General features: G+C 38.2%; 2 protein-coding genes across 2 annotated transcripts; both read right to left on the bottom strand.

Moving 5' to 3' along the window:
* Window positions 1–10,056: 10,056 nt before the first annotated feature.
* Window positions 10,057–31,302, bottom strand: DYNLT5 (dynein light chain Tctex-type family member 5; the record flags this gene model as incomplete). Its single annotated transcript, XM_079697546.1, has 4 exons — window positions 10,057–10,260; window positions 11,110–11,234; window positions 15,702–15,793; window positions 31,184–31,302. 4 exons carry the CDS (start codon window positions 31,300–31,302, stop codon window positions 10,057–10,059), a joined length of 540 nt encoding a protein of 179 aa, XP_079553672.1.
* Window positions 31,303–32,886: 1,584 nt separating this feature from the next.
* Window positions 32,887–169,045, bottom strand: SGIP1 (SH3GL interacting endocytic adaptor 1; the record flags this gene model as incomplete). Its single annotated transcript, XM_079721034.1, has 29 exons — window positions 32,887–33,032; window positions 33,205–33,538; window positions 37,015–37,109; window positions 43,442–43,606; window positions 44,181–44,245; window positions 45,502–45,704; window positions 49,277–49,409; window positions 53,719–53,874; window positions 63,121–63,232; window positions 86,013–86,072; window positions 87,003–87,068; window positions 92,635–92,761; window positions 93,735–93,862; window positions 100,680–101,171; window positions 103,483–103,557; window positions 104,951–105,043; window positions 108,038–108,123; window positions 109,442–109,493; window positions 110,461–110,485; window positions 113,632–113,643; window positions 119,040–119,051; window positions 135,109–135,284; window positions 135,989–136,043; window positions 139,649–139,705; window positions 144,227–144,298; window positions 146,162–146,245; window positions 147,266–147,290; window positions 152,250–152,313; window positions 168,925–169,045. The coding sequence occupies 29 exons, from the start codon at window positions 169,043–169,045 to the stop codon at window positions 32,887–32,889; spliced, it is 3,291 nt and encodes a 1,096-aa protein (XP_079577160.1).
* Between the last annotated feature and the right edge of the window lie 84,091 nt (window positions 169,046–253,136).

Raw genomic sequence — 253,136 nt, 5'->3', positions numbered from 1 at the left:
TGTTATTTGTCATTTTTCCCTTGCTGCGTTCAATAATTTTTCTTTGTCTTTAATTTTTGCCAATTTGATTATGTGTCTTGGCCTGTTTCTCCTTGGGTTTATCCTGTATGGGACTCACTGCACTTCCTTGACTTGGGTGGATATTGCCTTTCCCATGTTAGAGAAGTTTTCAACTATAATCTCTTCAAATATTTTCTCAGGTCGTTTCTCTCTCTTCTCCTTCTGGGACCCCTATAATGCGAATGTTGTTGCATTTAATGGTGTCCCACAGGTCTCTTAGGGTGTCTTCATTTCTTTTCATTCTTTTTTCTTTATTCTGTTCCACAGCAGTAAATTCCACCATTCTGTCTTCCAGGTCACTTATCCATTCTTCTTCCTCAGTTATTCTGCTATTGATTCCTTCTAGTGTAGTTTTCATTTTAGTTATTGTATTGTTCATCTCTCTTTGTTTGTTCTTTAATTCTTCTTGGTCTTTGCTAAACATTTCTTGCATCTTCTCGATCTTTGCCTCCATTCTTTTTCCGAGACCCTGGATCATCTTCACTATCATTATTCTGAATTCTTTTTCTGGAAGGTTGCCTATCTCCACTTCATTTAGTTGTTTCTCTGTGGTTTTATCTTGTTCCTTCATCTGCTACATAGCCCTCTGCCTTTTCATCTTGTCTATCTTTCTGTGAATGGGGTTTATGTTCCACGGGCTGCAGGATTGTAGTTCTTCTTGCTTCTGCTGTCTGCCCTCTGGTGGATGAGGCTATTTAAGAGGCTTGTGCAAGTTTCCTGATCCTGTTAGTCTTTTGAAAGAAAAAAATTGTACTTTTTTACTAGCCTTTAAATTTTTATTTAATTTGTTTCTTTTTTTGTCTGTAGATATCTCCCTATTTTTCTATGTAAATCTCCCTCTTATTTGTTTTGTTTATTTTGAAATGCTTTCTTAATTACTAATATTATATATTTCCTTCCTTTTTTACTCACTAATGTGTTTAAGTCTAAATATATGTGTCTGAGTATATCTTCAGCTATGTCCATGGGTTTGATTATGAAGCATTTACCTTCTTATTATGTTCTAAATTCTTTTCAGTTTTAGTTTTTTCTTCATCTTTGACTTAAGGGATTATTTGGGAGAGTTTCATAATTTCAAAATAATACAGTTTTGTTTTCTTAGTCCCTGATTTTTGATTTGTAGGTTTAGAAGTTTATGATCACAGATTAAGTTCTGTAAATTCTCTAATTTTGGGAATTTATTAAAGTTTTTCTGGGAGCCAAAACAATAAAAAAATGTCCAGGTACATAATATATAGTTGATATTGTGAGTATTGGCTGTTAATAGCTCACAGTTTTCCCCTTTTTAGAGAACTGCTCTGACCAAATGGAGGTGACTCACCAAGGAGGTTATGTGCCTCTCTCTCTGTCCCCTCCTCCCCCACTCAGGGATCAGCAACAGGTAATGACTGACTTACACAGAGTACAAAGGGCCAGCCCCCTTTTGTCAAGGCAGAACCAGCAATGTGGTGCACCTCCTGCTCCAGGGCTCCAGGATGAACCAAAACTCCAGCTGAAAACACGTGCTTTGCATAGCTCCTTGCTGTCCGGCTTTCCTTTCTTTATTCCTCCTCAAAACACTCCCTTAATGTTTCAGTCCCTGTTCTGGGGAAGCTAACTGTTTCAAGAGCTGTCATAAAAAACTGCCACAAGCTGGGAGGCTTAAAAAAAGCAGACATTTATTCTCTCATAGTTCTGGAGGCTAGAAGTTTGAAATCAATGTACCATCAGGACCATGCTCTTTGAAGGCTCTGGGGGAGAATATGTTGCATGTTATTCTCTCAGCTTCTAGTGTTGTTTGCAGTTCTTAGCATTTCTTGACTTGTAGACACATCACTCCAATTTCTGCCTCTGTTATCGCATAGTTATGTTTCCCTCTCTGTATAGGGCTGCCTTGCATCTCTTTTTCTCTCCTTATGAGGACATCACTCATATAAGCTAAGGGACCACATTACTCCAATATGACCTCATCTTAACTTACATTTTAATTATATCTGTAAAGACCATATTTCCAAATAAGGTCAGATTCACAGGTATCAGTGGTTAGGAACTTTACATATCTTTTCTGAGGACACAGTTCAACCCTAAACACTGACCTAACACATCAGATGAAAATGCGTATTCTCTATTTTAGGGCATGTCCTTCTTTCTGCCTGTAACTGCTAAATCACGTTTTAAAAAAATATTATTAAAATTCTCCATATCTTGCTTATTTTTTGCCTTTTTTAAGACTCGGTAAAAGAACTTTTAAAATCTCCTATTTTAATCATGATTTATCGGGTTCTTTTATTTTTAGAAATTTTTACTTTATGTATGACTGTGACTATTGGATGCATAAAGATTTACTGTTGTTATACCCACTTCAAGTTCTATTTCTACTATTAAACAGCATTTTTCTTTGTTTTATCTAATACTTTTAAACTTGGAAATCTGCTTTTTCTTATATCAATACGGCTTTACTTGCTGTTATTTAATATACAAAATTTGATGGTTGTTTTACCTTCTTTATGAACTGGATCCTTTGTTCTTATGAGAAATTGTGTTAGTTAGCTCAGCCTGCTGTAACAACATACCATGCACTGGGTGGCTTAAACAACAGTGATTTATTTTCTTATAGTTCTGGTGGCTAGAAGTCCCAGATCAAGGTCTGGAAGGGCTGGTTTCTGGTGAGAGCTCTCTTCCTGGCTTGCAGACTGCCACCTTTGGTCCTCATATGGCCTTTCCTCAATGTGTAGGCCTGTGGTGGTGGGAGGTGGGTGGGAATCATTCTCTTTTCCACTACTTATAAGGCCACTAATTCTATCGGATTAGAGCCTCACCCTTATGACTCCTTTTAATCTTTTTTTTTCTAATGTATTTATTTTATTTATTTATTTTTGGTTGCATTGGTTCTTTGTTGTTGTCCATGGGCTTTCTCTAGTTGCGGTGAGTGTGGGCTATTCTTCGTTGTGGTGCACGGGCTTCTCATGGCAGTGGCTTCTCTTGTTGTGGAACATGGGCTCTAGGCACCTGGGCTTCAGGAGTTGTGGCTCGTGGGCTCTGGAGCGCAGGCTCAGTTGTTGTGGCACACAGACTTAGTTGCTCCGCGGCATGTGGGATCTTCCTGGACCAGGGTTTGAACCCGCATCCTCTGAATTGGCAGGCAGATTCTTAACCACCACACCACCAGGGAAGCCCTCCATTTAATCTTAATTACCTCCAATGTCCTAATCTCCAAATATAGTCACAATGGGGATTAGAACTTCAACATATGAATTTGCGAGGGGACACAATTAAGTCCATAGCAGATATCATTCCTTTTCTATTTAATGCTTTGGGCCTTGAAATTTACTTTGTCTAATATTAGTATTGACATTGCTTTTTTGCTCATATTTCTGTGGTATATCTTTGACCAAAATTTCAAACTTAACTGAACTTTAACTCCTACTTTTCTTGTCTTTTGGTTTTCAGTGTGTATTCTCAAAGTCACATGTAGCTGGCTTTTATTTGTTAAACAAGCTAATTCATGTTTAATGAGTGGTACTTAATATATAGCTGATTATATTCTATACAATCTAGTATTTATTTTAATTTTTTTGTTTGCATGACCAATTCCCCTTCCTCACTTGTTAATTTGGAAATGTTACTGTGCTTTTCCATTTCATTGCTGGTTACTTTCCACTTTCTATTAGATGTACAAAAATCTTGACTTCTGTCTTTTATAATTCCAATTCCCCTCCTCCACTAAGAGAATCCTTTAGAACTAGGGCAGTCAAACCATGGCCTTTGGGTCAAATCTGCCCTACCATCTGATTTTTACGGCTCACATGCTAAGAAGTATTTTTACTTTTTAGACGGTTGATAAAGAAATCAGAAGAAGAATAACTTTTCATGATATATGAGAATTAAATAAAATTAAACTTTCAGTTACATAAATAAAGTTTTGTTAGAACACTGCCACACTTATTTTGTTACTTATTGTCCCTGACTATTTGTGTACTTTGATGGCAGAGTTGAGTAGTTGTGACAGAGACTGCATGGTTTGCAAGGCTGACAATATTTACTGTCCAGCCCTTTACACTTTGCTGACCTATGATTAAGAACATTCTAATATCCTCTGGTTGACCCAACTCTCTAGAATGTGTCCCTTGCTTATGCTTGTAAACTGGGATACAAATAAAAAGTTTAGCTGTATTTTTAATTTTTTAGCTGTCCTACCAAAATATAGTTCTTACTATGGAATAATTTCCTCAAAGAAAAATAAAAAGATAATGTATTTTCTATAATTAATATATAGACTATTTTTCTTTATTTCCAAAATGGAATGACTCTCTAAGGTTAATATTTCTCATATGAATTTAAAAAATGATTTCTCAGCACTCTCTGCACAAATCAGTCTGGATATTCTGTCCTTTTGATGGTTAGATGATCCACCTTCATCGTTGTCTGTGGGAAGCAACAGACTTTCTTTTTTGATTACAAATGGTAATTGTGGCTTAGTGCTTCCCATAGTGGTTATACTGGTTCTCTGCCTTGCTTAGTAGGAAAATGGCCTAGTGGGTGGGTAGAGAACCACAAGCTTCCAGTTATATCCTGCACTAAAATAAAAATATAAAAAATTGTGCATGTTAGTTAAATTAGCAAGGAAAGAAACTGAGAAGAAATTTCAGGAAACTTTAGTCAGACACTTAGCATAGTTAAGCTTTAATAAACCTTCTGGTAGTATGTGTTCATGTATGGGAAGAAGGGAAGAGAACATGTAAAATCAAATGGACACTAAGACAGGAAAAAATAAGTAGATAAGTAGTGTAAGCAAAAATATTAAAAGGGACTACGAAAGTCCTAAAGTGGGAAGCAAGACATCTGATCAGAAGAAGTATAAAAAAATAGGCAGAGGTTAACAAAAAGAGATTAAATTTGGGGATGAATGGTATTTAATAATAAATGTGGACTTGAGAAATAATTCAGTGTTTCTGACTCAAAGAAGGCAGAAACATGTGATTAAAACTTTTAAAGAAAAGTTTAAAAGAAAAAAGAAAAAAAGTAATCTAGGGAGTATCGTGGAGAGCAGAAATTGCTAAAATATATGCTCAATTCTTTAGGAAAACAGGTTCTGCATAAAGAAGTTGGAGGTGGAGAAGGAGCTTTCCACGATGGGTCAGATGTTTTACATACACTTTCCCTTTCAGTCTTCATGGCAACAACAGAAGTAGTGATCACCCATCACTGATCAGTGATAAGTAGCAATCACTTTTACAATCATTTTTACCTTTGAGAAAACTGAGGCTGCAGACACTAGTCACTTTGCCCAAAGTCACATGGCTAGTAAGGTCTAGAACATAAAATGAGATATATGTCTGTCAAATCTGCAAGTTAAAACAAACAAACAAGCAAGCAAGCAAACAATCAAACAAACCTATATCACATTGTTGCTCAAAAGAAACGAATTCAGAAGAGAACTGAGGTGGAATGCAGCTGGAGGAATGTTTGGCACATTTGGCCCCAGGCACCACTTCCAGTGTTTGTGAAAGCAACATATTGGTGGGGCTGAGATCTGGATTGCAGGAGGTGGAAGTGAGAGCAGCAGAGAAAGTCAGAGGCAGTGGGGCAGGCCACTTATTTAAGAATTTCAGGAGCAAAAAGCACAGTAAATTATCAATACTATTTAATATTGAGTTTTCTTTTTTTTTCTTTTTTCTTTTTTTTTGCGGTACGCGGGGCTTTCACTGTTGTGGCCTCTCCCGTTGCGGAGCACAGGCTCCAGATGCGCAGGCTCAGCAGCCATGGCCCACGGGCCCAGCCGCTCCGCGGCACGTGGGATCCTCCCAGACCCGGGCACGAACCCGTGTCCCCTGCATCGGCAAGCGGACTTCTCAACCACTGCGCCACCAGGGAAGCCCCAGATATTGAGTTTTCTTAATCATTTTTTGATAATATCTAGAAAGATAGGTCAAGTCATGGTCCCAGAAGGAAAGTGTTCACTCTCTAAAATGGCTAGATTTAAAAGTTCTGATTTCTCAACTGTTGTTTTGTAAACTAACCCACGTACTGGATAATTCCCAAGAGTTTCTAAAAAATCAATGAGCTGAGATAGCTCAATTTCCCGACATGTAATCTGTAAGGGCCTTTTATTATGTGTTTTCTTTAAGGTTGTTTTACTAAGGATGACATCAGACGATAGCACTGACCCTTCTATTTAAGGTGCTGATGTATTTAGGACTGAACCTTTATATTTCTTGTGATGTATGACAACAGAAACCAATCATATAGAATTTTTTTAATGAAGGAAAAAAAGAAGGTATCATTTAATTTTGATTTTGGGAAAAATTTCTCTATTGATTTAGGTGAAGGTTTCCTGCTGACATTCCTAGAGTTAACTGAATTTTCAGTAATTTGTTACTAGTACTGACTATACTTGCTGAAGCTGCTGCTAATGAATATTTTATAAAGCAGGAGGAAGATATTAGGTCTCAATGTGGATGTCTGCCAAGTCTAAATTTCTCACCTTGATGTTGTAACTCAGCTCCAGTCCCACTTTTTCAGTTGCCTGAGGCAATCTCCAACTGAATGTCCCATTATTAACTTAAATTCAACAAGTGCAAAATCAAGCTTAGTATTTTAGTCTTCAAATTCTTCCTGCTGACTTTATTTTTGCTAGGAGGACCATTGATCTGGTTACTCAGACTCAGACTTTCAACTGCAATCATAGGAGCTGTAATCATAGGGCTTCCTTTTAGGCATGGTGCTGTGAAGAGCTTAGCTAACATATGGATTTAATTCTCACCAAAACCCTGTGAGGTAGGTACCAGAACTATCATTACTGCACTTTAAGATGGGGAAGCTGCAGCTTAGTGGGGTTGGTGATTTATTTAAGATCACTTAACTAGTGACTGGGATGGAAGGACTCAGACCTGAGGCTGCAAACATCAGAGCTTGAAACTTTCAACCACCTTTTCACTTTGCCTTAATTACCTCTGACTCCTTCCTCTTTGCCTGATTATGTAGACGTTGTCCTTAAAATGTTCATACAACTGTCTTCTCCTTTCCATTTCAATGGCACCGCTGAGTTCAGCCCCTCATTACCTGTCACCTCTCCTAAGTGGTCTTCCTGCTCTTTACTGATGTATTCATCTTCTTAAAGAGTCAGTTCATGTATACTATCAGCCTAATGAAAAGCCTTTGATGGCTACCCATGGTCTGAGTGTCATTTTCGTACTCAGACATTCAGGTTACCAATCTTAGTTCCAACCACTTATCTTCATGAACACTGTGTTTTATCCAGTCTAGACTTCTTCCTGTATTCTGAACTTCTGTGTCTGTTGAAATTCTACTTGTCAGCTTCATAGTATAGATAAGTGCTTCTTCCTTCATGAAGCCTTCCCTGATTCCCTTAATTATATAAAGATATTCTGGACTTTTCTTAAGAAAACATATTCTAGCCTGTACCATGGTCACTTGTATACTTATCACCCCTATAGGTTCCTAGGTCTTCTAGGGTTGAACTCTGTGTCCTACTACCTTTTTGGTTGGTAATTATGTAGCATAGTACTATCAATGCTTGCGATTCTTTCTTGAAAAGTTAAGATATATTACATTTTATTCTTAGGTGTTGTCAGGATATGTGGTCCATATATTCAAGATGTTTTCAATCTAGTAAGGGAAAAAAAGCTATTATTCAAAACTCAGCTAGAGAAGAATCAGGGGCTCAGCCATGAGGGTGATGAAAGGAGAGAGAGGATGGGAGGGGAGAAATGAATGGAGAAAGATTTAGAGAAAAGGTGACACCTGAGTTTAATGCTGAAAATTGAAGGAAGCTTCTATAAGTGCAAGGAGGGTGTTCTGAACTAGGCACAAGAATGAGTCAGGCTGTGAGATAGGGATGGCTTTTTAGGAACATCTATTGAGAAGAAAAAACACCAGGAAAGTTCAGTGGGTTTCAAAGTAAAACAATTCCCTCAAATTTAGTGTCATTTCTTTTTTAAAAAAATATTTATTTTAAAATTGAGATATAATTGACAGAACATTGTATAATTTTAAGGTATACAGCATGTTAATTTGATACATTTATTGGTTGGAATAGGTGTTAGCTAATATATCTATCAAAATTTCCCATCACAAAGCTTTTTTAAATAATCAGCATTCCTCCAAGTTAGTTACAATTAGTAAGTTTTTACTATATATTCTTATGCTGTTATATAATTGCTAGAATTCATCATTGATTACCTGAATTACAGTACACAGCAATATGCTGGCAAACTGCTTCCTTTTTCTGATTTTTAACTGCCATCGTATTGTAAGGTTTTGAATCCTTACACAGCTTAGGACAGATGGTAAGAAATTATCTCATGGATGAGATTTTATAACTCTAAAAAATAAGGACATTTTTATAATGGACTTTCTACATACTAAAAAATTTTGTTTCATGCTGATTTATTCATGCAAAATTGCTATATGATTTCCCCTGCTATTGTTCTAAGAGGAGACATGTTCATAAATGTATAGTGAATATATAAAACTCATTTATGTACTGTACTTATGATCTAATCCAGATTCAACACTGGCTCTGAAGATCGACAAATCTTGGTTGTGATAAATTATTACACAGACATACTCCCACTAAGGCACTAACAAAAAAAAACAATGAAAATTGACTAATTCATTTTGAAACACTACCTTAAAAGCCAGAACAAAGAGAAGAAAAGGGATTTAAAAAGTATACTTAAAAAAAAAAAAACCACGTCATCTTGAGGGAAAAAATAAGACATCAGTACATGACTATAAAGCACTGACTATCTTCCCATTTGTTAAATTCGTTTTGATATGAATTACACATCATTTTTTCCTTAGGACTATAGAGTTGCTAATTTTCTCCATATGTGTACACTTCATCTTTGACCTTTAACAAATGTCCTCTAGGCAGACCACTTACCATCCAAGAACAATGTCACAGCACCATTTTACATGCACACAAAGGGCTGAAAGCTCCATAAAAATAAATGATCCATGTTATACACTACATTAACCCACAGAATAATAAGCTATTGCAGCCCTGTAAATTTTAGTGCCATCCATTCAAAACCACACTGGGTCACTTTAGTATTAAATTCATAGGAACAAAATAGTAAATACACATGTTTTATCTGTTAAGCTGCCAGCTATATAATTTGTGTAAAAGTCTGTTAGCCTAGGAAACCTATTGAAAGGTGTATCAGGCAGTGTATATTTAAAAGCAGTGTCTCTTTCCAATACACGATTTTAGGTTACAGATACACTTACTATTAAGCATCATGTATATTTAATATCACAACCTCTACTTCAGTGCCCTAAAAAGCCTTTGTTCATTTTGTTCTTTCCATTATTGAAGAGCTAATATTTGGTTTTCCCACAATTTTGTAAAGTGCAGGCAAACCACAAGAACTTCTAGTTTTAGCTAGCAGTCCTGTGGGACTATGATAATTGTTATGAAATCATTAATTCTACATTAGCAGTTTCAACTGTCAGGTACATATAACAATAATTGCAGTTAATGAATGCTGCTTAACTTATTAAGTACAAAATGAAAACCAGTATTCTTTTATACACAACACTGAGACAGAGTACCATTGATCATTTGTGTATACCACATTGAATATGCTACCATCATTTATTGGTCAGGGTATATAGCCATATTTTTTAAGACTTCTCTTCATTAAAAAAATAATGCAGGGAATTCTAACTCTCTAATTAAAGTGTAATTAAAATAATTAGTACCCAAGGCAATATTTAATAAGAATCTATGTCTATGAAAAAACAATCCAGCAGAACTAAGACTTAGTTCCTTCTTTGGATAAACAAGATTCTTTCTTGTGCCACCTTCTCTCCCCCAAAGAGTAAGTATACTCTTTCATACTTACAAGAGTATGAAAAAGTCCCCAAACTTCCAATTGTTTGAAATATTAGTGTTGTGTCTTTCTCAAACATCTGGGCAGTGAAACTTGTGTACAAAGATACAGCCTATTTCTTGATTTAAAAAGTACGACCTAGATTTCTTGTTTTCAGTCACTCAAAGTAAACTGTGTAGACATTTGCAAGAGCAAAGAGAGAAGAATTTCTGAAAATGTAAGATGCAAAGGTATCATTTTTAGGATCCCAGAGGCATCTGCTTCCAATCAGTATGCTCTGGCCAGTCAGTTGTCCAATGTGAACCATCACAATTAGCTTATATCGTGGAATCATCAAGTCCTTCACCTGGGCTTTAATAATCTAGAAATTAAAAGCAAAAAAAAAAAAAAGCCCTCACTTAGTCACATTGAAATGTAAGAGTCTTAATTTTCTTCATAAATATAGTGGATTTAATTGAAGAAAACAGCATGATACATTTTGGATCCTTTTAATTGTTGTAGAATGGTAGCTATAATTTCCTTCAAGCACTGTCCTCACAAGACAGGACATTTAGGGACAAAATGATAGCCCCAGCAAGAAATCTACATTTTCTAAGGCACATGGAAAAATGATAATCCAGAGAATAGAGTTCAATGGATTTATTACATTCTTTGAAAATCTATGTTGAGATGGCTTCCCTTCAAAGAATGTTGGCATTTGAGTTATACCCTCTTGTTCATGTCTAATTAAGGGACCATACAGCTGGAGTCTCCTGTAATCTGACTAATCGTGAATGCTTATTAGAGTTTGTAATAAAAAAAAAGTAGAGAAAACCTGATGGAGTGCCAGCATTTTACTTGATAAAAATAGAAAGGTATTTAAAGGCCACAATGTTTGCATTTGATGGCATACAAAGAAGGTGACTTGGGGAAGACAAAATGATTATTAAAATGTATTTTTTTACAATAAAAATTTTTAAATAAATGGGGCAGTTTTATACATTTCTTAAACAGAATACATGCAAGTGATGCACATAATACTTGTATTAGACAAAGGCTTTTTACACACACACAGACACACATAGAATATGACCTAATAAATATTTTTATAAAATAAAAATAAGCAGTTTTACTGCTACTGCAAATTAATTGCCTTCATCAAAAAGTAGGGGGTTGTGCTTTCAACAAATATTCTCATCATAGTTAACACTTCGGGAAATAACACGCATACCTCAGAAATCGTTTTAGTCATCTGTCTACAGAGCTCTGGTTCATATTTTTCTTCTTGTAGGTAGTTAGTTAACACATCTTTCAGTATATGATTGACAGTGACCACAGGAAAATGTTTGGTAGGACCTGAAAATACAGATGGAATTTCTTTCAAAGAAGTAATTTGAACTCACATCCATCCACCCCATAGCTTAACTGAAAGAGGGGTCCCAGAAGAGCCATGTGGAGAGGGCTCCCTTAAGAGTAGCTTATGCCCTTCTGTTGATAGATGCAAACAGCCCAAGATGAGCCCAAAGGCAAGGGTTCACACTCCTCTCTTCCTGCTGAAGTTTCCCGATGGCTGAACTTAACCAGAAGGTGACAGCCCGTGCCTAGAGTTGAGTTAGGTCAGCCTCCTGGGGCTCAATTAATAGTATTTTTATTTTGATGATTATATATGAATTGTTCAATTAAATTGAAATCAGCCTGGGGAATGAATGTGGACAAGTAAAACAGAGACATCTGATACGAGTATGAAAATTAACCCCAGTATTTAGTCAGCAGGAATCTCTGTTCTACAGGAGAACAACAAGCAGTTCTAAACCTATGAAGGGTTGGTCCTGGTTGCTCTTGCTTCATGGGGTCAGAGATAGGGCACCAGCCCCAGTAGGCAAGCTCCCAGACACCTACTGTGTCACCATCCTGTGGATGTTTTAGAAGATTTCCACTTGCATACGCTAGTGAAATGAGGCTAAATTTGAGAGTGGTTTCTCCCTTCCTACTTAAGAAATTAAAAAATGATACTACCAGCTTGGACTAAATTAAATAGACTATGTCCTTTAGATTGGTACCTCTCTTTTTCACTCCTTCCTACCAAGCACTCATATGGCATTTACTTTAACTTGACCAGTATCATTCACACGGAACTTAATTTGGCCATGTATTATAGCGACCGTACGCATTGTTCCCTTCAGAAAATAGTAAATTCTTTCAGTGCATATATTTGTCCACCTATGCCTAGTACTCCTCCCTGTGATTTGGGAACGGCATTTCCCAAATGGGAGGAACTGGTCCTCTTCCCACTCTAACCATGTGGTTCTTTAGGCTCTACCATCATTTTCTTTGAGCTCAAGTCCAGGTCATGGTTGATTGGCCCTTGATGGACTTGCCCCAAGCCAGGCCAATTAGAGTCATTTCTTGGAATTTTTATTTTAAATTGGAGCTAGGAAAAAAAAAAAGTGTCTCTTTTTGGTGTTAAAAGTTATGACATGTGACTCTCAGGAACTGCTGGAGGCTGTTTCTCATAGTGGGAAGGCAGCCAGGCCACGGTGAGAGAAGGAGCCTCACACAGTTTAGGGCTGGAAAGATGGAATCCTGGGGGCACCTGAGTCCCAGTTTCTAGTAGCTCCCACTGTCCAGCTGCACCAATGCCCTTTCTGCACTTTGCTCAGGTTTGTCTTTTTAATCTCATTAACAAGATTCTATTCTGAAAAGAATTTTAAATATGGTAGCAAACTTTTCTTTTCTCACTTCTTTGTGACCTTGGCCCTATACAGCCAGAATTATCTATTGCCTTACTCAGGCTGGGATGCTGAGAGGCAAAGAGAGAGAGTCAATATTCAGCATTTGACTTCCAAAACAAGCTCCTGAAGCTTTCACAATCAACTAATGTGAATGCCTAAGCTTTTTTTCATTTCTTTTTTTTTAGAGCAAATTTTTTTCTTTAGGAGGAAAAAATGTCTTTAGAAATCAAAAAGCAAAGATCTGAAGAAGTATCAGGATGGAAAAAAAAAAAAAAGAAAGAGAAACTTGTCCATAAAAATAGATTTAAGAGAGAATAGATAAAAATTTGGTTATTTAATATATCTGTGTCTTAGCTTCCCCAATAAGGATAGTGATAAGAATTATCACATATTGTTTTTTGTTGGGATTAAATGGGATGAAGTATTTAAAATGCTCAGAATAGTGCCTGCCACACAAAAAAGCCACTCATTAGAGCTTTGTTATTAAGAGTGTTGTAGCTGTTATTGTTGCCACCTTATTCTGAGCAAAGAGATAGGGATTGCTCTTGCTGAGAAGGCAGCAAGATGGGCAACAGTGTAAAGAGGGATGTAGTGAGGCCTCCATAGGCAGGAAGGACCCTGTAGGGTGGAGCAAAGTCAGCACTGAGAGACTGGCAGACTCTGTCCAACAAAGCATCTGGTGACAGGGCCTGCTCATCTCATGGAAGGTGAGTTCAAACGATGTCTCTCTCTCTGTTTTTAGATTCTATTTTTCAATAATTGGCTTCAGGTGGACTGTCTTGATGTGGCAGCAAAGATGGCTCCCTATAGCCCTTGTGTGACATGGTGCTCACAGTGTTTTTAAAAAATCAGGTACCTCTATAGTAATTGCTCCAGAAAAAGTCCTGTGGAGAACTCATTCCATACTTAATAGGAAATTATGCTGGATGTCATAGAAGGCTTTTCTTCTTAGTGATCTAAGGTGAAGACCTAGAGTCAGTCAGTTTGAGAAGCAATAACATACTGAATGGGGAAGCAATTTAAATACAATAGTTCATTTAATTCTCACAGTATCCCTACTTGCAGATGAAGAAACTAAGATTCAAGGATGCTGAATCCCTTGCTCAAACGTCATTTATTTAGGAATAGGCAAAATGAGTATTCAGATTCATATACATTGGACCCTACAGCCCGTATTTTCTTCTGTACTCATGTTTCAGTAATTAATTAATGGGAAGAGGTAAGTGGCTTTTATTATAAGAAATATATTTTCGTTCTTCCATTCCCCCTTTTTAAAAATTATGATTTATCTCATTCTTGGTGGCTGTAATTACTTAGATAAAGGGAGGACAAACATGCTAAACATTTAAGATGCGTTTACATGATGCATGTGAAAAAGTAAACACAGTGATACTGGTGATTAATTTTTTCCTCACTCTTCTGGTCAGTATTCATTGTATAGATAGGAGAAAATCTTTGCCAAAGGCCCACAGACTATCTTCTTTCAGAGTCAAAATAAACCCAGAAACAAGTGGAAGTGGAAATACATTTTTGATTATTAACAAAATAGCTAGTTAACTGCTTAAAAAATGGATTGTCATGTATAGAAGACTTTAATCACAGAAGAATAATTCACATGACTTTCTGAAAGAAAATATGGAAAATAATTTATATTAAGCTATTTCTAAAATTACTTTTCTAACTTGCTTCAACACTCATTACTTCTAAAACTGATTAGACAATTTAGTTTATTTGGAGAAATGTTATGAAAATAGATCCTTTTGAAGAAGAAACACAGGGCTTCATATTTAAAATGCTTTATCTTGTGAAAATCAGATTCAAAACCTTCTAGCATGCAGAGCCCAGAGTCATAGGCACTGAATGGCAAAGCTCTTTTAGTTACAGGAAGACCTGACCCAAACTTAGTTTGCCTAACTGAAAAGTCTAAGAGTACACAGCTGGATGTAGGACTTGGTCTCAGGCTTCATGTGAGGGCAAGATGGCCAAAGCTGCCATAAGCCCTTATCCTTTTAAATTTCAGGATATGAACTGCTTCTTCAACAGCCCAAACAACATTTTCTGAATTGAACCTCAAAGGCTGTGATGGCCTTGACCAAATCCCCAAATCAGTCACCATTACAACTCTGAAGCCAGTGTCAGCTTCAGGAGGATGCCATGGACCAAAAGTGATAATGATGGCAGTGGTCGAGCTCCCCCAAAGGAAACTGGGTAAGGGTACCAGAGGAGTATAAATGTATCTTGGTTGGCAGGAATATTAGTTGTCTACCATAGGCACTGTGAAAATACCAGTAGACAGACTAATTATGGGGCCTTATAATCCTTGTCGTCTTGGGGATTACTGTAGAAAACCGGCTAGAAGGCCTAATGGGATGTGCTGATGGTCTATAATTTTCCTGAGGTTAACTGACCACAGATGAAACCACTCTGGCCTATGGAGTCTTCCTTTGGTCACTGGTAAGTCTCTGCAGAATTTCTATACAGCAGTAATTATATATGGATCCAGATAATAGTGAGAAGGTACACATTTAGAGAAAACAAGTAGTTCTATGAAGAAATGTGAATGGGGAATGATAGTCACTGTGGACTCCACCTGGAGTATAGGGGCAGGTGCAAAGATTTTTGTTTTCAAAGACCCAAAACCTCTGTGGGAAAAGATAAACATCTCTGTCAACAGGGGACCAGGAATCATTTGCCTTTGCCTTAAGGCTTTTTTCTCCACCCATCAGCAACCTTGGTTGGTTTTGTTTGATAAAACTATAATGCATATCTCTTTCATTTAACTCAAGTAGATATAAAAAACTCCACAAGAAATACCCAATGAACTCCTTAATTCAGTAATACAACTACACCTCAGTGCCACCCAGTGACTTGCTTGGTATTTAGAAAATACTGATAAAGAAAAGTAGGCAATGGATACTGGTCACATTTTGCAGAGGAAGAAATTAAAGCAATACCAAATCACCCAATTAATTAAGATCCCTTATATTGTGCTAGCATTGAAGATAATGCCAGGTTATCAGATATTATTTTAAGTAAATATCACCCATGAAATTAGAAGTCTTAAATAGGATGGAGTGATAAAATGACACACCCAGTTGGTAGGTGTTTTCCATCTGAACTGCGAGGTGAGAGGCATCATCACGCTGGCTAGGTTCATCCATGTAAGACACTGTACTCAGAGAGCTAAAAGCAAAGAGAAAACAAATTTCAACAGTTACTATAACAATAATAGCAAAACACCATGTTGCTTTTAGCAAAAATGTGACAAAAGTTTTATGTTTTCTCTAAAATATTTCAAGCGAGTCCCCTGTAAATATCCTGGTAATACATTTAAAGTCTAAAACATTTTAGAGATGGAAATATTACCAGTGCAGAGAAGTCACTTGGAGCAGGTCTCAATATAGTGGTTGAAGCCCAGTGCAGTGCCTGGGGCATTTGATTATCACGAAAGTATTCATGGGTTGTTCCATCTGTGGGCTAACATAGTATGTACAGTCAGCCCTTCGCATCCAGGGATTCACCCAATCACATATTTCAGTTGGTTAAATCCGCGGATGCGGAACCCATGGATATGGAGGGCCAACTGTACTGCGCCATTTTATATAAGGGACTTGAGCATCCACTGCTTTTGGTATCCATGGGGGGCTCCCGGAACCAATACTCAGCAGATACCGAGGGCAGACTGTACACGTTTCAAAAGTTATTGTCAATTGCATCTCTACTGCAGGTGCAAAAGTCTCTCCTCAAAGTGGACAGAACTCACAAAAGGGACTGGGGATTATGTGAGGAAGCTCAAAATGCTGGGCAACAAGCTCTTTACATACATGGGGGATTATAAGGAGTTTACTATTAAATGTACCTCACAAAATCCCTTTAGTAGAAAAAAGAAAAACGAGAAACTCATCTACATGATGAGAGAAACCGCAATTCACCCAAACTATAGCAATCAATAAGCATCAATCACCCTTTTCAACATTAAGAAAGGGTTTTGGCTTGGTTACCAAGGCAATAAAAGCTTATCCAGGTGCTGAACAGGAGGCCCAAATGAAGAGTAACCCCTCAAGTCCCTCCAGCACTACTTAATCAGAGAAAATTCAGCCGTCACTAATGGCAGTCTCAGATCTCTACCCCAGTTCTCTCCGCCTGTGAAACGAAGGTTAAGACATATCATTTCAAAGGAGATGATATAACAGTGTGTGTGTGTGCATGTGTGTGTGTTTTCAGAGTGATTACTTTTATAAGAAGGCTAAGTTTTTGCTTTAATTAAATGAGATTGAGATATTTGTTCTTAATCTTTGGGGATTTTTTTTTCTCTCTGCAAGGAGTTTTAAATACTTAGTTCTGAGCTGTTGGGAGTTAGTGAGCTTCCTGCAAATTGCTATTTTAAGAAAATCACAGATATTATATTTTAAAAATCATATAATACAATTTAAACAATAAATTAAGGTTTACCCACCCAGCCCAAGAAAGTGATGTAAGACATTATGGCTGCTTTTCCACAATGGATTTCTGGATTAGTGAGTTAGTCTCCATTCTTATAACACCTGCTTTCCTCAATTTTCTGCTGCCCTTTGAAGTAGCAACCAACCTGTTTAGCCACGTTGGCTGCAGGTGTTGTGAGCAGCGCCAAAGATGGTAGCTTCTGCTTAGAAAAACCAATGTTGCATAAACCCCTTGATTTTAAGATAAGCCAGCCTGCCCCAATATTGTATATGCTACTTTTTTTCTGCAAAATATTTTCCATCAATTGTCTCATTTTATCTTTAAAATACCACCTTTAAGGAAGTAAAAGAGTCATTATTCTGCCCATTTCAGTGATAAAGGGAACTGGCAAAGTGCTTAACTGCATATACATACAAAAGGCAGACTTAGATTTCAAATACTCTATTTACCTCTGTAACAAAGTTTCATATATGATCATATCGGATAGAATGGAAATAGGGGCAATGACTACCTGAAATAATTAATTGCTGCAATTAAAAGTTACTTGCAGAAACATAAGAAGATGTTAATAAAACCTTATTTCTTTTCTACTAAACGCCATATTAAAAACTCATAGAAGGAGAAGTAGAGTTTGTATAAAACTCAAATTAGCAGAGTTAGAAGCCTAACACAAAAAAGCAAGTAATGATTTTTTGCTTTGGATACTATTGCTTTGGTATTGCCATGTTACTAAAAAAATGATATCCAGTGCAGTTTGTAATATTATCAGTATGATATTGGCAACTGTCATAAGGGTAGCTTCAAAACCCCACTGGCTGAACATTGATGTGCAAATAGAAAGTTCTTTAGAGTGACTTTTTTTTGGAATACTGAAGGTGATTTCATACAGTGCCTTTTTATTTCTACAGCAATCTGTAAACAGTGTATGCTCATTGTAAAAATTTCAAAGCGTACAGGAAAGTATAAAGAACAAAGTAAAGTTACACAAAAAATTACTAACCTCAGTGATTATCTAACCACTCTTAATATTAAAAAAAACTTTTCAGACATGATTTTACATATGGGATCTATTATAGATGCTGTTTTTTTGTTCACTCAGAAATATATAGCAGATAACTATGTCAATAAATAGTAATCTGCATCCATGTTTTAAACATCAAGACAGTATTTAATTTATGAACATACTGCATGTTATTTAAACAGGCCATTTAGGTTGCTTTCAATATTCCATCATTATAAAGAAAACTATAATGACCATTGTGGCAGGGACTGTCATTTGCTCTCTGATGTTGTTCTCTTCTTCCTTGGTAGCAGAACCAGAAGTTTGTGGGAATATTTCTCTCCAAATTGAAGACAAATGCTTCGACTCTTTAGTGCTACTGGGGCCATATGGCTTATGAGCCAATAAGATGTAAGTGGAAGTTACGGGTGAAAATTCTGAGAGAATTAATTCAACCAACTAAGTCAACCAGCAGGGGCCTGTTCATGACTGGACCGTGGATATGATGGCAAGAGCTCAGCAGCTATCTTGGATCTTGAGATAACCTTATGGATTACAGATCAGAAGCTAGAAGACTAGTCCTTCTAGACTTCTTTTATGTAAGAGAAAATATATTTCTATTTTGTTTAAGCCACTGTTTTTATTTTTTATAAAAAGATTTTTATAAGAAGCATTAGATAAAACTGATACAAATTTTAACTGATACAGAGTTTGGAAGTGGGATGCCACAAGTAATAGAGCACAAAACTTGGAGTTAATTTTGTGGAAGGGATGGGGAGTGAGATTTCAGAGATTTCAAATATATTAACCTGGCTTCCCTTATCATACAGAAGGAAAATATTTGGTTAGTCTATTGATTTCTGTACATTGGAAATCTGACCATGTATCAACCAAGACTATAATTTCATGTAAGTTATAGAAAAATTTTACTTTTTAAAAAACCCTATTTATGGTACTTTTTTGAAACTGATATCTGATAGTTCCTATATTAGAATGAGATGCCTTGGACGAAGGGAGAGAGAAAAGAGAATAAGTTGAACAGAAAAAATACAATATATATTGCATGAAAAAAGACAAGAAGAAGACATAAAATATTAAAAATGCTTGCAATTAACAATGTCAGTTCAGAATACTGACTTAGAAAAACATGTACATATTTTCTATTGATAAACAGCTTTATTCAAGCCCTTTGAAATTTTTAAAGATAAAAATGTGAGATGTTTCAAAGAGCAAATTTATAATTTTAATTACCAGTGCTGTATTCACAGCAAAACAAATTTATTGGGTATATTCCACATTACACGTGGATGAGTTTCTGTTGCCTACGACCGGGCCTTCCTTAGTTTATAATAATAATCCTTCTTAGATATATGATCTCACTGCGAATGGAATGCTGTAGTTGATTTTTTTAAATGTGAAAAATGGGGGTTTCCCTGGTGGTTGAGAGTCCGCTTGCCGATGCAGCAGACACGGGTTCGTGCCCCGGTCTGGGAAGATCCCACATGCCGCGGAGTGGCTGGGCCCATGAGCCATGGCCGCTGAGCCTGCGCGTCCGGAGCCTGTGCTCTGCAACGGGAGAGGCCCGCGTACCGCAAAAAAAAAAAAAAAAAAAAAGAAAGAAAAAAAAGAAAGAGGAGATAAAATGACATGATATGTGTTCTTGTGGGATACATTTTTAAGAGTAGGAATGATTCTGAAGGACAAAGAATGAACCATGCAACCTGTGAAATGTCTAGCTCTGAAGCGATTGAAGATAATCCAGGAAATGTGACTGACAAAGTAGAACAATTTTGAGTGGGTGAATAGAAAGTCAGAGTTAGTGTCTGAAGCCCACTGTTGGATCTCTTTATCCAAGAGAAGGTGAGGTTAAGGTCAAGAGCAGCTGACGAAACTTCTGTTGCAGCTCCTGGATGAATGCACAGTTCAAAGTCGCATTACCCTTGACAATCATCAGAGAGGTGAGGCTGGGAGTGTGTGTGCCATGGTTACCCCTACAGTGCCATGGAGATCATCAAGGAGTGTCGTCTGTCCCAACAGATGTTCAACACAAATGATAATGTTCTTCTTCTTTTTTTAATAGGTACACAATGGAATGTTTCAGCAAGAAGGTAAAGAATACCTTGTTTTAAAAATTTGAACAAACATTTTTCTTTTTGCTGTAAATGCATCTTATGTCTGCAAGATGAAAGCCCTTAGTCACCCTGGACTTACATACTTGGACCTGTGAACCTAACCTGTTTGTATTCAGGAATTAGTATAAAATAATAATTATTCATTCTACTGTCAAAAAATATTTATTGAGTGACTGCTATGTGCCAGGTACTACTCTAGGTCCCTGGGATATAAAAAACAAAAAAACCGCAAAACAACAACAACAAAAAACAAAAAAAACCCAGAAAACAAAAACAAATTAAAATCTCTGCCCTCATGGAACCTAGTGAAAAGAGACAGAAAAAAGGCAATAAAATACTAAAAAAGTAAGTTATATACTATGTTAGAAGATGATAAATGCTACATGGGAAAGGAGAGCTTAGTTAAGGGAGCTTGGACGTGGATGGGAGAGAGGCAGTTGTGTGTAATTTTAAACAGAATGATCAAGATAGATCTCCCTGAGCAAAGAGTTGGAGGAGGTGAGGAAATGAGCCATGTGGATGTCAGAGGGAAGGGTGTGTCGGGGAGAGGAAAGCACATGCACAGGCTTCGAGCAGAAGGCTGCCTGGTATTTTTAAGAAGTGCATAGAGGCCAGAGTAGCTGGAGAAGAGGCAGCAAGCAGGAGGGTGGAAGGAGATGAGGTTACCAGGGTGTCAGGTAGCTGGACCATGTAGAGTTTTGTGGGCCATCTTAAAATCTTGGCTTTTACCCTGATAAAGTGGGAGCCTTTATAGAGTTTTGAGCAGAGGAATAGCAAGATCCATGTTATATTTTACAATGATAACTCCAAATGTTGTGCTGAGAATAGGCTGTAGGGAAGCATGTGTAAACACAGGGATTCCAGTTAGAAAGCTTTTATAGTAACCCAGGGGAGAGATGGCAGTAACTGCTAGGAACAAAATTGTGTCTCTTCAAAATTCATAGATTGAAGCCTTAACACCCCATGTGAGTATATTGGAGATAAGGCCTTTAAGGGGATGATTAAGGTGAAATGAAGTCGTAAGGGTGAAGCCCTGAACTGATAGAACTGGGCTCCTTACGTAAAAGAAAGAAACAGCAGCATTCTTTCCTCCATGCAAGGACACTGTGAAAAGATGGCCATCTGCAAGTCAGGAAGTGGGCCCTCACCAGAACCTAACCAAGCTGGCACCCTGATTTTAGACTTCCAGCCTCCAGGACTGTGAGAAAATAAATTCCTATTGTTAAAGCCACACAATCTGTGGTATTTTGTTATGGCAGCTCAAGCTAATACAGTGACCCAGACCAAGTCATGGAGTAAGTGGTAAGTAGTCGGGTTCTTTTTAAAAGAAATTTATTTATTTATTTATTTATTTATTTTTAGTTGAGTTGGGTCTTTGTTGCTGTGCGCGGGCTTTCTCTAGTTGCAGTGAGCGGGGGGTACTCTTGGTGGCGGTGCGTGGGCTTCTCATTGAGGTGGCTACTCTTGTTGAGGAGCACAGGCTCTAGGCATGCAGGCTTCAGTAGTTGTGGCGTGTGGGCTCAGCAGTTGTGGCTTGCAGGCTTGGTAGTTGTGGCGCATGGGCTTAGTTGCTCCACGACATGTGGGATCTTCCCGGACCAGGGCTGGAACCCGTGTCCCCTGCATTGGCGGGCAGATTCTTAACCACTGTGCCACCAGGGAAGTCCCAGTCATTGGGTTCTGAATATATTTTCAAAATTGATCCAACGGAATCTCCTCTTGAATGGGAAGGAAGGTAGTTAAAGAGTTAAGTTGTGAGATGTTGAGTTTGCAATGTCTGCTAGGTACTGAAGTGAGGGCTCAATAGTCATTTATGAGTCTGGGGTTTGGGAGAGATGTGTGGGCCGGAGATATACATCTGGGGGCATAGCACCATGTCTCAGTCACTAGACTGGAGGAGATTCCTGAGGGGCAAGTGTAGGACAAGAGAAGAAGGGGACAAAGGGACAAAGTGCTCCCTGAGGTACTCCTATATTAAGAAATTGGGGAGAAGAGGAGGGACCAGTGAAGAAGATTGAGAAGGACTGACCACTGCATCAGCAATGTGAAAGTCTTTATGATCTTGACAAGGGCAATGCCACAAGTTCAGGGACAGTCTATTTTGTTCACCACTGCATCTTTGGGACATAGCACAATGCCAGTAACCCAGGCAACAAAAATGTGTTCAGTAAACAAAAGACATGATGCAGTGATGAAGTCATTGTTATTCCCATTTTATAGATAATATATTAAGACAAAGAATATTAAATAGTAGCTAGTTAAGTTAACAGAAGATCAGGGATTCAAACTCAGGTCTAGTTTGATGCCAAAGTTCTATGTAATAATAATAATCAATACTTGCTCTGTTCTTTGATGTGCCAAGAACTATTCTAGTGCTTCCATGTATTATTTTAATAAATTCTCAACATGCCCGAACTGACAGCTATTATTTTTATCCCATTTTATAGAGGAAGAAACTGAGGCAAAGAAGGCTTAATAACTTATGCAAGACCAGCAGCTTGTAAGTGCTCACACTGGAATTGACCACAGCCAGTGGCGGCAGAGCAGGACTCTGAGTCACCCGTTCGACTCCCTGACTAAGCTCATGCTATTCCATTCACTCCTTCAGAGATACAGTTGACAACGTGGGGGTTAGGGGTGCTGACCCTCTTTGCAGTGGAAAATCCAGTAGAAGTTATGGTCGGCCCTCAGTATCCATGGTTGCACTTCCTCAGTATCCTTGATTCCACATCCACAGCTCCAACCATGGATCATGTAGTACTGCAGTATTTACTATTGAAAAAAATCCACGTGTAAAAAAAAAAAAATCCACGTGTAAGTGGACCTGCACAGTTCACACTTGTGTTGTTCAAGGGTCAGCTGCACTGCAATAGTTAGCCAGGGCTGCCATAATGAAGTACCAAGCCTGGGAGGCTTAAACAACAGAAGTTTGCTGTCTCACACTTCTGGAGGTTGGAAGTCCGAGAACCAGGTGTTGGCTGGATTGTTTCCTTCTGAGAGCCATGAGGGAAGGATCTGTTCCAGGCCTCTCTCCTTGGCTTGTGGACAGCCATCTCCTCCCTGTGTATCTTCACATCACCTCCCTCCAGGCCTGTTGGTGTCCAAGTTTCCTTTTCTTATAAGGACACCAGTCACATTGGTTTAGAACCCACCCTAATGAACTCATTTAAACTTAATTACCTCTTTAAAAAAGAGGTAATTAAGTTTATCTTTTATTCCAAATAAGGTCACCTTCAGAGGTATTGGGGATTAGGACTTCAACATATGAATCTGGCAGGGGTAGTGGGGTACAATTAGCTAGTAACAAATAAAAATACTTTCATGAGGTCTCTAAATTCTAGGGTCAGAGAACTACAGATTATTTGCTCTGTCATCAGGGAACTGTGTTACGCTGGCCAGTCACTTTACCACAGCAAGCCTCAGTGTCCTCAGTATATGGGGATAATAGGGCATGTATATCCCTAATTGTGCTAGGGCTTCCCTGGTGGCACAGTGGTTGAGAGTCCTCCTGCCGATGCAGGGGACGCGGGTTCGTGCCCCGGTCCGGGAAGATCCCACGTGCCGCGGAGCGGCTGGGCCCATGAGCCATGGCCGCTGAGCCTGTGCGTCCGGAGCCTGTACTCCGCAACGGGAGGGGCCACAACAGTGAGAGGCCCACTTACTGCAAATAAATAAATAAATAAAAAGAAAAAACTGGTTCTGAAGAACCTAGGGGCAGGACAGGAATAAAGACACAGACGTAGAGAATGGACTTGAGGACATGGGAAGGGGGAAGGGTAAGCCAGGACGAAGTGAGAGAGTGGCATGGACATATATGCACTACCAAATGTAAAATAGATAGCTAGTGGGAAGCAGCCGCATAGCACAGGGAGATCAGCTCAGTGTTTTGTGACCACCTAGAAGGGTGGGATAGGGAGGGTGGGAGGGAGACGCAAGAGGGAAGAGATATGGGGATATATGTATATGTATAGCTGATTTACTTTGTTATACAGCAGAAACTAACACACCATTGTAAAGCAATTATACTCCAATAAAGATGTTAAAAAAAAAACCATCATTTTCCCTTGCTTATATATTATGTTCTATATATTCATAGGTCTACTTCTAACGTTTCTATGTATTCCATTGCTCTATTTGTCTATTTCTACACCTATTTGTTTATTCCTGTATTTATTATTATTTTTACTTACTACAGCTTTGTGGTATATCTTAATATCTGATAGAGTAAATTCCTCCTCTATGCTCACTCTTCAAAGTTAACTTAGTTACTCAGAATTCTTTCCCTACTTATAAAATTTAGGAATGGTTTGTTGAGTTTCTCAAAATGTACAAATGGGTTTTGATTGAGATATGTGCATTTGTAGATTAATTTGAGAAATATTGATATGCTTTTGTGTTAAGCAGTTTCATCTATGAATTATTTCACCATTAATTCAAATCTTCCTTAACAGGAATGCCTTTACCTGGGATCACATTCACAGGGCACTTTTCACAAAGATGCCAATGAAGGGTTATGTACAAAGATGTTCTACATGGCACTGCATACCTTGGCAGGGAGGGAAAACCAATCTGGGTGTTCATCCCTAGGGGAATGGATAAGAGCATGAGTGATGGATGTATATTAAGGACTACTATGCAGCAGTAAGAAGCAAAGAGCTAGATATCCATAGTCACATGAGTAAACATAAAAAAATAAAACTATTGAATGAGATATGAGATTGAGCAAACAAAATGAGACTTATAGCACAGTACCATTCATGTAAGTAAAAAATGCATATCTTTAAGTACTTGTTCTGTAATTTTTTATGAGAGTCAGTCAGGTGAAGTCACAGAAGGAGTCAGAGGATGGGTTCATGAAAACAGTTTATTATACTCACAGGTCCTAGAGGCAAGAGACACAACATGCCACACAGGACCATGTGGAAAAATGCCAGTGTGGTCAAGAGGCAGAAGACGGGAGCAAGGGAGAGCCAGGGACCTTTACTGGGGTTTCCCAGGGAAAGGCAAAGTGGTACAGGGAAAACAGCTCAGGATTGGCCTGGCCTGAATAATTTCAGTGGGCTCTAAGCTATAGGAAGGGCCCCTAGTTGCCTGGTACTTGGCACTGGGATGATTAGGGCGGAGAAATACTGCCTCCTGGGATGTGTGGGGGGCCAGAGAGAACGGGTCAGGATGCCAGTTGGTTAGTTTGCCTATTAAAGGCATGCTCCCTGCTGAATCCTTGACTATCTTTAATAACTGGCTAGCCCTGGTGTGGGGGGCAGCCTCTCCTCAGCCAGGAAGGTTTTTGAAGATGTCAAAACATCATAATACACAGAAAATTAAAAATATATATAATATAGTATTTAAGTATGTATATTCTTGTAGTATATTTAGTATTTTGTGCATCAGAGTGGGTGCCTATTGGGAGATGAGAGTGGGAGTGAGGATGGGGAAGAAGGGGGCAATCAGGCAAATGAGGGGTCCTACTCATATTAGCGATGACAATGTGCTATGAAATGAGGAATAGTTTCAACTCATCTCGGCTCCTGAGAAGTAAGATAATACATGAGATGAATGGGGATAATAAAAGTACCTTCTCTACTTAACCCACAGGGTTTTTATGAGATTCATATAGATATTGTATGGGATGTATCTATTAAGCACAACTTAATATTAGCTATTGTTTTGGTTTAATTTAGGAACATGGCCAATGCAGTTTCTCAAGCTTCTCTCTCTTTGGAGGGAAGCTGTGTCTCATCCAGATCTTGTTGGGGGATTTAGTTTGATTCAGATGGCAATAGAGCTTATCAAAAGGAGGAAACAGGCCAGGCAACATCATTTTTAACTGCACATAAGCAGCTCAAGTAGTATAGGTTGGAATCATTGAATAAATTCATCACATTTAAAAGGACTTGTTCATTGCCTTTCCCACCAGATTATTTCTGTGTGGTTCACCACCTACTCATTGGTCAATAAACATTTATTTCAAATGAAGCAATGAATGTAATCTTTTCCATTTTTTCCAAAAAATGATTACCATGTGGCTTTAAGTTTACTTGAAAAATGAGATTCTCTAGAGAAGAACAACCCTACAGTTAGTCACCTTTATATGCCTTGCATGTGGCACAAAGTGGAAGCTTAATAAACCTTGAATAAATGAATAAGTGGAAGAATATAATGTGGCCTAACTACTGCATTAGATGCCACCAGTGGGTTCAAGTGGAGAGCTCTGAGATCCATCAAAATTCTGGTTCATGATATCACTGTAATTTTGGTTTGAGGCAAAAGAGACTCTTCAGTCTTCAGTCTTAGGCTTGACCTACCAGTTGAACTACTGGCCTCAGAGATAAGAAGCCTGGATATCATGTCACATTATCCTGGGAAAGTAATTTAATCTCAGGCTTCTATTTCCATTTTAAGGATATGAGAGCAGCACATCTGTTCAAATACTCTTTGAAAGCTGCCAAAGCCTGTTTCCAACAAGAAAGATGTCATTGTAAATACCTGCTCTTACCCATGGATGGGAAACAGAAGGTTCTGGTGAATGAGTAGAAGAGTTTCATTGATGCAAGTTACACGTAGATAGCCAATTTTCACAGAATGAAAATTTTTGACTGTAAACAAAAGCCCGTTTTGCCACTTGCTGCTTCTGTAGCTTTGGAGCCTCAACCTCTCTAAGCATGTTTCTTCATTTGTAAGATGAAGATGCTAACAGCATCTCTCTTATAGAACAGGGGTCAGCAAATATTTCTGTAAAATGCCATATAGCAGATATTTTCCACTTTGTAGACCCTGCACTTCTATTGCAACTACTCAACTCTGCCATTATGGTGTCAACGCAGCCAGAGACAATACATACATGAATAAGTATGGATGTGGTCCAGTAAAAACCTTATTTATGGATACTGAAAGTTGAGTTGCTTATAATTTTCACATGACAAAAAGTATTATTCTCCTTTTGATTTTTTTTTCAACCATGGAAAAACCTTTATACAAAAACAGATGGCAGGTTGGACTTGGCCCTCGGGTCATAGTTTGCCAACTCCTGATACAGTGCGTCTCTGAAACTTAAATGAGGTCATAGTGAGGGCTCAGTAAAATTTAGCTTAGCACCCTTATTATTATCAATTATTTAACTGAAAAGCAACAAAATTCAAAATTATAGATAAAGTATGATGACAACTAGGTATCTCTAGGAAGAAATATGCCAATGCGCTAACAGTTATGATGTTGGGATAGTAAAAACCAGCTTAAAATGTTTCTTTTTAAAGAATAAAGCATAAAAATTACCTCATAATGAAAACATAATTTACATTAAAGAGACAAATCTAAAAACAATTAACAATAATTATATTGAATATAAATTCAATCTTCCTTTTACAATTCAGAAGGCATTTCAGGTATCCATTACACCCAGGGATCAATGTTAAGCATTAGTTACTTCTATAGAAGACCACAGAGAAACCAAGAATGTGGATGAGCTTATGCTGATCTTAGGCCACATCTAAGAAACTGTTTTCTAAGTAGGTCTACCTCCTATGCTTCTTTGCCCTCCTTATCAGAGTGTTTACTGTTATAAAGGCCAATAAGTCCACAGTCTAATGAGAGAGATAGACAAGAAAACACCCAAATACAGTACCACGTAGAAGGTGAAAGCAGCAGGAGCAGAAAGGAAGAGCATCCTACCCAGTCGGAAGTGGAAGCGGTTGTAGTTGGGTAGTTATGAAACTGTGGCTTACATCCATTTCACCTGCCTTCGCTAATCAAGGTTGTTTTAAGACTTGCATGTCCTCCAGGCGGTGCATAACTTAAACAATAAGATGTTTGCCCAAGTTATTGTTTAGGAACTTGGAGTCAGCTGCATCTAATTTGAGGTCAGCTGGTTAAGGCTGGATAGGACCACTGACCCTTCACTGGGCAGACGCTAGTGTCCAATCAGTGACCTTTTAACATCAGAGGGCCCAAAATTCCACCCTCAGAACGTGCAGAGGGCTGTAGGCTAGAAACGTCTGCACGGAACAACAATTACTGCATCTTTTCCCAATCACCTTTCCTCACCCTCCCCGCACTCCCCACGCCTCATACCACCCTGCTTCTTTATTCTTTGTCCCATAAACTCCCGATCCCCTTGGCTTTGAGGAGGTGGATTTGAGATTTGTTCTCCTATCTCCTCGTTTGGCTGCCTTGCGAATGAACACTCTTTGCTGCAAACTTCAGCATATTAGCGTTTTGGCTTGTTGTGTGTCAGGCAAAATGAAACTGTTTTGGAAACTGTGATAGAGAGCTTCTTGGAGAGTTGGAGATGGAGCTAAATTCTGAAGGAGGAAAAGAAGGAAGCCAGAGTGTAAGACGAGCATTCCAGACAAGGATACCCCATAGGAAAGCAACGTGAGGCAATGGCTGGAGGCAAGGCAGAGCACCGAGGGATTGTAAATATGGAAGGTGGGAATGGCCCAAGAGTAGGATGCAAGCAGGATAGTGGGGAAGACGGAACTAGAGAAGAAGGCAAGAGTCCGTGGACCCTTTTGGCCATACTCATGATTTAGGACTGTATCCTAATCCTTAAATTGTTCCTTGACCTATAAGTCTCAGCTATTTCATAGCAAAATGGCAAGAATGATGTCTACCTAGTAGGATTAATGCTGGGGAGATTAAATGACATAATGTATTAGGTCCTCAATATACTTCAGCATATGCTTTATACTATTGAAATTAATCTATTCAAAAAATTGTTTTGAGATAACTTGCAAGTGAAAGGTATATGTTTTTCCAAAAAAACACTGTAAATTCGAAACAATGCTGCATTTGATAGCCACTAAGTTTTCAGAGTTTTTCTACTAGTTGAAGACCCATTTCAGAAAGGAGAATAACCCATACATTCTGGTCCCTGGCAAGGATGAAGACAATGGAAAATAAGTGGGAGTTAGGGTTAGGAGGCAGCCTCCTAAATGGCCCCTGCATTGCAAGAGTGCTTGGAATCTGTTCATTTGCTATTTAATAAAAAAGGCTCCAATAGAGGATCCATTCTGAATATTTTGTTTGGAGTCCCTGTTTCTACTTTTGAAATATATCAAGATAATTATCACTTAAATGTATTTGTTAGTAAAAAAAAAATCTTTCCTCATGTGTTGCTAAAACTATTTTTGTGTTCCTGTTACCTTTTAATTTGTTTTTATACTTCATCAGTAAAATAAGAGTGATCTTTAATTCTTCAGATTGGGCCATGTTCTGATTCTATATACTTGAATTTCTAATTTGCTTTGAAAGGGAAGAAGTAAATGAAACTTAAGCAAGTAGGGATGATAGTTTAGTTTTTGGATAAGAACAGTGCTTTTTAAATCATGGGACCAGGATTTATGTCAGATTATTATTATAATATTTGCTTCTAAAAAGTTGAATTTAAGCTAACAATTATTTTAAAATAATTTTAAAAAACTCTTACACTTAAATCTTGGAAATAGCAGCCAAAATGACTTAGGATCAGAAGCAAAAGCTATAGAGGTTAATTATTCTCCCAGCTTTACTTCTGATGTGCACTGAGATTGCTACTCCTTTATATTTCCTATCTGTAAAAGAGAGAGTTTGTACAGGACTTGTAATCCACAATCATCTAGTGTTGAAAACTAGAATTCTGAGTAAGTGTATTAATACATTCTGAGAGCAGAACAATTTGGTTTCAGAATTCGAACGTAAATCTCTTCCAGTTCTTCTGGTCTCTGTTCCAACAGACACACCAGCTCCTGCTTCCCAGTCATGGGGATTAATATGCTACATCTTTCTTTCTTTCTTTTAAATTTATTTATTTATTTTATTTACTTATTTTTGGCTGCATTGGGTCTTCGTTGCTGCGCGCGGGCTTTCTCTAGCTGTGGCGAGCGGGGGGCTACTCTTCGTTGCGGTGCGTGGGCTTCTCATTGCGGTGGCTATACTTGTTGCGGAGCATGGGCTCTAGGCACGCGGGCTTCAGTAGTTGTGGCTCGCGGGCTCTAGAGCGCAGGCTCAGTAGTTGTGGCGCACGGGCTTCGTTGCTCCGCGGCATGTGGGAACTTCCTGGACCAGGGCTTGAACCCGTGTCCACGGCATTGGCAGGTGGATTCTTAAGCACTGAGCCACCAGGGAAGCCCTGCTATATCTTTCAATCATGTAGAAACTTTTAAGAAGGAAAGTTTATAATATAAATTAATTGACCTCTGCATTGAATAATTTGTTTGGTTTTCCTCCCGATGGCAGTCAAAAAAAATGCCATGAAAGTATTAAAAATTAATTCATCTTTTTTAGGAGAGCAAATGCAATATGTAGCAAGAGCCAAAAAATGTACTTATTATCCTTTGACCCACTAATTATACTTCGGGGAAGAAAACAATCAGAGACTTCTTATATAGTAAAAAATTTAAAAAGTGGAAACAAACTTAAAATGCTCAATGATTGGGGAACGGTTAGCTAACCCAGAATTATAAGCTGACAAAATATTGTATTATGTAACCATTTAAAAGGATATGCACAAAGACTATGAAAATACATTACAAAATTTGTTTAAAATAATGCTAAATGCATTGTATATGTATATATTGATTACAAAAATGCAAAAATGATGTATTCATATAATATTGAGGAGAAGAATTCAGGAGTCACTTAAGAAGTAGCTGGTCTACATTGCATATGACATTCTTTTCAGTAGATGAGTTTTTGGGATAGTCTCTGAAATAGTAAAAATGCTGCTGTGATCAACTTATCACTTAAATTTCCTTGTTCTTTTTCTCTTTCTTCTTTTTCTTGGTGCACAACACAGTGATTTAGTATTTCTGTACATTTCCAAATGATCACCACGATAAATCTAGTTACCATTTTTTCTCGTTCTTTTAAAAAATGTGGCCCCCAAAGATGACCTAAACCTTGTTCTTGCCCATTTTTCTCCTTTTTTATGTCCCAAAGGAAATGCATTTTTTCCCTCCAGATAAATATTATGAACCTGTTTATTCAATAATTGAGTGTGTTAATAGACATCCAGTCACTCACTCTTTGGTGCGCCCACGAGGCTCTTTCCGCCAGAACTCATGGCTACTTAAAGAAGACACACTGCCCCTCTTCTTCAGTAAATGAGCCGTTCTGTCTTTAACAATGTCTGACATCATCATAACCTATGGAAGAAAACTTCTGTAAAATACTGAACAAAAGATCTGAAAATATTTTAGTATAACACAGAGACTCATTCTAAATAAAGTACACAGATACTTTATTTTTAAAGCATTTTTGAATAGGAAAGTGGGGTTTCCTTAAGAGTGATTTTTAGTGTATGTTGTTATTCTGGTCAGTATAACTGGAAATATGATAACTTTAAAAAAAAATTTCAGAATTTATTTATAAGAAGTAGAGACTTTCTTTTTTGTTTCATTTTTATTTTTTTGGCTGCACTGCGTGGTATGCGGGATCTTAGCTCCCTGACCAGAGATGGAACCCGCTCCCCCTGCAGTGGAAACACGGAGTCTTAACCACTGGACCACCAGGAAAGTCCCATCTGATAACTTTTATTTATACAATAGCATACTTAATTCACACAAGCATATATTAAGCTGCAACAAAAATACTTAACTGCAGAAGAGGTTAAAGTCACTGAGAAATGATAGCCATAAGTAGAAGAACAATATTATCCTACACCAGAAAACAATATTTTTATTGCCTCCCCAAATTTAATCTCAATGATATTTTGCTAATTAACATTTGTTGTTGTTGCTATTACTTTAAAAATTAAGATGAGCTGCTTCTCCAAAGGGTATTTTTTTTCAAGCAACAGTGATTTATTTTGTAAAGAGCAAATAGAACTTTTAATGAGGTAATTTATTGGAAAACCTACCTCCTCTCACAAATGCTTGTGAAAAAGCTGGTAGTAGGAATGGACTTCCCAGAACTTGGACTATAACTCTACTGCCCTATTGCCTACATACAAGTTTAGACATTTCATTGGAATTATTTTATAATCTGTAAATCTGAGAGCCCTAACAGGGAGACACTGTGCTAGGCACTGAAATAGAACTAAAACAGTCCCTGCCTTCAAAGAGCTGGAAGTTGAAGTGGGTAGGTCAGACAAGAACACAACCTAAAACCCCAGTGTGTCAGTGTCAGGGCAGACAGAGGCAAAGGGTACTGAAGGGCACACAAATACGGCAGAGGTACTGTGTGTTAGGAAGCGAGGCAGTGTGGGGTGTGTGTGATTGTGGACCTGTGTGTGAGAGTGTGTGTACGTGGGTGTGAGCATCTCTATGTGAGCATATATATGTCTCTGTGGGCATGTGCTTGTGTGTATGAGCATAAGTGTGTCCCCATGAGTGTGTGAGGCTGTGTGTATGAGTGAGTGTGTACATGAATGTGTGTGCCTGTGTGAGTGCCCATGTGAGCATCTGTGTGTATGAGTGATTATCTGTGTCCTGAGTGTGTGCCTTTGTATGTCGGTATGTGCACCTTTGTGTGTGATGTGTCTGCGCACTGAATGCATGTGTGCTTGTATGTTTGAGTGTGTCTGTGTACATGAGTGTGCCCGTGTGAGCGTGTATATGTGTGAACTGAGCCTCTTTAAGTGGGTCATTCAGGTTCCAACCTTAAAGTGACACAGACAGACCTCGGTCTGCTCACCTGTTTCTAAAGCTGCCCCACAGGCCAGAATTGGGACCTGGAGGTCCAGAGGGGCTGAGGCCGCCGGTGTCGCCAGACCTCAGGCAGACTGCTCAGAACTCAGGCTGCTCCACGATCGGACCGGCTGGCCAGCTCTGCACTTGGCAACACCGTAAAGCCGAGACACACAGGCGGGTAGGGAACAAAAGGCCGGGACCTGCTTCCAGTTCCAAAAACTGGGGCCACTTTTTTCTTATTTCTTGGAGGGAGGAGGAATAAGACATTAGAGAGAGAGGTCGTGGACAAGGCAGGCAGCCCATTTCTAACACAGGGCCCTCCCGGCTTAGCCCCCTCGATCCTCGAACTTGCCTTTTGCCTCGGTCAACCTTCTCTGCTCCTGCCCAGACGCGCTGCGGAGAGGGCGCACTTACCTAAGGCTGTGCTGGAGATGCAGACGCGAATCGGCCGGGGGCCTCCCAGACCACGGGCTCCTCCGCTGCCGGGACCAGCGCGGGATGAGGCTCCCGCCTCCCAGGCTTCCCTCTGCCCGCGAATGCCCGCGCACTCCCCCTGGACTCCGCGGCCCGTCTCCAAGGTGACCTTCTCAAACAGAGTCCTTGGCCCGCCCCAGGCAGACATAGTAGTTGCGTAGTCCTCTGAGCCGCCTAAGGATGTGGAGGATCTCCTCGTCACTGCCCAGAGGGGGCTGCCCTGAGCCTGGCTGTGCCTTGGGGTGGCCGCGAGCTGGAGAGAAACCGAGTCATTCTATAGCGAGGGGGACATCTGGGAACTCAAGGGGCAGCCCTGAGAGCCCTCATCAGTTTCCTTTTGCAGTTGTCAGGGGCAGGAGTGGGAAATGCTGCCGGTTCCTAGGACGGGAAATGCGAGGTACACAGAGAAAGGAAAGCACCGCCTTCCCTTTCCCCGATCCCTGATGCTGCCTTCCACCACCCCAAGGCACAGATGGTTGATAATAGAGCTCACATTTACCAGGTACTGGCAAACAGTTTTAGTTTTATCTAGTCCTCCCAACAACTCTTTCAAGAAAGCATTTTTGGGACTTCCCTGGTGGTGCAGTGGTTAAGAATCCGCCTGCCAATGCAGGGGACACGGGTTCGAGCCCTGGTCCGGGAAGATCCTACATGCTGAGGAGCAACTAAGCCCGTGCGCCTAACTACTGAGCCCGCGCTCTAGAGCTCGTGGGCCACAACTACTGAACCTGTGTGCCACAACTACTGAAGCCCGATCGCCTAGAGCCCAGATTTTGCTACAAGATAAGGCACCACAACGAAGAGTAGCCCCCGCTCGCTGCAACTAGAGAAAGCCCGCGCGCAGCAAGGAAGACCCAACGCAGCCAAAAATAAATAAATAAATAAATAAATAAAACAAAGTAAAAAAAAAAAAAAAAGAAAAAAGAAAGCGTTGTTAGTCCTTTACAGATTTAGAGAATTGAGATTCTGAGATATTGAATAATATGCCCAGGGCCGCTTGGAACTCATCGGCTTACCTTTTGTGCATTACAAACTTTCACGTTACCCTTTCCTTGACACCACTCTCCCCAATCCTTAAAGTTTACGAAGATATGAAATGGAGGCTGTTTGGGGTTGAGAACCCACCTGACATAACTAATAAGCCCTTCCTCCTTAATAACTATCCCTCTTCTAACCCCAGAGCCCTTCCCCCAACCCAAAGCAAACAAAACCAGACCCTGAAGGGACCTTCACATAGTGGGCAATCATTGGAAATAGAAAAAGATGGTGCCCTAAGCACCTAGCTTGGTGCATGTCCATTAAGGAGTGCTCAGTGCAGCTAGAATTGGCTGTCAATAGCAATACATCTGCATAACAGTAGAGCACATAAGGATTAGGATAGCATTGGGGAAAGAGCATTAATATTTTCTGGCCCGTCTCGATCCCTATTCACATAAAAATAGGAACAGGAAAGGATTGTTGACTATTTACTATATAATAGTTAGGAACTGTTAGGTGACTGATAAATATTACCTCATTTAATCTGTTCAGTGACCCTAGGATAAGGGGATAGTAACTCTATTTTTTTAAGATAAGGAAAGGAAGAATCATTGAGTAACATGCTCAAGACTATAGTTAAATTATAGAATGAGATTTGTCCAACTCTAAAGCCCTTGCACTGTGCCAGACCTTCTGCCCACCATGCCCACCCTAAATATGCAACGAAGTTTTCCAGAAATGTGGTAAAACTTTAAGAGGCTGGTAATAAAAGAGGTTCACAACTCAACTTCTTTTTATGTTTTTCATTTATTTTCCAGAAAAAAAATCACATTTAAATAGTAACTTACTTATATATTTGATCTTGTTCTCAAGTATAATTAAACTTTGTCCTGCAGTGGGAACCCTAGTTGCAGTAATGTGCCATGATAAATAATTGCATATTCAGGATTTTGTGAAATGGGTGATTGGGAAAATTATGAAGGAAAAAACACTTGTAAAAATCATTATTTACAAAAAATGATATCCACACCTTTTCTATTTTATAAGGCAAGTAACATTAAAATGTTCTCATGGTTATCTTCAAGAAGTCAATATTACAATTTCATAACACCATCGCTCATCAGAGAGCTTTGGGCAGTTCTGTGAAGGAACAAACTCTTGTTTTTTATTTGCTGGTTTTTTCTTGAGCACGGCACATAAGCAGTAAAGATTTCATCACAGCTACGAGAATTAAGTATTCTCTATTGAATTACACATGTAGGAAAAGGAGCCAGCCATCAATATTTTAACTAATTTAAATAGTATATTTGAGTATTTTACCCAAGAGTTTTTTTTTTTTAATAAAGATTTTATGCTCAAGGTATTTTGTGAAAATATGTACTCCATCCAAGGTCATAAAGACATTGCTTACTTTTGCTACAAAGATCATGGAGAACTCTAAATAAAAGCTACCACCAACTCAAAGTATACACTAACAGAATTTTCTTTAAGAAAGACAGCTGACTGAATTTTATTACCTTTAGAAATACAACAAAATTTCTCTGAGATTCTTTTCCTAGTTTCTCTTATTGTTAAAAGTACAAAAAAAAATCAATGCCTTCCATTGCCATTTGATCAGTTCATTCATACATATCTTTTCCTATGCAAAGTGAAAAAAAAATCCTTTGTATATTGAAACCCAATACTCTTCAAACAGTTTAAAAAGCCAGCTCTACAAATGACTGCTGGGCCTGTAGTGAAGTCCTACTTATACATGAGATTAGCATATCATACCAACACTTGGCTTTTTCAGGAAAAATTATTCAGTGGCAATTTTCCAACTCCCTTAGAATGAGAGAGTGACACAGGAAGAGAGAGAAAACAGGGGCCAGTCTCTCTCACACATATCCATTTAACAAAGCAAGAGCTAAATACTGAGCTGCAAAGCCACAGCTATAAAAATGATCATCCTATCATCTCATAAGGAAAAGAAAAAACCTGGCTTTGGACCTTGATCGCAGTGATAGTCATTTGGTGTATTTTTTTTTTTTTTCGGTACGCGGGCCTCTCACTGTTGTGGCTTCTCCCGTTGCGGAGCACAGGCTCCCGACGCGCAGGCTCAGCGGCCATGGCTCACGGGCCTAGCCTCTCTGCGGCATGTGGGATCTTCCCGGACCGGGGCATGAACCCGTGTCCCCTGCATCGGCAGGCGGACTCTCAACCACTGCGCCACCAGGGGAGCCCCATTTGGTGTATTTTTAAAAAATATTTTAAAGTAATGATGTATGAATAACACTAAAATTTGTTTTGCCAAAAGAAAAGAAAAGAAACTGTCATTGAAGTAATATACAACTGAACAAATGAGATGGAATTAACATTTGCATGATATACTCATTCAGTGGAATGTTTTAAAATGATAAATGGCTTATGATTCATCAAGCTGATTCAGAAATTCTGAATGAATTAAAAATTGAACTATATTTAGAGAAATGTAAAGTGATTCAGCTTTACTCTTTTCTGTCTGATAACAGACAGTTTACCCAGGAATTATTAAAGGCAATTTGTTGATTTTTTGTGAAAACAATTGATTTGCAAAATAAAGCAAAGCAAAAAAGAACTGTGTAATACTCATTAATAGAGTGTAGAGTCCTGCAAAATCTATACTAAATAGTGCATTTTTCTTATGTTTAACCGAAATGTTTTTCATATAATTTCTAACAAAATTATGTAAAAATGCAGTCAGCATCAATCCATCATGATTCAATTTCTTAAAGTGTTTAGATAAAGTATTACCAAAGATTGTTCACTAGTATTAATTCTACTCTGTAAAGAAATTTGGACCATCTTCAACAGATAGCAGCATGATGTGATGGCCATAAGTGCAGATCCTAAAAATAATGCTTAAAAAAGTAAAACAATTTGATTGTTTTGTTTTGAATATTTTAGGTGATAAAGTTAAACTCACTAAGATATACTTATGAAGGGACAGTCAAGAGGTCTGACCATGGTCAACTCAATAGACCCTAAAATTTGATGTTCTTTCAAGAAGGATATTTGGTATTCAGTTAGATATTTAAAATGCAGCTCTATCCTATAGAAGATTACAGAACTTCACAGAAATAGAAATGCTAGTGGGTTTTGTTGTTTGTTTTTAATATTTGGAGACTTAAACATTGCACTCCTATCTCATTTTTCCTCCATACATTCCACAGACAAAAAGTAATGTAATGGTAGCCATGTTTGATTCACAAATGAGCAAATGGCATTTAACTACTGTTTGCTGAATGAAAAAAAAAAAAAATGGAAGGAGCAGGAAAATACAATAAAGCCTGAAGAGAGAAGTGCACATAGTAAAAGAGGTGGGGTGGGTCATCAGAACAGTCTCTTTAATCAGTGTAACAAAGATTGACTTGTTCATTCATATCAACAATTTAATTTAACTCATTTTAAGGAAGCATCATGTTGCCAACTTTTAAAGCGATATTTAGAGATCACCCTAATTTTGATACCATAAAAAAATTATGCTTCCATTAAAAAAAAATGCTGACCAGAAAACCATGTAGCAAAATGAATACGTTTAAATTGAATGGGATTTTGCTCAAATGCATAATCTTTTGGAAAAAACAAAGTTAAAAAAAAAAAAAAAAACAAGAAACCACAAACGCATCTCCTTAGTAGATATAGGCACATTTTACCGTGTCATTCAACTTTAACTGACAGACTGTGATTATTTTGAGAAAAAATAATGCAAAAATGAAAGCAATTGGTGCAACTCTTTTGGAATGGCAGTAGTCCGTGCTTATAAAGCATCCAATTCAAAAGCCTACAAAATAAACAGTGTCAGCTCACAAGTTAGATGCCTGTGTCCCTTGCAGGAAGGGAGCCATGTTTTAGGACATTTTATTTGGAATGAATGACAGCTTGCAACCTACCTACTTCTTTTTATCTTTTAAGACACTGACAAAAAGGACAGAAAAATGACAATGGGAGAATGCATTTCATGTCAGTTTGAGATAGCATAAAAGAACTCTAAGGAAATGAGGAATTTTCCTAGAAAAATACCTCTACCTTTTTTTTTTTCTTCAAGATTGTAGGAAGCTAAGTGGACTGAATGAAAAATTAAGCTCACTAGAAAAATGGTATTCAAATGATAATTGAATGTGCAAAATCTGATGAAATGTCAGAACTAAGAAGTATTTGAGAGATCTACTAGGGCAGTGATTCTCAAATTTTGGGTGCTTGTCAAAATACATATTCTTAAACCCCACCCCTACAGATTTATTTATTCAATATCAATTTATTGATGCCCACTACATTCTAGGCTCAGGGGATATAGTGGTAACTAAGCCAAAATCATTTCCCTTGTTAAATAAATGATAATACAAGTGGTCCACAAATCATGTTTTGAGAAACATATTCTTTTCCAACAATTTTGCTTTTGGAATTATCCTTATTTTGGTATTAATTTTTCATAGCACCTTTTACCTGGGTATTTAAGTGGAATATGTATAGTAAAATAAAACAGAAAAGTTCATTTCCCAGAATGAACAAGTAAAACAGGTCAAGGGCTCCCACTGCTGTCAAGATAACTGGGTTACTTCCAGCTGCTGTGTCACTTTGGGCAAATTATTAATTTGTTTAAGCCTCAATGTCACCATTTATAAAATACTAATTAAAAAGAGTATCTACCATTTGGGGGTTGACATAAAGATTAAATGAGCTAACATCTATAGTGACTGGTACATGCTAAGCACTCAAGAGAATATCAATTTTTATTGTATATCAATTACTATGATTGTACAAGTTTTTTTTAAAGTCCGCAAAGGTGGATCTCTCTGAGTCAATTAGAACCATGGAACTTCTGAGGTGGGAGAAGCTTTATAGATCATGGCTGTGTTATTATGGTATTTAAACAGTGCTCTGGAGGACCAGATTTAAACTTCTGGAGGAACTCCTGAATTGCTCTGAGCTGTTTTGCCTAACAGGATTCCATGTGCAATTTTAGCAGAAAAAAGTTTGGCTGTTAAGAAAAGCTTGGAAACCACTATCAATCTCAACTCCTTATTCTAAAGGTGAGAAATTAAAGAGGGCTATGATTTGTCCAAGGTCACACAGCAAGAGTTAGTGGTAGAGCTAATGTAGTTACCAGGCTTCTTTGAAATGAATATTTGGAAATGGAAATATGAGTAATTATGGTCTCAAACACTTTGCAGATTGAGATTCAGTAAAAATACATAAAAACCAAAATAAAACAACTGTAGTTTGACTTTCTGGAGGGGATGGTTCCTTTCTATTCACTTGAAACCATTTGAAATGTGGACATTCTTTCTTTACAGGTGAAATGTACTTCCAAATACTATGCAGTGAATTTTCGTTTTGGCTGTACATGTAGAGGAGAATAGAGCTTTAAAAATAATTTAAAATTTAATTGTTTGGAATTGTATGTTCCAATTATGCTAAAATTCAGACTAATTCTTAACAAAAATTTATTTTAAAAAATAACACGAAAATATGGAATTTATTTGAAAAATAATATTTCCCATGTTGCAAAATAAAGCATTCATACTTTCTATCTTGTTAGAGCAGAATCTTTTTGAATCATAATGCTCAGGAAATGGTGTTCTGGTTAATGAACTTTTTATTTGAACCCTTGGTATTGAAAATCTAAATATGTACTAGTCCATTTTGTTTTAGGAATTGATAATGAATCTGACTTAGTATTTCTTTTATAATTGCATTGTCTAGGATCATTTTTCCTAACACAAATTCTTATTGTACAGTACTTTGGATACAGGAGTAACGGGAGATTATAAACTACAAGATTAAAAAAAAAACACCAAAATCTAAATCCCTGATATGAGTTTATTGTGTTATTATTTGACCTATTTTCTGAAAGAAGAAGGGATATATTCTCTATGAAGGTTCTGGTATTCAATAATAATAATAATAATAATAATATTTCAAAATTAATAATTTTGAAATCTCTGACTTTCATTCTGTTTCATAAAGACCAATTATGAAATCATAGGATATCTTCATAGTTTCAAATTTAGTGCCTAGAGACATTTGAATAATGTTAGAGATCATTGTAATCTGTTTTAAATTACATTATATATCAACCAAATTATTCTATGAAAAGAAAACACTTGTGTTTAATTACTAATTCACTCTAGAAAGATATAAAATAAAATAAGATATAATGAGCAAGACATGAGAACCAATATATTTATACACTTTTAATATGCTTTGTGTTAATATCCAATATGTTTTCTCATGAAATGATTTCTTAAAAACACATTTTTATATTCATATGCTGGATAATTCTCAATTTTCTGTTACTTACTCTCCATTGGTTTCAGTGTCTGAAATTTCCCCGTGTTCCATGGGATTTAAAAGTTTGCATTTACTATTTTGGTTACAAAATCAAATTGAATATCTTTGCTTAAAGTGAGTTTATTACTTACTTGTTCAAAAAACTTCAACACCAGAGACTGCTTGGCGAGCCAATTGAGAGTTGTTTGAACAGTAAGATTTCTTCTAAGGTAAAACAGGTCATTTTGAACATTCTCTTGCTAGCAAGCACTGATTGAGAAGTACAAATATTAATTTTAAAAGTTTCACTATAAACAATTGCCAGTCACAATCTCATTTTAAATGTAAGACTTATAAAATTTAATTTGATTCTAAAATTTAAAGGGGCTAAAGTTTCTTCGTCGAGTATGAATGAATGTAAAATAAAATTTATCAACTAATGATGAATATAATAACTTAATAATTATAGTTATTTAATAGTATAACCTAGAGTAGGAATTAGCTTATGTTTAAAATAGGTTCTATGACTTAAAGGAAAATTCATATTTTCAGATTGTAATGAAGGAAGGTTTTACAACTGGGACCCCTGAAGAACAGCTTCTTCATCCCAAATTCCCATATTATGAGGCCAGACTGAGTAATTACAGTTTTTATTATACCTTGCAACAATGAAATCAGAACATACATTTTTGATAACTCTCTTTTTGATTCCCCAAGAATGGCAAAAATTTATAGTTACATACAATGAATCTTATCCAAAAGGAAATTTATTGCACAATAATGTGGTTAGAATTTGATTTATAAAGCTTATTTTTTTCCTTCCCAAATGATATAAATGATGACAATTAAAATTCTCCTTCTGGATTTAAGTAGGGGACTAAAATCTTTTTTTTCTGGGATATTTAGACTCAATGTTTTGGTTCCTATTGGTAAAGAGGAAGATGCTTGGTACCATTCCCCATGCTGGATGGGAGGTACTCTCTGTTTAGAGTTATTGTGCAAAAGTTGTTAACCAGTTCAACTATGGAAATTCTTGAAATTTTAAAATCACAATTTTGGTTTTAGTCTGATTATTCAGTAATCTCCACATCTGCTGAACTGTGGAGAGAGGAGGAAGTAGTTAAGACTTCGACATCTTCTTTACTCTTGATTATAATTTCATAAACTTTAAATATGAATTGCTTTCCCTTTTTACACAAGTTATAAAAATAAGAGGGCCTGTTTACACAGTTTGCATTTTTATGAAATTTGCAGTTTGAAAAAAAAGCTTTTTAAAAAGTGGTAATTAATGCTTTTCTTTGAATATGCACATGTACCTTAGAATTTTTTTTTTCTGAAATAGTTTATGATTTTAACCCACTAAATATTTGAAGATAGAATTTTTATTTAGCACTCGAGTAAAACATACTAAGGACCGAAGAAAAGGAAGTTTTTTTCTGGTTCCACTGAATTTTCTTTGTGTGTGGCACCCCCTTATGACAGCTATCAATATTATATTTAAATTTTATATATTGACAAAATGCAATCTACCTCTGTAAGCATTGTGCCATTCAACAGTACTACTATTAAATTTACATACCACAGTTTAAATTACATCCATTTCAGGAATGGTAAAATGCTAAAACTCAAGTATAACTGCCTTACTGGAATGAGTACAATTTACAAATACAATAATTACATTTTAAAACCATTAACAATATTACACCTAGAAGTAAATACTGTAGGACCGGTCATCATGGTATTGTGTGAGGGAAATCATTGCTGAAAGTCATTGACATTTCCAGCAGATATACCCCAAGTGCAGATTTTGGTTTGTTTTCTTCAAACCAAAATTAAAACCTGTTTCTCATACAGTAGTTCTCCATTATATGAATCCTCCAAATCCTTGCATAAGATTTTATTAGTTATCTGCCAAGTATTTTCCTGCAAAATAAAACAACATATCAACGGGTTACCTGCTAGTTCCATAATGTGGTTATTATGTGGGTAACATTTCTATTCTTCCTGCCCTACTCCTAGAAACCAATACTATGTAATTGAAGGGTACAATACTAACATAAAATACATAAAGTTTATTAAGTTTCCAACTTTCCAGACCAGCTAGTTGCCTTTTCACATTTCCATATAGGAATACTTTGCAGAGGTTTGGGTTGCCCAGAATAGCTTGGAAGATTTGTTCCTGGATGTGAGAATCCAACTTCCTATAGAAAGAGTAACCATATAATTTCCACCCTGGGCCATTTTTGAGAACAAAAGGGGTGTAGTTAATAATTACATCAATATGGAAGACATAAAAACCAGGATGTATTCCAACAAATCATTGACAAAGATAATCACCTTAATATTGGGGAATCCCCACCAATAAACTCTCGTGTGTGCCAAAAACCTGTCTCATTATCACATTTCAGCTCTAGGCAACCAGTTCTGATCTCTGGTCTAGACTTTTTAAGGTGTTATTAAAGTGAAGATGGATCCTCTTAGATTTCAGCTAAGCCTAGACAAGTCTAAAATCTATGAAGACCTGCTGAAGAAAAAAAGTTTTCAGGTAAGAGATAAATTCAAAATTAGCATTTATCTTGCTTGTCAATGTAACAAAAGTAGGATTTATCCCCATTAACCTCAGTGTACACACCTATATAATGGGAATGACAGGTCAGTCCCATTAAGAAATAGCCAGAGCCATGATAAGTATCCAGGACCTTCCTGATTTCTGATTCCCAGTTTTATTGTCCTATTTTTACTTCATTCAACAATTGGTTTGCTTTCTGATTGTGATGGAAAATGGGGATTGGGAGTGGGGAAGAAGAGGAGGAAGATGATCAGAAAATCACAACCTATTCCTTCTTAAGGAAGAATAGCTAAGGCAACATTATTGTTTGCAAATGGAACTCACAAGATACCCACTTACCTGCAGCAAACCTTTTCTTGATGAGTGAAAATCTATACCCTGCTCCAACAAGTTCAATGTCACAGCCAGAAAGGGTGCTTCCTTCACTTGTAAACTGCACAACCAATGGGGAAGGTTTGCTTGGGCCTTCAGATAACTGAAATCTTGCCAATAAAGAGCCCACTCCTACAAAAAGAGTATTATTACAAGATAACAGTCAACACAACATTCTGGATATAACTTTGGAAATTGTATTCAAAGTTAACGTGCAAAATCGAACTTACTAGAAAATAGTATATGTTTCAGTATAAATACAATAAAATTTATCATTAAATATTATTCATGATGTTTTTTGCACACTGATAAAAATGTAATTCAGCCAAATGGTACTTCAAAATTTGGAAGCATGCTGCTTGGAAGGCAATGTATTTTCCAGCTTATGATTAATATCAGAGGAAAGTGGAAAATATCTAACTATCAGGGAGTGTGAGATCTGATACAAAATGGAAATATGCCTTTTTAAAAGCTCTTCTCTGCTTAAAGTATGGTCTGTTTGATGTGGGGTCTTGGGCAGAAAAAAGGTAGCAGAGGATTCATTGAAGAGCTATTTTCTTTTATTGGTTAAAATAAGTATATACCAAAGTGAACTGAAATATTTTGCTTACTTTTAGTGCTAAATTATTTTGGTTAATAGTTTTCTAATATCTGAAAGTTATTTCAGCTTTATATATTAAATAAAATAAGCCTGTGATTACATTACCTCCATTTTCTGACTTCTGAGAAATATCAGGAATCTTCCACAATATTCTGTGCTGTTCAGCATTCCTAAAAATAAAGTAGGTAAAAGACTTTTTCATGTGCAAGGGTTTTTATTTAATGGATGTCATATTTTTCCAGATAGTGTTATTTAATAAAAATGATCTTAAAAATTTTAGCTACAATTAAAGCATTATCTATCTATATCTATCTATCATCTGTCCATCCCTTCCTTTTTCCCCTCCCTCCTTCCATCTATCTATCTATCTATCTATCCCTTCCTCCTTCACTCCCTCCTTCCATCTATCTATCCATCCATCCATCCATCCATCCCTTCATCCATACATAAATACTCTCCTTTCTCTTTCCTTATTGTAAGTAGTCACAACACTGTCAGAGAGATAAACATTTAGAGGACAATGCAGTTAAAATTTTTTTTAACACATCTACTGAATAAATAGATGGGAAGTGTTAGTTGATCAATTAATTCAGGTAATTTAAATTGGAGCTGTCACATGGCTGACATTCTTTTTTTTTTCTTTTTTAATGTTCTACTTTTTGCTTCTAACAATCATAAGGAAAAACTAGAGTATTTTTCCTTAGGAGAAAAGGCTTTTTTTAACATCTGCTATTGGTACTCAGTGTCTATTCTGTTTCTGTTCCCATACCTTCTCTAGTGTGCCTTTTAATAGTCCAGAGGCTGCAAAATGAAACTCAGACTCCCTTGTAATTAGGGTCCTAGATGCAGATTAGGGTCCATCAATTAAAGGTACTACTTGAGATCTGGAGGACAGAAGGGAGGCAGAGGCCATTTTCCTGATGATTTTGGGGCTGTTTTCTGCTGGTCAGCAGCCTAACTGAGATGTGGGGATCTTGTTAAACAGTGCTCCAGTCCAGTCTCAGTTTTGTAGTTGTTGAGAAGCGGTTTAGGCAGTGCCAATAGGAGCTTTCTTATCCTTGGATTTTCATGAGGGTGGTGGGTTCTTGAATTCAATGGCTCCACTGACAGCCTTCTAATTTCTCTCCTTCCTGGTTGTAGCAGAGGTAGCAGCTCCCCTGGTGGACCAGTTCTGCAATCTTCTGGGAAATATTCTTGGAGATCCAGTCTAAAGCTTGTTCCTCTTTTTTTGTGTGAACATCTAAATCCCTGTGTTAAATCATTTTCTGTTTGAAATTAGCTATAGCAGCTTCTGTTTTCTGCCCTGAACCCTGACACCCAGGCCTGCTGTGATCTCTTCCTGTAGGAAACACAAATGCTAAAAAGTCTGTGATCCCTTTGCCTAGGAGCCCTTTGGTGAAGAGGAAGGGGACTAATGGCTCCTTACCAGACTGCTGGTGGGAGCACAGCCTGGAGCTTGGTTACCCCTCCATCTATGGGGACCAGGAACTGCACATTGTTGAGGGCCACGGCCGTTGTCATTGCATCCGTATTGTATTTGTAATCTATGCGCAGGTCTGTGCTTGCCGGCTCACATCGCCAGTTCACTGCCAGGTTCAGAGGTGTGGACTGAATGCCCTGGGCTGACACCTTGCCAAAGACAGGGAAGAGAACATTTAAGGCTTGAATTTAAGGCTGAAACAAACCCAGAAGCTATTATTATCTCCCAATGGAATATTCTTAGATATCAAAAAGTCATAATGTTGTTTGTGCTGCTCACGAATGAGCACTCAGTAAAAAAATCACCATGAAGGGTGCCATATGAGTGAGAGCTGGGTGCTTCAGGTAAACTGTTACAGATTAAAAACATAAAATCAATTATTAAAGTTTCTATAGCACTTTAGAGTTTACAATGCACTTTATGTCAGATAGGGAGCTGGTAGCACATTGCTTAGGAGCTGAGGCCAAGAAGGCAGACAATCCTGGGTGTGAGGTCTTTTTTCCTTTCTTTCTTTCTCTCTTTCTCTCTCTCTCTCTTCTTTCTTTTTTTCTTTCTTTCCCTTTCTTTCTTTCTTTTAATTGAAATAGAGTTGCTATACAATATTATATAAGTTACAGGTGCACAATATAGTGATTCATAATTTTAAAGGTTATACTCCATTTATAGTTATTATAAAGTATTGGCTATATTCCCCATGTTGTACAATATATCCTTGTACCTTATTTTATACCTAATAGTTTGTACCTCTTAATCCCTTACTAGTGCCCCTTCCCCTTTCCCTCTCCCCACTAGTAACCACTAGTTTGTTCTCTATATCTGTGAGTCTGCTTCTTTTTTGTTACATTCACTAGTTTGTTGAATTTTTTGATTCCACATATATAAGTGGTATCATACAGTATTTGTCCTTCTTTGCCTGACTTATTTCACTTAGCATAATGCCCTCCAAGTCCATCCATGTTGCTGCAAATGGCAAAATTTCATTCTTTTTTATGGCTGAGTAGTATTCTATTGTATACATATACCCCACATCTTCTTTAACCATTCGTCTATTGATGGACACTTAGGTTGCTTCCATATCCTGGCAAATTGTAAATAATGCTCCTGTGAACATGTATCTTTTCAAATTAGTGTTTTTGTTTTTTCAGATATATCTGGGTGTGAGTTCTGATTGTCACTTCCAAGATGAGTGATCTTTGACCAGTCACTAAAAACTTCCCTGTGCCTCAGTTATTTCCTCATCTGACAAATGGGAATGATAATATATTTTTTCTAATTTTTAAAAAAGTTTTTAGCTGTACCGTGTGGCATACAGGATCCTAGTTCCCTTACCTTACTCACGCCCCCTGCACTGGAAGGGCGGACTCTTAACCACTGGACTGCCAGGGAAGTCCCAGAAATGATAATAATATTTATGCCTAGAGATGTTAGGAAGATCGAAGAAGATGTTTTATATGAAACACTCAGCCTAGTGCCTCATATACAATAAGGAGTTAACATTTTAATACATGTTACCTATTAATATTCTTATCATATTTGCTCTTCACAAACCAGTGAGTTATACAAAGGTGAATTTGACTAAGGAAAAGCCAGGTTTGAAGAAACAACAAAAAGTTATAAGGCAATAATATCAACTAGAATCCTGGGCCCACAGTGAAAAATTTGCAAGGTTATTATTTCTATGTACCTTTTATAAGCACGCGTGCACTGCAGGGGCCGTGTGGGTGGTGTCTGTGCCCTTGCAGTTTTATTCATGGAGTATGAGTTTTGCTGATTTTAAAGAATATAAAGAGCTCTTTATTGGCCTAGTAATGCCTGCACATATGGACACCACATGGAAGGGTCCTGAAGGCAGGCTGCGCTTAAAAGTCAGGCATGGTTGCTGCAGAAACAAACCTAGACATGGATTCTTTTATAAAATGACAGACATGGCTTTTAATGACATAATTTAAGTTTGATGACCATTATAATAAAAGCTTTAAAACTTTATAATAACCTCTATGATAAGCTTTATAATAAAGTTTTTAAACTTTAACTATTTTTAGCAGCCCAATCCTCTGCAAATGCAGTTTTATTTAGAAGTCTGTTATTTAAGATAGCTCAAAAGCAGAGCAGACTCACTCTCCCCACCCAGTTCTATACTCTGTCCTTGGCAGGAGTTCTCAACTTCTTAGTAGTTCCTCTACCTGGGGAGGTGCTTTATGGATATGTGATTGTCCCAGTTACTGGGAGGGTGCTACTGGTGGCCAGAAAGTAAACATGATGTGATTTGATCCCATAAAATGCTAATTATGCCTCCCAACCAATCCCTTACATTGTTGAAAAACAATAACAACACAACTAAACCACAACAAAAGGGATTCCTCAGAGCACCTTTAAAACAAAATGTCAGGCTTAGGGCTACTTACATTTCACAAAGTACTTTGAAATGTGTTAGGGTGTGAGATCCTCACAGCCTATAAAATACATAGGTAGGAATCCTTTTTTCCTAATTTGCAAATGAGGAAACTGAGGCTCAGGGATATTAAGTGTCCAAGGTCAGTGGACAGTAGGAAGCTGACTTAATTCCAGAATTCAGTCTCTTGCCTTCATTATAGTACTTTACATCAAGCTTATATGGCAATAGGTGAATTCTGTCTACTTTCTATGTTTTGTTATAATGTCCAAAGCTTCAATGATATTATTCTTACTAGAAAAACATTATATTCATTTGTATTTTTGTGAAATGTACAATTACATAGATGCTTCACGTTCAATGGTTCCCTTAGAACATGTGGTTTTCAATCCACAGTGTGCATTATAATCATTTGGAGGACTTGTAAAAATATATACACCTATGTCACATCCTGAACCAATTTAATAAAAATCTCTGGGAGTGTCAGGGCCCAGTAGATGTCTCTGTCTCTGTCTCTGTCTCTATCTTTATCCCCTCCCCATCTCCATCTTTATTTATCTATAAATAGATTTTTATATAGATATCTATCTATATTTATATCTGTGTCTGTCTATAATTAGTACCAGTTCAAAATCAGCATTTGTTTATAACCTCCCTGGTGATTGTAAAGTACACTCATGTTTGAGATGCACTGATTTCTATTAAAGTGCAACTTTCAAAAGAGAGATCAAGTGGCTAGGAATCAGTGGGATACTCAAGCTCTATAGAATCCTGGTTTGAAACAGGCTTATTTATTAAATCAGTAATATTTGGGGGTAAAGGGAAATCCTAAACACAAAAAGAAAGTTCTCATATCCTGTAATGTGTTGTACCAAATATTCTCATTAAATGATTTCTTAACATAAGTTTCATCAGAATTTATTTCATAGACTATCACATTATGAAAAAACACCAAATTACTCACATTTAATCATTTAAAGTAAGAGATTTTAGTAAGGTAATATTCCTAACAAAATTACAGTGAACTATTTTGTCAATATTTGTAATCTTAATTGATGTAGTTTTCTGAAAATTCATTTTTTGGCATGTTTCCCTAAATTTGAATGAAATTTTTTACTTGCAGGTTTCAACTAATAAGAATATGTATGAATATTCTTGACACTATATAGCCTCCAAATAGTCTTTCAAGGTTTCTATTTTCTTATAAATTGTAGCTTTTAAATAATATTGAAAGAAATGTTACTTTGTCTACATTTATTTAATGTTAGGTATGTTAGAATGTGCATTTGTAATGTGAAAGAGACACCTTGACCATATAAATAGGCTTACCTGATATTTGAGCATATCCACGTTATAATATGTAGCCTGGGGCTTTTGTTCCGACACTTTCTTTAGATGAATCATCAAATTTGGCATGTTTACCCAGAATTCCTTGGTATTGGCATCATTTTGGGTATTATCACTATTCAATTGGGAAGAAAAAATGATTGAGTAGCATTTTGTAACAAACATAAACCACACAAAAAAGCATCTTAGCAAATTGTCATCTGATTTCTATCTCCATCTTTGACAATTTGTAGAGATTATATTATTAACAATAGTATAGTTTTAGTATAATTGCAGTCCTGAATGGTATTATGTTAATAGATTAATACCTATAGGGAGGCATTATTGTATTGCTATAAATCTCAGTGATTTATACCCAGTAATATTACCCAGTAATATTAACCAATCATGATGATAACTGGTTGCTTTAAACACTGAATTATTTATTAACCCAAATTTAATAGCCCTTTCTACATCGCCACAATTTCCTATGAATTAGTCGGTTAATGCAATCAAGGGGCCGAATACATTGATTTTCTTTTGAATTTACTTGAACAGTAGGGTCTCAGAAATTACTTAGTAAATATTTGTAAGCAAACATTTGTAAACAAATGTGTAAACAAATATCTGTAAACACGGTCTTTATCTCCAACTGAGGAGAAAAGGGTGATACTAAAATTATCATGCTCCTTTTTTAGCATTCACAACAGTTCATCTAAGAGTATCTAAATCATAAAAAGTCACCTCACTTATAAGATGATCCTGGAATTTAAATGATAATAACCATGGTAGTTACACTAGAGAGTGCAGTCTTGGTGAATTAAGGAGTTTTGTATTCCTATGAGGGTCGTCAGTGTTACTCTGCGACCTGTCCACAGGCCACTCCCCCCATGTCTTGTGAAAATGTTTGTCTCAATGGCAAAAAGAATCAGGCTAGAGTGTGAAAAGCATCTGCTCACTTCTCACATGATGAAGAAACTGGGGCCCAAGTGGCTCAGTAACTTACTGACATTTCACTTTCAGAATATCCTATGTAATACAATAATAGTTAGAATTTTTTGAGCCTCTATTATGTGCTAGGCACTCTGTTAGATACATTATATACTATGTCATTAAAATCTACCCTACAAAAGAAGAATTATCGTCCTTTCTAAAAATAAGCATATGTTATAAAAAGAGAAAATTAGAGGTAACGGAGACAGAAGGGTGTGATACAGTGATAAAGGCAGGTCGAAAGTAAGTTCCTATTGTTCAGCCTCCAGAAGCCAAACATATCAAGAGCTGAGTCAAAAAAAACATCAGGGCCTTGAAACTGCTTCTGGTCAGTTAGGAATGAGTTGTCGTGGGCACCAAGTCTCAGCAAGGCCTCTGTGGTTCTGTTGTGCCTGCTATAGGTTGTTGAGGACAGAGAAAACCCTGTACTTCTGGGCAGGAGGAAGTGAATGGAAAAGACTCCTGGCCCCTCGTCCTTGCCCCTGGCCCAGCTAAGCTAAGGATGCTGATAAGTGTTGTCTAAACTGTTATTATCTAAAACATCCAAGTTACCCAGAGCTTCCAGAGTGGTAGCTACACAAGGAGGCTGAAGCTAAGAACAATAGAAGTTCAGCAAAATTAAGTAATTTACTTAAGATTGAACAGCTAATAAGTAAGAGAGTCAAGATTCCAGCCCAGGTCAGTCTTACTGCAGGTCATACTTTCCCACTATACCAAAAGAGGTGTGGAAGTAATATCCAGCAACATTTTATTAATTTGTGCTAAGTAAATCCAAATAACTGAGAAAATCTCAATTATAAGTTTAATAACAAAATAAGCTAAGTCATATATCTATGATAATTCCTCAGAGAACTTGCTTTAACAAATAGTCAAGAAAGGTTTGTCAATCAAAAGCTCGCACAGAGATGCAATTCTTGAATGCTCATAAAGCCTTAAGAATTCTTCAGACACAATTGGTTTAGCGATTGTTCCTGAACATCCTTTGTAAGCCAGTCCCTTTCATAAGGGAAAAGTAGAAGTAAATTTCAATTTGGTCCCTGTCACAGGGATTGCAAACCCAAATGTCTCCAGGGGCCAAGCTGCTAACCTAAATAAGTCTTTCAGTAAGGATAACTGAGAAGATTGGCTGGGTGTAAGATAACAGATGAAGAAAGGCTTGAACAGCAGTTGAGAATAATGCTTGGTTCCATGGCCTTTTGAAAAGTAGGTGTGGCAGCAGGGGTGGTGGAGTGGAGCTACATACCAAAACCAAACTGTCTCTAGGACTGATGGGTCACCCATCACAGCCCTGACACAATCATCAAATACTTAGAGTTAATAAAGTCCAAATTAATAAGAATTTTTTTGTTTTTGTTTTTGTTTTGTTTAAAAAAACAACTTAAGGGCCCATATAATGTTTTGTCACACAAAACATTCTCAGACTGATATTTAGTTCAATTCATAAGACTGATGTATTAATATAAGTATAAAACTCTGATACATATGCCTAAGAACTTGGTAACATAACTGCCTAAAAGTGCAACAAAAGCTATAACTATCACACCAGTGATATTTACAGACACACTGGTGAGATGGTGGTACATAATTCCTAATTTCAGATGGAGGAGCCTAGAAAAATAAAATTAACTCACTGTGTGGCTCGCTGTGCACATCAAAAACACGGAGGGAAACTGAAATAAGAAGTTCCCAATTTCCAATCTTGATCATTTCACATTTATTTTTCATTTAAAGGGTGAGCATCTCTTTTGTATTTTTAAGCCTGGAATCAAGTTTGCCAGTTAAACCATCGCAAGGACCAAAGAGAAGGAGGTGATCTTGGTCATCACCTGAAACACCTGTGACAGTTTTTTCATCACGGGAGTGAAAAAGTCTCACTCGGGCAAGAGAAAGAGAGTGACTGTATTGGTCCTCAGATTCCAAATAACCTTTAGTTATTTCTACATAAATATCCAGCTTGACAAAATTCTCTAAGTTATAGTTGAATTGTTCGTTCATTCAACAAAGACTACTCAAGTCCTTATTAGGCATAGTGGAAGGTACTGAGGATACGGTGGTGAACCAATAGATGTGTTCTACTCCCTCATGGATTTTACAGTCTAATGGGGGAGATGGATGGATGAAGAAAACAAAAAGATATGTAATTATTAGTTTTAGTAAGTGTGACAAAGGGAAGAATAGGGAAGATTGAGAGAGAATAACAAGGCGATGTGATTTCGTGTGGGAGTGGGGAGGAGAGTGGGGAGGTCAGGGGAGGCTGAGTGGAGCTGAGATCTGAAGGATGAGTAAGAGTCCGGTGAAGAAGGGTGGAAATCCTGTTGGAGGCAGAGGAGACAAGCATACAGAGTCTTGATGTGGGAAAGGACTCAGCAGTTCCCAAGACTGGCAGGTCTGGCTGGAGCTACAAGGATTCTGAGGAGGAGGTTGGGAGATGAGGACACAGACAGGCAAGGGTGGATGACTCAGGGTCTTGAAGGCAATGGTAACAAGTCTGGATTCTGGTACAGATGCAATGGGAAGCCATCAGAGAACTACGAGCGAGGACCACCTGATTTACCTCATAAAAGGTCATCTGGTTATTGTGTGTAAGAGTGGGGCAAGACTGGATGCAGGGAGGGAAGAAGGAAAACAGTTGCTGTGGTCCACGGAAATGATAGTCATCATTTGGAAAGAAGAAGTGATGATAACAGGGAAAAAGTGTCCATTTTAGGGAGAGAATTTTGGATGGAATATCAGGACTTATGGATGGAAAAAACTGTCAAGAATGACTTTTCTTGTCTCATCCATTGTCAATAATTAACTTGTAGAGTGGATCATTTTTTAGTAGCATGTATATATGTGTGTGTTGTGTGAATGTGCATGTGCATATATATATATATATGATAAAGGCATCAAATTCAGTTTTAATAGGAAATGTGAAGAAGTGTATTTATGTAAACAAATTCACATAAGCTTCTTTGATGCCATACATGTAAAGTCCCATCAAAACAATCATCATTACAGTAGAATGAAATTACATGTTTAACAAAGAGATTTTCAAGCTTATATGAAGAGTAGCTCACAGTTCAGATATCATTTGATTTTAGAAGATGCTAATACAACAAATGGATTTTATTCCTTTTATTGGGCTCATTTTCCACCATCCTCATCCATTGTCTACCAGTGAAAAGCAAAACAAACAATGACTAAATTGTCACTAATGCAGATTTCATTACTCTAAATGTCTCTTTAGCCACTTGAGATAGTTGGCCATTAAAATACATATATGCACACACACACAATCACCCACCAACAATTTTTACAGCTGGTAAAAGTTCTGGGATTGAATCTATAAACATATCTGAGTAGTGGTAATTTCAGTACAGTGTATCTCTTTCGCTAAAGTACACCCCTCATCTAAGAATAAGGTGCTAAGCCACACACATCTCTAAAAAATTTGTGCAAAGTATATTTACCAGCAGAGAAGTTGGGGATTTGGCAGGACGTGTTCTAACCTGCTGAAATTTGTCACCCGAAAAGTCAGGGCAGCTGGCGATGGGTTGTTGGCAAAGTGTCTGGTGATACCGGCAGGAAAGGACAACACCATTTCTCCAGTAATCTTCACAATACATCTGGCATATCACAACACGTGAGAGGAAAGAGAGGAAACCTAGGTCAACATGTGAATCAAAGCAGTTGTGAAAAGCAAAGATTTCTGTAACAATATGACACAGCAGAAGAGAGGAAAAGTAAGCTCTTACAATTTCTAAAGACCTGAGGACTCAAAGGTTTAACATGTCTCCAAAAAAGGTGGCTATTTTGTTGAAGGTGTCTTTGCACCGTTAGAAGAAAAGTGCTGCTTTTTTCTTTCTGTAGAAAAGTCTGTATGTTCACCTCACAAACAGAATCATTTATTCTGGTGATTCTCTCTCTTTGACTGCTGAATTGATGGCAGTATGTTTGAAGACACTAAATTGCACAATGTTATCACACTATTCACTGGGACTTATTTTAGTTCTCTGAGTAATGTGATTGATGCCTTGAGTGTGTTCTTTTATGGACACATGGGGTAAACTTCCTGCTTCCCACTTAATTAGATCGTTATTCCATTAACTTGTCTATCTGGTTGAAATTATAAAATCAGTCATATATATAAGTTAACACAGTTGGATGATAATTTGGAAGGAATAATAATCCTTTTTATAAAAGGGCTTTATTGAAGTATAGTCGATATATAATAACTGGTGCTTATTTATAGTGTAAATTTCCATCATTTTTGACATAATCTACATCTATGACACCATCACACAATCAAGATAATCAAGATATCCAACGTCCTTAAGAGTCTCCTCCTGTGTTTTTGTTTTCCTGTCTCCTGCCCTTCTCCATCCTTTCCCTCTATGTCCCTTGGTAATTACTAATATATTTTCTGACATTACATATTAGTTTGGACTTTCTAAAATTTTAGATAAACAGAATTGTAAGGTGTGTGATTTTTTTTTTTGGTCTGATTTTTTCCACTCAGCATAATTATTTTGAGATTCATCCATGTAGTGTGTGAATCAATAGTTCATGACTTTTTATTGCTGGGTGGAATATGGATATGCCATAGGTTCGTTTTGAAAATTCATTCACTTGTTGAAGAACATTTGGATTCTTTCTATCTTTTACCTATTACAAATAAAGCTGTGATAAATATGCGTGTACAAGCCTGTGTATGGGCACATGCTCTTATTTCTCTTGGATAAATATATGACTGGATCACATGACAGGTGTACCTTTAACTTTTGAAGAAACTGCCAAACTGTTTTCTGAAGTGGAAAATACAGCTGAGTGTGAAAGTTTCAGTTCCTCCCCATCCTCACCGACACTTGGTAGATCTGTCTTTTTATTTGTCATTCTCATAGGTGAGTAACAGTATCTCATTTTTTTTTTTTTTTTTTTTTTTTGCGGTACGCGGGCCTCTCACTGTTGTGGCCTCTCCCGTTGCGGAGCACAGGCTCCGGACGCGCAGGCTCAGCGGCCATGGCTCACGGGCCCAGCCGCTCTGCAGCACGTGGGATCTTCCCGGACTGGGGCACGAACCCGTGTCCCCTGCATTGGCAGGCAGACTCTCAACCACTGCGTCACCAGGGAAGCCCTCATTGTTGTTTTAATCTGCACTTCCCTAATGGCTAAGGATCTTAGCACCTTTTCACGTGCTTATTTGTCATCAGTTATTTACTCAGGTGAAGTGTCTGCTCAGATTTTCTGCCAGTTTTTAAAATTGAGTTTTCTGTTCTCCTATTAATTTGGGTTTTTTTTTTTTTTTTGGTACATTCTGGATGTAAGTAATTTATCAAATACATGCTTTGCAAAGATTTTTTTCCCCAGTCGGGCTTGTTTTTTTTTCTTTCTCTTAAGAGTAATTGGAAGGGCAGAAATTTTAAATTCATCAATTTATTCTTTTATGGGTTGTAGCTAATCACTTTATTCTTTTGGAGTCTTATCTGAGAAATCTTTGCTAAATCCAAGGTCACAAACATTTCACCTATGTTTTATTCTAGAAATTCTTAATTTTTAGTTTTACATTTAGCTTTATGATCTATTTTTTGTTAATTTCTGTATATTTTCTGTGAGGTATGGGTCCAAGTTCATTTTTTACTGTGTGGATATGGGTATCTAATTGTTTTATCACCATATGTTGAATTTATCAACTTGGTAATTTTGTTGAAATTCAGTTGTCCATATATGTGTGGACTTATTTCTAAATTCTCTATTCTGTTCCATTGATCTATTTTGTCCATCTTTACACCAATCCCATACTGTCTTGATTGCTGTAGCTTTAAAGTTATTCTGAGATCAAGTAGTACTAGTCTACCAACTTTGTTCTCTTTAAAAATTGTTTTGGCTATTTTAAGTTATTTGTATTTCCACATGAAACTTAGGATCACCGTGTCAATTTCCACATAAAATCAGTGGAGTTCCAATTCACCCTTTACTGTCTGCTCTGAGAGAATTAGTATTGGGCCATTAATATATTTTTTCTTTGCCACCGTAACAGGCACTATCTTACTTTTTGTCAGTAGAGGGCACTAGAGAGACATTGCAGGAAGAAGAGACTTTTTTCCCTTCCTGGTTCCAGTGTGCTTGCTAGGCAGTCCTCTGCAGTACTCAAGGCTTTTCTAGAGCTAGGCTCCTGCAGTGCAGGAGGCACGTGGCACCCAAGAGTGTGGGTACTGCAACCCGTGTGGCTTTGCTAGTGCCCAGTGACACTGGCAGCTTCCACAGCCTCTGGCTCCTGAGGTACGTGTGGCTGGGCTGTCCCAGTGCCCAGCTCTTTTAATGCAGATGGGGTCCCTGGCTCCAGGCTCCTATCATATGCACACCTTCTCCATAGCCAGCTTCTGCAGTGCATGGTGGTCTGCGGTACACACGGGCCATTAGCTTCCTCGGGCACCCTCCTCAGCCAGTTTTGCAGTGGAGTGTGCCTCAGTGAGACACCTCCCACGAATGCCTGTGAGTCTGCTGGGTTCTCCCTATGCCATGGCCTGGAAACTCTCCAGGAAGTCAGTTGGGGCAATCATACAGCACATCTCACTTCTCAGGGGTCACTGTCCTTCACCTGAGGTCCTGTGTCTTACAAATCATTGTTTCATGTATTTTGTCTGTTTCTGCAGTGTTTTCAGGTAGAAGGGTAAATTGGTCCCTGTTATTCCACCTTAATCAGAAGCAGAAATCTCAAAAAGATTATTCTTCTTTGGGAAATGGTAAATATTTAAAACGAGTGAACTTCTTTATAACTTTCCTATACATCTGGATAATTGACCCTTGTACCATTTCTGCAAGTTTAAATTCAGGCGTGTACTTTCTAGGGAAATTGAGGTTAATAAATGAAAACTTTGCTCACACTTGAATATAGGAAACTCGATTTGCCCCACAGTCACCTTGTATGCTGTGTAATTGTGATTGATGAGGCACAGTGGCTCAGATGAGATGGTCCTTGGCACACATCAAAACAGCTTGTGTGAAGAACTGCTATAGCCTTGTATGTGTAAGGCTGGGTTTGGGGTAGAGGTGGAGGGCAGGTGAGCTTTCTAAAGTTGCCATGTGCCCCCTCCTCCCACTCAGATAATATCATCCCTAACTCTGAACTGCTCTGAATAACAATTCTGGTTTCTGGAAGTTTGCCCCTCCATCTCTGCTGGAGAATATTGCTGATCTCCCAGTTTGGTGCCAACTCTGCTGTCTTCCTTCTTTATCTTTTAGATCCATAAGTCTTGCTTGATTTACTGGTGATGAATTGGTGCTAAGCCTGGACTTCCTCTTAAGCTGAGTCTACTCTTAATGTTTTTCAATATGTGGGCAAGAAAAATTTTATTTGATGACTCTAGAAGAAAATAATAACTAGTCAGAGCACTTGTTAAACTAAACTTCAGCACCTACCACCACTCAGTACACTGTTAGCAGTGGTTGCTCAAATGTTTTTTTAATTGGTAAGGAATCTGCTCAGTTTCTTTTCCAGGTTGCTCAAAATGAGCTCTAAGTGGTGTCTTGGTGGAGGATAAAGTTTCTCTTTTGAAAGAAATTCAGCAAGGGGAGGAGGTGGAATTTATTAAGTCAATAAACATTTATGGACGCCTAACTATGTAAGTTGGGGTTGTTTGTTGTGAGTGGGGAGGCAATTAAAAAATGAGCAAAATACATATATACACTAATATGTATGAAATAGATAACTAATAAGAACCTGCTATATAAAAAATAAATAAAATAAAATTCAAAAAAAAAAATGAGCAAAAGAGCCCCTGCCTTCAAAGGGCTTACAGTGTCGGGTGGACTATGAGAGAAGTAGTCAGTATAAGCCAATAGATGAAGCACCCAGGCTCGTCAGTTACATTTCTGAACTGCATCTCAATTGTCAGAGTCAGACCTTTGGTGATTTGTTAATCCATCCAGTGTCTAAGTCAATCTGAAATTTTCTATATAAAAATTAATATTTTCAACCTATGCTCACTCACTAAGGGAAAGTCTGCTCAGCAGTAATGATTGTTCCTATCTGTGTGATGTCGCTACATTTCATGTGAGTTTAAATCATGGAAATCTGAAATACTGCAATATGGAAATATTGACACAGGTACTTTATGAAGTAAATTTAAAACCATATGAATCCCCACAAATGAAACATCTGTCTAGAGTGGCAAGATTTCCAAGTCAACTGGTCAAGAGCCTTGTAAACTGGGTTCTGCCTGTTACCACAGGCAGCATCATGTTAGCTGGTCAACAGAAACACTGGCCAATTTTGGTCAGGAAATGTGTGGATTTGATTTATGTGAGGTCATCAGAAATACATCCCTCTCATAAAGTATAAGTTCTACTGCTTTGATAAATAAGCTCATGGTTTTCTGTTCAAGCATACACACTTTCGTACATAGGCTGCTTCCTTTCCTTTATTTATCATCCCCTTTTATTGACTTGGGTACCAAGCAAAAACTCCTTTTCATATTCAAGACTCAGTTCAAAGACAGGCCTTTCCAAGGTCTTCCTTAATATCTTCTCCATTCAGCCCTCTTTAGTTTTTCCTTTCTTTAGTTTCCTTGGACAAATGGACAGATTTATTTATTTATTTATTTATTTATATATATATTTTTTGCGGTTCGCGGGCCTCTCACTGTTGTGGCCTCTCCCGTTGTGGAGCACAGGCTCTGGACACGCAGGCTCAGCGGCCATGGCTCACGGGCCTAGCCACTCCGCGGCATGTGGGATCCTCCCAGACCCGGGGCACGAACCCGTGTCCCCTGCATCGGCAGGTGGACTCTCAACCTCTGAGCCACCAGGGAAGCCCAAGGACAGATTTTTAAAAAAAAAACTGTTTTGTAGTTTCTTGCACATATTTACTACTGTGAAGGCAAGTACTGTGTCTTAGGTTCTGGGAAGGCAAAGGTATAAAACACAGAACCCAGTGCAGAGTAGGAACTCAATAAAGTGTTTTAAAAATAAATTCATACATTTAACAATTCTATATTGGTGCCTAATCAATGTACCAGGCATTGTGTAACACACTAGAATGGGCAGTGAGAAACAGGACAAACGTGGTCCTGAGCAAACTTCTAGTTTAAGCAGGGAGATATACACTTGAATAACTAATTGAAATATCGTGATAAGGGAAGGATAGACTATAACTGAGAAGCCTAAGGTTTTCTTGGGAATTAGAGAATTAGTTCCTAGCACTAGAGTTGTTCAAATAGGAGCTAATAATGGGAAAAGTGTTTCCCCCAGGTAGCAGCAAAGTCAAGGAGTTCTCTGCCTTTGAGGTACTGAGAAAGACTCAGATGTCAGAATACCAGTAGTAGATTTTTGTTTCCAATGTATGGTCTGAAAACAAATGGGGAAGTCTTTGATACAGGATGAGAGAGAACCACAGGCAAAGCAAAACCACATGCTTTTTCTACATCATTTCTCTATGTGGCGCTGTATTTGGCTTTATCCTCCTCCCCACCTCTCCCCATGATGGAACTTTTGAACTTGAGCTGTTTCTTTGAAAATGAATAACAAAGGAACAGCAATTAAAGTGATTCACTGCTTGGAGATGAAATTAAATTTAGAAGAATGTCACTTCATGATCTGTTCATCAATTTCAGATCTCATAATTTCAATGAAATATACTAAATCTCCCATCTACCAATATACAGTATACCCTACAACTACTTATGGCAATAGAATTGAAAAAAGACTCAATATGTGCAGTCATCCACCGATCAAAGGCTCAGTTAATTAGGAAGGGCATAGGAAAAGCACTAATATTAACTTGGCTCAAGTATCACATCACTGGAATGCTAAAGTCATGGACACCAGGCTCACTGGTACAGACCTCCGCAGACACTTGTCAGAGTGTGCTGGGGAAACCGAAACAAGATGAAGGACCCAGCTTGTATAGGAACAAGTCCGCAGGTGACTGGTAGGCTGTTATGCCACTTCTTGGGATTTAAAAAAGATTATTATTAAGGACTTCTTAACTCCCATTGCCCCATATTTACACCTCTCCTATAGTGGACTTCGCATTATATTTATGTACAAGTTTTATTTTCCATATCAGTCATCTTCACCACCAATATATCCCTGCCTAGCACAATGGCGGCCACATAGTAGACATTCTGTAAATGTTAGGTGAGTAATTCAACTCAACTTGTTCAGCAAATATGCACTGGGTCCTGCATGCCAGGTCCTGTTTTAGGTACTGAAGATATAACAATGAACAAAATACTTAAAGTCCCAGCTCTCATGAAGCTTACACTCTAGTGGGGGAAGGGACAGACAGTGGACACAGAAAACATGGAACATGTTAATTAGCATGTTCATTAACTAGAAAACAGGAAGTATGTTAACTATGAAGGAAGAGAAAGTGAAGTAAGGAGAAAGGAAGTGTTGACAGCGGAGGGGGCAGGAGAATTGCTGTTTTACATAGAAGGTCTCTGATAAATCTGCTGAAGAATCATGAAGGAAGTGAGGGGGCAAGTCACTCAGATAGTTGCGAGAAGATTTCACTAAGGCGGAAAGAGCAAAAAATGCAAAGACCCTGAGGTGCAGATGGGGTTGGGCTGATGAAAGAAAAACAGCCATGAAGCCAGAGTGGCTAGAGGGGAGTGATTAAGGACGAGGGTGACGGAGGCAAGATCAGAGAGGTGGCAACTGGGATGGGTTGTGAAGGACAAATCTTATAGACCATTATGAAGCATTTGGCTTTAACTTTGAACAAGTTAGGAAGATTTTGAGCTGAGGAGTGACATGTTACATTGAAAATAGATTTTAGGGGGGATCAGAAGCGGAAGTACCCCTACTACCAATTAGATCTCTCTGAATAAATGAATGAATGAAAGTCAGTTAGTAAGCAGACAAAAAAACATTCATTCTTGTGTGATCCCTAGTGTTTTTCACTCCATTATAGACACCTCTCCACATCTTCGACTACTCATTTTTTTTAGGGTGTGTTTCTACCTGCAATTCAGGGAAGCCTGAGCTTTCTAAGGTCTAGGTCAGTCAGTAATAAGTAGTCTTTAGAACTGGTGTGACAGGAAGTCATGCAAATTCTTTACTCAAAGAAGAGTCTACAGAAGAAACATGTATGTATGTATACAAAGTCTGTATACAACCTAAGCTAATGATGATTACTTTTCTCTTACAGTTCAAATGCATATTCTGTATGAGGAGCTTTTAGTTGCTGTTGATGCTTGGTCATGGCAAATGATCTCTCTGCTCTGAAGATGAAAAAGAAGAGACGTGGGAGAAACCAGAACGCTATAGCCTGAATGCTTGTGTTCTCCCAAAATTTATATATTTAAACCTAATCCCCGATGTGATGATATTTGGGACGTGATTAGGTTATGAGGATAGGGCGCTCAAGAATGAGATTAGTGCCTTTATAAAAGAGACCCACAAAGTTCCTTAGCCCTTTACAGTATGTAAGATTCCGATGAACCAGGAAGCTGGCTCTCATCAGATACCGAATCTGCCGGGGCCTTGGTTTTGGACTTCCCAGCCTCCAGAATTTTGAGAAATAAATTTCTGTTATTTATAAGCCACCTAGTCTGTTATAGCAGAGCAAATGAACCAATACACCAGAGTCCACAGTATTTGTTTCTCTGCAAAACTCTGGGTCCAGAATAAAACCTAAATGCTGTTTAAAAGGATATTTAGGGAGATTGATAGATCTCAGTGGCTAGAACGGAGTGCAGTTACTAATTATATTAGTTTTCCAGCATAATATTGTTAGATTTAGACTTAAAAAAAACCCCAAAAAACTAGTGTTTCTGAAGTGTAAAGAGGGTTAACAGTCATATAGATTTTCACTTAAAATAGAGTTCCAAGTTCTAATTATACTTATCATTATTTCAAAAATTTTTATAAAACAGTCTAGTGTTCTATATGCACATTTAATTTTTTGTCTCATCTTTATTTCCATGTCTACCAAGGTTTTCTAAGCTCTAGTACCTGCAAGTAAAAAATAAAAAGCAATTCTTTCCTCACCTAGGTTTGTCCTTTGTTTATACATCAGATTCAGAACTGGAATTGTATTAGTGACACACTTGAAAACCAGTTTGACTTAGGTGTTTAGTTTTCAGTGTAGACTAATAATCGCCCTTAACTTTTTTTTTTTGAATCTGAACCCCTTTGTGAAATTGATGAATACTGTAGAGTGTCTATGGACAAATGTGCATGTGCACACATACATTAGGTATGAAATATAATTTCAGGGGATCCATAGACTTCCTGAACCCCATCCATGGGACACCTTATAGAGAAGCTTGTACATTCAGGTAAAGTCCATTGTCAAGTTGTACTGATATAAGTGTGATCAGGCTCATGTAAATAGAGAGTGGTACATTTTTATCTAAAATTTTTACTTTGCTGTGATTATTTTTTTGGCTAGTTTTTCCTCACTTAACAAGGGTAACACATAACTTGTCCTCTTACATATCTGATGTTATGGAAAGGTGGTTTTATTCCAGGCTCTCATTCCAATGCACCATTGTTTCAGTTTATATGTGGGTGACTCCCACCCAGGAAAGACTAAGACAATAAAGACATGATCTAGACATTTCCTTTTGTGAGTTAATACATTTTCTCATTGCTGATGGAGTTGGTTGGGTTTTCTGTAACCTGCAACCAAAACTGAATCAGAGGTTTCTGTATTAGATTAGGTTACTGGACCTTTTGGCATATTTTTTAAAAAAGCAATGAATTAATATTCCTAATCAAATTAATTCTAGGTATGCCACCTGTTACTGTTGACTGGATTTTTTTTTTTTTGGTTTTAGGATATGGAATGAAATAATTATATGTAGGGTGTCCCCACTGAATTGGATAGAGTTTGGAGAATACAATGGACCAAGCCCCAGGCTTACTTGCTCGGATCTGCTCCTTTGAAGTAGGCATTGACCGTTTCTGTAAATGCTGCTGCAACAGGGAGGGTGTCCTGGGCTCCCATGGTTAGGGGGCTGGGTCCCCTGGAAGAACCTGCATGAAATGAAAAATCTTCATTTAATATGGATCGGAGCCATCTTAGTATATGTGGAACTAAAAGCCCATTAAAGGATTAGAGGATGAAATCTAATTACTGAAAAAAAAAGCAATGTGCTAAGAGCCATAACTGTATATTCAACATAGAGCTCAAGTATTTAAAAGGAAATATTTGGCTGGTTTACAGACAAACACACTCGAAATTAATTCAATGATGTATTTTACTACAGAAAAAAATCCAAGCAGAAGAATAAAGTCATAGGGGGTTTCAATGTTTTACATAAAGCATAAGGCAGTATTTGCATGACAGTTTGTACAGCAGGTAGTTAGTAAGAAAATTATTAGCTTCCTATTTGAGCCTTCACCTTATACAATTGCCCATACACTCAAAACTGTTTGCATTTCTTCATTTTAAAGAGATAAACAGCCATGGAGCACCATGTTACACATTGTCCTTTTCTGGGGTGTTTCCATTTCAAACAGTCCAATTACCCTCAGATCAAGTAGGCTCAAGTGTACATGTCCCCAAACATACACAACCCAAACGTCCACCTTGACTTAGCACAAACACATCAATGCATCAATTCACATTATTAAAAATAACAGATTACTGACCATCTACTACACACCAGGCACTACACTGGATACCTTACAAGAATTACCACATTCAAGCCCCACATCAGCCCTGTGGGATAGGCATTATTATTCCCATTTTACAGAAAGAAAACTGAAGCTCAAAGAGCTAAGTGACTTGCCCAAGATACAGTTAGTTAAGTGGCAAAACTAAAATTCAAACCTAGGTTTGCCATCCTATAAGGCTCATGTTTTTCACCATACTGTTTACATACCATATTGTTTATCTAAATGAAACATTTTCCTGTATGTTTTTGATACAACTTGAGGTTTCCAAAAGGAGCGAAGTTTAGGATTGTTGTTTTCATTAACAATCTCTAGACATGGTACTGAAGAGTAAAGTTTTATAAGGACAAAGTATTTAATTATGTCACACATTCACTGCTTCTGCTTCTTATCACACAAAACACATTTACTCTTCTCCACCTCATCACAGACTACCTGTTATGCTTTTTATCTTTTACCTTTAGTGACTTTCATACTCTTCTCTGATTATGAAAAGATCTACCTTTGTATATTTCCCTCCTCAATAAAGTTTTCCTTGATAATTCTAGTTCATCCTAGTGTCTACATTTTCTATCTTCTCTTGTTGTCTTTCAATATCTTGGATGTAGTAATTGATCACCAACAAACATTGGCTTATTATCTGCTACGTATCAGGCATTATGGTAGGTGTTGGGGATTCAGAGATAATTAAACATAATCCTTGTCCTCAAGAAATAGGTTTTTGTTGTTTACGAGCCACGCCTCCAGTGGTACTTTGTTACAGCCGTCAGAATGGACTGAGGCATGCAGTCTGGCCCAGATCTATCCTTCCTCACCTCTTCCCTCTCCTTCCAACAACGCTATACCCTAGCTGTGTTCACCTCTGGGCACTACAGTCCTTACTGTGGGTTTAATCAATAATGCCAGAGAAGGAAAAAACATCAAGATTTTACAAAGAACCCTTTTACCTTAAAGGATCCACAGTTTACAATTCTAATTTCTTAACATCCCTATACATTGCAATTAATATGCCATCTTCTATTTTACTTTTTTCATTTATTACACAATTTTCCTTAATGCTATCTGGTCTACATATCATTTCCATGACTATATATTATTCTACAAAAATTCTTCAAATGTTGGGTCATTTCTAGGTAGCAATTATTCTAAATCCATTTTTGTATAAATTGGTCTTTTTCTTTTAATTATTTTTTTAAGATATAGTTTTATTACTACAAAATGGGATGACCCAACAATAAGGCAGATAAATTTTTATTTTATTATTTTATTATTATTTATTTTTTTATTTTATTTTTTAAAATAAATTTATTTATTTTTGGTTGTGTTGGGTCTTCATTGTTGCACGCGGGCTTTCTCTAGTTGCGGTGAGCAGGGCTATTTCTTTGTTGCGGTGCGTGGGCTTCTCATTGCAGTGGCTTCTCATTGTGGAGCACTGGCTTTAGAGCGCAGGCTCAGTAGTTGTGGCGCATGGGCTTAGTTGCTCCGTGGCTTGTGGGATCTTCCCGGACCAGGGATCGAACCTGTGTCCCCTGCCTTGGCAGGCAGACTCTTAACCACCGCACCACCAGGGAAGTCCCCCAGATTATTTTACATAAAGATTATACTCAGTGAAAATGCTATTAGTAATAAATGAATGCTTCTGTTCCCCTGCAGTACCTTAGAGAGTCTTTGTTACTATGATTATTGGAAAACTGGGCTAAAACCAGGAGAGTGTCTAAGATGCTGAGAAATTCAAACCTTATGGCCTAAGATGACTAAGAGGGGCCTCAAAACTATTTTCAAATATCTGAAATAATATTACCAGACAGTGACTCTAGGGACCAGGATTCATGGCCATGGATCTGCAAGTTAATAGCTTTGTGACCTTGGGCAAGTGAATTATCTTTAGGTTTTCTCAAGCATAAAATGAAGGCAATAGATCACATCATCCCTGTGTGTTAGGATTCTATAATTTTAAGTTGTTTATAGGAATTTAAGGAGTTTTAAACAGTAGGAACAATTATCTCACACAGAAATAAGCTACTTTGAAAACTGTATCCCTTCACTGGTGGTTTTAGTGAATCTGACAAATATTTACTGGGTCTCTACTATGTGTAAGATAGTGGTGGGAACACAAATATGTAAACTTTCAGGAAATAAGATACAAGCATATAGGAAACCCAGTAACAATATCATATACAAACAAGAGCTTAAGACAATAGCTCAAGTGACAGCACTATGAGGTTTTTTCACTGCAAGATTAATTGTCCAATGAGCAGAACAGGAAATTCTGCTCCTTCATTTAATAAAAAGAATCAGACTCTGGTGTCACATAGACTTGTGTGTGAATCCCAACGCCTCCACTTACAATCTGCTATGACCAGGAGCAAGCTATTTAATCTGTCTGTGACTCAGTTTCCTCATCTTTAAAATAAAATATCAATCGATAATAATATCTATGTTAAAGGTTTGTGGTGGACATCAAATGGGATATCCTTAGCATGGTATATACTTGAAAAAACATCTTCTTCTTATTTTTGTTGCTGTTATTTTGTCAGGGTGAGTTTTACTAAGGTTGTTGAATTAGAGTCAGTTCTTTGAATTTGAATAATTATTGAGGTAGAGAATGAAGGGAGATACCACAAATGGTACTCCTCACTGAGCAAGGAGATAGACCAACATTTTCAGGTTCCTTCCTAACTCAAATTTCTTTTATCATACGAGCAATGAATTCTATCATGCATGTTTAATTTTTTGTGTATTACATGGGTGGCTATCATATCTTTTCAAGTTGCTTGATAGAATGCTTGGACTCATAGGAGATGAAAGTTGGTTGAATGCATATTTGTCTGTTGATTCATTTGAATGTGAGTTCCTGCAATAAGTAGGCATTGTGCTAGTTGCTGAGGGATTCACAGAAATGTATGAGATGTACCCCTCCCTTCATGGAGCTTATAGTATAAAAGGGGACTATAATATTAAATACAAATGAAAGACAAAGCACTACATGAAGTTGGATAATATTGATAGTTAAGTATTATAATTATTATATTATTATTAATGATTATTTTTAAAGAATTCAATGTCAAAATAGTAATTATTATGTCTGTCTTACAATAAAATAAAATATCAAACACTAATATGGCTTTTTGTTCTTTATACATTGAGGGAATAAACAGGTTCAGTGTAATTATCTCTATTGCACTAGCCCAAGTTCACTCTGCTAGTAAGTGGTAAAGATGAAATTCAATCCTAGGTCTCCTAATGCTAACAAAAACAGTAGCAACAATGAAAACTTTGTACCTCTTATCGCATACTAAGAACTATTCCTGTATTACCTCTTAATCCTGATAATACCCCTATTAGGGAACTACCATTGTTATCCCTGTTTTCCAGAGGAGAAAACTGAGGTTACAAATCATTCAGTAGCCTTGCCCACAGTCACCCAGTTAGTAAGCAGTAAGAACAGCATTGGGATGCAAACCTAGTACTTCCTGACTCTGGATCCTGAACTCTTACCTACTCTGCTCATGGAACATATAAGTGAGAACAAAATTATGTTAGGCATCTGAGGGTGCATATGTGGTCCCCCAAGAAGGACAAGTTGCTGCCATTACCTTGTCGAGTTCTGACAAAATAGCAATTCCAGGGTCCTGGAAAGCAATTGCCATGCACACTTACGGATTTCTGAGAAATGGAAAAAGGCACACAGAGTCACTATCATGTGATGAAATTCTCTGAAAGGCAGTTTTCTGTGACTCTCATTACCAAGCAAGGTTATACACACACACACACACACACACACACACAAAACTTAAGGCTAAAGAAAAATTAGTATGACATCTTTAAAAGAAGAGGTCATCCTACTATATAGCACAGGGAACTATACTCAATATTTTGTAATAACCTATAAGGGAAAAGAATCTGAGAAAGAATATGTACATATATATACACACACACACGCACACACACACACACACACACACACATATATATATATGTAAAACTGAATCACTGTGCTGTACACCTGAAATGAACACATTGTAAATCAACTAAAAAAATCAATAAAAAAAGAAAATATAAGGTTGTTAATTTGTGAAAGCATTTCCTGAGTAGTCAATTGAAATATGAATGTGGGTATGGAGTAGGGGCTGTATATGTAAAAATATGAAAGGAGAAAGGGAAAAGGGAGAGCGATTTTAGAAGAGAAAGGGATACAAGTAAAAAAGAGGGAGAAAAGGAAGCGAAATACCCAGGTACAGAAATTGAGTGAGAGTACAAGGTTTACTTGATAAATAAATGGCTGTTCGAGTCCCGGGTTCCACAGAGACGCCTGGTACCACACCACTGCTGGTCTTTTGTGTGGAGGGGAAGTGTGTCCTAACGGTGTGCCCAGAGCAAGCCTGTCCGGTCCCCCTGACCCCCTGTTCGGTACAATTTACTCCATTTTCTGTATAATGTTTTCCACTTTGCAAAGTTGAAATTTAGAACTTTTTTCACATCAAAGCCAGCTCATGAAGAAGACTTATTTTCAGTTGTTTTAAATATAACATGAATTTATGTCAGAGTAGTGTTTCCCTCAGGGGTGTTTGTAGAGTTTGTCACTATAGGCTCAATAAATGGTAATAGCTGTTATTTATTGTGTCCTAACTCTGTGTGATGCTTCATATGAATTACCTCCTTTAATTCACACAAACACCTCACCAAGTAGGTGCTATTTTTAACAACCTTTTCTTACAGATGAGGAAATTTTGGAAGTGTAAGTAACTGGGTCAAACTCAGAGAGCAAGTAATCTATACTTTTAGTTATTATGCTTTGCTGTTACAGTAAAGAATCTAGAACTTCTTCGGAGGCTGTGGGCTTCAATAGTGACTATGCTTCTTAGTTAACATGTGCCCTTGGGCAGGTCACTGATTCTAGCTGCATCCCTATTAAATTGGGGCATCAGTGTCAGTGCCACCAACCTTATCTGACTGTAAAGAGGATTTGCACTTACAAATGTCAGGAGTCAAAAGAGCTGCAAATTTTATTCTCTTTCATCTGGGTTTGGAAACAGTCACTCTGAAAGTACAACATGAAGCATGGACAGCAGGAGAGGGCTGTCTTGTTTGTTTAGAAGACCATTACCAGCCTTGCAGCCTACCAACCCGAACAACTGCTGCTCCACCAGGCCCGCTATACACGCAGGGCAAATGACCCTTATGTCCAGGAGTGAGAATGAAGGAGACAGAACCAATAGATGGAAGCAACAGAGAGCATCAGAATGCATGAAAGAAGAGAGGAGAAATTCCAGGAGTTGTATGAAGAAGCAGAGAGTGGGAACTGGATTAGCGTTTTCTAAAACAAAGCAAATCATATTAGTAGGATTAGTAAAAAAAAATAAATTATAGTCAATTCAACTATAATTTATAGAGTATATTCTGTATAATGTGATAAAGACAAAAATGTTGGAATCAGATTGAATTAAATTTGAATCCTGACTTTATCACTTATTGCGTTACCTTGGGAAAGTTACTTAACCTCTCTCGTGTCCACCTTCATCATTTTGTAAAATGGAGATAGTACCTTCTACAGATACTGTGAAGATTACATATGATGATATAGAATGTCTTTGTTATCTGAGGATAGTCAGTATCAGAAAAAAGAGTCACTTAGAAATGAATGCATTTAAATTTCAAACGATATAGTAATAAAAAGGCTTGACTAGCACTCTAAATTGTCATAAACTAAATTTGTGAAAAAAATCTTTTATTAACACACTGCAATCAAATAATCAATGAGTTCTTAGAATGAACAAAAATGATTTGTGTTGATATTTTGAGGAAAGGCATATTTTTCTGATAAATTGTATTATAGCTTCATACAACAATCTAGTTTCAGATTTGGTTTTCTTTCATGATTATAAAGTGATCCTTTATTGCAGCATTAATTGAGAGTTTTATAAATTTTCCTAAGGGTCTCTCAATTTCTTGATTTTCTTTTGAAGTGGCTATGATGTAACCTTCCTTTGTTTCGTCTTTTTCAATCATTAATAGTATTATTTCTGCTAAACCCTCAATTGATAATGACTTTGAATATGACCTAAGGAGCTTTACACCATCACTTTCCTTGACTTCATGGAATCCTGTATCCTTTCTAAGATTGGCAATTTCATTTTGCAATAAATGTACACTGCACCTGCATTCTATGTCCATTGTTTGTTTCAGACATTTATGGAAAAACTAACTAAATTTGCATATTATGTGATGAACGGTGATAGATTCTAGGGTTAATTTGGTAAACTGATTTTAGAATGGGGACTAATGTTCTAGATTAATACTTTCATGTTGAGTTGGTCTTTACTTTCCTACCAAATCCAATAACTGCAAAGACACCCGTAAGGACACTAACGTAAGGAGTTTCGCCAGTATATGTAAATCTGAGTGCCTGCACATAGTAAATACTCAATAAGTATAGCCATTATCATTAACAGAGAAGGAGAATTTGCTGGGCAGTCACAATATGTAATATATTGTTTCAGGCTGCCCTCAACACCATATGCATTTAGCATACAAAGTAAGATAAAGAGACGATTAGAAGCTTTTCTTAGTCCAGTAGAAAGAATTTTATCATGAGAGCTTAACTTGAGAAGGTGAGTTGTACTTTTGTGACCTTGTGAATCTTAGCTAGCTGAAGTGATGGTTAATAAAGTAATATTACTTTTTTTAAAAATCACAGCAACTTTGTTTAAAAATTTTTAGGATATGTTTGTAAGAAAAGGAGTCAAAGGAAAGTTATTACATATAAAATTTTCTATTTGTTTTTCTCTGCATCTTGGAATGTTACAAGTTTACATAAACTAGTTGACTTAAATTATTTGAAATTTATCTTATATATGTATGTTGTATATATGTGTATATGCTGCATATAAAAATGTACATGTAAAATATTTTGTGTATTTCAGTATATTTGTATATTCTTGTCTCTTAGAATTCTAGGTCTAAAAATTCTATATCTAATGAATGCTGTAGGTTAATCTCATAAATAATAATGCTGTAATGATAGCTAAACTGAACATATACTTTTTGTATCCCAGGACTATTGTAAAAGTTTCACATGCATTATCTTACTGAATCCTCACATTAAAAAAAAATATTATTATTACTATTTTGCTGATGACAAAACTGAGGCTTAAGAAAGTCAGAAAGATTCCCTAAGTGCTAGTTTGGTTCCTCACATCCTGAGATAAGTGGCATCAACTGACTTGCTAAGTGCCAAGTGCCAGTACAGAGGAAAAAGGGCAAACCTCAAATGAGGAGTCACCAACATTACTGAGTACTTGCTGTGGGCTACACACTCTCTTTTATGCTTTACACATACTGCATCATTTAATTATCACCACAGTCCTATGCCCACATGGGCACTACTACATATTACAGATCAAGAAACTGAGTCTGAAAGAAGATAGTCTTTTGCTCACATTCTCACGGTAAGCAGTGGAGTTAGTTAGGATTCAAATGAAGGTCCACTTAACTCCACACTCCTTCCACATAAGGAGCCCCATAGGCTTGTCTCGACCCACAGTGGCTTTGGGTGAGTTATACTTGTTACATGCTTTTCAGTGTGCGAGACATACACCTTCGTGAAAATGAGGAAGGCATACTTAAGAAAGTCAGTTATCATAGAGTAGAATTAAGGACACTGAATTTCTGGGTATGTAAATAGGATTAGAGTTGTTTTCAGTCTTCCTCTTCAAAAGTCCCTGCTCACCTGCCTTGGAGAGATATACATATATATAAAATAAATAAAAATATATTTTATGTGTAAAATGTATATATACACATATAATATATATATTTCATGTGCACATAATTTTCAAATTCCACTTAGTCCATAAACATGTGATTGGTCGACATTTTTGTTGTATTTTATAGAGAATTTTCTTCAAACTGGGTCTTTGCTTACAGTTCCCAAACCATCACCCAATATTAATTAATGCCGTATTTAATTAACTTGCTAAAATAATATGGTTGACTCAGAAAATGGGAAAATTATGTTTCATTTTCATCATCAAAGTCACATCAAGCATATTCAACACAAGGACTATTATTAGAAATGGACATAATGCAGGAGACAAAGCCATAATGAAAACGTCTTCAGTATGAGGACTCACATGACCAAACCCTATACAACTTCATACAGGCAGTACTGAGAGTGATTAAGCATCTGAAGCTAAGCCAGCTAGAGTGTGGTATGACAAAGAATGTGGAGAAGACATGAAGAGCTACTCTATGTAGATCACTTATATGGGATGGCCATTGTGCTGAATACTTTACATACATTATGTCTTCTACTTTCCAAACATCTCTTTGAGATACATACCATTATTAGGCATGTGTTACCATTGAGGAGATTGAAGTTTAGTGAAATTAAATAATTTGCTCAAGGTAACTTGCTCTATAGTAAGTAGAAAGGTGCTGTGACTGAAACCAGATCTAACTTCAATTGTATTTTCAATGTTGGCCTGTTCATGTTAGAAAGTTTGCTTCAAGATCCAGCTGGATGCACAGTATGTATTCTTAATGGGGCAGCTTCTCCCCAAAAGGGGTAGAAATTGGTTCTTAGGGGAAGGTGAAGGAAATCTTTACCTTTTTATGTATGAAGCACGCAGATATTCATACAGTACATAACCAGGTGTACAGTACATCTGTGATATTAAAATTCTACTGGGGAGCAATGAGGGGGAAACAAAAGTCTAAAAAGACTCTGTGGGTAAGGGAAGGGGGATAATGAAAAAACAGTTTGAGAAGATCTGGTTTACAGCTTTAAAAGGGTCATTGGTTGTGAATGTCCTTTACACCTCATCAACTCTCTTGGGAAAAACTTTATGGGACTGGTTTTGCTAAAGGTTTATTTGCTAAAGGTTTTGCTAATGGTTTATTTCTTTCTTCAAACTTACAGAGTGAATAGTATCTATGGGGATGAAATTATGGGTGGGCTAATCAAGATCTTGGGAATATATCTAGTAAGGACCCCACAGAGGAACCATAAATGGCTATAAAGTTTGAAAACAAGTTCAGCCTCACTAGTAATCAAAGAAATACAACAGGAAGAGAGAAATAATTTTTTATCTTTTCAGATTAGAAAAGATATGAAAAAACCAATACTTCATGCATGTGAACATATAATGAAATAGGCACTGTAATATAATGTTGATGGAAGCAAAAGTTGGTATAACCTTTCTAGAAAACTGCTTGGCAATGTGTATCATGAGCCTTTAAAAGTGTCATAAATTTAGCCCATAATTCCAATTTTAAGGATCTATTTTAAGAAAATGTCTTAAGGCCAAAGAATTATGTGCAAAGATGTTCATGGCATGTGGGAGAACTTGAAGCAATTTAAATGCATAATAACTGAAGTGAATTAAATCACAATTCATGACAGAATGAAATGCTATGCAGATATTAAAAGGTTTTCAGTAATTAAAAATAGCACTAAAAACAATCACATATCACATTTTACCTATTAGATTGGAAAAGATGAGAAATACTGACATAACTCAGTGTTGATAAGTGCATGGAAAAAATGTTAATCATAATGCTGGTATAAATTTTTGGATGGACATTTGGCAATATGTAGTATTATTTTAGATGTGCATACCCTTTAACACAGTGATTCCAGTTGTGGCAGTTTATCTTTTGGAAAAATTCACACAAGTATGTGAGGACATAGGTTTAAGGCTGCTCATTGCACCATTTTACATAATAGCAAAAAAAAAAAAAAAAAGGAAAAACCCAACCTAAATATCCATTAATAAAAGAAAGGTACATGCATACAATATAATACTATGGAACCATTAACATGATTATATAGATGTATATGTATATAAAGCACACACATATATATCCCAAGCACTCCATATCATAACTTTAAATGGCTACTATTGAATGCAGGTTATAGAGCAGAGTCTATCTTCTATTTGCATAAAATCGTACATACTTCCTTGATTGTTAAGAAACATACTTTTGAAAACATGAAAATATTAAAATTTCTGAAATTGAGATGCATCTTGTAATCAATGTCAAAAGAAAACTGGCAGCTGCTAAGAGAACATGTTCCAGAGTTGTCTTTGCTTGTACTTATGGAAATGTAACCTTGATTAGAAGTAATCAGCTCATCTCGAGGTCCCCTCAGTTGAGTTGAGTTATTTGAATTGACAGCCTCTCATGTGATTAAATTTGGACCCTTATTTTCCCTTAAGATTTTTTTTTAAAGATTCCATCTGATGCAGTAATAAAGTGAAAAGTTATTTGTACACAGAAGATAAACTGTCACACACCAAGCTATGCAGGCAGGCAGGAGAAACTGCCAGATTCTTTGAAATGTAAACCATGGAATTTCGAAAGATGGGGCAAGTAGGTTATGACTGAATTATGCATCATGAAAGAATATATAACTCCGGTGCTAAAACTGTATCTGTCAACAACTTCTGGCTGACTTTCAAGAAAGTTACCTTTTGGCAATTTATAAATAAACTTAGGAATACGAATGCAGATAAAACCTTGGAATTTTTGATGTGCCCCCAATGAAACCATCAACGTCAAAGAGAATAAAAAGATCAAGATTATGAACATGCTGTATAAAAAGCATCAAGTTACTGTGATATTAAATATAACTGCTGATGGCCAGAGTGGCTTAGATGTATTTTTAATTCTGAAATTGAAATAAGTTTAGATTCAATTTCTGATGGCTATACTGAAGATAGTGGCTTGCAATTTGTGTGTTATCGTTAGTTAGGAAAAAAATGCTTTTATACTTTTAATGAAGCTTATTTTGCACCTGAAGTGTTGTTAAACCAATGGAGCACATCCCAATGGATGGTTTTTTGGAATCAAGTAAATGCAGCACGCACATGCACACACACACACACACACGTGTGACTTCAGCGTTGTATTTACTCTTTTTTTTCAGTTCAAGGATCTTTTTTCTTTAACTTTATTGAGGTACAATTGAGAAATAAAATTGTAAGATATATAATGTGTATGTGTGATGATTTGATCTACATATACATTATGGAGGATTCCTCCCATCTAGTTAATTCATACGTCCATCACCTCACATATTTTTCTTCCTTCCTTCCTTCCTTCCTTCCCTTCCTTTCCTTCCTTCCTTCTTTATTTCTTTTGTGAGAACATTTAAGTTCTACTCTCTTAGCAAATTTCAATTGTATCAATACAATACAGTGCCATCAACTATAGTCACTACGTTACACATTATATCCTCAGACCTTATTCATCTTATAGTTGAAAATTTGTACCCTTTTACCAGCCTCTCCATATTTCCCCCACATCCAGCCCCTGGCAACCACTTTTCTACTCTCTGTTTCTATGAGTCTGACTTTTTCTTTTCTAGATTCCACATATAGGTGATACCATGTAATATTGTCTTCCTCAAGATCCATCCACGTTGTTGCAAATAGCAGGATTTCCTTCTTTCTCTGTATTTACTCTTTTATCTATACTTCTCCATATTGTTTGAAGTTTTAAAAAGTAATATGCTTACATCAATTTCACAATCAGAATAAAACAATGAGCTATTTTCAAATACAGTTTAATGGCATGGGGGACATTATTATACGTTAAAGTAAGAGAATGCATACTTATATACTGTATGAAAATATAAACTACACACACACACACACACACACACACACAGTCACCTACACAAGAAAAATCTTAGAAATAAAATACACCAAAACAATGGTTATTTATGCTTATTAGATTATAGATTATTTCGTTTTTATAGCTTTCTGTTTTTCTAAATTTTATATAATGAGCATAATTAGGGATAGTGTGGCAAAAAATATTATAAATAGAAGATGTGGTACATATATACAATGGAGTATTACTCAGCCATTAAAAAGAATGAAATAATGCCATTTGCAGCAACATGGATGGACTTGGAGATTATCATGCTCAGTGAAGTAAGTCAGACAGAAAGACAAATATCATTTGATATCACTTATATGCAGAATCTAAAAAAATGATACAAATGAACTTATTTACAAAACAGAAACAGATTCATAGGCTTAGATAACGAACTTATGGTTACGGGGAGGGGAAGTGGGCGAGGGATAGATTGGGAGTTTGGGATTGACATGTACACACTGTTATGTTTAAAATAGATAACCAACAAGGACCTACTGTATAGTACAGGGAACTCTACTCAATACTCTGTAATAACCTATGGGAAAAGAATTTGAAAAAGAATAGATACATGTACATGTATTGATATAAGTGAATCACTTTGCTGTACACATGAAACTAACACAACATTGTTAATCAACTATACTCCAATATAACACAAAAATTGAAAAAGAAAGAAACTGAGTTATACTAGGATCTTAAATAACTGAAGTTTCTACATTTCTCCTTTATTTCTTGAATGGTTTCTGTTCTTACAGTCAAAAAGTAGATGCCGGTAATTTTGAATTTTATGATATTTGATATTTATGAATGGAGATGCATAAAGAATGCTGTCAGTCCTAGTCTGACTGCCTGAAAGCCTACTATTTGAGCCACCAGTTTCCTGGGGAATGGGCTGTGAGCAGAGTCAAAAAAGGCAAAATCTAGGAAAGGAGTAATCAACATTAAGTAACTCATTCTTCCCCTTCCTGGACTCACCTGTTACAATGATGACTGCAACTCCAGAAAGTCACCAAAACATCTTTGAAAAATTAACCTCACCCTTGCCCCTTTGTGATACTTCTCCAGAAAAACCTTCCGTGTTTCTCAAAGGCATAGTTCAATGAGCCTCTAAATCAAATCTTGAAGCAATGTTGCAGTTACTCTGAATATAAGACTGAGCAACACAATTGTAAGTCGCACACACTGTCTGTGTGAATATGTGCCAGCAGGAAAAGAAGCCCCAAGTCCATATTTACTAATGGTGACTAAGTACTAATCCTGGTGACTCAGTACAGCAGAGCCAGCAGAAAAGGAACACGTCCATGAAAATTCCTGTCTGCTGAAATTCTACACTCTAGCAGAGATTATTGCCATATACATGTTGCAAAATAGTTGAAGATACAAAAGGGTTAAAATCTTAAGGGCAATGACTTATCTTAATGCCTTATCTTGATGACCCAAAATTAATCTTTGATTTAATAAATATTGCAATGAATGTAAAATTCTTAGCACATATTAAGTATTCATTAATGTTAATTATTTTAAGAAATGATTACATTTGTATAGTACTTTATAGTTTACAAAGGTCTTTCACAAGTAATTGACTAAAGTCTATTAGGAGTATGTTTGATATTGATGAAACATATACATTCCACATACATAAAAGGGCTTAGAAATGGGAGATTCTCCCGAGTCTTGACATCACCTCTTTGAATCCTGTTTTCATTCACTGTGTCAGCTCTCCTCTCTCTAGGGGGTAATCAAAGGTCCTTTTCTCTGTCTGGGGCAGTCAGAGTCAGGAGTACAATGTATGGGCTGTCTCCATCTGTGGACAGCTCTTCTTAGAAGACACATAATAAAAAACTATTGTACAAACTAGTATGTGTAAAATAAGTTACAGGGATATATTGTACAACACAAGGAATATAGCTAATATTTTATAATAACTTTAAATGGAGTATAACCTTTAGAAATTGTGAATCACTATATTTCTCACCTGTAACATATAATATTGTACATCAACCATACTTCAGTTAAAAAAAAGCTATGCATAATGAAGGCTCACAACTATGCAAAGGTAAAATAGATCCTTCTGGTGATTCTCAGCTTCTCCATTCTTTTCTCAGGAAGTTTGAAGTTACTTGTCAAATTTGCTGAAATACCTTGATTTACAAATTCCTTAATAAAAGAAATGATAACAGATTTTCTTCCAACATTTCCCATCAGCATGAACACAGCATCCCGAGGAATGTATCACCAGGCAGATCGTTAGCCTCAGCGAGGCAGCTTTAATGATTGGCTCTGGTGGAGGCTGGTGGTAGGAAGTGAGTGTACAGCAGGAGGACGCACCCTGCTTCCACGTGATTCTCCTGACCCATAAGCAGCCAGAAAAGATGGCCCATTGTCCCTGCTGACAAAGAGTGGGGGGCCATGTAGCAGCTCACAGCAGATTGAGTTGCCAGATGCTTTATGTGGAAGAAGACTAGAATGCAGCAACACGACCTTCTTCAAAGCAGGAAATAACTAAACAAAGCAGTCCAGGGATATGGGAAGTTGGACAACAGTGGTAGCAGCTAATCATTATTGAGCACTTTGCATGCACTGACCTCGTACTTGACTACTTAATCTTTACTACAACCACTACAACCCTATGAAATAGGTTACTATTTCCTAGTAATACCATAACTATTCCAATTTCCAGAGAAGAAAACCAAGACTTAGGTTAAGTAGCTTCCCTAAAGTCACATCATGCTTAGACTATAATTTAGACCCCGAAGGCTAATTCAAAAGCCAATGCACGCACATACACACACACACACTTTCTCCCTCTCTCTAAATATATATATATATTCCATATAGTTTTCTCTGTCTCTATGGATATATGTGTGAGTGCATGCATGTGTGTACACTGAGAGTAAACTAATATAAATTAAATGGGGACTCTTTTTCTATTTCTAATATCTAGGATAATATCCAATATGCCTTTAGATTAACATTTATACATTATGTAAGATTTTTATTAGAACTCTAACTCAGCAAAACATTTTATCTTTCTTTAAAACGGACTCTGTGTAGACTTAAAAGTCATGCCTGTCTCTTCTTCTGGAAGCTCTCCCTAACTTCTAGGCCAGGTTGTCTTTCTGCTGGGTGCCTCCCAAAACACCCTATCTCCTGAATTATAACAATCTCTGCACGTTATTGTAACAACTTGTTTAATGTCTTTTCTATGCTCCATGAAGGTAGAAACATGCCTTTCTTTTTCCCGACTGTAACCCCAGTATCTTTCATAGTGCTGAGCACATAGTAGAGACTCAGTAATTACTTGCTGACTGAATGAATACAGCCACAACAATATTTGTCCTTATAGTAATATTATCAAGGCCGTATTCTACAAATTTGTTCATTGTTTTCCCTATCAGATACCTACCAATTGTAGAATTAGTAAACATGGTAAACCTTAGCATTTTAATCAATTTTGTGCACATACATATAAACATATGTAGACAGTCCTAATTCCTGCTAGAGAATATTAACTGAGAGCATGTCTAGACACATTGCCGCTACCATGAGGAGGAGTTTAGAAACTCTGCAATATCATAACAAGCACCTAATTGCTCTTTTGAACATGACTTATATAAGTTTACCGTGGGGATAGGCAGGGAACTTTAACATTTATTGCAAGAGCTCCTACTTCGTGGAAAAAGAAAAATGAAGTGCCCTATTAAAAGAAACAATTTTCTTTCTATTTATAAGCCAAGAAATACAAAATTCATTATTCAATTATTTGTAAGGTTTATACAAGTCATTACGCTTTTGTTTGATGTACTCAACAAATATTAAAGATTCCTTCAGTCTCAAATGATGTTCAGTTTTGAGTGTCCACATCTGTGGGTCAGGAGGAAGAGATAGAAGCTTACAAGACAGAGGAGAAGGACATACGCCCAAGAGAGGACGAAAGGCGTGGACAGGCAGCAGTCAGGGAAAAGAGGCAGGATGTCACCTCTACGCTAACTTGTATTTGCAATAATGGCCTTCTAGAAGTTGGTATCCTCCTTCTAGGCTTGGTGTCTGCAATTTTCCTATCTATTACTTAGGTGAACTGTCATACTCAGAGTGTAGCTGGGTGAGCCGGTTAGGCGCTCTCCCCCGAACACGAACGACCGGGAGACAACAGATGAGCAAAAGATCTAGGCACTTAATATATACCACAAAAACCTGTCCATTAAATATCCTGCATTCAAAATTAACCATTAATACTTGTGTGGCTATTTAAAGAAAAGATACAATGGAGCAAGTTCCAGGCTACAATGCATTCCTTTTCCCATATGGCTCCTGATACAGGCTTGCCCCAAGGTTAAACCCTTACCTCCCTGGATTCAGCCCTCACCTCTAAGCAAATAACTCCCACGTTTCCACAGTCTGTTTACTCCTGGACTCATATTATATAGATGGTGTGCAGGACTTCAAAGCTGAGACGTCTCCAAAGAAACTCATTCGTTCTGACCAAATCTAGTACTCTTGGAGTCTCCTTTCTCCTGGTTTACAACAGTACCCTTCTCCCTGTGTCTCAGAATGGAAGTGTTCACTTATTTTCCACAACCTACTAGATGTCAGATGTTTCTACCCCAGTGGCGTTTTTCAAAGCTCTCCGTGAAAATGGTACCGTCGGTTCTTTCCTACTTCTCCCAAACTGCTTCAGTAAATCCCCAAATTTCTCTGTGCCTCTAATCCTAAAAGTCAAAGATGATCCTACCACTTTCTTTCTCCAAAATTTCTCAAAGTTCCACCTTGCATAAAGATTGTAATCAAATTCCTTCTCTCAGTATTGAAAGCCTTTTGGAATATGATCTCTACTTACTTTCCAGAGCATTTCTTAAAACATTCCTGGCCTCTCCCAGTGTTTACTGAATATAATGTGGATATCATTCCTGGGTATGACGTGGATATCACTCACCCTAACGCCTTTGCTCAAGTCATTCTTCAAACTGGAGCAATCCTAGGTGTCTGAAGTCCTCCTTGTCCCTTACTGTCAGTCAATGAGAAGTACAGGTGACTTGTGGGACTTGTGACTGGCGGGTAAAGCGGGGGGCAGCCTTGTGGGACTGAGCCGTGGGGTGTGCCTAACTCCAGGAAGTTATGTCAGAATTGTTCAGTGTGAAGGGAAACACCCCACGTGTTTGTTGTCAGGATTGAGTAGAATAAAGAGAGAGGCTTCTCTTTTACTTTCTTGTCTATCTCCAGCATGACAGTCATACACAAAACATGTGAGCCAAGGCACCTGCCTCAAAGAACAGGAACAAGTGAAATATCAGCATGTTGGTCAATCCCAGAGATTTTTAGAACCAGGTCACTAATTTCTTGTGAAGAGGTCGAGTGAATTCTGAAACCCTCAGCAGATCTGCCTGGTCGAACATTTTGCAGGTTCAGCTCCACTTGAATCTTCTTCACAGGTTTAGGCTATTTTAAAAACTGCGACCTTCAGTTATGAATAGAAAGGACTTTACATTTTATATTGACAATGTACTTTACATATAAAAATTCAGAAGAGCTAGGGAGTGCGATTTTAATATTTTTAATGAAGACAGTCTTGTATCACTGCTTTTTATGTTTCTATATTGTTTCCCCAACTTAGTTGCACTTAACACTGTGATTTGCAGTGTTGGGTACTCGATAACTTTACTGCATTATTGATTGAAAAGGGCCTACAGTGGGGTAGGGGCAATTAGTGGACACTTCCCACTTGAAGAATATTGTGAATTTAGCAAAACAGCTGCTTCCCAGAAAATTGGTTATGCCTTTCAATTTTTCTTTCTTTAGTGACTCTCAGATGAATGAATTACTATCCTTCTGGTCATATGTGAAAAATTTGAACTGTTTGCTTCTTACAGGATGCTATTATTATTGTCAGGGTGAAGAAAGTTGAGTGGTCCATGAGTATGATTATGTCTTACCAATTTTTAAGCAGGGATATTTAATAACCTACTGAAGGAGGTCAGAAGTTAAAAATATCCAAGTGTTACTTTTTTCACATAGACTACATAATTCCAAAGAGGAAAATGTAGATCCCACTGTATAGAGACATATTTTTCCTCTGTGGGGTCTAACCTGGATAAAGAAGAAAACTTGAATGTAGGCTTGGCTAGTGGACTGAACGAGAGTGGGGTGGACATGAGACTAGAGGTTTCAACAAGGTCAAAGATAAGGTGTAGTCAGGGGACCAGGAAGCTGGAAGGTTAGGAGAGTTGAAAAAACCTGCCAGCATCACCTATCTCAAGGGGCTGTTGCGAAGGCTGAATGAGATCGTGGATGCGGAGCAGAGCATCAGCCTTGGTCTCCAGCTAGGAGCCTGGTTTCAATCCCTTCTCTGCCTCTTCTTGGCTGAGTGATCCTGAAAAAGTGACTTATGTTAGCTGAATCTGAATTGCCCCAACAGTGAGTTGTGCAGATGAAATGAGAAAGTAGATGAAATGTACTTTTTGCATAGTAAGAACTCAGGTGTTAGTTATTATTATTCATTACTTTTATTACCTCAGGTCCTCTTATTTATTTATTTTCACCCTCAATATGTTCCATTCTCCTTCCCTATTTTATTTTTTTTCTGTAGAACTTACGCTGTAAATTTTATTTGTTTATCTTTTAATTTTTGATTCTCCACATTAAAATGTAAGCTCCATGGTGACAGGGAATTTATCCTGTTTTGTTCCCTACAGGGGAGTGCCTAAGACAGTGCTGGCACACAGTAGTACTCAATAAATATTTGTTGAATGAAAGAATCATTGTATAGGAAGGGGGACACATGGTTAGTTCTGAAATAGCCAAAATGACACTTGTCAGTAGGGACCATTTCCAAGATGTGGCCAGAGGTGTGGGTTAATCAGTGGAGGGAAAGTTTATTGGAACTGAAGAAGTCAAGAGGCTCTGGAGCGAGGGTGTTGGGTGGATCATCCACATCGAATCTATGACACAAAATGAAGCTAGGGAGTGAGGTGGAGAAGAGGGTGAAAAGGGGCTGCCAGCATCCCTAAGCCTGTAGATGAACGCAGAGGAATGCTCTGTAGTCAGTGGTGGATGGCCGTAAGTAAAAGGTAGAATGAGCAGATGGCTGCTTTACATTAAGGGGAGTGGGAGTTGGAGGTAGCAATGGGGAGTTGGGAGAACTCGTAGTCCCATGACATAGGGCCCACAGAAGACTGAGGAACTTTCCGTGGAGAGAGCTAGAGGAGAAGAGATGGCCCCTGGAGAGAGCTGGGATACAGTTAAGGAAACAGGTGGGCGAGTGTGGCAGAGAGCCTGGGAATGCAGAGAAGGGTGTTGCTAAGGACATAGCATTCCCAAAGGTTGGTGGGAGTGAGACTAGTAAACGGGAGCACGGAGCTGTCTTGAGAGGAGATTGCAAGTGGCTGTATGCACAGAGGAGAGGTGACACTCAAGAATGTATGGTTGTAGGTCATCTTTTTCTCCATTACCAGATACAAGATGATTTTGTAGTTAAATAAGTTAAACAAAGAGAGGGACAGCACATTTCTGGAAACATCCTGATGTTCAAATGCTCTACAGAATTATTCAAATATCTAACAGTCACATCTTCTACTTGTTATGGAAATATCTTTCCCTTCCTTCCGTCTCAGAAGAATACTTGATAGTTTCAGTTGGATATATTCCTGGATGAATGAATTTAAACAGTTACCACCTTTCATAACCTTCACCAATTTTTTTCAGCTCAACTTAAATAGGTTAAAATTTCAGTGAATTTTTTAAAAATGAAATTGTTTATAAGAGTAAACCACTAACACAAGCTTTGGAACTCTTCTGAGTTAGAACTATCATCTAATGCTTTTCTATCTCTCTTGTTAAGTTAAATTTGGAGGTGTGAAGCATCTCAAGTTATCTCCAAATAAGTTCATAAGGCAATGTTCATTAGTGAGTTGGTTGATTGGTCAGTGACTCAAACACTCACTGGGTAACCACAATGCCTAGAGCACTGTAAGAACAAAGCAATGGATAAGACAGGCTAAGGTTTTGAACATGATAGAAACACTATTTAGATGCCAACAAATAATAATTTCAAAGCTATTTAGAACAAGTGAATATTTTGAGATGGGAATCTTTCTTCCTCTTCTGCATTCCCTGAATAAATAATTGAAGATAATGATAATTAACATTAATAATAACAAATGTGGGTAAAGCCAGAGTGCCCTAGAAGAATATACTGAAAGTGCTACTCAATAAAACATGTTGAATGACAGTCTTTTGGGAGTTTAAAATTTGGGTAGGGGCACTATTCTCAAGGCATTTTAACATGTCACTGTTTCTATGCCATTTTATCATCACAGCAGAAAATTTAAAAATCATTCCAGGTTGCACTAGCTAAAACTACCTGAGACTAATGTACTTAAATGATGAAAACAAAGTATTTTCATCTGCATGAGCGTTTCTTGATGAGAAGACTAGGGACACATTTATGAAACACCTGCTCCTATAGTCCCTTAAGAAGCCTTGTCTATACTTTCCAGCCTTGAGCAAAGTCCAAGATGAAGCTAACACAGAACTAGAGGTTCCAATTAATTTCTATTCAACCGCTTTCTTGTATGACTTCTCTTGGCTCAAATTGAGATGCTTAAGGAATTTGGATCTTACTAATTAAAATGGCAATGTTACCAACTTTAGATACCCAAAAATCTACTAACAAATATTTTCTTTTCCTAAAAAGAAAAAAGGGGTTCACATTGTTATTCCATATGTTTATTAATACTTATATTTGATTGATGATGTGGATGTTAAAAACAAACAAACCAACAACCAAAAGTTCTCTTTAGATTGGTATCTTCAGAAAAAGTTTACCTCTCTCTGTTTAAAGAAATCCAAACCAAAACACAAGCAAACCAACCAACAGATACTCTAAAGCCAAAACAAACCACACCAACAAAAAATTATGAAATATATTTTTTGGAGCCCCAGATGTTACTTGAAGGTTGCCGGTAGCATATGGCTTAATTTCCTGGTTAAAGCAGGGTAAACTACAACTTCTACCGTGGCCAGACTGAACCAGAGAAAGGGCCTTTATGTATGTAGATATTGGCTATAAGTCAGGATCACCAACCTATTCAACCGTAGCTTCTGCTCTGAGATGTGCTGATCAGTAAAAATACACCTGGGCATTTTTTAATTCCATCTGATTCAAAGAGAAAGTTTAGCAGGTCATAAGTTTGTGGATTTTGCATCTTGGTTATCACAAAATTCGTGGCCCGAGGCAACGAAGGTTTCCGACATCATGTGGAAAATATGCATCTTCCCTTAAAGACTGCCTATCCACCTGTTCTCTGCCTGACCCAGGACAGACATCAAGTATTGGGAAGCTTTAAATCATACAATATTTCCTGCTGCTAACCAAGCTACTCCAAGCTAAGGACTTCCATCTCTGGGACCATCTTGCAAGGAAAAGTCACTGTTAAGAGAAAAAAGCCACACCACAAAAACTACTTCAAAATCTGTATCAGTCATTCTGATTTTTTACAATTGTGCTAAAACACACAATTAAAAAAAGTTCTTTTTGTTGTCATGAAATATAAAACGTTCAATATTTAGGTTCAATTCTAGAGTAGAATATTTTTTGGCCAACTTTTTATCCCAAGATAAACTTAGCTATTTAAAATCGTAGAAAGCAGAGTTTTAAGTGATATGTGTAAGATAGTCCATTAATTAAGTTGAACTACTTAATTTTTCCTATACAATAGTTTAAACAGGCCATTTTATCAAATTCCTGGCCTGTTAAAATGATTTAGAATTTAAACATAAAACAGAAGAATGCTAATCCTTAATACAGAATATAACAAATTATCCAACATTGAGGTTAGACATCTGACATTATATTTACATATATTTTCTTTCATCTTCTAAAATGGCAAGTCCAGTGGTAGCTGTCCATTTTACTAGTCATTCCAGTTTCAATTTCCATTTCAGAAGATGTAAATAGAACTTACTAAAATACCTTTTTTCTTTTCCTCACTTTTCTGCTCTCCCATGCAGCATTCCTTGTCATAAGAATATTTACACATTTACATTTTACAATAATAGATGTTGTATCTGAAATATTAATTATCCAAAGCAAAGTTAAATTCCAATTCCAGCCAAAAATGTCCTTATATTTGTTGCATTGCATTTGCAAAAGAGTTAGGAAAGAGCCCTGGTTGACAGAGTTAAGTTCCTTGCCCAAAAAAGTGTTTGTTGTTTTTCAATTTAACACAGTTAATTAAGTAACCAATATTAACTGCAAATTAGCTTTAATTTTTTAATATGAAAAAATCAAAGATCCCATACAAAACAAATTCATGGAATATTTTCTTTAGTATTTAATACTTTCGAAGTAGCCATAGCATTTTTATATAGAAAGTGAGACCAGGTCTTCTGAAGAGAACTGGGATTTAAAAATGTGAATGGGGAAAAGGCATGAGGGGAGGATAAATCAGAATCTGGTATGCTATGTACTACTTACCTTCAAAAGTCAAATAAAACTTTCCTCTGTCAAACCAAACGAGGGAAGGCTGTTCATTCTCTGCATGGCCAGGAGTTGAAGCGGGATGGGAAAGGTTAAGGAGAGGGAGAGAGAAGGACACAGTATGAGTTACAGAGCAGGTCATTAATCTCACTGGGGGGAGGGCAGAGGCACTGCATGCCGTTAGCGTGCAGGAAAAAGGGAAGGCTGGCAATCTATTACTATTATTATTTTGTTTTCAGTTCGGGAAACAGAAAGCAAAAGCAAAGCTATGGAGGCCTAAAGGGATGGGCACGTGTTGCTGGTAGCTTGGTACTCGGTGCTGGTGCGCATGGAGCAGAAGTCTTCCTGGCCATGCAGGGGCGTCAGCATATTTTAACTGCACTAGTTTGGCCAAACTGTCATTCAGCAATTGCTGTATTTATTTCATCTTCAATGTCATCCCCTTCTAGGTTTTCAAAAAGATAAACTCGGAGTTATAGGTTATATAAAACTTAGCTGAGGTTTTCAATGACAACAGCATTGCATATCAATTGAAAGTTCATGGAAGATGTCATATTTCTTCCATCCCCTCCCCTGGAATCACCTTAGGCATCCAGACACAAAACACCCTTTACCTACGTACCAAAGAAAAAACAAGATTACTCACGGTGCTCTACTATAATTTTAATTAAAAAGCCATCACTGGACATGTAATTCTGAGCAGTTAAATTATTCCTCCTTTTGTAAATTCACAAAGCAATAGCATCTCACCTTTTTTGAACCTTTTCACTGAGAAACTGTCATGCAACCTGCTGCTTTATAAAATGTTGACTCAAAAAACATTTCCGTGGCATGAGTTCCACGATGAATGGTAAATAGACGGTGCATCTGATCGGCACTGGACACTCATGAGGCGAGGAGCATGTCCATGAATTGAGCATTCAGATGGCATAAGGGCTTGGATTTTTAAAGTCTAGGTATCTAGAGATCACTCGGCTAGCACCATACCTGCAGGCGTTTCACAGCGCCTTTCAAACGAGGGCAGTTTGTCATAAAAAACATCATCTTCTGACACTACGAACCAAAGAAATATAAAAGAATGGAAAACAAAAACACAAATACAAATCTCAAATGAAATCAAGCAACACACTTCACTGATTGAAACACAGGAATGATTTTAATGGAAAAGGAAACAAAACCTAAGACACTGAGATTATGGAAAGGGTATAAAAAAGTGATGTGCTTATTTCATGATGAGCCTATGAGAAGAAATGGAAATCTAAAAAATGCCAGATTTTAGCATCAGTGAATTCACTGAAGTCAGCTCCATGGAAGAAATCACACCCCCACCTTTTCAGGGAGTTGTTAAAAGCACTATCATTAATAATTGACTCGTGCAGGTGTATTTCACTCAGACACAATTCTCAAGTGGCTGGACATATATCCATCAACAGAACCTGTGGACAGAGCGCTGACAGCTCAATGGGATCACCCAGCATGCACCTTCCTCCCCATGGGGAAAGAGGAAGCTTTTAATGAGACCATAAAAATGCAACAGTATGAATCTGAGGCCCTGAATGAAGTATCCCATTTCAACTTCATCAATATCCAAATTCAATTTGCCTTGCACCTGTACTTGGTAGTTATGGATTGTTAATTTTGAACAGCATTATTGTAATTCCATCTTTGGCTATGGTATCAGGCATGGCCAAATGTCTTTGTAAACTGGTCACAACAGTTGCTCTGAATCCCAACCATTCTGGATCTCTGTACACGGTCTCCCTCCTCACCAACAAACAAATGTAGACAATTGAAGTTTTATTCTATGTGATTTAGATCAATCAATGCCACATGTCTGAAGGGTATTATTATAACCTTAATAGAAAATTGAATAAATTCTGTACAAAGACTGGTAAGGGAGAATCTTCCCTAGAACTTAGAGAAGTAAGATAAGGAAATGGATGAGGGTAGTAAAATTATTTCAAAAACTCTGCTTCTTTGAAAATATTCTACTAGCTTGCCTCTTTAGACTTAGTGAATACTTAGTGAATAAGGCAGGGAAACTATTTCTTTGTCAATTCTTAAGGCTCTAGGATAGCACCTGTCAATCAGCTTTTAATATACATGTGGTTTCCTTGGTGGCTAGAATAAGCGAATGCAACTCCTATAATATCTGTTGGAGAGGAACAAGAACTGTCCCTAAGAAGGATACCCCATAATATCTCCAGAAAATAGGACACAAAACAGTTACATTGGCAGTAACTGAATGTAACAGTGCCTTTTCATACCTATTAGTGGGGAATGGTGGAGAATATTCCTTTCTTTTGAAGAACTAATTTTCTGTTTACAGTCTCCTTAAAATGAGGAGCCTCCAATACTGTCATTTTTTCTTTGAGCTGAAGTTACAAAAGAATGGTTTGTAAGGGTTGAACAGCTTGGCTATCATTTTTTATTGTGGTTGTGGACATTGAGAGCTTAGAAGAAAACATACTAAATAAATCAGAGAACTTAAAAAATGGGTGGTTGCATAGCTCTGTGCTTAATTTAAATAAGGGCAACACTCAAATCAAGTACAGAAGAAAAATTTCCTTAAGAACTAACCATGGAGGGCTTCCCTGGTGGCGCAGTGGTTGAGAGTCCGCCTGCCGATGCAGGGGACACGGGTTCGTGCCCTGGTCTGGGAAGATCCCACATGCCGTGGAGCGGCTGGGCCCGTGGGCCATGGCCACTGAGCCTGCGTGTCTGGAGCCTGTGCTCCGCGGTGGGAGAGGCCACAAGAGTGAGAGGCCCGCGTACCGCAAAAAAAAAAAAAAAAAGAACTAACCATGGAAATTGCCTCAGATGGATCTGAGATGGGGAAGTCAGTACTGGAGACAGGCTTTTCCAAAAAAAAAAAAAAAAAAAAAAAAAGGCAGAAGGAAAAAATACTGAAGTGTGAGAATTTAAAATTGGGATCAAGAATATCCACCTCCAGAGGTCTTTCTTGTTGTCCAGAATAATTGATGTTAATACAGATATATTTTTTAAAAAGCTTATCTAAGTCAGAATTGCCACCCAGCTTAGAGAGACAAAGACTTGGAGGAAATATTTTAAGTTTTAAATGCTATGGTTAATATTCCTGTACTGAATACAAATCACTTTTGCTCAAAAATCTACACCAAAGGAAGCATCAAAGTCCATCTGATGCTTCCTTTGGTGCCCGTAAATGATTACCTTTCATTCATTACTGATTCCTGGGATGTTAAAGATGTAATTTAAAAATGCATAATTAACAGTGAAGGAATATAATTCATAGTGAATTTAACAATGAAGAAAAACTGTCTTCGTGGTGGTCTTTGTGCATTGGGGTACCAAAGGAAGGTTTTGCAAACATCGAAAAAAATGACTATCACCTATAGAAATAAGAAACAAATAATAAATTGGTTATATACAATTAGAGATAACTCCCTGTTTATCTCTAAATGTCTAGGAATTTGTTTCTTACAATAGAATAACTTTAAACACTTTCTTTATTCACATAATATTAATAGGATTCTTCCCCCCAAATCAAATAGTGAAGGTCCTGTGAGCTTTGTTCAGTACAAAAGGAGTTTATTGTATTTCATTGATTCTACTATGTGTACTTTTTTTTTTTTTTTTTTTTTTTTTTTTTTTGCGGTACGTGGGCCTCTCACTGCTGTGGCCTCTCCTGTTGCGGAGCACAGGCTCCGGACGCGCAGGCTCAGTGGCCATGGCTCATGGGCCCAGCCGCTCCGCGGCATGTGGGATCTTCCCGGACCGGGGCACGAACCCGTGTCCCCTGCATCGGCAGGCGGACTCTCAACCACTGCACCACCAGGGAAGCCCTATGTGTACTTTTTAACCTCTCTGGAATTGGGATGGGTCTTAAAATCAATACGATAAGAAAGTATTGCACCTTACCTCAACTGGCAGCTTTCTCCGCCCTTTCTCAGTCATATAGAAAATAATAGTGCATCTTCTAATTGAAGGTAACTTAAATTCAGTGACATATAGTTGCAAAGGGACTCTTCATTATTGGCATGTTGACAATGCACAGAAAGTCCTTTTTTCAGTTGTGGCATCAGATTTACTACTTTATAATCACAGGTCTCATGAAAAAGATTTTATGCCCAAAGTCTGGCAGGAGCGAATTCTTACTTGAATTGTTGTGTAGGAAGATCAGACATGCTCTTAAACATTTAATCCTTGAATTATATTAAACTTTGCAATAAGCAAGTACAAATAATAAGTATCCAGTTTCTGCCACACATGTCCCAATTTTGGCACAAGTGTCACAGGAAATGTCAGAAAAGTATCTTGGTGGAGGGAGGGAACTATTGAGCCATCGATGTCAGGAATTTGCTGCTGAAATTCTATCTCTCCCAAGCCATCTGATTACATTAAGTTGATGTTCCAAGGTAGTCATGAACAGTCAGCACCTTATTGCTGAACAGCCAAAGCACATCCTCTCCAAAAAGAGATAAACAACGCTACACAAGGTGCTGCTGGGAGGTTGTTGACAATGTATTTACTTCAGAGAGAAACGGCTGTCAGGTGACCCACAGCAGCAGGAAATAAAGAACAAGAGAGTGAGGAAGATGAAGACCAAACAAAAATAACAGACCCAAACAGATAAAACCAGAATGCTCCTCAGCAATGAAGCAATGTGACCAGCCTCTCAGGTGGCTTTTTTCTCTTTTTAGCCCCTCTGTGGTTCATCTTAAAAGAATGCATACTAGCTGTGTTAAGAATCAGAGTCACTGGGCTTCCCTGGTGGCGCAGTGCTTGAGAGTCCGCCTGCCGATGCAGGGGACACAGGTTCGTGCCCCGGTCCGGGAGGATCCCACATGCCGTGGAGTGGCTGGGCCCGTGAGCTGTGGCCGCTGGGCCTGCGTGTCCGGAGCCTATGCTCCGCAACGGGAGAGGCCACAACAGTGAGAGGCCCGCATACCGAAAAAAAAAAAAAAAAAGAAAAGAATCAGAGTCACTGGCCAGGATTTGAGACTTCTGCAGCAGGGAGCATGAGAACACATGGTACAAAACGTGGCCACAGGTCAAATGCTGTGTGTGTGCAATTTTCTCTATGAATCTCAATGAGTTGAAGGAATAGGTTAGATGGTCATCTGAGGTCACTTGAGGTCTGCTTTCTGAGTGACAGTTTATTATCCTTACTTTCCTCTCTGAACCACCAGGAAAATCACAGAGAGTGAGTGGAACAAATGACCTCGAGGAAAAAACAACAGAAAAACAACAGAGCAGGAGTGGGGGAAATGGCTGTAGCAATCAAGAGTATTAAAGAGAGTTCAAAAATAAGGTTGGAAGTTACAGAAAAGACAAAACAAAACAGCAACAACAACAAAACCCAGAGAGAAACTAGCTAATTGGCATCTAAAATTAGGGAGCCCTGAATTGCCCCAGCTGATGATGCAGATAAAGAATAGACATGGTTATATAAATGATGTTAAATATCTGTCTGTTAACGAATCATATGAAATTGGATAGCTGGCTATATTTTCACCAAATTTGAAGATCTTTGGGGCTGATCTGATTAAAAATGTAGAGCACGTGATATGGTCGAAATTCTCTTTGGGGGCCTAAGAGGCACACTTTAACTTATTTCCCTGGGAAAAGAGGGATTTCTTCTCCAGAAGAGCTTCAGGCTTTGATCAAATTACTCCTCACATGGGCAACTCTGTAGTGTGCTCTTTTTTGGCAAGTAGCAGCAGGAATTTATTTAGCTTTGGTTAATGATTCTCCCAAGCAATGCAGCATGAGCCAGCTGGTTTATAATATGGGAGACTTGGAGGGCATTCAGACAATAAAGGAAAACAATGGGAAAAAATGGAATGGGAAAGCCCAGGTCAGAGATACCATGCAAACATAAGAGAGGCAGCAGGAGCTATGGAAGGTGGGTAAAGAGGTGTAGACAGAGACCGGCCTTGGGAAGAAGGAAGACGCTCCAGGCAAAAAGAGTCATTTAAACCTGGGAAAACCATCCAGCTGAGCAGCCATTCTCAACTCTTCACTTTCATCACACCATAAGGAAAGAGGCACAAAGGCATTTACTGAAAATGCCAGCAATGACTTATTTCTTGGGGAAAATTGACCGCACATCACTGAAAAGCACTACAAAAAATGTCGAAAAGTTTTCTCACGTCCCACAGTGCCCATGTTTATACCATCTGTCAACATAAGGAGAACCAAAGTGATGAAGAAATGAAAGCTCCAAGAAAATAAAAGTTCTAAATTTTGTGATTTCTGATGGGTTACATGGTTGGAATTTAAAAAAAACATTCCCCCCCTCAATGGAGACTATTTTCATGATAAGAAATAATATCTAAATTATAGAATCTTATTTGATGATTTCTTCTTTACTTTTATGAATAGCTCTGCATGGAAATAGCATAAGAGAATTCCTGCAAAACACAGGTGTTCACATTCTTTTATTTGCTTATTTGCTTACTTAAAGCACTTTGCCTTCTTTGCTGAGAAGGTGCTTTTAAAAGAAGAGTCAGATGATAGTAGCAAAACACACAGCAAAACAACTTTGATCAGAAACATAGGGCATTAGGGTTTTCAGATCATAAATAATAGCCAGTCAAAACCGCAAACAGATTAGAAGAGAGGAGATAATTTTTACCAACTGTCGGGGTGGTGGCTGCACTCAAGGAATTGGTGGACGATATTGAAGAAGTGCTCTCAGCCCGGGCTAGGGGGGCTATCGGAGGAGGGCTGGAAGAATGGATGGGTGGGCTGAAAGGTCGGGGCTGCAGGGAGAAGAAAAGAAATGGAAAGTTAGATCCACAGGTCTGCCCTCCATATTTTTAGTGTCTTCCGGCCCCAGATATGACAACTCAGGTTCTTAAAAGAGAACAGGTGGCACCATTTTTACACTGAAATTGATTATATCTGTACAGAAGCTTGTGGATGGAGCTAGAGGAACCATCAACCGTAATGCGCTGCACTCAACAGGAACATCACATTTAGAGAAGCTGAGGTCTGGGATGTGGTCAGTGATGTTTCAGGAGGATGGCCTCTTATGCCCCCAGGAACTAAGCAAGTAACATAATGTGAGAGCTTATACCCACTGAAAGATATTTTAATACAGAATACTGTACTGTGCTAGCTAAACTAGATATCAGGGACATCAGCAGTCTGTGACTCCTGTGTGCAGATACCAAAGAAATTTACCTCTGCCAGAAGTCTCTTAATTGTTCACACAGAATGTTTCCCACCCCTCAGCCTTAAAACATGATGCAAGAAACGTCAGAAAAAACTCATTGGGTCATACCATCCTCCTTTATATTCACATAGTGCGCCTACCACCAGTAACTTCTCTGTAGTCTAGGGACAGAAATCAGGACTTGCCCTCCCTTGGAATCTTCCAAATCAGATAAATATGGTGAAAGGAAACACCTCCCATTCTAAAGGATTTAGCACAATTGAGCATTATTATCTTAATTTTCATCAAACCCACTGTAGAAGAACTAAGGGCCCCAGGATCCTATTCCTATTATTTTCGACTTTGGCTTGAAAGATGGTAGAGATTTGAGGGCAACTGAAATGTACACTCTGATTGCAGTGACTGTCTTTCAGATGTCACCTGTCAGGGCCATTTGTACAAGCACTGTAAGTAAGACTTAGACCTGAAGTTGAGATGACCTGCGTTCAGGCACTTGGACTCCTGTTTGTCATTCCCACTGGATGTTTCTGAGCAGGCCAGGGCAGAAGGGAACATACCACATCTCCGACTCCAGGCTTCCCTGGAGGTAGCTTTGGCCGAGACGGAGGCCGGGGAGGAGGTGGAGGTGGGGTCGTGGTGCTGCAAAGAACCAAGGGGGTGGCTGGCCGAGCAGGGGATGATGCACCTGAAAAACAAGCTGGTGTTAAAAATGGCTAGGAACGCAGGTGGCCAAAAGTGCTGTCATCACTGGATCCCGCCTTCCCCATTCCCCGAAACAGTGTCAATAACAGCCATTTTTTTCACCTCAGCAGTTAGTACAGTCAACTCTGTAGCACATGGGGTTTAGGTTTGTTTTTTTTTTTTTTTTTCAATAAAGAAAAAAAATCACTAGGTTGAACTATGGTTGATGGCAGAAGCTGAAGCTCGTTGCCTTTTGTTGTCATGTGACACCCAGTGAAAGGTAAATCCTTTTATTACTCCCTGTGACAGAAAATATATTCTTAAGACTCTTTTGGCTGGGTGGGTGGGTATCCTTCATTTTGACCATGGTACACACCAAACTTATTTTAAATTCTCTTGATTTTTGCATATTCAGAATTTATTTATGTCCAAGATGAAAATGGAGGTTAGAACTTGAAAAAAAAAGATTTTTCACTTTATATGTATATATACATATATATAAATATGTATATATATATACATATTTATATATATAAAACACAGAAGAGAAGTATCCTTCTTACTGTGCTTCAAGATATGAGTGCTAACTTAGTAAATGTAAGCAAACACTTGATGGTAAGCAAAAGACAAAATGTAAGAAAGTAAATTAGATGGTACGTGCATACTTTGTGTAGAATCTTAACAGAAACACATTGAATTTAGAGGATTTTATTTTTCAAAGGAGGCTAGGTAGGAATCTGTCTGTGTAGAGGTTGCCTGTGATGATTTTTGTGATGATTTTTAAAAGAGCCTCTTGGATTTACTTTTCTGGCTGTCAATGACAAGCATGTGAAACACAGAGGACACACAGAGGTTGGCATGCACGCTGATGAGCACACCAGAGAGGTCTCTAGACTCAGGGGTCTGCCTGTCTTCAGTCATCTGTTTGGGATACACGGGTAAACTACTTGGCTAACAACCTTAAGAAAGTCCAATCAATATTCCAAACTGTTCTTGTTCAGTCAGAGAAGTTCCAACTACTCCTGAGGTTTTTTTCACTTTGATTAGAAGCACAGGTATCAAATCACTCCAAAAAAAGTCTAAGAAATTGTGCCCCAGGAAAATATCTGTCCCCACCTAGCCTCCCCTCCAACATGTCACAAAACTCTGTACTCTGGAGAATCCTAGACCAGCACCTCCATGTCCAGATTTTCAGATTCTCAAGGAGCTTTGGAGTTGAGCAGCAAAACCCATCACCTCAGCATCTGCTCCCATCTTAGGCGTGTCCTGGAGGTGAAAATCTTGCTCCTTTGTTTAAACAACTTGAAATGTTGAGTGCGTTGTGTTTCTCTGTGTTGTTTATTCTAAGTGTAGTTTCATTGGTGCAAAACCCTTCTAATTATTACCACCCATCCCTACCGATACCTCCTCTTCACCACTACCAACTTTTTATTGTATACTCACTTTTTATTTTATTGGGCCAGTATCTATTTTAGGCATTTTACATGCATTATCTTATTTTATCCCCACAATAAGCTTTGGAGGAAGGTACTTCTACTATCTCAGTAGAAAGTAAAGCTCAGAGATATTCAGTAACTTGCTCAAGGTCACGTAGCTCAAATGGTCTATGTAACTACAAAGCTTGAGCTTTTAAATGCAGTGTCTTGTAGCTTTAGGTGGACCTTAGCCCCATATATTGCACAAAGGTCTTCTTTTCGCGTGGACAGACTGCATACTTCTCTCTCAATATAAATATTCTTAGTCTTTGGCTAATCTTCTCTGAATAAAAGAATAGGGTATATTTTGACAGGTCCCACTACAAAGTTTTCTTTATACCCAGGACGTTTTCAGAAAACAGAAGTGACAGCAAAGAGATGGGAAATAAATCTTTACACAGCAAAGTCTTTGTCAGGAAGTTTTATGGAGCTTTTTTGAGGGTTCTATTTTGCTGGAAAACCATGCTATAAGAGTGGGTCAAAATGTCTGTCCATGGGTCTATTTCCAAGAAATAGTCTTCCGAGTCAATCTCAGGAAAAGGTCAGCTGCTTATCCTTTTCTTACAAGTTAGTCTAGAAGGGAAATTTTAAAATCCAGTTTCAGTAATACTTGGAAAACCAGTAAGGAGTTGTCATCGAGGCAGTGTGGAATACCGAAAAAACTGATGAAAAGTCGGATGACCTGAGTTCTGGCCCTCCGCACCTCTTATCAGCTGTGGGATCTTGACTTCTCTGAGCCTCAGCTTCCTGTTTTAAAAAATAAGACATGTTTCTACTTTGCAAAGGGGTTGTAACAATTGGAATGGACAATGCTTTTTAAAGTATTTACTAAACTATAAAATACTACACAAATGGAAGGCAGTTGATGATGCTAAAGATTGTTTTTTGATACAGGTACAACTAGAAGCAAGGAAAAAAGTAGCTAGTTAACTGGTTTCCTTTTCTTTTGGGGGCACTTTTTCTTTACTGCTTTACTTACTTTTTCTTTACTGAATTGATTTCATGGATTCGTTGTACAGTTAGAAGACACCAAGGGAGTGTTTAAGAAGCAAAACCTGCTTGACAGAACCCACACATTTAGCAGAGAGTAGTCAGGGCCTAAGGAGTATTTCACAATTGTACTAAGGCTTCACACGATTTTGTGAGATTACACAATTATTTTGTATTGCAAGAATATAGAGGGTTATTATTTGTACATCTCTATCCTCATTCTTCTACCTTCAATTATACTTTCGTTTTCCCTTCAAGCAGTGTTTATTCCCAAGAACAATGCTGGAAAATAACTGGACAGCATTGTTTAACTTTAAAAATCACATGTACATCATTTGAGTTTTGTGAGTTCAAAAGAGTTGGCAACAATTGACATGCTCTCAATCCATCTGCTGCTCTCAACCTGGAGTTCGATCATAGCTTTGGTATGAGAACTGCATAAGGATGACTTCAACTTTCATCTCTCTTTTTGTGTGTGTGCTCGTGGGTGGGGGAGGGGAGTGGTGGGGAGAAGTGGTAAATCGAATCCAACAGACCTGAGGTCAGACAGATAATGGTTTTGCTATTTATTGCTTTGTAATGGTGGCAAGTGCTATCTTTCAGCATCCGTTTCCTTATCTGTAAAATGAGGCTAATACATCACAATGTTGTGGAGGAGAACCAAATGAATTAAAATATATGCACTTCGAAATATGTAAAGAATCAGTCTTTCCCAACTTGTGTTCCTTAAGACACAATTATACCATTGCTTTGAAGAAAGTATTAAACATATGTGGGAGTGGTTTCACACTGTGTTTCTTTTTTGGTGACCAGCACATTAAAAGCCCTAAAACGATACTGTCCAAAAGAACTTTCTGCAATGATGAAAATGTTCTGGAACAAGTGCTGTCCAATAAGATAGCCATTAGCCACATGTGACCACTGAGCACTGAATTGTGCCTACTGCATCTAAATAACTGATTTTTAATTTTAATTAATTACCATTAAGATTAAAATAGCCCCATGTGCCTAGTGGCTTCCATATTGGACATGTAGTTAGGAAATATATTTGTTTAATTCAACCCCAGGTAGCTCAAAGTTATTCGCTTATAGGGGGTTGTATGTGTGTGTCTGTTTGTGTTTAACATGATTTAATATTGCTTTAGTTTCCCCAGTAGGGAAACGTTGCACTGAATGTTCTATCTTTATGGACACCTCTCTTTCCCTGGCTTCCAAACTTGCTGCAGGCCAAGAAAACACTTTCTCCATTCCATCCCCTGGGCACACACAGCCCACATAGGATAAGAGATAGTCTTTGCCAAGAATCAGTGTCTGCATTCCAATAAAGCAATGTGTTGGCCAAACTATGTATTTTAAACTTTTGCCATAAGGAAACTACAGTTCTTGGAGCAAATTCTTAACTTCCAACTTTTTCAATAGCAGGTAACTCTTCTGATTCACGAGGCCTGAGTACTGTCTAAACTTGGTCAGTGGCAGTCAACTCAGTGTGAATGAAAATTTTAAAGTAGGCATAATGGTATCTAATTAAATATAGTTTGAGGTATACAAGAAGAGTTATTCCCATCAGGTTAAGTTTTAAGAAGCAGGTAGTGATAAGCACTACGAATCTTTAAAACATGAGACCGTATCCTATTGTTTTAATCCTAAATTTACATTTCTGCCAGTCTGTGTATATTTCATCAATAAAAGATTTATGAGCAAATAAACTGGGACTTAATTAAGGAGATAATGGTGCACAGTTTTATTTATTCATGAGCTTCATTGGCCCAGTTCAGTCTTCTACTTAGAAATTCAATCCTTTAATACCAGCAAAGTATAGTTTTTTTCCAGCTCAGTTATTAAGAATTGATAGTCTTTACCGGTAACATTTTAAAGTCATTTAAAATAAGAATATGGAAACTAAACATTAAAACAACAAAACTCCCAAGGATTCTAGAAAGAAAGCCAGAGACTCTCTTGTCACTCATTAGCTCAGTGGTCAATTCAATCAAACAATCATCTCCCAGAGCCTTGTGGAAGGTGTTGGAGTAGCTGGGTGAGTAACAAAGCTCTCCTCCCCCGACCAAAGGTGTTTACTTTGAGGAGAGCATAGTGGCCGGGCCACTGGAGAGAAGGCAATATTCCTTGAAAAATTCTTTCAGAAGACTCAGAGTCTGGCCCAGGAAAGAGAGTCCCATCCAAGGCAATGGAAACATGCCCCTCTTTGACAGAGGACAACCAGCTTCTTTGGGGTTGAGGTCTGAAATGAAGGTTTTACCTAGGGGCCCTTTATTATCTTTACAGTTAAGTAAGAACCCCAAAGACCTAAAAAGCAATAGAGGGTGGAAGTGAGGCTCTAACCCTCCAGAATTATAGAAAGGAACACAGAGGAGTAGGTTTGGAGAGAAGACTTTTGGTGATCTTGATGTGCAGTACAGGTGTGTGTCAGTCTCAAATAAGTTTGGGATATTTTGTCACTAAACCTTACAAGAGTGCCTGGAGGGCATAGTGGTTGAGAACACAGGCTTGAGATCAGAGAGACCCGAGGCTGAATCCCAAGTCTACCACCTGCAGCTGTGTAAACTTGGGCAAATTACTAAACATCCAAGAGCCTTGGTTTTTCGATCTGTAAAATGGGGGAAATAAGAGTATTCACCTCATGGGGTTGTTGTAAGGATGAAAGGATGTGCATAAAGTTCTTGGCATGAAGCCGGACAAGAAACTATAGCTGTTGCTCTTATTGGCACAATAATGGCTCTCAGAGGTCCTATATTAAAGAAGCCTGCCGATTTTGTTTTAACACAGTTTCCCAAACTTAAATTTTAGTACTGCATTCTTTTCCCTTTTTGGTGGAGGAAGGGCACACCTAATGATATAAAACACTGATTTTGTGTGCAGTTCAGGTGACTCTCCAGTCCTCTCCTTGATCGGCTTGGATGCTCTCACTTTAAAGCACAGAGCAGTTTGCAAACCAGAGCAAGCACTGAAATATACTCCATTGAAAGCGGAAGCAATGATGACTATTAGAATAGAGACAAACGCTCTTCCTTTCTGTCTCTTACTAGATCTAAATAACTTAAACTTGATCGCCTCTTCCAAAGAAAATAAAAAACAAATAGTCCTTGACACCCCTGCAAAGGAACCTAAACCAAACCCACAGGAACAGTTGGGAAGGCACTGGAGGATCTTGTCAGACAAACATGAGCACCAATGGAATGAATAATACAGAAGATGCATTAGAAAAATCTTGGTCTTTCTTGGATATGCTTGGTAGTTCCCATCCTTTCATAAATAGAGAGCACAAAATGAAGCTTCAAATAAGGGAAACCAAAAAATTAGATTCAATGTCAACATGTGCATTTAGAATCCCAAAATGTACATTTCTGATAAACTGCTCCATCACCTGTCATTGTACTTAGAGTTGACCTTGTAGGCTGATGAGCATGTCAAATGATGACATCAGAGAGCAGTTTGTTTCAGTGGCAGCTTGATTAGGCTGGGGATGCAATAAGGCAGCCTCTTTTTTGCTGTCCTCTAAAATCTCTTTTTCAAGTCCTACTTCTTTTTCTCTGAAGTAATTAGAGGAGTTAACATAGTTCTCCCACAATAAGGAAAATAAACAGAAAAAAAACCCAGAAGAAAACGCATTGATCTACAAAAACTAGGACTCTTGAAAAAAAATACAAATAGATTTATAAGCTTATAAGTTGAATAATGTCTGAGGATCTAATGTATAACATGGTGACTATAGTTGATAACACTGTATTGAATGACTGAAATTTGCTGAGAGAGTAGAACTTAAATTTCTCACCAAAAAAAAAAAAAAAAAGGTAAATATGTGAGGTGATGGACTGTGTTAATTAACTTGGTGGGAAGAATCCTTCACAGTGTATGTGTATATCAAATCATCAAATTGTACACTTTAAATATCTTACAATTTTGTCAGTTATATCTCAATAAAGTGGAAAAAAATAACCCAAAACAAACAAACTAGGGCTCTCGTGGAGGCATCTGATGAGGAAATCAGACATTTAACATGAAACTCATTTGCTGTGTAACCTGTCTTTCTAGAACTTTTCCTGAATTCTAAACAATGTCATCACAGCTTTCTTTAAAAAATATACACCTTATCTGCAGGGTGGAAGGCAGGGCACTCCTAAGGGCTGCGAGTGCAGGGCAGGACACATCCACAGACTTGCACTATGACCGTGAGCATTCGATGCACTAGGACATGCCACAGGGCACAGGACACCCACACCAAAGGAGGGATGGCTGAAGCTCTAAAGCCAACTGCCAGGCGGGAAGAGGGCGTTGCTCACACTGCAGTAGCCAAGGCCATTCCCGGTCACACGAAGCACACTCAAACATAAGACGTACCACTGGTGGTCCCCGTACCACTGCCGGAGCCAGGTCCGGGGGATGAAACCACAGTCCTGTAGGTGGGTGGTGGTGGGGCAGGCGGAGTTGCTCTCTGCCCCAGCCCCAAATCTTTAGGAGATGAGATTGTTTCTAAGTAATCATCTTTAATGAAGGCCTGCTCAGCGACTTTCTTCTGGACTTCTTCTAAGTTGAGTGGCGATGGTACATTGCGAGGAGGACTCGGAGGTCCTGGGGGGCCAGGAGGGCCCGGGGGGCCCAGAGGCGGGGAGTCAGCTGGGTTGTCTGAGGCAGCTGGTGGGGACACCACCTTTTCCCTTGGAGTCAACTCTGGAGTAACGCGTTCCGGGGATGTATCAGAAAAATGGACCCACTTTTCTTCAGCATTAACAGCAAAAGACTTGGGGGACAACACAGGGCCAAAAATGCTGTCCAAGTCATTGATTGATGGTAGTTTTTCAATTTTGACCTCTGTGGCTGACTGGTCATTTCCTGTGGTTAAAGTAGTTGATTTTAAAATTTAATTGACTTTGTTAAAGTTATTTGTATGGGAAGTGGGAGGGGTGAGGCAAAGCCTGGTACACAGATTGTCTTGTGAGGTGCCTAGGTAGGCATATTTCACAATGGAAAATCTTGATTGGAGTTGAAGGGGAGGGAAGAGTTCCTTGCATCTACAATATGAGTATCACCTTTTTTGCTATTATTTACTCTCGTGTGGGGTGACCCGAGTAGGCTACTTCTACCATCATCGAAAGCACTTGAACATGCGACTGCCCTCCAAGGCTGCTCACAGGCATGCAAAGTGTGGTCATTCTGAGAAGGCAGTGCTAGGTTCACAGAAGTGTACAAGCTCTGGAACTGGAAATTCCAAAAAGGAGGTCCCTTTGGAAAATCTGGCCTACTGAAATACAGAGGACACAACCGAAAAAGAACTGATAGCTGGAAATCACCCTCATTTGATAAAGATTGTCTACTCTGGCATATTAAATGAAAATGTTTCGTGAAACTAATGACAATATCTGTTAGTTAAAAAAAATTATCACATTATAATTAGTTGTATATCCTCCACCTTGAACACACCAGAAACACAGCACAAAGATTATTTAAAGAGATATTTCCACATGAATATTTACAAACATAAACATACACACTCCACACACCACACACACAGAGGATAATGAGAATACATTTACTACTTATTAGAACTGTTACATACATACCTGTTTAATAGGGAAGAAAATTATAAAAAACATCTTTATAATTTATTTTCTCAAGTCTAACCTGTTAACATCAAAGGCATAACTGATATATATCTATCTGAAGTCGCAAAACAAAAAAGTCTGTTTTGCTTAAGTATTAGCATTAGCTATTCTTTTTAATTCTTATCAGTAATAAGTGAAAAAATTAAAACTATCTTCTACAGCTTGGCAGGAAATACTTGATAACAATTGAAATGTGAGGAAGTGTACCTTTTACTAAACCGAGGTTATTTAAATTAGAAATTGTTACCTAAATAATTGCAAGGCATGAGCAGAAGCCACTTTACCTTTAAATAACCTTCTAGCTATAAGAGCCGGCTTAGTATTTCCATATTTCACGTTTCAAAAGAGTTAACCTTCAAGGTTCCAAGGCTACAGATAAATCGGATAGCAGTTTGCATGGGCCACAATATTTATAATTTTGTTGCTGGTAGATTTATTTATCTCTAACACATTCATGGGAATCCAAGGGGCCAAAATGATTTGAACCTTCACCTGTGACACTCTGGATGACTCTCTGTTGGGTCTGAATCAATGTAAATTTCATAAATGACTATGTCTTGCATTTGCTCTTGTTGATAAATACCCCATTCTGTAGCTATCAAACTCACCAGGCTGCATAAATAGCTAAGGATGAAGCTGCAATAGAATTCCAAAGGTGATGAAGAACTGCATTCTAAGGACCCAGGCACATAAACGCGGGCCTCTCACTGTTGTGGCCTCTCCCGTTGCGGAGCACAGGCTCCGGACGCCATTGCTCACAGGCCCAGCCGCTCCGCGGCACGTGGGATCTTCCCGGACCAGGGCACGAACCCGTGTCCCCTGCATCGGCAGGCAGACTCTCAACCACTGCGCCACCAGGGAAGCCTGCTACTACTGCTTTTGACTTGCTAGTCCAGTAAGACTAGGTAGATTATAAACTGTAGGAATACATAGTATTGATTTTAATAGATGGTAAAGATGTGCCTTAGAAATTATCTGCCTAAAGGCATGCAGCAATTCCTTGCCATATTTCATCATGCTTACACATCTCTTTGCCGTGGGATAATAAATACTTTAATAACTACTGGGAAAAATTCCCACCACCCAAGCTTACCTGTATGCTGCATATCCCGGGAACCATTCTATTATCATTGTGGAGGACACAGTTTTAATTCTAGAAAAAAACTTATTGGTTCTTGGAACAATACAAATTATGCCTTTTAATTTGTAAATCATTACAGTGAGATCCAATGAAGTGAGATGTCAATTGAACAATAACTTTTGATATTGAGTTTGTTTTCTTCCATCTCACAAGTAAAGGTGGCCTTTGTTCAACAACATTATACAGAGAAAAAATGAGTTGGGAAAGTGAATCCTTTTGTGAAACCTGGGAGTGATACTTTAAAAGAAGTCTACATAGTGAAATGTAATGGCAATAAAACTAAACGCAAACAGTTTCATGTTTAGTCTAGCCTATAGCTTCCACCACATCAAGAGCATGTTGAGGTACAGGGCCACTGCTGATTGCCACGTCATCCCAGAGCAGAAAAAATAAAGCTTACCTGGTCCAGTTGTTAAGGGGGAGCCTGTTCGGGGTGGGGTGGCTGGTACGTGTTTTGGAGGCAGTGGTGGAGGTGCTGCCAGGAGATAAGAAGCCAAGCATTGCTGATCACACTCTCCCTATGTTACACAGTATTCCCTAGGTAGGCAGGATTGGGGCTTTCACTCATACTTCTGCTATTGGAAAAGGAATAGCCATTAACAATCCATCTTCTTTAAAGTTCAAAGCTAAGGGATTGAAGCAGGACTCATTCAGATTCTTCCATTTTATGATAAGAATTTGTCAAGAGAAAGTCAGGTAGTAACAACAATAACACCATCATTTCATTCATTCGTTCCTTTGTTCAATATGCCTCAAGTACCAATGAGGTCCCAGGTCCTGTACTAAGAATGAAGGACGTGGGGTTGACTACAACAAGCCTTTGTCCTCAAGGAGTTTACTACTGAATGAATGAAGATCATGGTCACTGGCAATTACTGCCCAGAGTATGGTCAAGGACAATGAGAACAGCTTGGGTAGGGGCTCAGGGGAGGGGTTTTTAATAGAGTCAGGATATTATGGCTTGGATAGAGTCTGGAAAGATTTCTCAAAGTTATATGTCTTAAATTTGGGTATATTTTTGAAAGACTGAAGCAAAATGATTTGGATCAAGGAAGAATGAACAGATTCCTTTGATGAAATTATAGCTAAAAAAAATCCGTGAGATAGAAAAAGTATTGTATTATGGCCCCAACCCAGAGACTCATCCTTCTGAACTGGGCTTGTCACTTTGTGGGCCAAAGTTAAGAATTTCAACAGGTACGCTGTTTTCTTATTCTTTCTTTAAATGTATGTTTTCCTCTCACTGCTATATTTGGTAGATCTGATGAGTTCACTTTTTTCTTCAGGACTTCTTTCCCCAGCCACCTGGAGTAGGGGTTGGGGGCATTCTGGAATAACTGGAGATGATGGCTCTCTTCGCTTTGAGATGAATTTGCCCTGATCTCCTGTCTCAGCTTCTCTCTACCATATGGCATCATTTCTCTTCTCCAATTATCACTCTTTCCTCTCAATGTGTCCTCTCTATTCTCTGCAGCCTCAGTTGTTCTGTAGGCCTAGCAGAGACCTTATCTGATTTGGTTAGCTCTGTGTTGTCTGCTAGCCCATGCCTGGAGCATAGCAGGGTCTTTAGTTCACTTGCTTATCACTCCTACATAAACCTATTGAACGAACGAATGAGCCTGTGGGACGTCAGAAGAAGCTATGATTCCAAGTTACTTATTCTGCTTTATTTATTATATTATTCCTGTCTCAACCAACTGTCCTACGTCCCTGTAACTCTAAAGCTTATCAGGATAACATCTCTTCTTAATGTTAAACGGTCCAAATGTGGCTTATGTAGACTTTGTAAGGGTTGCCTAATTTCACTATGCAGGCAGACAGTAAAATGAGTCACTTATTTTTCCAGACAGAGTGGACACATAACTTACTTCCAGTGGGAAAAGGCCTTGTTAACTTTGGCGACTCCGTGCTTGGATTAATTGGTTGGCCTGGACCCCATATCTCAGGCTGATCTAAAAGAACTGGAAAAGTAAAAAGAAAATTTCCCAGGGTGAGTTCAAAAAAGAAACGTCCTGAGTTTAGAACTTAAAATTTCAATTTAAAGTTGAGTTTCACAAAATTACTTCTGTCTTCCCTTAGTCCTAGCAAATTAATTTAGAGATGTGTTGTTCCTCATTCTTTTCAAGCAGAGAATGGACATAGGAGCACAGTGTGTGTGTGTGTGCGCACACACACATGTGCGCAGGGGGTGCCTGTGTGTGCACATATAGCTAAATAAAAACTTGCAAAACAGAGTGTCTGCATTCTTTTCCTGGTTGGTCACTTAAGGACATTCTAAATGTCAATACATGTACTGGCTCCTTTCTGGCACCCACTTGAAAATCCAGGCATTACTCCCATGGACATTTGTTTTAAGTTGGTTTATTTAAAGTTTGCTATGAATAGGCTTCAAGAATGAAGATGCCTGAATTCTGTACAGTGGTTCCCACCTTTAAAGGATCTTACGGGGTCTTTAAACAATCCTTTTACAGTATCATAAAGAGAAATTAAATTATTCAAAAAATGTTTGGTGAACATATTAAGAGAACCAGAAAAATAAATAAGTCCTTAGGCATCTAAAGTAAATCAGGCCAATTAGGTATTAGGCCTAAGGGCACTGAATCTAATATTTCTTCTATTTTTTTTTTTGGTTATTGCTATGGTAACAATGTAATGAACTAGCTCTTCTCAGCACCTATCATGTGCCAGGGTCTGTGTAAGTACTGCTTGTAATTCATTAGGTTGTAAAACACGCTGGGAAGTCAGTTGGATGTGGATTTGAATCCAGCCTCTATGCTTACTCTAGGACCTTGGGCAATTCGTGTAACCTCTGAACTTCCCTTCCTTCAGTGTAGAGATAATAAGAGAAATCTCAAAGAGTTACTAAAAGGATTAAAGGAGGTAATGTATATAAATACAATGTATATAAAATACATGTAAAACACTTATCACAAGGCCAGTAGCTATTATGATATATTTTAGTCCTCACCACACCACCATGTGGTTGATATTGAGGAAACCAAAGAGTACAGTGATTAAACAACTTTCTCAACGACATACATGGTGAAAGTAACAGAGCTAAGATCTGATCCCAGGCATGCATACCTATCTCCAAAAATATCCACTTTCCTCTCAGGCCTTGTAAACTAGTGATAGAAGAATCAATAAAGAAAGTAAGGGTGAGTAGATAAGAAAAGTAGGTGCAGATATTGGAAGAGTTAGTATGTTTGGTGCAAATGTTGGAACTTTACAGAACTTCAGGGGCTGAAACCACCTAAAGAACAATCAAGACAGGCTCATTGACAAGTTCAGGTGTGTATCTCCTCTCCACCACAAACCTCAATGATGGTCTTAGCTCTGTTTTGTTTTAACATGAAAGCACATTCTCCAAAGATGTAATGTGGCATTTGGTTTTTCGTAGATTCAGTGTGGGACACCACTTTGATTTTTAAGAACTGTTTTCTATTTTGTCTATCAGGTTTATATAATGTTATGGGATTTTTTAATAGGTAGATTCAAATGCAACAAATCAAACCCCACCTTCAGTCACTACACATGACTTTATGTCGTTAAAAGTGAGACTGATCACAGATCGGTTAATAAGATAACTGAGAACCTCACCGCGAGGCCACCTTTATTTATGGATTCTAAGTTGTAGACATTTAAATCACTGAAGGAGTATTTAGGGATGTTCTTTATACACTTTGCTAACTACATTGTTGAAAGATATTCAGCTGTGGCTGGCTGCTAGCTGTCTCCCAGAATCCATTCTCCATTTCTTCTACAGTTAAAGTTAAGCAGGCCATATGGCACTAAATTCTTTCTGATGGGCTCTGGTTGGAAGTGATGTGTGTCTCTTCCAGGTTTTTCTCTTACAAGAATTGGCAGTGAGTTCCATGGGTCCTCCCCTGCCCCCCTTTCTTCTGATGGTGAGAGCTGGAGCAGCCCCCTTGCACCCAGAGATGAAGGCCAAATGCGGAGGATAGAAGAGCCGCCCAACCAGTTCTACATTGTGTACTTTGAGGCTGTTTACATGAAACAGAAATAAAATTCTATCTTGTTTAATTCACTGTACTTTGGAGTCTCTTTGTCACTGTATCTTAGCCTACTTACTATGCTTTCAAGTCTTGTTGTCCTTAACACTTATATCTAATTTCCTTCACCAATTGGTCCTAGAAAAATCATCTTTGACTGTACATAACCATAGCAGTCTTAAATCAAATGATTTCTATAAAAACATCCCATATTATCAAATATATAGCTGCTGGAGATCCCTGCATTGGACATAAATACATTTTAGGGATAGATTAGATCCCTTTCATAAAGAGTTTCTTTTATGTCAACAAGGTATACATTACTCACAGCCATCCAAAAATGGTTAATGTTTAAAAGTTAAAATATTTAATTCTAGGAATAAATATTTAATAGGTAAGCCCAACAATAACAGCCAAAATGATATTTCTCCCATAACATTTTATTTCTAAGTTGCTAAATGATTTAAGGTCATCCCTGGGTCTTGAACCTACAAACAGTGTCTATTGTGTGAGCAAGACAATTGACACCTTCACTGATGAGGTGGACAAGAGAGAAAATGTGGTCAAAGAGGCTATATCACAATGACAGTGACTATGATGGGGAATTTGAAGGTCTGGCTCTATAATAATGGCTGTTTGGCTAATAGAACACTTATTCCCCATCCAGTGAGTTGTAGAGATTTGCAGTCATTCTTATTGACCTCTTTTGAAGAGTGAACTTGTTAGCTCTTAGCTACTTCTGGAAGTAAAGTTTCAAATCCTGAAATACTAGAGGTCTGCGAACCAAATTCCCATGATGAGAGCACACCTAGATCAAAACTATCCTTTCACATGAAGATCTGGTGATACATTAAAAACATGCCTCAAAACACATTTACTCTAGGTAAGTTATACGTTATTGAAAGGAAAAACAAATCTATAGGTATACAGAGTTTTTCCTACCTTCTGTCTTCTGTTCATCAAAAGCTGATTCTAATGGTGGGCCAAAGAGTGGAGCAAGTGCCATGGTGTCATCTGGAGGTTTTCTGCTGAATCACACACATTACAACAAAACATAGAGAAAGGAAATATTAATGTTAAAAAAGATATAAAGCTTTCAAATATTTTCCACAGTAAGGCCGATGTATGTGTGTGCACTTATGTACATATATATGTATGTACTCAAGCTCCCGAGGGGCTAAAAAGTATATTTATGAAGAGGTCAAATGTATATGGACAAAAGGATCAGTAGGAGGTAAGATCCCTCATTCTCAATGGGGGCCCAAGGGGCTGGCCCAACAGAAATAAGATGAAGAGAGAAACTCTTTCAAATCATCTGAGTCTCTATACCTAGAAGAGATTATTAAAGATAACAGTTTATTGCAAAGCACCTTCTCCTCTTAAGATCTCAAAAACCATTTATATCTGTCTTCACGACATCTCTGTGTTGTAGTTAATGTGGGTTTATGATTAGTGAAAGTCAGGCACAAGGAAGTTAAGAAACAAGCCACCAGGAAGTTTGTGTTTGAATAAGAAACTGAGTCTACCAGCTTCTAACTTCCATCCTCCCCCCACCGCCCCACACAGTTGACTAATTATAACTTCCTAATACCTTAATATTGCACATTAGAAAAAGAAGAGCGTTGAGAAATCAGGGGGGAAAGACAGGTAGTAAGTTAGACGCTCATCCTTTCTACTAATTATTACTTAAACTGATTATTAAAGAAAAGCTGCATAATTATCTCCATTTCTTCCCCAGACCTGATTCCCTTCATTGATCCTGATGATTTCTGTGTGTGTTGGGGGATAAGAGGTGAAGAGGAGAGGGGAGGGGTTAGAGAAGGAGGGAAAGTTAAAAGGATCCAGCCTTTAGATAGAAATAGGAGTCTTTGGGGGAAACATTGCTTATGTGCACAATACTTATCCCAAGGATTACAGTGTAAAACACAATGCTTTGCCAAAAACAAAAAACAAAATAGAAGATTCCTTTGGTGTGTGGCAGGTAGAATGTATCACAAAATTGTAGCCAGCTAAACAGGTTACTCTTTGTAAGGCAATATAATCATACTTCAGATCAGCATTTCAGACACCAAATGACGTCTTCATGTAGACCTTTAACCCTCTCATTAGTGAGGAGCTCCATATTCTGATAGATGTTACTTTAGATGACTACAGAGTACTTTCCTAAAGGTCTCCCACAGGCTGCACTTAGGAGAAATGATAACATAATTGAAACTGCTGTGACATACACATATGGGCAGGCCCTTTGTTATTAGATGCTGAGACTTTAGTCCAAAGGAGATTTGTTTCATTGTTAACAGTGCATGATGCCTTGCATAAAACGCAACTAGTGTTTTTCATGCTCACCTTATGAGTTCTGGAGTTGGTGTGGAACGCCTGGGTCTCGCAACTTCTTCACCTGATGCACAGGACAAAGGGAATTTTTAGGCATATTTTTACCATTTTTTTTCTTTTATGTCTTATGGGCTATGTTTGGAAACACTTAGAGATTTAAGTCCCATCAGTAAGCAACTCCATGTGAAAACTTTGCAAAACAAACCCGGAAAACAAACCCTCTCCCCTGGCAATCCAACAGCCATATATTAGGTATATGTAGTAGCATTTTCTTTGGCATTTATAAAACTAATTAACCAGGGAATTACCATGATAAGCCAGCAAATGGAAGATGTGTACACTGTAGAGCTTAGTGGAATAGCACACCATTCTTTGAATGCCTGCTGCCTTGATCAGTTCTGCTTCTCAATTACCATAAGAGAATAATAAGCCAGGCCATATGTACATAGTGCATGAATCCAGCATTCTCTGCCTGTTCTTTTCTTGAAATGCCAAGAAAATGTTATACCTTTAACTAGGAACCATTCATTTAAAATTTCCTAGAACGTGCTGTATGCAGCAGAAGAAAATCATGCCACATGTATATTATAACCTATTTCATATCGTTTTGGTTTACTAAGATTTTCACATCAAATAACACAAAAATGGGTAAGTTGCATCTACCTTCAGTTCCTTCAGCCCTCCTCCTCTCCCTTCCCCAATCAGCAAACACACACTTGATTAAATTCATTTCTAAAGTCAAATGATACAGTAAGAGTTGACAAATATAGGAAGAAAATAGCGATGTTTACCCCAAAACATATTCACTTTCAGGATCTAAACATTAGTCATTCAGAACCCACTGAGCCCTTCTATCATTACAAGATTTCTTTTATCATTACAAGATTTCTTTGCTGTAAGAGTAAGACATTTGTAAGCCTTAAAAATCAAGCCCAAGAGTGTATAAATCAAATGTATATATGCTCCAAGACCCAAGGAACTGTTCCTTCTTTTAAATCATACTCTATTTCTGGTAGCTAAGATATACTTACTGGATAAGTTCCTTTTAATTGCACCCTAGAATTAGAAATAGACACTATAAGGTTTAAGACCACATATATGTTATGTACAATATGTATATTTCTGTCATTGCAATTAAACTGAACTCAGAGAAATGCAGTTGGGGAAAAATGAATTTTTTCTCAGAATTGCATTCAAGTTGGAAATTGTAGACACACACACATATAAATCAATTTTTCATTTTATTCAAAGATTACAGAGAGGAAAGAGAGTAAATAATAAGTCTTCCAAACCAGAAAAAAACCCTTACCTGGGTAGATTTGGTAAGTTAAAGCAAATATTGAATAGTCTATTAAAAAAATATTGAAATCTAGCAGTCAAGAAAGTAAATCCATGTTTAACTTATGTTTGATGTTTAAAAATTACAGACTGTATGAGGAGTACTCTCTGCTCTTATCAGATGGGGTCCGTAAGTTGCTTGTAGAAACAGTCATTAGTTTACAAATGCAAAATTTAAAGATACACGTGGAAAATGTTAAAAAGAAGGAAAACTTGAAGGTATCACCACTGAGTGGACTGTTCTCTTCAGGGAACCAGAGAATTCCATTCTTTCCCACCTGCCCTCCCTACCCCAATTTCTTTCACTTGCCTGCCATGGGGGCACCAACCTATCAATTAGGTGTCGATTGGGTGTCATTCCTTTAGCTCAAGGCACTGTGATTCTATAGGAATGACAATTTACCTGGCAGGAATAATCTGAGAAGGTCATTTTCAGATTTATAAGGCCCTAGGAGAAAATTATTTTGACAACAGAGGATTGATTCAAGTTTTGATTCAAAACTGCTGTGAAAGGTCTTCAGCATGTGATGCTTCCAGAAAAGCAGACCACTAGAAGTGTGGCCTCATAAGATGGGACATGGCTTGGCAGGGCCTCCTTAGGAGAATGACAGGGGCAGAGTTCAGGTTGGGGAAGTGGAAGTATAAGAAAGTTTTCAAAAGGGTATGACTATGAGTTTGGTGGTTGATAATCAAACACATTTTTTTCTACTTTCCTACTTTGGTGAAGGCTCAACATGGTGGCCACAGATGTTTTCTTCTCTCAACACCTCAGGACAAGATGTAGCACCTCTATAACAGACCTATAAGAAGGTTCTTTCCATCTTTCCTAAGGATTTATCAGAATTTTGTCTCATTTTGAACTCATTTACAATAGAGGAGCAGTTCCAGACTGAATAAGGATCCACTAGATGTTTTTTAGTGACTTGCATGTACATGCTATATAGAGATTATTATTAATACATTATTAGTAAAAACTTTTTAATAAATATTTTATTTTTTTAATAGACAAACACTTTAAATCAGTATGTTTAAGTTAACATGTTCATTTAAATTAATAAATATTTAAAACAAATATGATCATTTAAATCAGTTATGGTCATTATAGAAGTTTTGATGTGGGTTGGCTTTTGGAAAATAAGACTCTGTAGACAAAATAATGAGGGAACAAATTGTTTAAATGGAGTTAAAATGTTTTTCTAGGTTGGAGAGCCTCAGATTGTCAGATTTTTATTAATAAAGTCTGAAGAAAAAGATCAGGTGGAGGCGTTAGGTCCAAGTAGTCAATCACGAGGTTGACACTGAGGGACTAGGACCTACCTAGTATAGTGAGACCTGAAATTCAGGAGTTAGGGGACCCCAGAAGCTGTATTGAAGACCTTTTTGGTCTTTGTCTTACCCCTTTATTTATAATGTAATATTCATGAAACCAAGAAAGATACAAAGCTTCTTTGGTGTTCATTGGTATTCATCATTTCCCGGTGTATCAATTCATTTGATAGATGTTTATTGTTGAGAGGCACTAGACAAGAAGCCTCTGTAATATTTTATTAAATATTGCATATGAATGAACAATCATCAGTGAATAGGAAGCAAGACATGGCAGAAATATGCAAGAAAACTGTTGTTTAGAAATTAGAAAGAATAAAATCATATCAATTTAGAAAGGAACAGATGTTCAAACAATAAGCAGGAAACCATTAGCAACAGAAAAGAAAGTCCCTTTGTCCCATGATCCGGCATACAGATCTTTGATGGCCTTGCTGTCGAAACAAGACAACTCTAGAACAAGGTTAAGGTGATGTCGACCACATAAAGCACATTCAGGAAAAAAGCCTATTGAATCCTGAAACCTTCTCCTCCCCAAGTGACCACATTTTCTTCCTTTCAAGGTCTTTATAGGTAGACTGTGAATAGACTTCCTGCATTTTGCCTTAGTTAATTCACTCTTTTTCTTTTTTTTAAAAAAAGGAGTAACTTGTCATAATCTGAGCTGTGACCCCACTGCTGGATTGGAATCAGCCACATAGTCCCTGTAGGTGTTATCTTTGATCATCAACTATGTGGCTTAAACAGAGAACCACAGCTTGTCAACTGGTGCAGAGTATTTGTCTCAAGTAGTAATTGACTGATCAAATTGGCATAGGCCTACTTTCTGACAGCATTGTTTCAATTCCATTTCCTCTCTCAAGGGACTGACTGGGCAGGTCAGGGTCATTTCAAACATAGCAAAGTCCCTTCTTGTTGCCTCAAATTTATCACACTCTCAACCTGAGGAAAATGACAGATTTACTTTGAACAATGCAAACTAATACTGATTTGCCTTCAGTGATGAAATATATATGTGACAGCCTAGAAAGATTGATTGAAAGTATGTCTCTTCCTCCCAAGATAGAAATTATGATTGTGTATGACTATATATCAGTACACTGAACAATTTGAGTTATGGTCCAGGGAGTTACATTAAATTTAGGCTTAAAAACAATGTGGTTTACAAATTCTTTCCTTACTTGCCTTACAGTTTTCTTATTCTTTATTATCACCTTGCTATAAATTTCTATGGTGATTTCTGGACAATCTCCAGCCCTTGTACACACACACACACACACACACCACATTTTTTACGTTTAGCACTAGGAGTTGGGGTACCTATGTATTGGTTTAATTTGTTATGGAGAAGTGCTCTGATGATCCTAAAACATGCTCTTGACACATATAAGACCAGAGACTTTCAGCCACTAAACCTAATTCATCTGCCTCGTTCATACTGGGTTATCATAGATTTAACAAGAAGCCAACCTGGCCACCTTGCCTAGGCAAGAATTATCTCTATACATGTTTAAGGTAAAAATGTTGAGGATTCTTACCGGGCTGCGCCTCTGTGATCAGCAAAAAGGAAGAGAGAACAGACACCTAGTCAGAGAATGATGGATCAGTCAACAGGCTTGGGTAATAGAAGATTTCATAAACAGCTAACTAAACACACACTCCAGGTAATCAGGCCACAGGAAGACAGACAGTCATTGTGTTTGTGGCTTATTTAAACCATAATGAGGTTTTGGAGAACCTTAAGGAGAATCTATCCATTGCATAATATAGCTTTGCTAATGGGGATGTACTGGTTTCAGTTATGTGTACATACAGACAAAGCAGAAACATACAAGAAAACTTTACTGATAGATTTAAATGTCTTGTCATACAGAGTTTTTCTTCATATTGTTTGAGGAGGGGAGTTTTGAGACTGGGTAGCACAGAGAAAACTGTTTCCCCACACAAAAGGGTGTTAGCAAACATCATAGACATGATGTATTTCCCACATAATTCAGGCTTTAATCGGAGCCTCCAAAAATCAGAGAGCAGGATTAGAAACACCTCTTCTTTGCCTGGCTCTTCTCTTCAGTGTTCTGTGGAATTAGTGTGGATGAGGACTTTTTTAAAGTATATGTTCTTGGCCTGGTGTGATTTGGGCAGCCTCACCCAATGGGTAGAATGTAGTGGGAAGATGAGGAGCTCCTGACAAGCACAGGTGTGATGATGAAAATTGTCTAGCACCAATAAAACATTGGTGGACCAGATGATGCCTGGAAAAACACAACATGCTGACCTACGACTTTTTTCTTTCACTCCTCAAACTTTGATCATGGCTGCTATCAATTTACCCCAACAATCTCTGGTTGCTCTCCCTCTTTAGGATTTTTCTGTAGTAACAAGAGTGACTATGATGTGAGTAGGGAAAGAGCTGTTGCTCAGTTTCATTTTCAGGATATGGGCTAGCCCGTGAATTCACCAGAGGCTACCTGGGACCCAGTACTGGCCAAATTCCAAAATCCAAAGAAGAAGCACAAACACAAAAGTATCTAGAAAGTTGCTTAAATGAAAAAGATGATTCTACTCTCCATAACATAGACAAGAAATAAAAACCTATAGTCTTTTATACCTACTCCAGTTGATTTTACTTGTAATATTTTAGATTTTATTATTTGCCATATTTTTCCAGTTCTGTTCCATACTGATCCCATCTTTCTTATAAATCTGTCTATATGCATGGATGCAATTTAAATGAAATTAGAAAAAAGGACACATTAATATGTATTTCTGGGCTTACATTCTTTTACTGATGAATTCATACTGTGTTTTGAGAGAAATCCAAGCACTCTTTTATGTATTTAGACTTTATAATTCTTTAATGACCAGGTTAAAGTTCTTCACTAAAGAAGATGTGGGCATTTATGATTTTGCTTTAATTTCATGTCAAACATTTCCTTCTTAAAAGCAGCATAAAATACAGCAAAGAGGGGATTAAAAGTGACACAATTTCCCCCAAGATGATTATGAGAAATAATGCAAAATAAAATGTGTATTGCAACCATATAGAGGCAGAACCTTAAATTCATAAACTTTTTTAAGATTATAGAGAACAACACTGTTCAAAATAATTTCAATTATATAAACTCACCCAAATTAAGTCCAGTGAATTAAAAACCTATATATTTTAATCATTAGTTCCTGTTTGTATTTTGTCTAGTAAAAGATAACATGAAAAAAAAGGAACATCAAGGAACATCTGTTGAAATTCATGTAGTCACAGGCTTATTAACCAAAAGCCAGAAGACCCAGCTAAAAGCTATGGAAAGGTCAGACCCAGAAAACCTCAAGGTCCACAATTAAAAGTGATCTGAAACCTGCAAAATAAAAGGAATTCCAGAAGTCAAATTGAAGGGCTTTCTATACACTAATTATCACCATTAAGGAGCATAAGGCAGTTGTAGGTTCTGCTGAACACGGACAGCAAAATCATTATCCACTAGGAGGGGAGAGCCTTTCCTTTTAAAAGCTTTATTTTACGCTTTCTCCTGTCATTTCCCAGGAACTTTGAGGTCTTTACCATTCTATCTTTGTTCTACCAATGTATAGAATTTGCTTCAAAGGCGGAAGGAAACATTCAGTATCTGATCTTGATATATTCTGTAAGCTGAACACTCTCCATGTTAAATCACAAACTCAAAAGCTTGCAGGGCAAGGAGCAGGGGTGCTGTGCACGAGAGAATGAGAGTTTCACAAAGCTTTGGTGAAATGGCCACAACTCAGGGGCACCATGCTTGCAGCACAAAAATATGGGCCTAATGCTGCCAGATCTTCAGAGCTGTCAGAGAAGACGCATATCTTGATTTTTTTTTAACTTCAAAGATTCTGGTTTTTAAATGGCATTAAAATTGTTTTTAACTGCACGACCAAACAAAACATCTATTCAGTTGTTCAGAATCTGCAGGTGGCCAATTTGTCTCTGATTGCAGACATTTGTATCACGCATAATAAGCTCTCAGAAAGTTTTTTTTAATCTACTGTTATTATTATTTCACCTGATTACTCAAACAGGGACTTTGCAATTGGTCTATTTGTTTTCTGAACAAATTTCTTGTGTTCCTAATTAAACATTAATTGCTCAATTCCTTGATTTCTCTTGACCTTCTGATGCATTCGGAGAAGGTATTGAAAAACATTTTATTTTCCCCTCTACTTTTATTTTGATGTTCAACTTAGAGATAATTCTTAGTTTGTATTTTGAGGCTATTTTCAAAGTGGGTATACATTACTAGGTTATGATTTGGTCACTAGAATGAAGATCTTTGGTCAGAACATTTTGCATTTCTAAAATTTATATACTTGGCTATATGAATATGCCTTCCTAAAAGAAAATACTTCAGTAAATGTCCTCACAGCACCCACAGTGTCCTTACCCCACACCAGCTTTGTTTTGTTATTTTTCTGCACAAAAGGATTAATTTAAATTCAGCTAAGTAGGCTAACTTAGTCTTTGCCAATGCGGGTAAGTGTTTTAAGATATTTATAAAAAGAAGTAACCAAACACAATCTGCCCGGTTTGTCAAAATCACTAAATAACCAACCTCAGGTTTTGAAGCTTTACAACATCCTCATTTGCTAAAATTCAGTGCTATAGGGAAACAGAGGAAAATACGTGTAAAGCCACAAAGCACCAAACAAATATTATTTTTATACAGTCTAGTCATAGCAAATTTAGTCATTCATGGTAGTGAATTTTCTAGGAAAGAATTAGAATATATGATGATTATGTTTATTATTATGGTCCTAACCAGTTTCTTGTTTGCTTTCAAATGCTTCAGGGTGAAGATAATCTCTCTGGCAAGCACCTATTTTATGTCCCCACCCCCTCCAACTGTTGTGTTTGTCTATATTTAAATTTGTTCCCATATCTATTACAAGTCAGATAACTGTGAATGCCTGCCAGATCCAATAGGACTTGGTAGAGATGATCTTCTGAAATTCCATTTAGGAAGAGACACAAAGAGCCTATTACTAACCAAGATATCACTAAAAGTTGACTGGTTTGAACATCAACAACATGGGCATTGCCAAAGAAAAACGAGGCAGGGGAGCAGGAGAAGGACTCATCCTTAGAGGCACAGCTAACAATGCAAAGGAGTACTTGTAGTTGAAATTGCTGTAAGAACAACAGGAGGAAAACCAATGAGGAACAAAGAGTTTTTAAAGCACCACGGATAAATTTCAGACCACTTAGTCCTGTCAATATTTGAAGTGGCCAAATCTGGATAATTCAGAGAAAGATTTAGGGTCAAAGAGAATAAATGTAATTGGCAAAATACTGTTGACTGAAAAAACAATGCACAATGCGAGAGCTGTGAGTTAAGTTTTATTTGGGGCAAAGTGAGGACTATAGCTCAGGAGACAGCATTTCAGATAGCTCTGAGAAACTGCTCCAAAGAGGTAGTGGGACAGGTCAGTATACATGTGATTTTGGTGAAGGGGGAGTTCATGCAGTCAAGCACATATTTTTTGCAGAAGGTTGCTGCTAGTCATGAGGAGCAGCCATCACCATGAAGGATTTTAGTGCTTTTCTAGATACAAAGCGATGCAACAATTGGGCTCATAAAATCTTCTCCTGAAAATATCTAACCATCTGAAGTTCTGTCATTTTTTCCCAGAGCACAGATTGCCTCATTCCTGATCTCTACCCTGAACTCCTTTCAGGGAGTGTTGAAGGTCAGCAGCTGCAGTGGCTCATAATTTAATCCTTGTAGAGGTAGATGGAAAGCACCAATTTATAGTTGGCAATACAAAGAAAGGTTGCTGAAGTGCACCAACGATATATATGTCACATAGCATGTGACACAGAGTTGACTTGCAGTTACACAGAAGTGGGCCATTCAACTTAGTAATAATAATAATTATAATCGTACTAATTTTATTTTTGGAAGCAATGTCATTGGGTCCATATTTTGACAAATTGTAATATTTTGATTCTGTCTTTTGTTCTTCCTGTGTCTTCTGTTCTTCCTTCCTCAAAAAATCACATGAAATTGCTACCAGTACATTTCCTGCATGTGGTACAGAGACTGCCAGGCTTGGGTCAATGGGCAGGATGGGAGGTTTAGCAATAATTACAGCATCCACTTAGGTGAGGTCAACAGACAACCAACTACTTCTCGGTGTGTGTTAACATGGAAACACAATATTTTCATATTTTCGACTGGAGAGGTCACGTGTGTCAGCCATGCATCAGCATCCTGGGAACATGTTCCCATAAATTAGGCAGCTGAGACAAGAACAGTGCATTTTTTTTTTTTTAAAGTAGATCTGTTTCATTGCTGCTCTTAAAAAAAAAAAAGATGTAGGTACATACTAACAGATCTGTACTGCCACTGAAAATCACCTTGGTGTTTAAAAGGACAATGTAAGAGGTGCTTTTCACTTTATAAAGATCTTCCTTTTCTGTCTCTGACAACTCCAGAAGGGGATAATTTTTCTGATTAATTGAAAAAAAAAAGAAGAAAACAAGACAACTTCCCTTTCCTAGGCCAGCTTCACAAGCATCACTCAGGATGCTATCATGTTGTACATTCAAAAAACATTTAACAAAAAAAGTTTGCGTAGCTCATGGTAAATATATGTAGCTTGACTAACCCAAGTGGAAGCTGCAATAAATGAAACTTAATACTAAAATATTTGAACATATGCCTGTGATTGAGGCAGAGGTGAATCTTTACAGAATTACCATGGCCCTTAATAACAGGTTTGGAAAATCACTTAGCAACCAGCTTCCTTTTATCCCCATGGGGCATAATTAGACGGTGTCCTGGTTCACAAAAGTTTGTTTTTAAAATTCAGAATCTTGTTTAGGTGTTAAACACAGTCAGTCATTAGATATGCAGGTGATGAAAATGAACAGAATATACAACGTTTGGCCAAGATGTAGAAAGCATTTGTTGTTTCTTACCGGACTTTTCCTCTAAAAGCGTGGGCATGAGGAGGAAAAATAAAAAGAAAATGAAAGAGATGAAATGTATATTCAAGAAGATACCACTCAAGGCTCAGAATAACCTTACTTAAAGCAGCTCCCTAAGGCATGGCTTTTATAAATGCTTCCTGTGGATGTCTGATATTGTCATACCCAGGCTGCCGGCTTTATACCACCCCAAAATATGCCGCTTGGCCATACTGATTGTTTTGAGCTGTAGGCACTTGAAAACAGCAAAATCAGGAGAGGCTTTCTATGAACAACCCTAATCTGCCTAAAGATAAATCTTCCAATTGTCATAAGGGTTTCACCAACCAGGAAGGACTGACTCATCATAGGAGTGGAGACCAGAAATCGACACCATATCCAGACAAACTCTGTCACAAACTATCATATTTCCTATCTATGCTTCCAAGGGTCCATTCATCTTCCCTAAATTACTCTCCCTTAAAAAGGCTCCATCCCTCTCCCTTTTCCCTGTTAAGACGGTATTTGATCCTGAATTCTGAAGACACCTCTTTGAGTTACTCATTTTTTCCTGAGCGTTTGCCAGGTATACAAGAAATAGACATGTTAATAAACTTATGTTCGTTTTCCTCTTGTTAATTCTGTCTTTTTGCTGAAGAGTCCCAGCTGAAAACCTAAGACGGATTGAGGTAGTTTTGCCTCCTGTCCAAGTTCAAGCGATAGAGGACATAGTTGTGGCCTCCATTTGAACACATTCTAAGCTTTCTTTTGAATGGTTTACTTTTATCAAATAGATTTGTACTTTCAAAATAGAGACTTATGCTTCGTAATATTGAAAGGAGTGGGAAAATTCCATGAATGCATTGCAGCCAAGCATGAAACTAAAATGTGAGATTTTTCCCAAAATTCTAATCTTGTCAGGGAACCTGGTACCTAGTATCTTCTCCCAAGATACTCTGGCTAGAACCATCAGTTTTTCCATCCCATCCTTCATTTGTCCCCACCCTGCATTGGGCAATGACAAATTATTTTCCTGGTGAGTGGTCCCTGGTCCCTGGGAATGCTCTTTTCTTTCCTCCACAACTGTCTTAATGAGGGCTTCATTTCTTGCTGACAGTAGTACTCCACCAACCTCCTCCATATTTCATCTCCTAAATCCATCCTTTGCAGCATCCCTAGAATTATTTTCCCAAAATAGTGAAGTCAATGTATTACTCTGCCCTGCAAAAACCTCCCTATTATTCAGAAAATAGAATGCAACCTCCATTCTGTAATTTAATGCCTTCGTGATGGGCTTCAGCTTACCTTCACTCCCTCGTCTTCCACTGTTGTCTGTATGAAACCTACACTTAGCTGCAGACTCTCCTTCTCGTCTCCTGAACGTGTAGTACACTCACACTTCCCTGCCTTCTGCTCAAGCTGCTTCTTCAGCCTTGATGCCTTTTCCCTCCCTCTCAATTACCATCTTACTTATTCTTCAAGGCCAGTAACATTTCCTCTATGAGGGCCTTCCCCAAGGGACTTTCCAATTAGAATAAATTGTTCCCTGGCATTTATTAGCCTCAGAGAAAACAGAGGTACATATGGGTAGTATATATTTTTGCAGTTCTTATTTTGTTCTGTATTATTTAGATGTCTCCATTCGATTATTAGCTCCCAGTAATGGTTATGAATGGCCTCTGTCTAGTCCCAAACAGAGTGCAAGTCACACAATAGGCACTCAAAGCATGTTTATGAATTGTATTTTTGTGGTCATTAAAACATTATACAAATGTTTGAAGCACAGTGTCTTTTAAAATATAGAAAGATGAATTGCTCTCTGAAATAAGGCTGAATTGTATATAATATATAGCCCAAGGGATATGGTTCCTTCACCAGCTCCTATAAATATTTCACTTAGCTCCTATTTAACTGTTGATTTCTCTGCTCATTAGTGACCTCAGGGGCTGATATATGTTACCAAGGCTCCAAGGAATAGGCACGCTTTGCACAAACATTTGTGTAGAGCTATGTGATCAGCTCTCAATGTTCTCCTATAGCAAAAAGAAAACTAGTGTTTCAGCATAACTGAGGATCCAGATAGAGCCCACATCCTAGGTGCTGCTTTCAGACCCAGACCCTTGCTAAGTAGCACAGAAAAATGAAAATTCTTAAGGTCCAGGTCCTCAATTTACAAGCAGAAAGAATTTTGGGGTTAAACTCAAATAGCTTCAAAGAAGTTGTCATGGAAGGAGGTGCAAAAGTTTTTATATATTCAAATTAGCTTAACCCCTTATTTTCTGCTTGCTTTTGCACAAGACATACTGTTCCTCAGTTCCATAGTTTGCAAAGTAGGGATGATTGCTATCTTATAGAACAGTTGTGAGGATTAAAAGATATGGATGATAGTGACAGATAACATTCACTGAGAATTTACTATTATTGTTTTACCTTATGAGGTTGGTGTCATTATTATTTCTAATTTACCAGTGAGGAAAAGGAAGCTCAGTTGCATTCCAAGGTCACGTGGTTACAAAGGATGAGAGTGGGACTAGATCCCAGCTTGTCTAACTCCAGAAAGCCTGGGCAGGAGTGGGCTCATGGCACAGCTCAATTCCCCTGGCCCTTATCAGCACTGGGATTTAGAAACAACAGAGCTAATAGCTTGCAGATCACAGAGCCTGGAAAATAATCTTGGATTTTTCCAATGGAAGGAGTTAAATAGGTCATGCCTGTCTATCATAGCAGGTCACAGGGAATGAACTTTTCAGAGAGTGAGCTTGTATTTTTAGGCATGGTGTCAGATCTTAGAATTAAACTCTGATTATATAGGTAAATTTCTCAGCCTCTTTCTAGAATTAAGTGCATTTTATTAAATTAGAATCAGAAGAATAAACATGAACACATGAGTGATAAGGGCCCTCCCCTCCTGCCCACTCCAGGCTAGATGATGATTAAACCATCTTTATCCAATATGTTGTTTTAATTGTTAGCAGCTATCAACACCTAGGCTATGGCCCTTTGGCTTAAGGGTTTCTTCAGAATGTTAAACAACCAAAGATAAAACAGGACAAGACAATTCTTCTTTGGGGAAAGCAAAGATATTTCTTGATTTAAAATGAACTAATAGCATCCGAGTGATTTTTAATTATGGAAAAGATAATAAAAGAAACAAAAAAGAGATGTATACCTCCAGGTACTCATGTTCACAGAAACAAAGTCAGTGAATTTTTGGATTGAACAATATATATACCTAAAATATAACCACTGTCTCTAAGTGCAGGGATGTTCCTGTCCTATGGCCTGAGATAATATAATTCTACAATTTGCAAGCCTTGTTGAAAGGTAGCTCATCCTTATGATCAAGGAAGCTTTCCAAGGAGCACACAGACCCCTGCCCTCTGTGGATGGAGTCTCTCTCTGGCTGCGTTATCCTAAATCACTTTCTAAATGCAAGTAGTTATTCAAGTTAGGGCTTGTTGAAGCCTTCATTCTGCATGAAGAGATAGAAATCTGAAGCATTTAAAACTGCATTCTCTTGGAGACCCAGACCAAAGCTAACTGAGGTGAATAGAGAAAATATACACCAGAGTTTCAATGATCCTTACATGGAGATTTTGTGCTCTAAATACACCCCTGTCCTCTGAACAAGGAACTGAGCTGCCATGGGAATTTTTGGCATCAAGTTTCATAGAGCGGGATCAAGACACAAAAAGCCAGATCTAATTTAGAAGCTTTTTAAGAGTCCACAATTGTTTAACCTTGAAAATAGGATAGCTATATTTTGAGTCTTTATATTTTAGCTAATGAGATTTTTTTATAGATATAACCACTTCCTATCAGTTACGTATGAATAGTCAGGTATTCACAAGGAGCAAAAGGATTATTTATTCATTTATTAAACCATTAACTGATATTTATTGGGTACCTAATAAAGACCAGACACTACTCTTGGTACCTTGGTGAACAAAACAATAGGACCAACAAACAAAAAACTTCAATGAGCTTTTTGGGGGGCAGGGGAGGAGATAGATAATAAATAATAAATATAATAAGTAAGCAAGGTATTTAGTATTTTAGAAGATGATATATGCAATTTTAAAAAGTAGAATAAATATAAGGGTTTGGGAATACCAGGGTAGAGAGTTTTGTGATTTTAAACAAGGTGGTCAGGAGAGGCCTCATTGAGAAGGTGACTTGAACAAGCACCGGAAGTTGAGAGGGAGGTGGCAGTGCCAGTATCTAGAGGAAGAGGGCACAGCCAGGGAGCCGGGAGGGGTGGAGTGAGAAGGAAGAGTGGCAGGTGTTAGTCTGGGGTCGTGGTGTCCCCACCGCGAGGGTCTTGAAGGCCAATGTGAAGATTGGCTTCGCTCTGCTCCAAATCAGGAGTTCTCAGTATGGACATTTAGTCACTCTTGGTTGCTGAGAAGAGGCATTGATGAAACAGATGAAACAAGACCAGCAAATGCCTGGATGTGACATATGTTGTTGTTTTTCATTACTCTTTGGAAGCTTCTTTTGATTTCTCATGTACCACGCTAAAAATAAAATAAAATAAAGATGGGTTTCATACAGGCTGGGAGGTAGAAAGAGAGTTTCAACTGGGCAAAACAGAATGAGACCAGTCTATCTTGCCTTCCCTCTGTGTCGGCCACTTCAGGACAAGTAGCTCAGACTGGCGTGCACAGCTCTGTACCACAGTTGTGCTGGTGGCTGATTTGAAACAGTAGTTCTTAAGGTACAGTTAGTGGCTGTCCTTTAGCTAATATAAGAGACAGAAGGAAACTTCACCTTCTTTTTGTTTAGAAACGAAATTTCCCCGTCTTTAGGAAACATTTTCTGACATAATTAATATGGGTGATTCGCACTCTTAAGATTTTTTTTCTAAAACAATTAAAAAGTACATTCATTGCTGTAGATTATTTCTGGCACTAAAAAAAAAATTCTCCTTTAAAGAACAAAGGGATAGATCATTTTTTCTTATACTGTTATACTTATTTTTATACTATTATTCATACATTTATAGAAACTCTTTAGTATAAAAATAAATATAACAGTGTAAAAAGATAATAAAGTATCTACCCTTTATTCTCAAGGTCATGAACCACTAAGTGACTGAAATCTGAGATGAGAAAACAGACATCTCATTAGGATGTATGGGATTAGGGGAAGAGAATTATGACAAAAAACTGGCAGCCACAGAAAAAGACACATTAATAAGCTTTAGAAAAGAATCTACAGATAACTCCTATAAGAGAAGAACAGTTATTGTTCATACTGATCATCCATCTGATAATGAAGAAAAACTTTGTTGAATTGAAGGGGAAAAGATAAAAAATCTTCTGTCTTTATAAAATAATGTGAGGGATATAAGTTGCCTTATATCCCAGTGAAACAGCAAGTTCCATATATTTCCCACAGTGAAGAGCATCCTCCTGTTCAATCAACCAACAAATTTTGTTTTGTTTTGTTTTTGGCTGCACTGTGTGGCTTGTGAGATCTTAGCTCCCCAACCAGGGATTGAACCGGGGCCCTGGCAGTGAAAGCACCTACTGGACTGCCAAGGAATTCCCAGCCAACAAGTATTTTCTAAGTACCTATTACATGCCATTCAATGCCCTAGACTCTAGAGGAAAGGCCCCATTAAGGCAGGAGTAAGAACCTATAACTTCTGGGTGCAGGATGAGTTGTCATTAACCCAACACTTGCTGAATTGTTCACAAGTATGTTTCTGTTACAAACTTATTTTCCAAAATGATTGCTTCTTTACAGGGCCCATTCTATCCCAAATACATCATTAGCTAATAAAAATGGTTTTAAATTCAACTCTACACCGGTAGGACTAACACAACCAAGGCAGAAGACCTTAAAGATAGAAAAATTAGCCTTTTTGATTATAATTAGCATTGTAATTAAAAGATTAAAAGCATATAATTCAAGAATTTGCTACCTCTGGTTGAGGACATCCTAACATTTTTATGTGTGTCAATATTGTGAGTCTATTGTTTCACTCAATTAGATTTTAAGTTGGTAACAGAAATTGAGGGTTAAGGTCTCTGACCCTGGTGTTCATGTTTTTGGAACCCCCAATCAGATTAGGTTGTCTGAGATAGAAGAACACAATGAAAGAATCTGCAGTTATGCAAGGAAACTCTAACTCTTACATCTCACAAAGGGAAGCAAAATACCAGGTACTCAGAGGGTACAACCAATATTAGTTGAAGAAATAATAACAGAGGCAATCCAGATTGAATTAATATTCTGCTCATTTTCAAGGAGATCAAAACATACAACAGCTCAGGGATTTCTTCTTACCATCCTAGGCTGGGCATAATGGTTTGGAAAAATGATATTTTAATTTTAAATGTCAGGGAATGGAAGCAACAGAGAATTCCCTAAGCAAAAATAGTTAGTAATGAAGGAAAGAACGTACACATATCAGATATGAAACAAATTCTTCTGCGAATAAGTCTCATGGCTTACTATAATGCATGAAAGAGAAGAATATATTTTGAAAAAGGAAGATCCCACCCATCTCCCCATCTATCCTCCATAAGGCCTGGAAAAAAAGAGATACATCTCATGTGCCAACTCCAGATGATTTTGGCCAGGCTGCTTGCAGCTCTGTCTAGAGGGGGCTTCTCAGACTACATCTGGGATGTGGGATCTAGTCGTAATGTCTGCTGAGGGTTTGGAAGGGGAGTGGCAGTTTATATGCTTCATGCTTGACATCCCTGATCTAATCCCAACTCAAATCATGTTTGATGTGTTGAACCCAAGCTGAGCCTCTCCCCTCCAACTTGTTGCACTGGAGGTCTGGGCTGAGCACTTAGCATCAGAATGCATGCAATCTTTACCCTCCCCTTGCACTGTGCAGAGTTTCTACCAGGAGCGAATGCCAGTGTGCAGGAGACTGGAGCTCTCCTTCCCCATCGATGACTCTTTGTTTTTACTGAACTCAATGGGGTGCTGAACCTTCTGCCCAAGTGAGGACAGGAAAGGGGGTGGTGTTACCAAGCAGCAGCAAATTCAGGGATTTTGCTCGCTGGAAGGATAATTTGGGGGTGGGGGGCCACCTGGAATAGGCAAACAGCACCAGACTGACCTCAATTAAAAGCTATCACCCCTCTCCAGATTTTTTGATTAAATAACTCCGTTATGGATGGCAAATCTCCAGGAACAAGATTAAACTAATTGCCCCTTCATAACTCCATGTCAAATTCTTTGTATCACTGAATTTTGCAGGGGAAAGAGAGGAGGCACTAGCACATATGCCAGGCTAGGTCAACTCCTACTCTCTCATCATTTCTATCAGCCCTCTTCTTGACTTTGCTCAAGTCCTCCCTCGCTATTTTTATTCTTTCTTCCTCCCACAAGTCTCTGAACTTAAGGAAGAGAGAAATGGAGCTGAAAAAGGAACCGATACTTATAGAGCCCCTTCCTAGGTGATAGGCACTAAAGTGGGCATTTTGCAACATTATCTCATGTTATCTTTACATCAGTCCTGAGAAGGTAGGTATTACTGTTCCCATTTTACAGACTTGGGAACTGGGATGCTGAGTTAAGGAGCTTGCTCATGGACACAGAGATAATAAGATACAGACTCAAAAGCCTGTGTTCTCTCTACTTAACCAATGGGCTTCAAGGAAGTGCTCTCTTTCTTGGTCTCCTTGCTATATCATCAACCTGCCCCTAAAACAGAACACTTCCCACAGAGATTCTTGGGCCAGAATATGCACAGCAGACTATTAAAGTTGAGAGGAATTTAAAAATAATTGAATCACAGACCCTGATTCAATGTAGATGAGAAAATATACTGTGATTTTAACTTGGCAGAAAGGAGGCAGATGCTGGAGTTCAAGTCCTGGCCCTTGAAACTTCAGCTGCCTCTTGATCTTTCGGAGTTGGTGTCTTCCGTAAAATAAGGTGAGCACCACCTCCCTGCCTACTTAACAGTGTAGCTTGCTCATCACATCTTTCTGATCATGACAGCTTTTGTAAAACATGAACCATTATTATAATGAACCATCCATATAAAAAATGCTTGCTGATTGATTGATTAGGGGAACTGAAATATATGAGTCATATAAAAACAAGGTGTCTTTCTTTAACATTTAAAACAAAGGTGACACAGCAGCAATTAATCAGCTCAGCCTTGCTCTCTTGTCACGTGGAACACAGGAGACAGTGTATGTAGAGTGACATGGGCTCTTTAGGCACCATTATAGTGATAGCCTTCAAAGGGTTTGTGAGTAATCAGAAATTATTTGTAAAATGTTTTGTATGAGTTAATGAAATTTTAAGTTTTTTCTCTGGAAAGAGAAACAGTAGCTTTCATCAAAAGTAGTATAATAAGGTGGGTAAGAGTTTTGAATTGGAAACCAGAACTTCTGAGTTTAAATCTCAGCAACTTCACTTACTAGGTGTGACATCTTGGGTGAGTTAATTAATTCTTCTATGCCTCAGTTTTCTCATCTGTAAAATGAGGGTAATAATAGTACCTATCTCATAGGATGGTTTTGAGGATAAATGAATTAACATATGTGAAGCAACTGAAACACAATCAGTAAGCAAATTTTCATAGCTGCCAGCCAGCAACACCATCGCCATCGTAAGTTCTCTAAGTGGTCTCTGACCTTAAGGATGCTTATGAGTAGTCACCATGAGACACACTCCATTGTTCTGAGTAAAAATAGCTATCATTTACTAAGCAACTCCGTTGGGCCTTACATAAATATACTTGCAAAGTACTAACTACTTTACATGCACTACTTCCTTAATTTTTATAAGGATCCTATGAGGCGAATAGTATTATTAAAATGATTTTACACTTGATTAAGCCTTGACTGGGGCTTAAAGGTTTAAGTAACTTACCCAGGATCATGTGGATAATGAGTGCAGAGCCAGAATGCAAACTTAGTTCTGACTTATCCCAGAGGAAAAATTTGTAATCAGTATAGAACTAAATGCTTCTAGTTAAGGACAACTTCTCAAGGTAAGTCACAGTGATCTTCGACTCACCAAAGAACAAAAGTAAAGGAATCAACGGCAGCTCATGACACAAGGAAAAGATGATATTGCACCAAGAATTAAAATATAGCATCTGTCTTTTCAATTCCAGGAAAGCTATGAGAGCCACAAGATTCAAAGTACCTAGTGAGCAAAGCACATCGCTGAAGATGTATCCCTGTGGGTTCTGGAAGAAACGGAGATGTCTACCTCTGAGATCCTGAGAGGGGTGAGGAAGTCAGGAGACTGTGAAATGGAGGCTAGAGGGGAAGCTGACCACATAGGCCCACATATTCAATCAGGACTGAGTGAAGACAGGCAGGTGTTTGGACCACAAGGGGAAGTTCAACCTCTGTGTGCTGCTTGTGACATCAGCTATACATTGTTTTCTGATAAGCTTGTAGTTAGTTAGCACGAAGGTTGGACAAAGTGTGTCCAATATTTCTGATGCTAGCTCTCAGTGCCTGCTACATAGAAGGTGCTTACCAAATATTTGGTGAATTGATTCGAAGAGGGCTGAAAAACGATGTCATTTCTCCATGAAATAAATTTGGTGGGGATGCACAATGTAGGATCCCATTGGGAATGCTAGCCTTCAGTACAGTCTCCTGAAGAAGCACCACACTTATTCAAGGGATTTTGTTAAAACAAAAGTAGGAATGCTAAAACAGGAATGCTTCTGGAATGAGCTTCAAAGCCAATCCACAGGCATCACAAAATAAGTTATTTTATTAACACATTTTCCCAGTTTGATACTCAGGGTAATTACTGGTCTTGGCTCTAAATGACTTTTGGTCATTTGGGTTTCCTGATTTACCACCATTAATGATATTCTTAAAAATATGCCCCAGGCTCTGCAGACAATTCTAACAATAATAATCAAATAATCCCTAAATGTAGCATCTGAGTGCTTTCTATATTAACTCATGCCACACTTACAATAGCCCTGTGAAGTAGGTATGGGAGTTATCTTCACCTACTAATGAAGAAACCATGACTCAGGTTTTGTAACTTGCACAAAGCAACCCCAGGTAAGAGGCAGAGCCCAGTTGTTTGAGTAATTGTGACATCATTGGAATAAGTGTCTATTTGTATCTCCCTCAAATTATCTTAAAGGGAATTAATGATATTCCATTGTGTCTTGAATTTTCATTTTGTTGTTTTTATAAGGGCATATTTCTTTATAGTCCAACCTTGCACCCGTTAATTTATTTAGCCCCTTTGAGAAATTTTTACTTTTTAAGGACAAAACCACTCGTGGAAGATGTAATAGAGGTTTGCTTCTACCCTGAATGTAAGGAGTGTGGCACCAAGGGAAGCAGATAGCAGAACTCTTTATCTCATATCTCTGCTTCTACCTTCTCCTTTAAAGGAAAGATCTTTACATTTTATTAGCAGAAAGAGATGGACTACCATGTAAGGTAGGTGTTCATTTATTCCCATTTTAGACATGAAGAAACTGAGACTCCAATAGGTTTAAGAAACTTGCCTAAGTTTGCAAGAGGTTGAGTTCAGGTCTATCAGATTCCAATATCTTTCCTGTAAGATAAGCTGGCACTGTATGCTAAGTCCTTCAGGGGTTAAGTACAAAGTTTCTATTTGTGTTTAAAGAAATATCAATCACAAATGTCCAGAATGGAAAAAATTGATTTAAAAGTAGTTCCTCTAAAAGGTGGAGATTTGGTTCAAAATTAAAGTCTAAGATAGTCAAGAGACTGCCCAAACTTCTTTAACTGAATTCAAGACTTGAGATACAGATACATTATAATCCAGGATATGAAAAGACAGAATGCTTTTAGGGCAGGGGACTAGAAATGGGGGAGCAAAGCCATGACTCTCGATAAAGGGTCAAGAGTTAGATTTAAAAAATATGTATATATAAATATAGATAAATACATACATATATACATACCTACATACATACTAGTGTGATGGTTAATCTTATGTGTCAACTTGATTGGCTATCAGGTACCCAGATTAAACATTATTTCTGAGTGTGTTGTGAGGGTGTTTCCACATAAGATTAGCATTTGAATTGGTGACCCTCCCCTATGTGCGTCAGCATTATCTAATCTATTGAGGGTCTGAATAGAAAAGAGGTGGACTAAGGAGGAATTCACCTCCTTTTCTGCCTCATTGTTTGTGCTGGGACACACCTTGTCATCTTCTGCCCTCAGACTGGAATTTGCACCATCAAGTCTTCTGGTTCTCAGGCTTGAGGCTCAGATTGAATTATTCCACCAGCTTTCCTGGGTCTCCAGTTTGTGGACAGCATGTTGTGGGACTTCTCAGCCTCCATAATCACGTGAAGCCAATTTCTTATAATAAATCTATCATCTATCATCTCTCTCTCTCTCTCTCATCTATCTATATACATATATACATACATCCTGTTAGTTCTGTTTCTCTGGAGAACCCTGAACAATACAACCAGTAATAAAGAAACAAACAACTGCAAAGTACTATGTACACATCAGGTACTGTTACTAGGATATTCTGTGTGCTTTCTTCATTCACTCATTTATTGAATAACTATATGTATGCCCAATGTGTGACATGTACTGTGCAAAGCACAGGGAACAAAAAGTCAAAAAAGATTTGATCCTTCCAGAGACCAACCATAATCTACAGAAAAATTCCATAGGGACCATTATTACCCTCACTTTACAGAAAAGGAAATAGAAGCTCAGAAGAATTATGGGGCTTATCTAAGGTTACATAGGTAGAACATGGCAGACTTGGGTATTATTATACGGCTACCTCCTATTAACCCAAGATTCTAGAAGAAATTATTTATACACATGGTCAGAAAGCACTTGGAAAAGAATGTGGTAACAAGAGGTGCCAAAATATGCCATGTAGATTTGTCTTCAGAAGGGTTTCTCCCACAGCTCTTAGGAGTGCTATTGGCAGAGAGCCTTCAACTGTCAACACTTCAGGATCTGACTCAGCTGCAGAGAGCCACCTTGGCGAAGATCATGCCCCTTCCTTAGCCTGCCCATATTGGAGCACTAGCAGTATAAAGGTTATCGATCTCAGCTAAACCCAGGACAACCTGGAAGGGTCATTCTAGATCACAAGTTCCCCATGTGATTAACTTAGGCTGTTGTTGGATGTGCAAAACAGCTTAACTTCTCCCTCTGCCCACCCTACCCCACAGGTATTGAGCCCAACATCCTGCACACTAAACTTGGAGTTGGAGTCAGCATGCTACACGGAAAACCTGTTGAGGAAAGGAGGGACTCTGTCCTTTTTCATCCTCCAAAGAGCACAACTATAACATGAACAAAAGTTACACAGAGACAGCATTTGGGTTTAATAAATTTCTTTCAACAATGAAACAGCCTTCCTCAAAAAGCAGTGAACTTTATAAGATAGAAGGAGCACTATTACTGTTGGAGGCATCTCTATCAACCAAATAAGTTGGTATTTTACTTAAATTTGTTTCTTTTCATCCTTCTGCTGGCTAGCACATAGCATAACATAACTGGTATTTAGAAATTAGTGATTAGAATTCTCTAAAAGGAAACTTCCTAGTTTCAATAGGTTCTGGGAATAATTTTAAGATAGATGGGGGGGAAATCCCATTTTCCAATAACTCCCCAAATTTATCTGAGATTATTTAAGATATAGTGGCACAGAAACTGTGTCAATATCTACCAATATCCATTCACTCCTTTATCTTTTAGTAACAGAACCCTGAATTTTAGCTGGTTATATGCATATCCAGCCAAAGACTATATTTCCCAGACTCCCTTCCAGCTAATATGGCCATATGACTAAATTATGGCCAGTGGGATCTGGGGGGCAGTGATGGGTACAACTTCTGAATTAAACACTTAAAAGAAACCACTTGCCTTTTATTTTCTCTTTCCTCCATCCCAAGGCTGGAACATGGAGGTGTTTCCTGGTGGTAAGGCACCAGCATCCTTGAAAAGGTAGAGCAATAATACAGAAAGTTCCTGGGTTCTTGAATGACCCCTGGAGCAAGACTCTATTACCCATCTGGACTGCCTACTAGCTTTGACTCTTTTGTGGGATAGAAATAAACCATCCATTATTTTAAAGCCATGACTATTTTAGTTTCTGTTAAAGCAGCTCTACCAATATTCTAACTCATACAGGTCCCAAATCAACAACTAAAACCTGGGTGATTTTCCTTCTTTACCATATCAGCATGATATCTTACTAGGAGACCACAACATGATAAGAATAGAAATTAACATCTTTTGCCTGTGAGTTGACCTCTGCATCCTCCTGTCTTCTTTTATGGTGCTTGGCCTTGTCCTGGTCCATACTATACTTGATTTCTATATAAAAATCAAGGGCCCAGGTGAGATCTGGACTGGAATTATGTTTATTTGTCTGTAGAGTAGGATTTTTGCCAGTAGTTAAAACCCTGATTTTCTATGTTGCTGAAGCTTTGTTTTGGGGAGGAGTAATTTTCAGATAGGTTTGTTTATACTATATATACACATAGATATATATGACACATTCATCCATCCATTCATTCATTTCATTCATTTATTGAGTCATTTGACCATGATGTGTATACAGGAAACCTATCCAAATAAAATGAAAATCAATTCATGATAAGAGATATCAAATGGGTTACAATTCATTAATACATATTCACAGATAGATGAAAAGAACAAGTGAAATACAACTTTATCTTAAAATTCTTCAAAAGAAATAGAAATCAGAAATTCAACATAAGACATTGTTATGAATAGCTTACCATTTGGAATTTTCTTTATTTCTAGTAGTGTAACAATTGATAAGCTTTTATAGCCTAAGAACCATAGCCTAAATGAAATATTCTGATATATCATTAACTGGTATAGGTCTTATTTCTCTTTTTGTACCTGAATTAAGTGTAGCTGTGTGAACGTCTGATTGCTTGGCTGGAAACATCTAGAGCTGTGCAAAGCATTCCTCATTTTAATCATGGCACTAACTGGATTTCAGAAGGTTATTTCTATTCATCCAGTTCTGGAGATAAAGTTCTACTTATGTCATTTGTGAAATATACCTATATTTGGCTATGGGTTATCTAGAAGAGGGCATGGATTCTAAAGCCAAGAATATGTTTTCAGTCCAATCTCTCTTTACACTTATGTTTATCCAGAAACGTGCCTACCTTTCCCTAAAGCAACAATCACAGCTCATTTTCTTACAGTAAATGTCAAATATCACAACTCTTTGGGAATCATAGTAATGAGAGAGCCAGGTTCTCACATTAGAGGAAACCAGCTGGGAGTGTGGAGGCAGTAGTGGGGGGGGGCATCCCTTGGTTTGTGGGGCTGCAGGTCTGCAGGAATTGCCTAACCCTGGGATTACTTCTCTGGGTGTCTCCATCTAGTTTTAACATTGTTTCCCCAACATCGTTTTGTCAGTCTCAGCCACGTCATGTCATGTCAATATATCACTTTAAAAACTGGTGTTGGGAAGAGCTCAGAGTGACAACCACTCTCCTTGCTGTACCCTCATTATCTGGTTGGAGGAATGACTTGGGTAGGCATATTCATTTTGATAGAAGGGACTTCCCCTTTCCAAGACTCAACTAGCTTTCAGCAAATATATCCCACATGTCTGGGATCATTCTAATAAGTTTTCTTTCACAGAAATTTGTTCACTGAACCCCATGAACTTGCCTTCTTACACTTATCCTGGTAACTTTCAAATGACCACTAAGTTTATTACACTCTATAGAGAAGTGGATATAAACTGGTTTCAGGCATTGAAATAAACTTTTACAATTGATAAAAAATGATTTAGTAAGTAAAAAATGATTTGAAAGACGTTAACTGAAAAGTGAAAGTGTGTACAGTTAAAATGCCCCTATTACTAGAAATCACCTGTATTGTAGACCAACATGTGAATTTAAAATCTGAACCCTCCATGGCAGAAGGGAAAGAAAACTAATACATGTTATGCCTCCCTTTTCAAGAAAACATCCTAAGATGGCAAGTGAGTATATGATTAAAAATGACCTGAAATATCATTTGCTGTGGTTGACTACTATTAGCAATCATGTTAGTTGACTCTAACCGTAGTGGTAAAGGCCATTATAAGCACTAAGCATGAAAGCAGGCATCTTTATAGACTTTATTCATCCCAGGCAGGCAAACATTTATTCCCAAAGGATGGGTGATTACAACTCCTTTAGAAAGGTTAGTCGAGATATTCCAGAAGCATCTCAAAAATGGTTCAGCATTTATTAATTATCTCGTTCATGGGAAATGCTGCAGGGAGAGCACATTTCTCTAAAGAAGATGCCAAGAAGCCAAGAACATATTAGCTCCTAGTATGAGAGCCTTCAACTGCTCTTCACAGCTATTTTTAGAAAACAATTGCAGCATTTATCAAGTACTACAGAGAAAACACTGTAAATGTTGGAACTCAGAATGCAGCAATTAGAGAAATTTAGTAGATGAGAATTGGAGAAGGAAGTACAACTTGTAGAAAAATACGAATTTGATTAATATAAATAAGGCACACCTGTATCTGAGGTGCCTAAATGATGAGATTATTTAAGACAATTTGATAATAAAATATAATGAAGCTTATGAGTTTTAATATCTTTTTAGACTATGATCTATGATGTTAGATTAATATTTCTTTTTGAAGCATTAACAATGAAAAGGGTTTTTATTTTCCTAAAAAAAAAGCAATTTTCTTGGTTTTCTTTCCATGAGTTTTTATGTGTTATATCATAAAAGACGACATTAAGATGTGTTTTTTAAAATCGCTGTTAGTAAATTTGTAAACTTCATATTGTTTTTAATTGTTTCAGGAGTAAGTCTGGATAATCTTTATGTTATTTTTTCCTTCTTTGAAAAATGCTTGCAGGAAGACGTCAAAAAGAAATGTGATCTCATGCACTTTTACCATTTTGAAAAGCACAGAAACTGCAATATAAAATGAGCATAACTTTCCATGGCTAGAATGAGCTGTTTCAGATTTATAGACTTCATAAAATGGTGACCATATGCAGCCTTCCGTTTAAGAAGTTTCTGATATACTTAACATGTATGGGCAGAGCACAGCTCTCTGTCCAACCTCACCAAAGCTTGAAATTAAATCCACTCACCACTGGTGATGGGGAAAGTGCAATGTTGCCTATTGATGCCTTCAGTTCATCTACAGTTGCAGCGTTCTTAAGAATGTCTTTAGCTTGCAATGGCTTAATCTTGATATTAAACTTCTTGTGTGATTCTTCTTCCTCTTCCGATTCGCTTGAAGAATAAAAGTGCTTTCCTTTGGTAGGTAGAACACAGTTAAAGATACGTAACTCTTTTTTTCTACTGGAAGGCAATGATGAGTATAAGACATGAGTGACTGCACATAGAGGTAGCAGAAGTATCCTAAGATGGTAGAAAATCAAAGCAAAACAAACAAAAATCAAAGGGTAAATCAGGAAAGAGTTAGAATTTATTCACCTTTCCTTGGAGCAGGATTAAGGATGGTGAATTTCAAGGAGGAATTTACAAAGTTGGCCATTTGTGTCTCACTCAGCACACACAGTGACAAGCCCACGGAAACTTCCTCTTACTGTGGAGAAAGGAAGGTCACTCTACGGACGATTTGTGATGACTTTTAACTGCTTCAGAGTGTGACCTGATCTGACCAGAGATGGTTTGCAGGCAAAGCACAAGTCAGAGCTATTTTCCAGCCACCATTAGTGACGTTGTCATATCAGATTTCAGCAGACAAACCAGTACCCACAATTTGTACAACTGTTTTTCAGCACAACTTTTCTCTTTCTCCTCTCTCTCTCTCTTTTCTATGAATAGAGCAAGGCAAAATGCCTGCTTGTTAGTGATCAGGCTGTTCTCTGTGCCGTTTATTCATCTCTAATACGAGGGACAACAGGACTTGAGAAGCTTGGGTTTCGGCACCTTTTCAATACAAAATTTATCACCCTGCTGAGAGCAAATTAAAATTAAAATTAAAATATAAAGAAAGGATATAGCCGGGTTCCTCAGGTCTGATGCTGTAGCCTTCTTCATCCAGCTCCGGTGAGTTCTATAAAATACAAGTGCACATTAAGCAATTATTATCCTGACAATGATAAAGGAATTATTCATTTTCCTTCAAGAGTCTTCCAGTTAAGGATATAGACTTGTCTCTTGTTTTGGGGGTGAGTGCTGGGCCCTATATGTTTAGATATTTACTCACGGATATTTGGAGAGTCTTCCTATTGGGAAAATAAACTAGGAATCAACTGTCAATGAAAGAAAACATTCAAACAGAATTTATCATGCATTTCCTGTAAGCCAAAGACTATGCTGAGCAACATGGCAGGGATACAAAATGCAAATTATCTTTCGTCTGTATTCTGGTAAGCAAAAGTTAAAAAAAAATGCAAAACACAAAACATCAGTGATAGGAGTTTGGAAGGAGAGGAAATTTGTGAGGTTTGGAAGAATTAGGGAGTCTGTGTGTGCCTTTTGGGCCAGATGGAGAGGAGAGGGGAGTCAGTGGTGAGGAAGAGCCTGTACCGAGACACCAAGGCAGGAATGGACAGTATGATTCCCGTAGGGAAAGGAAGAGGCAATGGTGACAATGACAGGCCTGGAAAGGAAGCTGTATGGTGGGAGACCATGGAAAAGAAGACCATGGCTGGGGGCTGGGGGGCAACATGCTGGGGGAAGAGTCTGGACTTGATATGGCTACTGCAGCTTCTCAATTAAGGTAGGACACGCTGAAAGCAGAATCTTAAGGTGTTGGAAATATGCTTCAGGATATATTGGGGACAGAAGAAACTGGAGAAAGGAAAACTAATTTAACATGCTTGCATCAATTCAGGTGAGATGTGCTAAGTAAACGACCAAGTTGTTGGTGATGGGAAGGGATGAATCAAGGACATTTGGAAGGACAAATTGTTAGTTCTTAGTAACAGACTGGTCATAGGAGAAAAAGAAGATGGAAGGTTCAAGAAGACTCCAAGATTGCTATCCTCAAATTCTGGGAGTACTCCTGGCTGAACTCATTCTAACAGAAGGCAAGTAAGATTTTTAGGAAAAAGACAGGAAAGATAAAAGATAGTTTGCATGACTGGGATTAGAGTTATCATATTTTAGTTCCTATTATATGATAAGTACTGTGACCCACGCTTTATTTTACTGACACTTCATAACAATCATATGCAGAAAGAATTATCCCATTCACCAAGGAGGAAACTACGAGGAATTAGATGCCATTTCTCAAGGAAACGCACCCAGCAAATGGTAGACCTGGGCCTTGATCCCAGATATTTTGAGGCTCAACTCTATGCCTGAGAGAGGAAAAGGGTACAGAGTTCAAGGGCAGCCTCTTGAAGTTGAGGTCATAGGCCTGGAAGTAAAGAAGACAGAGCTGGAGAGAGAGATTTTGGAGTCACTGAAGGAAAAGACATACCATGACCATGGAGAGAGAAGAGGGCCTGAACGCCATGGAAAAGCTGCCATTTATTGGGCATTTATTGTCTCCCTCTGTCCTTTCAGTACTCAAAGCTACTTTTAAAATGCAAGTGTATTAAGGTTACTTTCCTGCTAAAAACCTGTCCCTGGCTTCTCACTGAACTTAGAATAGTAGTCAGCACCACTGTGTAGCCCACAAGGCCCTGCATGATTCTCACAAGGCCTTCTTCCCACTATTAACGTTTATGATTTGATTGCTGCAAGCTCTTTCCCACTTCAGGGTCCTCATAAATGTCCTTCTCTCTGCCTGGAAGTCTCCTCCCTCAAATCTGCAGTCAGTTAAACCCTACTTAAACTTTAGGGCTTTGACTGAAGGCCACATCCTTCTCTAGGCCTTCCCTGCCAAAAACACAATGATATAATCTATTAAGAATAAAACCTTTATTATTACTTAGAGAAAGTGGAGTCTAGTGTATAATTACAAACACAATTCCTGTGACCCGAGTATTTTTTAGGACCAAGCAAATTCGAGGGAAATTCTGCTTCATTTAAACACTTACATGTTGACAGGACAGCACTAGGGTTTAGAGTTTAGATGGGGTAGCAGAAGTACTTGATGAGTAATTTTGTATTTTAATTATCATGCTTCTTGTTTGCTTAGAGTATCCCATTCCTGTGTATTAAAGAATTCTACAAAACATAACAAAAATCTTTCTGGGTGAAAAAGTGTTAATTTTGAGAAAAGAAATCATCCTTCCTTAATATCTTTAGTAACTTCCTTTATAACATTATTTGTGAACAATTTGGATGTAGGATAACATAGGGGCTATCATAGATCTAGGGAATTAAACTGCTAAAAATATCAAAAGATCGCAATCCTCAGAAACAAATATAAGAGAGGACCAGGTAATGAGGTTGACAGAATGACATGTTTTGGACTGCATGGGTGGCATGAAGAATTTAACCTTTCTGAGCTTCAGTTTTCTTTTCTCTAAAATGCAGATAATGTAGTATTTACCTTCTAAGGTGGTAAGAATTCAGTAGCATATAATATTATAAATGGTGGTAGTTATAAAAATAAAATTCTTCTTATTAACAAATGTGCAAAAGCATTAACATCAAGCTTAATTCTTATGAAAGGGGAGGCTGGGCCAGATAGTCACCTAAGGTATAAGTACAAAGGCATTTTGTAGGGATTGTGAATTTGGGCACTTACTATGCAATAGAAGTGATTTTGCATGTGAATATGGTCTACACGCTTTCTATGATTAGAAATCTAAGAGCCACTGTGTCCATTCTGTTGTGGTTGGTGAAGTGTGTGGTGATGAGGTTAATTGCTTTCTGGGGGAATTATGAGGAGAGTTCAGGTCTCAGTTGGGATTCACCTTTGCTCCTTGAGAAGCAACAAGTGATTGTCATTTGGCCTGCAAAAAATCTGTACCATGAGGCTATAATAATTATCATGAGTTATGGTATGAAGGTTTGTATTCTCCCCAAACTTATATGTTGAAATCCAAACCCCAAGGTGATGGTATTAGGAGGTGGGGGCATTTGGAGGTGATTAGGTCACGGGGCAGGAGTCCTCATGGTTGGGGTTAGTGACCTTATAATAAAGACCCCAGTGAGGTTACAGCTAGAAGGTGCCTTCTATGAACCAGAAAGTGGGCACTCAACCAGACACCAAATCTGCTGGTACCATGATCTTGGACTTCCAGGCTCCAGAACTGTTAGAAATAAATATCTGTTGTTTATAAGCCATTCAATTTTTAGTATTTTTGTTAGAGCCGCCCGAATGGACTAGGACATTATGAAATCAAGGCCCAATACTCAAAGCTGCTTAGAAATATAACCAGGACTGAAACATCTGGAGTTAATATTTTAAAAAGCATTTTTTGAACACATATTACAGGCTAGGCAGGCTACTGAAATATTCTGCAAATAATTAGCTCAATGAATCCTCACAACAGTGCTATAAAATAACTACTGACTTCATTTTTGCTGGCCAGCAAATAACCAAAGCCACACATAGGTGATATATGGAGGGGCCAGGTCTTGAACCCAGGTCTAATAGACTCTAGTGCTCTTAACCGCTATACCATGCTAACTGTGCCGGCACTTCCTAATGAGATGTTTCACTTATTTCCATGTCCTATTTTAAATACAAGAATGCCTTGACTCGATTTCACATTCTGAAATATTTATAAAGACAAACAATCTTCTGATACTCACATATCTTTCCCAATCAATTTCCGCATAAAATCCATTTGGTGCCCCATTGCTTTTCTTCTGTAATAAATTTGAAAATACGTTTAGAAGAGAAACAATTGAATGAAAAAGAAAAAAGGAACAAAGAACACTTCACTCTTATCTGTATTTAGCAAGAGCTATCAAAATCCAACACTAGAAAGACAAATTAGAGCAGCCTATTAAGCAGCCACATTGGTGTAACTGAATGGTAAATTGAGCTGCTGTGACACTGCATAAAAGAATTTACACACTTATTTCACAAAAGACTGTAGGATACCTAAGCATAGAGATATTAACAACTAGCTGTTCAAATTTTATTCAATTACTAGAGAGTCAGCAGCACCTATGTTATAATTTAATCCTCTATACCTTAGGGGATATACCCAGACATATATACATATTTAAATGGAAATATTTTGATTTCTACATTACTTTCATATACAATTAGTTCCAACAGATCCAAAGAATATTCATCCAAGTCATTAACTAGTCTTCTTTTAACTTTTCTGACACTGACTCAACTTTTTCCTAACCACCCCCTTGACAGAATATAAAGGAAATCAGCTCCAAATTAGTTAACTCAGCCTGTAAGTATTAAAAATAGTGCTGATATTCTTTTCGAGTGGCTTTTCTTACCAAATTATTAATATAGAATTTGAGGATTAAGAGTGGATTTCTATCATCCATGCATCCTAAGCCTCCATGAGCACACATAATTACAAGTGACTGGGTATCACCACTGTTCTCTCAGGATTGTCTTAAAGTTCTATTTTGGCCCCTAGTACAACCATGACATGTGTGGCCATAAGAACTTGAGCAAGGATGTGGCATCATCCAAATTGAAATTCCTGGGATTCTCTACTTCTTGTGAGCAAAGGACAAAAACACAAATGAGGTTGGTAATGGACAGTCCATTCAACAACATTCCTGTAGTTGGCACATGGAGCAGCAGTATGTCACAGAGCACTCACAGATCTCACAACAACACGCACCAGATGCTGACATGACACACGAGGCTTGAGGACTGGACACCTAATTTTGCAGTCACAAATGAAGGCCAGTTGAAATAAAATGTGAACAGCTGACACAATTTGACAAATACGTAGGAAAAGAAAGCTTTGCATCTATGCATATAGGATCACTAGAAAACCAAATCAGAGGTAACTTAGTAACCATCATCACTGAGTAATACTTACTGCATGTTGACTGGGCACTCTAAGAACTAACAGTAGTTTAGTAAGGGTGAAGTGCCTAGGGAATAATGTGTTCATTATCTTCCTCTCTCTTCCTATACACTAACACTGCCCTGGAATTTACAAATGCACCAACTCTGCCCCACCTCCACCAACAAGCGCCCCAGAATACAGGGCTGGTACCCCTCTTCGTCTCTGTCTTGCTCCTGACAAAGATAATGTACTTTGTCAGACTACAACATTTTAACCTTCTCACAGAATTGCCTTCATTGAATTAGTGCTTCAATGACATTCTTTCTTCTTTGAACAAAGGTTGCTTTAAAAACCTGCCACATCAACTCTGCACCTGTATAAGCGATGAAGCTGCTTTTGAGGACATGGTCCATTAAATAATGTGCTGTTTAATAATAGTAAAAAAAATCTCTCTCATAGTGAATGGGCATGGTTCCTATTTTCTTTTTGTCATATTTGCTTTCTTTTAAAATTTCTACTTTACCAATCTGTTTGCATATGTCTTCTTTGCAAAATTCTCCAAATCCTTCTTAGATAGCATGTATAATAAATTCAAAATACAAATGTAATGTATAATAATGAGAAATCAAATAAACTAAGCTGATACCAAAGAACTAAACTGATGAATTTTGTGATCAGCATAGTACTATTAATAGACCTTTCAGTTATCAAACAATTCTTCAATACAAAGGATTGTTATCTAAAAACTAAAGAGGGGCTTTCCTGGTGGTGCAGTGGTTGAGAGTCCGCCTGCCGATGCAGGGGACACGGGTTCGTGCCCTGGTCCGGGAAGATCCCAAATGCCGCGGAGCAGCTGGGCCCGTGAGCCATGGCCGCTGAGCCTGCGCATCCGGAGCCTGTGCTCCAAAACGGGAGAGGCCACAGCAGTGAGAGGCCCGCGTACCGCAAAAACAAACAAACAAAAAACTAAAGAGATTAGATAAACTACTGAGTTCAAAATTTTCAAAGTTCTACAGTTGTTTGCTTCCATGATAAGCTCATCTCCATAACCAAAACCTTTCAAAACCAAGATAGTTGATATGTTCAGCTAAACAAAAACAAAATAAATATATGTGTGTGTATATTTCTTTCCTGACAACATATATCTGACATTATGACTAAAAAAGTTCCTCGATGTTTTGAATTTTCTAGATCTGGGCTGAGTGAAAAATTTCCCAGTTTCCATGGAAACCAATGGAAGATTGAGATAAAGAGAAAGCAAAGCCTATAAAAAGAAAATTTCCTTTAAAATAGGAACATTTTAAACATAAGTACTAAACACAAACAACAAATCATAAAAATACATTCTTTGGGGCAGACATTCAAAACATATGCAAACACACACACACACACACACACACACACAGAGTTTCATTAGAGAAATTGGCAATTTGGCCTCATTCATACTAGTGAATTCTTACAAATATATTTGGTTTTGCAAGTGGATATTATCAAGTTAAAGCTAATCCAGAACCTGGCTGAAATTCTTCTGGTCAAACTCCAAGGAAGAAACAATTCTCTTGGTTTAACCATTTAAGCAGCTCATAGTGGTAATATGGAGGTAATGGCTCTATTAATTTTCAATTGGAAAACAGTGAAAAAGCAAGGAAGTATGTAAGTTAAGTGGGGAAATATTATTTAAAATCTAAGCTTACTATTTAAAGCAATGTTTGCTATTCATCAACATATAAACAGTGATTTTTCTCTTGGAGTATAATTATTTATTCTTTTAATTCTTTTCTGTATTTTCTAAAATTCCACAATTAGCATAAATAACTTCTACAACTTGAATATATGACTGTTATTTGAAGATAATTGAGGCTTACAGCAATGTTGATCATGTTTTAATAGGTATTTTACTTTGGTCAGGTTTATTATCTGCTCTCAGATAATATCATGGTTTAAATCAATAAACGTAGTAACAATTGTGTTCAATTACACATTCATCAAAGTTCTTAATTTCCATTGTGAATGCTCTTCTTTTCCATGGTCGGATCATGGCCACATAGCTTTCCTTGGTGAGAAGTATTAAAGGCACATGATACACTGCCTAAATATAATCTTTTGGCCATTGAGACAGACTTGACTCACTTTGTATAGAAAAGCACCATCCAATAGAACTGTCTGTGAAGAAGTAAATGTTCTGTATGTGTGCTGTCCAATATGGTAGCCACTAGCCACAAGTAGCTGTGGAGTACTTGAAATGTGACAAGTGTGACTGAGGAACTGAATTTTATTTTATTTTTTTTAATTAAAAATTATTTATTTATTTACTTAATTAAAGTATAGTTGATTTACAATGTTTCAGGTGCATAGCAAACTGATTCAGTTATATATATATATATACATATATATATATATGTATATATTCTTTTTCAGATTGTCTTCCATTATAGGCTATTACAAGACAATGAATATAGTTCCCTGTGCTCTACAGTAGGCCCTTATTGTTTATCTATTTTTATGTATAGTAGTGTGTATCTTTTAATCCCAAATTCCCAGTTTATCCACCCCTTTCCTTTGGTAACTGTAACTTTGTTTCTTATGTCTGTCAGTCTATTTTTGTTTTGTAAATAGGTTCATTTGTATCATTATTTTTTTTTTTAGATTCCACATATAATTGATATCATATTATATGATATTTGTCTTTCTCTGTCTGGCTTACTTCACTTAGTACGATAATCTCTAGGTTCATCCATGTTTCTGCAAATGGCATTATTTCATTCTTTTTTATAGTTGAGTAATATTCCATGGTGGAATATTCCATGGTGGAATTCCAAGATGTGGTATATATATGCACCACAACTTTATCCATTCAGCTGTCGATGGACATTTAGTGAGGCTGAATTTTAAACAGCCACATGTGGCCACCGTGTTGGACAACACAGCTATAGTTGTTGCATAGTCTGGGACAGGATCAGCATCCCAAGTCCATTGTCAAGTACATTAGATCCCACAGGCCAAGGTCCTGCCAAATTCCTGATGTTACTGAGATAGTGCTTATCCTAATAAACAACTACTCAATTTGTATGGTGTTGTTTATATTACAGCCAAGGCTTTCTTATAGACAGCATATTCTTTTTAAAATTTGAATCCCTGTCCTTTGTGTAAGACATAGCAATCACACGTCTCTTATGCCTGATCGCTTTTTAAAAGTATATTCGGATGTCAACCTATAGAGTCTATTTGGTTGATTTAAAAATTGGTCCTGGGTATTCAGGAAGTAATTGGGAAATATTATCTAAGGAAGAGTCTTCTTAAATGCTACTGTTGTTTTTTTCAAATTTCAAATTGGGATTTTACTCACTGTTTCTACAACCCCTTGCATATCTTAAACTAAAATCTGTTTCCTTACCGAAACTTTTTTTCCTCCTTCACGTGCGCACTCTGCTTTGTTATTGTAGGGTGGTTCATGTGGGCTGGGCTGCTGGAATTGATTGTTTTCATGTAGAAAAAAGTTGTTAAAGGATCTGTTTGTTCTTCAAGACACATATAAAGAATCACATGGAGTCAGCAAGCATACCATAGAAGAAATCATGTCTAGGCCAAATTGTAGGGCCTACCAATCTTGGCAGGGTTCCTGAAGCAAAGAGTGGACTTTGGGGCCCATAATGAGGCTCTATTCAGCAGGCCGGTGTGGCTTGGCCAGGAGAAGAAGGGAAGGAGGAAGAGGCACCCCAGGCACTAGGGATGATGTGGATCTAGTCCTCACTCAGCCGGCACTTAATTTACAGGTAGAGAACAGACACCGGGACACACCAAAGAGACTTAATAAAAATGGTTGCTTTTCTAATGGACGTCTGAAAAGGCTAGCTCCATCATATATTCCCCTGGATCAAAGCCTTCCTGGGAGACATCAATACACACAGCACACACAGTTGACAGCTCCAAATCCGGACCCTTTCTTGCACACGTGTTCAGGATGAGCAGAGATCTCCTCACAGCAACGGCCGTGAACCCCAGTGCCCCCAGTCTAGGTGTGGAGGGAAATCTGAACTGCTTAGGAAAAACTTAGAGTGTATCCTGCATAAAACAGAGTTTGTCTCTGGGTTAGACTGCATCATCACACACAGTTGCCTGAAGCTTCAGACATCGAGACAGACAGCTCGGCCGAGGGCAGGCATTTTCAGCCAGTGGGGAGCAAGGCAAGCCCATCTTGATACATGCAGCCTGGCCACAGAGGCTCTGTAGATAAAAACTCAAAAGCAGTGTCACCAGAGATGGGCTTCACTGGATTTTTGAGAAACTGAATTTAAATAGTTAAATCTATCGTGAGGCCCCTGCATTGACAAAGTCGTTTATAAGTATTAAATGGGTACACCACAACTTGTAGTTTGTGGAACCACATTAGTGAAACCATAAATTTCAACTTCAGATATTCAAAAAGCAATAATTTGAAAGCTAACTCAGCCACATAAACGTGGACTGGCTCCACAGACATGAGGTCTTAAAGAAATCAGTCTGGGTTTGAAAGAAAATCACTTTGAGATTTCCAGGGACTGAATGCGAACAGAAACTTGGACCCCTATAGCACTGGTCTCATAAGACGTTCTCAAAATTTGGTGACCATAGTATGTGGAAAAAACTTGAGGCACATTTCCACATAGTAAAATTAGCAGCAGGCCAATAATTTCCAGTTACCTAGGAAGCTGTACACCCGGTTTCTGAGAACCTGCATTTATTTCGAATGCAGCCTGTTTTCCAAACAGGTCTGTGTTATTTCCTGAGAAATCGAAATTAAATGATTCTTCCTCCCTAAAATCATGACCATTCATGGCATTTCCAATTAAGGAACAAAGAAGGCACATCTGCTGATAAATAACTTGATGTGACTGAGAATGGTGACAGTGAAGGCGGATCGGGGAACTCAGGGATGAAGCCTTGACTTAGGGTGGGCAAGTCCGCAGAATCATGGCTGGGCTTATTGACTCAGCACGTACTCAGAGTTGCCTGTTACACGCCCGCCAGGACTGTGCCAAACACTGGGGTGCATGTTCTGCTCGAGATTTAAACTCGTGGTCCCTAGAAGACCAGAGAACTCTGAGATAGCAGTGGGGCCTTGGGAGACAATAAACAGCAGGGTGGGAGGAGCTTTAGAGAAAGGAAAAAGGACAAGACTGAGGGTGCCACAGGGAGAGAAGCAAGAAACAGCAAACCAGCCTGGAAGCAGCAGGGAGGGAAAGCAGAGACTATCTCACAGAGCCTTGCAAGGATCAGAATGAAGGGGACAAGAGAACTCAGGGAGGGGACCAAGACAGAAGCAAAGAGAAGACACAGAAGCAGAGAGTACCTGAGACAGAGTTAACGAGAGGGCTCTGAGCCAGAAGCAAGAGGTGAGGAGAAGCTGAGTCTTCTGGGTCTTTTTTTTCCCCTGCTGAATAGAGCCTTGATTATAGTGTTACCCAATGTCTGATAAATTTGTCTACTTTCTTAACATTTCATGGCGAGAACTACATGAATGCAAAAGGCGCCCCAAAGCTAAGAACCTTGAGTCAAATATGGGAGAAAAACTCCTACCATAGCTGCAATTAACACCCCAATTTAGGTCTAATATTATAAAGGGTGATTTTTCAAGAAAATATTTTTAACTATCTGGTTTATTTTCATTCCCACTTCAGCCCAATGAGCCTAATGCGAGTCCCTTTTTTTTTTTCCCCTTCAGTAACAGCTGTTCTTTTGAACCTTCTGAATAGGCATCTGATTTAGATTTGAAGAAAGTCATTTTAGAAGCTGGTGCAGACTCGCATAAGCACAACTCAGATAAATCCAAGCCCAGGCATCACAGATTTTTTAAAAAGCAAGAAATCTGGTGACCAGCAAGGAATGAGAGTTACTGTTGAATCTAAACCCAGTGGACACATTTTCCTCCTCCAGGCTGTAAATTCAGGCATAAATGGTTTCAAGACTATTCCCTACTTATGAATTTAACATAGAAAATGTATCTGCAGCTCAACTATGAAAGAGGAAGAGCTTCTTTCAATTTTATTGGATCTCAGATCCATTATGACTTTGTGGCCTCTGCTGGAGAAAAACATTCTCATATAAGGAGCTCTTATATCATTAAATAGGAAACGAAATAGCAGTTGATGGTAGCAGCCCCTGCAGGAACTGTCTGGCTTCTGACCCACCATATTGATGACTGGTTTGCTTGCCTACTCTGGGGCAGGGTTTTTGGTGAATGCAATAAATAAGTTTAACTTGACCAAGACTGCATTTATGTCCCATGCAATGACTACAAAATTTACAACAAAAAAAGTTGTAATTGAAAAGTCATTTAAGCTAATTTTTTTCCCCTTGCAGAAAAAAAAAAAAAAGAAGAAATGGGGCTTTAAGAAATTTAAACTAGCATAGGTTGAAGTGCAAACCTACTGAAAATGGTCATTTAAATACTTACAATTCCATCTCTATCTGGTGAACCTCTGTAACAAAAAGAAATTGGTAGCTATTAGGAAGATGAATCATTCTTGCTACATAGTCTCAAGTGTGACAATAAGAATCGTTAACTACCTTTCTCCCCCCTCTCACGAGTTCCAACCCCAGTAAACCTGGCTAATGAAAGCCAAATCAAAACAGATTGGTTGAGTGATATTTGAGTGTGGGGTGTGTGTATGTGTGCGTGGGAGGGAGAGTCTCATTAAAAACTGAAATCCAAAAGGCACAAGTTGCTGGTGCAGTGTCTTGAGAGGAGAATTCATTAAGAGCTGTCCCACTCAGCAGCCTTATATTTAAAACTACCACCAGGAATGCAAACCCATTTGTTCTCTCTCATCTTCTCCCCATAAGTGGTCTTGAATTTCCCCTTATAAGAAGGAACTTCTTATACTAAGAAGAACTTATAAAACTACAAAGTAGTTTTCAACTTATTTTGAGAATCTATATTTTCTTCCATATTTCTAGAGTTACTGCTCCTTTGATTACAGGAGAACAGGAAATGGAGGGCAATTTTGCTAAATGGCTTGCTTTGATGACTAAAGTCCAGGATATTTAATCCATGGTGAAGCTAGGCTGCAGTGCTTAAGAATAAGGGCTTTAGAGTAGGATGAATCCAGGTGTCCAGACTCCACCACTTATTAGCTCTCTGACCTTGAACATATTGCTTATTACTTAGTTCTCTAAGCCAGCTTAAATATGATAAGGTATATAAAGAACTTATAATGGTTCCCGACACATACTAAGTATTCAAAAATGTTTGTTTGTTTGTTACAGGTTTTTTCCTCTTCCATGATGTCTCTACCCTAGGAACACAAAACTCTTCACTTGCAGCCATGTTAGACTTTATAGCAATAGAGGAAGGATATTATTATTGTTACTTTGGAAAACTGAGCTGGAGGAATCAGAGAAAGAGAGAAGAAAAAGAGTAGTCACTTTATAACTTCTTGTATTAATTAATTCTGTAAGGAGCTAGAAAAATATTATTCTATTAACATGGAGACCAGAATTATGCTTAGATGGGGACCTGCATTGTTTGGAAGAAAACCTTAGTAAGTGCTTGGGTGGACTCTGAAATCTTGAAGGGTTTGGTGTGATTGGAACTGTTCCTTAGCAGGTGGGACCAAGTGACAAGATTGTTTATTGCTTCATAGGGTGGGACAGAGGAGAGAGAGAGAAATGCAGAGTTGGTGGGACATCTTCTTGGCTTCAAGAGGTGATTCCCCTTCCCCACCAACACCTCCTTCAAAAGTAGCAGAATATTCTACTTGTATTGCAAAACACTTGATGGGAGAGCATCGTTTTCCATAATCATTTCTGTGTCCCTGTGGATACAGGGATGAATCAATGATACAGAGGATAGAAGCAGAGAGGACCCTGATATTGAAAGACCATGGGAGTTGACAGAAATCTCAGGATCTTTGGACATTCGCTGGCTATGGGAAAAAGTTGGTTCAAAGAAATTTCATCTAAGATAGAAAGATAGGAAGAGTCTTAGCCAATAAAAGTTATATATAATTCATTGAACAACTATTGAGTGCTTATAATAGGCCAGGCACTAGGCTAGGGTCAGGAGATAAAATAATGGAGAAGACATGCTCATGATACAGAGAATGAGACAGGCAAGTAAATCCAGTGGGTTACTATGGCCGCAGTAAACCCAGGTGGTAGGAAAGTACAGAGGAATGGTACCAACCCATACTCATCAAAGTCAATTTTCCTTAGATTTGTACACTGCAAAAAATGAGCATTTCTTACTAGGATTTCAGCCTCTGCTAAAGGAACTGATAGAGAGGAGATTGCATCAAATTTTGCGTAGGACACAACCAGAGGCACTGATCCTCGTGGGGTTGTCTTTCGGGGCAGGTGATAGATGTGGAGAAGACAAGGCTCTGAAGATAGTCCTGGCTGTGGTGTTGCCCACTATTGGTCCAGGTAGAAGGGCATAGCTATACGGGATCTTAAATGGGAGGCCACTTGGTCTCATGCATATTTCAGCTATAGGGATGGCACTTCAAAAATCTTAATCAGAATAATTGTAATTGTACATAGCAGCATTGGTGTCTATTCTGATCCTTTGTCTTATCCACTGATGGAAATGGGGCTGCTGCTTCCCCATATGATAGCAGTAATCATGGTGGTATAGAGCACTAGGTATAGTGCCCAACTGCCCAGGTTCAATCAACTTAGATTTCCTAGTTGCATAACCTTGGACCAGTACTTCACTCCTTTGTGTCTCAGTTTCCTAATCTATATAACAGCCATGATAACAGCATATAGCTCATAGGGCTGTTAAAGGATTCAATAAGTTAATATAAATGAAGAGCCTGGAATAGTACCTAGAACATAGTAAATACCCATTAAAAATGTTACCTAGAATAAAGTTATTATATAAGCTGACCTAGGATGGGGAGTAGAGAGAGATTTTAGCAGCCTCAGACAATGGGGTATGTGTCCTCAGTTTATTTCCTAACCCCCTCTTATTAAGTTTTATACATTTTTAAATAATTTTTTTTCTTTTTAACAGCAGACCCATTATATTTACTGATTCTGTTTTAAAACTGATCATCTACCCGGGACCTTTGTCTCTATTTTAAAAAGTGACAGTCACCTCTTGCCACTGCTGCCTTTTCTCTTTTACCCACCTATTGGTCTTGAATATAATTTTGCCTATCTATTCTTTTTTTTCTGAGTAATCAAAGAATAGGCACTTGACTGTGGCCTAGAATACTGGCTCCATGTCTTATTTTTCTGAGTAGCCTTCAGCAAGTTACTTAATTCCTTTTGGCACTGATTTCTCATCTCCAAAATTGAGATATTATTTCTAACCTTATTGAATTACTATGAGGATTAAAAAGGATATCAGTACATACAAAATACCCTGCACAGGGCCTGCCACTTAGCACAGCCTCTCTCCCTTCCTCTATCAGCCATTGTAACGTTGATCAAATCAGGAAGCTCTGGTTCTAACTCCACTCTATCTAAGGACACTCAATCAACTGAAGTTGGAACTGGCAGCTACCATAGCAGGTTACTTGGCAACCCTCAAGGAGTTGCAACAGCCCTGAAAACAGTTTGTATCAACAAGGTTTCAGTGACTGCAGACTAACATAAGCATTACCTAAATCTGAAGGGATAGCACATTGCCAGAACATTTCTCCAGCCTTTTGCAAGAATGATATATGACCCAGTTAGAGAGCAGGGGCTCATGAAAAGCAAAGGCTTACACTAAACATCTTGTCCTTTAACCATCACTGCTGGTGGAACCAGTTTATAGCTAATTTGCTATCACCTAAGTAAACTGGGGCACTCAGATGATAAGAAGTAAAGGACAGATGCTTGGGATTTTACAAGCAAATGTCTTGTTAGAGTACTTTGGAGAGATATTGGGCATCTACACAAAGCCATGAAGAGTAACTTCCTCATTTTCATGTTTTTAGAAGTGGTGATGGAAGAGTGGTACTTTGGCCATCTGCAAATGAGCTCAGCCTGCCCTGGGGAGGTTGTTTGACCTCTTTTTCCTTTTGAGGGAGCTTTTTTCCTTTCTAATTTTCTTCACACACCAGAGATTATGTATAGTCAGTTACAGAAACCGTCTCAAAGAAAAATGGATTTGTTTTCTGCTAATGATGTTCTCCTGAGATGTGTCTAATAGTGTCCCCCACAACACATGGCACATTGTAGGTGGCAAAAGATTCTGTTGACAGACGGACTGCTACAGTGTCTGGCCTTTTATGGAAACTCAATGCCATCTAGTGCAAACTGAGGCCTATTAGAGGAAAGGGTATTCTAAGTCCGTGGAGCTATTGGCAATGCTGAAACCAGAGCCCAGTTTTCCGACTCTGGTGAACGAGCAATCTCCTATTCTGGTTAATGTTTCAAAGTTGGAAATTTCTTAAGAAATAATGAAAATTATATAAGGCTCAGAAAAATTGTTTTCTAATTTAATCATTTAGAAAAATTGGCAAGACTAGAGTAAATGCAGCTTCCATGAAATAATTATTTACCAAAAGAAAAAACACAAAGAAAAGGTAAGAACAGGGTACTTAAAATTTGATATCTGGACAAATGATAGCTTTTTACCCCCCAATCCTTTACAGTCTCTGGTTTAAAAGCCTTCAAGGCTTCGGGGTCGCCCACTGCCTAAGGAAGGAAGCCCAGACACCTCAGCCTGGCTGGTACTTAAAGCCCTTCCTATCTGGCCCTGATCTCCTTTCCAGTCTTGCCTCCCACTATTACATTTATGTGTGGCCGACAAGTAGACAGACTGCTCTGTTTAGCTTGTCTTGAATACCTACTTGGCTTTTCCACATCTCTGCTTTGGCTGTTGTTCCCTTTGCGTGAAATGCATGTCCTCATCTTCTTGAAGGCCAAAATCAAGGCTCCTCTCTCTTTGAAGCTTCACTGATCATTTATTCAAATATGAGCTTTCCCACCCTCCAATTCCCCAGAAATTCCATTTCTAATCGTTCCTAAGGAACTTACCACGTATTAATTTGTATTAGTGATAATAGGAGTAGTGGCTGCTACCATTCACTGAGCGTTTACTAAGTACGTGTTACCAGGGTAGTCATAACAAATGTTAGCTCTTTTAGTTATATGAAAGATAGTTCAATTTGCGTGATAGATATTCTATTCCATGAATTATAAATTCTCAGAGGACAAGGCCACAGGGCAATTCTCAGCACCTTGTGATAAAATTTATGCACGATAAAAATGTACAGAATGAAAAGCTAAAGGTGTGAGATCAACATAACCTTTTTTTCTTTTCACCTGTGCCTAAACAACTATTGATTTTTGCATTTTCTAACTTTCTTTCAGAGATTCTTCCTACATAAGGGGTTTAATAGGTTCATTATTCTGCTATACAGCAGACCACACCAGATCTGCGTTTCCACACGGTCACAGCCAGCTGATGCTGAGCAGTGATGCTCTCCTTAAGTACATACGTAGAATCAGTGTCCTTTTCTTTCTTCCGTATTCCAAAGGCCTTCCTTGTACGTTTTTTCAATCCTGTGGGAAAACAACAAAAGGTCAAAAAATCTATTTTCTATTTGAATGTTCTTAGCAACATTCAAGTGAACATATTTTTAAAGTTGCAATATATTAAATTTGAACGTTCAAAAAGCAATGAAAGTTTCTTCACATATATGCATGTGTGTGTGTGCATGTGCATAGGATTCATTATTGTTTTTCAACAGATATTTATCAAGGACATGGTACTGTAAGTTCTTAGCCCTATGAGCAATGTAAGAATATTTTTTAAAAAATGGAAAGGAGATCAGGACAAGGTACATTAAAGTTGGCAAGCTTTTCTTAGACTATTGTTAGCCATCGCCCAAACTGGTGCTGTGCCAAGAAACCCCATCACAGACTTAGAAGAACAGTAATTTCCAGGGTAGATGGATTCCTGACACTGGGATAGTTCCAAGACAGAGATTATGTAAACCATACAAAAGAGCCACATTGGCCTGACACTTCTTTGTATCCCATATTCCCAGTTCATCTTTTTCTACTTCCTCAATTCGGTGGCTATACTAGATTCTCTGAACATCCCCAATATCTGTTCTCCTGTATCTCTTTTCTCCTTATGTGGTCCTTGCAACTGGCTGAAATGCTTTTCCTGTTTTGTTGATATTTACAACTTCCATATGTGCCTTCACAGCCCCGTCAAATGCCCCCTCCTCTGTGAGGGCCTCTCAATCTTAGTGCTGTCAGAAGTGACTATCCTGTGCTCCCCCAAATGTTGCTGTTATATGTATTACAATATATCAAAGCATTCCACTTATTAGTTCCTATGTCAGTTTCCCTCATAGACTGTAAGCCTTTTTAGGACAGAGGCCAAGGATACCCTCGGTATGTCCTCTACGGCAAGTAGAGGAACCAGATAATATTTGTTGATTTAAGATGTCTTCCAGGAAGCATCATTCAGGTGGTATTGGGGTAAGAAGGCTCCTTTTCTTCCATCCTGGACAAACCAAGCCTACTCTTGTATCTTCTATTCTTCTCCTGTCAAGGCTCTGCCTGGGATTCCTATCTCCCACGGATCCTGTAATTACATATGTGGCTTGTGTGTTTCTCATGTTAGTGAGTATTATTCAAATATACCAATGCCTATATATTCAAAATCTTAGACTTGTTACTGGTGGTTTGGAACTTCATCCTGACAAATTAGAGCTGGAAAAGTCACTGACGTTCAGGATTTGTTTGACACTACCAGGTGGATAAAGGGGAAAAACACTGACAAAATCAGAGATTTGATGACATCTTTTTTTAAAACATGTGAGTCAGCCCAGACCACTCAGATGATCTGAGTCATTCATTATCTGGCTCTTAGGATACTATTCAAATATAATCTCCAAAATGCCTCTGTTTGTCTAATTTTGTATTTGAATAGTCATTCCATTTAAGATGTTTAGGTCTTTAAAATGTCAATGTTTGTTTAAAAAAAAATCTCCCACATCAAGCTATTCTCCATTACCCTCCACATGAGGAGTTTATAGAAAACTTATTGACATTTAAAACTACCCATGCATAATATTTAGGAACACCTTCTCTCTGTTCATTTTTAATTTTGATTGTGAAAAACTTCTTTCTTCTCACCTGTAAGTGCCTTATCTCCTTATAGGGATAAAATATTGTAGTTAAAATCATCATTTTCCTCCTATAATATTTCTTGGGCTTCAAGTCTCTTAATTGGCTTCTCCATGCTTCTATTTCAGCTTTGGAGTCACAATGAATGCTATATTCACCAGTCACTACTGGTTTTTATAGAATTATAAACCAAATGCTATTATTATCTTATGTTTTCAAGTTACTCTATTTTCTGTAACTTGACCATGAGACAAGAGATAGCATGCCCTACCAAACAGATGAGAAAATACAGACAAATTCCAGTAATTCTTGTATTAAATTAGTAACAGAGCAGGCAATAGTAATTTTCCATAGACTCTGTCCTGTTTTTGACCACCAAACTTGGATAATAGCCAACATGAACTAGGTCATGAACGTCACGGGTTGTCCATTTTCCAGTGAAAAGTGCCCTGGATCAGGCTGCAGGAGACAGAGTCCATTCCCAGCACCATTTCTAATTGTGTAGATGAGTATGAGTTACATTCTTTTTGTATTTCCATCTCAGTGTACAACAAATCAGCCAGTAATAAGGAATGAAAGAATTCGCATATGTTCACAAAATGCAATGCCATTCTGTAGTTTTAGTTTCACTGAAAGTCATATTTCCCACATGTAGAATACATTCCCATATATGGAATATAAATAGGAATACACTAGAGATGTGACATTCCAGAAAAACAAAACTAATCGAATTATTGAATAAGAAAAAACACTGAAAACTTTTCCCCCTTGAAAGGTGGAAAGATGTGAGAAGTTTAGAAAAGTATGAAGAAAACTCTGAAAGACTAAAACAAAGTTATGAAATATAAAAGTTATTCATATCTTAACAGCTTTTTGAGAAGACCCAGGAAGAAACAGTCATACCAACCATGTTAAAAGTGAATGGAGAGGTGTGGTCAAGGCTTTTGAGAGCTTATTTAAAAATATTCAAAGAAATTCTTCAGAAGAGAGCAAGGACAGTCAAAAATCTTACAGGAGTAACAAGTTTAAGACACTATGTCTGGTAACATGATAAGCTTAAAAAACAGTATATCCAATGATTTTTCACTTCTGACTCCAGAATAGTGTAATTGTTTTTAGGCTGGGTCATGAATTTTTGTCAACTATTCTTTACCAAAAATGGGAGGGAAAAAAAATCAAGTGCCTTTAAGAAATGAAGTAAATAACTTTTCCCTTGCCAATATCAAAACAAAGAGATCTAAAGAGAAAGAATTTTAAGGTCCTGATGATCTGGGGCTAGAACAGTTTCCTTTCAAGCTATGGAATTGAGAACATCCTCCTGTGTGCATGCAGAACTGGGTCAGAAGTCTGGCCTGTGCCTCTTAGCATCTCTCCACCTAATTTAGATTCTTTTAGCTTCCATCGGTATTATGGGAGAAGCTAGCAAAGTCTGGGAACAACAACAACAACAAAATTAAAAACAGACTGAGTTTTAAGAGGGTAGGAAAGCTTATTTCAAAATAGGTAGTCCTGGATATGATGTTACAAGATAGTGAAATAAAGAAACATGCAGAAACTGACAATAGTGACAGCACAAATATATATAGTAATATTTGTAGCTATCATTACTGAGGTCCTACCTATGGGCCAGGTACCAGCTGCTTTGCATATGTTGACTCATTTAATTTTCTTATAAACCTTGTGAAAAAGTAGGAGGTGTTTTCTTTGCAAATGATGAGCCTGAGGGTTCACCTGAGTTAGGTTTTATTTATCATCATCTCTAGGGAGGAAATTGGAGGCTCCTTCTCCCTCCATGGATCCCCAAAATACTGCTGGACTCTGTCCTAAGTTATTTACACTCTCTCCCTGGAGCAATTTCATTCACTCACATGGTTTCATTTTCCATCTGTATGCAGATGAACCCTAAATCCATAGGTCAGATCCAGTACTATCTCATGAGCTTCTGGATATACAGCACTTCTTCTCATGCTCAAACTTCTACAAATAGACATCAGATTTCTTTGAAAGCCTTTAGGTCTCTCTCTCTCTCTCTCTCTCTCTCTCTCTCTCTCTCTCTCTATATATATATATATATATATATATATATATATATATATATATACATATATGTAATCAAACCTCTAAAAGTATGTCCAATTGATTAGTTTACAATTATTTTCTGAATAAAATCTCCCTTAAAATGAAATAGTTCTCCATGAACTAATGAATGGATAAACAAAATGTGATGTACCCATACAATGGCATATTATGCAGTCATTAAAAGGAATGTGATACTGACACATGCTACAACATGCATGAACCTTGAAAACATTATGCTAAGTGAAAGAAGCCAGATACAAAGAACCACCTATTGCATGAGTCCATTTATGTGAAATATCTGGAGTAGGCAAATTCACTGATACAGAAAGCAGAGTAGAGGTTGCCAGGGGTGGCGTAGAGGGGAAATGAGGAGTGACTGCCTAATTGGTACAGAGTTTCCTTTTGGGATGATATAAAAGTTCTGGAACTGGGTAGTGGTGATGGTTGCCCAACACTGAGAAAGTACTGAATACACTTAAACATGGCCAAAATGGTAAATTTTGTCACGTGCATTTTATCACAGTAAAAAAGAAACAGAATAGCTCAAGCCAGATTTTTCTGTGACCAGAGGGAAGAAAGCTAGGAGGGAGTGAAAAAGAAAAAAAGAGATAAGGCAGATTGGCTTAAAAGTTTGGAATATTTTTTTTCCTTTTTATTTATTTCTTTGTAAAGTTGTCAAATATTTAGTTAAGAAACTGGGAGCTATATAGTCACAAATCTGTGTTCATGATGACCTTCACCATCGGGAAAGTGATATGTCCACAAGAATTTACAACTACAACAAAACCTCCAGCTTTTCTCTCTCACATAATAGCTGTTTACAAAAAGCTTGTCATGAACACATTTTTAATGTAATGTTCCTTTCAGCTTTTCTCATCAGATCACAATGTTATGTTAATCCCTACTAGATGGTAAGCTCTGTGAAGTCAGCCACTTTACTATGTACATGTCTGTCTTTATTTTCACTGTCCCATAGTGTTTCACGAATAGAACATTCCTTAAAATGATTTACTCAATTGTGTTAAAATAAAGACATTATTTCTCACCTTCTTTTCAGACTGCAAGTCAGGCCATTGGAAACTTATGAAATCAATTTGTTAGGGTGAAACCTCCATTTGAAAATGAAGTAGAAGAGAAAAACTAAGTGTGCATTCCCTGTAGAAAGGATGAAGAGTGTATCATGAAATTCTTGGCCTCAGCTGTGTGGGTGGTGAGTGTCTGCAAACTGGGTGACCATGTAAAATATATTTCTTATGATAGCTCCAAAAAGTTTGAAAGTCTTTAAAAAAAATAAACCTTTCTTTTAAAAGTCTTTTAAATTTAAAACACAAATTACTGTGTTCACTATGTTTTTCTCTGAAATGTCTTCTAACTAGTTAAAAAATAAAGATACCTTCCTGACTTTGAGTATACGACTCCATAGGTGAGGAAGAAATAATACAGTAAAAAATTACCTTTATCAATTTCCTTTTCTCCCAAGTGTAACTGTTCTATAGAGGTTCACTAAGCAAACACTAAATTCTAAATTTCAGCCTTTAAATGTTACAATGAAAACAGAATTTGTCAGAGGGATCTTCCAAAACAGAAAATTTAGCCTCTATACGATATACTAATTTTAGGTAAAACATCAAAATCTGATACTCAAAAGAAATACAGGGTTTTTGCATGGTTGGTTTCACATCTTCTATTTCTTAAAATTACAATTGAAATATTTTTCCCTAAAAATGAAGACTAGTTCTATAGATGGACAGATTGAGATAACAGTACTGGAGTTGAGTCCAAAACAGGAGAAATCAAGGTGTGAGCATCCTGTAGGCAGGAGCTGAGGACCAAAATCACAGAAGATTCTGCTGGCCTTCACAAGATGTTCTCCTGCCACATAGGAGTGAAAGTGGAGAGTCCTGCGAATACCTCCTCTTTTCTCTCCTTGTCCTGAATTCCTACTATTCCACTGCTAGCTGGTAAGACAACAAGAAGAGGTCAAAGGTAGACTGGTCACCATCCTGTTAGCATGTTGGCAGCAAACTGGTTTATCTCCAAGATAACTTAAAGGGACTGGGATGGGAAGAGATGTGGCACTATATTTTATTACCTTCCTCACTCACATCACAGTCTTGCTTACACATTACTTTCACTAACAGCTCTTTATTATGGTGTTAAAACCCCCATATAAGCGTTTTGCATTTAAAATTGATGAAAAGGCGTCACTTTTGCAGATCATGTTCCTGGGGTGTACTTGATCCTTTTGCTTCCCACTCCTCTACAAACAGTGCTTTTGAGCAGAGCTTGGACCAGTCATGGCCTGGGCACAGAGCTGGCTCTAAGAGTGACCTAGAGCTTTGGAAGAAAGGGGAGCACCAGGAGGAGAGGGTGGCAGTGACAGCTGTTTAGGGTCAGTATGTAAGACACAGTTCACAGAGGAATGCAAACTATCTTCTCGTGTATCTCCTCCAGAAGCATGAAGATGCCCCTCCCAGATACAGAGCAGGAGACATGGTGGAAAGGAGCAGAAGGACTGCTTTCTTTGGAATCCAAAGATCTGGAATCAAATCTTAATTGGACCTCTTACTGGCTGTCATTTGCAGTCAAACGTATAGAGAATCTGAGAGGCACTGTGTTACTTTCAATATAAGATTCATGTCCTCCCAGGACATGAGGTTTGGAGGAATAGCCTCAGTTTTTCTCTCTGTAATCCCTAGGAGTGAGGGGAAGGCAGAGCTGGTTCACTGAGTCCCTCATACGTGTCACACACCATGCTAAGCATTTTCACACACTAACACTTTCAACAAGCCCAGACGGTATTACTAACCCCTACTTTATGGATTAAGAAATAAAATCAAAGTGATTAAATTCCTTTTCCAAGATCACCAAACAAACAAGTTAGATAAGACCAAGATTTTGAGCCAGGTCTGTGTGCCTCCAAGCCAAGCAACTTATCGGGTAGTCCCGATGCTTCTCTCGGTACCCAGGGCCATGTCTAGTACACGGTGGACACACCATCCATGTTTGTCTAACACCTTTTTAAAAAGTCACTGAATGTTTGTATAATAATTAAAAGAAAAACCAAATGACTTTTCTGGATGTTTGCAATCTACATTCCATTGATGTTTAGTTTTTGAATATTTATTTGTATATATGGAGGTATCAGGGAAAGAGAAGGAACCCTAAGCTGCATGGGGTGGACCTATCTGACAGCATGTGCATTAGGACAGGGAACAGAGACTCAGGGGGAGGGGTGTGGGGTGACCTCACCACATTTTTAGGTGAAGAATGTATACAGTGGCACATTGAAAAGCTAAATTTAGCCCAAAACACACATCATGAATAAAAACCAATAGATGTAATTTGTTAAGTACTTAAGATGTTTCAGGAAATTCATCAGGAACTTCGTTATCTTAGCTCAACCCAGCCCTATTAACGGGAGCTATTATTATTGTATTGATTATGTACCATGGGGCATGAGGAGTGACTGGTATCAGGTCACACAGGTGGTAATTGACGGACATTTGTTTTTTTTTATATTCATGGTTATAGTTTATTACAGAAAGGCTTATTACAACTTAAAATCAGCAAAGGAAAAAGGATGCTTAGAGCAGATTTCAGGAAAAACCAAGTGCAAGCTTCCAGTTGTTCTCTCCTACTTTTGCATGGGTGGTGCTTAATTCTCCCCGTAGCAATGTATGACAACACACGTGAAGTGCTGCCAACCAGGAAAGCTCACCTAAGTTCAGAGTTTTTACTGGGGGTCAGCTCACATAGACATGGAACACCTGCATGACTGACCTGAGGTTTTCAGTCCACAGTCCCTTAGATGTCAACCGATAAACCCAAAGCTTCAGGCACACAAAGACAGATGCTCACCACAAATCACACTGCTGGCCTAAACTATCTGGTATGGCTGAAGGTTTCAGATATACAATGCCACTCTTATCAGGCAGGGTATTCCGAGGGCTCCCTTGGAGTTTAGTTCCCAGCAGTTGGGACAGACCATATTTCAGAGTCCCCTCTGTCTAACTCCAGAGTCTATGCGCTTCATGCCTTTGGGATATCTTTCTGTTAGTTGAAAATTGGTCTTGCCTTCTTATCAAAAAAAACAAAAAACAAAAAAACCAAAACCTTGATTTTTTTTTTAATTGAGAAACATTTTTAGGGAAATTAGGCAGTACATTTGTGAAACACAAAGACCGTGTTTTGCATGTTTAAACCTTTTTGTGCTGCCCAGTGAACATAAGGAGACCCAATAAATGTTTGCTAAATGGATTATTTCTGTAATAAATGTAAATTTTCAAGCTTGAGTCTTCGTTGGCTTGGAGGGTTACTCAAAGGTGAATCACATGTAATGGAATTACTTATTTTCTGCAGGAACCCAGGCCAAACATTTGGTCTCAATAATAAAAAACAGGCAAATTTAATTGCCCTGGGCGTAATGCCACATATTGACAGCAACTCTCACTGGCAATGTCTATTAATTATAATGGCCACTGTATTTCTGTCAGGAAAGATTAAAATACTTTGCGTATTAGCTCTTCCCCTAAGTTTTAAATATAGGTACTATAATCCAATTCAGATTCTTTGTCCTAAGAAGGTCTTACAGAAAAATGTATGACCAGTTGAGATGAAGGCCAGTCTCTCCCATGATTTTCTTTTTTTTTTCTTTTTTTTTTTTTGCGGTACGCGGGCCTCTCACTGCTGCGGCCTCTCCCGTTGCGGAGCACAGGCTCCGGACGCGCAGGCTCGGTGGCCATGGCTCACGGGCCCAGCCGCTCCGCGGCACGTGGGATCTTCCTGGACCGGGGCACGAACCCGTGTCCCCTACATCGGCAGGCGGACTCTCAACCACTGAGCCACCAGGGAAGCCCTCTCCCAGGATTTTTTATGATTTCCAGTGCCTAGACTATTGCTTAAGATATGGGGATGCTTAATAGAGGCAAGTACCAGGGAATATGAAAAGACAAGTTCAGTGTCGAGCAGTGCCTGGCACAGGGTAGTCACTTAACAAAAGTTTGCTGGTTGCTCTACACATTTCCAGATTGTTCAAAATTGGTATGCATGTGGTCTGAATACTTTGCTTTCATTTTTATGTGACTCAAAGGAAATCCAGGTGATCTTTGTACTTAGCACAGAGCCTCTTTACAATATAGTACCCCTTTATTCTGAGCTGAGCCTATTGGGGGAAATATGCATCTTAATGACACACTCCATTAATGCTGGATTGCAAAAGAGGCTGATGTGGATGGCACCTTGAAATTCAGATTTGATCTACGGGAGTTCAGGTTAGTGCGCTGAAATGGAGATGACTGTAAGAAAATTAAGACTTCAAGGGCTAAAATTAGTAACAACTTTTAAAGAAATATTTGACCTTTTGGAGACATGGAAGAAATGTTGAAAAGAAAATGGTCATGGAACAGGTTTGCCACAAACGGACTTAGTATTTGCTATGCCAATATCAGTGCAATGAAGGAGTTGAGTGGGAATGGGAAGAATTTTAAGCAGGTGAACAACTTCTATTAAGCTTTAAATACAGTAACAAGATCCATGGGAAACATGCAGTTGTAAAAAAAATGTAGGAGCTTTGAGCTCTGAAAAACTTGTTCAAATCCCATCTTCACTCCCTCCTGGGGTAAGTTACATAACTTCTCCGACTCAGTTTTTTCAGCTATCATAAAAGGTTTTGGAAAGTTTAAATGGGTGTAAAAGCTTTGTATCATACATAAAATATATTGCGCATCATGTTATGCATATTTTTCTTGCTTTTCTTGCAGTTTTGATAGTTACAAAGCAATTAGAAATCAGCTATTTTAACAGATTACATAAAAGTAACTAAATGCCTGATTTCAGCACTTATAGCATCTCCATAGCTCTATTCCTTTAGAAATAAAAATACAACATCAAAAATTGAAAATAACCAAATTTTCAAAATCTCAAGCTTCTCCTGGTTACAGCTATAAAAACAAAACCAAGATCAAGAAATGTAATTTACTCACATCTATCATAAAAGATAAGTGGGGATTTAAAAACTCACAGTAAGAAATACAACAATCTCCTGAAGCAGGAAAATACATCATTGATGAAGCCTTTACTGTATGCAAATCTATTCCAAACTTTAATCAGCTGGTCATCCCAGCATGATTTGAAAGTAAGCCAGTGTTACTTTTACTTGGGTTAGTGGTATATAGAATTTGTTTTCTGCTCCTACCAGGTAGGGAGAAAAACACTTCAAACACGAGTGAAATTAATTTGACCTGTTCCTTGGGAACCTTGTTCTGTAAAATGGTTTTCCTCTTATTCTCTATTTCTCTCCCTTATTCTCTTTCCCCACATTCATTGATTCTCTTCTCTCCCCTCCATCTCCAGTCCCTCCCCAGCCTGACACTGACACGTAAACAGAACTGAAGTTAATGATCCTGCACAGAAGGACTCTGGTTTTCAGGCCTAAACAGAAAAATTCAATTGAATTGTAATTCACCAAATCTCATTTTCCAAACACTCCATTTTCAACAAGAAAATAAATCCAAAAGAAAGCAAACTGCACAACAACAGAAATGTTTTTCATATGTTCTTGTCTTTTTATATTTCATCTGGAGAGGAAGGAGCAAGTCCTTTGGTCAAATTTCTAAATTGTTACAACATGTGGCATTTAGCGCTGTGAATTAAATTCTTCAAATGTGAATTTAAAAAAGAAAGCTGGAACATGTCCTACAAAGAATCATTTTGGTTTAATTCTAGCCTACTACATGGAGGCAGAGAGGTGAACAAAGGAAAGGAGATTTACATGGCACGGTTGACTCAATACATCACAGGTTATTAGCTAACTTTACTTAGTGGGAATCCATGAAGTCTACTTCTGAAATGGAATGGAAATGGTTTAAAAAGTTAAAAACATATAAACATGGAGTTGTTTTTTTAAAAAGAAGATCAGTTATCAGAGAAACATACACAAAATAAGGGTTTAAAGGAACTAAATATAGAATTCGCGTCTAAGTCCTTTTGAGGCCTCTGGAATGCATGTGGATTGATTCTGTTCGTAAGATTTATAATCATCATCATCATTATCATCATCATCCATCTATCTGTTCACCTGTCCTCTATACAGTTGCCTGCCCACCCACTCACCCATCTATCCTTTGGCTATAAATTTCAATAGGTAACAAAGTTCAACGTCATGGAATTATGCCTGTTGTATAATATAAATCTACCATGTTGCAATGAAAATCTACTCTCCTTTAGTCTGTTCTCATTGGAGGTAGAAAATATCAAGTCCACCCTCTTGGAAAATTAACCCTTGGTAGGCTTGTTGATTTATTAAGCCATGCCCTCAGCATCTTGGTAGACTAAATAGCCATATTATTGTTCCCTTGCTTTATTTACCAATGTTATATTCCAATCACTTAAATTCATGTTTGTTACTCTACAAATGATCTCTGATTCTAGGTCTTCATATTTACCTAGGAAGCTCAGATGGCAACTTTCCCCATTACTGGTCAGTATTCTCTTCATCAATTTCTAATATTGGGCAGGGAGATAACTCTAGCCTTTTATTCAATGCCTAGAGTCATGCAAGCTCCTGTATTTGGGATCACTATCAGAAGAGCTCATCTTCTCATTTGATGGTTGATAGAACAGGAACGTATTGGAAGTCTATCATGTGCCAGGGGCTCTTCTGGACTAGAGATACAGTGTCTAATATGACCCTTGAATTATGTGAAATCAAAGATAAGTTACTAAAACCCTAAAACACCCCCTTGCAATTAAGTAGTTTTCACCTACTTTAGCTCCTCCTTTCCTACTCATTGATGGGACATGCATGCATAATTGTATGGTGTTTAAGATGAAGAGTGACATGAGGTAAATATGTCAGGGGCCAGATCATGCAAGTTCTTGAAGGTCAAGTTAAGGACTTTAGATTTTAAAACAAAACAGGCAGGGAATTCCCTCATAGTCCAGTGGTTAGGACTCTGTGCTTTCATTGCCAACGGCATGGGCTCAACCCCTGCTCTGGGAACTATGATCCCACAAGCCGCACTGCATGGCCAAAAAAAAAAAAAGTGCAACAGGCAGTCATTGAAAGCATTGCAGCAGGAAAGTGACATCATCTAAATACTTTTTTTTTTCCACTAGCAATGTGAATTACTTAGTACCAGAAAGCTCCAATAGTAATTTGTATAATGGTCACTGTGATTGCTAAATAAGTAACTTGTCCTAGATCATCAAAAGACATAATCACATTAAGCATTGTTTTAGTGTTAAAAATATTATGTTGTACCAATTATTTGAAAACCAACATTCAAGTTGGGTTCTGTTTAGAGACTCTAACTAAAATATTTATCAGAACAGCTGGATATCTGAGCATTTCTTACCACTTAAAAGTTTACCATTTGTGATAGTATGTAAGTATACCAATTTTGACAATCCTAATTGAGATTCAAACTAATTAAGAGCCTTCAAACTAATTAAACTCCTGTAACTCCTGAACTCAAACTCCTCAGAGTTTTGTTACATTTGCAGTCAGCTCTCAAATCAGATTCTAGCTTTACTACTAACCAACTGTGTGATGACAAAAAACAGTTACTCTCTCAAGAATTCAGCTTCCTGAACTATGAAATACCTGTTTCCCATGCTGATTGTTAGTATTAAATGAGAAAATGGATCTGGAGATGTAAAAAAAATGCTACCTAAGAAAAAAGTAATATCATTATCTATTTGTATAATTATTATTATCATTTTAATTGAGGGTTGAAAATAGTAAACTGTAACAATATATATCCTGTAAAAGTAAAGTATCCAATCCAGTGTAAATGGTAAGGTCTCTCTCTTCCCTTGTTTGCATAAAAAGGGGAGGAAAATCCATTTTCCCTAGCAAAACATCTAAGAGCATATTTTCCAATTTCTTCCTTTGGGTAGCATTAACTCTAAAATTCTATAAAATCTTGCTTATTTGTTTTTCAACAATCTATTAAGATAAGGACAAGTGTTTACACGAGGCATGGATAATCTAAACTGGAACTTCCTCCTTAGCCAGTTCCTTTGCCAGAGGTTCCCTCTCCATGGAAAATAGTACCATCATCCCTCAAGATGCTCCATCCAGAAATCTAAGAAGCACCTTTGACTCCTTTCTCTCCCTCTCCACAGCCAATCCATCGGAGAGTGCTGTTAGCTTCTTATGTACATCCAGTCTGTTCACAAAGGCTCCTTCCATCTCTGTCACCTTCAAGATATGACCTCTAAGATTGTCATGGAAGGGAAAGAAAGCATGAGGAAGTTACCTGGGATACTTTACTACCTCAGCCAGGAGGGACAGAGTTATGCTTATATACCAGTGACCAGAAGGGTTTGGGCTTATGTACCATCTAGTCTCACCTAGATGTAAGAGATGCTGGAAAACAAAGACCCTGGCTGTGAAGTCACTCCCCAGCAACAGCTCTGTGCTGTGGAAAGCAAGCTTGGCTCTTTGGAAGTCAGCTAGCTGTCTCTTCCAATACCTATACACAAGAACCTCACCTCCCATTCCACTTCTCTGCAGCTGAGAGCTCTAGTCCCACATAATTAATTGATTCTGCCACTTACTACTTGTGTTACTGTCAATAAATTTATGCTTCTCTCAACCTCAGTATTCTCATCCATAAAATGGATCTTATCTCATAGGGTTGCTATGAAAACTAAATGAATCATGCATGTAAACTGTTTAGCAAATCAATGGCTTATCACAGTCAATATTTTCTAGAAACTGAGTCTGGATATAAAATTCTTAAAATAATTCTTAAAATTGTTGGAATAAAAAAAATCTATACTATGATTTACTGAATTATCTTTTCGCCATAGAGGTAATGGTTGAAGAAGACTTTGGAGATTTTTGTTTCCTTTTCTCCCCCCCTAAAATCCCAATTTAAGCAAAACATTCTTGTTCTTTGAAGAAGCTTTTAATAAACCTCCATTAAAAGATTAAAAAGGGGAAATAACATGGCACAGCTGCTAGGCAGGTAAATCACAGAATATCAGGGTACAGATAAACTAATAGATAAGCAAAACTGAAGTGCCAGGGGACTAAAGCAACATGCCTCCAGCCACACAGAAAATTATAGAGAAGGCTGGATACAAACCTTTGTCCCTTTACTTTAGTTCAATATACTTTACCATATTGCTTCATTATGTATGAGTGGGCATAGGTATATGTGTGTATAAATAAATATATAATAATATAAAAAATAGCCTGGTGTTCCCTGGTGTTCCAGAGGTTAAGACTTCACACTTCCACTGCAGGGGCACCAGTTTAATCCCCGGTGGGGGACCTAAGATCCCACATGTTGTGCAGTGCAGCCAAAAATTTAAAAATATATATATATATTTTTTTATATTTATATAAAATAAATATATATATTTTTATATATACATATATATATATAAAAGAGAGAGAAAGTACACAAACTATCTCCCATAGTGCTCTAGAATACCAAGTAGTTTTAGGTTTGAATATGGTTTTTGTTTCTACTTCTATGCTAAATATATCTCATTACTTTCTAAATGTCTAGAACCGTGTCATGAACCCCTATTTGGCTGAATAGCATTCTCCCAACAATCTGGATCACAATTCCAGTGACACTAATACCATTTTAAGTGGAAATTTGGCATAGCATTTTGATTAAATTTTCTGTTAAGTACTCTAAAAAGACTTTTCATTTCATGAGACTATAACCTCAAAGGCAGAAGGAAGTAAAAGGTGACTTTAATAATGATAAAAACAAAACAAAACAGAAAAAAGTCATTAGAAATGGGGTTTGTAGAAACACCAAGACCCAAATGCTGAGTCTGAATTAAGCTAATTATGTGGTACTTTCCGCAAATGTATGTTTCTCTTCCTGGAACAGTCACGCTAAGAAGAGTAATTCTATGCGAAATTCAAAAGTTTGCTATCATCCTAGTCAGGTTGCCCCAGACATTTCTCCTCTGAAATGCATTTGAAAACCTCAAGTGACTATAGTTCCTTCTTTTTTACAGCCACCTAAATACATGCCCACACTTGGTTCACCTCCGCCATTTGGTTTAATTAGAGTCCCCTCAGTGATTTCAGCAGAATTCAGTCTGCTCTGAAGTTACCAGAAGAGAGATCTCCTTGCTTAGGTTGGCATTTCAGACCTGGTCTATCATATGTCTCTAGTTTTATCTCTCACTATTACTTGTAAACACTCTGCTCTGCAACCGAATGAAAATTCTCCTTATTCCCTAAACAAGTGTGCACGTCTGTGGCCTATGTATTAGCTTCTATTTTGAGGATTCTCTCTTTGGACCACCTTCTCTTTAGCAGATAACCACAGGAACCCACCTATGCTCCAGCTGGTTCATAAATACCCCACCACACCTGCAGGAGGGTCTCCTTTAGAATTGATTTTTTTCTCTTGGGTTCTTCCAAAACTTAAGACTACACAATAGAAATGATCAAATTTTGCCTCATATGTCAGTTTACAATGTCTTTGTTCTTTTGGATTTTAAGCTGCATGAGGACAGGACTCACTTCTCATTCATCTTGTGCCCCATCAGTGAAGCTAATTCAGTGCCCTGCAATAATGTCAACTAAGTTAACATTGATTGAATTGAGAAAAGGGTTCTAAGCCAAGCCAAGGCTCAGGTGTCAAAAATGACCTTCTCGGGCTTCCCTGGTGGTGCAGTCGTTGAGAGTCCGCCTGCCGATGCAGGGGACGTGGGTTCATGCCCCGATCCGGGAAGATCCCACATGCCGCGGAGCGGCTGGGCCCGTGAACCACAGCCGCTGAGCCTGCGCGTCCGGAGCCTGTGCTCCACAACGGGAGAGGCCACAACAGTGAGAGGCCCGCGTACCACAAAAAAAAAAAAAAAAAAAAGACCTTCTCTATCCCTGCTGGATATAAGCAAACAAATCAGGAGCTTTCAAGTTAAGTCTTCTTCCATCACTGAGAAAAGAACCTCCACTAAATACTTGCTAATCTTCACGTATACAAGCGCATGTATCATAAATACAGCCAACATCCTAAAAAGCCAGCAGAGTTAATGAAGAAGTGAAACAAAGGTGAAAGAAGGTATACTAGTGTGTGTACACAAATAAGATGTACTAATACTTGTGTATACAGCACAGAAGAGATCCTCAGTTTTTCTCATTGTCTGTTCCCTCTTGTGTTAAGGACAGAGACAACAATCTTACTAATCTTCTTTTCCAGACCAAAAGGGCAGCAGCTAATTAGAATGGGTCAAAGAGGCAAAGTTAATCATAGGTAGCAATGGCAGCTGCCAGAGAGGAAATGGCACGTCGCACTCTTCAGAAAATGAGAGGGCTTTTATCATCAGGCTACCAGCCTGGCTTGTAACAACAGTGCCTGATAGCTTTGTTGAATTATAGCATAGGGCATTCCGTGGTATTCTGAACAATGATAAATATAAAAAGCACTTTTTAGTTGTTTTAAGTAGTTACAAAACTGTTACTTCTCACCATCAAAAATGGGTTAAATTAAGAAATATAAGCAATATAAGAATATTGATATATCAGAATATATGTTACATATATTAAATATATATTTATATATATATAATATGTAAACATTAAAATTTCACTTTTGATATCTTTAAAATGTAATATATGTTACACATAAAATATATAATATTTTTCCCTCAGAAAATTAATTTCTGTGGGATAAGACTGGCTAGTCTTAAGGTAGCATTTATTAAATGCCTGCCAGGTACTTTTCATGCATTATCTCATTAAAATGCACAACACCCCACTGTGCTGTAGGTATAATCATCTCTGCTTGGCAGACAAGGAACAGTTCTTTGAGAAGTTCCACAACTTGCTGACACGGCATGGATTGGAAGTGATGGGCTGGGGTCTCATCTAGGCTTGTCGGAACCCAAGACCTGTGCTCTTGACCCATATGCACGTGTCTGCTGGGTGACTGGGGAGAGAGAGCAGGGTGCACACAGTGTCCTGACCGTGCACTTGCTGAATGCACTCGGGAGACCCGGTGATTCTCCTCTTGCTCCCCCAGTTTCCTCTGCCAGCACTGCTGGGGATATCTGCTCTAGATGGTCTGCTACATTCTCTTGCTACCATTATTACAGAAAAAGATGTGTACATTCAGGAAAATGAAAAGCAATAGCAAGAACTAAGTCAGTGGTTGGCATGTAGGAATGAAATATTTCCCTTGCCACCAAGTCCTAATGTTTTGAGTAGGCTTCCCCTCTGAAGAAATTGAAGAGATTGATCAGGCATCTCTGTGACGGGTTGTCCCCTGGTGGGGGAGCATCCCTCTGGGCCTTTCAGGACTCCCCCATTATAGAACAGGTTCAGCTACACAATCAGAAGGCAAGGGGAAAAGAAGGGACCGGTTCTTTCTCTGAATTACCAGCTTTTACTTTAGCGATAGAGACAGTGACTTACTTTCTTCACTTACTCTCAGCCATCAAGTGCCAGCAAAACGTACCTTGCCACTATGGTGCACCCTCCTTCACTCAGCTATACCCAATGGTAGACCATGCTTGAAACAATCAGTTTGCTGTTTCACATCTGCTTAAGGGTACTCTCTAGGACTTAGCAGGTTTTATTTATAAGTAATGCATAGTCAAGGATGCTAGGCTACCTGGTCACTGTGTGTAATAAAACTACAAGCCTTGGTCCCTCATCCTAAAGGAAATTGTCATTTGAGATAACCAAACTGTTAGTATTTTGTTTTGAAATATGAGGAAATATTTGAAATATTTGAAATATGAGGAAGTATGGGGAAATTTCATGGTTAAAGGAAGGGTATTATAGACTCAAGCATGTTTCTTAAACAATTAAAACAGACCTTGGAATATCTGTTTGAATTCTGTTGAGGAAAAAATGTGATAAAACCCCCATAATAAGATAGTACAGTTCACAGAAACAATGCATGGCTCCAATCCTGTTTTCAGCAGGGAGTATACTTTAGAATTCCAGGAGAAACATACTCATGAAAACGGTCTCTCTAGCTATAAAGACATTTGGTCCTTTACTATGTAGCAGTGGCTCTTCACTTCTTTTTGGTCGCAGACTTCATTGAGAATCTCATAAAAAATAGGGATCCTCTCCACATAAGATATTGGCATATCTACCAACCTGTGCATATTATTCCTGCATTATAGACTGGCTAAATGTATCACGGACCTCAGGTTAAGCCCCTTCTCTGTAGGAACTCATTTTTTTTTTTGCCTTAATGTGTAACAATAGCATATAATAAATGATCGTGGCCAAGACAACCCAGCAATGCCAAGCATTATGGTGAATCTTTGTTAGAAATTAAATGTTGCTTAACACTTCAGAAGGAATCAGGGACTGAGTCAGGCTTAGAATTCAGTGTCTGTCCCTGGGGCCATGATGATGGATGCTCTAAATTACAGTCCATCAGCCTAGTCCTTTGTCATGTCTCACTCATGGAGCCTCCCTATTTTTCTTCTGGCTGGTCTAGTCATCCATCTGTTTCTATTACAAACAGCCACAGTGCTTTGGCTGGACCTGCAGCTTTCAAAACTGAGTAGGAGGAAAGAAAACCCCAGAAGCTAAAGAGCTTGGTTATTAGCAATGATAAGGGAAGAAAAAAAATAAACATAGTTCCTACTGTGTGTTAATTACAATGCTAGGCTCTCTCACGTATTTTATCTCATTTAATCTGTAAATCATTCCTACTGGGTAGGTATTATCAATCCACTTTTTACATGCAGGTAAAAATCTAAGAGATTATGTGACTTGTGTAAGACACCATGGTTAATAAATTGCACTAATATTGAAATATATTTGTGTCTGACTCCAAGTCTAGTATTTTTCTACTATATAATGCTTTTAAAAGAACTTATTAAAAACATCTGAGATCTAACTCCATGCTTCCAGTATCTTGAAATTATCTATGTCTGAGAGACCTCAAAGCTTCCTCAGATGAAAAGTTGTGCATGGAAGAAAAGGTGATATACACCTCCTAGAACACTCAGGTGAATTCCAACACTAAGGTCACATGGTTTTCACTGAGGCAAAGCAGTCGAAACCTTACCTGGAGGACTGGGTTTCCATCCAGGAGCATTCAGACTCATAATGCTTTTTCTCCCAAGACATGGCTAATTGAACCACAGAGACAATCAGAGATATCAGGCAGTCATGATGAAACTTCGTATCCTCTTTCCATTCACCCTCAGACACCAAATTAGCCTTCACCTGTATTTCCTTCTAGATTAAGAGTCAAAGCTTTTATGGACTGTCATGGCAAGAATATCAGCTTGTTTTGGGCTATAAAGGGGTCATGAGTCATTGTTTTGCTCTATTTGTTAAGAACTCTGGGACACACTGGATAACACAGTAGTTTTGTAATATCTAGACTGATTGCCTCCCCCCACATCCCATTAAGAGACAGTCTGGTACAATGACCGTGTCCCTACTCTCTTTAAATTCATTTCAAGTGTCTAGGTTGAAAACAAAGCCACATTACAATGCTTTAGATACATGTCTGACAGAGGTGTCCCATCTCTTCACCTCCTTTGACAGCTTCGCATTTCTACGTCTCCTTTCATTTCTCTACATCTTGGGCAAGGTAACTGAGATGAGGTAAGCAGATAGTCTGGGGGTCCAATGTTTCCAGAAAGTCCTGCTCATGGAGTTCTACCTGGGGAACTACTGCCACAGAGCAATTGAATAGTCAGATAAGAAAGCCTTCAGATGACGTCTTCCAAAGTCATGCTTAGAATGGACCCTGGTTTCTCCCTTGGTAACAGCCTCCTGTAACTCACCTGAAAACATCTGGCAAATGCTTATTGAGCACCTACTATATTCTGGACATCATTCTAGATATTGTTCTATGGAGATAAATAAGATAGAGCTTCTGCCTTTGTGGAGTACTGCTGAGTTAGAAAAAGTGATTCCTAAGTATAAAATTTCAATAGAGCATATTTGGGTATGTTTATATGCAGTAGTTAGAGTCTATGAGAGCAAATAAGAAAGGCACCACCCCAACCTGGGGACTTAGAGAAGAGTCCCATCTGACATGCATAACATGAGTATCAAAAGATGAGTAAGAGTTAGTGTGGTGGAAACAAAAAAGTGGGATGAGCAAGAAAAGTGGTCTGGACTGAGGAAACCACATAAACATAGGCACAGAAGGATGAAACAGATGATATGCATGGAGAAGTAGCAATAATTTGCTATCTGTTACCAAAGCTAAGTAAAAAGGAGACAGTGACAGGAGATGGGGCTGGAAAGGTAGGTAAGGATCTGGTCATAGAGAGTCCTCTATGCCATACTAGGTAACTTGGACTTCATTCTGTAGGTTATTATGAAGCAAATGCAGGCTTTTAGCAATGCAGTTACATGCTTAGACTTGTATGTGGTGGAGAAGATGGATTAAGAAGGCAAGACCAGAAGTAGGGCGACCAGTTTAAAGATCTTTGCAACAATCTAGTCAAGAGATGTGATGGGGACCTGGGATTGAGCAGTGGTACAGGAATGAAGACCAAAGAGTGGATTAAAGAATTTATTTAGGAGATAAAATAGGAAAAACTTAGTGAATGACTGGATATTGGATTGAGGGGTGGGAAGAGCCCAAGATGACTCGAGTTAGAAATAAGGGGCTAAAGGTTGACTGGGGAAAACTCAAATGTCTCAAGAGTATACAAACAATCAGCTAATCCATGGCTAATCCAATGCAATAATTTATACCTAGTTACATAGCAGTGATTGTTTATGAATTAGATATTCATCACATCATTTTGATCCTCCCAACTGTCCTATGAGAAAAACACTACTTTGTTACAGATGAGGAAATGGGTTCAGGGAAAGTTAAATGGACTTGGTCAAGATCATATAACAAAGCAGTGGTTGAGAGAGACTCAGACTTTCTAGATTTATACCAGTAACCTAGAAAATGATTTTGTTTTTAAGTTAAACTGTATAAAATTGTCCATATTTTATCATTTTGACTATTTGGGCAATTTCATATGATTCGACCCAACACTCTGGTACATTCTTCCGTGGAGAAATCTTGTGGTCTGAAACCTCCATGACAGAAATGCAGGCTTTTTCTTCAGTCATCCCACCAGAATCTTTCTGTTTCTGTACTTAGGTTGTTTTCTTGCACAAACTATTCTGCTACATTATGAGATGAAATTCAGAACCCTGGGAATAAGTCCAAGGAGTAAGCTTTGGAGTCCTAGTGCCTTCTCTGATCTGGAGAAGAGTGGCTTTTTCCCCTTGCACTTGCCCTTCTCAGAAATCTCAACATATTTAGATTACCATCGAGTTTTCCGGGGACAGACTCTAGGTAACTCACGGGGTTCCCGTGAAGGCCAAATAGGAGAATACATGTGAAGGGGATTCATAAACTATAAAGTGCTGTTTAACTCATAGTACTGTGTTGTTATTCTCTTGTCATAATGAAATAAAAGGGAGGAAGACAAAAATTTTAGTCAATATCCTTCAGACTCCTTTCTGATTCTGAGTATACTCCTCATGTCAGCACATTCCAACATTCATCTGAGGTTCAAGAAGCTAGGTGCTGATTATATCTAGCTACAGAAAATTAAAAAAGAAATACTCCATAGATACTTTTTTTATTAAGATACTGGAGGAGAGTTGGAAGGCGATTGCTTTTTATATTTTATTTTTCTTTCCTTTCTAGACCTTACCTAAAATATTTTGCCTGAAGAGGTTGGGTTTTCCTACCTTAAAAATTTATATCAGCTTTTAGTAAAGGGTTGCTCAATGTGTTTCACAGCTCCAGTACCATGAGGTCTGTGTGACTGGTTCTTCTTATTCTTTTTCATGCATAGCTTTATACTTCAAAGGCTGTATCAGAAGCCATACAAGTGAATATTCTAATTCCACTGCTTTCCTTTCAGTTTTTAAAATCTCCTTATTATGTCTTAAACCACTGAGAAAACATTAACTGGTCATTTTTAAAATGGAAATTGAACTCTTGTAGGCCACTAAGCATAGACAGTCTCCGAATTCACTCACCCAGAGACTGTGGGGTTTGATATGTAAATCCTGCACAGGATGTGATTTTATATATCATTCCTATTATTTATCCTATATTAGTAAATCCAAATCTTTACTTGAGAAGCACCATGAAAGAACTAAAAGTTTTTCCACAGTTAGACTGAAAAACCTTTAATACCCTCTCCTTAAAGGCTGAACACTCTATTCTCACCTCGTTTTCTAAGACAAACTGCTGTCAAATAGCATGAGCTTAAAATTTATCATGTATTTTAGGACTGATTCATTTAGGCTCCACCTACAATAAGGTGAATTTTCTCATATGTTTCTTCTGATACACATGTTTGTAAAAGGGGAGAAAACAAGTACACACACAAACAAATCCCACTGTTTTCCACAGACAATAACTATAGCTCATCATGTTATTTTATTTCAGAGAGGTCAGTTTTAATTTAGGACTTAATTTAATTATGTAACACTTTAAAACATTTATGTGAAACTTTTTTAAGATTTTTTTTTGATGTGGATCAGTTTTAAAATCTTTATTGAATTTGTTACAATATTGCTTTTGTTTTATGTTTTGGGTTTTTTTGGCGGCAAGGCATGTGGGATCTTAGCTCCCTGACCAGGGATCAGACCTGCACACCTGCATTGAAAGGCAAAGTCTTAACCATTGGACCACCAGGGAAGTTCCTATGTGAAACTTTCTTTTAAGTTCTAGGAAATTTCTGATGTTACTATAAGCAAAATATTCAAACGTATTACAAGAAAATAATCTTTTTTCCACATTGTTATAATTAATCATTTTTAATGTGAGCAAGGAGAGAACATGCAAATTAGGAGATAATCTGATGCTGTTTTCTGTTCTACACTTTGGACATTTTGGTTTATTAGTTATGCTCAGTCTAAACACTGCAGTTGACTCTGGAATTTCAAAATTCAGAAAATCATTGATAATTTGCCCAGATTGGCAGGGAAAACTGGGAAACCTCTATATTGGCGTCTTGCACCTAGAGGGCTTTTGGCTGTTTGGGGGTTCTTACACACACTATTTCATTTGTCCCCCATCACAACCATGACAAGGAGGCAGATCACAGACTCTTCTCTGGAGCAAGAACCTGGGGTTCATAAAGCCCAAATCAGAGAGCTCCAGTCATGTTCATGCATGTGGGTCATGCAGGGAGATTTTAAAATGTTTACATTCCCAGATCTGGCTTCAGCACTCAGGAATCTGGGGTTGAAGCCCAGAAATTTATACATTAAAATGCTTCCCAGGTGATTCTGCTGCAGTGAGTCCAAGGCTCAGTACCTGGGAGGCTCAGGTCACATGAGCAAAATCCAGGAACTCTCAGATCCTATGGCAAGTTTCTGCACCCCACCAGTGACCCAGCTTTGACTTTAAGTCCCCCTAGTAGAAAATCCCTGTGGTCTGAGATGCAGAGATTCCAGTCTCCAGACCACTGTTTCTCAGCTCAGCCATGTCTCCTCTATGCTCACCCGACACCAGGAGCTCCTTGGTCTGTACATAAAAGAATTACACAGATACACTTGGGACATGGCATCAGGAAGGTGAGATTTATAGAGGAAGGTGAGATTTACATATAATTAAAAATATTGTTTTATTAATATGACTGTTATAAGGAAAGGCTCTCTACATCAGAATGGAAGTTGAACTAGATCAGTATTTTTCAAACACCAAGCAAGCATTCATTAGCGGGTCAGGAAATCAATTTACCAGGTTTTGACAAGCATTAAAAAAATGAAATCGAGTAGAAAATAGAGTGACTCTCACATAGAAAAAAATAGGGTTTTTTGTTTGCAAAATACTATACTTTTAATCTGTGTACATACATCTGTGTATAAATCTGGATGTAACATGTTTTTTTTACTGTAGGGATCAGGGTAAAGTGTATTTTTTGAAAACACTAGACTAGATCATTTAGCTTCATTCCAAGTATAGACACACACACACACACACACACACATGATCAAAAAAACAAGCCAAAAAAAAAATCTGACAAAAATAGTGGAAAGAGAACTCTGTATGAGTTTTACTAAAGAAGTATAAAAGTTGCTTTTACTTCTTTTGCACAGGACCAACACTGGTGCCCTTGAAGCCCAAGCACCCCCTTTGTGTTCATGTTGGGGAGACATTTTCTCTGCCCGGGAAAGGTGGGGACACTAAATCACCATGAATTGTCAACAGTAAGAGTCTCAGGGAATAAGCCTTCACATGCAAATAGTGTTTGCTGTGCACTATTCCAGGACGCTAGGTACTGCAGAAGGGCTTTAGAAAGTCATCCGGCCTAAATAATTCCTGCTTCAAAAAAAAAAAAAGAAAGAAAGAAACACATCAAGGAAATATCAGTGGAATTAACAATCAAAATGACAGTCAGTTCAAGAAGCATTTAAGTGAGGATCTATCCTTGCTGCCTGGGCTTGGGAAGGCAAAAAGACAGATACCAGGAGATCTTGACATGTCATATTGTATTGACAATACCGATACCACATACTGATATCATCAAATGTGTTGTTTGATAGAAAACTCTATCAAAGTGACCAAGTGCAGGAAGGAATTGAGGGGGGAAAGACCAGAGGCCTGAGGACCAAATGGAAGGGATTTTACAATGATCCAAGTAAGAGACAATGATGCCAATGACAGGTGGAATGGGGGAGCGAAAATTGGCAGGACCTTATCATTGAATGCAGGCAGAGGATGGACCTTTAGATTTCTATTATAGTACCTAGAATAAATAATGATGTCATGTGTTGTCCATGTGTTTAAGAAAAAAACAAGAGAATATGTTTAAGGGGAAGTTGAGATTAACTGTTAACTTTCAGATGCCAGAGGGATATGTAAATTGAAATATCCAGTTGGCATCTGGGCATAGCACTCTGAGCTCAGGGATAAGAATGTCAGAATATAAGTAGTGCTTGGACCATCATGGTAGCTGACAATCCTGAAACCCTGCTAGTCTTCACAACAACCATGGGAGATAGGTCATATAATCCTTAATTAAGAAATGAAAAATCTGAGGCCCAGAGAGGTACAATAGCTTGCCAAGGTCCCACAGTAGTGGCAGAGTAGAACTCCAATCCAAGTCTGACTTCCAAACCTAAACTCTTTCCACTATGCCATGATGCCTCTTGAGAAGAAAGTTAGGGAAAGATCTGAACCCTGGGGGATATTTATATTTGAAAGGTTGACATAGGAGGAAGAGCTGTTTGCTCTGTCACGGTGAAAAACTGATCATGTTTCTGCAGCCCTTCTGCTACAAAAAGGTTACAAATGTGACAATGTCCGCCTGGATTTCTTAATATCTGAAACATTTTTGCAGTAAAATAAAAGAATGAAACTAACTCTCTTTGAGCAGCTACTATACACTAAGCATTGTTCTCTATACGAGATTAAATAATCTCAGCTAATTCTTAAACCTCTCTAAAATATGACCAGTTATTAATGATCTTTTATAGATGAGAAAAATCAAAGCTTAGGGGAATTAAAAAGCTCACTGAAAAAAAAAAGACACAGATAGATGGTATTCTAGCTCATGACTGTCAGGCTCTAATGGCCATGAATTTTCCATTTTCCACCATACTTTGTGGACTTCCAGATGAGGCATTAGTAAAATCATGAGATCAGTCACGTGAGCAAGTTCAAGTTGGGGAAGTTGGTCCTTAATGCTTTTTTAAAAATTACTTTTAATAACATTTAAATCCTTCTCACTTATTTACTTTAAAATGCAATTTCCAGTTAGGTCCTAATATAAATCCAGCCCACTTATTACTGTCCTATTCAGTGACAGTTAGCATTCATAGTTATCCCCCTGAGGGGTAGCAAGATTCTGGAGTAGGTCTTCCTGTGTTGGGCTTCTTATCTATTCTAGGCTATTCTCTACAGTATGGGCAGAGTGGTTTTTCAAGTCTGCAAATCTGATTATGGCTTCCCCCAGCCTAAAATCTGTCAGTGCTTTACCCCACAAATCCATACCCTTGCATGGTGTACAAGACCATTTGCCATGACAATCTCATCTACTCACTGGCTTTCTCTCCTGCTGCCCTCTCTGAGCCACGCCACAGCCCAGAATACTCAACTACTTGCATCCTCCCTAACAATGTGCTATTTCAGCCCCTGGTTTCTGAACACACTCTTCTTTCTGCTTTGAATTCCCTTTCTCAACATGTTCACGCAGCAAAACTCCTACTAGAGCTTCAGGTTAAAACCTAATCATACCTCCTCTGTAAAGGTTGCCTTGGTAGCATCATCTAGACAGAACCAATAACCCTTTTCTTGCTGCAACAATCAGAACTTGTGAATGCCTATTATTATTATTGCCTTATGATTAATGTCTTATGAGTTTCCATTTTTACGACTTCCATTTATAGGACAGGGTCGCACGCTTGCTTTGTCTTTGCATCTTCAGTTTCTAGCAGAATGATTGGCAAATAATATATATTTGATAAATATCTGAGCAAACGAAAGCTATCCAAATCAAAGGAAGATTAAATCTTAGATAGAAATTTCTTGTCTAGATGTGAGTCACAGTCACACCGCTTTGTAATGAATCTATTTTAGAAAATTAAATTTCTGTAAGTTTATTCAAGTGAGCCCAAGGCACAAAGACTGACTGTTTAACATGCTGCTCATAAGGCTGCATGTTAAATGCCACTAAACAAAAAGCAAAGCAAAAGCTCACCGAAGCTCCCTAAAGCTGTGTTTTAAAATACCCATTACAATAGACGTCAATGTGTCGAATCTTGTAAAAGTTCTAGCATTCATTGGACCTTGGGTTTTAATACTGCCTGCCCCTCTGGGCTAAAAAGATGGTATCAGGGATAATTTCTATGAGGGCTGATGGGAAAACCCAGACTCTCTTCAGTGTTAAATTGGAGCTCGGCAGGTTGAAAATAGATCCCAAGTGTCCAATTCCCTGAAAGACAGAATCAACCATTTAGCTACAGGAAACCCGAGGAGAGGACATCATCTTCTGAAAGACCTCAGAGTCTCCTTGGTTACAGGAGCTGAAAGTTGTTTTAATATTGTTTTAGCGTTTATTCAGACCAAACTCAAATCCTCATGCCATAATACCGTGTACATTTTCCTCACATACTCAAAATCAAGTGGGGCAGTGATTAAATCAGCACACATTTTCCTGTCATTAAATAAGACATGGAGAATGGAAGTCTACCTCTTTATTCCGTAAATTCAAACCTGGAAGGAAGAAGACATATGAGGATAGGGAGAGAAAGCATGGCTTTGTGAAAGGCGTCCTGGGAGGAGAATCAGGACACCAGGATTTTGTTTCAGTTTTGTCTCTAATTTCCTATGAATTTTCAGGCAAATCACTTAGCTCTGCAGCCTTAGTCCTTACCAGCCATTTAGATGGACAAGTCCCCCAAACTCCATTAAGTCTCAATTACTTTGGGTGTAAAATTAGGCTGATCATACCTACCTTACAAGATTTCATGAGGAATAAACAAGAGAACATGGATGAAGTATGTTTCCCAATGCCCAAGTTCATTTGATATCTAAGTAATATTTTCACAAAATAGAAATACCTAACAGCTCTGTTCATTAGTAGTTAGGTACAAATAACTTGATGAGTATTTTCAGGTCCTTAACAACTTAGTAATTGTATGAAAAAAAAGATATGTATATACTGAAAGAAAAAAATTAACAATTTTATTATATTTGTAAATAACCACAATTACTTAGTAACAGAATGTGTGCTCTTGCTGGAACACTGCCTCCTTCATTTCCTGTTCCACAAGGATTTTCATTCTTTACTTGCTTTTTGTCACAGTAACTATCTAAAACCCAGCTTTGCGAAGATATGAAGTCATCTGAAGGAAGGTAGCATGGTCTAAGGTTGAAAATGTGAAGTACCTTATGCTCATTCAGCATCTGACAGATATTATTGTGTTCCCCTTGAAAATTTAAAGTTCCCGTGGCAGCATGGTACCCTCGGGCACCTTGGCACAAATTCTGGGAACTATGGCCCTAGCACATCGTAGTTACTCAGGAGAAATCTGAAATAGATGAATTGACTCTTTCAGGTAAATAATTCTATGATTTGTTAGTTTTTTTATTGCTTTTCATATACTAGTGTGGATAGAGTTCACGTAAAGAAAATAAATTTAAATCACCTATTTGTCCTTTTCTCCTCGATTAAAAGATACCTTTATCTTCAAAATAAGTCACTGGTGTCAGCCTCTAGAAACTGATCATCTCTGACACTGAAAGCTTCCAGTATATATTAATCATTGCAAAAGGGGTACATATCTTTAAAAATATGCACATGCCCAAGAGAAGTTACTTTCCCCTACACGGGCCAGTTGTGATCTTTTTCTGCTTGAACAATAAAGAAATTAAATAAAACCTGTTCACAATTTAGCAGCTGCATATGGCATTATTTTTTAAGGAATGTTGCATTTAAATGCAAAACACTCAATTTGGGGAATATTTATTTATGAACAATAAAAGCATTTCAGCCAGCATGTGAATCATGCTTCAATGAGGTGAAACTGGGGGAGGAAACAAAAAGTTAATGCATAAAATCCTTTTTATTTGGCGTGGACAGGAGATAGAGTACACTAGAAAAATCTCATTCTCTGGGAAGGAGAAACAGCACATAAATGCTGACTCTGGGGCTCCATCTTGTGTCAATGGCAATTGACGTCTGTCTGAAGTGTTATGTTAAGAAGGATTCTGAGGAAAAATTCAGGCTTTTAAAAATTTAAGTGCCATGATCCACTAGTGATGATTGGAAGCATATATGCTGCATGTTTGCCATTTCTGGCTGAAATACATAGAAATCCAGAACACTCCCCCTTCATATTTTTAAGAAAAAAAAAACAGATCTCATTTTTGCTTACTTATTTTATGGTCATATTAAACATAGAAAATAAAACAAATAATTATAAACCAATACTCTCGAGTTTTAAATGAAGTTCTCAGGTTGACATATTGTTTGATCAATAGCTTTATGCTATAATATAGACTCAGGTCAGATGAGGGAGCAAATGTATCTTTGAGAACAGTCCCCAAAGTAGCAACATTATAATAATATTAGGAAATATTAAGAACACAGCCATGTTGGGGTTGAAAACACCTGAACATCATTCTCTGCTACTATTCTGAAGGAATAATTCTCTTTATTTGATACCAAATTGCTATAAAATGCAGTTGCAATTCCCAAGATGCTTATCACAGATCTTTTAAAACTCTTTTGAGATAATAGTAGATTCACATGCAGTTGTAAGAAATAAGAGAGAGCCAACTACCCTTCACCCAGTTTCCCATTCCAGTGATAAGTCTTATATGACCATAGTACAATGTCACATCCAGGAAACTGACATTTATACAATCCACCCAATTATTCAGCTTTTATCAGTCTTCCATGCATTCATATGTGTTGTGTGTGTATATTTGCATGTTTTTATAATGCAGTTTTATAACATATGTAGATTCTTGTGACTGCCACTACAGTCAAGCTACAGAACAGTTCTATTACAAGGACCCCTTGAACTACTTTTTTTTTTTTTTTTTTTTTTACTTAAGCAACAGAAATTTATTTTCTCACAATTCTGAAGGCTAGAAGTCCGAGACTAAGACTTAGGCAGGTTTGGTTTCTCCCAAAACCCCTTTCCCTGTCCTACTCTTTAAGAGCCACAGCCAACCTCCCTTTCTCCCCTCTTCCTAAGCCCTAGTAACTACTAACTTTTTTTCCCTCTCTATAATTTTGTCATTTCAAGAATATTATATAAATGGGCTCATACAACATGTAACCTTTTGAGATTAGCTTTTGCAACGCAGCATAATTCCCCTGAGACCCATCCAGTCTGTTGTATATGTCATTAGTTCATTCTTTTTGTCACCAAGTAGCATTCTATAGTATGGATTCCATAGATAAGTTTAACCATTTGCCCTTATCGTAAAATTTACGAATAGGTTAAGAAAATCAGTGAATGGAAATGCCAAAAGTACAAACTCTTTTACAGGCATAATGTCTGACAGAGGAACTCAGGAGTTCCCCAATATAACTTTTGTCTTTATCCTCTCATATTTTGTGAGGTTGTGGAAGGTATTTGGAGGGTACCCCAAGACCCCTTAGCATGGTGAAAATCTGATAAATGGAAACATCATTCAGTGATGAGAAATAGTCTGTTTTTAAGCTAAAAGCAGGGACTGGTGATTTCACAGTGGCCTGTTCCCAGGATGGCAAATACATTTCATTTCCAGTAAAAATTATGAGCCATTGATAGTGGCGGCCTGGAGGGCAGTGATGAGAATTCAGAGTGTGAGTCCAGGCTCAGCAGGAACAGAAACTAGATGGTTCCTGATGTCTGCCCCAGGCATTGGTGGAGATATTGCCACATCTGTGTTAGTTGTTTGTCACCAGTTAGAACTAAAGAAAAACTGCATCAACTGAAAGGTCAATGACCAGCATGAAGTATATAAAAACAATGTTAAGAAAATCAAAACCTGGCCCATGTGTCTCTAGTATTGTTTGGGCAAGGAGCTCCCAGCAAGCAAAGTGTCATTGGAAAGCTTATCTCAGTGGTGGGAAGGAACGACTCAAGCCAGGAACTCCTTCACTGTAATCTCCTGTTCCCTTTTCTTCCCTCCTCTACACACTTCAACGAACTAGCTCATTCTGAGAGAGAAAGCACTGACCAGAACAGCTGAAAGTTTCCCCTTTCCCTAATATTTGAGTGTTTGGTAAGTGACAAATAGGGTGCTAATGCATTTTATATACATTATCTCATTAATTCTCACACAATCTTGTGAAATTGAGTCCTATTATTTTCCTCATTCACAGATAAAGACTGAGGCTTAGAAAAGTTTGGTACCCACCCAAGCCAGGAAAAGGAAGCCCTTAGTGCCTGGCTTCACTGCCTCCCCTGCCCCATAGCCTTTCCTTTCTCATTATAAGGTAATAAACTAGAGGTATGTTTAATATACAAATCTCTGGTGAGTCTGAGTCACATGGTGGTTTCCACAATCCCAGAGCCTGCTCACCTCTGGGTGTTGGCAAAATCAAGTGCCTGGATCCCCAAGTTAAAGGACCAGACCTTGCAAATGGAGACTCAAGTGAGTTTTCTGAAGCCACTTTGCTTAGTCCTGAGCCAGCCTTCCTAAGCCACACCCTTCATCACCCTAATACACCGCAACATAGGTCTTATCACAAAAGACAGAATTACTGGGAAAAAAATTGCTGTTTTTTTTTTTAGCACCTACAGGGTGAGAAATTATGTTTATGTTAATAATAACAGGTCTAATAGATTGAGAGTTTCCCAATGAGATCTACAAGGGGGTAGAAAGAAATAATTTTGAGGACTAAATAAGTGTTAGGAGTTTATTGGGTACAAACCTTTACATTTAGGCAAAAAAAAAAAACTTGTTTCCATTTTTTTCTTTCACATATGTTGTTTATTCCCATTAGAGCATCCCACGAATACTCTTCATTCTCACTTCTAGATTTGATAGCTATAGAAGTATTTTTAAATTTCTAAATTTATACTCACATTGCACTTTATTACTTTAAGTTGTGAAGAAGAAAAACGCATTCTTGTTTTTGGGTAACCAAGGATAAGATTCTTTTATTTCACCTCTCATGATGCTATTCCTTAAGAAACTTGCAAAGTTTATCAGAATATTTGTTATATTCTTTAAGAATATGATTAGATAAATAGTCTTTAAAATATGTTGGTATCTATTAACCTTATTTAGAAGAATAGGAAACCTAAGCATATAAGAGATTAAAAAAATACTTGGCAAATTGCATAGCAAATGAGGAACAGAACTGGGTCTCACTTAGGTCTGTTTTTGACCTCGAGTGGAATTCATTATGCCTAAGAGCTCACACTAATATTCCATTTTCCGAAATAACTAGAAGACAGTCTTAATAAGGGAACTGTGTGCTTAATCAGCGACTTACACTAATAAGTACTATGAGTCAAGTGACCGCCACCAACCCATGTGAAAAGTGAACGTAACTGTGGGCCGAGAGAAACTCTCATTCACTGTTGGTGGGAATGCAAAATGGTACAGCCACTTGGAGACAGGTTAGCAGTTTCTTATAAAACCAAATGTACTCTTACCATGCAATCTGACAACTGAGCTACGTGGTACTTACTCAGAGGAGTTGAAAACTTATGTCCACGCCAAAACCTGCACATGAATGTTTAGAGCAGCCTTATTCATAGTTGCCATAACTTGGAAACAATCAAGATGTCCTTCAGTAGGTGAATGGATAAATCAACTGTGGTACCTCCAGATAAGGGAATATTATTCAGTGCTCAAATGAAGTGAGCTATCAAGCTGTGAAGACGTGGAGGAACCTTAAATGCATATCACTAAGAGAAGGATGCCCATCTGAAAAGGCTTCATACTGTATGATTACAACTATGTGACATTCTGGAAAAGGGAAAGCTAAGGAGATGGTAAAAAGATTAGTGGTTTCCAGGGTTCGTGGAGGTTAGAGGGGTGAAAAGGCTGAACCCAGAGGATTTTTAGGGCAGTGGAACTATTCTGTATGAGACGACAATGGTGGATCCAAGTCATTACACACTTGTCCAAATTCATAGAGCATACAACACTAAGAATGATCCATAATGTAAACTGTGGACTTTGCTGATGATGTGTCAATGTTGGTTCATCATTTATAACAAATGTACCACTCTGCTGGGGGATGTTGATAGTGGGGAGGTTATACGTGTGTGCGGGTTTGGAGGATATGTAAATTCTCTGTGCTTTCCACTCAATTCTTCTGCAGACCTAAAATTTCTCTTAAAAAAGTCTATTAGAAGGAAAAAAACTGAACACAACTGGCAAAGGAAGGGTCTTTCTCAAAATGGAGGTCAAGGAGAAAGTGTCCATCACCCACATATGATCATTCTCACCGGCTTATTTTGAACCTAAGAATCATATTCTTGGTTTAAATGAGGTAAAATTATCTGAGAAAATTTTATTGTTTAACAATTGGGTCAAGATTCCCTGTAAGAAGAAATGTAGCATTGTCTGGGAAATGGCTTGATGAGATGCTTTGGACTTTGGTCCTAAATCCGGCATGTGGAGTGAGGGTGTAGGATAGAGAGAAGGGTCAGAGATCTCTTCTCCCTCCCTGAAGTAGTGTAGCCAATGCTCAACTTTAGAGAAAAATCAATGAACACCAAAGATTTCAAGTTTACTGACGTGCATGATATTAAAATGCCTTTATCACCTCTAAACAATATTTAGCAAATTTTACATTGCTCATTAATGCAGAAGCACTGATAAGAGTAGATTTTGCTGTTGGGGCAGTTTGAAAAGGAGGACGTCTGAGCTACAGAAGTAGAATGTTTCCCTTATTAAAAAAAATTCATATATATAGAACATACACTTAAAGCCAATAATTCAGAAGAACATTATTTTCTAATGTGTCCTCTAATTTTATGGAGATTTACTACAAGACTCTGTTAATCAAACTAACAGATGTTGACAGAATCCAATTATTCTTAGGAACATACAAGGAGGATAATATTTATTTTTATCTTCAAACAGATTAGGATTACTCAAGAGGCCATCTATGCATTTGCTTAGTGCACCAAAAACAGGAAAAAATTTTAAAGAATAACATTTCCCAAAACAAATATAGAAAATTCTGAAATTTGCTAGACTTTCTTATCCTTATTTGACTGAATAACATCATTTTTATTTTGAATTAGATGTGGTAGTGGAGGAGATGCCAAAATTTTTTTCAGTACCTAGGGTCTCTTGAGATCTTAATCTAATCTCTGTCCTCAAGTAATTTAAAAACTTGATGGGGAGGTAAAACCCACAGGAAACGAAAAGAGAAAACACAGCATTATATGATCGTGTGGCAACTGTGTGTTTCTGTCTATGAGCACAATAGAAATTTTATGAGACATATAGACATATAGATGAGATGAGACTTAGGCAAGGCCAAAAGGACTGGATAGGCCAGTCCTTGATATTCAGAAGATATTCAGAAGGAGATATGGAATTTTTATATCCAGAGGACAGTTTAAATAATCCACACTTTCCATGACTTCTGAAGATGATTCCTTTAAAACATCTTCACTTACAGGTAATGTTTTAGGAACATGTTATCAAACACCCTCACTTGTTGAGTCTTCAGGGCTTAGAGTCATTAGACATAAGAAATGTAGCATCAGGGGAGTGATTTCCATGGGTTTCTGAATTTTCACCACAGGTATCCTTTGGACGCTAAAAGGTGGGGAGGCATAAATTCCCATCACAAGCTCAAGATCTCCTGGGAAAACTCATCTTTGTAAAATTCATGGGCTAAAAAGGCCAACAGTTTGAATTTGCTTTAAGGACTCCTGACCTTCTAGCCCAATGTTTAGGGAATTTGTTATGTTTTGTTTTAAGAAAAGAAGAGAAACTTGGGTTAATGACAGAGGATATTTTTTATGTCCAAATGATTTAAGAAAACAAAGTCTAAAATAGGCATGTCTTAGCCTCTTCAGCAAACACTAAATAAATTCATTCTGTTTCCTTCCAGTCATGAGAAATCCCTGAACCCTTCACCTTCTCTTTATCCTCAAGTTACCATGTAGGTACTGGGAATCTAAATGAAGAAAACTAATGATGACATATTTAGATGCTAAATAAAACATAAGACATGAATTCCTGTTGATTAAAGCAGGCCTATGTTTTATTGCTGGGAAAAAAAATAAAGAAGATAAGGGTCCTGCTTCCATTTCTTGTGTTAGATAGAAGCATTTTTTTCTTTTCTTCATTGCATTTCTACCAATTTTACTCTTTTAACTGCCAGAACCTGGGAGGCAGTATAATTCCCTTATTTTACAAACTTAAAGAACATTTGATAATAATAGTGTTTTGGTTACTTCTGAGAAAATGTTCAACTGGGAATCTATTGCTAATGGTCTGCAAAGAATACAACACAGATTAAATATGAAATCAGAAGGGAGGTAAGAATGAAGAATGAGAATGGCACATTGTGAAGGTTATCTGTACTCTTAATTGCACTTAGAGCTTTCTAGATCACAGACTCAAAGTGAAATGGAAAATACAGGAAGGAAGACCCACTAGAAAGAGTGAAAAATTAACTCTGTTCAATTGATTATTCTTTCTTTTCTTTTATGGTAAAAATCAAATTACCATATATTATTAGACTGAATATATCTCTGCCTTGGATCACTTGGCCTCAAATATTCACAAATCCTGCATATTAATAAATCTGTCCTTCATTAATGAAGAAACACAAAACACCACTGCTTCACTTTCTCTTTCAACAGTTCAATGAAGTAGGGTAGAGTCTAACCTTTTCACATTTTGCAGGTGAAGGCACCAAGGGAGAGAGAGGTTAAGTGCCTTCTAAGAGGCTGTACAGTGAGTCAGGGTCAACCTGGGGTATGAGCGATAGGACTTGCATATTATTTTACTATCGTACTTGAACGCTTCAGGGGGACACATACCTATGCAGTGATTCCATTTGCCTTTAGTTAGTGGTAATAAAAGATGATCTCTTAGCAAGCATTTCTCTTCTTTCATGGGGATTGTAGTGAGGCAGACAGGAGCTAGCCATGAAAACAAATGTTAACACCATGTGACAAAGGAATATGCAGAAGAAAAAGACACCACTAATCTCTGCTTGGTGGGAAATAGGAGGTCTTAAGCAAGGATGTAAAACAAAATGAGGCTGAAACAGCATGGGGTTTGCTCTTTAGTTCACCTAATGAAAAGGTGTTCGGGCTCAGAGAATTATGCTTTATATGTATTTCATCCCAAACTGAGGAGCTTGGATTTTTATTTTAAAATAAAAATTAGGATCAACAATTTCTACAAAGGTGAAACCCAGCCTCTAAGTGAATAGTCAGTCCTAATGGTTGAAAACCTTTAGGGTGCATCAGAACAAACTAAGGAACTCATTCAATGCAATTATTGAGACGCACTCCCTGAGATTCAGCAGAATGGGGTTAATCTGAATTTAGAATAAGCACTTTAGGGGCTTCTAGTGCATGTAGTTCATGGACCACACTTTGAGAATACTCCCAACTTTTCTGCTGCTTTCCGGAGCTGATGGGTCATCTATTGAACAAATCCATCTTCAGGTCTCATCTAAACCACTTAGACTTTTCTGGCATCCCATTATAGCTGGATGTTTTATTTGAAAAACCATACATAATTCAAAATACTTATAGGCATACCTGTCTCACCCTCTCCTTGAGAACCATTTTTTAAGCAGGGTGTAAAAGGCCATGTGTAATTCAGATATTTACAAACCAATGGATGTCAAACACATCAGAGACTTGATATATTAGAGAATTTTATAAAGGTATGTAAAATAAAATCACTCCCTATCTATATTTTTTCACAAATCTGAATTTAAGTAGGGCTTACTTTAAAGTAAGATGTACCTATAGTTTAATACTCATTTTTTCTAGCATAGTACAGGTGGTTGTCACTCTACTAAGGTAAACAAAGACCTGAGGGTTTAAGAATGAGATCTGGGGGCTAAATTATTTTAACATAATCTTAGATTACTCAAAGTTGATCATCTTTTTAGCTTATTTTATACAACAATAACTCTAATTGCTTCCTATGTTTTTGATTGGAAAGAATTAACTGCTTTTCCACTAATATAAATTGGCAAAGCCCTTCAAAAAAAAAAAAAAAACACTCGTGCTCAGTCTGTGAAGTGTGTTTTCCCCTCATTTAATCAAAGACTCAGAGGTAACTGCCTTTCCCAAGATCTCCCAGAGAACAATGACTCTCCATTCATATTTGTAGGCCTGGGACCTGACCCGGTTTCACACAAAGTATGCCTGCAAGGGATGCTGGACAGGAAAGTCCTTCTATCTTCACTTGCCAGCTCGTCTGGCCACTTCCCCTGAGAAAAAATACCTCGGAGCAAAGCCATTCATTTTCAAAGGCAACATTTCACAATAAGTGGTGTTTTATATTAACCATACTGTTACTTCGAGTCCACTTACTCTCATTCAGAATTTATGAGCCCTGTTAAAATCAAGATGACCTTTTCCCAGATTTCTAGATAACTCATAACCTCCTTTACCTGCTCTATGAGCACAGGAATGTGGAAGGAGCACTGAATGGACTTAGGGAAACAGTGATTCCAGTCCTGTTGTCACCACTAAATAGACTGTCTCTTCTTTCTGTGAGGGGAGATTCAGAATCCATCACCTTGCTCTCTGGGCTATACTTCAATATGTTTCTTTTTCTTTTTGTATAATTATGATGGCAAAGTAGTTGGTGACCTAGCCTTGTTTGTAGTAAGACACTGGTTAATTGGAATGCTGCAGCCCATTGAGATACACACTGGTTATCAGGTCCCATGTCAAGCATTTCACACACAGAATGAGGGATTATCTCTTGTGATCTCACAAGGACCCTCAGGTGGTATGCGGGCACTGGATGCTTTGTGAGGTAAATTAGATTACACTACAGAAGGATTAACCAAATTATAATCTACTTGCTTGTCTCTAATGAACATCTTGTGTCTTTCTTCTATCTGGTACAGGGTACAGGCATAGTGGGAAGACAGGGTAGTCATGGCTTCTCTCTCTCTTTTTTCCCTATAAAATTCAGTTTATTGATTTTTTCTTTTATACACTGTTCTTTTAAACATTATTAATTGAAGTATAGTTGATTTACAATACAATGTTGTCTTCACTTTACCTTCTAAAAAGAGAATGACAGTAAACGGCAACAACGAAGCTTGGTTAATCCTACAAGTAAACGTGTATACGATTTTAGGAACCCCAAAATAGACAAAAGTGAGACCACACACTGGAATACTTAAAGAGGAGGAGAAAAAAGTTCTGCTCTTTTTCTTTCATTAGATTTTTATCCAGAAACCGCATGCTTACTGATGTGTCTCTGGATCATCAGTGTCACTTGTAGAGGCCCCCCAAATTCTCTCTGCATGCTGTGCTAGATATTCATTCACCATGAACAAATTCCTTGGACCACTGAATTCATATGTTGAGTAAAGGGCATGAGATACACAGTGTTTGAATCTGGGCTTGGACAGGACTTTGGGTTTCTAGGCAAGTCAGTTGATGTCTTTGTCTCAATACCCATTTACAAAAATAGAATAAAAACAACTGCTTTACCAATGTTTCAGAAAGTATGAAGTATATGAGAGCACTTTATAAGATGCTTCACAAATGGTAAAGTGCTTTAAACATGTAAATTATATATTTCATAACATAATTAAAGTTTGTGATTGTGTTTTCTTATGTCTACTGGGCAGGACCCAAACTTTTTACCTCAGTGGTTCCCATATCAGTTGTTCCTTTGTTGCCTTTGGGAAGCTTTTTAAAGATACACATTCCCAGCACCCGATCCATCCCAGATATCCTGACTCAGAACTCCAGGGATGGGCTCAGATATAGGAGCTCTCATGTGACTCGGGTGGTCAGCCAGATTGGGGAGCTATTGTTACATGGTACTGGATATTCTCCAACCCCTGCTCAATATAAGTACATAGCAGGAACTTAAATCTGATAATGGAGAAAGATTAAAATATAAATGTCTCTGCAAGACATAAGATCTTGAAAAAGTCATACTAATTTATAAAGCACAATGTGATATTTTGGTTAGAGTAGATCTTAATAGGAGAATAATTCCTAGAAATCAAACTTGAAGCTAAAAATCATCTGTTCTTGAATCTTGACTTCATGTAGGAAGGGAAAATGCAAAAGAAATAAAGAAAAAATTTCAAAATGTAATCTAGGATTGAGCCTGCTCTCACTGTGTCCTTCCTATTCCTCCTTTCTGTCTTTTCTCTCTCAGCATGCAGCACACACACATACAGAGGACTGGATTCATACCATTTTCCTAGACTGCTAAGTAAATTAGTTCATCAGATTCAAATTATTAATCATTTGAGCACCTGCTATGTTCAAAGCCTGATTTTATGTAGAAAAACAAGTCCCTGGAATCTTGCTTATGAAAGAGAAACAAGTACAACTGTCACTACAGTAAAAATGAGGGAAGGTAACACCCACCAGTTAAAATAGCCTCGTAACCTCTCTCCTCTGTTTACTTCACTGTGACCAGCTTCCCTCACGGTCAGAATCAGAAGCCAGGGGCCATCAAATTAATTAGTTAATTTAAGCATCAGGGATAGAGTGAATTCAAAGTAGAGAATGGTTATCAAACCAAGATACACATAGATTAAAATAAATTGTTCAGGGTCAGTCTATGAATGAGAAGCGTTTTCTAAGGGGTTCCTCTACGTGAGGAGATGCTGGACTGCGTCACCAGATTAGCCAAGGATACTCGCAAGTGTAAACCTCTGCTGTAAACACGTGCTCTGAGCTGAGAGGGAAAGGGAGAGGAGAGGCCAAGAAAGGACTTTATGGAGGAATTGATGTTTGAAATGGACTTTGAAGAATGGAAAAAACAGTTAATAAGCAGAGATTGGAGGAAGGTGGTGCCAGTAGCAGATTGAGCTTTATCTGGGAGAAAACCTTCCCTGCTATTGAACAGCATTTCAGTAGTCATTCAGGTCCCTACACCCTGACAGTTACCCTTCCCAAAAAATAAGACAGAGCTTTTTCAACTCTAACTGCTGAAGCTGCACTCCAAGCCCCAGGCACGACCCTGCTGATGCTGCAGCCCTGAGCAGGCAGCCGGTCTGCCTGGGAAGGAGGTGGGAGGGAAAATGAGACAGTCACTGCCCTTGTCTACTCTGTAATCCCTGAAGGAGAACTCCCAGAGCCCAGACTTCAGGTGACGCATGGCTACTCTTTCAAGAACAGTTTGGCATATGCCACTGCCCATCCCTACCAACTCTGAGAAGACGGATGAGAAAAAAGGAGGAGAGGAAGGGGAGAAGAGAAGATGAGAAACAAGACCACAGATAAGTTTCAGAAAAGTTAGAGAGATGGATTTTTGGAGCTAAACTAGTAAAGACAGAAGAGGTTGGTCCAGGAGATCTCGGGATGTGTGTTAAAGTTCGGTGTAGTAATAAAATTAGCTATCAGTTCCTTGAGTGCTTACCATGTGCATTGGGATCATTATCTTTTTTTTTTTTTTTTTTTTTTTTGCAGTACGCAGGCCTCTCACTGTTGTGGCCTCTCCCGTTGTGGAGCACAGGCTCTGGACGTGCAGGCTCAGCGGCCATGGCTCACGGGCCCAGCCACTCCGCGGCATGTGGGATCCTCCTGGACTGGGGCACAAACCCGTGTCCCCTGCATCGGCAGGTGGACTCGCAACCACTGCGCCACCAGGGAAGCCCGGGATCATTATCTCTTTACATCTTTACCATGACCCTATATTTTCATCTCTATGTTACAGATAAGGACACTGAGGTTTGCAAAAGTAAATACTTGCATAGATTCATAAAGCTTTTTAAAGTGGCTGAATTAAAAAAAAAAAAAAAAAAAAAAAAAAAAAGACTGAATCCCGTTCACTGACTCCAGAAACCCAGGCTCCTAGCCCACATCATAATGGGCTTAACCACTTAGGTTCAGCAGTGGGAAGCAATTCGGTTACAATTATTTCAGTTTACCTAACAGAAAGGTTTTCTCCTTCTTCCTCATCTTCAGTGATTCCGAACTGATACATTCTCCATTAGCACCTCCTTTTCAAGAAGAAAAATGTTAATGCTAATACAGTATTCCTTCCTTGTTAACAACCTGAAAACAGTAATTAACTTTATGACTCCAGGATGACCCAATCCCAGGTCCCATCTCCATATCGTTACCATCCACTCTCATTTTTTGACCTCTTTCTGCAATACATGAATCAATACTGATTCCCTTTGGATTTTTGCGCCTTCACTCCCAGCTCCAGTGTCCACATGTTCCCAGGAAGAAAAGTTCTGAAGTCAAATAAGTTGCACATTGCTCCTGGTGTAAGGACAAAGCTGCCACTGTCAGGGGAAGCCTGGATCCATTTGGAGGCCAACTGATAACAAAGGTAAACTCTGTCTCTAGTTTTCTTTCCAAGACACCCAGATGACAGGTGGTTTCCATTTAAGCTATAAACACACAACACATATTTTATTCACTTTGAAGTTTGTTAAAATCTAACCACAGATAGAAAATAAAGCCCTTGATATGATTTTACCACGGAGTACATATGTACCAAGCATGAATCATTCAGTTTCTACAGCGTTCGAAATGAAGAGACATTAGGAATCAGACTGGTCCCCTTTTCCACTTTTCTATTGGTGAAAAGGCCTGGCATGACTTGCATGAGACCCACGTTGAGCCATGTGCAGGATGTCTCAAACACATGGGTTTGAGAGAATAGACATTTACTAAATTTGTACTATGGCTACTTGCGTCCAGTTTCGAGGTTTTGGGCTGTTATTTTTAAGTGGCTCATTTCTAAACAACAGCAAGTAGAGAAAATTTGAAGGTGTATCTCCAAGTAAATGTAAGGCCAACTTGAATCTAAGAATGAGAAAGTTGGTCAAGTGAAATGGGGTGCTTTAAATGCACATTATGGACTTGAAGGGTTCAGAATGTGCCACCCAAAATATGTTGCTTTGGCATTTTGATTATTTTGAGCTGAAGGCACTTGAGAAAGAGCAGATGCAGGAAGAGGTCTCTGACTTCTCCCTTTCTACCTAAAAGCAGGTCAAAAACTTTCCCATGAGAAAGGTGCACTCCCTGTACCAGGGAGAGAAGAACATTCTTATCACCAGACACTTCGAGCTGACTCCAAAATGGACCTGTACAAACAAACCTACTAAAATAACCCTTATCTTACATAGTTTCCCCCATATATTTCCTAGTCACTGTCCCACAATTTACTGCCCCTAGCCCAAGCCCCTTTGTCTCGTCATATCCTCACAATTTATTGTTCTCTTTGTAGAAAGGTTTATAAGTTTTGGTGTCTAACAGCTTCTTCGGGTCTTCATTTTCCTTCTGAAGACCCTTGTGTACATGTAAAAATATTTTAAAAATTTTATGCTTTTCTTCTCTTAATCTGCCTTATGTCAGTTTAATTCTTAGGCCAGCCACAGGACCTAAAGGAGTAGAAGGAAGTTTTACCTCCTCTGCAGACAGTAGTTAAGACCGTGGGCTGTTTTTCCATCACTATCAATCTTATAGGAAATTCACACATGACCTAGTACAAGCCCTCTCACCCTCTTTACAACACTCCCTAAATTCCCGGAAGATTCTTCACTCTTATCCCCATGAACCATACATGGACATGAGCCTTCTAAGCAGAAGGTCAAAACTACACATCATGTCATCAGAACTACAGAGAGGATGTACCTTCCAAGTGTTCTGTGAGTGGCAACGCGATAAACTTTTCTCTCAAAAGACATCTCTTTAAAAAGCTCTATAGCTCTCAAAGTACATGTTTGCCCACATTTTGACAAAAAGTATAAGGTTAAATCTATTTTAGAATAGAAAGACATTTAAAATGAAGTGAAGAATGAAAGTGAAGACATTTCATGGCTTCACGAAAGAAAAAATTTTCATACCCCAGAGATTGGAAGGACATAATCTCTAAACAAATTTCTTGAACAAGGGCTGCTGGCAACCTTAAACACACACACACACACACACACACACACACACACACACACCCCACATAGACAACATTGTCTTTATTTTGATCACTTCACCATGGACTAGCAGCAGTCTACAGCCTGGTATTTGAAAACTATATCTGTAAGCAATGGGGAGCCACTGAACGTTCTAAATGGGGAGTACTAAGAATAGATTTGTTAAATAAAAGACGTTGATGACAAAGACTATAAATTAAGGAGCGACAGGACAAGGTGATAACTCCCCATGTGCTGCATATGAAGCAAACCATACTCTCCTTCCACTTAAAGAATTAAGAACAATCTAATTGTTTTCATAGATGTACACTATATGTGCCTAATTTAAGACTGAAAATTGTATATAATACAGAATTGTATTAGGTGATGAGTAAAATATGAGAAAGAATTGGAGATAAGCACACATAAGTTGGGAAGGGGAGAAAAGAGAGAGTGGATGGAGACATGGGCAGGGTGGGAACACTACATCAGAGACTGGATAGCCATTTGCTATCCAGTTTCCTCTTCTTCCTGGACCACAACTAAGTTACATTTCAAAGAGTCCCTTGCAATTAGATGTGCTACGTGAAACAATGAAACTTGAGTGGAAGTGATACTGGGTACTCCCAAGCTGAGAGGGCAGAGAAATGGATGTGCCTATCTCTGCTCCTTTTCCTTATCTACCAGCTGTATAGAGAGGACTCTGAAGACCTAGAGACATAAGATGGAAAGAACTTAGGTCTCTGAGTGAATGCATGGGAGACTCTTTGGCTACCAGGAATACCCATTATGGGAACGAGAAAACAAATTTGCTAATGTGAAGCCACCATAATGTTTGAGTGTCTTTGTTACACCAGCCAGCATTACCCTAAAAAATAATGTATCCAATTCTCATGCCTAAGTTTTAAAGAAAAGTAACAGCTTTATTGAGATATAACTTATATACAATAAGTTTACAATTCAATGATTTTTAGTATGTTCCCAGAGTTGTGGAGCCATCACTGCTACCTAATTTCAGAGCATTTTCATCACTTCACAAAGAAACCCTATACCCATTAGCAGTCTCCCCCACTTCCCTCCAACCCTCCCAGCACTAGACAACTACTCATCTTCTTGTCTCTATAGATTTGCCTAGTCTGCACACTTTCTATAAATGGAACAATAAAATATATGGTTTTTTGTGACTATCTCCTCTCACTTAGCACAATGTTTTCAAGGTTCATCAACATAGCGTGTATCAGTACTTCATTCCTTTTCATTGCTGAATAATATCTCATGGTATGGATATACCATATTGTACACTTCCATCCATTAACCAAGCTTTTCTTATCTTTGCTGTAGGAGCTTTAAAATATCCTATCACCATACTGAAGAGGCGATTCATTCATCTGGAGAATGCACACACACATTCAAAGTCTTGTGGGTTACAACTATCAATACCTTACCAAAAAATGGCTTGACTTAAAAGCATTCAGAAAACTTGAAGTTCCTGTTAGAGTGATAACATACAAAGTACCCCAAAGTGAGAAAAACAAGAGGAAAGCACATGGTTTCATACCTTTTAATTCAAGAATATAAGGAAAAATAATGCATTGCAGCCAAACAGTCTGGAAGCAGCCTCCATGAAGATACATTCTGGGGAGGAACCCAAATAACTAAACCAAGTGTCAACAGAAAGCAATTAAGTAGAAATTAGGTATTGCTGGGTCAGGAAGAAAAGTTCATTAAAGGAATTAAATCTCAGTGTTTTCCTAAAGATAAATCCCAGCTAGTCTGAAAATCATTAAATCTTAATGACAGAGTCAATTTGTTAGTGTTGTTTACAATTGAAATATTAACATATTTCTGTAGCCTGGAAGTTTAGAATTGTGATTGCCTTTACATGGTAGAGAAGTTAAATCTGGAAAGATTTACAACAGAGGAGAAAAATGCCATAAGACAGAAAAATGCTGCTTCTGTATTCACTCTCTTTAGGTCATCAGGAGGACATTCACAAAGAAAGAACTGACTCTGCAAGCATTACATTCATTTGATAGGCACTTATCAAGCCCCCCTTGTTTCCTGGGCACTATGGTGATGCTGGGAATACAGAGATATAGAGACATTGGCTTGGTAATTACAACAGAATGTAGTAAGATCTGTAAGAGAGTCGTGGATAAAGGGGAAACTGGGAGAGAAAGACTAATTCTGACTGAACTCCTGATCTCAACGGAAAACATATTGTGTAGGGTCTTGGGGATGAGTAATTTACTATGTGAGAAGGACAGCAAGGAAACTCTGGATAGTGGGAATGGGATCCACAAAGATTTGGAGTCATGAAAGGTCATGACAGGCTTAGAAAAAAGGGAGTTATGCAAGGCAGAATTATAGAGAATGCAGAAGTAGGTTGAAAACTATTTTGGGTTCAGTATATAAAGGGACCTGCATGGCAAGCTCATGAGTTTAGATTTTTGTTCTTTAGCCATCAGAGAATTAGCAGATTTTTTTTTAAAGAGTTTCATGGTTGGATTATTTTTAAAATTTTACTATGAAAACTTATACACACACAAAAGAATAAGATGCAAATTACCATATGCATATCAACCACTCAGCAATTGTCAAGATTTTTCCACTTTTGCTTTATTTTACTTAAATGAAGGATTTTAAAATAAACTTCCCACCTGATTTCATTTCACCCCTACATCTCTACATGCAGATATGTTCTTATCAAACCACAATCCACTTTCACATCTAACTAAATTAATAATATTGTATTGGAATAATTTAATCATTGTGGACTGAAATGTTGTGAATTATCTCATAAATATCTTTTTTATAGTAGGTTTGCTCAATTAATTTCCCATGTTGCCCTAAGTTGCAATGATTCTTAAAAATCTTAATTTAGAGCACTTCCTCTTCATCCCACCCTCTTTTATCCCCATGCCATTGACTTACTGAAGAAACCTGGTATATTCTGGAGTCTGTCCCACACATTGCATTTATCTGTTTGCTTCCTTGTTGAAATAATTTAACCTTTTTTTTTTTTTTTTTTTTTTTACATTTTTCCTGTTTTCTATAACTGGTAGGCTTAGGCTTTCTATAACTGAAAGGCTTAGTTACATTCACCCTCAATTATTTTTTTTTAAGGCAAGAGTACTTCATAGGAGGTATTACATAATTTATATTGCATCCCACTGAGAAGCACTTAATATCTGGTTGTCCCACTCACAGTGATGTTAACATTGATGATCAGATTTTCTTCCAAGATGACTTTACTAGTACTATGTGGAAGATGGACTATGGTGAAGCCACTTTTGTAGCAGGGAGATCAGGCATTGCAGCATAATAGGAGCAATGAAGTGATGTGAGCGAGACTGACATGATAATAATTCTGGAGTAGAAGTATTGGAAGATTGGAAATTTATTATAAATTTGGATGGGGGATGGCAATCAGGGCAGGTGAGCATGTGATGAGGACAAAAGAATGTAAACTCCATGATAGCAAAGAACTATGTGTATGTTGCTCAGTACTAAACCCTTAATGCTTAGCACTGTGCCTAGCACACAGTAGATATTTGATAAATATGTGTTAAATCCATATATGAATGTATTGTTGGATGGGTGGATGGGTGGATAGGTGGATGGATGGCACTGAAGTTACTAAAATAAAAAACTAGTTGGGTGTTCACAGTACTGCTAGTAGCTGGGGAGATAATATGAAATGTCCTTCAAATTTGACTTGCCTCCAATATATTTGTCTATTAGCACCTCAGGAAAATGCTTAACATTGTAAGGTGTATTCCAAATCATACAGCCCGGAGATGTAAAAAAAGATCCAAGTGAATCTAAATTTATTCCTTGGAATGCATATCTAGATTTTAGAAATGTAGGAATGAACTTTGTGGTTTTGGAGGGCCTCAAATCATACAAGAGTTTCAGGAAATTCCTAGGATGATGACAATGTGAGAATTTATGCATGCTCACCAGGAGGCATTTCACATAGTAAAGTCAAGAAACATTGAAAATAATAATAGATCAACAAAAGCAGAATCTGGTTCCTTGAAAAGATCAATAAAATCAATAAGCCTCAGCCAGGCTATCTAAGAAAAAAGAGAGATGACACAAATTACTAATATAAAAAATAAAAGTGGGGACATTACTACAGATCTCACAGACATTAAAAAGATAATAAACAAATATTATGCCTACAGATCTGATAACCTATATTAAATGTACCAATTCCTTGAAAGGCACAATCTACCAAAATTCACACAAAATAAATAGAAAATCTGATAGACCTGTATCTATTAAGGAATTTGAATTAATAAATTAATAGCCTTCCAAAACAGCATCAGGCTTAGACAGGCTCACTGGTGAATTCTACCAAACATTTAAGGAAGAAATCATACCAATTATCTATAATTTCTTCCAGAAGGAAGAACTACATGGAATACTTCCTAACTCATTATATGAGACCAGCATTACCCTAGTACTAAAACCAGACAAAGGCATTACATAAAAAGAAAACTACAGACCAATATCTCTCATGGACATAGATGTAAAAATTGTTAACCAAATATTAGCAAATTGAATCCAACAATGTATATACAGAATTATACACCATGACCAAGTGGGATTTATGTCAGGTATACAAGTTTGGTTCAACATTCAAAAATCAATTAATGCAATCACATCAACAGACTAAAGAGAAAAATCACATGGTCATATCAATAGACGCAGAAAAAGTAGTTGACAAAAGCCAACACCCATTTATGATAAAACCCTCAGCGGACTAAGAATATAGGAGAAAGTCCTCAACTTATAAAGAACACCTATAAAAAACCAATAGCTAACATCAGACTTATTGATAAGAAACAGGAAACTATCTCACTAAGATCAGGAGCAAGACGAGGATGTCCTCTGTCAACAGTGCTTTTCAATATTGTACTGGAAATCTTAGCTAATGCAACAAGGCAAGAAAAGGAAATAAAAGGTATACAGATGGTGAAGGAAGAAATGAAACTGTCTTTGTTAGCAGATGACATGATCATCTTTTTAGAAAATCTGAAAGAATCAACAAAAATCTCCTGGAACTAATAAGGGATTATAGCAAGTTTGCAGAATATAAAGTTGATACACAAATATGAATCACTTTCTTATATGCTAACAATGAGAAAGTGGAAATTAAACACAGTGTCATTTCCAAAAATAAAATACTTAGGTATAAATCTAATAAGCCAGGTATAAGAACCACATGAGGGGAATTATGCTCTAATAAAGATATCAAAGAGAAGGACCTTCAAGATGGTGGAGGAGTAAGACGTGGAGATCACCTTCCTCCCCACAAATACATCAAAAATATATCTACATGTGGAACAACTCCTATAGAACACCTACTGAACACTGGCAGAAGACCTCAGACTCCCCAAAAGGCAAAAAACTCCCCACGTACCTGGGTAGGGCAAAAGAAAAAAGAAAAAGCAGAGACAAAAGAATAGGGACAGAACCTGCACTTCTGGGAGGGAGATGGGAAGGAGGAAAAGTTTCCACACACTAGGAAGCCCCTTCCCTGGTGGGAATGGGGGATGGGCGGGGGGGAAGCTTCAGAGCCACAGAGGAGAGTGCAGCAACAGGGGTGCAGAGGGCAAAGTTGAGAGATTCCCACACAGAGGACTGGTGCCTGAGAGGTTTCTCTGCTCACCTGCTGGGGGGGTTAGGGGTTGGGAGCTGAGGCTTGGGCTTCAGAGATCATATCCCAGGGAGAGGACTGGGGTTGGCTGCGTGAAAACAGCTTGAAGGGGGCTAGTGCATCACAGCTAGCTGGGAGGGAGTATGGGAAAAAGTCTGGACCTACCTAAGAGGCAAGAGACCTTTGTTTCAGGGTGTGCGAGGAGAGGGGATTCAGGGCACCACCTAAACGAGCTTCAAAGACGGGTGCAAGCCACGGCTGCTCCTGCAGCCACCAAGCATCTGTGCAAGCATAGGTCACTATCCACATCTACCCTCCCAGGAGCCTGTGCAGCCTGTCACTGCCAGGGTCCCGTGATCCAGGGACAACTTCCCTGGGAGAACACACAGCACGCATCAGGATCTTGCAATGTCACGGTGACCTCTGCTGCCACAGGCTCGCCCCACATTCTGTACCCCTCCCACCCCCCGGCCTGAGTGAGCCAGAGCACACCAATCAGCCACTCCTTTAACCCCCTCCTGTCTGGGCGAAGAACAGACACCAGAAGGCGATTTACATGTAGAGGCAGGACCAAATCCAAAGCTGAACCCCAGGAGCTGTGTGAAAAAGAAGAGAAAGGGAAATTTCTCCATGCAGTCTGAGGAGCAACAGATTAAATCTCCAAAATCAACTTGATGTACCCTGCATCTGTGAAATACCTGAATAGACAATGAATCATCCCAAAATTGAGGCGATGGACCTTGAGAGTAAATGTAGACTTGGGGTTTGCTGTATGTGACTGACTAGTTTCTGATTTTTATGTTTATCTTCGTATACTTTTTAGCACTTGTTATAATTAGTGGATTTGTTTATTGGTTTGGTTGCTCTCTTCTTTTTTATTACTTTTTAAAGTTTTTTAAAATAATTTTTAAAATTTTAGTAACTTTTTAATTTAATTTAATTTTGTTTTATTTATTTATTTATTTAATTTATTTTTCTCCCTTTTCTTCTAAGCCATGGGACTGGCAGAGTCTTGGTGCTCCGGCCAGGTGCCAGGTCTGAGCCTCTGAGGTGGGAAAGCCGAGTTCAGGACATTGGACTACCAGCGAACTCCCGGCACCACGTAACATCAATCAGTGAGAGCTCTCCCAGAGACCTCCGTCTCAACATTAAGACCCAGCTCCATTCAAGAACCAGCAAGTTCCAGTGTTGGACACCCCATGCCAAACAACTAGCAAGACAGGAACACAACCACACCCATTAGCAGAGAGGCTGACTAAAATCATAATAAGTTCACAGACACTCCAAAACACACCACCAGATGCGGCCCTGCCCACCAGAAAGACAAGATCAAGCCTCATCCACCAGAACACAGGCACCAGTCCCATCCACCAGGAAGCCAATTGTTTGCTAGTATTTGCTAGCCTACAACTCACTGAACCAACCTTACCCACTGGGGGCAGACACTGAAAACAACAGGAACTACAAACCTGCAGCCTGTGAAAAGGAGACCCCAAACACAGTAAGTTAAGCAAAATGAGAAGACAGAGAAATACATAGCAGATGAAGGAGGAAAGTAAAAACCCACTAGATGAAACAAATGAAGAGGAAATAGGCAGTCTATCTGAAAAAGAATTCAGAGTAATGACAGTAAATATGTCCAAAATCTTGGAAAATGAATGGAGAAAATACAAGAAATGTTTAACAAGGACATAGAAGAACTAAAGAGCAAACAAACAATGAAGAACAACACAATAAATGAAAGTAAAAATTGTCTAGAAGGGATCAAAAGCAGAATAACTGAGGCAGGAGAATGGATAAGTGACCTGGAAGATAAAATACTGGAAATAACTACCGCAGAGCAGAATAATGAAAAAAAGAATGGAAAGAATAGAGGACAGTCTCAGAGACCTGTGGGACAACATGAAATGCACCGACTTTCAAATTATAGGGGTCCCAGAAGAAGAATAGAAAAAGAAAGAGACTGAGAAAATATTTGAAGGGATTATTGTTGAAAACTTCCCTAATATGGAAAAGGAAATAGTCAATCAAGTCCAGGAAGGACAGAGAGTCCCATACAGGATAAATCCAAGGAGAAACATGCCAAGACACATATTAATCAAACTATCCAAAATTAAATACAAAGAAAAAATATTAAAAGCAGCAAGGGAAAAGCAAAAAATAACATACAAGGGAATCCCCATAAGGTTAACAGCTGATCTGTCAGCAGAAACTCTGCAAGCCAGAAGGGAGTGTCATGACATATTTAAAGTGATGAAAGGGAAAAACCTACAACCAATATTACTCTACCCAGCAACAATCTAATTCAGATTCAACAGAGAAATTAAAACTTTTACAGACAAGCAAAAGCTAAGAGAATTCAGCACCACCAAACGAGCTTTACAACAAATGCTAAAGGAAATTCTCTAGGCAGGAAACACATGAGAAGGAAAACACCTACAATAACAAAACTAAAACAATTAAGAAAATGGTAATAGGAACATACATATCAAGAATTACCTTAAATGTAAATGGATTAAATACTCCAACCAAAATATATAGATTGGCTGAATGGATACAAAAACAAGACCCATAAATATGGTGCCTACTTCAGACTTAGGGACACATACAGACTGAAAGTGAAGGGATGGAAAAAGATATTCCATACAAATGGAAATCAAAAGAAAGCTGGAGTGCAATTCTCATATCAGACAAAATAGACTTTAAAATAAAGACTATTACAAGAGACAAAGAAGGAAACTACATAATGATCAAGGGTTCAATCCAAGAAGAAGATATACCAATTGAAAAGATTTATGCACCCAACATAGGAGCAACTCAATACATAAGGCAAATGCTAACAGCCATAAAAGGGGAAATTGACAGTAACACAATCATAGTAGGGGACGTTAACACCTCACTTTCACTAATGGACAGATCATTCAAAATGAAAATAAATTGGGAAACACAAGCTTTAAATGACACATTAAACAAGATGGACTTAATTGATATTTATACGGCATTCCTTCCAAAAACAACACAATACACTTTCTTCTCAAGCGTTCATGGAACATTCTCCAGGATAGATCCTATCTTGGGTCACAAATCAAGCTTTGGTAAATTTAAGAAAATTGAATTCATATCAAGTATCTTTTCTGAGTGAAACGCTATGAGACTAGATATCAATTACAGGAAAAAAAAACTGTAAAAAATACAAACACATGGAGGCTAAACAATACACTACTAAACAACCAAGAGATCACTGAAGAAATCAAAGAGGAACTAAAAAAATATATGGAAACAAATGACAATGAAAACACGAACCCAAAAAATATGGGATGCAGCAAAAGCCATTTTAAGAGGGAAGTTTATAGCAATACAATCCTACACCAAGAAACAAGAAACATCTCTAATAAACAACCTAACCTTACACCTAAAGCAATTTGAGAAAGAAGAAAGAAAAACACCAAAATCAGCAGAAAGAAATAAATCATAAAGATCAGATCAGAAATTAAAAAGAAATGAAGGAAACGATAGCAAAGATCAATAAAACTAAAAGCTGCTTCTTTGAGAAGATAAACAAAATTGATAAACCATTAGACAGACTCATCAAGAAAAAATGGGAAAACACTGAAGTCAACAGAATTAGAAATGAAAAAGGAGAAGTAACAACTGTCACTGCAGAAATACAAAGGATCATGAGAGATTACTACAAGCAACTATGTGCCAATAAAATGGACAACCTGGAAGAAATGGACAAATTCTTAGAAAAACACAACCTTCGGAGACTGAACCAGGAAGATAGAAAATATAAACAGACCAATCACAAGCACTGAAATTGAGACTGTGATTAAAAATCTTCCAACAAACAAAAGTCCAGGATGAGAAGGCTTCACAGGACTTGAATTCTATCAAACATTTAGAGAGAGCTAACACCTATCCTTCTCAAACTCTTCCAAAATATAGCAGAGGGAGGAACACTCCCAAACCCATTCTATGAGGCCACCATCACCCTGATACTAAAACCAGACAAAGATGTCACAAAGAAAGAAAACTACAAGCCAATATCACTGATGAACATAGATGCAAAAATCCTCAACAAAATACTAGCAAACAGAATCCAACAGCACGTTAAAAGGATCACACACCATGATCAAGTGGGGCTTATCCCAGGAATGTAAGGATTCTTAAATATAAGTAAATTAATCAATGTGATATACCATATTAACAAATTAAAAGATAAAAACCATATGATAATCTCAATAGATGCAGAAAAAGCTTTCAACAAAATTCAACACCCATTTATGATAAAAACCCTCCAGAAAGTAGGCATAGAGGGAAATTACCTCAAAATAATAAAGGCTATATATGACAAGCCCACAGCCAACATGGTCCTCAATGGTGAAAAATTGAAAACTTTTCCTCTAAGATCAGGAACAATACAAGGTTGTCCACTCTCACCACTATTATTCAACATAGTTTTAGAAGTTTTAGCCACATCAATCAGAGAAGAGAATGAAATAAAAGGAATCCAAATTGGAAAAGAAGAAGTAAAATTGTCACTGTTTGCAGATGACACGATACTATACACAGAGAATCCCAAAGATGCTACCAGAAAACTACTACAGTTAGCCAATGAATTTGGTAAAGTGGCAGTTTACAAAATTAATGCACAGAAATCTCTTGCATTTCTATACACTAATGATGAAAAATCTGAAAGAGAAATTAAGGGAACATTCCCATTTACCATTGCATCAAAAAGGATAAAATGCCTAGGAATAAACCTACCTAAAGAGACAAAAGACCTGTATGCAGAAAACTATAAGACACTGATGAAAGAAATTAATGATGATACAGACAGCTGGAGAGATATACCATTTTCTTAGATTGGAAGTATGAACATTGTGAAAATGACAACCCTGTCAAACTACCAGTGGCATTTTTCACAGAACTAGAACAAAAATTTCCCAATTCGTATGGAAACACAAAAGACCCCAAATAACAAAAGTAATCTTGAGAAAGAAAAATGGAGCTGGAGGAATCAGGCTCCCTGACCTCAGATTATACTACAAAGCTACAGTAATCAAGACAGTATGCTCCTGGCACAAAAACAGAACTGTAAATCAATGGAACAGGATAGAAAGCCCAGAGATAAACCCATGCACATATGGTCATCTTACCTTTGATAAAGGAGGCAAGAATATACAGTGGAGAAAAGACAGCCTCTTCAAAAAGTGGTGCTGGGAAAACTGGACAGCTACATGTAAAAGAATGAAATTAGAACACTCCCTAATACCATACACAAAAATAAACTCAAAATAGATTAAAGACCTAAATGTAAGGCCAGACACTATCAAACTCTTAGAGGAAAATAGAGGCAGAACACGCTACAACATAAATCACCTCAAGATCCTTTTTGACCCACCTCCTAGAGAAATGGAAATAAAAACCAAAAATAAACAAATGGGACCTAATGAAACTTAAAAGGTTTTACACAGCAAAGGAAACCATAAACAAGACAAAAAGACAACCCTCAGAATGGGAGAAAGTATTTGCAAATGAAGCAACTAACAAAGGATTAATCTCCAAAATTTACAAGCAGTTCCTGCAGCTCAATATCAAAAAAACAAACAACCCAATCCAAAAATGGGCAAAAGACCTAAACAGACATTTCTCCAAAGAACAGATACAGATTGCCAACAAACACATGAAAAGATGCTCAACATCACTAATCATTAGAGAAATGCAAATCAAAACTACAGTGAGGTATCATCTCACACCAGTCAGAATGGTCATCATCAAAAAATCTACAAACAATAAATGCTGGAGAAGGTGTGGAGAAAAGGGCACCCTCCTGCACTGTTGTTAGGAATGTAAATTGATACAGCCACTATGGAGAACAGTATGGAGGTTCCTTAAAAAAACTGAAAATAGAACTACCATATGACCCAGCAATCCCACTACTGGGCATATACCCTGAGAAAACCATAATTCAAAAGGAGTCTTGTACCACAATGTTCATTGCAGCTCTTTTTACAATAGCCAGGACATGGAAGCAACTAAAGTGTCCATAAACAGATGAATGGATAAAGAAGATGTGGCACATATATACAATGGAATATTACTCAGCCATAAAAATAAACAAAATTGAGTTATTTGTAGTGAGGTGGATGGACCTATAGTCTGTCATACAGAGTGAAGTCAGTCAGAAAGAGGAAAGCAAGTACCGTATGCTGACACATATATATGGAATCTAAAAAAACAATGGTTCTGATGAACCTAGGGGCAGGATAGGAATAAAGACAGAGATGTAGAGAATGGACTTGAGGGCACAGGGAGGGGGAAGGGGAAGCTGGGGCAAAGTGAGAGAACATTGACATATACACACTACCAAATGTAAAATAGATAGCTAGTGGGAAGCAGCTGCATAGCACAGGGAGATCTGCTTGGGGCTTTGTGAGCACCTAGAGGGGAGGAATAGGGAGGGTGGGACGGGGACGAAAGAGGGAGGGGATATGGTGATATATGTATGCATATAGCTGGTTCACTTTGTTATACAGCAGAAACTAACACAACATAGTAAAGAAATTATACTCCAATAAAGATGTTAAAAAAAAAGAGATTGTAATTATGTGATGTGACTGAGACGTTAACAAACCCTGCTGCAGTAATCATTTCACAATATACACATATATCAAAATCATCACATTTTACACCCTAAACTTACCCAATGTTATATGTCAACTATATCTCAAAAACACTGAAAAAAAATAAAGTTAATTAAAAACCTAATAATATATAATAAAAATGATGATGCTTACAAAAATAAAACTTAAAAGACTTAAAATAGGTCACTAAGGCAAAGCCTTTGGTCTTTAATGATGGTGTTTTTCCTTTTTCTTTCTTCAAATAACATCTTTTTAAATTTCATAGATTACTACCTGCCCTCCTTATCCTCAGATTCTGTATCCATAGACTCAACAAACTGCAGGATCATGTAATTCTATATTTACAATCCTTGGTTGGTTGAATCCATGGATGCAGAACCCACAGATATGGAGAGCCAACTATGTGACTTGAGCATCTGTAGATTTTGGTATCTGCAGCAGGTCCTGAAACCACTTCCCCATGAATACCAGTGGATGACTGTATTAACTCTTCTGTTCTGAATGTTTGAAAATATCTGGTGGTGTTCTTCCTAGTAAGATAAGAAAGTCTGTATTATTATATTCCTTCCTTACTACCAGATTGGTATCAGTCATGCCATTAATAGTTACCTTTCAATGGCTTAATAAGTGAAAGGTTCATATATGTTTTACCAATTTTTAAAAAAAATATAATCTGATTCAAACAGCTTTAGTGCAAATGGGGGATTTATCAGTTCACCTAAGTGAAAATTCAGGAATGGCATGCCTTTAGACCTAGGCTGTTCCAGGGACTCGAACCACACCATCAGGGCACCGTGACCTTGAGCACTCAATTCTCCTTTTTCTGAAGGGATGTCCTTCTCAATCTCCACTATTTAGAGACTAGCTACAAGCCCACATCCTCCTGGGTTTAATTTCAAGAGAACAGAGAGAGTACCACCAGTAGCTCCCATATAACTCCCCGAATTCATTTCTGATTCAACCAGTTTGGATAATTTGTCCATCCCTGATCCAAATCTCTGTGGTTATTTTATAAGCATCATCAATTAGTGTTCTGATTTGCTAGGTCTGTGTCACATGCTCTGTGCCAGGTAGAGGAATGACTAGTTCCCAGAAGAAATTTTGGATACTAGAAAAAGAGTAGATGCATTCTAGCAAGGCAAAAACTCTAAAACATTGTTTTGTACTTTGCTTTCATATTATTTTGTTGTGAATATCATCCCCACCTCACAAATGAAAAACTGAAACTCACTGAGTGGTGTCGTTTGGACTTCAGCTCAGGTCTCCCCTTTCTTAGCTTGGTGTCATCCCGCTGGACTAGATTGTGCTGTATACTAGAATATTCATTACTCCAAAAATGAATAATGGAACTCTTCCTCCAGAAAAGGTGTACTTTTTTGTTGCTGGATAAAGGAAAAGATTTTGGAGGCAAATGTAATTATTCCTCTTTCCAAATTTTCAGTTGTTATTCAATTGTTATTCCAATTGATTCTCTGAAATCAAAATGATGGATGGAATAAGAATTAGCTCCTAAGAGAGTTGATGGCCCTAAGAGAAAACAATTGCTCATTAATTCACACTGACCTTAAAAAGATCCCATGATTCAAATAGCAAAGTTGCTGGCAGAGAGCGCTGAGGTGGGTTGCTTACCACTAAAGAAATCACCCTAGTGTCCTTTTAATATGATTTACATAGACTCTTGTGCAGTTTCAATGTACTCGAGCTGAATGATTAATTTTTCCCAATAAAAGAAAGACATTAAAATGAATACATCTTTCACTCAGTGTACTGACTGGCCAGGGTTGACCCTAACTGGAGCCATAACAACTTAGAATGATATACTGAAAATTTGCTTTTTAATAAAATGGGCTGGCAAATGGATGAACACTTAAAGTTCAGACTAGACTATTCTGTATCAATACCTCCTGCTCTTTGCTTTCTCCAAGAAGTGGGACATGGCAGAACTAAAAAAGTTTTTCTTGACAAACTAGACTTTAAATTCTACAAGAGCAAAGACCTTTGCCTTTTGGACTCACTGCCTGGCACATACACAGACACTAGTACAGGAGAGATAAATAAAGTTTGTTGAATAAATTAGTAAGCAAACAATTCATTTAACTTTCTTAGAGGAGCATGAGTCTTCCAGCTTTGGGATTCCACTGTGACATACTTTTTTTCTAGAACTCTAAGCCCAAATTTTGGAATTTCAATTTATCACCCTCCAATTTAGAAATCTCTCCTTTTCTTCAGAATTCTCTTGTATTTTCTCTTCATATCTCTATCACTTGGAATTTATTTACTGTCTTGTCATTTTCATATGTGTATGTTTTTGTCCTCAATTTATGTTTCTAGATTTCAGACACCTAGGTTTATCCTTTTTATACCCCCTACCACCTCCTACATCCCTCAGATATTTAAGTTTGCATTTCCACTTGTTTCTGATAACCTGGACAGTTTTCAAAAATACATACCCCAAAGAAATACAGTATGCTGTTTAAAACAAAAAGTAAATAAAAACCAGGCCACAGAAAATAAGAGTCCATGTCAACAGAAGGAAGGGATAAATTCTTTCAGAGCTAGACAATTATACTTGGGCAATAAATTTGGTTTCAAGTTTTCCAGTCCAAAAAGAAAAAGGGGGATGCCCAAATTACATGTCAGATGACTATGCATTGGCAGAAACATTTCCCCCAAGAAATTAAACCCAAGTAAAAATTTATGAGGGGTCTTTGTAATAGAAAGCAAATGGGCATTGGAGTCAGGTCGTCCTGGTTTTACATCCATTTTCTCCCCGTTTCCTAACTGTGTGACTTTGGGCAAGGCATTTAAACTCTCCAGACCTCAGTTTCTTCATCTGGAAAATGAGGACTTTGATAATGATAAGCCCCACAGGGTTACTGTAAAGAGCGTTATTATTAAACTAGTTACATAATAGTAATAATAGTTACTACTACTTCATGCTTACTATACCAGGCACTGTGCCAAGGTCTCTATGTGTAGTATCTCACTTCCCTCTCATTCCCACCTTGTGAGAGAGGTGACTGAAGTAGTGGGATGAAGTAACTGGCTTAAGGTCCCACAGCTAGCTCACTGTGTGACTCAGCATTCGATCAAAGTTAATTCCCTTTCCCTTGCATGGCCTGGTAAATATCTCCCGCCATCACATTTTTACAAAAAGAATAACCAGTGCAGCATGATTTCCTATCATTTCCTCAGGACTGCAAGCCATCCTGGGATAGTATTGGGACCTATGTAAGGAGAAAAGGGCAGATGACACAGAATCTCAAGTCTTGATAATTACACTAAATAAATTTCTGTGTGCTTTCTTTGCATGTTTATATGCATTAAGTTTAGATCAGTCAGGTCCAACCATAGTTTCCGCTGCCCCTACCTCACTGAATTTTCCCTGCTTATAGGACACAGTAACCTAGTGCCTGTCCAGCCTCATCCCATCACTCTCTATCTCTAAGGAGACCTTAGTTCCAGGTGAGAAAGAAGTCAAAAGAGCATTTACCACTTAAGTGAGTTACAGGAGAGTCAGTGGACTGAGCTCAATTCCAGACACGCTACTCATTAGCCATAGGACCTTAGGAAGGTCATTCTGAAACATGAGTGTCACTGTGTATACAGAGAATAAGTTGGACAAGCTTAGTAATAGTTATTGAATTACTAACTCGATAGGGAGCTGTCTCGGGGACTGCTGTTCCAGGGAAAGGAGGAGATTAAAATGTTCTCAACCCCTAACTTCAACCTGTGGAGCTCCAGTTTTATTGGTTTTTTAATTTACTGGGTGTTGACTTTAGTTTGGTTTAAAAAAGGGCTTCTGATAGATTGAACTGAATGATTGCTAAAGATCCTGGTTTAACAATCTGGTTTAACAATGTCAATACACATCTATTCCTGGCTGGACTGACTGCCCTAGGTGGGACTTCTATGTTACAATTTGCCACTAGTAGTAGGCATGGCAGGTTTACCAAGAGAAGAGTTAGGAAGAGACCTTTTTCCTTTTCTTTGTTAACTTCTGAAAAGAAGTAAAATATTCCAGATGATACTCTTTCTCTGAAACTAGCAAAGAGATGGCCAGAGGAAGACACTGGTTGCAAGTGAGACCAGATGAACTGGGAAATTATTTACTGCTTTCAGCAAATTAGCTGGAGGAAGAAAAAAGAACACTTTCTCCCCTTTAGCACTGCGGGGCGGAAGTAAACAAAACATTCCATCAGATGTGATTCAGAATTTCCCAGATGCTAAGCCAATCGGCCCACTGCAGAGTTCTAAATCAGTAGGACTTTCCCAGAGCATCCTCAAAGCAAAGAATTGTCTCTCATGAAAGAGGCAGGGGCAGAGAGGACTGTCCGCAGGCTCCCACTCAAAAGATCTGGTCCTCCTGGTCTCTCCTCTGTCTCTCTTTGTTTGGAGTTGGGCAAGTCGCTTTCTTCTCTGGTCTTGGTTTCCAAATCTGTCAAAGGAAGATTCTGGACTAGGTATGTGTTACTAAAGTCTCTTCTTGCTACAACATAGTGTGTTCCTCCAAATAACCCAGGAGTCAGCCAAATGGACAGCTCCAAGTCGCCTGGCCTCTGTAACACTTCTCAGTGTTGAAGTAGAAATGCTTCAAGCCCCAACCCTGCAGACAATGATACACCCACTGACCCTCTCCTCAGTACCTTCAAGGTTTACTGGGTGGGTTATATTCCTTTTAAGCATATCTCATTCAGATGGTCTATTTACACTGAATTCTTGATGTGTTTTTTCTTTTAGAGCTGATTTTTATTTCCTCTGTACTTCATGCTGATGTTTCAGGACAATGCCTCCTTTTTTCCCCCAAATTTCCCCTAAATATCACATATTAAAGAGTAGTGGGTAATAGACTTTAACAACAACAAGTAGGCAATAATAAAGGAAATGTTACATACTAGAAAAGTAGGTTACTTAAAACTAAATTTTAAATATTTCTGTTCTTAAAAATCACAAGTCATTATTATCACAGAGAACCTTCCTTCTGCCAAATTTCTTCATCGTCCCTCAGCCCCTCACTCTGTTACAGATCCTAGCTCACTGCCATCCATTCTAAGTCCTCTCCTTGGCAATTCCTGGATATTTGACATTTTTTTCAACTTCATTTTATAGAGCAGTTCAGCTCTCTCTCTCTTTTCTAATGATGCTCCTTGGCCATGCCCTGGGGTTAGTTCTCCACATCTAAAAACAACAAAGTATTTTTTCTAATTGATTTCTCTGTGCAGTTTCACATCTCAGTTTCCTTATCTGTAAAAGGGGGAAATCCTATTTCTGTGAGTTATTGTGAAGCTTCAATGAGATGATACCTGCTTGGCCTGCTTGGTACCCCAAATAGTGCCTGGTAGAGTCATAGTCCGCGCTCAATTAATGTTAGCTATTGTTAGCTATTGGTATTTGCAATACTATAATCTTTCAGGATTGCTTTGAGGATTAGAGATAAAGTGAATACAGGGCCTCCCTCAAGGAAGGCAGATAAAAGCATGTAAATGTGTTAAAACTTAAAGAGGGCTTACTCAAGGCCAAGCACTCTTCTATTTAAGCACAGTTAATATTCACAACAGCCCAGAGAGGTAGAGTATAGATATTCTTATCTTCACTTTACATATGAGGAAACTGAAACATAAAGAGGTTAAGTAACTGACCTAAGGTCACACAGCTAGTTAGTGGCATAACTAAGATTTAAACTCAGGCAATTGAACTTCAGAGTCTGTGCTTTTACCCACCATGTTGTTCTGCCTTTTAACATTTTTTTAGTAGCATTCATAAATAAATGAGGACAGAAGGTTCATTTAATGCATACTCTAACTATAGGAATCTGTATCAAGGAAAAAATTCTCTTAAAACACTTTTAAAAGTAGCTTTTAGCAGTTCACTAGGTCTTCCAGGAATGTTGTCAAGAAGTCTGGTTGTTTTTTCATTGTTTACTGTAAAATGCATCCAGTGTCTAAACAGAAGAACCATAGTACACAATACTGGCAAAAATCGTGAGATTTCAACAACTGGATTGGCAAAGTGTTAGATTTCAGAGTTTCCTGTATTTGTTTAGGTGTATGAGCTACAAAGATGACCTTACTCATGAAACTTATGAGCCTGAAAAACATTTGGTATTTCAATCAAATAAAGCCAACAACAATATCAATCCGGTACTTATTTCATAGTCACACAATTGTTCCTGTCCTACATTGTAATTAAGCATCAGTGATCATCTGCCCAGTCAAAAGCTGCAGTTCAAATTATTTTCCTAAAATCAAACCAAACATTTTCGAGGTCAGCTTCCGGGATGGCTAATCCGTTGAAGGAAAAGAGAGTGTTTGGGCCTCCAGGCTTCCCTGCAGCAGATCTGTGATGAGATGAGATGGTCTATTTCTCTTCTTGAAATGAAGGCCTTTTGTTGGGAAGTGTGTGTGAGTAGCCCTTGGTTGGTTGTCAACCCAGTACCCATCTCCTTCTTCCCCAGTCATAGCACATTTCCTCTTTCCAACATTACCTGGGCTTTTTTCAGTTATCCACTCCTCCACTCATCCACGTGCTTCAAGGGACTCTAACCCCCTCCTCTCTGGCTCCAGCAAGGGGACCTTGATTATCCTGATTAACCTAAACTGATCACAGTCATCTCATTTCCCTGGCTAAACCACCGGGTTAGGAATAGACCCAAGACATGAAACATGAGACGTTTGCTTGGGGCTTCTGGGAAATGTATCTGGGCTCTAAACAGAGACACCCTAGAGACAGCTCCCTCTGCCCAGGACACTGTTTTATCCAAAGGTAATGCCTGTGACAGTCATAGCCATTTTGCAATGCTGAGGATGGCAGCATGGAGAAAAGCCTGGATATTTGATGACACTATGGAATCATGGACTCTACTGCTCCTGGAGCCTGTTTTGACTCTCTCTGCTCTTTCAATTGTGTAAAATAATAAGTCTCATGGTTGAAGGCAGTTTGAGTCAAAGTCAAACTTTCCCCTTATTTGAAGCTCTAAGGATTCTAAGTCCCAGCATGCATGCATGCGTTTGTGCAGGATTGTGTCACTCTAAGTATTAGGAAGATAGGGTAAACCAGACTGACTTTAGGGAAAGGTGGTAGCTCCACTGTAAGCCAAGATGAAACAGAAATTCAGGATCTGCCCAAAACCCCAAACACGCCAAACCTGTCAGCTTGCTGCCCAAAGTGTGGTCCGTGGACCAGCAGTATCAGCCTCACCCATGAGCTTATTAGAAATGCACAATGCCAAGCGCCGCACCTCCCAACCACACCACCTGACCTGCTGTGTCAGAATATGCATTTTAACAAGATTGGTAGGTGTTTCCTGTACACAGTAAAGTTGGAGAAGCATTATCTTAGGATCCTTGAGTCCTGGAAGAAAAGCGGAAGAAATGGGACCAGCGATATGGTTCCCCAGGGATCTCTTGAGGAATTTTCAAGACTCAGCCTACTTTCCCTTTCCCTTGTCTCTAGCTGGAGGGAAGGGCCTGGAAATCATGTACCCTTGTTAGCCCCTCTCCAGGTCCTGTCCTCTAAAGATTTTTCTCTTTGACTCTTTGAAATCAAATGATAACACCTGCATGGCAGGATTGCAGTTCTGTTCCTTTGCAGCCAGGTGAGAAGGAATGCGTCTCCCTGATATGATGGTTGCTGGAGGGGGCTCTCATTAAACAAAGGGCACCACACATCACAAACCCAGGCATTACTTGTTCATTCAACTTGGGGCAAGAAGAGCCAAATTGGTAAGACAGGCTTTTCTACAGCTGCCAGTCTAGTCCACTGTGTACGTTAAGTGTTCAGGCAGGACCTGGTACATAATTTGTGGGGCTTGGTGCAACACGAAAATGTAGGATTCCTTGCTCAAAAATTATTAAGAATTTTAAGCAAGTAACAGCAGGGCACTAAGCCAAGTGCACGGCCCTTCTAAGCCTTATGCAACAGGACAGGTTGCACAAACATGAAGCCAGGCCTGCTCTCAGGATAAAATGAGCGGGAGAGAATATGAATGTAGTTGTCTCTGCTTTCAGAAAACCTTTTGCAATAAAAAGATATTGTCAGTGGAAGAGGTCTAAGATTGGCTCATGGTGAATAAGACTCCATGATAAAACCATTCATTCTAAATATCATCTACTGTAATTATTTCTTCATTCAGACTCACCACATGCAAGGCACATTGCTAGTTTCTTGGATACAAATTTTAGAAAGAGACATCCTCCATCTTCATGGGGCTCACACTCCAGTGGGCAAACTGACATGAAAACAGGCCTATAATCTGAGGCTGCAGATTGTTATAATGGAAGAATCCAAAAATATTAAGTATTCGAAGCTGAATCACTGATCCATAAAATCTAAGGGTGTTCTATACATTAGTAAACTTCCCCTACTAACTAAAGGGGAACTTTAATTTTCTGTGTGGCAAACTTTTCAAATGAAGCCAAGAAGTAGGCTGATTTAGGGGACCACAAGTTGAATTGCTTTTTGAGGGACGAGGCACATCATTTTGCCTATGTGGAAATTTTGTCTAGTGTGTACCTACTTATTTTTCACCTTCATGAAATCTTGCCCCCACTCCTCCTTTCTTCACTACATCCTCCTAAAACATCTATCCCAATCCCATTGCCAGAGGTGGGCAGATCAAACAAAGTGACCCATTTTCCTGAGGTTTTTGGAGAATGTTTGTCAAGGAGATAACGGAGAGATCTGCATTTAATGTCAGGCTGAAAGTAAAAAGAGGAAAAAAAGAGCCAGCTTATTTTAGACCTTCCAAATCCCAACAATAGTGAGCAATTTTCACATCTTCAAGCACCAAAGCCAGTTAACCTTTTGTGGAGGATTCTGATGCAGGCTGCATCTGGCCAGGGCAGTTGATGGATGAGCAATGTTGGCCATAGGTGTGGAGTGGGAAAGTTCCAAAAGCCTTATGTGAAAACCATTTGTACAAAAACCTAGTCATTTCACCGATTCAGAAGTAGAGTTTACCCTTAACATTTGGACAAGAATCTCCAAATTATAATTACTACTCCAGAGACTCCAGACATGTGGATGCTGGATGCACAGCTGGGTATATTCTCTAACTGACCCTCGCCTAAGCCCCTGCATCCCTACCTGGGTGATTCATAGTCACACCTTAGCACATACAAATTATTTCTTGCTGTGGGTCTAAAATGCATGGTATGAATACTGGAAACTTGAAAGCTAAAGTTGTAAATATCAAGATACAACAGTTGTCTGTCAAGCATGGACTCTGAAAACATAATTTAACCAGGTTGATAGTCTCTTAAATAACTGCGATTCACATGATTAGGCTTCTCTGAGGAAAAAGCTTTCAAGGAGAGTGAAAACATTAAGCTTGAAAATCCAATAAGGGAACCGTTTGAGACATCTTGTGTTACAGATCATTTTATCCATGATGGATCACTCACCCTTTAAAAAACACTTTCTGATCTGCACACTCATTTGAACAGGGTCCAGCTGGCATCAGAAGTAGGGCATCTTGCATAAACCATCCTGTGACTTGTGGGTGGAGGAGGGAAAGTTCTGGAGCCTTGGTTTTAAGGGTACCAGTGACACATATCCAATGCCATGCTTTGCAAGGAAGCTGGGCACACAGCCTGCCTTCCCCCATCTCCATTGCAAGCCTGGAAGCAAGCCTGTCTGTGCTTTTGTGAATGTGAACCTACATCAGGTTGAGCCAACTCAATCAGTGGGGAAATACAAATGCCCACTTCATTTTTATTCAGCGATCAGAGGCTTGCAGTGCAGAGCTTCCTAGGATAGCATGCCAGAGAAACTCTAGGAAGCGGAGCTTCCTTAAATAAGGCGCATCCTGCCGTTATCCATGTAGCATTTTCAGAGGGCCAGAGAAGACCCTTAAAAGGAAAAAGAGGAGCTGGAGCTAGGGTAAGGTTGTTATTATTTAATGCCCAAACACAAGGATACATCTATTCATAAATAGCTAGGAGAGCATCTCACTGGGGATTCTGAATACACAAGAACTGAATCAAAAGGACCATCCATACCTAATAAGATCATATTGTGCTTCATTGATTGTAGAGTCTGCCTTAGGAGATTATTTTTATTCTTGGGGTTAGTCTGATAATATATTCATTATTTTCCTATGCCTTGCAATGGTGTGAGGATTAGCACAGTATAATGCTGACAACTGCATGCTCTGTAACCCCTGGATTTGAATCCAGGTTGAATCATGTTCTAGCTCTCTTATCTTAGGCAAGTTACTTAATCTCTCTGGACCTCAGTTTTCACATCAATAAACTGGGAATAATAAAGCACCTAACTTCACAATGTTAATTTAATGGTTCAGTGAGTAAAGCATTGACCAAGCACTCAGAATAGGGCCTGACACATAGGAAGAGCTTCCTCCTTCTCCAGTCTGTAAGAGAAATGACTATGGCCAGATTTTGGCCAATCTAAAATCCTTCGTTGATTTCACTGATTTCATTCTTCATTAAGTGTATGAAAGCAAAGCAACTCTCTAACACTAAGACCACAGAGCTATAAATTAGTACCACTGGGGTTTAAAGAATCCTGACATGAATGTAGGATACAGTAGTCAAGGATACCCTCATGGAAGGGAGTCATATACTAATTCAACTAACACTTACTAAGTTCTCCTTATGTGCCTGGCCTTGTGCATGTGCTCAGGATACATCTTTCTTGATGAACAAGAGGGACAGGGCTCTTCTTTGTACTTCGGCTGGACCTTGAAGGACTTGGAAGAATTCAATGAAGAGAGTTGTAGAAAACAGTCTTGGCAAAGGTTCAGAGAAAAGATAAAGATGGTGGTCATAGGAGTACAGAAAGCTTATTTGGGACAGTTTCTGCTTATGGAAGCCTAGAGAACTTGATATTGCAAGTGATAGGGAAGGAACAATTGAGGTTTCAGACAAGAACAAGAAGTAAGCAAATATGTATACACACAAGAAGGATTGGGAGGAAAACTGGGTAGCGCCTGGGAGTGTGGACAGCTTGCAATGTATTTCAGGATTCCAGGAGTGAAATAAGATCCAGATTTACAGTAGAGGGTGACAAAAATAGGAAAGAAGAATACGGAAAGGCATTTTGAGAAGAGAAGTGATGGTACTTGGTGATTGAACCTATGAGATAGGGAGAAAGAAGAAAAAAAGGCAATTCCACATCCGACTCCTAACCAGTTGAGATGACTAAAGCATTAACATGGCTTAAGATAAAATAGAATCTCTTAAGATTACTTAATTTAAAGATAATCAGTTTTATAGATTGATTTTATAGATGAAGAATATCTTAATCAAAGCAGCAAATGAAAAATTAGTAGCAGAGCTGGAATGAAATTTCCAATCTAGTGCCTCTTTCTACTATGAAACCAAAAGAAAGATCACAGTATTGTATACAAAGTATAAGCAGACTCAAATTTGAATTCTCTGCACAAGCTTTGGGGCCTCATTCTGTCTGAGCCTTGGAGAAAGTACCTAATCTCATAAGATTGTGAAAAACAAAGCAAAAGATATTTAACTCGGTAGAGCTCAACGGTTGTTGGGTTCTCTCTCTTCTATACCGTACTCCAACCTTGATTAGACTCTGCAGAGCATCATTTCTTCTGAAATTGTATGAACTTGTGGATCAAGGCAGCATACATTCAGGAACTACCAGAAGTGAATTCTTGAAGCCCTATTGGATGCCTTAGAAGATTTGCTCAATGGTAATGGAACAAGGGATGTTTGGTCGGTACAGGAAACACAGTAATGGACTCTGTCATGTGATTCAGAGACAGAGTCATAGACAGTTGCAGCATAAACCAAGCAGCACTGAGCAAATGAGGCCAGTCCATACACATCCGGATGGATGCTCAAGATGGGTACCACCGGCAACGGTGCTTCTAAATTCAGATACCGACCCAGAGCGCTAGAATGTCAGAGCTGGAGGAAACTCTCAATCATTTTACAGATGAGAAAACTGAGGCCAAGAGAGGGCAGTGTAGCAAGGAGGGTGTGCAGCAAAGTGAAGGGAGCAACATGGTGAGGTGTTAAGAGCACAGATACTGGAATCACATCACGTAGATCTGAGCCAAATTAACTTCTCTTGGCCTCACTGTTGATGACCTTAATTTTAAAATGGAAAACATAATATCATCCATAAGAGGAGGTTTCAAATAAAATGCTTCATGAAAAGTACCAGACAGAGATGGCTCTGAGCATCTTTTGAATTCTTTACACTCGCCCCTCCCCACCTGCACACAAGTTATCATATGTGCACTGATGCATGACTGTTGCAGGCAAGTGAACAGAAAGCCATTGTTCCCCCAGTTTTCTGCCCAGCCTCCTAAGACCACAAGACCCAAACCATGGAGCTATTGCCAACACCCCCCTGCACTGGAAATATGGGAGGCATATGGTAAGACAGGAATTGCAAGAGTTAAGAGAAAAACAACACTTGGATGATGTATTGGTCCCTGTGGCCATAGGCCAACGTGCTTTGTGGCCAAGGGGAACTTGAAAAGGAAGGAATGGGAAGCACCTTAAAGGGAGAACTTGTCTTGTTTTCTTCCTGGAGGAAGGGTTTTCCTTAGAGTGGTTAAAGTCATTTCTCTCTCAACAAAATGATGGGATTTCCTGATATAAATTACTCACCATTGAAAAATTTATAAAAAAAATTATTAGGCAAGTGATTGCTAAGCTTAGGCACTAACCTAAGCACTTTATATATATTAGCTCATTTATTCCTTATAATAACTCTATGAGATAGGTATTAGTATTGTAATGTTGATTTTAAAGCCGAAAAAACAGAAAACCAAGGCATAGAGAAATAAATTAGCTGAGGTTTCAGAACTTGTAAGTGAAGGGGGTGGGATTTGAAGCCCAGCAGCCAAGCTCAAAAGGCTGCTGTCTTGTCAAACATGACTGCAGGAGGGGAGCAGGAAGCGGGGAGATCACAGAACGGGAACACAGGAAGCAGCAGCATGATGCAAACCAGGTAAGAGAACACGAGAAGAAATGAGGAGAGATGAGAGAAGAGGCAGCAGTGGAACAGTGTGAAATAGCACACAGAGCAGAAAAGAAGGGCCAAGTGAAGCAGCCGGGCCAAGTGAAGCAGCCAAGTGTAGCACAGCTCCGGAAATTGTGTTGCTAAATGAATTTGATAAAGTCAGTAAAGACTCATTAAAATACGTAGCCAGCAAAACAGGCACACTCAAGAGCTCAGACGGGATGATGAGTGGTGATAAAGAAGTCCCAGGTGAAATCTTTGACTGCTCTTGACAATGGATGAGAGCTTCACCAGCCCAGCTTCCTCTAACAAGCCCATGATGATGGCAGACATCAAACACAGAGATGACAGGATCTGGACTCAGCAGTCCCATCCTGCTCTACCATTTCCTAGCAGCGCATGTGACCTTGGGCCTCATTTCCCTCATTTATCAAGTGTGATTAAGAATAACCCTCATTGAATGTAAATTGGTGCAGCTACTATGGAAAGCAGTATGGAGGTTCCTTAAAAAACTAAAAATGGAGCTATTATATGATCCAGCAATCCCACTCCTGGACATATATCTGGAACAGATGAAAACTCTAATTCAAAAAGCTACATGCACCCCAATGTTCATAGCAGTACTATTTATAATAGCCAAGACATGGAAACAACCCAAGTGCCCATCAACAGATTATTGACTTAAGAAGATGTGGTACGTATATATAATGGAATATTACTCAGCCATAAACAAGAATGATATATTGCCTTTTGCCACAACATGGTTGAACCTAGAGATTGTACTAAGTGAAGTAAGTCAGACGTAGAAAGACAAATATTATATGATATCACTTGTATGTGGAATATAAAAAATAATACAAATGAATTTATTTACAAAAGAGAATAGACTCACAGACATAGAAAACAAATTTATGGTTACCAAAGGGGGAGTGGGGGAAGAGGGATAAATTAGGAGTATAGGATTAACAGATATACACTACTGTATATAAAATTAGATAAGCAACAAGTATTTACTGTATAGCACAGGGAGCTGTATTCAATATCTTGTAATAACCTATAACAGAATAATCCAAAGAAATATATACATATATAACTGAATCACTCTGCTGACACAGTATTGTAAATCAACACATTATTGTGTGTGTTGTAGCACATTATTGTAAATCAACTATACTTAAATAAAAAAGAAAAGAATAACCCTCATAGAGTTATGGTGAGAAGCAGGTGATCCACCATTTATACAGTCACTCACTCAGAGCCCTGCACACATAATTACTATTATACATAGTACTAATACTGGCTATCGTTACTACCAGCCTTGGGTGCTCTGGCCAATTTTGCCCTCAGAGAATCTACATGGTTTTGGACTATTGCACGCTTTAGGGGCATGTGCCTTATATAGGTAGTTCAACTATGCTGTTGTTTTTCCTGCTCTGCCTAAAGAGCTTGTGATGAGAACAAGAAACAGTGCACAGGGGAAAAAAAGGCAATACCTAGCGCTGTATTTATATTTGCTGCAGAATAAATAGCATAAATGCTCTATTTTGGGTTTATAAATAAACTTGGAGAGGATCTGCATATTTTTACACATTTCTAAAATATGCATTTTATTATAGTTATTGAGGACTGAGCATCTGTTAGGAATATTAAAATCAAAAGCAGTGTTAAGTCTTAACTACAGTGAAGCTATTAATATGGAATTGGAAACTATAACCTTTTCCAAACCACACAGTCAGAAGGACTTTATTTCTCATATTAAACAAAAGTGAACTGGTGATTGAACTGCCTCTGAAATTCTATAAAATAAAAATTGTATGATGTGCCCAATAGATTATTAAGCGAAAGGTGGAAATAGATTTCTCATTCTAGCAGAGGAGAAGTGCTTTAAGTACTGAAAAGGCATTGCAAATTCCTCTGAAACATCCAGTGCAGTTTATTAAAGTTTGCTTTACCGTACAGTGCCGTAGAAACCTATAAAGTAAATGTGAGAAACTGCAAATCAATCTGATTAAGAACAATCAGAACAAAGGCATCCTGGACAATGTTTTTTTACCTCTACCATTATCTACTCATTTTTTTTATTAGCCAGAAAATTTTATGTGAGGTATTATAGACGTTTTATAATATATGCAGGAATTGAACAGCAATCTCCTCAAAGTCACAATTTATCTGGTGAGAAGAAATTGGTAAGCATGCTGTAACTGTCAATTGTGATGATGTCGCTGTTTTTCTTGATATGGGAATATATTAACATAATTTCTTCAAGGTTAAAAATTTGAGACACAATATTAGTTAGTGATTCAAACATAAGTTTGAGAGTCAGATCAGTGTTCAAGTCCTAAATATTTAGGCAAGTCATAAACTCCCTCATCCTCAGTTTTCTTATCTATATAATGGGAATAATTATCATAGTATCAACCTCAGAGAATTGTTGTGAAGGTTAAATGAGATAAATGCTTATAAAGAATTTAAGAACAGTTTATGGCATATATCAGGGGCTCGAGAAATGGTAGCTAGTTTTACATTAATAAATCTGAGCTCTACCCGAACATTCCATCCTCCTGGGGAGGGCAGTTGTTATAGCTGTAGTTACTTGTTAAGAGCAATTGTGGAATATTTCAGGGATAATGTTATTCTTAGTCTTTCTTATGTCTGGAGATCTAGTGTTGTTCTGGGGCAGCTATCTTTCTATAAGGTATAATTAGAGAATAGGAAGAAAGGAAGGGAGAACTAAAGTCAGTTATGAGCAACTTCAGAAGAAGAGGTGATTCTGAGCTAATGGCTATAAAAAGCTATTCCTCTCACCCATCAGCTGGAAAAATCAACAATTTACCATGCATAGATGTATGTATCACATATGCACAGACAATATAAAAAATTAAAACCATAGTTTCACAGCCTTTGGTATGAAGAAATGGAAAGTTTGAGGATTCAATTGATGGCATAGGCTCTAAGGCAGTGATGAACAGGAAAGACTTGCTGGAAATCAGTGGGAAGAAATATTACCTCAGGCTCATAATTCAGCCAGAACAGGTGCTTATGGTGTCGAGCGGGTGTAACCATGGGCTCTTCAAAGAGGCTTAAACAGAGAAGGAGGAATCCTCCTTTTCTTTTGAAAAATCTCCTAAAAGGTTCCTCTTCCCTTCTGGAACAGCATAGCAACAAGGCAGTTGTCATGTTGGGATCTGGATGACATTCATTTAGGAGATAAAGCAATAAGATCAGGAGATCAGGAGCTTTCTAAGGAATCCAGGTGAGTCAAGGCATGGCTGGAACTCAAAGTGTGAGTGGCTAGTCCCAGAAACTACTCAGAAAGCAGGTCAGAAATTAGGTAAACTGGCAGGCATCAGGGAGCACAGATGCAGAGCAGCTCCAGGCAAATAACCAAGAACGCAGTCAATAGACATTTTTGGAGCACCCTGTAGCAAGTTCTGGGAAAGCTCACTGAATCAAGGATACACACATACACATGGTGTATCCATACATGTGTATCCATACACACATACACATACTACATGCACACACATGGTGTGCATGTAGTATTAACAATGACAATAGCAATGATAATATAACAATAACAATGATGATCCACTGAATGCAAAGGTCCCAGGAAATATGTTATACGTACAGCGTCAGTTAATGGTTGCAACAACTTTGACTCATCCCCACCTTATCAGGTTAGGCCCCATAGTTAAAAAGCTTTGTGACATAGAAAACAAACTTATGGTTACCATATCAGAAAGGGAATCAGGGAGGGATAAATTAGGAGTTTGGGATTAGCAGATACAAACTCTTATATATAAAATAGATAAACAACAAGGTCCTACTGTATTGCTTGGGGAACTATATTCACTATCCTGTAATAAACCATAATGGAAAAGAACATACATATATATGTGAATCACTTTGCTGTATACCAGAAACTAACAACACTGTAAATCAACTATACTTCAATAAAAATAAATAAATAAAGAGCTCTGTGAGAATCCCATTCAGTACTTCCTTCACAGCACTTTGCTTGCTTGCAATCATTTCATCATCTGTATTATTTTTTTTATTAAAAAACACATTTATTTCCTTTTGGATATGTTTCATTGTTCATGGTAATCAGAACCTCTATATATTAGGTACTTAACAAATACTTGCAGACTAACTATCTGAAAATTTAAATTGTCAATGTGTCTTTTTTTTATTCTATTCCTGTGAACTCCAAACCAGTTTTATCTGGTATTTTTTGAAGATTTTTTAACATCTTTATTGCAGTATAATTGCTTTACAATGGTGTGTTAGTTTCTGCTGTATAACAAAGTGAATCAGCTATACATATACATATGTTCCAACATCTCTTCCATCTTGCATCTCCCACCTTCCCACCCTCCTTATCCTACCCCTCTAGGTGGTCACAAAGCACTGAGCTGATCTCCCTATGCTATGAGGCTGCTTCCCACTAGCTATCTATTTTACATTTGGTAGTGTATATATGTCCATGCCACTCTCTTACTTTGTCCCAGCTTACACTTCCCCCTCCCCATATCCTCAAGTCCATTCTCTAGTAGGTCTGCGTCTTTATTCCTGTCTTGCCCCTAGGTTCTTCATGACCATTTTTTTTTTTTTAGATTCCATATATATGTGTTAGCATATGGTACTTGTTTTCCTCTTTCTGACTTACTTCATTCTGTATGACAGACTCTAGGTCCATCCACCTCACTACAAATAACTCAATTTCATTCCTTTTTATGGCTAAGTAATATTCCCTTGTATATATGTGTCACATCTTTATCCATTCATCTGTCGATGGACACTTAGGTTACTTCCATGTCCTGGCTATTGTAAATAGAGCTGCAATGAACATTCTGGTACAAGACTCCTTTTGAATTATGGTTTTCTCAGGGTATATGGCCAGTAGTGGGACTGCTGGGTCGTATGGTAGTTCTATTTTTAGTTTTTTAAGGAAACTCCATACTGTTCTCCATAGTGGCTCTATCAATTTACATTCCCACCAACAGTGCAAGAGGGTTCCCTTTGCTCCACACCCTCTGCAGCATTTACTGTTTGTAGATTTTTTGATGATGGCCATTCTGACCAGTATGAGATGATATCTCACTGTAGCTTTGATTTCCATTTCTCTAATGATTCATGATGTTGAGCATTCTTTCACGTGTTTGTTGGCAATCTGTATATCTTCTTTAGAGAAATGTCTATTTAGGTCTTTCACCCATTTTTGGATTGGGTTGTTTGTTTTTTGATATTGAGCTGCATGAACTGCTTGTAAATTTTGGAGATTAATCCTTCGTCAGTTGCTTCATTTGCAAATATTTTCTCCCATTCTAAGGGTTGTCTTTTAGTCTTCTTTATGGTTTCCTTTGCTGTGCAAAAGCTTTTAAGTTTCATTAGGTCCATTTGTTTATTTTTGTTTTTATTTCCATTTCTCTAGGAGGTGGGTCAAAAAGGATCTTGCTGTGATTTATGTCATAGAGTGTTCTGCCTATGTTTTCCTCTAAGAGGTTGATAGTGTCTGGCCTTACATTTAGGTCTTTAATCCATTTTGAGTTTATTTTTGTGTATGGTGTTAGAGAGTGTTCTAATTTCATTCTTTTACATGTAGCTGTCCCGTTTTCCCAGCACCACTTATTGAAGAGGCTGTCTTTTCTCCACTGTATATTCTTGCCTCCTTTATCAAAGATAGGTGCATGGGTTTATCTCTGGGGTTTCTATCCTGTTCCATTTATCTATATTTTTGTTTTTGTGCCAGTACCATACTGTCTTGATTACTGTAGTTTTGTAGTATAGTCTGAAGTCAGGGAGCCTGATTCCTCCAGCTCCGTTTTTCTTTCTCAAGATTGCTTTGACTATTCGGGGTCTTTTGTGTTTCCATACAAATTGTGAAATATTTTGTTCTAGTTCTGTGAACAATGCCAGTGGTAGTTTGATAGGGATTGCATTGAATCTGTAGATTGCTTTCGGTAGTATAGTCATTTTCACAATGTTGATTCTTCCAATCCAAGAACATGGTATATCTCTCCATCTCTTTGTATCATCTTTAATTTCTTTCATCATTGTCTTATAATTTTCTGCAAACAGGTCTTTTGTCTCCTTAGGTAGGTTTATTCCTAGGTATTTTATTCTCTTTGTTGCAATGGTAAATGGGAGTGTTTTCTTAATTCCACTTTCAGATTTTTCATCATTAGTGTATAGGAATGCAAGATATTTCTGTGCATTAATTTTGTATCCTGCTACTTTACCAAATTCATTGATTAGGTCCAGTAGTTTTCTGGTAGCATCTTTAGGATTCTCTATGTATAGTATCATGTCATCTGCAAATAGTGACCACTTTACTTCTTCTTTTCCAATAATCCCAATCTCCCAATTTATCATACCACCACCACCACCCCTGCCACCTTCCCCCCTTGGTGTCCATACATTTGTTCTCTACATCTGTGTCTCTATTTCTGCCCTGCAGTTTGGTTCACCTGTACCATTTTTCTAGGTTCCACATATATGCGTTAATATATGATATTTGTTTTTCTCTTTCTGACTTATGTACTCTGTATGACAGTCTCCAGATCCATCCACGTCTCTACAAATGACCCTGTTTCATTCTTTTTTATGGTTGAGTAATATTCCATTGTATATATGTACCACATCTTCTTTAGCCATTTGTCTGTCAGTGGGCATTTAGGTTGCTTCCATGACCTGGGTATTGTAAATAATGCTGCAGTGAACACTGGGGTGCATGTGTCTTTTGAATTATGGTTCATCTGTACTAATTTGTATTAATTTAATGTCTTTGTCACTATACTGTAAATTCCAGAAGGCCTGATGTTTGCTCACCATAAACACCTAGTACCGAGCACAGTATTTGGAACCTCAATAAATACTTGCTGAAAATCTTGTGAATTTGTGATAGATTAAAAACCTGAGAAAGACACACAAAAAAACCCTGAAGTTTAGGCTTGCCCAAAGGCACACAGTAAGTTGCAGAGGCAGGATTTGAACACAGGTCTGTTTTGACTTCCAAGACTGTGTAATTCCCTGCTATGAATACTTAGAAAAGAACACCAGAGTCCTAAGTATCAAGAAGATTGGAATAGGAGCACGTGCCACCATCAGGAAGGGGACAAACACATACAGCATTGGCAGTTTTGGCACCTGCAGGTAGGCAGGCAGAGCTGTAGAGCTTGAGGTGTGCACAGGTGAATCTACTTAATGGAAGCAATAGGAACTCAGGCAATGAAATTCAGAAAGGACACAAGAGGTTTTAATGGAAACATTTGTGGAGAAAATGGAACACCAAGAGATCAACCTCTATCAACAGCAAGGTCTCTTAAGTACTCCATCTTTCTGATCTGGCCTAGAGAGAAAGAGCCTCAGTGATGAAAGTCAGCCTAATACACTAACTGATTCAGTATCAAAATGACTATCAAACAATTGAAGTGCTTTGAAGCCATTTAAAAATAAGTACATAAGGGCTTTCTTGATGGCACAGTGGTTAGGAATCTGCCTGCCAGTGCAGGGGACATGGGTTTGAGCCCTGGTCCTGGAAGATCCCACATGCCATGAAGCAACTAAGCCCGGGTGCCACAACTAATTAGCCTGCACTCTAGAGCCCACAAGCCACAACTACTGAAGCCCACGCACCTAGAACCCGTGCTCTGCAACAAGAGAAGCCACTGCCATGAGAAGCCCGCACACCACAACGAAGAGCAGCCCCCGCTCACCACAACTAGAGAAAGCCCATGTGCAGCAACAAAGACCCAACGCAGCCAAAAATTAATTAATTAATTAATTAAAAAAACAAAAACAAACAAACAAAAAAACAAGTACGTAACACAAACACATATTAATATACTTTAATATCTTCAATTTTTTCACCTGTCAACATGCCTCTGAAAAAAATCTAATGCCAGAACCATTTGGGTTAAACAAAGAATTGATTAAATAAAGTCGAATTAAACCTCACTTTGAGCCCTCAGACCTCAGCACAGATGGTGCTGAGTAGTTGGGGGAAGGGCAGCACAATTCCTTCAAATTTCTCTTAGCTTTCCCAAAAATGAACATACAATTTAAATAAAATCAGAGTATTTATTACTCAAACACAGATTCAAGACAATCTCCTCTCAGAAAAACAAAAAAAACCCCCAAAACACCCACTCAAAAAACCATAATGCTATCTCTAGCCACTCAAGTTCATCCAACATCCACAGTGATTGTTTAAAGACACAAATGGAAGCATGACCTTCTGCTAAAACGCCTCCAGTGGCTTTCCATTGCCTCAGAATAAATTTTAGATCCACCTCCATTCCTCGTAAAGACATTCCTGACATGAATCTTGCCTTCGTTCTTTCTTGCCTCCTTCCCCCTCCTTCACTGGTCTCCAGTCACCCTGGCTTTCCTTTTGTTCCCTGAGCTTACCAAGTTCCAGGCCTTTGACCCTTGCAATCCTCACTCCTGCAGGATCTTCACATGTCACAGTGTGAAGAAGTCCCAGCTCAAATACTTTCCCGGACCCCCTAAAGTAGCATTCACCACCACTCTCCATTCTCTTCCATATGATTCTTTTTTTAAAATTGATTTTACCACCATCTGAAATTCTCTCATTTATTCATTTGGTTTGTTAGTCTTGTCTTCTCATAGTAGAATGCAAGCTCCATGAGAGCAAGGACTCTCTGTGTCTTGCTCACAGGTATCCCACACCTAGATCCATGGCTAGCACAAAGCACTCCACTGCCACCAAAAAACTTCCTCTGTATCTTAGTCAAAGTTTATCAAGAAAGTAACAAGCTCTATCCTTCAATGTGCCAACCTGAAGTGGGTTGCCGTGAAGATAGAAGATACCAGAAAACTCTGGAAAAGAAATTCAGATTAAGTAATTTGATCTGGCAATTAGATTGAGCAGATTAGACTCTGCTGAGATTATATATTTGGTTTTGTAACTATGCCAAGATAGATTTTAGTTGGACACACTTTTAAATGTATTTTAAATTGTCCCACTACAAATTCATTATTAGAAACAATATTTTTACCCAGTTTAACAAAATGATATACTATACTGTTCAAACAAATAATTCACCAAATTAGGAAAGTTTTTGGTCTCCTGGTATCCAAAAATGAAGAAAACCATTTGTATGCATGAAAGGTGGGAGGTATGGGGAGAGGGGTTAACTCTAGCAGGGACACAGCCCGAAATCCTAGTACCAGATCACAGACCCTTAAAACTAGTTAGCACCTCCCAAATTACTTAACCTAAACTTTCACTTGAAGACAGAGTTTCCTAGATACTAAATGTAATTATAGCCCTAATACATTTATATAAAAATTTAGAGCTTTCAAAATAATTTCACATTATATTTTGTGCTTTGATATTTATAACCTAGTGAGAAAGGCAGGAAAGTTCATATCATTTACCATCCTACAGATGGGAAAATAAAGAGATAGTGACTTGCCCAAGATACACAGCCAGAACCTTCAACTAAGACATAAAAAATCGATTCCTACCCACCTGGCAAACTCTTGGCCTCATACCCACGGCTAATAAAGAATGGTGCCAGGAGATGCTAGAATTTTTTGAATTACTATCAATTTCTCTTTCTACTCTTTGCTTTCTCTTCTCAGTGTTATATGGCTGTCCAAGGTCCCTCTGCTGGCTGGGGTAGTGCCAGGACTAGAACCCAATACAGAACACGCACCACATCACCAAGCTATCATATTAAATGAAAACCAAGAATTCATACTATTCCATGAGACTCAATGTGAGCCATTCTAGCTCAAAATGCAAATCAAGCTCCAGCTAACAGTATAAATGTGTAACACCAAGGAAGTAGTAAAATAACGTATGATGTTATGGAATATTATGCAGCCAGCAAAAATAAGGTTTTTGGAGATTATTTCATGAATATGATAATGAGAGCTAACATTTATTTTTTGTTGTTGTTGTTGGCTGAGTTGGGTCTTCGTTGTTGCATGTGGGCTTCCTCTAGTTGTGGTGAGCAGGGGCTACTCTTTGTTGTGGTACATGGGCTTCTCATTGTGGTGGCTTCTCTTGCTGTGGAGCATGGGTTCTAGGCCACGTGGGCTTCAGTAGTTGTGGAGCGTGGGCTCAGTAGTTGTGGCTCGTGGGCTGTAGAGTGCCCAGGCTCAGTAGTTGTGACACTTAGCTGCTCCACGGCACATGGGATCTTTCTGGACCAGGGCTCAAACCCGTGTCCCCTGCATTGGCAGGCGGATTCTTAACCACTGTGCCACCAGGGAATTCCCAAGAGCTAACATTTCTTTTTTGTTTTTTCAACGTTTTTATTGGAATATAATTGCTTTACAATGTTGTGTTAGTTTCTGCTTTACAATGAAGTGAATCAGTTACACATATACATAGATCACCATATCGCTTCTCTCTTGCGTCTTTCTCCCTCCCATCCTCCCTATCCCACCCTTCTAGCTGGTCAAAAAGAACTGAGCTGAGCTCCCTGTGCTATGTGACTGCTTCCCACTATCTATCTATTTTACATTTGGTAGTGTATATATGTCCATATATACACTACCACTCTCTCACTTTGTCCCAGCTTACCCTTCCCCCTCCCCATATCCTCAAGTCCATTTGCTAGTAGGTCTGCATCTTTATTCCCATCTTGCCCCTAAGTTCTTCATGACCTTTTTTTTTTTTTTAGATTCCATATATATGTGTTAGCATACGGTATTTGTTTTCCTCTTCCTGACTTCATTCTGTATGACAGACTCTAGGTCCATCCACCTCACTACAAATAACTCAATTTCGTTCCTTTTTATGGTTGAGAAATATTCAATTGTATATATGGGCCACATCTTCTTTATCCGTTCTTCTGTGGATGGACACTTAGGTTGCTTCCATGTCCTGGCTATTGTAAATGGAGCTACAATGAACATTGTGGTACATGACTCTTTTTGAGTTATGGTTTTCTCAGGGTATATGCCCAGTAGTGGGATTGCTGGCTCATATGGTAGATCTATTTTTAGATTTTTTGGAACCTCCGTACTGTTCTCCATAGTGGCTGTATCAATTTACATTCCCACCAACAGTGTATGAGGGTTCCCTTTTCTCCACACCCTCTCCAGCATTTATTGCTTGTAGATTTTTTGATGATGACCATTCTGACCAGTGTGAGATGATATGGCATTGTAGTTTTGATTTCCATTTCTCTAATGATTCATGATGTTGAGCATTCTTTCATGGGTTTGTTGGCAATCTGTATCTCTCCTTTGGAGAATTGTCTTTTTAGGTCTTCTGCCCATTTTTGGATTGGGTTTTTTGTTTTTTTGATATTGAGCTGCATGAGCTGTTTGTAAATTTTGGAGATTAATCCTTTGTCAGTTGCTTCATTTGCAAATATTATCTCCCATTCTGAGGATTGTCTTTCCACATTGTTTATGGTTTCCTTTGCTGTGCAAAAGCTTTTAAGTTTCATTAGGTCCATTTGTTTATTTTTGTTTTTTATTTCCATTTCTCTAGGAGGCGGGTCAAAAAGATCTTGCTGTGATTTATGTCATAGAGTGTTCTGCCTATGTTTTCTTCTAAGAGTTTGATAGTGTTTGGCCTTTCATTTAGGTCTTTAATCCATTTTGAGTTTATTTTTGTGTGTGGCATTAGAGAGTGTTCTAATTTCATTCTTTTACATGTAGCTTCCCGTTTTCCCAGCACCACTTATTGAAGAGGCTGTCTTTTCTCCACTGTATATTCTTGCCTCCTTTATCAAAGATAAGGTGACCATATGTGAGTGGGTTTATCTCTGGGCTTTCTATCCATTAATCCATTAGTTCTATTAATCTATATTTCTGTTTTTGAGTCAGTACCATACTGTCGATTGCTGTAGCTTTCCAGTATAGTCTGAAGTCCGGGAGCCTGATTCCTCCAACACTGTTTTCTTTCCTCAAGATTGCTTTGGCTATTCAGGGTCTTTTGTGTTTCCATAGAAATTGTGAAATATTTTGTTCTAGTTCTGTGAACAATGCCAGTGGTAGTTTGATAGGGATTGCATTGAATCTGTAGATAGCTTTCGGTAGTATAGTCATTTTCACAATGTTGATTCTTCCAATCCAAGAACATGGTATATCTCTCCATCTATTTGCATCACCTTTAATTTCTTTCATCAGTGTCTTATAATTTTCTGCAAACAGGTCTTTTGTCTCCTTAGGTAGGTTTATTCCTAGGTATTTTATTCTCTTTGTTGCAATGGTAAATGGGAGTGTTTTCTTAATTCCACTTTCAGATTTTTCATCATTAGTGTATAGGAATGCAAGATATTTCTGTGCATTAATTTTGTATCCTGCTACTTTACCAAATTCATTGATTAGCTCTAGTAGTTTTCTGGTAGCATCTTTAGGATCCTCTATGTATAGTATCATGTCATCTGCAAACAGTGACAGCTTTACTTCTTCTTTTCTGATTTGGATTCCTTTTATTTCCTTTTCTTCTCTGATTGCTGTGGCTAAAACTTCCAAAAATATGTTGGATAACAGTGGTGAGAGTCGGCAACCTTGTCTTATTCCTGATCTTAGTGGAAATGGTTTCAGTTTTTCACCATTGAGAATGATGTTGGCTGTGGGTTTGTCATTTATGGCCTTTATTGTGTTGAGGTAAGTTCCCTCTATGCTTACTTTCTGGAGGGTTTTTATCATAACTGGGTGTTGAATTTTGTCAAAAGCTTTCTCTGCATCTATTGAGATGATCATATGGTTTTTCTCCTTCATTTTGTTAATATGGTGTATCACATTGATTGATTTGCATATATTGAAGAATTCTTGTATTCCTGGGATAAAGCCCACTTGATCATGGTGTATGACCCTTTTAATGTGCTGTCGGATTCCGTTTGCTCATATTTTGTGGAGGATCTTTGCATCTATGTTCATCAGTGATATTGGTCTGTAGTTTTCTTTTTTTGTGAAATCTTTGTCTGGTTTTGGCATCAGGGTGATGGTGGCCTCGTAGAATGCGTTTTGGAGTGTTCCTCCCTCTGCTATATTTTGGAAGAGTTTGAGAAGGATAGGTGTTAGCTCTTCTCTAAATGTTTGATAGAATTCACCTGTGAAGCCATCTGGTCCTGGACTTTTGCTTGTTGGAAGATTTTTAATCACAGTTTCAATTTCAGTGCTTGTGATTGGTCTGTTCATATTTTCTATTTCTTCCTGGTTCAGTCTCAGAAGGTTGTGCATTTCTAAGAATTTGTCTATTTCTTCCAGGTTGTCCATTTTATTGGCATATAGTAATAATCTTGTAGTAATCTCTCATGATCCTTTGTATTTCTGCAGTGTCAGTTGTTACTTCCCCTTTTTCATTTCTCATTCTATTGATTTTTCTTGATGAGTCTGGCTAATGGTTTATCAAATTTGTTTATCTTCTCAAAGAACCAGCTTTTAGTTTTATTGATCTTTGCTATCATTTCCTTCATTTCACTTTCATTCATTTCTGATCTGATCTTTATGATTTCTTTCCTTCTTCTAACTTTGGGGTTTTTTTGTTCTTCTTTCTCTAATTGCTTTAGGCGTAAGGTTAGGTTGTTTATTTGAGATCTTTCTTGTTTCTTAAGGTAGGATTGTATTGCTATAAACTTCCCTCTTAGAACTGCTTTTGCTGCATCCCACTGACAGCTAACATTTCTTGATCGAGCATTTACTCTTTACCAAATGTTCTTTAAGTATATTATATATGACATATATTAGAATAAAATAATAATAACTATATTAAACTCATTTAATCCTTATAGTAAACTTTTCATTGGGGATTATTTCATATAGAAGAAGGAACTGAGGCATAGAGGGGTTAAATAACTTGCCTAAGCTAGCATAGTTGGCAAAGGTAGAGAGATCAGGATTTGAGTTTGGGAAGTTTATCTCCAGTTCCCCTGTGCTTAACAAATATACATGCTGCTTAGGATAGTGGTTACAATCTAATGTAAACTGGAAAAGTCATGTGTATGAATATACACAGAAATATGTATAAATATGTACATATTTATAATGATAAAATTGGGTTCTTTGACATAAATATATATTTTGAACATAAAGCTACTAAGAGCTAGCATGTATTCCGTGCTTACTTAATACGCCAGGTAAGTTCCAAGTGCAGTGTATACATTATATTATTTTATTTCCCCAGCATCTTGTGGTAGCTGTTATGTCAACTCACTTTACTGATGAGATTGCTGAGGTTTAAAGAGTTTCAGATTGTCCATTCCCAAAACCTGTATTCTACACTCAACAAGTTGTAACCGTGTTTGGTTATTTTATTGATATAACAGTGAGATTACTGGTGATTTCAATTTCTTCTTCACATCTTCTTTGTATCTTTTAAGTTTTCTACAGTGAAACCTATTCTCCCTTAAAATGAGAGGAACACAATTAAAAGAGTCAAGAGGAATTTGAGATACTAGATTAACTGCATGCTCCTGGAACCAGAGTGTGGCTCTTGGCCTGAGGGAGCCTACACAGCAGATGGGTGCTTTGGGGAGAGAAGAGAGAGCACAGTCCCCTGGGGTACTGCCTGGCATCCAGAAACCATGCTGGAGCCTTCTATGTGCCCAACAGAGTAAACTGAGTAAGTCTTTCCTATGGACCAAATACTCTTTTAAATGTTTTATGTATATTAACTCATTTAATTCTCATGATAGCCATAGACTGGGTGGCTTGAGTATCCTCCAAAGAGTCTGTTATCCCTCGACAGGATTCATTCATTTACTGGATATTTACTTAGCACTTTTACAGGCCACACAGTGATAATATAAAAATGAGTAAGACATGGTCCTGGCTCTAGCCGAGTCCTTGGGTCCTTGGGGGAGACACAAACAAAGTAGGTGTAAGAACAAAAAATAGCAGCTAATATTTATTGAGAGCTTAACATTTTGCCTCAAGACTGCAACATCAACCCCACCTAAGTTTCTAGCCTGCCAGTCTGTTCTGTGGACTTTGGACTTGCCAGTCCCCACAATCAAGTGACCCATTTCCTTAAAAATCTCTCTCTCCCTCTCTCTCTCTTTTAGCCTATTGGTTCTGTATCTCCAGAGAACTCTGAGTGCAAAAGTGCACTTTCTGATTTAATCCTCAAGACCTTTATGTGATTAAATTACCCATGAGAAAGATACTGTTATTATCACTCTCATTTTCCAGATGAGAAAACAGGTTCACTAGCTTCTCAAGGTCACACACATGAGGTTTAACCTAGGTCAGTCTGACTCCAAAGCCAGGGCTCTTAAACCTTCTGCTTCTTGGCCTTGGAGAGTGGGAATTGAGAATTAAGCACAGGGAAGGGAGCACTTCACCATCAATCTGGGAGACTGTAGGAAGGCTTCCTTGAAGGGGTTGCTTTTGTTTGACCTTGAATGATCAGAACAGACTGTTACCACACAGAGAAGGGGAGGGACAGCATATATAAGGGAAAGAGAAGGCAAGGCACTTCTCTTTGGCAGGGGCAGTGAGACATGAGGGCATAACATGGCCCATGTGTGAAAGTGTTGCACAGCACACGAATGCATTTGGACCTCATCTCAGAAGCATGAGGAACAATCAAAGGCAAGTGAGGAAAGGGATGTCTTTGATGGCTGTGAGGAGGATGGATTGGAAGATGGAGGCAGCAACGCCTTATCAGGTGTGATAGCAGGGGATGAAAGAGAGAGAACAGAGTCAGGAGCTCTTCAGGAAGGATAATCAACAGCTCTTGAGGACCCATTGACACAAGGCAGGCAGGAAGGAGGAGTCAGGAACGAATCCCAACAAGGACTCTGGTTTGGTTACTTGGTAGACACAGTTCTTTGAATTCGGGGCACAAGGAGGCTAAGAGAAACTTGATGGTTAAGGTCAACAACACAGGAGTAGGGTCCTACCTGTTACAGGGCTTACAGACCACTTCCTATTATTGCTACCATAACCAGGGCTGTGGGCAATTTTTCACATGTTATTTTTCAGTGACTCACTAAGGGCATTTGTAAAGACTGGGTGCACAGCTAGACCACCCGTATTCTAGTTTTATGCATTGTATTTCAACTTACGGAAACTGCCCGTGAAAGGGAGAGCAAAGTGATATCATCTCATGTGCCAACTTCAATCAACTGGCAGAGGTGGCCTGGAATGTGATGTTGAGATAGGTGCTGAGGCTGGACAGAAAGATGACTATGATTGATTAGTGATGTCTGCCATGTTCAACAAAGGGGCAGCGTAGCACACGGACACTGAGAATAGAGGATGATAGAATATGCTAGTAACTAACAGTATGAAGAGAAGAGGGAAATCTATAAGCCTTCTCTGCAAAAGAGATGCAGCAATAATCTACTTGAAAAGCAAAATAGCAAGCAGTAGTGCCTAGCCACCAAATGCTAACAGACCCACATGTAACAACCAAGCTGAGAGAGAGCCATCTGAGAAAGTAACTGGCATTTGCATCACACCCTTTCAGATGTTTTCATATTGATGACCTCATTTGATTTTCACAATGACTCTGAGGGAGGGAACCAGCATTATTGCTACCTTACAAATGGGGAGGGTGAGGCCAAAGCAGGTCCAGAACTCACTCAAGGTCACATAGCTACTCAGGAGGTACAGCCTCTTCAGGTCGTGGTCCTTCCCTCCACATGGCCCTGACTCCCAACAGCAGATGCAGGAGGCATGGCAGCCCAGGAGGCAGCTATAAATGGCCCCATTGTATGCTCACTCAGTAGAGCGATGGCCCTGGCGACACATTCGTTTGTGTGTCTTTGGGCAGTCACCCAATCAGCCCCAGCACCTTTAAACGTGAAAGACACCACAGGGTCCAAGTCTTTGTCTATTCACATTTTTGGAATCATTACTAAAATAAACTTTGACTTGTCCTCTTACAGAAAGAATAAAAATCCTTGGGAAGGTTGTTTCATTTGGTTTTGGTTTCCTCAATGCAAAATGAGGTTGGACTAGATTGGTTAATCTTCCAGGGTAGCACACACCATCACTCTTTCATGATAATGGTCAAGGCTTTCAGTGAATGTCAGTGAACACCGAACTGTCCTTCTCAGAGAGAAAGGGCTTTTGTTCATAGTGGGAGCCAGGCTTTCTGATAAAGTGTTTTGTAGAATGTAAGCTGTGAAAGTTTAGAGTCCACTGGCTTAGTGATATCACATGTCCCTTCCCATCATAAAATTCGAGGAACCAGTCAGTGTCATTGAAAGGAGCCCATTGGGCTAAAACACTCCTGCATTAGGTAGCTTTCTTCAGGATGGTGGCTTGTCTAAAGGCTCATGACCTGATAATAAAATTAACTTGCTTAGTTTTGAAGAAGGCTCTTGAAATACCGTGTCAAATTTAGACAGTCTGCTGTTGGCTTGTCAGCCAGAGACCCAGGCCAAACAATTTCAGATTTCAGCAGGATGTTCCAATCACAGCATTAAACAAAGAGCACTTGACTAGGATTCAAGTTTGGCTAATAAATGCTGGTTCTGCCTTTTGGTAAGGTGGTCACCTTAAACAAGTCACTTGACATCACTGAGTCCTAGTTGCCTCCTGTTTGAAATGAAGATAGTAATGCCTATTTCTACCACACAGAGATAGTGTAGAATAAAATATGTACAGAGTACGTGATAATATATACTAGACTCTGAGTTTCTGAGGATGGCAACTACAGCTGCCCCTTTTTGCTATCATATTCACTGGGCCTAGAATTGCACATGAGACTAAGGAAAAAGTTCCAGATATACCTGTTAAATGAATGAAACATTTTGGAAACTTTGAAGTATGTTCAAGTGCCACATAATTTTATGACAATGTCCTAAGTTAGATAGGACATGTTAGATAACATGTTAGGTAACGTCTTCCTTATACTGTTTGTAAAGATATGAGACATGGGTCACTCTGGGCCTTTTAAAAAATCCTAAAGTACTAGCCCTGGTACATAATAGAAATTTATATGAACCAAATAAAAATAAACACCTCTGATACATAGTCAAAATATTTGTGAATTGATGTGGAATTCTGATTCTGATATCACCTTATCATGAAACTCCATCTTTTGTGTGGAAATGTTCAAGACTAGAATTGTAGCTGAATTCTCAGCTTTAATTTTGGGCTTGAAACCATAAGCCAAGGCAAGAGCATGATATGCATCAACTTACTGAAATACAGGGGAAGACTGGGTCTGAGAGGAACCATCAAAAGACAGTCACAGAACTAGGATCAGAATACCAGGCTTCTGAATGCCCACCTGTTGCTTGACACATGGCTAACACAGGCCCATGTAAATTGACTTCTGCAAAAGGAAACTGGCTTTCCTAGCATTGGAAAGTATCCAGCGATTCCACTCCTGGGTATTTGTCTGAAGAAAACAAAAACACTAATTCCAAAAGATACATGCATCCCAATGTTCATCACAGCATTATTTACAGCAGTCAAAGATATGGAAGCAACCTAAGTGTCCCTCAACAGATGAATGGATAAAGAAGACATGATAATATCTTTATATATGTATGTATATATATGTGTGTGTGTACATATATATATATATATATATATATATATATATATGTACACACACACACATGCACTCATGCAATGGAATATTACTCAGCCATAAAAGAGGATGAAATCTTGCCATTTGCAACAACATGGATGGACTTGGAGGGTACTGTGCTAAGTGGAATAAGTCAGAGAAAGACAAATACTGTTTGTTTTCACTTATATGTGGAATCTAAAAAACAAAACTAATAACCAAATATAAGAAAACAGAAACAGACTCACAGATAGTGGTTGCCAGAGGGAAGGGTTGTGGGGGTATTGGCGATATAGGTGAAGGTACAAACTACCAATTATACAATATAAATAATAGGAATGTAATGTACAGCACAGGGAATATAGTCAATAATATTATAATAACTTTGTATGGTGAGTAATCTATAAAAATATTGAATCACCATGTTGTACACCAGAAACTAATATAATATTGTAAGTCAACTATATTTCAACCAAAAAAAAAAAAAAAGAAAGAAAGGGGGCTTCCCTGGTGGCGCGTTAAGAATCCACCTGCCAATGCAGGGGACATGGGTTCAATCCCTGGTCCAGGAAGATCCCACATGCCGCAGAGCACCTAAGCCCGTGTGCCACAACTACTGAGCCTGTGCTCTAGAGCCCACGAGCCACAACTACTGAAGCCCGCACGCCTAGAGCCCGTGTTCCGCAACAAGAGAAGCCACCGCAATGAGAAGCCTGCTCACCGCAACGAAGAGTAGCCTCTGCTCGCTGCAACTAGAGAAAGCCATGCACAGCAACAAAGAACCAAAGCAGCCAAAAGTAAATAAGTAAAATAAATAATTTTTTTTAAAAAGAGAGAGAGAAAGGGACTCATAGGTGTCTGTTTGTTCTTACCTCTCTGAGTACCTCTCTTGAACATTCCCCTGACCTTTGCTCCAGACCCACGGGCCTCCTTGCTGTTCCGCCCACATTCTGAGCCTTTCACTGGCTCTTCCCTCTGCTTCTTTAGACTGTTCCTCCAGGTAATTACTTGGCTACTCACTCCCTTCCCTCCCTCAAGTCTTTGCTCAAATGTCTTCTCAGCGAGGCTTTCCATCACCACCCTATTTACTAACTGCAACCCCATCTGCCCCGATCCTTCCACTACTTCCTCTATCCCCTTTCTCCACTCGGCTCTTCTCCAAAGCCCTTACCCCCACCCAATGTACTCTGCATTTTATTTTATTTTATCATGTCTCTCTTGCACCAAACAGGAAGCTCCGTGCAGGCAGGAATCTGTTTTATTCACTATTGAGCCTCTAGCACCTAGAACCATGCCTAACACCTAGTATTCATTCAATATACAATTTTTAATGGACACATAAATAGTTCTATGCTAAGAGCTATAGAAGAGGGTTGCATAGATGCATTTTTGTCTTCTAGCACAGCAAAGATGCAAGACAAACTTGTAGCATAAGTGCAAAAAGACAGCAGAGGAAGAATAAACCAATAAAAGTAGATAGTAATATATTTGAATCATTTTTTGTGTCAGCAAAGGTATGTTCTGAGGTAGGATGAAGAGGAGTCAATCATTAGAATTTAAAGCTTGGAGGGAGTGAATATGTGGAATCCACATCATTCAGCAAATGCCGAGACTCTTAGAGCTGGAAGTTCTAGAGGGATGACAGATCAATGTTCGTATTTTGTTTGCAAGGAAACAGAACCCCGGGAAAGTAAAGTAATCCTCTCAAGACACATAGCCAAGAAGTAACAACACTTAGTCTCAAACCTAAGTCTGACTTCTGAGTCCATGCTCTTTCAACCAAAAAAATCCAGTCTGCACAAATTCAGAGAACATATTGAGTTTCTAAGGTTCATAGATTCTCCAATCAAGAATAATTTGGCATCTGAAAAACCTCACATACCAACACATTGCCACTGCATGCACAAATACATCGTACAATATTACACTAGTTTACATACATTAATTTATTTAAAAACACTTTCCCAAATTCCAAGTCAAACTTTCTAGCTCTATAATCTATTATTTTCAGATCTGGTCTTAAACCAGAGAAAAGGAAAGAGAGCCCCGGAATGAAAAGGAAGAATGGAAGAATGAGAAAAATGGAGAAAGGAAGGCAGAAATACAAGGAAAGCAGAAGGAAGAGAAAAAAAAAATGTACAGGATATTGACAACAATGTCTCTGGGAATGTCTTTGAATAGCTCTGCTGTAACTTGTCTTTTTCCAATATGAAATCATTTTCTTGGAGCTAATCACCAAAATAATTTAAGCTCGAGTACATATTTTCAAATGGACTATTTCTTTTCTTTTGCTTCTCAAAAGGTATTATCTGTATCTGACAATTAGTACTCCATAACACATATCTTTTCCCTAGTTATCTCATGTTTATAGATCTTGTTTCTCCAGCAAGAATATTAATTTGAGCAATTTATTTTTCTTATATCCACCATAATGCCCCAAATAATACCTTATAATGTAAACTATGAAGTCATCAGAGTCATTTACATCAGGTTTTATTCACTTAGTCAATAAACAAACATCTAAGCATCCACTCTGCATTAAGAGCTAAGGATACAGAGGGGAGATGACAGACCAGATTCCTGCCCTCATGGAGCTTACCTCTGAGTGAGAGATTTAGCCGATACACCATTAAACAACCATGAATAATAAATACAGCTCTTAGGAGAGAGAGGACACTGAGTTGGACTCAGGGCCCAGGGTGTGTGTCTGGGAGCTTGGGATGACAAGGATGGTAGGGAAGGCCTCCTGAGGAGGTGGCAGTATTGCTGGGATCACAAGAGAATCAGTTACACCATGAGCTGGCAAAAGAGTGTTCTAGGCAGGGCAAAAGCCCTGAGACAGGAAAGTATTTGTTCTAGACACTCTGAGACAGGCAGTAAGGCTGTCGGTGTTAAGTGCCACGTGAGATGAGCTTGAAGAAGCACAGAAGGCCAGAGCATGCCGGCTCCTGTATGCTCTAGATTTTAAGAGAAATGAGAAGGTATTGAAGTTTTTTTAAATAAGGAAGCGACATGATAGAAAATATTAAATAGAGATACTGAATATCCTTCTAACACCGTGTAGGTACAATTAAATGGCATACATGTTCCAAGAATGAAGATTCATTCCTCCCCAAGTCTACACCTCCTTCCCCAAAGCTCTTCTGCTAGTGAGCAAGCCATCCTAAGCCCATAGAAATATTAGGTAGTCAGTGCACAAACCCATTAGATCCAATACCTCTGCCTCACACCCTACTTTCTCCTCAAAGGAATCCTGCACTTAGCATGCTCCCTAATTCCCTTCTACCTATGATCTCTTCTCCAGTTAATTTCTCCTCAGAGACTTTTGTAGACACGTGAGCTCACATCCATTATAATCCCTTAACTTTTTCAACTCCTTTACAATTATCTTTCTCTCTTTCTTAATTCCATTTGTGAGTTTCTATAAAGTGATCACAATTAAACAGCATTAGATTTGATAAAATTGAATTACAAATAGGTAAACCACAAGTATGGACGTAAAATTGAACATAATTGAAAAATCCAGTGTCGAGTCTCTAAAACTTCTAAAAATACCTTAAAAAAAAAAACCCTTCAAAATTTCTCCCCATCTCCTCATTGTCCTCTAAGTAAACCTTCTTCCCCTCATGTAGCAATGTTAGAAATTGAAAATACATTGAATGCCATTGTTCTCGTTTGGCTAACTACTATAGTAACTGTCATGTTCTATACATTTCATGGCAAATATTTAGTTTCAGGTAGATAATGAGTTAAAAGCCTTTGATGGACTCCTGAAAGAATGCAACCATCATTTATATCATCATTTCTACAGGAAAACTTGTTTCAAATGACCAGTTCCCAAACAAACCCAGGAACATAAAAATTGAGTTGCTGACTTCCTGCAACTTGTTTATTTGAAACATGGATAGTGTATGTGCCAAATCCAACAGAAAGAATTATCCACAGTCTTCTAGCATGGTTTATCTAAGTTAATTTTTTTAAAAAGACTACATGTTCTTTTTAGAGATTTAAAGTTGGCCTTGGGAATTGGATGGGAATTTATACATAACAGGAGGCTTTTTCCAACCCTGAGCCCCTTAGGAAGGAGAGAAATTACATAAGGGATGGAATATATATTATAATCTCATAGGCATGCTTAAGATTTTCCAAAATATCATCACCATTTCTGGGAAGGGAATTGGTAGGAGAGTGAGAAGCATTTCCTTTAAAACTTCTTAGCTAACTAGAAAATGAACAGTTCCAGCTTCAAGATGCTTCGTTCCCTTTTGATTACAGCAAAGAAATTTCCAAATAAATAAACTTCATTTCTAGATAGGGGAAGGAAAAGCCTTTACTGTTACAAGGTTCACTGCCACAACAGAAGATCAGTTAATCTAGAATTGTTTAAATTTTTCTAAATATTGATTTTGGAGGTAAAAGGTATTAACAAGGAATTGAGAGGTGTGATTCTGTGAGTACTCACATTTAAAAGAGAGACAGATGCAACCAAAGAAACTTAAGGCTTAGCTTTCAATCAGGTTAATATACCCACCTTGAAACAAAGTAAAAAGAAAAAGTTCATATTTAAAACGTTATAAGGGATCAAAAATAGGAGCTTTCTTGTTAAATGAACTTGGGTCGAAAATCCATCCTCCCATTTTTCTGCCTCAATGTATTAGTTTTTATTTTTACAATTTATAAAAAGTACTGCAGAAGCACTCAGTGCAGAATACATTTACTTGCAGGTTATTGTGAATAGTAAAAATAATAAAATTAATTAAATTACTCTGCACATTGCAATTAAACCCAGTAAACCCTTAAAATATATTGGTAACTTCAAAAATTATTTATAGGATGAAACTATTGGCCGCCCCTAAACTTTTCTTTCCAGTAAAACACCTAAGAGCCTGAATAGGGAACTGAAAACACGAGCACTTCCGGTCCAGTTCTTCCACACAAGGGAAAATTTCCCAGACTGCCTTACAAATTAATAAATGTCCCTGGAAACCCTGACTTAGTTTCACTTATCTTAAAAAAAGTAGCTAAAAGGTCATTTTCAAACTTTAATAATATATGAAAAACAACAGAATCCCTGAATAGTTGCCCTAATCACACAGACTGCACTGTAAGCTTGGCCAACATATATGCCCTTTAGCAAATAATTCCCTTTGCTCATCCTCTTTCCCTTCACAGTCATACTACATAAGGCTCCACATCACAGGGAATTCTTTAGGAAAGACCCAATACTAACCACTGCCAAAAAATAAAGAATGCAGGAATCAACAAATCAAGTCCCTTAAAATATACTTTTTAAAAGAAAAATATTTGCAAGGAGTCATGGAGCCACAAACTACCGATAACGTGCTTGAGGTCCCTACAGAAGTACTTCACTGCCTTCTGTGATACTTGAATCACTGGGAAGGTAGTAACGGTTCTCTTCTATGGCCAGAATTTCCAATAGGCATTGAATGAATGGAGCTTATATCCTGTTCCATCAAAATAAGAACACAAAATTAAACCATAAGCCATTCTGATGAATATTTGTTTACTCTTGTTTTACACAAAGTAGAGAAGTAGCTTTGAAAAGTTGCCATGGCCATGCTTTTCCTGAGCACTAGACTAAAACTCTTCAGTAAATATAGAAATATATACACACACAAATGCAAATGTGGGTTCTCTCCCTTTCTAAAATACTGTATATGTGTGGATGACATATGCATGTGCAACTCTGTGCTTGTGTGTGTGTGTGTGTGTCTGTGTGTGGCATATGAACTAATTGAGAAGACAGCATGTTACCTATCTGGATGTTTGGTGACACATTCTCAGAGCCCACTGATGTTTTGGCAGACGGCTGCCATGACAGGATTTCAGGGTGCTTTTTAGGGGCTTTCTTATCTTTCCAAAGCTATCATGATAGATGGAAGCCTAGCTTCCTCTAGGGAAGAGTTAAGTGGGAATGACAACTGCTATAACACACTTTCAGAGTAAGAGCAATTCAGAGGTGAAATTCTGAGATGCAGTATCAGAAATATGCATATATTGCCAAAAAGGCTGGCAACTAAGTTGGAAGGCCATTGATAGGCAAATTGATTCCCGATTAAGGTTCCCACCAGCCTTTCTAAGGTCCCTGAACCGTGAAGATAATAAGTCTTGAATAGTATTTAAGTAGGAACTATAGGTAGATAAAAATTATTAGTTTCATTTAAATGTTTAAGCCACTGGAAACACCTGTCCAATTTCTTTTGCAGGGATCTGATGGATGGCCACTGCACCTCTAGTGTCACCTTTAATTCATAACAGTGCTAAGATAGCATCCTTCATTAGATACATTTGGTCAATGCAGAGCAATAGTGTTAATTCAGCTCCAACACTTGTCTTTGTTACAGTTCTCATTTCAGTGTAGGCAGCTCAGATAAGCTTATCACAGGGCTCTGAACTGACATTCTGGGGTGGCACAATAGACAATATTACCAAGAGAATCATTAATGAGCATCAAAAAATATTACTTCCTTCAAAGATACTTTAAGTCCATAGTTTATAAGGTAAGAAGTAAAAGGAAAGCTCTTCCACTTCCCCGTGTAAGATTAAAATCTAATCAGAACGTGTGCAGATTTATTCTCAAGAAATGCTACGTGAAATTTAGCTGGAGAAACCTAGTACCTCTATAGACACAAATTTTTTCTGAAGAGGGTAATCCACCGTGAGCTTCTAATTGAAAAGTTCATCAGTAATGCTCTTTCTTGTTTGTTTTGCCTTGTGACTCAAAGGTTAAATCCATTTTGGATTTCATTTTGAGTTAATGAAAATGATTTAATCTTAGAGCATTAGTAATCTCACTTTATTTAGGCCTATATTTAAAAAACTAGCTTGAGAGCCCTTTGCAAACAAGACCAGTCTCCACAGCAAAATGATACCCAATCTCTCTTTTCAGGCTATTTTCTAAAATCTGTGGGCCATGACTGTAGAATCCTTCACTCCCCAAATCACATTAACAATGTTTGACATGATGACAGAGAAAGCAAAAAGAATTCATTTCTGCCAAATAAGTACAATGTTTTTTGCAACCATTCTCCTCTTATTCCATTTTGGTAAATTTCTAAGGAATGTTTAAAATCTGTAAGACAGACCTTGGCTTAAGAGGTGGCCTCTCTGCCATTTTCATGGCTGATTTGAGACCCATTATGCACTCGATTCCGCATTGTGAAATCCAGGCTGGGGACAAATTTCTGCCTGTCATCTTAGGAAAGGCCAGGAGTTTTGCACCATCCTGTAGTGTGAAAACAGAAAATCAAAGCCAGGGTAGGGCTGCCTGCTTCTTTCCTAATCAGCTTGCTGCTTTTCTGAGGCACTCTTGGTTGTCACCATCTCAAGCTTAGAAGGGTAATTTAGCAGAATAAAATATAGTCTAAACAATATCTCCCCAGGGAAAGTTCCTCCTTACACTTAAAATTGAATGCAAAAAGGTAATCAGTTAAGTAATCATTTGATGTTTGGCTAAGAACCATTGCATGGAGAACACATTTAGGAAGCACAAAATTCTTTTTTTTTTTAACCTGATAAGACCCCTAATCAGAAGCCAAGAGTCCCAGATATTTTCCTCATATTGCTCATTCTGTTGCAATGACAGCCCCATAAAACTATAGCTTATGGACTAAATTTGCTGCACCTCTCACCCCAACAGTATGATGTAAATTGCAGAGATAAAAATATCTTACAAGAATTTTTAAAAATTTTAAACAGTTCACTGAAAATGACAGCATGTATAACTCTGTCAATGACCTCTCCTGTCTAATGTTAATTTCAGAAGACAAGTTTCCGTTGTAAATGTTTAATCAGTGTAGTCCCAGGAACCCAGAGCAGAAAACCTTATCTTCTCTCCCAACTTCTTTGCTTTGCAAGCTCTTTGCTAGCTCTATCTCAGCTCCTTGCAAGCACTTTAGGCAAGCTCTGTAGGTTCTGAGCTAAACAAGAAGCCCTGTGGTTTGATTCCATTAGTCTGAGCCCTGGTCCGCTGCAAGCAAACTGCAGAATTTCTGCTTGCAAATCCTGGCAACCAGGTTCTAGACCAGCCACAAACACAGACTGTACACATAATTCAACACTGTTCTGCCCAAACCTTGCCTGAAGCCAGTCAACCACAGCAGAAAGCATCCTACCTTCCATCATGGTGGCAGAATTGCATTCCTTAATTTCCAAAGAGTCTGAAAAAATACAGGAGGATACGATTCCAGGTCCCAGCTAAGTCCTCACAACGCTGCTGCTGCTGCCGAGGGATCTGCTCTGTCCGATGCTGAAGCCAAAGGAGACAAGTGTTAACCCCAAAGATAGGCCATGGATGCTGCTGGTGCTGCTTCACCTACAGGCTCCCAGGAAGATGCTGCGAGAGAAAGGGAGAGGAACAGCAAGCCGGCCAAGCTGCACCGCCTGCGCTGCCTCGGCCAATCCCTTCAGCTCTGGACCGCGTCACATGGTAGCCAGCCTGCATCTCCTGACACAATACCCCCGGAGAGCACACAGAACCTATTTCCCGTCCCCATTCCCCTCCACCCCCATCCCCTCCGCTTGTCACCAAATGCACAGCCCCTTCCCCACCTGGTGACGCACTTCCCCCGCCCCTCCTCTTCGTCTTCTTAAGCCTATTGCAGCGTCTGGGTACCCGAGATTAATTATCAGACGCTGCCACCTTAACCGGGGACTCTGGCATGAAACGAGCACCTAAGTGGCTCGCTTCGGAGGAGACTTTCTTTTCTTTTTTCTTTCCTTTCTGTCTTTTTTCTTTTTTTAAAGAAAAACTTCTTAAATATTCCGTGCAGCCTGAAGTCTTGGCTGCACACTTTCAAGCTCCCATTGCTATCTCCCTTTGCCCTGAAGGAATTCCAAATGTCAGTTATCTGTGGCCTCCGCACACATCTGTGACCCTCTCTCGCGCTCTCTCTCTCTGCCCCTCTCTCTCTCTCTCTCTCATTCAGGAGAGAAAAATCAATCCGGCTGACGTCACATCATAAACAATTATCCCCAGAAGGATGATGCAGAAGAAATATCACCCCAGTTGCCTTCAAAAGAGCCAGAGAATTAATCGCGCATGACACGCCGAAGGGCTGGGAACTGTCATTAAAACAAAGAAACAAAAGAACCCACCCGAGTGGGGCTCTGGAATCGCACTGGCAACGCTTGAGATAATTTCTGGGGCGGGAGGCGGGAGAGAGGGGAGCAGGCGGGGAGGGAGGCCTCAGCCCGACGGAAGCCAGCTGTGCGCGCCGCTTCCTCCTACTCGGACCTGGGCCGCCGGCCGCCGACCAGACCGCGGGGCGCAGCTTCGCTCGGCGTTCGAATCCCGCCGCCGGCGCGTTCCCGGGCCCAGCGCACACGTGAGCCACCGCGCCGCCCACGGCAGTCCCTGTAAAAATCAACTTTCTTAATGACACCTTTCTCGCCAAGCGCCTCTAGCATCCGTAGTCGCCGTTAAACCCATTCGTTCATTCCAGTGGGAATCCGGCGGGAGACAAACGTGCCGGGTTCCGGCCCGAGGGGTGGGTGGAGCCCAGGGTTACGCAGCTTCCAGGGATGGGGTCGGGGCGCCGTGCTGCTACTTAAGTGGAAAGGGTTAGAACACCCCAGCTGCTTGGGTTGAGACTGTCACCCGACTGGTCCCTAGGGATCCAGGAACCTTTGAGAGGGCTCCAAGCCCCGGGGTCTGGCTGTCCTCGTTTCATTTCAAGCAGGCTTAGCCCTCAGAGGGCCAAGGAAGGAGAGGGCAGGAGGAGTTTAGGAGTCAGGCGAGAAAGAAGGGAGATGGGCAGGGGAGGAAAGTCCTCTCTAGAACCCTAGGCGACAACATCCGGCAACGTGACTGAGAAAGGCCACTACATCACAGAACAATTTTGAGCGTCGAATGAAATAATTTTAAGAAGTATGATGCATTAGACCATCAAGGTTGAGTCTCTAATACTATTCTTAATTATTTATATTAGAAATATACCCATGAACTTTGGATATTGCCCAGCCCTTGTCATAGTCTAGTTCTTTCTATGAGAGCAAATATGAGGTATTGGTGGCTGAGGACTACTGAAGAAAATATAACTAAAGGAGCTAACTGAAGTACCATATTAACAGATGAAAAAAATTCAGTTCCTTAGCAACTTAGAAGTTTTGAAAAACTCATTGTTCTCCCTAAGGACACATACTGCAATGGCCTTGAAATTTCAAAATGAAACTCTCCAGGGAGATACAAATGCTTGTGCCTTATTCCATATATCTATGAGGTAGTTGAATTTTAAAAGAGGAAAGAATTCCAAAGTAAAACCTGTCTTGAGTATAACCTACACTGCTCTGAAGAATACAAGGGTATTATTGCAAAAATCAGATTGATTAGTGTGGGAGTATTTAGCCAAATGTTTTGTAATGGTTAAGAACATGGATAGATATTGGTGTCAAACAGACTGGGATCAAGTTCTATCTCTGCCACTTCATGAGCTCTAGTGACCCTGTACAAGTTATGTAATTCTCTGTGACTCACAGCTTCCTTATCTGCGAAATGAAGATAATAGTACCAAGTTCATAGGACTATAAATAGTACTAATAACAAATCTTTATTAATGGCTTACTGTGTGCTAAGCAGTGTTCTAAATTACTTAGCATTGTGTCTGGAGCATAATATACGCTCCATGTTGGCTTTTTAATATTAGTATTATTACCACCAAAGGGCTGCCAGAGGCATCAAAGAAGTTTGCAGCCAACTGAGAGTTATACCACATGCACAGAGAACAACTCAGTGAAAGTTTAGGTGATGCATCCAGAGGTGTAACATGTCAGAGAGTTCTCAGAGACTGCTCTGTAAAAGAGTGATTACTAAATAAGATAGGGAGCTCTAAATTAGAAAATTAGCTCAATATAAAATCTGGAGGTAAGTGTAAGCACTGAAGTGTAGGGCTAGGCAACATTGTCAAAGATGTAAGGGGAGAGAAGAGCCAAGGAAACCTAGGCTGCCTGGCTTTTCTCACCCAATGTAAGTTTTACAGTGTGTTAGAGCAAACCTCTCAGATAGATTCAATGTGGGCACACATCAGTTTTGTTTTCGACTTGGAGCAAAGCAACTAGCCAGAGACAGAAAGATGGTTCAAAGATTCTTTTGGTCACTGGGGTGGTTATAGAAAAAAGAAAAGTGTCTCGTTAGGATTGTTAGAGAAGGAACATGAAAGGGATGTGTAGTTAAAGGTTATAAGGCCAGTATCAAGACTGGTTGAACTTTATGCAACCTCATCAAAAAAAATGTTATCAATTATAAAAGCATCCGATGAACAAAGTTCTTCTTCAAATAAAAAATTGCTGAAGTATGTTATCAGAAAAGTTTAAGCATTCTAATTTTTTCTCATAGGTTTTCTGGGGAAAAAAATTGTTTTCTCAAGAACAAAGACAGTACTTTAGATTGTAACCCCAATTTCATCCCTTCCTAGGATAGTTTTTACTTACCAACAAGAAGGAGAATTTCTAGCTGCTATAATAATGGAATACTTTTTACAAGTCTTAAATGGAAGTCAAAGGATCTGTGGAAAAGATCAGTCAAATTACTGACTTGCACCAAAGTACAGGGACTTCCCAGGAGTCTAATCCAGGATAGCAAGTGTGTGCCCAGATCACACCAGGCTCTCAGAGAGTGCCTGAGATTTGTCCAAGACCAAAAACTTAATTGCTGAAGTCACTAGACATTTAATTTTTTTTCTGAGATATTTGTATGCTAATGATGCCCTATTACACATTGGTTTTTTACAAATCCTATTATATTTTACTATGCACATTGAATTTCTTCACTATATACCGATTGTCATGTGTGTGTGGAAAATCAGCTCATATCTCAGAAGGAGGAAGAAAATAATGAGAACTGAGTCACAAATGAAGAAGGAAACAAAATTAACACAGAAGGAAAGTTTAAAAAATGGATCCAGATATGTATCTCCAAGACAGTGATCTCAGCACGACATTGACTCTGTCTGTCTGTCCCTCTTGCTATCCCTGCTGAGGCAGTTCCATGAATGTAGAAAGGAAAATATTGTCCAAGCCCTGGAAATCAGCAAGGGTCCCACTTAGAGAATTAGATTTCCATAGGATGAAACAGGAAAATATATATACCCATGCTCAGAATGTTTATACTCTTTGTTAAAAGGAAAAACTCCAACTGGAACTGACATGGGCAAAGAAGGGGTCTATTTGTGTAGCTCACAATATGTGAAGCACTGCACAGCTGAGGGAAAGCAGGAATTCAATCCTCCAGGAAATGTTGTGACCAGAACCAAGTACTTACAACTCTGATTCTCCCAGTACATCAGCTTCTTTTTGCTGCCTAGTTTTTCTCCCTGTGATCAGAGAGCTGGCCATTTAAATCCTTTAAGCTCACAGCTTGACTATCCAAGATCTACTTCAAAGAACTCTGATTGACTCTGGCTTGGATCACTGTTCCACCTTTGAACCCATTAACAAGGCCAGGTTGATGAGGTCTCATGATAGATTTATTCAAACCAAAATTTACATTGGACTTAGTCACATGCCCACTACTGAGACTACACACGGGAGAGAGGCAAGTTTCTGTGACAAACAACACTTAATAATATGAACCCCTAATATGGTTGGAGGGGTAGAAGAGACATTGGCGAAGAAAGAGAGGGAACGATTACCAGAACAAATGTGGGGAGAGCAACTATGAAACAAAAGCTGTCCATCATGTAGACATTACTCAGTACATCCAAGATAAAATTTACAGAAGGATTCCTGGTGGCAGAGGGACTCAGAATGCTATACTCAATCCCATTTGGTATATTGGAGAGGTTATTTGTATATTCTCACTCACTATATCCAGAGAGAAACTTGCAGACCCTATAGTCATCCTCCTCCTCACTGTGGGGAAGGAGGGCAGAAAAGGGGAGAGCTGACCCTACATGTTGACCCACGGACACCAAAGACATGCCCTGAAATGTTTGCCACCCAGTGGTCCAATGCTGCCCAGAGAACCAGTACTGCAGGAACCTCAACCAGCACTGCAGGAACTTCTATCAGCCAGGAGTACTGCTTTATCTAGACCTACATTGACAAAGATAAGTGGTAAAGATTGAATACACTAGTAGAATCAGCGGTTTCAAAAGAGGGAGAAGGTAAACAATTATAGCTCACTGAAGCAGAGGAAACACCCTCACTTGAAAGCAGAGGAAATGTAGAAAACTGGAGAGGCATTTTTTAAAAACTGAATTTTTTACTTTTGATACAATTTCAGGGATATAGCAGCCGTAAATAAGAGCAGACTGCAATGATAAAAGAGCATACTGAGGGCCAGAAAGAGAGCATGGAAGTAATAAAAATATTCTTATTAAAAATTTTAAATGTTATAGTTATAATCAAAGATATGATGCATACTGCCAGCAGGGAATATTGATAGGCCCGGTGGTAATGTGCTTGAAATATAGACCCACAACAGCATTAACTGGCCTAAGTACAATGGAATTCTTTTTCTCTTTGCAGAATCATTTAACTTAGGTATAACTTTAACAGTTCAAGAAACTAGAGAAAGAGATAAAGCTCCAAAAGTCACTTATGAATTATGAAATCTGACAAAAATAATTAAAAAGTAGCTCAATCTTTCTTCCGAATATCAATGCAAAACTCTTAAATAAAATAACAACAGACAGAATCCACCTTTTCAAAAACATTATATGTATTTATATATAATTATATATATAATGTTAGACTTTATTCTAGAAGAAAAAGTCATTCAACATTAAGAAATCTAATAAATCTTATTCACAATTAAGCTATTGAAAAGAAAATTATGTTATTATCCCCACAATTGCTGAGAAGATATCTGATAAATTTCAACTTGTATCACTCATTAAATAAATAAAAACCTATTAACAAAGAAAGACATAAAAAGTTCCTTAGTATGATGAGATAAACAAATATCTTCCCCAAATCTGTCAACTTGTTAAATGGAGACATGTTGAAAACAATCTTCATTAAAATCAGAAATAAGACTTAAATCATGCTTGTTATTTAATACTGTTCTATGGATGCTAGCCAAAAAATTAGGAATAAAAGGTATAAAATTGTGTCAGATATAGTGATATGTATTCATCACAGCATTTTCTCTATCTGGATACACAGGAAGACTGCATTTGTTGGCTTTCCTTGCATCTGGGTGGAGTTATATGACAGAATTAAAGCAACAGAAATTTCCAGACCTGGCCTTTACAGACATCCTACATACTCTCCATACCTCTTTTTCCCAAATGGGAGAGACGTACTTGATCCTCATTAGACTTTTTTTTTTTAATTATTACTTTTTTTAAAACATCTTTATTGGAGTATAATTGCTTTACAATGGTGTGTTAGTTTCTGCTTTATAACAAAGTGAATCAGTTATACATATACATATATCCCCATATCTCTTCCCTCTGTGTCTCCCTCCCTCCCATCCTCCTTATCCCACCCCTCTTGTTGGTCACAAAGCACCGAGCTGATCACCCTGTGCTATGTGGCTGCTTCCCACTAGCTATCTATTTTACGTTTGGTAGCGTATATATGTCCATGCCACTCTCTCACTTTGTCACAGCTTACCCTTCCCCCTCCCCATATCCTCAAGTCATTCTCTAGTAGGTCTGTGTCTTTATTCCCATCTTGCCCCTAGGTTCTTCATGACTTTTTTTCCCCTTAGATTCCATATATATATATGTGTTAGCGTACAGTATTTGTTTTTCTCTTTCTGACTTACTTCACTCTGTATGACAGACGATAGGTCCATCCACCTCACTACAAATAACTCAGTTTCGTTTGTTTTTATGGATGAGTAATATTCCATTGTATATATGTGCCACATCTTCTTTATCCATTCATCTGTTGATGGACACTTAGGTTGCTTCCATGTCCTGGCTATAGTAAATAGAGCTGCAATGAACATTGTGGTGCATGACTCTTTTTGAATTATGGC

This window comes from Hyperoodon ampullatus (genome assembly GCF_949752795.1).
Source record: "Hyperoodon ampullatus genome assembly, chromosome: 2".
Taxonomy (NCBI): Eukaryota; Metazoa; Chordata; class Mammalia; order Artiodactyla; family Ziphiidae; genus Hyperoodon; species Hyperoodon ampullatus.
Note: the sequence above shows the minus strand (reverse complement) of the source record. Positions and strands in the feature narration are given on the sequence as shown.